General features: G+C 43.7%; 4 protein-coding genes across 8 annotated transcripts; 2 read left to right on the top strand and 2 right to left on the bottom strand.

Moving 5' to 3' along the window:
- Positions 1-14,336: 14,336 nt before the first annotated feature.
- RAB22A (RAB22A, member RAS oncogene family) lies at positions 14,337-70,477 on the bottom strand. 4 transcript variants are annotated; one of them, XM_045528126.1, is made up of 8 exons: positions 70,156-70,434; positions 68,747-68,826; positions 37,740-37,821; positions 28,661-28,732; positions 28,469-28,575; positions 27,771-27,880; positions 22,995-23,115; positions 14,337-15,407 (listed from the first exon to the last, which is right to left on the bottom strand). In XM_045528126.1, the coding sequence occupies exons 1-7, from the start codon at positions 70,189-70,191 to the stop codon at positions 23,018-23,020; spliced, it is 585 nt and encodes a 194-aa protein (XP_045384082.1). In that variant the 5' UTR covers positions 70,192-70,434; the 3' UTR covers positions 14,337-15,407; positions 22,995-23,017. The 4 variants fall into 4 exon arrangements, with proteins under 4 accessions (XP_045384082.1, XP_045384081.1, XP_045384083.1 ...); XM_045528125.1 differs by lacking the exon at positions 14,337-15,407 and having other exon boundaries at positions 22,079-23,115; positions 70,156-70,477; XM_045528128.1 differs by lacking the exons at positions 14,337-15,407; positions 22,995-23,115 and adding an exon at positions 25,909-27,317.
- A 103-nt stretch (positions 70,478-70,580) lies between these two features.
- Positions 70,581-151,010, top strand: LOC123622203 (serine/threonine-protein phosphatase 4 regulatory subunit 1-like). Of its 2 annotated transcripts, none has more exons than XM_045528392.1 (20): positions 70,581-70,604; positions 70,737-70,781; positions 97,092-97,224; positions 112,091-112,197; positions 113,477-113,619; positions 122,923-123,069; positions 130,782-130,889; positions 131,694-131,759; positions 133,736-133,894; positions 134,505-134,704; positions 135,712-136,172; positions 138,206-138,399; positions 141,280-141,375; positions 142,266-142,451; positions 142,712-142,873; positions 143,785-143,885; positions 145,853-145,973; positions 146,780-146,914; positions 149,506-149,647; positions 150,489-151,010. In XM_045528392.1, the coding sequence occupies exons 1-20, from the start codon at positions 70,598-70,600 to the stop codon at positions 150,644-150,646; spliced, it is 2,871 nt and encodes a 956-aa protein (XP_045384348.1). In that variant the 5' UTR covers positions 70,581-70,597; the 3' UTR covers positions 150,647-151,010. The 2 variants fall into 2 exon arrangements, with proteins under 2 accessions (XP_045384348.1, XP_045384349.1); XM_045528393.1 differs by having other exon boundaries at positions 70,587-70,604; positions 134,505-134,689.
- Positions 151,011-153,619: 2,609 nt separating this feature from the next.
- Positions 153,620-165,667, top strand: ANKRD60 (ankyrin repeat domain 60; the record flags this gene model as incomplete). The annotated part of the gene is made up of 5 exons (XM_045528440.1): positions 153,620-154,004; positions 158,926-159,056; positions 160,572-160,737; positions 162,860-163,202; positions 165,416-165,667. Coding segments are annotated over 4 exons (987 nt in total), but the record flags the coding sequence as incomplete, so codon positions are not given.
- A 35,742-nt stretch (positions 165,668-201,409) lies between these two features.
- C17H20orf85 (chromosome 17 C20orf85 homolog) lies at positions 201,410-207,744 on the bottom strand. Its single transcript, XM_045528152.1, has 4 exons — positions 207,604-207,744; positions 205,632-205,713; positions 204,048-204,149; positions 201,410-202,036 (listed from the first exon to the last, which is right to left on the bottom strand). The coding sequence occupies exons 1-4, from the start codon at positions 207,669-207,671 to the stop codon at positions 201,875-201,877; spliced, it is 414 nt and encodes a 137-aa protein (XP_045384108.1). The 5' UTR covers positions 207,672-207,744; the 3' UTR covers positions 201,410-201,874.
- Positions 207,745-242,460: the final 34,716 nt, after the last annotated feature.

Raw genomic sequence — 242,460 nt, 5'->3', positions numbered from 1 at the left:
TACTATGCAACAAGCTCTGTGCTGAATGCTTTATTGATAAACACCATATGTTTATGCAACAAATATTTTAAAATACAATGATCAGAAAAGTTGACCTTATTCCTACCCTCTTGCTAGAGCCCAGTGAAGAGACACAAATAAATTACGTGAATAAAAATTGCTGGGAATCCAGATCTGCTTGTCCTCAAAAGTGGACACTCTATTATTACCATTTAAATTGTATTTCATTATATTACATTTGTTATGTAACACAGGTATCTTTAATAGTCTCCTACTCAAACATAGGTGGATGAAACAAGCATAGCAAATTGTTGGCAATAGTCGACTCTACAGGGCAGGTATATGGATGTTTTCTGTACTGTTTTCCCACTTTCCTGTATACTTGACATTTTTCACGATTAAAAGGTTTTTTAAAGGATAATCTTTGTCTTTTAACTGAAGCATTTAGTCCATTTACACTTATTATATTTACCAATGTATCTGGATTTATTTCTACCATCTTATTTCTATTTATCCCATCTGTTTTTTTCCCCGCTCTCCTTTCTTGATTCTTTAGGGCTAACTTTTTTCTCATTCTGTTTTTCTTCTCATATATGACCTATTTCTATTGTTTTACTGGTTTTCTTAAAATTTTTGATATGCACACTTATGAAGTTCCGATATCTTTAAAATATCTTTTTCCTGCTCCCTTAAATTATTAGGACTTTGGAGTAATTTAACTCTAATTATCTGTCCCCCAAATTACATGCCTTAATTGTAGTGTATGTTAAGTTTAATCTTTTCTATTTAAACCCCCTGAGCCTGGTACGGTGGTGTGTGCCTGGAGTCTCAGCTACTGGGGAGACTGAGGCACGAGAATTGCTTGAGCCCAAGAGTTCGAGGCCAGCCTAGGCAATATAGCAAGACTCCATCTCTAAAAAATATTTTTGTGAGGGTTCACTGGTGCTAACTCTGTTTTTATTTGTCTGAAAATGACTTTATTTTGCCCTTGTTCTTGAAAGATGTCTTGGCTTACTTGCTAGAATGACAGTTCTTCTCTCTCAGTACAGTGAAGACACCATCCACTGTTTTCCTGCTTCCCTCGTTACTCCTCAGAAGTCAGATGACAATCTCACATCCTTCCTTCAAAGATTATCTGTTTTTTCCCTCTGTTCTCGTGTCCTACAGTTTTATAATGATGTATCTTTTAATTTATCCTGCCTTGAATTCTTTGGGCTTTCTGAATTTGTTGACTGCTGTCTTTCATTATTATTGAAAATTCTCAGACAGTATCTTTTAAAATTTAATTTTACATTTTTATGATGGTAAAATACACATAACATACAATTTACCATCTATCATTTTAGGTGCATAGCTCAATGGCATTAAGTGTATTCACACTGTTCTACAACCATCCCCGCCATCCCTCTCCTGAATTCCTTTCTTATAAAACTAAGACTCTGTACCCTTTAAACAGTAACTCCCCGGACTGCTCCCTCAGTCCCCAGCAACAACCATTCTACATTCTGTCTTTATGAATTTGATTACTCTAGATACTTCATATAAGGAGAATCATACAATATTTCTTTTTATGACTAGCTTATTTCACTTAGCATGAAGTCCTCAAGTTTGATCCATGTTGTAGTATGTGTGAAAATATCTCTTTTAAATGTTATCTCAACTTCATTCTCTCTTTAACATCTGGTAGTCTGATTAGTAGTTTATTCAACTAATAGTTTTCAAACTGTAGGTTGTTTTCTAAGAATGGCCTATAAAATAATTGTAATAGGTTATCACCAGCATCGAGAAAGAAAGAGAATAGAAAATATTGCAGTGCATTGTATTATTTTGTGAAACTTTTGTTTCAGTTGCATTTATTAACATACTTATACACCTATCTGTATAGTGAGTCACAAGTAAAATGCATTTATGACTGCGGGCTGTGAAATAAAGGAAGAAAGAAGAAAGGAAGGAAGGAAGGAGGGAAGGGAGAAAGCAAGGCAGCAAGAAAGCAAGACAAGTGTGTAAAACACTTAGACTTTCTCATGTCATTGAAAGAAGGAAGGAAGGAGGGAGAAAGGGAAGGGAGAAGGAGAGAGAGAGAGAATGAAAGATGTGTAAAATACTTAGACATTCTCTATGTCTCTTAACCTCTCATGTCTTAATCTCTCATCTTTATGTTCCACATTATGGATATTTCTGTAGACCTTTCTTCCATTCACTGATTATCCCTTAGGCTGCTGATAATCCTGTTCCAGGAGTTTTTCATGTCATTTGCTATTATTTTTAAGTCTGTAGGTCCTATTTTATTCTTTTACATATCTAAGTGGTCACATTTATAGGTTTTTAACACTGATTCTGAACACCCCTCCCTCCCCCAGGGAATGGTGCTATAACAGTTTTAGCGTTGGTCTCTTCTGTTGGCCCACTGGGCACTCAGTGGGGACAGTAGTGGGTCACCCTGGTGAGAGGAAGTCCATGTTCTTAAGCCCATGCACAGCCTCCGCCTGCCACCATGGCCACTGTGTAGATAAGCCCCTACAGCGAGCAATGGCGCAGCTGTGAAAAAAGACTGCCTGTCATCCACACAGTGTGTCACTTTGTCTCTTGATTAGTGGAGAGTCACTGCTGCAGTAGATGCCCTTAGGTGGGCATTCACATGGGACTCCAGTAGCTTCACACTGTCCCGTTCTGACAGGTATACACATACCTCCTCCCCAGACCTGTCACCAACCACCCACATCTGCTAGCTCCTTCCCCGACCATCTGCTGCGGCTGAGTCAGTGTACATCTGTGTGCCTGGTCATCTCTCAGCCACACAGAGCAGACAACCAAGCATGCTGCTTGAGATTCTGGTATCTGTGAATTCCATTTAGGTTGTCATTGTGCAGCCCATCCAGGGAAATTGGGAGTGGGATTTTCGACAATGTTGAAAATCTACAGCTACAAGAAATAAAGGATTATTTTAGGGCTCCATAGAATCTCTCTGGTTCTCTGCCTGTGACTTAAGCTGAGCGTTGAAAGGTCAGAGCTTGTCCTTTAATTTCTGTGATAGCGCCGGGAGTTCCGAAGCTGCTGCCCCAACCCACAGGCCTGTAGTCATCACCACTACGTAAGGGTAGTGGCCTCAGCCCCAAGGCTCTTGCTCCCGTGGGCACACCGCCAATCACAGGCAAGTGATAATGTCATCGGGAGTGATGCCAGGCTCTCCACTCTGAGGCAGGCACTTCTTTGGGCTTCCAGGCCCAAGCTCTAGGTCAAGTATGTGACTGGCTACCTAAAATAAAACAGCGAGGGTAGGTGCCTCATCTCAGAACAGAGACTCAAGCGGGGTTGGGACGGCTGTATCCCCTTTTCTAGACCAGCCTCAGAAACCATGCGGAGTCACTCGTTCACTGCATTCTACCCTTTGAGGCAGTCAAGAGGCCTGTCCATTTCAAAGGGTGGGGACAGAGCCATCACCTCCTGATGAGGCTGTGAAAAGTTTCTAGGAGAGCTCATCGGGTAGGAAACATTGTTGTGGCCATCTGCAGAATATAGAACCTGCCACACCTGGGCTGAAGGTGGCTCCTCCGGAAAGAATTTGCCTTGATTCCTCCCGGTAGGGGCAGAGGTGGGGCACCGGCCAGGGTAACTTTCAGTTCTCAGTTTAAGGGTTTCTGACCACCCAAGTGGTGTGAATTTGGGCCACAAACCTTTGGGAAGGTCGACCTGTGTTCATGATTCTCAGGAGAAATGGCCTTTTGTCCTCACTGAGTGCTTCTTGCAGGCAATTGTCCTCTGGAGCTGGGGACGGTATTTTAGGGTCACTGTACACTGAAGGATCCTGCTAGACTCCCCAACTTGGGTGGGCCCTGACCTTTGTCTTCTGTCCTGTAGAACCCAAAAGACAGAAAATGAAAGCACTTACCCACAGGCTTCCAAACTTCTCTGGGGTAAAAACCAGCTTTGGGAATCAGATTGTCTCCAAGGGTTTTATCTTCCCTTTGCTGCTTGGCTTCAGAGCACTCCTGTGTTGGCTCTTCAATGCATTTGAAATATTGTATCCAGCGTGTGAGTTGTGTTGACTGGAAGGGTCTCTTAGCATATCTCATTCTCTGTATTGCCAGAAACACAAGTCTCCTGAGTAGAGTTTTCATGTTAAAAATATTTTACTGGACCCAGGCCTCAGATCTTAGGTTCTTATACCATTCCCCCACGAATAAGACCAGGACTTCTTGGAAAAAAATGGATGATTCTGGACCTGGAGCAGGGAATATATGAGGTGAACCTGGAGCATCTTGTCATGGCAGAAATTAAGGAGGTGCTCAAAAGATAAAACAATAGCAGTATGTCAAAGAGACATACGAGCCAACTGAAAGAGCTCCCAATGGCCAAAACTGGGACCATTTGAGCAAGAAAATAGGCCGGGGGGGGGGGGGGGTGGCTCACGCCTATAATCCTAGCACTCTTGGAGGCCGAGGCAGGTGGATTGCTTGAGGTCAGGAGTTCAAGACCAGCCTCAGCAAGAGCGAGACCCCCGTCTCTACTAAAAAAATAAATAGAAAGAAATTATCTGGCCAACTAAAATATACATATAGAAAACATTAGCCGGGCATGGTGGCGCATGCCTGTAGTCCCAGCTACTCGGGAGGCTGAGGCAGGAGGATCGCTTAAGCCCAGGAGTTTGAGGTTGCTGTGAGCTAGGCTGACGCCACAGCACTGACTCTAGCCCGGGCAACAGAGCGAGACTCTGTCTCAAAAAAAAATAAATAAATAGCATAGTATTGGATTATCACACAGTGTAGAAAATAAATATCATTGAGTCCATAATGACATAAATAAATGATTTAATAAATAAATAGAGTTGAAAGGACAACTAACTCTCCCATACAGAAGAATCCCAAATAATTTATGTTAGATCCTCTTCCTTCAGGAGGTAGAACATGACTCCCCACCCCTTAACCGAGGGCTGTAACTTAGTGAGTACAGTATGGGAAGTGGGGGGAAAGCAACTTTACAGTGGAGAAACCTGGAAAGGCATCCGTTGGCCGGGGGATCAAGCTCAGCGTCATCACTGGTGAGTGGGAGGCACCCTGATACTACGTGGCGAGAAGTGCACTTCACCTTTGTGGTCTTCACCCCAAAAGCCCACAACCCCAGTCCAATGATAAGAAAAACATCAGAAAAATCTAAACTGAAGGCCATCCTGCAGAATACCTGGCTAGTTCTCCTCAAACCACCAAGGTCATCAAAAACAAGGCCAGTCTTAGAAGCTAGAGGAGCCCAGGACATGACGACTAAATGCAATGTGGTGTGCTGGAACGAAAAATGAAAGGACATTTGGGGAAAACCGAGGAAATCTGTATAAAATATGGATTTAGTTGACAATAACATATTAATTATATTCATACATGTTCCTTGGTTGTGACAAAGGCAGCCCGCTACTGTAAGATGTTAACAATAGGGGAAACTGGGTGTTGGGGGCATGGAAACTGTCTGTATTACCTTTGCAACTTTTCTGTGACTCCAAAACCATCCTAATACTGAAAAGTTTTCTAAAAAGATTCAACCTTCTATATTGGTGTTCTCTGCAGGGCAAACTGTGATTGTCGCCCTCAGGCACTCGGACCCTTTGATCAACTGAAACTCGCGATGCTGAACCACATTAAGGGAATGGGTGACGTTGCCAAATCGGTGTCATCACTTCATCCCATTACCTCCTTTGGAAATGCCACCACCCCCGGGATTGCTGCCCAGTCCCCGCTATCCTCCACGGCCGCCACCGCTTACTTGTCTCTCTCTCTCCATCTCTCATTCATTCACTCATGCACATTTTTAATCAAATTTGCAAGTGAATTTTAATTGAATTTCCTACTTATTTATTGTATTTCTTTATTTAATTTGTTATCTATTTATCTGTTGCCTTTCCTCAGGATCTGCTGTGTGAGCATCCTGCAGTGGATGCACTTGGCCCTGGTGAAAAAGGACCTCACTCTCTAGTGCAAGGGCATTGGAGAAAAACACCAAAATAATTATAATCTATGATAAATATGAACATAGATGAGCAGAAAGCCATGAAGAAAGAGTAAATCTTACTCTGGGGACTGGGAGAAAACTGAAAAGCTCAGAGGGTATTAGAGAGCAGTCTTGGGAGAAAAAAATAAAAAAGATCTTGCCAGATGGAAAAAAGGAGAAAGGGGGCTGCAAGCAGAAGAACATGTGCAAAGGTCCTGGGGTACACGGGCCGCCGGGGCCTACGGGGGCAAAGGCAAGGAGTGGTAACAGTCACGCACACGTATTGAGCTCCTGTTCAGGCACTACGTCGGTATATGTGTCAGTGTCCTCTGGTGGCTGTATCAAATGATCACAAAGTGGCTTAAAACAACACGTTTATTGTCCTACAGTTTTGGAGGTCAGAAGTCTAAAATTGGGTCTTCTGAGGCTAAAATTAAGGTGTTGGCAGGGCTGTGTTCTGTCTGGAGGCTTTAGGAAAAATCTGTTCCTCGCCTTTCCCGCTTCTAGAGGTTCCCACATTCCCTGGGTCATGGCCGCTTCCTCCGCCTGCAAAGCCAGCAGCACAGTGTCTTGGAGGCGTCTCTCTCAGACCTCTGCTCCCGTCGCCGTCGCCTGCTCTGCCTGGCCCTCCCGCCTCCCTCTTGTAAGAACCCACCTGGATAATTCGGGAGAACTTTCCCATCTCAAGATCCTTAACTTGGTGTCTGCAAAGGCCCTTTTGCCACGGAAGGCACCCTCTTCACAGGTGTTGGGGTCGGGACGTGCACATCTTTACGGAGCCATTGTTCTGCTCACCGCGGTGTACGCTAGCGCTTGTCACCCTCACCACAGTCACGGCTATTGTCATTTCCCTTTTACAGATGAAGACAGTGAGGGTGATCGGGGTGAAACGACTTGTTCCAACCACAGAGAACCCAAGGGCTGCAGAAGAGGTGAGCATGCCGAGGGTGTGGCCTGGGAGGTCCTGTGCGTGGGGGTGCTCCCGCGGCCGGACGCCACGCACCCTGCTGGACATTCACTGATCTCATCCTCTCAAGGCCAAGCGGGGCCATTCGTCCCCACTTCACAGACGAAGAGAACAAGGCACTAAGCAGTGTGGCTGGCAAGGACCAAGGGACGAGGGCTGTTCTGTTATACCACAAAGTCTAGATTCTGTCCTTGGAGATTTGTCTAATGTTTTACACAAAGGAGTGACATGACCCAATATATTGTTTTTAGATAAACTTTTCATTTTACAATTTTAGATCTACGGAAAGGTTGTAAAGATAGCCCATAGTTTTTGTATATCTCTCAGTTTCCCCTGATGTTATCATTTTACATGACCCTGGTACGTTTGTCAAAACTAAGGAGCTAATAGTGGTACAATATTATTCACTAAGCTCCAGACTTCTTTTGGATGTCACCAGTGTTTCCATTAATGTCCCTTTCTTGTTCCAGGATATAATACAAAATACCACAGTGCATTTAGCAAATCTCTTTCCTTTTAAATTTTATTTATTTATTTTTCTAAGAGATGGAGTCTTGCTATGTTGCCCAGGCTGGTCTCAAATTCCTGGCCTCAAGTGATCCTTCCACCTCAGCCTCTCAAAGCGCTGGCATTACAAGCGTGAGCAAAGATGCCCTGGCAGCTGACTGGAGGGCGAACTAATGATAATAACAACCACAACTGCAGCTACTGTTCATCGAGTGCTGCATGCCGGCCACTGTTCTCAGAGATTGGGCGTCTTGCCCCTCCATTCTCACAACAATGAGGGAAGGACATTATTATTTTCTTTGGTGTGCAAGAGAGGACACCGAGGCATAGGGAGGTTTAGTAACTTGCCCAGGAGCAGTGAGAAACCGGAGATGGAGGATGGGGACCCGGATGAAACAGACCACGGAGCAGGTGAAGGCAGGTGAAGGGGTACATTGCTCAGACGTGCGGCCATAGTCAGAGAGCTGGAGGCGTGGACTTGTTTATTTAATGTCCACCTCCCTACTAGGGGGTGAGCCGCGGGACTGATCCTTCTCAGTTTGCGGTGACACCCTAGCTCCAGCACCTAGGAAGGGCTTGGAGCACAACAGAAACCCAATAAATGGAGGAATGAGTGAAGAAACGAATGAACAAATGAACACATAAGTGAATGAAAGTTCAGCGTCCCCAGGGATTGAAATTTCAGGACAAGCTGGTACACAAGGGATTTGTTAAAACCCGTGCAGACCCAGCAGCTCCGAACTGGCCTGGATGGGGGATGAGGTGGCCATAGAGCCAGGCATCCCTGTGTCTTTGCAAAACAGGGTGCAGTCACATGACTAACTTGCCTAAGGTGGGGGAGGCCCCTCCAGACTCGGGCAGGAGGACAGGGGAGGGGCTGCCTCCTCCGCTGAGGGTCTCAACAAACTAGGTGGATACTGGGAGGTTTGGGAAGTTGAGGAGGAAGATGCTTTTCCTGTCCCCAGGAGTAAATGCTCCCTGAGGTCCCTTGGCTCCTCACTCCTGATCGAGAGCAACCAGGGCTGGGTCCCTGGTCCCAATCTCTGTGCCTGGCACGTAAAAGGTGCTCAGTAAATGTTTGATGAATGAATGAAATAATGTAATAAAGAATTTGAGAGGGCGCGGTTGTGGGAGAGTCTTTTCAATCCTTAGGAATTGTCCCCAAGCACCCAGAAGGCCACATTTGCATACAAATAATTGATATTCTAATTACAAATCATTCGTATTGATTTATTAAGCAGATCCCCAAAGGATTTCTAGAAGATAATTAGATTCTACGCTCCTTAGGGGTGAGGACGGCATCTTTACCTCACCGTCCCCCCGGCAGTGTGCGGCAGAAGTACATGATAAATGTTTGATGAGGGAATGAATGAGCATGGTCTTAATTGTGGGGAGAGTTTATAGGGTCCCCACAGATCATCTCCAGTGTGCTGAGGAATGGGGGTACATTCATTTGTGTATCTGTGTGTTTGTAAAATTTGCAAATCTCTCACCTGTCCAAGCCCTAGTGATTTTCCACTGCGTGGCCTTCATTCATTGAGCAGACATTCGTGGACACGTGGGCTGAGCACCAGACTGAGAGACAAAAGACACACAGACTCCTGTCCCTTGCCGTCTCACTAGGAGACAAAGCAGAGTAAGGTAGAACCTGAGTGACCCGCTAAGGAGCGGCTGCGGCAGGATCCTCAGACCTCTCCCCATTGTTTCTGTCTGCCTGTCTCCAAGCCACCCCAAAGAAATGACAATTTGTAAAATTAAAAAAAAAAAGATTATGCAGCCAGCAAGTGAAAGCATCATTAGAAAACTTTGATATTTTCATTGATCTGATTAAAAACTATGCTGCCTTGCAAATGCAGTGAGTCCCGGGCTTCCACTGTCTTTCTGACCAGTCAGCTGCCCCCAGCCCCCCTGAGAATAGAAATCATGCAGCAGCCACTGGTCTCCAGCATCGTAGGGAAGTATGAATCCCCTGGATGCCACAGGAGGAGGATGCAGAGAGAGATGGGACAGACAAACAGACAGAGGGATCAGGTAGGACGGGGTGGCAGCAGGCAAGACCACCAATGGCATTTAAAAATTTGGTTTCTTCATTTCCATTTTCCTACTCCCCACTCCCAGGAACACTTAGAGCCACGGATTCTCAAGTGACTGTCACCACTTTGGTTTTCTAGCTGGGGGGAAACCCAAAACAAGCGATTACAGTACGATTACAGTACGTAAAGTAAATACAGTGTTCTCATGAAATCCCAAAGGTTGCAGTAGGCCCTACCATTCCATGCTGAGAGAGGAGTTTTTGCTAGCACCCTGCCTGGAGGCGCAGGGGCTGGGACTGCCTGCAGACTGACTGCCTGGGTCCCCACCGCCCCCTCCGCAGCTCCCTGGCTTACTGGGCATGTGACCTTGGGCAAGTTACTTAGGCTGCTGGCAATGTCCCCCAGGGACACACCTGTGGGTGAACTTGTTGGGCACACCTTGGGGAAGGGGAGTGGGTGCGGTTCAGCAAGACGTGTCAGGACAGCCTCAGAGGAGTCGGGCTGTGTTAGGTGATTTGGGGGGGCGGCGGTTAAGGAAGCCGAGCTTTGCTTTGCATCAGATGCTGTCAGGATATGGGGTGATGCTGCCATCTGTCCACAGGGACTAGGGCTAGGCTACAAATGCTGTGGGCACAGCAGCAGCTGCAGTCAGATTAGCTGTCTGGTCAGTTTTAGGGGTTTGGACAAAGTGGTTCTGTCTGGGCTCTGACATGATGATAGAGGGGTCTTGTTTTCATCTGGACCCATCATGGTGAGAGTGGCCTCGTGTGGTGTCAGTGTCCTGCGAGAGTGTTGACATCCAGCAGGAGAGAGCATCCCAAGGCCGGCCGGGAGGTCCCCGGGTGGCTCCTGGGTGCTGGATGCCGCTTTGCTCTTTCTCACTGTCTGTGCCTTCGTTTCCTGTCCATACAGTGGGGAATGAGGGAAGTTTCTACCTCTCACATCTGGGGAGGATTCAGTGGATCCAATGCACAGTTGCAAGTGAAGTTCTTGGTGCAGTGATGTCAGCTGTTACCACGAGGACAGCACACAGTGGAGTTATTGCCGTGAATTTCAAAGAGCACCCCAGACCTCTTGTGTCAGAATCTGGGGTGTATGACGTGTGAGCTTGGGATGTTAGTTGTTACAGGGTGGGTTTGTCTGTCTTTTGGTACTTTGTGAAGGAAATGAGGTCAGCACACGGTCAGGGTGGTAAATCCCCCTCCTCCAAATACCCCAACAACGTCCAGGGATCCAGGCGTTAAAAACCAAGTGCTTCATCAGCACTTTGCAACTCTGCGAAGAGACCCCCTCTCCCCAGTCTTTAAATGGTATTCGGTAAAAAGCAAATGATTCTTAATCTGCAGCAGCTAGGAAAAGGAAAATGTAGTAAACAACTTCTGTTATTTGCTCCTATGGGAAAGGTGTCACAAAAGAAACTTCTCCCCCTTCCTTTATTTCTCAGAAGATTAATTCTCTACAGGGGGCCCTAAGTTATTTATGTTGTGATGACGTGTGGTGTGTGGTAAGAGTCCTACAACTCTGCCCTGTTTTTCATTGATTTATTCTTCGGGGTCTAAGACATAGGATTTTGCAGTGGCAGGAATGTTCGAACGTTTCACAACACAAATAGTAAATGATGACGGATCAGCCTCCAAAAAGCTGGTACCTGGGAGGGGAGGGAGGCGACATTTGACTCGCAGCCCAGGGCAGCAGGGCGATCCGCCTCCTCAGCTGTCCCTGTCCATTTCCAGCTTCTCTTTGCTCCCTGCTGAGCCTGATTTCCCTTGCTGAAACCCCTCTGAACCCATTATTCTCCTGCAGCTGGGGCTATAAGGAATCTTTTGTCTTTTTCTTATTTTACTTTGCAATTTAAGCCATTTGTCTTTTCTTCATTTTGTGCTTGTGTGTGTGCACACATAAGCATGTGTGGGTGTATTTTTTAAAAAAACACTACAGCATTAAGAAAAATAAAGACAAGCTTTTATACTTTTTAGGCTTTAATATAAAAACAATACAGAAGTCTCTAACGGGTCCATGGTGAAAAAAGCAGGTACTCAGTGCCCACGGTTTTTGTGACAAGCAGTTGCATGCTAGGGCTAGTAATGGAATTTGTATGTTTATTATTGGTGCAATTAACAACTCTGATTTTATATAACTTCACTGTTTGCTATCATTATATATTCACAATAGCCCTATACAGCTGGCATCATTGTCATTTAGCAATTAAAATCACGCACTAACTCACGGAGGAGGTAGGCAAAGTTTAAGGACATTCACCGACTCGGCAAAATACTGTGGAATGCCTTCCAGCTTGCCTTGAAACCCCCTTTGAAAAATGACACTCCCCCTCGCCGGCCCAAGGACATTCATTTCAGAAAATATCCTAAGTAAATACAATTTTATTTCACTTCTTGAAATGTTCTCTTGAACATTTCTGGATTAAACTTGCACATCATTTTAACCCAACTGATGCTGAAGAGCTTTACCATGTTGGCAGGTTCTTCCTCCTCCCTTCCAGGTAGCTGGTTTTTTGAGGGAGCATTTGATATTCCCAATAATCATTTTCATATATGTACTATTAGAGGATTCAAAACTTGCTGTCTTTTCAGCACCCACAAGGTCATGAACAGGCCATTTGTAAAAACTGCCACTTGGCCACCAATGCTCCCCTCTCCTGTTGCATTCAGAAGTAACTTAAGGACAGGGAAAGAAAACCTACAGAGATCCCAATTTTCTAACATGGGCGGGATTATCTATCACACTGGAAGTAGGAAATATAAAAACAAATTCAAGTATGCAAAACATTCTGGCAGACTATTTTATGATTTGATGGACTAGACATTAATGACAGATTCAGACAGCAAACTGCTCAGCTGGCAGAGAGCATCTATGTCATCTGGGCCACTCTGCTGCAATGTTTGCTTGTTTTTTTTCCCTTTGTTTGTTTAAACTATTATGTGTTCTCATTTATATGCAAACAAGACATGACCTGACCCCATCACTGGAGCAGCTGATGGCAATTTCAATGTTGATGATAGTATACCACTGCTGCAGATTCTGTGCCCTAACAGTGTGCATTAATCTCAAATTTACATTCACAACCCCACAATTTTCTTCTTAAAAATGTCCTTTTTCTAGTGGACTGGAACCATTAGAAAAATGGTAGCTTTCGCACATATTTTATTTATCAGAGGCCCGAATGTCCATTCTGCACTGAATATTCATGAAGAGAAGTCTGATCCCCCTTTCTCTTCCCCATCCCTTAACAGTAGTGTCTGAGTTTATAGCATCTTCCTGCACATTTCTCCAAAGACGGTCCTGGATTCTTACATTGTTTCCTGGAAGATGCTGAAAACTGTGCTGAAAATTGTTCAAAAAAAAAAAAAAATCTAAGTATCCAGAAGCCTGATTAAAATCATAATTAACACGGTGATGCCTTTGGACAAGGTGTTAGCTGTAAAGTTTTTCCCCCTTGTCTCTTACAAGCTCCATCAGAGCTATAATGAAAAGTGACAATTTAATACTTCTGGTGGGCCAATTCTAAAAGGCTGATGATGCTTGGCTTCCTGACTCACACTGACATTTTCAGTGGAGAATGATGTTTTTGGCCAATATTATTATAAGCCAAACAAATGAAAGATTTAAAAGGCTCTGCATTTTATAATTTACCATCTCTATGGAAAATTGCTTCTTAAATTCTAATGGAAAAAAATCTGTAATAAACTTTGATGTTATTTAGAAACCTGGGTCTATAATTTAGTTCTTATGTGCTCTAAGGCAAGTAGCCAGGTGCCTGTGGAAAAACAAAGTTGTTTTGTGGATGCATTTAAAACAACCCTGTTTGTTTTGGGCTAATTTGTTGTGTGCTAATTTGTTTCTTCCTCTTTGGCACAGTGATTCTCTGTCTTGGCATCTATAAATGAGACTAGCTTCTGTCATAGTACCATCATGACGGGCTCCAGACTAATTTTCTTTTTAAATATATTTATTTATACTCCCCCACCCCCTTTCATCCAAGAGGATTTAGGGCAGCTTGAAAAAATATATATTAAATATTGGAATGAAATAGATGTGTGCTGTGAAAGTTTTACACTTGCCCCAAATCTGGCTGTAAGCTTTTTACTGACCAAATTGAAGAGGACGTGTTGTGTGCACTTTTTAAGAGGGGAAAAAAATAAGACAAATGCAACTTTGGTTTATCTATTGAGTTAATTGTCATTAAGGATCTGAAGACAGGATTGGGGTGCAGGGGTTCCTGATTTTTTTTTTTTAATAGAAAAAAATTCACATATACTCAGGGTAAGAGATTTTAAAAGTACAGAAATATGTATAAAGTAGGAAGTGAAAACAAGGCGACAGTTCTGTTGCCCAAGCCTCTCTCCTCAGAGATAACTACTGTTAACAGCTTGGAGTACAGACTTCCAGCCTTAAAACAGAGAAGAGTAAATGAAGTGCTGGCATAGATGCTGAGCAACTGGAATTCTCATACGCTGCTGGTGGGAGTTACATTGATATGCCGCTTTAGAAAGCTGTATCTGCTAGAGCAAAAGCAAACATATATACTGGGAATACAAATAGATATATTTCCACAACCCAGTAAATCCACTCTCAGGTGTATGTCCAAGAGAAACCTGTATATATGCACCAAAAACACATGTAAGAATGTTCATTGTGGTACATGCATAATACCAAAAGGCTATCATAAAGTAATATTCCATACAATATATAAGCTAAAGCAATATTGTTTAAAAGTATGCCAAATCAATCTACATATGCAAACTATCTACTACCACGTATAAAAAGAAAAACCTTACAACAAAAATCCAGACAATCCAATGCCTGCCAGTATAGAATGGATAAATAAATGCTGGTTTATTCACACCATGGAAATGTACATAGCAGCGAGAATGAATGAGAATACTACATACTATGTTGAATGCACGAAGCCAGACCCACATGGAACCACATGGTACGTACATGAAGTCGAAACCAGACAGAACTAATCTGTGATGTTAGAAAGGAGGCACAGGAGGGGTATCTGGGACATGGATAATGCCCTGCTTTTTCATCTGAGGGCTGGTTATGTGGGTAATCTTCGTGTAATTTTATTGAGCTGAACACAAGATTTATAGCATTTTTGGTACATGTTATACTTAAAAAAAAGTAAAAAACAGAACAGCAAACCACCAAATATAAAATCATTATTTTAACTGATTATCTTATTTTAATCAGAAAGGGATTATCAGAGGGACACCTTGTAAAAATAAATTATATGAGATTCTTACTCTTTGTTAATGCTGTGCTAAAATGCCAGTTATACAGGTATCCCACCCAAACAGCCACATGTGATAAGCTCTTATCTTCCCCCTTGGTGAAGATGAAGGAAACATAACTCAGAGAGATTAAGGACCTTGTCTAGGGCCACACAGCCTGGAAAGGGGCTGAGACCCAAACTGAAGCCTGTCTGTCTCAAGCCCTCTCTGCTCCCTCAGGTTCCCCCATTAGAACAGGTAGGTACTCTTGGCACAACTACAGCATACAAGCAAATGCGCTCCTGAGAGGGACAGCAAAGACAACACTGGAGCGTGTGCAGCTGTGCTTCTGTTGGCAATGACAGACATCGAGGGTCCAGAGTCAAAGTTAACACTAGGGTGGAAATACTGGCACCTTTGATGAAATGCCCCAAATAATGGAAGATGAGTGAAAACCTTTTCTTCCATGAACCAAAGGACCTCATTCTTCCTTTTTTCCAAGGACAGCAGCCTTCCCTCTAAGTGCTCAGTGCTGAGACCTGTTTGCAGCTCCCCCATCTCCCCATCTTTACTGTCAAAGGATACAGGAAGCTGGGGAGGCAGGATCTTTGCTGCTCAGTAGACTACCATGGCTATCAAAGTTCTGGTGCTTCAGTTTCCAAAAGTCACTTTGAAATGACTTCAGGATATCTGGTTAAGAAGAACACGTGATGAATAAGATCACAAAGAGAAACCATTTGAAAGGCAAATACATATATTTGTAAACATAGCATTTTATTAACAAATGTTTACACTCTCTTACAACAAATTTTATAGTGATTTAGCATGTTATACTCTATAAAAGTGTATTATAGAATATTCAAGCTAAAACGGTATCATTTAAAAGTATGCCAAATCAACCTTCATTTGCAAACTATTTACTATCACTTAGGCATAAAAAGAAAAATCTTACAACAAAAATCAAGAGGTCTAGTTTTCTCTTTTCAGCATCTACAAACAACACAGACATCATACAGTTTACATAGACTTAGGGCCAGCCCAAGGTTAAGACTGAAAAAATAAAGTTTTCAAATATCCATATAAGCTTGGCAACCATCATTACAGTATTTCATTACAAGTAACCAGGCAATGTGTCATGCAGTGAAGCCAAAGCTATAAATTTGGGCTGTTTATAGTGCTACAAAGCGGCCAAAACTGTAAGCAACTTTTTTTTTTTTCATAATAGATGCTATTACAAAAAGGCACAAATATCTTACGCCTTGCATCAGATCTTGAAAAGGCATGATGTTCTTAGGAGAAATAAGAATTGCTGGTATGACAGCTTAGCCTTTTTTTTTTTTTTAATATCTAGGTTCATCTCCACAGCTGTTTTTCTTCAAGACTTTTGACTTGGACTTTTACACACTTTAACAAATGTCCTATCACAAACTCAGTGAGGTTCTGACACGTATGTTAACTGTCCTACCACCAATAGTAAAAAAGCATTTGTCAACCAGTCATGTCCCACAGTGAGCTGTTGCTGCCATTCCCTTTCTGGAAGTACTGGAGTTCTTTACCTAAAACTGGCTTTGGCATTTTTTCCTCCATGCCCCTGCCAGTTTTCTTTAAAAAAAAAAAAAAAAAAAAAAGGCCCCATCTTTTTTACCAGACTCCACCTCCACAAAAATTAAAAAAATTAGCCAGGTGTGGTGGTGTGCACCCATAATCCCAGCTACTCGAGAGGCTGAGGCAGGAGGATCGCTTGAGCCCAGGAGTTGGAGGTTGCAGTGAGCTGTGATGATGCCACTGCACTCCAGCCCAGGTGACAGAATGAGACCATGTCTCAAAAGAAATTTTTTTTATTGATATATAATAGTTGTACATATTTTTGAGGTACATGTGATATTTTGATACATGTATACAATGTGTAATAATCAAATAAGGTAACTGGGATATCTATTATTTTAAGCATTTATCTTTTCTTTGTGTTGGGAACATTCCAATTCTTGTAGCTATTTTGAAATATACAATAAATCACTGTAAGCTACAGCGCCTACTGTGCTACGGAATACTGGAACTCATTCCTATTATCTGGCTGTACTGTTGTACCCATTAACCACAATCTCTTCATCCCCACTCCTGGCCCCTGCCTTTCTGCCAGCGCTTGCTGTGTCTTGACTCCCTAGGTGGACGGGTGGACAAACCCTGCTGCTGCGACCATGGAAGGTCGCATGGGAAGGCGTGTCACAAACATAGAGGAGGTGGCTGGGGCTGTGTGGCTCTAAGGGAGAGCCAGCAGAAAAATGAGCAGCACACAGGGAATAAGGCAAGAAGTCTGCTTCGATTACAGAGAAGGCAAGACGTAAATTCATAAGGGCAGAGGAATGACTGACGATTATGTGAGTGACTCATAAAGTGAAATGATGGAAAGACTGAGCTGGGTAAGAGTAAAAAAAAAAAAACGTTTGCAGGGCAATAACGCTCTGTCTACACAGTACAACAAATGGTTTAAAAATAGAGGCACCAATCAGTTGCTCTGACTAGCCAGCAGCCGATAATTTTCCCCTCACTGAATTGACTGGTCTCCCTGACATAATTAGCATGATCCACGTTAAGAAAAAGTTTCATCAACTATGTAATAACTTCATACACTAAGTAAGTGGACGTAAACAAATTCAAGTGCTGCTTTCAAAAATCTCCAGGGATAAAACTGATTATTCAAGTATAAACTTAATGAAAGATTAATAATGGCCAAATGGTATTAGGATTAAGCCCCAGAGCAAAGTCAAACACCGCTGTGGGCAAGGGGCTGACAATGTTCCCAAGTGGACCTGGGCACAGGACTGCCCACACCGGCACTGGTGGGCCCCATGCCAGCTGGGTGGGCAGTGGGCTCTGAACGGGCCTTGGGGAAGAGGTCTTTTTGCCCAGTTTTATGCAACACAACATTAGATGCTGTTGGGGGGTTCCTTGACAATTAGTTCTGAGTTAAAAATTACTGGCCCTATGTGCGAAATGCTATTTTAAAGATGATTTCCTCCAAAGTACTACATTAAAGAGTTTTCCAAAACACTGAAAACTTCCTGAATCAAGAAGTGGCATCAGTAAATCCAGCATATTTTAGTTCTGTTGCATGATTCAGGAGAGCATGAAGGTCTACAGTTTAAAACTGTCAATTAAAAAAGCCTCTTTCAAAATATCATGACTATCTTAGGGCTTCCCAGTAATTGGCTGATAGAACTTGGCACTTCAATTCCTGTCCATGAAAGTGACCCAGAATTTTGTGGCCGCAATTATGAAGCATTTTGACAGCGCACAGAGCAACATACAGATCTAAAGATCTAAAAATGAACTTGCAGCAACTTAAATTTGTTTTTGTTAAATTTGTTAGACACCATGGTTTTAATCTCACCATCTACTGTTGATATATCCTAATCTTACTATCTAAAATGTTCAACATAATAGAAGCAATAGATGGAAGGTTCGAGATTTTTAAAATTAAACTTCTGAATCCTTTTGAAGCCAAAACTATTCTAGCATATTCATAACTGATTATACACTAAATAACAACAGATAATTGTTATTTCTGATGGTGCAGACCATCAAATTAAACTTGATCTATGCTACTGGACATCCTTCTAGATTTGGGAAGTAAATCATTTTCCTGTATGCTAAGAGAATCCTGAAGGACAAACTGAGAAGTATGGAGTTCTCAGTTCTATTCAGTCACTTTCCTCATTACGCCTAATGAAACTTCATCACAACAGGTCTCCCACTTACCATTCGGAGATGGAAAAAAATGGAGGCTCCTGAAAAACGTAATACTCTTTTAATATTTTTTAGATTTTCATTTGCTCATAAAACAGGACAAATGCCCCAGAATTCCATTAACATTTCTTGCAAATCGGATAATCAAATTGCCAGGATTTCTATTACTGGAAGTCAAGACAAGCAACTCTGCTGTCAAGAGAAATTTGCAGAGGTTGTTTGTTTAAGTTCTAGGCTAACTTCTACCTGCCCATGTCCCTTTTCTAAAGCTATGAAGTATACTGTTTAACTGCTGAATAAATTTGTTGCTTGGACTAGTTTTTTATCATAATACCACAGGAATTAAAACAAATATCGTAAACATATCTCAAAACATTAAAAAAATTTTGATAAACTAAGCTAACTGAAGGCAGGTATATAGTCAACAGCTTAATTTTTGAAGGTACATTCCATTTCTTCTATTAAAAAATATTAGCTGTTAAGAGGTAGAAAATCTCTTGAAGTCAAACAGTAAAACTGTCCCTTTAAAATTAGCCCCTTTAAAACAAATTTAAATAATGAAGATTTTTATAGTTTCACACTCTCTTGCTTGTCACTGTCACTGAACTTCCATTATAGAGTTAGGAGGAATGTGTACAGCTGAGTGAGGTTAGAGACAAGAGCCAGCCTGAGTCTGTGGCTGTCATTTCCTGAATGTTCTAAAAGCAGGGACCTAGTATAGATCTGTTCGGGGATTTCCAATAACTGTTCTCTGGAAAGAATGGGTTCTCTCATGACTTACACAGGTTCTTACAGAGACGTCTGGATGTTTAGGGGGCTCATCTGTTACATAAATAACATACTATGCACCTATATCTTATACTTGTAAGGGCCCATGAATCGTGTTCTTGGTATGTTCTAAAAGAATGAGTGAAAAAGTGCTAAAAGAAATTATATAACCTTTTCTGCAACTCAATTTTAGAATATAAAAGATACATATAACAATGAAAAAATGCCTTTTTGAGCTGGGAGGCTGACATGACAATTAGTGCGGTGTCATCTGAATCTAACCTGCCCAGTTCAACACAATGCCATTAAAATACAGACATTTCGGTTTGACAGCTCTAGGAAAGCAATGGAGTAGTCACCTAAAGGATATTTTCATTATTGTACCTCCCAGAGTTCAATGTAGAAGGTCTCCTAGACCTATTTTCCTTCTTGAGAACAGAAAAGAAATAAATACAAGACTTAAAGAGAACTTACAAAATTAAATGTGGTTTCTTTGCCTTTAGATATTTAAGAATAAGGGGCATAGATGACCTTGAGAAGGACCCCAGCCCATTTAAAAGGTGCCGATCAAGCCTGTGATACAAAGTCCCAATCCCTTCAGACCCAGAGGCATCTGGGAAATGCGGGCACAGCAGGCGGCAGGCACTTCAAACATCATAACAGGTACCAAGGAAGGAGGTTATTTTAAAAGGAACTGAATTTTTCAGCTGCTCTGCCTAGAACTTATCCTGACTGTGGCTGACAAGTAGGTGATGGAGATTTCGTGTGGAACCAGAAGAGCTTGCAATAGGTACTTCTCCCCAATCACTTCTGACAGAGAGTTTAAAATGAAGAACACTTAATCATACTTACGTTATGTTCTTTTAATCACCAAATGATAGTTAATTAGTTATCACAGAATCAGAAAAACACTTATGTGGAAAAGAGCTGGAGACCAATGGTTCCCAGGATTGGACACCTGCAAAGAGCTTATTTCAATCTCTCCAAATCAATACACACTTGCAGCCAATTAATAATTTTTCTCTTCTGTTCAGTCCTAAAAGTTCTTAAAAATGGCCCTGCGTCATTTGGGAACCATAAGATTTTTAGAGATGGGCTATGACCCAATTCCTTTGAAATCTTGCCTTTTCTCAGTAAGAAATAATAAAGAAAATATGAAATGTGTATCAGATCATTGCTTAGGTTAAAAATCCAAAATGTGTTCAAAATAAAGCACTGCTTCTGACTTTAATATTCATCTTTGCATTTTAGAAGCAAACAAAATAAATGAAAACATCTTTTCCCTGTTTTCACTGAGTATGGATTATGGATCTGAGATAGCAATTTTTTCTTGCTGTTGCTAAGTATTAAAAAGATACTACATGAGAAACAGTGACAGGGCAAATTTTTAGACAGACTGAGGAAAATGAGGGGAGAGAAAAAGAGCCCCCAGAAGTGCCTGGGCACAAGCTCCATGTCACTCACTCTGTTAATAAAATATGTGGCCGTAACAAAACTCCTGTATCTGGGAGGGAGTAAGAGAAATCATGAAAACTGCAAGGGGCTGAAGAGACGGACCCATGTGGGGCTAAACGCAGTGAAGCGTCACAGTAAGATCAGAGGCATTCAGATGCTTTACCAGCAAGATGAGGCTGCGACCTTGCCTCTCCCTGTGCACTGTGATACCACGTAGTCACCAACATCTACTGGCCGGTTTGGTGGAAAAAATGTTAAGGTCATATATTTGTGTCTTTTGGTGAAATAAGACAGAAAGGGCCACACGCATTGTCTCTTCAGTAATGAGTCAAGCAGCCTTTGTTTTTATTTTGTTGTCATGGAGACAGAGGCCCAGCAGTGGGAATTCTAGGAACATACCAGGGCGGTGGTCAGACGCCCTGGATCCATCTGGATGTATATCAAAGAAAGTCAAACCACCTTCAGGTGTAAAGAGCCCAGCCCTGGGAATCACATGTTTTCTCTAGCAGCTAATTTAACGATGGGTAGGTAGGAAGCAATACCCTAGGGGGACAGAGTCCACATGTATTTTAAACAAAACAATGTTAGGATTTTCACTAACTACATTTTTTCTATATGATTTCAATAAGAGAATAAAACAATTTCAAATGCTTAAGATATACAATAGGGAAAAGGGAATCATTTTTTACTTAATCTGAGTTATAATTTTCCCATTAAAATCTATTCATATTGAGTGGGGGGGGCACAAAGAAATAACAATTATTTTTAAAAGTTTTGACTGTTCAGTTTAAGGATAGCTCTGAAAACACAATTTAGTTTGAAATTCAAGCTGTTTCATTTCCTATTTAATCTTGTAAATTTCCTTCCCTTACAATACTCAGGTTGGAAGGGTGCCAAATTAGACCAGGAACAAATTTTCACCAACTTCACTTCAGTGCTTTATTTTTAGATTATATTAAAAACCTCATTAGGCTCCCTGAGGGAAAAGAGTGTTAACCACTAACAGAGGCAGGGGAAAATAAAGGAAACGGAAAGATAAGCTAAATTGTTAACAAGGAAAGCTCTCTTAAAACAGTTGGTCTAAGGTCGCTGTAACAGCTAAAAGAAACTTATTACCAAGACCAGGTAAATGACTTGAGCTGGAGCTTAATCTTTTACCCCAAGGCTAGTAAGGACTAGTCAGGCTTGTCAAAGTGGCATATGTCTTTATTATGATTTCCAGATGGGATGTGGAGGGAAGAGGGGTGGGTGGAAGGGAAGTCAGAGAAATCTTTAAAGAGCTAAGAGCTCTATGCTCTATGCCTGTGCACAACACAAATGTGTTTCAGAATGTCCTGTGGATAAGTTGAAAAATGGGTAGGCATATGCAAGACTGGGTGCAAGACTAAATGGAATGTTGAATGAAACTTTAAAATTTATTAATGTATTTACATAATTTATAATCTTTAAGCAATGGTCTCATAAATACAGACTACAACTTTACATATGCTAAGCAACAGATACTTGTTTTTCCCCGCTAAAATACTTGGGTTAAATAATTGACAGCATTTACATACTTTCTTTACTTTTTCTCTTTTTTAAACTCTCACTAGTCAGTTTGGAACATATGTAATTCAGTTTATTCCAGGCAGCTTCTCTACCATCACCACCCCAATCACGAGAGCTTATTTAAAAGGTGCCAATAATGTGTCTGGTGACACATACATGACAGGGTCAAAAGCAAACCCAGAGTGAGCTAGGCACCTACTGTTATCATTGTTAATTTACTGTATGCATCCTAGGCTAATATAGTCAATGAAAAGTGCTTTAGAGATGGCAGATGAAATTGTTTCCACCAGTCCTATAAATAACCCATTTTAGCTTCAACTAATTGCCATCTCTCCACTTACGATATCCTACATTTTAAATGATACAATCCCCCTCTAACAGTGGTAACAGAAACCAAGGAAATTACAATCTCCACAAGGTCTTTTTTTCCCTCGACGACCACGAAAGTGCTAATCTTCCCTTTACAAATGTTACATAAAATCTTGATTACAAAACTACTCAACAATTTAATCCTACCATCCATACAATTATATGTTCCTTTTTGGCAAGGTCAAAAGCCAATGATGTAGTCCCTCTGTACACCAGAAATTCTTTACATAACAGAAATCCACAGACTGAAATACTGCTGCAGTCTTCAAAGAGAGAACAGAACCAGTCAATTTCTGTGAATCCTTTTTGCACGAAGAAGACTCAAGACCAGCTATGTGAAAACTGGTGGCAGGGACCCCAGCCCTCCTGTTAACTTTCAGGACCACCTACTTCATCATTGTCTGAGAGCTCAGTCAACAGCAGCTTCGCTTTGGCTCTGAAGGCTGTCTTCGGAGTTTGAAGCCCTTTCCGCCAGATGGCAGATTGGCATCAGTGGATGGAATTCTTCGACCTAACCAAGATGAGAGGAGGGAAGGGAATAAGCTTTCACTTTCCAAATCTGTTTATGCTCAGACACAACAATTTTGCAGATGCAATCTGACAGGTTTCATTAAAGTAAAAAAAAAAAAAAAAAGTTTAATAAACTTTTTACTTTGGGAAAATTTTAGATTTACAGAAAAGTTGCAAAGATGATATAAGAGAGTTCCTATGTACCTCTCTTCCACTTTCCCTTAATGCTGACATATTACCATGGGACATTTGTCAAAATGAAGAATTCAAAATTGCCACATCACTACTAACTTCAGACTTTTTTCAGGAATCACTGGTTTTCCCACTAATGTCCCATTTCTTGTTTCTGTCTCAGAATCCGAACAAGGACATCATACAGCATTCAGTAAAAAATTTTTTAATTAAAAACATTGTTTTGGCCGGGCGCGGTGGCTCATGCCTGTAATCCTAGACTCTGGGAGGCCGAGGCGGGCAGATTGTTTGAGCTCAGGAGTTCGAGACCAGCCTTAGCAAGAGCGAGACCTCGTCTCTACTAAAAATAGAAAGAAATTAGCCAGACAACTAAAAATATATATAGAAAAAATGAGCCGGGGCATGGTGGTGCATGCCTGTAGTCCCAGCTACTTGGGAGGCTGAGGCAGAAGGATTGCCTGAGCCCAGGAGTTTGAGGTTGCTGTGAGCTAGGCTGATGCCACGTCACTCTAGTCTGGGCAACAGAGTAAGACTCTGTCTTAAAAAAACAACCCCTCCCCCCCAAAACCCCCATTGTTTTGAGTAGGTAAAACACATTTAAAAAATTCAATCAGAACAAACTTGTCCCTCTGTCTCATGGCAGAGGCCACCACAGTGACCTATTTCTCGTGCAGCCTTCCAGAGATAGATGTGCATAAACATTCACAGGTATACCCATATCCCTACCCAACCTCCCCTTTCTTAAGCCCGAATGGGAGCAAACAGTACGCACTGTTCCCCACCTTGCTGTTTTCACTGAATATATCTTGGGGATTGCTCCTTCACAGCATATGGAGGCTGCTACCTTCTTCTTAATTGCTTTAAACTACTGCAATGTATGGATGTACCATAATTTATTTAACCAGTTCTCTATTGATGGATATTTAGTTTCCAATATTTTGATGTTATTAACAATGGTACAGAAAGTATCTTGAGTATATGTGCTGGAAAAATTACCATGAGAGGAAGAGTTAGGTCATGCTTTCTACTCCTGGGTTTGTCTGATACATACACTGTATTCCCAGTGTCTGTATAGCACAAATGCAAGAAGAACGTGCAATTTAAATTTTGACAGATGCTGCCAAATTGCTCTCTGAAGAGGCTGTGCCACTTTATTCTCCTACCAACAATGCATGCGAATGAACAGGTTTCACTTTACGGCTCCATGAAGCATAATGTCAATTTCGAGAGAATCCTTAAATCACCCGTCCACCTACCTGACCTATAACTCAAGGGCTGCTTCTTGTACAAAGGCACTCCTGATGCCCTCCCACTTCCTAACTCTCTCCAACATCTCAGACACTAAAATCAATCAGGACACCAGAAGCATGCTATTACGTATTTGTTTATGAATTAGACCCTAAGCGCTTCTAGGGAAGAGATCCTGTTTCTCCATCTTTGTGTTTCCAGTATCTTTTCAGCATAGTACCTGGCACAGAGATATCTTGTAAACACGGAATAAATGGACATACACATCTTTTGATATTAGCGAGGATAAGAAGGAACCTCCACCATTTTGAGCAGGCTACAAATCTGTGTGGGCAGTGCACAGCATGTTTTCTACATGGACAAGAAAGTGTCCCCCCAGTATGTCCTACCACTGCTTTTCAAATGCCTATACGACACTGTTGTGAATAAATTACACATTTATTTAAAAGCTTCAGTGAAGCTTCTTGTTATTATTTATTTCTCAATAAATGGATACTAAAATACACCTGGTATAACAGAGGCATCTGGGAAATGTGACATAAAAATTTTGGGAACAAATAACATTTTTAGAAGAAAGCAGACAAGAACAGCTTCATGAACTAGGAATAGGCAATGATTTCTTAAAGGCTACCAAAACCTTTATGGTAATCATAAAGGAAAATAAGGATAAACTGCATTATATTAAGATTAAAAACTTCAGTTCATCGAAGGAGTTGATTCAAAAACTCAAAACCACAGAGTAAAGAACTATAAAACATTAAGAAGGCAGGTAATCCAAAAAGAAAATAGGCAAAAAAAGATGTAAAAGGCATTTCACAAAAGAGGATATCTAGATATTATATGAATGCAAATAAATCTCTAGAAAAGTGCTTGACTTTATTAACTGCCATGGAAACGCAGATCACAACCTGCTCACCAGAGACAGGCAGTGATTGGGATTCTCACGCACCACTAGTGTGGGTGTCAACTAGGACAACCACCACTTTGAAAACTGGTTGTCAGTAAAGTTGTACTGAATGCACGCACACCCAATGACCCAGCAATTCTTCTTGTGGGTATAAATATACCTAACAAAAATGTGTACAGATGTTCACCAAAGAATATGACCAGAATGTTCAGAGCTATATTATTTATTGTAACTCTAAACTGAAAACAGCTACCCAAATGCCTATCACAGCATGGCATGCTGTGGATAATTACACTGTAGATATTCTCTGCTTCCCTCGACCCCCGACTCTGACTCTGACTCTGATACACACACACACCAGCCATGAGAATGCATCACCTACAGCTACATGCAATGACATGGATTATCTAAAAATGTAATGCAGAACAAAAGCAGCCAGACACAAAAGAGGAAACAGTATGTTTTAAAAAATATAAAGTACAAAATGTATGTAAAACCAAAACAGGCAACGATAATCTGAAGAATTAGTAGTCAGGATGGATGGTGGTTAGTTACCCCTGGGGGTGTAGGAACTGCCATGTCCCAACCTAAATGCCAAGCACGGGAGTATATTCAATTTGTGAAAATTCACTGAGCTTTGCGGTTCTGACATGTGCACGTCTCTGTGTATCTATTATGCTTTAGTACAAAGCGTGCCAGGCACTGTGTTCATGTAATTTTACAACATCCAGTCAACAATAAAGTCTATTTACATCTCTCCTGAGTTTTCTAATCTTTGTGAACATACAAGTTTTTATTTTTCACAGCTAAAATTAGTATGTACAGACTAGTTTTTACATAAGAATTTTCACTGCTGGTACAGTTCACCACCTTCCTGTTTTTAATACTGCCATAGTAAAGAACACTTTAAAAGAGAAAAAAAGATAATTTTAACATACTCAAGACATCACACACTTAGATATTCAAGCTTGAACTGTGAAAAATTTGCAACTGGCCTTACATTGCCTTTCAAGAATGTATTTGGGTACCTGCTATTGACATCTAGGACAACAACAAACATCATGACTTTTAAATGTTGAAATGAAGGAGTTGACATGGGGGGGTGCAATCAGCAGTCTACTGGTGGCAAGTGGGCTCCTTAGGTCTACAAAGTACTCTGAAAATATTCAAATTAGTGGCCAACTCTAAACATGAGATGTATAAAAAAAATCTGAAAATAACTCCCAGCAATTAGGCAACCAGGGGCCCATATTCCAGAGTGGCCCCAACTGCTGGCGCTGGGCCTGACCTGCCACCTGTCGGAGTCCCCCAGCCTGCTCTGCTCATGGGCTACCCCTGCCTGGCCTTGGTGGGCACTGGGCTTCATGCCCCTCCCTCTGCACAATGGCCAAAAGCCCTCCCAGCTTCAGTCACCTTGGATCTCAATCCTACAGCGGATCTTAATGCGTAAGTGCACTGTGGCTCTCCCCCTCTGGAATTCTGATGCAAATCCTCACATCTCTGCAGCGCTTGCTCCCTCAGCTCTGAGAGCACTTCCTCTGAGAGGCCTTCCCCGATCACCTGCAGACATTCTTTCACTTCATCCTATAAATTATTTTCTTCATATTACTTATTTTTATCTGAAATGATCCTATTTATTTGGTGTTCACTGCCTGTCTCCCTCTGTAGAATGTGCACTCCAGGAGAGAAAGGGCTGCATCTATCTTCTTCACGGCTGTCTCCCCTGAGCCTGGTACAGCTCCCAATAAATATTTTGATGAATTTGAATGAAATGAATAAACATAGATGCAATCTGTAGAGGATCCCAAAGGTATGCAGCAGTCTTTCTCCAGTCTAGTGCCATCACATTAACACTGCTGGAAAGGGAAAGGCACAGTGGGAAATGAAATTTTACCTTTCAATTGCCTAGTATTAATTTTTGAGGGTTTTCTTATAGTGAAATTACACATGCATTTCACTTCTTTTTATTTATTTTGTTCATTTTTGATGACCTTGGATGACTAATTGAAACACATTTAAATAGAGAAAAAGGGAGAGATGACAGCTTCCATGACCTCAATGCCCTGTGCGTTATTTATTCAGTACCAACATTCTTTCTAGAAGGGCTACACTGATCAGGCAGCAGCTCTCCAGCAATTATAACATGATATAAAAGCTGGTTATTACTCTTACATTCTCAAATCTCTTTTCACTGAGGACAATTTCAGATACTAGACTACACTAAGTAAGGTGGGAATTCTAACCAGGAAGATAATTCTGTTTTAAGTTGCTCCGCACAGAGGAAACTGATAAGGAGCAGAGATACTCACTAATTTCTATAAAGAGTTCATTTATGTTTATCGCGTTTTTTGCGCTGGTCTCTACAAAAATTGCATGAATGGAGTCGGCGTAGTCCTTAGCATCTCTCTCCATGACTTCTCTGGAAGGCAACAATTGCAAATCAGAAATTGTACACATTAACATCTTAAAATCATCCCCTCCTACCCAGTAATTAGCCAGATTTATGATGACAAAGGATGTCTTGAATGGTTGCTGCATGAGTCCTGACGTGTGGTCTTCCCATTTATACCACTTCTATGGTTAAACCATAGCAATGTGGCTAATGGAGTGATCAGGGAATGGCAGGGTTTTCTTTCCCCCTCAAATTAAAAAAAAAAAGCCCTTGCTTTGGGCATCATGGAAGTAGCCCAGAAAAATTGCCAATAAATGTGCTTTCTGAATTCAAGTATTCTGTGTCACAGGAACCTGGGGGCCACACTGATCTCAGATAATATCAAGTGTGATGAGACCAGTGTTTAAGTAAATTACACACCTGTTTATATATATAATATAATTAGCCCCAAATGCCTGAAATCTTAATTGTAGTTTGAAACTTCAGGACTCCAACCAAACAACCAAAAGGAATTTTTCAAGTCAGAGATAAAATAAAAGATTCTTATATTGGATATTGTTCATTAAGAAAAGGAACACATAATTGGCATTGTTATTTCTTGTTCTAATAACTCACCTTACGTCGATAAGGTCACACTTATTTCCTGCAATAGCAACTACAATATTAGGTGGGCCATGCTGTCGAAGCTCTTTTACCCAATTCTTTAACGTTGAAAATGTCTCCTGTAACACAAAAAAAGAGAACTGGCGAGCTAAGCAACTAAAAGAGTTTTCAAAATAGTCTAAAGAAAACTATATATAGCCTTACTTCTTTTGTGATATCATAAACGATTATAGCTGCAGCCGACCCTCGATAGTACATTGGTGCTAAGGCACGAAACTGCAGAGGAGGGGGAAAAATAAACAAAATTGGGAAAACTGGTTAAATATGTTTTTTACTAGACTTTTAAGCCATTATCCCTGAACGAAAGGTAATCTTTTTCTTAAGCCAAAGAAGATGACATGATGCTTTAAAGCAAATGAACCAGTAATTACCAAAGGCAAAAACTTTTAATGTAACACTGAAATGTCTCTCAGAAGATAGTTTAGCATACAGCTTTATAGGAATTAAATATGGTGCTATAAACAATTGTTTCAGCTAAAAAGGCTTTTTAATTGAACTCAATGTTATAATTCCCAAATTCATTTGTTCAATAGTCCTTTAAACTTTGGCTTCCCAAACAAACTATCATGGAAATAAAAATAATGCTGTAAATAGTTCTCCAGAGAAGTGGCTGCATTTGGATGTCGTAAAGATAACCCTTGTAATCTAAATGCTGATTGTCCTTTAGAAATGAGTACACATTTACATTCACTACTTGGATGAGTTTGCAACTTGCTTTTTTGCTATCTCTGCACGTGGCAATTCCCAAATGCTGGGTACAGATCTCATTTCATTTACATGAATTCAACTCTGTACTCAGAGTTTCTTCCCACCCACCACCTCCCCTCCCCAACACACACAATAGGGAGGGAGGAGGAGGAAAGGGAGAGGGATAACCAGCTGAATAGCAAGGGTGATTTAGCAGACCACTTCTCTTGATAAGTGTGAGATGGAAAATGTGAAGCTTTTTCGCCAACCTCAGTTCCTGGGCACAGTTCCGGTGTGAGCAGCTCACTCACTGAATGTGATGCCAATGTTTAACATAAGAATTTTGCCTACACTTGACTTACACTTGATATGACGCCACTGAGCTCGCATCCTTCTGTTTCTGGTGGCTTACCTCCAAATACAGGCAAGAATCGTCACCACAGGGGAGCATTTGGTGCACATGTATAATCCACATACAGAATTATGAATTCTGTAACTTCTTACGCAATGGGTTTAACCTCTGGGGTTTTAAACTTTTATATTAATTTGAATTTTACAAAAGGAAGTGAAATTATGACTGCAGCTCCATGAGGGAAGTCAGCATGCATGCTGAGTATGCCATTTTGTCTTAGGGCCCAGCACCTGGCACACTGTAAGTAACCAAGAACTGGTGAGCAAATGAGTAGCAACTACGTAAGCACGGAGGGATGTCAAACTAAGTGCCAGACCCAGATGTCCAGACACAGAAACTTTTACCAGTCTTTGTGAGAGAAACCCCTGCCTGTGGGCTGAAAGTCTACTAACTTCCAATAAAATGATACATTAAGTTTTAACGAGAACAAAAATAAAGGTTGTAATCAAGAAAGCACTACAGAAAAGGAAACTACATTATGAGGTAAAAAAGACTTAAAATGTTGGATTGACTTCTATAGCATAAGAGAAAATGAGACAGAAGCACAGATGGAAGAAAGGTTATAGCATTAGCTTTCATTTGGCAATGTCCCTCACAGGTTGGTTTCTTTTTTCTTCTTTCTTCAAATTTGTAATGTAAAATTCACATGGAGAAAAGCAAAGATCTTAGGACAATCTGATAAACTGACAAATGTATACATTCATGTAAACACCATCCACCAAGATAGAAAATATTTCTATAAACAAGGAAAATTCCCTAAGATCCTTATCATGTCCTTTTTTAACCTTGATAATAACTCTTGTCTTCAAGTCTATTTTATTGATATTCATATAACCACAATGGGTTTCTTTTGCTTATGATTTGCATAGAACATCCTTTTCCATTCTCTTATTTTCAATCTATTTATCTTTGTTTTCTTTGTTTTTATATATAAGGTCATTCTTTTATAACAGGCATATACTTGGGTCCTGCTTTTTGATACAATCTGACAACCTCTGCCTTTTAAGTAGAATGTTTAGTTCTTTTATATATTTAATGTACTTCCTGATATATTTGCACTTAGGTCCACCATTTCATTGGTTTTATTTATTTTATTTAATTAATTAATTTTTAGAGACAAGGTTGCCCAGGCTGGAGTGCAGTGGCGAAATTATAGCTCACTGCAGCCTTGAACGCCTGGCCTCAAGCAATCTTCCTGCTTCAGGATCCCAAGTAGCTGGGACCACAGGCATGTATCACCACTCCTGGCTAATTTAAAAAAAAAAAATTTAGAGATGGGGTCTTGCTGTGTTGCCCAGGCTGGTGTGAAAATCCTGTCCTCAAGCAATCCTCCCCCCTTGGCCTCCCAAAGTGCTGGGGATATAGCCATGAGCCACTATGCCTGGCCTTGACTTGTTTTATATTTGTTCCATTTCTTTTTAAATTCTTCTGCTCCTCCTCCCCCTGCCCTTTTGCATTGATGGAATTTTTTTTAGTATTCAATTTTAATATATTAATTCCTCCCTTGGCTTTTTAGCTATACTTACTTGTATTACTTTTTAAGTAGCTGCTCTTGTATCTACAATATATATTGTACATTTTAGTTTAAAATGTAACACTTCATGTAAAATATCAGAACTTTGCAAGAGTTTAATTTCTTTTATCTAACCACCCTTTGTGCTATGGCTGTCAAATATTTTAAATCTACATACACTATAAACTGTACAATCCAATGTTGTAATTTTTGAATTAAATAGCCAGTTATCTTAATCAATTGAGGAAAAAATAATAGATTTTCATATTTACCATTTCCAGTGGTTATTATTTCTTTCTACTGATCTGGTATCATTTCCCTTTAGTCTGAAAAACTTTCTGGGACTGCTATTGCTGAATTCTCAGTTTTTGTTTTTATAAAAATGTCCTTACTTTGACTTCCTATTTTAAAAATAATTTTGGCAGGTTGACAGTTTTTTTGCTTTCAGCACTTTAAAGATACAGTTCTAATGCTTCTGGTCTCCACTCTTTCTGTGAGGAGTTAACTGACATTCACGTTGTTGTTACCCTGTCTTTTATCTCTGGCTGCTTTCAAGATTTTCTCTTTATCTTTGGTTTTTAGCAGTTCAACTCTGATGTACCTAGATGTGGTTTTCTTTCTACTTACAGGTTTCCTGGACTTCTTGGATTTGTAAGTTGATATGTTTCACCAAATTTGGGAAATTTTCAGCCATTAATGTCTTGTTTTCTGTTCCCACTTCCCTCTTTGCTCCTTCTGGGTCTCCAACTGCACATGTTCTTAGACTGTATGAATTTGTACCTGTGATATTAAGACTCTATTCATATTTTTCTACTCTTTTCCCCCCTGTTTTTCTGATTAATCTGTTCTATCACCCATCCAGTGAATTTTTCATCTTAGATATTGCAACGTTCAGTTTTAGCATTTCCATTTATTAGTTTTCCTTCTGTGTGAGATTTCCCATCTGTAGTTAAGTCATTAGGACTACTTTTAACTCTCTGAAAATATTTAAAATATATGCTTTAAAGTTTTGTGTCTGCAAATTCTAGTAACAAGGTCACTTTGGGGTTTGTTTCTACTCACTGCGTCATGTTTTCCTGTCTCATATGTGTAGTAATTCAGATTGCATGCTGGACAGCAAAGATGACACACTGCAGACTCTGGGTTTTGTTTTCTTCTCTGCAGTGTTAAATTACTGGAAGACCATACTGACACTGGTTTTACATGGTGTTAGGGTAGGTCTATTTGGTTTTGCCCTTAGTCCCAGGATGTGGTCTCTACTCCTAAGGCATGGTCCTTTTGAAGTTTCAATGCAATGCCCACGGTATTTAGCAATCCCCTCTAACATGGCAGGATTGGATTCAAACTCCAAAGTCTAGCTCTGTCGTAATGAGCAGCAGCTGAAACCTCTGTTCAGTCTTGTCACCCTTTCTAGCTGTTGCTTTCTATTGGGTTTTATAATATCTCTCCTGTGGAGTCACAATTTGGGAGTCTTAACCAAAGGCCTGAGGGAAATTTATAAACAGATTTTGGGGTTTCCCTCCTTGTTGCATCCACCTTTTCTAGGATTTGCCTCCTCTTTTTCCAGCTGCTCTGGCAGTCCCAAACTCTGTCCTCAAATAGTAAGAGCCTAAAAAGACAGACTTTCTGCTTGAGTTCTAGCTATCTTGTGCCACACAGATTGAAAAGTGCCTACTGCGGAAAAGCTGTAAAAATGTGGATTTCACCCAATATAGCTCCTTTTTTCAATCTCTGACTGCATTTGGTTGCTTGTAGCACCTTCAAACAGTTGTTTTCAAATGTTTTGTCCAGAGTTTCTATATAATTGTTATCTGTGGGAGGGTTAGTCCAGTATGAGCTACTCTGCCATTATTGACATAGAAGCTCTTTCCATGTTCTTTTGGTGTAAAGAAAGAAGGTGGAAGCACATATAGAGACTCAAAAGATGTCAGTGCAGCTCTGCTCTGATAGGACCTGGCTCTAGATCGGGGGTGGCAAACTTTTTCTGGTTAAGGGCCAGGTAGTAAATACTTTGGCTCTGTGGGTCATATGATCTCTGTCACAACTACTCAACTCTACTGTTGTGGAGTGAAGGCAGCCACAGACAATATGTAAACCAATAAGCATGGCTATGTTTCACTAAAACTTTATATACAAAAACTAGCAGCAGGTTGGATTTGGCCTAAAAATTTATTATAAATTCTGTGTTTGCAAATTCTAGTAAAAGGGTCACTATGGGGTTTACTTCTACTCATGTTTTGTGTTTCTCTATAAATGCAGTAATTCTGGTTGTGTGTTGGACAGTGTGGATGACACACTGAGGACTCTTGTTTCTGCTACCGTCGACCCCCAGCTCTAGATAATACTTAGCCACTACAGTTGCTCCTGATTTTAAACATGAGAACAATTTCTTACATGACTACTGTGACAATCGAGTCTGTGCCTTCCTGGTGTCCTGACCTCTGTGGAAACAGTCATGAGGAGAAAGTACAATTAAGATGCAGAAATATAATCTTTAAGGACTATATGCAATGTCTATTATTTTCTGATTAAGAAGTTTTCTTTTATATCATCACATACAGATGGCAAGTATTTGAAATGTTTTTGCTACATTTCTGGTATATTTATGATATGCAGTTATGGTGCTCATTTATGTATATGCTGTGTGTCTCAATATTATTGCAGGAGTCTTTGTTAGTGAAGGTAATTGGTGGAAAAAGATGACTTAGAATGAATTCATTTAGGACAGCAAATAATAGGGAGAAAAAGGTCTCACAAAAGCTCTATTTTGAGAAGATAAATTTAAAATCATGAAAAAAAGTCTTATCTTACCTGGTATTTGAAAAAACTTAGGCTTTTTACTGTAGCCAGAAGCTAATTTTTTGGATGAACATGGAGTCAAAGCTCACTTCTGATAAAACTATATGCTAGCACAATACAAAATCCTTCATTTTGTGTTTGACTTTCACAGTCTTATCATAAAAACTTTTGCAAAAATATTTGAGGGCTCCATCAATTTTCCCTAGGCCCTTCTTAACCCTTTGATACACAAATCATTATCTTCTGAAGCACTTACATCATCATCCTGATCAGTATTTTTCCTCTTCATTTAATTTAACAAGATCGCTACTGTCAAGGGCTTAACATGACATTTGAGAAATTCACCAAAATCACTTTAATCGACTTAATGAAATCACTTTGCAATCAGTTGTAACTGGACCATCACCAGAAGACAATCCATCTGTCAAAATGGTGTGCTGCCACAGACGTCGAATGGGGAGGATGTTTGAATGGTCAGTTCATCAAAAAAGTGTTTTCATTTTATGATGACCTTTGGTTCCATAATAAATCTCGTAACTACAGAGAACTAAGTAATAAACATGCAAACACCAGAAATTTATTATTTGAGTCATGCACTACTCACATGGTAAAAGTAGTTAAGGATCTGTCCTTATCTATGCCTAAGTAGGGCTGGCAATCAGCTAACATAAATCCACTGGCATCAACACCATGTGCCAGGGGCTGAGAGCAGAGATATGAAGATAGTCCCTGCTCTCAAGGAGCTCACAATCTAATGGAAGGCAGACATGTAAGGAAACAGGTGACAATCCCAAGGATGATGGCAATCAAAGACTGTTCAGGAAACAGAGGACTGCCCCTAAGAGTTCATCTGCGGATTCACCCACCCAGTATCTACAGCAGGCACTGTGCTATCACTGGGAATCCAGCAGTGAGCATGATAGTGTAGTCCCAGCTCTGGAAGTTTACAGTCTGCAGTCTGAGGGTGGAGGACAGAGACTGTGAATGAAAGTAAGTCGGCAGACATCTAATTACAACTTCTAACAAGTGTTCTGAGGAAAATGAGTAAGGGTAGTGATGAAAAATGAAATGGGGCCCCTGCTTAGGCACAGCAGGGTTAGGGAAAACTCCAAGGATGTAGCATTTAACCTGAGGCCAAAGGGGTGGTAAGGGAGCCAGCTGGCCATGTTCTGAGTGGAGGGAAGAGAAAGTTCTAGGGAGAAGGAAGAATGTGTGTGAAGGCCTGGGCAAGAAGTGCTGGAGGACATGGACACAGAGGAGGGCCCAAGAGGGCATCGAGGAGAGGAGGTGGAGCAGGTCACGGGGGGCTTTACAGGCCTCTGTTCAGAATGTGACTCTGATGAGAGGTGCAGTGGGAAGTCACTGAAGGGGGTTAAGCAGGAAGATAATAGGGTCTGCTTTAAGTTTTCAAGAGGTTCCTATTGGTCCTGTGAGGAGAAGTGTCATGGGTCAGGGCTGGGTGTAGGGAAAGCGGGGGGGACCAAATAAGAAAGCCATGGGAATACTTGGTGAAGTTAAAGGTGGCTGTGAGCAGGGTGCTGGGAGTGGAGATAGAGAAGTGAATGTATTTGAAATATATTTAGAAAACAGGGTTGTCAGATACCCTGCTGGAGCAAGTATGGAGGAATAAGGGTGAACGAGGAATCCAAGGCAACATCCAGATTCAGGTATGAGCAACATGGGTGTATGGCAAAGTGCTTACTCAACAGAGAATAGCAGGATGGTTAAGAAAACCTCCCTATAGGTGACATCAAAGGTAGGTCTTAAAAGCTGAATAGTTTTCCAGGCAAAAGGTGGGAGAAGGGCACGGGGGTGTGAAACTGTATGGCATGTGGGAGAACTACAAGCAGTTTGGTGCTAGAGGACAGACTGGTGGGAGGAGGTAAAAATGGAGAGTCTGGCTGCAGTTGGCACATTCAGGGCCTTGAATGCCTTGCCCAGGACAAACGGGTAGTCTTTGACCCAGAACAGGCTCACAGATGTGTTTCGCACAATCCTCTCAGCATTTCAAACCATTTGTGATTAGCTGTCAGATGTTTAGCTTTTTGTAAGCATTGCCATCTGGCTACCCTGGACATGTGCTCTTGCCCAGCAACAACTGGCTGGAGCGGGTGCTGCCAGGTGGTGCTCCTCTCCTGTCTCCCCAGTACAGGGCTGCCTGGTCAGTGCCCCTGGCCTGTGGCCTGTCCCCAAGAACATCTCCTGTGCAGCTCTGGGCTGCATGATGATGCTTCATGTGGGGCAGAAGCAGCTTTGCCTCTCAGAGCAACTGCATCTCTAACTGTGGAACCTATTAGAAGTGGGAAAAACAAGAGACAGGCAAACTGGCTAACCACAAAACTTCACCGACTCTCACCATCATGTCAGCAGAAAAGGAGAGGCATACTCTCTTGGGTGATTCTGTTTTCAAGTTCCAGAAAAAAGAGATGTTATTATATATCATTGTTTATACCAGAATAGGCTCTGATTCAAAGCATAATGGAATCTATGTTACAGCATGTTTCTTATGATGAGGGCTTTGCTGTTTCATCAAATATATGTGAGAGGGTAACTGAAACTTGGGATTCAGTGGAAGGTACATATATTACTAGGAGGAAGAGCCAAATGAGTTTGTGGCTAATAGGACCGACCCCAGGGCTATGTCTACAGATATATCCAGGAGGACCCTGTGTTAAGCAGCACTTCTGAAAGGTGGAAGTGGGATGGCTGGCAAAGGTCTAGCTGTCCTAAATGCTCCACTGTAGATGCACAACACAAGCAAAGGAGAGAAGTGGGGGATGGAAGACAGTAGCTGAAGTATCTCAGATGAGTAACTGGGCAGGGGCACGGCACCCAGCATTAAAAACAGGAGCAACCATGAAATCTGTACAAATGTATGGCGTTTATGTCTAGGACAACACTAATGGCTTGTTTTCTTTCCCTCCATTCGTCTGTGATGATTCTTGTCAGATTTTATACCATACACAGTATCTATGTTGTCTTAGATAAGACCGTGATGACAGACTATTTTTCCTGATTACTTCTGGTATACTTTTAAGAGCTTAAGATAGCACTGTGCATCCATCAGCTGTGCTGTTTGGATAGTAGTGTTTGAAAACAAAATTAAACAGCAGCTGAATAATGGGGTGGCTGTCAGAGGCACCTGGGTAGGGAAATCAGCCTTAGTACCCAGAAGGAAGATGAAGCAGCAGGCATGTGTCTGTCCCCTCCCCTGCCTTCCTGCCCCTTTCTGACTTTGGGAAGGCTTCCCCAAATCTCTTCAACACTGTGCTGCTGTGGCCAGGCCCCACTTCTGATTCAGCCTCTTGCTTAAATGGATGAGCATCACGGTCAATGTTATCATCAGGCATTTACTAAGTGTCTACTGCACTGTGTTAGTTCATCCTTTTCACTTAAATCTCAAACTTTATACATTGTAAAGTTCCCTCTGTAGCTTTTAACAGGTGGCTATAAATGAGTTGTGCTTAACTCTCCCTTTCTACTACTACTTCTTTTATATATCTCTAACTAGAGGATGGAGCCCCAAACTACACACAATGCTCTGAGTGGGATTTTATCAGGCCTGTTAGTCAGCATTTACTTTAAGACACTCCAAAGTATAAAAATGCCCTCAGTGCCCATTATCACTTTCTCCATCACTGGACTTTGTGGCTCTAATTGAAAAGAAAAAGGCTGGCCTAGCAAATAGAAATAAATGTGTCTCCAGTGCACAGAAGAGAAGTGAGTTACGTGAGATGACAGGGACATTGACAGTTTAGTTGGAGCTTTCATTTGGGCCTCAGAAAAACAGAGTAAATTAAAGAGTGACTTACTCGTTCTTGTCCAGCTGTATCCCAGATTAGGAATTTATGTAGCTCATTTTGGTACTGGACAGTCTTGGTCATAAAAGATGCCCTATAAAGAGAGACCTAAATAATCAGAATACAATTATGTAAAGCACGTTTCCAGCCCCAGTCGGAAACATCACTTAGACTTAATGTTCAAACTCCCAGCTCCACACTAAATCCTAATCGTGTTCCTCTCTGGAGTATTTATGGGACACTCAGATGCTGGCTGCATATTCTCTGTTAAAATAAAGCAGTAGGCACATCTGCCCAATACAAAGAAGGAGGAGTTCTTGGGCTTTTGATTGTCTAAGTTCCATATTAAAAGAACCAAGAGACAGTTTGTCAATCCAGACATAAGCCTCCCTTGTAAAACACAGAAACTGTTATTTAAAACGATGTTATCGTAGGAAAACTTTCTGAAAAAGCAGGGTATCCAGGAAATGTGTGCACTAGTTAAAAAAAAAAATTAGGCCACTTGGGTTTGTTCTCCCCCAATTCCCAAACCACATGCCCACATAAATAGCTGAGTGAGAATGAGTGTTAACACCAGAGTTAATAAAATTAAGATGCCAAACAAGCAGGAAGACAGTTGGAGAAGTAACAGCTGTAACAAGGTGACCTGATTCATTATCAGCACCCCGGATGACCACTTGTGTTTCCTTGACAAAATGGGCTTCTCGGCTGAGGTTCAACGTCAGCCCTCAGGGCCTCATCCAGCCCTTGATGGGGAAAGAATCATGGTTTGCAGACCACACCCCTCACTCCAAGAGCCACTCTATCCAGGGGGCTTCAATGGCAGGGTTTCTATTACTTTGGCGGCTCCACATGTTTTGGAGGATCTTGAGCTGGACCTCAAAGCCTGCATATTCTGAGGAGCCACAGTGGCCCAAGAGTACATGTCTGGACACTCTGGGGGCTCTAGGACACAGGTTCAGGAGTTCTGTCCTGGGCCTGGCTCCAATACTACCTTCCATTTCCCACCTCACCTAGAGGGCAGCCTCCCAGGAAGTCTTTAGTCTCCCAGTCTCCTCAGTGCATCCCAGTCTGGCTCGCAGAACTCAGAGGATGACCATGTCTTCTTTTCTACTGGATGATAAGTCTTCTGGGGTCAAGAGCCAAGTTGTACCCTAATCACCCCAATCAGCATAATGAACTCAATGGGTGGCATTTTCATATATGCTGAGAGCTCGAAATATTTTTCTTGAGATTCAAGTAACAGATAATCTTTAAAATAGTGCAAGTTAAAATACAATGACTTTCTGACAAATCACTGAACTTAGACAAGTATCAGAATCCTTAGTTTTCAAAATTTCAACTCTCATACAATGAATTCCTGGCAGTATTTATATAAATTTATGGGACAGCAAGTAGCCTCCACAATAGTGACTGCAATGAGGAAGGGAAAAATGAATTAGGAGCAGGATCATATTTATTGGACATTTATTTATTGAAAATTTACCCCTTGGTATCCTTAGTAAAGTGCTTTGTGCACAGAAGGTACTCGATAAATGGTTATTGTATCAAGAACTTTTGGTGATTCACTATGATTAAATCAGGATGTGCAACATGATTTCTCACTTAGGAAAGATCTAAGCATTCAAAAAGCATTGTTTATTGTGAAGATTAAATGAGATGATGTATGTGAAAGTGCTTTGTAAATTGTAAAGCACTATATCTATACAAGGTATTATTATTATTATTTAAAGGCAGCTCCAGGAAACGTTTTAGTTTAGACTTTGCAATTAGTCCTAAAAGCTTGCAACTCAACCCTCCATCAATTATGGCTGTGGTGTTACATTTAAGAGTGACAACAGGCATCCAACAGAAGCCTATTAACAGAGCCAACACATCCAACACATCCATTTTGGCTGCTCCAAGGACAAGAGAAAAAATATGCTTCAAGTAGACAAAAAGCCGAGAAAGGTATATGCAATAATTAAAAGGAAATGTTTCATTATAGGATCAGAATTCACCAAAGTTCAACCTACCTGCCAACCATTTCCCTTTAATGAAAACATTACTTATTACTGACTTATTACTGAGTCAGGAGAAAGACAACTGGCAACTGTGATATAATTAAAGTGCCTTAAAAGATTAAACCCAACTCCCTGTCTCTGGCCCTGGACCACCCTTCCAGCTCTCCCCTATTGTCACTTTCACCACGCCTCCTTCCTGTCTACCATGAGGTCTTCTTGGATCTATGTCCACGTCTGTTGGCTTCTTGTCCTTTTATCGCCAGCTTCACTTGTCAACAATGCTGATTCTTTAGCATCTTACCTGTCTTCTCTCAACCACCCAGACAAGCCCCAACAGCCTCTATACCTGCTTCCTTCACCTAATGGTAGGGCAGTGGCCTTGCTGGAGGAAAGCCACATAGCCACGTGGACCACCATGGAGATTCTACCCTATGTCAGCTGGGTCTGCCTCCTGGGCCTTCTCCCATCCCACATAGCAATTAGGCCCCATTCTCATGCCTCCTTTCCAGCTCTCTACCACTTCCTGCCACCATCTTCAGGACCACAGCTTGTTTCAGCCTTCTCAGAGAAAACAGAGGTTATAAGCCATAAGACTCCCATTAAGCTCCACAGTCAACACTCCCAGCTTGAAAGCAGACAAATTTCTGTTCACACTAACTGTTATTTCCACTTTTTTGACTTTGGCTGAGTCAGAGATGTCTCTTCTTTGGCTCATGCATCACTGCTGCCCTGGTTCATGACCCCAGCACATCCTGCGTGGGCCACTGCAGTCATTAAGCTGGTCTCCTCCTCCCAGGTTCAAATCCTTCAAAGTGTCCCTGTGTCTACCTTCCCACTGACCACTCCTTTTCCTTGAACGCTCTCCCACTGGCTCTCCCCCAGCCAGATGCTCCTTACCCTTCAGGTCTCAGCTCAAGCGTCAACGATCCCAGACACCTGTGCCATCCACCCAAACTAGGCAGTCTCCTGCCCAACTCCGTTTCCTAACACATCAGGGCACCTACCACAATGTCTGATTAGCTATTTGTTTTTTTTTTTAAATTTTAAATTCCCCTGTTCAATGTCTAATTCACCCATGAGAATTGTAAGCTCCATGAGGGTAGGGACCATGCCCTAGCTCTTCCTCTATAATAGGGATATCTTCTTCATCTTCCTCCTCCTTGCTATCCTAGTACTCTAAAAAACCGTTTATCGTGTTATGCACAAGCCACTTAGCTGGCTATTACTCCAGCAGTTCTAGGGAGTCTTGGCCAAGCACGTCCTGAAGCCGAAGGTGAGAAACACCACTGCAGTGGAGGGAAAGAGGTGAGATGAAAGGAGACTTTTGCTCTTTATCTGTAGCAAGAGGTGTGGCCTCTTGGGTTCCAGGCAAGCAGTTTAAGTAGCACAGAACTGACTATGCCCAGAGAATGTCTTTCCTGCCTTCTCCTGCTCAGCCATCAGCTCCAACCCGTACCCTAGCCAAGAGGCAACAAGCAAAACCCAGAAGTTGCTGCAAAGAGCCACTGTGTCCCTCCATCACTCAGACCTCTGGAATTCTGCTAAGACAGAAGTCATGGTACTTTACGTAGGGTCTCTCTGCCACTTACTCAGGTTTGAATCAGGAGCTCTTTCCCACCTCCAGGTCCCAGCTCAGGTGGCTATGGTGAGATGACCAAACTCTCTCACCTCTCCTCCCCCGAGCCCCACAATGTTTGTTTATAACAATGGGCATCTTTGTTGATTTTTTGAGATTGAAATCTTGGGTAAGAACCATTTCCTTTCCCTCAGCATCTGGATTTGGTTCTCCTCTGTAGCTGGACTCAGGGTTAGGTTCAGGAGGGGTGCTGCCTGTTGTCTGGCCCTGGGCAGAAGGCCTCTTGGCAGGACTCAACCATGAATTTTCCTGTGGCTTCAGGTCTTCGTCTGTTGAGCACAGCACTGTTCTAAATCTGATTGGTTTTAGTTTAACTGTGCAATCTAGATACTTCATCATGTTCTCGCACTTAACACGGTGACAACAGTGCTTATTTCCACTCCACCTCCACAATCATCCCAAATTCCAAATTCTCAGTCATAGAACATTATGTCTGCCTTTCACAGAACAGAAACTAGCCTGCAACTATTCATCGTCCTTTGTTACTTGCATGCAATTCTGTAGGAGAGCTGTCTGGTTCTTTATTTTATATTTAATCTACACTTGAACCTCAACCACTGGGATAAATTCATAAATTGGACCCTAATCTTTGAGTGGGACAACTACAATTTTTCCCTCCCATTGTCACTTGAACTCCAGGATCACTCCTTTAACGTTCAAGTTAAATGATGCAGAGGGTACGATAACTTCAATATCTTGCTTTTTGAAAAACAGGCAATGGCTCCCTGCCATTCAAATGATACATTTTTATTTTCCAGCCTGCCATTTACTTGTCTGATAACCTTATTTTTCACTACTAAACTGTCTCTCTTCGCTCTGCCTAGGCAGATCTTATTACCTCTTTAATCTAAAATCCCTACTAGCATTATTTCCTAAAGCTAGAATGCCTTTCATATACTTCTCCATTTTTCATGACATTCTAAAAATATGACTTTCATGCACACCAAATAGTCACGATATTTGGTCAGAGAACGTGTTTCCAATGAAAATACTTGCTACTAGGTGTTTTAAAAATTTCTTTTCTTTAACTGCAATAGACTTGTTTGGCTCTCTTGGAATATAGATGTGCTCTGACATTGCATTCAAGTGCCTCTCGTTACCGCACATTCTTTTCACTGCACAGCACATGGAATGCTGTCATCTTCATAATGGTATATAATACCTTTTCAGGATGAACAATTCAGTACATTTTAAAATTAACAAAGGACCATAACTGCTAAACACTCTAAATCTCATGCAAACAACACTTGGATCTCTAGGTTATAGATACTGATAGAAATACAGCTGAATACCAAGATCAAGACATAAAAAGACCAAAGGTACGTAACATCTGGTAGTTCCTGTAACAGAGATACCAACGGGCCTTCAAGCAGGTTTAGAATGGTGCAAGGAACTTGACACTTGCTCACTGAGGGTTAGCTGAAAATAAGGGTACGTGTGTCTTATGTTAGAGGAGCAGCAAAAAGCCAGAAATCTCATGAGATTCCATAAATTCAGTGACTTACGTGCATGCCAGTCACACATATCTTTAACCCTTCCTTTAAACTCTACCACCTCTTAGGCTAATGAGATCTAAGGGTTAACATATCACTGTGCATGGTGCTTTCTTCTAAGCATTCACTAACTACTTAAACCAGAGGGGTGCACAACAGACCTGTTCCATAGGTTCATGGTCATCCCACGCAAATAAATCCTTTATTACTTTATACATTATTTGTCCTATAGTCTAAAAACTTTTTGGAAAATATTTAAGATAAGGAAAATGTTTCTTTAAATATAAAGATAACTAAATAACAAAGAGCCTCCCCTTTCCTAAGTTTGTCAAGAATAACTTACAAAAATGTATACACTTTCAGATCATAAACAATAAAAATCAACAATTACAATGACAAAACTAGCTGCCTTGACTAAGTGTTCATTAGCATTAGGTACTCTTCTGATACTTTCACACGTGACCCCATTTAATCCTTACTGCGAGCCTCTAGGTGGGCTTTGATTCTTCATCACCATTTTACAGATGAGAACATGAGGAGACAAAGCTAGAGTGGTACAGCTTGGATCAGAGGCCAGACAATCGAGCCCCATGCCTGTGCTCTGAACCACAGTGCCACCCTGCATGGGGCAGTCTCATCACTCCTTCAAACACTTGGGCTTCTACCATGTGGTAAGAACGCTAGGTGGGCAATATGCCATCACTGCTCTCGAGAGGCTCACATTGGGGGTACTGCTCAGGAAAGCACATAATTACAGGCAAATAATATATGAGATAACTGAAGGATGGACAGAGAGCGTGGGAGCACAGAGGCAAAGCCAAGTTCAAGTACCCAGGAGAGTGGCAATGGCAGGTGTAGAGGCTGAGTAACACCTCCCCACCCCCAACCTGTGAATACGTTACCTTACACGGCAAGGTGCTTAGGCTAAGGAGCTTGAGATGGGGAGAGGCTCCTGGATTACTCATGTGGGAGCAGGAGGAGTCAGAACCAGAGGAGAAGGCAATGTGAAAATGGAAGTGGAGAACGCAGAGATGAGCCTTGGAAGAAGAGGCCACAAGCCAAGGCAGCCACTAGAAGCTGAAAAAGGTATGGAAATAATTCTCCCCTCAGAGCTTCTGGAAGAAACTACCTCTGCCAACACCTTGACTTTAAGCCAGTGAAAGTGATTTTGCATTTCTGCCTCTAGAACTATAAAGAATAAATGTATGTTCTTTTAAGCCACTCAGTTTGCTGTGATTTGTTATACCAGCAAGAAGAAACAAATCAGAGAAATAGTAAAGTGTGAGCTCAACCAGGAAGTTAAGGAGGGAGCTTGCCTAGCAGATGGGGTGAGGACCCAAGGGGAGTCACGTTTCATGAAGAGCACCAGCAGGAATCAAAGCAGAGAACAGAACTGTGAACATGCCAGAAACAGTCTGGTCATTACGCAGGGTCACACTGGGTGGGTGGGGTGGTGAATGCAGTTAGGTGACCACAGAAAAGGCCCAAGGCAGGCAGGGGACACCTGGTGAAGGGTGGTGACGAGCGCCCCCTTGGTGTGAGGCCCTGTATCTTGTAAGCCAGCATCTCCCCAGAGGCCAGTGCTTCATTTGTATTACCACTGAATATTTCCAAAAAATCACTTTTTAAACTGAGCCTTGTCTAAGCAATAATATTGGTAAAATTAAAAACTCACAGGTTTCATGAATTAGTTTTATTTTTCCCAGGAGACAATAAGAACCTAATAATACAAATTAAGAAGTATTTGCTGAGCCGGGCGCGGTGGCTCGTGCTTGTAATCCTAGCACTCTGGGAGGCTGAGGTGGGAGGCTCACTTGAGGTCAGGGGGTTGACACCAACCTGAGCAAGAATGGAACCCGTCTCTACTAAAAAACAGAAAAAATTGGCTGGGTGTGGTGACGCATGCCTGTAGTCTCAGCTACTCGGGAGGCTGAGGCAGGAAGATCGCTTGAGCCCGGGAGTTTGAGGTTGCTGTGAGCTAGGCTGATGCCATGGCACTCTAGCCTGGGCAACAGAGTGAGACACTGTCTCAAAAAAGAAAGAAGGAAGAGAGAGAGAGAGAGAGAGAGAGAGAGAAAGAGAAGCATTTGTTCATCTGCATATCACCTAAAATCATCTCATATATGATGTTTTGGAAAAGATGGCTAAAAGTGAAGGGGAGCCACTGAGGAAGGAAGGAAGGGATGATGCCATCAGATCTGTTCTAGAAAGTAAACCCTACAAGCAGGCAACACACCTTTGGGGTCCCCTTCCCAGATGCCAGGCCCTTAATAACCCATGGATGAATGAGCTGGATCTCTACTCTTAAGGATCTTCCAGAGCAGAAGTAGACAGACATGCAGACAAAAATTGGGGAATATTCAGCACTGTGAAAGCACAGGCAAGACAGAGGGAACAGAATAAAAAAGAATGGCAAGGAAGGAAGCAAGTTAAGCAGTCCCTGGAAATGAACCTGCAGAAAGATGGGTAGTTTTGTTAGGAAGGGACAAAAGGGACAGTTTAAGACTGATGCACAAAAGCCACAAGGTACTGACTAGAGTGAGGGAAAGGGAGAGTTCTCAGCAAGTCTATGGCAGGCTTTTGTCAGTTCAGGCAATTATGTGTGTGATGAACTACTTCAGTCATTTCCAAATTGTAACTGTATTCCTTACTTTTCTGAATTGGTAATACATTCATATACTTTAATATCAAAAATGTACAAAACGGGGATAGACTAAAATGTCTCCCTCTTACTTTTTATAGCCATCCAATTCCTCTCCCTGGAAACTCCATCTTAGCAGTTTCTTAGGTCTCCTTTCAGCAACACTTTAGATCTATAAAGCACATGTATATACAGTTTCCCCTATATCCTCTCTCTCTCTCTTTTTTTTTTTTAAAACACAGATGGTACATACCTTTGGTTTTTTGACTTGATACTATACCTAGGAGATCATCCAATGCAAGTATACAGTTTTCTTAAGTTGGCTTTTTTCCTTTACTGTATTATATTGAGTACTTGCATTATAATTGATATAATCGGACCCCTACTAATCAACAATGCTACAAATACTAACCTTGTACAATTATTAATCTGTTGTTTGGAACTTATATGAGTTTATCTGTAGGATAAAGTCCTAGAAGTGGAACTGCTGGACCAAAGGGTATGAGACAGCACCACACTGGCGAGCAGTGCAGACTGTCAAGGCAGACCACCCAGCTCCGTGTATTAGTTTTGCACACCAACTACGCACCAGTAGGCAAGTCAATTAACCTCTCTATACCACAGTTCTCTCATCTGAAAACTAGGAACAACTTCAGTACCTACAATACAAAGCTTTACAAAATTACACATATTTTATTGAGGTATAATTAATGTACAATAAAATGCAGAGTGTAGGTTTTCAGTTCAACGAGTTTTGACATCTCATGTTTTCATGTAACTATTGCCCAAAATAAGACGAACAGTATTTTCATAACTCCTACGATAGGCAAATCATTTCCGACTTCTACTTCACAGATTAGTTTTAACTGTTCTTAGATTTCATATAAATGGAATCAAAATATGTACTCTATTGTGTCTAGCTTCTTTAACAATGTTTTTGAAATTCATCTATATTGCTTGGTAGCTCATTTTTTTTTAATTGCTGGATGGTATTACACTGCAGGACTATTATCACATTTTGCCCATTCTTACATTGAGGGGTCTGAGTTGTTTCAAGTTTTTGGCTATTATGAATAAGGCTGCTATAAACATTTCTTGTACAAGTTTTTGGGAAACATGTATTTTCATTTCTCTTGAGTAGATACCTAAGGGTGGAGCTCTGAGTATAGGGTAGAGGTATGTTTAACTTAACATGAAAACAGAAAAGACTTCTCCAAAGTAGTTACATCATTTTATACTACTATCAGAAATTTATAGAGTTCTAGTTGTTCCACATTTTTGCCAACATTTTGGTTGTTACTAAGAATAAGGCATGCGTGTGTGCTCTTACACTTCTATTCAACATCGTATTGGAGGGTCTAGCCAATACAATAAGGCCAAAAAAGGAGAAAAGGTACAAAGATGGAAAAAATAAGTAAAACTCTTATAGACATCATAATATTTTTTACAATATATCATGGAGTCTATAAAAATATAACATATTCTTGCATAACACTGTCCAAAATAAGATAAACAGCATTTCCAATTATCAGAGAGTTTCCTCATACCCATTTCCAGTTAATTCTTGTCCTTATCCTAGGCAAACCATGAAGTCTAAAAATATAAGCGCTAGAAATAAGAAAATTGACATTTGATGCAATTATTTATATGGCAAGTTTTAATTGTCCCATTTTGGTATTTGTTTCTCTGCTCCCCTGTTTCTGCCTTCTTCGGATAAATTGATTTTTGGGGGTACTCTATTTTATTTCTTATATTGGATTTTTAGCTATAACTCTTTGTGTGTGTCTATTTTTTCAATGGCTTCTCTAGCGATTATAGTATGTATCTTTAAATTTTAGTCTATTCCCAAATGATAAAATGATACTATTTCATGAACAACATACGACTTCACCAGCCTAATTCTACATATTCTCCTCTCATCTACTGCGCTCCTGTCGCCTTTAACTTCTTATATTATAAACACAATTATTTTTGTTTTAAAAGCCAACAGCCTTTTTAGAATTTCTTTTAGTATTTCTTGTAATATGGACTTGCTGCAGACAATTTTTTTCAGCTTTTGTCTCTCCAAGAATGTCTTCATTTCACTTTCATTTTTCAAGAAAGTTTTTTCTGGATATAGAATCCTTGGTTGGCAGGGCTTTTTTCCTTTTTGTTTGTTTTAAACTATGTTAGAGATACCCTATCATTGTCTTCTGGCCTTCACTGTTTCTAACAAGTCAATGATAATTCTTATCATTGTTCTCCTGCATATAACATGTTTTTTTACACCTCTTTGGATTGCTTTTAAGACCTGCTCTGTATTTTTGGTTTTCAGCAGTTTGACTGTAACATGCCTAGGCTGTGCTTTGTTTTGTATTAACTTATCCTGCCTGGAGTCTGCAGACAGTCTTAGATTTATACACTGATCACTTCTATCAGTTTTTTTGGAACGTTCTTGCCCTTTGTCTCTTGAATTCTTCATTTCTTCCTTTTTCCTCCTTTCTTTCTGGGAAGCCAGACATGTGTATGAGAGACTGACAGTATCCTACAAATCTTGGATGTCTTTTCTTTTTTAATCTTTTTCCTTCTCGTTGTGTTTCAGTTTGGATACTTTCTGTCTACCTGACTTTAAATGGGCATTTTATGAGATGAGCTTAATAGCACACTGAACACAGCCAAGGAGAGGATCAGTGAATTGGATCAGGATTTTGAAGAATTCTCTTTGATTTCTATTTCTAACCCTGAATTGCTGTGCCTTGGTTGCTATTAAATATCACCCTATGTCCAGTGAAGGCAGGAATTCCTGTGGAAAGGCTGCTCTGAGCTCACCTACTCCACCTCAAGTCTCTGCAGTTGACTGCCCACATGTTCCCCATCTGTGGCAGATTCTCTCTGTCCCAGCTTCAGTAGAGGAGAAGAGCAACCATGGATCTCTTATAAATGGCCTATCACTTTCTGAAGTTTAGTTCATTTATGTTTTCTTGTGTGTTCAGCTATCTAATGGGCTTTTAAACACTTACCTTATTTGTTTTGTTTGGATGAGAATGACAATCTCTTGAGACTTTTATATCTGAATCAGAAGCACAGAGGGTTGTTTCAAGGACTCAGTTATTACATTTAAAGAATATAAAAGTACATCATTATCATTACTACTTATATTTTGATGGACTTTACCAAGCTGATCATCACAGTGGTTGTGCCAGTTTACACTCGATCATGGACGTGTTCACTGTTCCTTATTGACAAGGCAGGACAAGGTCTTTGGGGATGAGAGGGTGGAAAGGAGTTCAGTGGTAGATATGTGGAGTCTTAGGTGTCTCTGTGTTCAAAGTGGTCATTTGGAGTCACTGGAGAAAGATGGCCCTCAAAGCTGTGACAGTGAATGAAATCACCTAGGAAGACCCAGAAATCCTCACTGGCAGCATTTCAGCGGTAGAGACTGAAGTGGAGAAACAAAAGGAGGAGGACTGCTCCGAGAGGAAGAAAGGAGAATCAGAACTGGATCCCAGGGAACAAGAGAATTAAAAAGAAAAAAAAAAGAGGATATAAAGATGATGTCAGATACTTCTAGAAAGAACAAGTATAATAAAAAACAATCTGTGGATTATATTTGGTTATTCACAAGTTGATGTTAACCTCTACAACAATGGTGTTTCAGTATAATAATGGGGGCAAAAGTTGGTCAGAGGGTCGGTAGTGAAGAAGAGACTGGTAAATACAGACAATAAATATATACAAGTATGAAAATCTTAAAGAACAATTTTTTTCCTCAGGCACTCTCACTAGAGTGCAGTGGTGTCATCATAGCTCACTGCAACCTTAAACTCCTGGGCTCAAGTCATCCTCCTGCCTCACCCTCCCAAGTAGCTGGGATTACCTGCATATGCCACCATGTGCAGCTAATTTTTCTATTTTTGATAGAGACAGGGTTTCCCTCTTGCTCAGGCTGGTTTCGAACTCCTGAGCTCAAGTGATCCCCCTGCCTTGGCCTCCCAGAGTAATAGGATTACAGGCGTGAGCCACCATGCCTGGCCGAGAACAATTTTTTACTGAGTACTACCTATTATGAACTGAAGAGACAGCTGTGATAATTTCAGATAAGGTTCTTCTTCTTACAGAGCTTATATTGGAGTGATGAGAAGAGACAATAAGTAAACAAATAAATAGATGATTATAGATTTTAATACCTACTATGAAAATAAAACACTGTGTGGTGATAGTGACTGTGGTGGTAATTTGAGATAGGATGGCAAGGAAAACCTCTTGGATGAACCCTAAAAAGTAAGACGATCCAACCATTCAAGTGTCTAGAAGGAAGAGAACATTTCAAAAGAGAAATGCAGTAAATGCAAAGGCCTTGAGTTGGGAGAAAATATCAGGTATTTGGGAAGAAGGACTATGTGGCTGAAATGTAGTAGAAAGAAAGAAAGTAATAATCTAAATTTCTCTCAAATCCACAGCTGACTCCTAAATTGCACATGCAACTGGGGAGACTCCAAGGAGGCTAACGGACAGCAACAGCTGAAAGGCTGAAAAAAGCTGAGCAGAGAATTTAGCTGTTCCCAAGTGCAGGGGAGAAGAGCTGTAAGTTTAAATGCTGCCAAGTCACAGAGGCTCACTGAACACCTTGAATGACAACTTAGGCAGGATATATCTTAGAACAAAGACAATGTCCCAGATATAAGGATTTGTCATTAGACAACACTTGAACACTACTGCTTGGACATCTGAACAATTATGGGATTCCAATTATATATATGTTAAACTAGATATTATACCACAGGCCACTGAGGCTCTGGGTTGGTTTGTTTTATCCCCACCCCCATCTTTTCCTCACTATTCTTTGGATTACGTAATTTTTATTGATCTGTCTTAAGTTCAACTGATCCTTCTACTGTGTCTACTGTGGAATCCATGAACAAAGTATAAAACAAAGCTCCCACAAGTTCAAGATGATTAGCCCACTATTTAACTTTCTGCTAAAATGAGACTGTACTCTTCAGCAGAAGAGAATCTAAAACCTCTGCAACATATCTTCTGCAGTGTCTAGCATACAATAAAAAATTACTAGAGATGCAAACAAAATGTGATGCAAGGTCAAGAGAAAAAAAAGTAGTAGATAGTAACAGATCCTGATATGATCCAGATGTTGGAATTAGCATGTAGGGATGGTAAAAATAGCTATTACAAATATAATCAAACTTAAATAAAGTAATACTGAGTGAGCAGATGGGGAACCTATGCATACAAAACATAAAAAAGAAGTAAATGGAAATTCTAGAATTAAGGACAGTATCTGAAATGGAAAAAATAAAAAAGCTAGATATGCTGAACAGAATACAATCATCCTTCGGCATCTATAACAGATTGGTTCCAGGACCCTGCACAGATACCCAAACCTGCAGATGCTCAAGTTCCTTATAAAAAAAATGGTGTAGTATTTGCATATAACCGCTGTATACTTTAGTCTTTTGATTACTTATAATACCTAATACAATGTAAATGCTATGTAAATATTTGTTACACTGTATTGTTTAGGGAATAATGACAAGAAAAAATAGTCTCCATGTGTTTAGTACAGACAAAACCATCCTTTTGTTTCCCCCGCAAAATTTTTGATCTGTGCTTGGCTGAATTCATGAATGTGGAACCCATGGATAAGAAGAGTCAACTGTACTGGGGACACAGTAGAAGGATCAGTGGAACTTGAGACATCGATAGAAATTATGTGATCCAAAGAATAGTGAGAAAAAGATGGGGGTGGGGAGAAAATAAACCAACCCAGAGTCTCAGTGGCCTGTGGTATAATATCTAGTTTAACATACATAATTGGAATCCCATAAGTGGAGCAAGATAATGGTGCAGAAAAAATACTTAAAGAAATAATAGTGGCAAACGTCCAAAATTTTGTAAAAATAAAAAAAATTTCAGATCCAAGAAATTCAGTGAACCCAGAACACTTAGCATATTACAGTAAATTGCTAAAACACAAAAGATAAAGAACAGACCTTAAGAGCATCCAGAGAATAAAAAAATACATAATGGGGATCAGCATTAAGGATGATGACAGGCCACTCAACAGAAACAATGCAGGCCAGGAAATAATGGAATAACATATTTAAAGTACTGAAAGAAAAAAAACCCCAGCAATCTACATCTAACAAAAACACTCTTCAAAAGTGAGGATGCAGTGCACACATTACCAGATAGACAAATACTGAGAATATGTGTCACCAGTAGCCTTGATATATGAAATGCTAAAAAACAGTTCTTTACACTTAAGGTAAATGACATCAGATGAAAACTCAATTCTATAGGAAGGAATGAAGAGCTATAGAAATGGTAATGTGTGTGTAAAATAAACTATTTTTGTTCTTTCTCATTTTTTCCTTGTGTGAAAAATTATTTAGTCCAAAAGTTGCTATTTCATAGGTCAAGCAGGTAGGTATTCCTGGGGGATGAGGCAGGCGAGAGCCACAATGGCCAGAATGGGGCATCAAAGCCTTACCAGAGTAAGGGGTGCCCCTGCAGGGGTAGTAAGAGGTAGAGTCTAGGCTGGCAGAGTTTGTATCCCATAAAGAGGGCATCAACATCACAATGTTATAACTTTTTTTTTTATACATCAAATACCCTGTTGTCTTTTAATGACATGGAAGGAAAATACAGTGAAACAGCCATCATTTTTTAAAATTTTGAAACAATCTCCAACTTACAGAGAAATTCCAAGTACAACACAGAATTTTTCCTCAACTAGTTTAGAAAAGTTGCAAGTATACAACTTATACTGAACCATTTGATAGTAAAGTTGCCTCACTACCTTTGAAGGTTAGTGTACATTTTTTACAAGTGAGATTATTTTACTACATAAGCAGAATATGATCATCAAAATTGTGAAATTTTGACATATTACTACCACCTATGCCTCAGAACCCAAATGGGTTTTGCTAATTCTTCCAATAATATCCTTTTGGCAAAGCATCAGTTCAAAATCACGTTGCATTTATTAACAGTTGTTTACTCTCCTTCAATCAGGATCAGCTTTCTCAGTCTCTCTTTTTGGACTTTGAGACTTTTGAAGATTACAAGCCAGTTGTTTTGTCAAATGTTTCTCAATTTGAGTTTGGCTGATGTTTACTTACAATTACATACAGATTATGCTGCAAGAAAAGTTAAACTTTTGAAATTCAGTTAATAATTCCATTCACTTTTTTCAATATTTTTCCTTTTAAAAGTGAAAGTGAAGCTTAGTCCCTACCCCTTGAGTTGGGGATTTACTTAGTAACTCCTTTCTACTGAACAGAAGCCATGGTAGGTGACTTCTAAAAGTAGGTCATAAAAGACACTACAAACTCCTCCTTGCTCTCCCTCTTGAATCACTTGCACTGGGGAAAGTTAGATCCTTTGTTGTGAGGGTCACATGGCAAAAAACTAAGGAACTGAGGCGTCCAGCCAACAGCCATGTGAGTGAACCATCTTGGAAGCTGAGCCTTCAGATAACTGCAGCATTGCCTGACATCTTGATTGAAACACCGTAAGAGGCCCTGGGACAGAACCATATGAGTTGGGCCAATCGAATTCCTGATCCACAGAAAATGTGAGATGATAAATGTTTGTTGTTTCAAAACTGCTAAATACTAGGATAATCTGTTATCCAGCAACATATATAGTAATCCATCATACTAAAAGAATAAAAAAGAAAAACAATATAATCATCTAAACAGATGCAAAAAAGTATTAAGACAAAATTCAGAACCTGTTTTTGCTAAAAACTCATAGCAAACCACAACAGACGGAAACTTACTCATTCTAATAATGGGCAACCTACAACTCACATCGAACTTAATGCAATATTTAATGTTTTCCCACTAGGAGACTGGGAAAAGGCAAGGGTGGTTGGCTCTCACCACTTTTATTCAGTATTATACTAGAGGTCCTAGCTAGTGCAACAAGGTATGGAAAAAACTAAAAGGAAAGGAAGAAATAAAACTGTCCTTATTTTCAGGCAACATGACTATGTACTTAAATAATCCTAAGGAACCTACAAGATAGCTCCTAGAACTAATAAATGAATTTAAAAGGATTAAAGTATACAGGTTTATATATTTCCATATATGGTAATATACAATTGTAATTAAAAATAAAAAAATACAACTCCATTTATAATAGCTAAAAAACAGATATGTAGGCAAAAATTTAACAAATATATTTTAACACTTCCAAATTAAAAACTTAAACAAAAGCAGAGAGAAATTAAAGAAGACCTAAGTAAATAGATAGAGATATACCACGTTCATTGATCAGAAGACTCAATATTATATTTTTTGACTAATGTGCCAAAGCTATTCAATGGGGAAAAGAAAGTCTTTCAAAAAATAATGTTAACATAACTGTTAACAAGAGAAAATAATAAACCTTACTTCTTCTTCACATAATATAGAAAAATTAATTTGAGATAAGATCAGAAAGCTAAGTGTAAAATTAAAACTATGAAGATTCTAGAAGAAATTGTAGGAGAATATCTTTGAGACCTTAGGGCAGGCTTAGGGCGGGCAAAAAAGGCATGAATCAAAGACAAAACTGATACCATGGGGTTCATTAACATTAAAACTTCATCAAAAGACATTAAGAAAACAAAAAGGCAAGCCACAAAATGGAAGAAAATATTCACAATAAATAGATGTGACAAGAGTTATATCTGGACTATATAAAGAATTTCTGCAAATCAGTAAAAGACAAAAAACTCAATTAAAAATGGGCAAAAGACTTGAACAATGACTTCATAAAAGACATATGAATGATAAGCACCTGCAAAAATGCTTAAAATTATTAGTCATCCAGGAAATGCAAATTAAAACCACATTAAGGCCAGGCGTGGTGGTTCACACCTGTAATCCTAGCACTCTGGGAGGCCGAGGTGGGTGGATCCTTTGAGCTCAGGAGTTCAAGACCAGCCTGAGCAAGAGCAAGACCTCGTCTCTACTAAAAATAGAAAGAAATTATACGGACAACTAAAAATATACATAGAAAAAATTAGCCGGGCATGGTGGCACATGCCTGTAGTCCCAGCTACTCGGGAGGCTGAGGCAGGAGGATTGCTTGAGCCCAGGAGTTGGAGGTTGTTGTGACCTAGGCTGATGCCAGGGCACTCTAGCCTGGACAACAGAGTGAGACTCTGTCTCAAAACAAAAAACAAAAAACCCGCATTAAGATACCATTTTATACCTAGCAGGAGGACAAGTTAAAAAGACAGCACCAAATACTGGTGAGGATGTAGAGCATCTGGAACTCTATACACCCTTGGTGGGAGAGTAAATGATACAACTATTTTGGACAACTGTTTGGCAAGTTATTGAGTTACATGTGTATCTACCCTTTCGACTAGCAATAGTATTTCTAGTTATTTACCCAAAGGGAACGACAACCTATGTCCACAAAAAGAGTTGTAAATGAATGTTCACAGCATCTATATTCATAATAGTAAAAACCTGGAAACAACCTGGATATCTATAACCAGGAGAAGGAATAAACAAATTGTGGTCTATTCACATAAGAGAATATCACATGCCAATTTAAAAAAAAGGCTATGATACATGCAACAAGGTTGAATCTGCAAAACATTTCATGAGGAAGAAATCAAGACACTAAAGACTAAAGTCTGTATTTTCATTTATGTGAAATTCAAGAATATAGAAATTAATCTATAGTGATTGAAATCACAACAGCAGTTGCTTATGGAGAGCAAGACTCACAGAAGGAACTTCCTGAGGTGATGGAAATTTCTACACTTTGATCAGGATAGTCGTTACATGGAACATACTTTATCAAAAATCAAATCATAAGCTGCTTATAAGAGACCCACCTTAAATATAAAGACACAGAAAGGTTACAAACAAAAAAAATGGGAAAAAGATAACACCATGCAAATACTGACCAAAGGAAATAGTGTTGCTATATTAAATAATAGACAAATTAGAATTCAAGGCAAAATATATTCCCAGAGCTACAAGAGTATATTTCACAATGTTACAAGGTTGGTTTTATCAGTAAGATATAAAATTCTAAATTTGTATGTATCTAATGTAGCTGCAAAATAGATACAACTAACAGAATGAAAAGGAGAAATAAATTCACAATCATAGTGGCATATTTTAACCTATTTCTTGTAGTAACTTACAAAGTCAGGTACACCAAAAACCCAGCAAAGATAACAAAAAAAAATGAACGTGATTAATAAACTTGGCCTAATTTCATTCATAGAACACACTACAGAGTATACAATTTTTTCTTTTTTTTTCTTTTTATTTCAGCATATTATGGGGGCACAAATGTTTAGGTTACGTATACTACCTTTGCCCCACCCGAGTCAGAGCTTCAAGCGTGTCCATCAATTTTTTCAAATAAACATGGAACATTCACCAAGACTGACATATGCTGGGCCACATAGCAAACTGTATCAGGTTTCAAAGGATTTATATCATACAAAATACATTCCCTCACCTCAAAACAATTATGCCAGTAATCATTAACAAAAAGTTAACTAGAAGATATCCCTATATTTGGAAATTGAGAAACACACATCTAAATGACACTTGGAAGAAAGATGAAGTCATAATAGAAATTGGAAAATATTTTGAACTGAATGATAATGAAATGATGATATAAAAAAACTTGTTAGATCCAGCAAAAGTCATGGCTATAAAATGTAAGGAACACAACTGAAAAGCAGGACTAAAACCAGTGATATAACCATTGTGTCTCAAGAAGTTAGACAAAGAATACCATATTGAACATGGGAATAAACAATAAAGACAAGTAAAAATTAGTAAAATAGAGAATAGACATACCACAGAGTTGATCAAAGGCAAAACTATTAACAATATTAGAAATGAAAAAGGGATATCAGTATAGAATTTTATGTTTATTCAAATAAATTCATTAAAAAACCCCAATCTATCAAAACCAATACAAGAAGAAATAGAAAATCTGAGTACAATCTTAAAATTACGAGAGAAACTGACTCCTTAATTAAAAACGATTACATAAGAACAACTTGAAGCCCAGACAGCAACACTGATGGATTTTACTAATCATTTAAGGAAGGAAGAAGAGCAATTTTAAACAATTTCTTTCATAGAAGAGTTTCACAACCAGTTTTATAAGGCAAGCGTAACCTTGATATCAAACCTGACATGGACATTACAAAAAAGGTATTTGTATGACAATCTCATTTATAAATACACATAAAAATCCTAAAAATAATAGCCAATTAAAGCTAGTGATATATAAAAATAACATGTCAGGTCCCAAGTGATTTGTTCCATGAAGATTTAATAATGTAATTTACCACACTGACATATTATAAAAGAGATTATGTCATGAGCCAAATACACAGAGAAAAATAATCTGATAAATTTAATGCTATCCATGCTTAAAAAAAAAAAAAATCCCAGCAAACGAAAAGAAGGGTGCTTCTCCCAGGCATAGTGATGCACGTCTGTACTCCTAGTTACTCCAGAGGCTGAGCCAGAAGGACATCTTGAACTCAGGAGTTCAGCCTTGGCAACACAGTGAGACTGTGTCCCAAAAAAAAAAAAAAAAAGGATACTTCTGTAATGTGATAAGGGGTATATACTGAAAGTCTATAGCAAATATATTTACTGGTATGATAGTAAGAGCCTTTCCCCCAAGATTAAAATAAGATCAGAATACCCAGCATTACTATTTCTATTTCAACATTGCGCTGGAGAGCCTACTCGAGCCAATAAAATGAGAAAGTCTCAGGATTAAAAATAAAGATTAAAAAAGCTCATTCCTAGATGATATAAAAATATACATAAAAAACACAAAAGAATCCACATATGTAAGCTCTATGAATTAATGAGTAAATCCAGCATGGTCACTGCATACAAACTCAAAGAATAAGCTGTCCTAGTACTCTGGGAGGTTGAGGCGGGAAGATCACTTGAGGTCAGGAGTTTGAAACAAGCCTGAGCAATAGCAAGACCCCGACTCTACTAAAAACAGAAAAAATTAGCTGGGCATGGTGGTGTATGCCTGTCCCAGCTACTCAGGAGGCTGAGGCAAGAGGATCTCTTGAGCCCAGGAGTTGGAGGTTGCAGTGAGCTATGATGACACCACAGCACTCTAGCCTGGGTGACAGAGTGAGACTTTATCTTAAAAGAAAAAAAAAAAGAGTAAGTTGTATTTCTGTATATAACAAATGAAAAGAAAACGAAAATTTCAAAACAGCATCATTTACCACATTAACAGCATAAAACTGCATTAAAAACATCAAACCACCTGGAATAAATCTAATGAAAGACATCCAAGTCTACTACACAGAGGCAGAAAAAACACCGAGAGATAGTAAAGAATCCTAGTATAAATGGAAGGATAATCTATGTTCATATACTAGAAGATTTAGTTATAAAGATGTCATTTTTATCCAAACTAATCAATAAATTCAATGCAATGCCGATCAAAAACACAGTGGCAATTAGCGTGTTGGTATGTGTGAAAATGGACAAGATGATTTTTAATGTTTATATGGAAATGTAACAGGTCAAGAACAGCCAAGATATTCCTGAAGAATAACGCAAAAGACTCACATCACTGGACATTAAAACTTTTTACAAAGACACAGAAATTAAGAAATCTTGATACTGGCACAAGGGTAGCAGAGAAAAGATGACTAATGTTTCTTTATAAGATCACTATTTAAGGCAAAAATAGTGTATTTCATAACATGTTGAAGTAAAACATATGACAACAGCACAAAGGATGGGAGAAGGGAAATCGAAGGTTCCTTGTAGGTTCTGACATGTGAAATTGTATGTTATCAGAACATAGATTGATAAATTGTAAACCCTAGCACAACCCCTAAAATATTAAAATCAAAGAGGTAGAGCTAATAAGACTACAGTGGAAATAAAATGGAAGCATTAACATGGGGCAAAGAGAAAAATATAGCAAGGCGGTAGATTTAAAACAAACCATATTGACCGTTATAATAAATAAAAATGGTCTAAACCAGTGCTATAAAACAGAACTTTCTGTGATGAGGACTGAAATGTAGCTATTTTGACTGAAGATCTGAATTTTTAATTTTAACGTGTGGCTAGGTGCAACTGTATTAGTAGCGTGGGTCTATACACTCCAATTAAAAGGCAGAGACTGTTAGATTAGATATAAAAGGGGAACCTATAATTCTGTCCACAAGAAATCCACTTGAAATATATAGCTATAAATAGGTTAAGTATAAATGATAGGAAGAGATATGCAAACAGAATGCTGAAAAGCCTAAATCGGTATCAAAGTAGATTTCAGAACTAGCACTCGTAGTACGGCAAAAAGAGAAACATTGCATGATGGTAAAAGAATCAAGTCATCAAGCGAACATAAATAACAATGCTACATGCATATATACTCAATAACAAAAGCTTCCAAACACATGAAGCAAAAACTCATCAAACTAAAAAGAGAAATGAACAAATCCTCAATTAGAGTTGTTTCAAAACACTCCTTTCATTGCAAATAAGAGGGGGAAAAAATCAGTAACAATACAGGCAATATGAGCACTACTATTAACCAAGCTGACTTATTTAGCGTTATAGAACACTGTGCAAAACGGTAGCAGAACACACATTCTTCTCTAGCGCACATGGAACAATCACAAAGCCAGACTATATGCTAGGCCATTAAACAAATGTCAAATGTAAAAGGTCTGCAATAACACTGAGTATGTTCTCTGACCACAATGGATTTAAATTAGAAATCAATAATTGAAGATTTCTGGAAAATCCCCAAATAACTGGAAATTAGAAAACATACATCTAAGCAACCAATGGTCAAAGAAGTCACAAGGGAAATTAGAAATAGCTGGGACTAAATGGAAATGAAAACACAACATATCAAAATCTGTGAGATTTGCTTAAACCAGCACTTAAGGGGAAATTTATAGTTCTAAATGCTCATATGAGAAAAAAGTCTTAAAATCAATGGCTTAAGCTTCTACTTTTAACTAGAAAAAGAACAAATTAAGCCAAAATAAGCAAAAGGAAGAAAAAAATAATGAAGGCAAAAACAAAAAACAATGAAGTAGAAAACAGAAATACTAATGAAACCAAAAATTGGTTCGTTGAGAAGACCAATAAAATTGGCAACTTTATAGCTGGATAGATCAGGAAAAAGAAAAGACTCAAAAACTGCTACTATCAAGAATGGAAGGGGGGCTATTGCTACAGATCCTAAAGATACTAAAAGGATAATGGGTATATTATAAACACTTTATGCCAATAAATTTAAAATACATAGATACAATGGACAAATTCCTTGAAAGACACAAACTACCAAAGCTTACCCAAGGAGAAATAGATGCCTGAACAGGCTTATACAGTACCTATTAAAGGAATTCAATCTGTAGTTAAAAATTTTCTGACAAAGAAAACTCCCTGCTCAGATGGCTTCATTTGTGAAGTCTACCAAACCTTTCAGGAAAAAATAGTATTAATACCAAGTCTACATAAACTTTTCCAAAAAAGTGGAAGAAGAGAAAAACACTTACCAACTCATTTGATGAGAACCTGATATCCAAACTGGAGAAAGATATTACAGGAAACTACAGACCAATATCCCTCATGAACATGGAGATAAAAATCCTTAACAAATTTTAGTAAATCAAATCCAGCAATGTGTAAAAAAGATAATGTATAATGACCAAGAGAAATTTATCCTAGAAATGCAAGATTGGTTTAATATTTTAGTATCAATGGTTGCAATTCACCATTTTAATAGACTAAAAAAGAAAAAGCATATGAATAGCTCAAAATATGTAAAACACTACCTATTAAAATTTGATAGGATTCTTGATAAAAAGAAAAAATCTCACTAATTCAGGGATAGAAGGGAATATCCTTAATCTGACAGTGGGCACCTATAGAAAACCTAGATAGTCACAAACTTAGTGGTAAAAGACTGAATGATTTTCCCCTAAGATGAAGCATAAGGCAAGGATGTTGGCTTTGACCATTTCTTAATACAGTATTGGAGCTACAACCTACCTAATGTAATAAGGCAAGTAAAAGAAAGGAAAAAGGTACATAGATTAGAAAGAAGTAAAACTGTCTTTTCATAGATGACCTAATTCTGTAAGAAAATCCCAAGGAATCTACAAAAAACTGCCTGAGCTAATTTAGCTAGGTTATAGGATACAATGTCAATATGCAAAAATCAATTTTATGTCTATATATTAATAACAAACAATTGAATATTGAAATAAAAATACCATTTATAACATAAAAGCCACAAAATACTTTGAGATAAACTTAACAAAATATGTGCAAGACCTGTACTGAGACAACTAAAAAATTTTGATAAAAAGCAATGAAGACCTAAATTAATGGAGACTATACTAGGTTCATGGGTCAAAGATGCAATATTGTTAATATGTCAATTCTCCCCAAATTAATCAACAGATTCAGTGTGTTCCCAACCAAGATCTCGGCTGGCTCTTTTGAGGAATTGGGCAACATGATTCTAAGTCTATATTAAAAAATGCAAAGGACCCAGAGGAGCCAAAAAGATTTGAAAAACAAGAATACAACTGGATGATGTACTCATTTCAAGAATGTCTATAAATCTACATCAAGCAACACAGTATTGTACTGGCATAAGGTTAGACAAATAGATCAATGGAGCAGAATGGGGAATCCATAAATAAACCCACACATACATATCAACTTACTTTTGACAAAGGTGCCAAGGTAATTTAATTCAATAAATGCTGAGTTCGATATTAACAAATGTTGCTAGAATGACCGGACTGACACTTGAAAAAAAATGACCCTTGACCTTTACCTCACACAATAAACAAAAACCATTAGAAATAGATCTCAGACCAAAATTTAAAACATGTGGCTATACAAATTTTTAGAAAAAAATACTGGTGATAATCCTTTGATCCTGGATGTACAGAACACAAAAAACATGAAGCATAAAAAAATCAAGTTAGACATGATCAAAATTAAACACTTTTGCTCTTCAAAAGATATTGTTAAGAAAATGAAAAGCAAGGGCAACATACATAACCTAAACTTTTGTACCCCCATAATATGCTGAAATAAAAAAAGAAAGAAAGAAAATGAAAAGCTATAGATTGGGAGAAATAAGAAAAACAACCCAATGAGAAATGGGCAAAGATTCGAACAGACACAAATAAGCACAGGAAAAGAGTAACTTCATCAGTTATCAGGAAAAACCAAATCAGAACTAGTGAGTTACCATTACATGTCCAACAGAATGGCTAAAACCAAAAGACTGACAATATAAAGTGTTGAAGGATATAGACAACTGCAACTTTCATATATTGCTGGATGGAATGTAAAATGACAACTATTTTGGAAAATAGTTTGACAATGTCTTATAAACACATACTTACCACATGACCCAGCAATTTCACTCCTAGATATACACCCCAAAGGAAAAAAAAGTATGTCCACATAAAGATGTGCTCATGAATGTTTATAGCAACTTTATTCATAATAGCAAAAAATTTGTAAGCAACTCAAATATTTATCACTTAGTGAATGAATAAATAAATTTTGGTATATCCCACACAATGGAACACTAAGTAATAAAAAGGCGAGATTTGTTAAAGGATACAAATTACGGCTAGGCAGGATAAATTCTAGTGTTTTACATCACTGTAGGATGACTATAGTTAATAGTTTCAAATAGCCAGAAGGAGAATAGTGAATGTTCCCAACACAAAGAAATGATAATTGCTTGAGATGAAGGATATGCTACTTACCTTGGTCTGATCACTACAAATCATATGTATTAAAACATCACTATGTACCCCATAAATATTTACAATTACTATGTGCCAATTAAAAAAATAAAATTAAAAAAACCCTTGGCCAGGTGTGGTGGTTCATGTCTCTAATCCCAGCACACTGGGAGGCCCAGGTAGGAGGATTGCTTGAAGCCAGGAGTTCAGGACCAGCCTGGGCAACATAGTGAGACCTGTCTCTACAAAAAATAAAAAAATATTAGCCTAGCGCAGTGCCACTGTAGTCCCAGCTACTCGGGAAGCTGAGGCAGGAGGATTCCATGAGCCCAGGCGTTTGAGACTGCAGTGAGCTATGATCGTGCCATTGCACTCCAGCCTGAGAGACAGGGCAAGACCCTGTCTCTTAAACAACAATAACAACAACAAAAATACCCTTAAGTATAATCAATAAACAAATAAATAAATTTAGAATATGGAAGAAAAAAGACCTCCTAGTCATTAAAAGACCCTTCAGAGATGGAAAAGTTTAGTCCACAGTGAGAGAAATATCTGCAATACACACAATCGACAAACGACTAGTATCCAGAAAACATATAATGACTACAGATAAGAAAATTGCCATATTTTTTGTGGTAATATATAATGCCAATAGAAAAATGAGTGAGATTCTTAAACAAGCACTTTATAAAAGTTGATCAATGGCCAATAAACGTATGAAAAAAAGTATAGCTTTAGTCATCAGGACAATAGAAACTAAAATCAGAATGAGATACTATCACACACCCTCCAGAACAACAAAAATTAAAGACTGATTATACCCAATGCAGAGGATATGAAACAACTGGAGCTCCTATAGACTGCTGGTGGGAGTGTAAATTGGTATAATATTTTAGAAGCTATCTACCAGAGTTGAAGATACATGTTCCCTGCAACCCAGCAATTCTACTGCCAGATATATAGACACACACCCCCTAAAAATTCATGGATATTGGCACAAAAGACATGTACAAGGATGTTCACAGAATTATTTGTAATGGTGCAAATGTCCAAATGAGAAACAAAATGTCCAACAGTAGCACTGATAAATAAACTCTGGTATATTCATCCATTGGGATATTTACTATATGATGATGGAAATGAACTATTATTACGTGAAACAACAGATGAATCTCACAAAGTTTGAAAGAAGCACACATTATATGTTTATAGTTTAATTCCATTTACATAAAGTTCAAAACTATGTTATAAGTTTATTAAAAAATAACAATTACTAAGAAATAAATGCTTACCTTATGGCAAGTATCATTCCAACCAATTTTTGTGTGTTCTAATTCAATTTTCATAACAACCCTATAATTTAGATGGCACAGAGAATTCCCAAATGTGCAAACTCAGTCACAGAGATTCAATAACTTGTCCAAGGCCCCAGAGCAACTAAGTGCTAGATCTGGGAGGTGAAGGCAACAGCCCGGCTTGAGCATCTCTGTTCTAAGCACCATGCCACACTTGCAATGGCAGAACTTCGATGGAAAGATGGGGGGCAGGGGGAGCAGATGTGCAGAAGGAGGTAGGAGGAGGAGGCTGGCAAAATTCCCAGCTTCCAAAAGAAAAAAAATCAGTAGGTAATGCCTAAACTTGAGGGGCGGGGGAAGAAGAGACAGGGATCAAGAGCTACCAGTACAGGCTGAGTATCCCTTATCCAAAATGCCTGGGACCAGAAGTGTTTCGGATTTGGGATTTTTTTGGATGCTGGAATATCTGCATTTTACCAGTTGAGCATTCCAAATCCAGAAATCCAAAATCCTCCAATGACCATCATGTTGGCACTAAAAAGGTTTCGGATTTTGGAGCTTTTCAGATTTGGGATACTCAACCCGTACATGCATGTTATGCAAAAATCTGGAGGAACGATCAGAAAATATAGCTAAACACCACTGCATGTTTTAAAAACCATATATACATTGCTTTGATAAAAATAATTTAAAAATTTTAAGAACAAGTTACATATTTAAAAAAGAATAATCAGGTGTCATTTATTGAGCCCCAGTGTGCCTGGCACTTTGCTAAGCATTTTCAATGCATGGAATTCTTCTAACAGTATGGAGCCAGTCCTATCAGTATCCTTTTTTTGCTGATGAAGACACAGATCAGAGATTAAACTTCCCAGAGTTAACTGGCTGGCAAGCAGCAGAACTGTGATCCAGTCATGTCTCACCCCCACCAGGGAAAATGAAGGCCTAGAAGTCAGGTAACAGCAATGGAGATGGCGTAGCCAGGAGCTAGTCACTTACCGCTGGCTGGCGGTTGGGGGTGGGAGAAGATAGTGAGCTATGAGGGGATTTGATGCCCAGGTTGCTGGCCTGAGTAACTGAGGACATGCTGGTCCCTTTCTCTACCATAGGGTCCATGGTAAGTGAGCAGAATCCCAAGCCTCTGAGAGGGCGTTCATGAACATGAACCCAGTCACAAACATGTAGAATCCCTCGGTATCCGTGGGCCACCTGTGGGCAAAGGCCTTGTGGTGAGTGGAATCTCCAAGTCTAGGCTTAAGAGAGAACTGAGTATTATTGGTGTGGGGCTCATCCACATGCAGATTGGTGAGTCAACCATTTTTCTGCTCCAGCACACTTGAGGAACTCAACAAGCTCTGGTGACCACTGTTCACAACAGTGGTGATTTTAATGGGAGCCTTGTCTTCCCCCAGTGTATGGGTATTGTGGGGGGACAGGGCTCCCAGAACTCTAGAGGAGGGACCTGAAGCATATAAGCTATGCTTATATGGATGCCAACTGAGTTACATGACACAGATTAGGTCATCAAGCAAGAGTAGACGATATGCAACAAGAAGGAGTCTGTCTCAGAACCCTGGGAATCAGACATATAAAGTAATAAGGAACCTGAAGGAGACTGAAGCAAAATCCCCATGGAGGTAAGAAGGTGAGCAAGAGGGGCATGGTGAAGGCAAGGCAGGGAAGCTGGGCAGTTCACACCTGAGTGCCTCATGTTTGCACCAGGCCTGTCTCCCATTTACATTCTTGCCTGGCCCTTGCTGACCTTGGAGTCTGCAACTTCAAGAGGGGCTAACAGTGTACCTGAGTCTTGACAAATAAACAAGAATTTGCCAAGAGGACAAGGAAGAGAAAGGGCCCACAGAGGGAACAGCATGTGCAAAGCACACAGATATGGAAAAGGTGTTGCTTGGTGTGCTGGGGGGAGAAGTGAGCAAGAATGGCATGGAGCAGATGCAATGAGGCTGGGCCCACAGTGGGAAAGGTCTCCTCTGGCATGGTCTTGAGTGAGATGATGAAACTTGTCTTTAAAGAAGCTCACACAGCAGCAATGAGAACAGACTAGAGTGGCCAAGCCAAGACCAGGGCAATCGGTTACAAAACTGGCTCAACAGTCCAGGCAAGATAGGACGATTATGATTACAGTAACCACTGACATTCACTGCACACTTCCTCTGCCCATTCCAAGTATCAAGTCACGGAACTCTCCCAATAGCCCTGTGTAGTAGTCAGGACTGTGACCTCCCTAACTCCAACAGAGTGGCTCAGTCACTTGCGCGGATGTTCTCCCAGCTGGCACATGGCCAATGCCCTAATTTAAGTCCCGGGCAGAATGGTTCTTCAAGGCTCAGCACAGCTGGGCCATTAGGGAAGAACACCAATACAGGAATGAGGTGTTTAGGACTGGAGGAGGGACGGATACTGAATACTGCAGGGAAATAGGTCCAAATCATGGGTTGGAGGTATGGGCCTGGAGGTTACGCTACCCAGGTGAAGTTGAGCTGTGGGAGGGGAGGTGAGCACTAATGGGAAACACGGGCCACGATATAGCTCTGGAAGACCCACATTTACCAAATGACCAGGAGGAGAGGCCAGGAGACAACAGCGAGGAAGCACAGTTACTAGGGAAGACAGAGTAGTTTCATTCCAAGAGTCAGGGACATGTCCTACAGTAAGTGATATCAGCTCCTCCCCCGATCTCTAATACTACCGCTCCACCCTGCCTGCACACCCGTGGCCTGGTCCCTGCTGCCTCCCCAACCTCCCTGACCACCCCAGCCTTTTGAACACTCCTCCAACCCGCCTGCCCTCCTGCCTCACAATCCCTGTTGTCCCCTATGCCTATTCCAGCTCTCTTCTAGTCACCATCCCTCACCACTGCCACCTAATTTACTTCCACTCTTCACAAACTTTCTTTTTTAAACTTCTTACTGAAGAAGTTTCAATATTTAAACTGCAGTGCTTTGCAACTTCACTGGTCTAGGTAGGAATCAGTTATCCCCACAGGCCTAGGTCAGACCCTCATCACATGCTTTCCCAGCATTCCACATTTCTCCTTTGTAGCACAAAAAAGGGTTGAATAAATCATTTCCTGTACATTAGTGATAGAGTATGTCTTTCTCCTCCTTATAAGTAAGGTTCATGAGGGCAGGAACTGAGTTTGTCTAAACCAGGGATCAGCTAACTTATTCTGAAAAATGCCAGATAGTAAATATTTTGGGGTTTGTGGGCCATAGGGTCTTAGTTCCAACTATTCAGTTCACTCATCATAGACCGAAAGCAGTGAAGACAAATATGTAAATAAATGGGTGTGGCTTATTTACAAAAATAGGAGGTAGGCCAAAGAACCATAGTTTGCAGACCTCTGGGCTACATCTCCAGCACCCAGTCCAGCGCCTGGCACATAGTAGATATTCTGTGAATAAATAAAGCCACACACAAAAAAATCATTGGCTTTGGCTATTAGATGGGAGCTGGTACTAAGGAAATGTGGTATTAGTAGCATGGTGGGGTGGAACAGAAATGACAGAGAGCTGAAGAGTGGGCAGCAGGGGAGGAAGTGGTAATTTTCAGGAATTCCAGTATTTGAGTGGCAGGTTGGGGAACGGTGCTCTTGTAGTGGGGTGAGTGGATTAGGAACACGTTTGTAGGTCAGGACAAGAAAATCGGGCTGGGGAAGGAAGGGGATAACTGATGAAGAGGTGGGGCTCCAGAGCTCAGGGGTGTGCGGGGGGTTGGTCATGAAGGAGGAAGCCACCTTCTGAGGTTGAAAAAGAAAACGGGGAAAGGTAGAAGAAAGGAAATGAGAAAGCCTTGTATTTTTAATTCCTGTAAAATGTGAGCCAAGACCCCTAGTGAAGAGAGTGGATTAAAGGAGGTTCAGGAACACAAGTATCTGGCAGACTGAGAGCCACTGGCAAACAGGGAACATTGGGAGCCACAGCCAGGGCCACGGGGCTCACCAAGATCGATAAAACAACATCCTTCATTTTTCTGTCTCATTTGAGATAACACTTCCAGCCAAGGTGGTGTCTGGGTAACTTGTGGGTTCTGGATTTTCAGCTCTGACTCAGTGTGAAGTATGTCACTCAATGAATCACCAGCACTACTTGCTGTCACTTCCTATCACCACTTTCCCACGCAGGTAGCAACAGGCAGGCCCTGAGGAGCGTGAGGTCACATTTTAAATACGGACATACCCAGTTTTTTCTTGAAGAATATGAAAAGCATTTTAATTGCAGAAATACTTATTGGTGAATTTCATCCTCATGCCTTCAAATGTGTAGGAAACACACAGAGTTTAAGAAAGTAGATAAAAAATATTGAGTGCATAAACTGAAAACAGGAGCTTATAACTTCTCAGGGAACAATCTTATCGCAGTTTCCCTTGGGGGCTGTAAAATATTTCTCTATTAGAGAATGATGTGCACATAGCACAAAGGCGTATTTTTATCTTAAGACAGATAATACAGAATTTTTCTTTAAGTGAAAGAAACCATTTGATTGGGGGTTTGTCAGTAAAAATAAAGCACAGCACCTATTTAGTTTTATAAGCCTAACAGTATTAAAACTTATAAAACACAACTTCTCACATAGAGAAAGTATTAGTATTGTGAATTTTAAATACTCTGAAGTTTCCTTACAGAGTCAAAAACACACAATCAACTGCACTTATCCAAGAACCAGATCCAAAAAACCCTTACATTTCAACATTAGACCCCAAAAAACCTTACATTTCAACATTAATTTATTAGTTAATTCAGTATAGGAATGTGTAAGAAGGGTTTGGACCTCATCCTACCACTTTTCAGGAAGGACTTAAACCATCTAAATATCTTTCAGTTGACATACCTGAAAGGATAGTACCAGAACCTATTTTCATCTGCCTTCTTTAAAGGTGTAACTGTTATTGATATTTATAGACTGAAGCTTCTGTGTCTAGTCTAATAATATGTACAACTTTAATTCACATTTTCATTTTGAAGTTTTCACTCCCCACAAATCTTAAGATAATTTTCCTAAAATACACCAATCCACACTGTATTTTTTTCAAGCCCTTCTGGAGGAATCAGCAACTCAGAACATGTTAACTGTGTAAAATGGCAGGGCTTACAGCAGCAACGCAGTTTTTATTTGGAAGGACTTTCAATGCATCTTTAGATATATATTAAATAAACTTAAACTCTTACCCTATTGTTGGGTTGATGTTTGGATCAAAACTGTCTTCCACAAACCGCCATACAATACTCGATTTTCCTACACCTGTATCCTGAAAGAGAATGAGATGTGTGACTGAGAAAAAGTTTACCTGCTAACAGACATGGAAAACTACTTTGTAGCATAAGTTCAGGATTTTTTTTTTGTTTTTTGTTTTTGAGATAGAATCTTGCTCAGTTGCCCATGTTAGAGTGCAGTGGTGTGATCATAGCTTACTGCAGCCTCCAACTCCTGGCCTCAAGCAATCCTCCTGCCTCAGCCTCCCAAGTAGCTGGGATTACAGGCGCCCACAACCATGACTGGCTACTTTTTCTATTAATATTTTTTGTAGAGGCAGGGGTCTTGCTCTTGCTTAGGCTGGTCTTGAACTCCTGGCCTCAGGCAGTCCCCCCCATGTTGGCCTCCCAAAGTTCTAGGATTACAGGCATGAGTCACTGCATCTGGCCAAGTTCAGGATTTTCATAAAAATAATTCTAGATGTGTAAATTTTATAAGCTCAGGGACACAAAAGACGTTTTCACAAAAATTCAGCAATTAGAAGATTTCAAACGTACTTTAAAGAGAGTTTTGCACTTTTTAAGAGACATTAGGACCTTCTGAAAGACCCAAAGTTTCTGCTTCGTGTGAAAAGTGACAATCCATTTGCTTTTTAACACATACTAGTAAACTGTGAACTCCTGAATTACTTCCTGAGTAATCACCAAATGAATCCTAGCCCCACCCTATTTGAGGGCAAAAAAAATTAGTTATTGGAATTCTTTTCAACCTTTAAGGCACAAACTCAGAAAAAAGAGCATCAACCTCAGAAAGGAGGCTTTGAAATGGTCAAGCTGCCCTGACAAGACAGGAAGCTGAACTAGTCTTTGAGGCTTCCTATTTGAACACTCTCTTTTCCTCCACAGGAAAAGTTATTCTACTCTTCCAAAAGTGTCACGAGTATCCCACAAGTTCAAAAACATTGAAGAGACAAAAAGAAAGACAAGGCTGCTTGTAAAACCTAAAGACCTGTTACTGGTTTTACTTTGGGAGACTTGGTCAACTCCCAATTAGTACCTTAGTAAGTTGGGAGAAAACGATTTTAAGAGGTGCTCTCAACCTAGATGCAATGGAGAGGCAGAGGGTACTACCGCACTTTGAGGGGAGGGAAGAGTCCAAGGGCTCCAGAGAGGGGAAGGCGGAGGGACCCTCCTGTCTCCAGGACCTTCAGGAGGGTGCAGCAAGGTGGGCGGGACGGCTCTGGGGCTGCAGGGAGTACCCGCGGGGCGGACAGGCGGTGTCTCGGACGAAGGCAAGGGAAAAGGGCGGAGGGGATGTGGGGGCGCTGGGGCCCCTGCCCGCCCGACCTCCCGCGGCTTTCCCGGCCGGACCCACCGCCACTCACCCCAAGCAGACACACTTTGAGTTCCCTCAGCGCCATGGCCCGGGAGCCAGGGCGCGGGCCGGCCGCCGCCCTAAGTTGAGGAGGGAGAGGCCGGGCCCAACACGAGCATCCCCCGCTGCCGCTGCCGCCACACGGCCCAGCCCCGGCCGCGAGGCGCACAGAGGCCGCGGCCGCCCGTCCTCCGGCCCTTAGCTCGGCCGGTCCGCCGTCAGCTCCCCGGAGCCCGCCTCAGTAGCCTGGACGCCGCCGCGGCCTTCCGGGCGCCGCCGTCGCCGCCATCTTGGGACGCCAGCCGGGTCACCTGACCTCCCCGCCCACCTCGGCAGCCACCTTCACCGCGAGGGCGGGGCCGGCCGGCGCGGGCCGGGGGCGGGGCCATAGGCCAGTGGTCCCGCCCCTCCCTCGGGCCTCGCCCCCACCCCGCCCCCAGACCCATCCCAAGATGGCGGGTGAGTGGGGCTGGGCTCTGGGGGCGCCCGGGTGGGACCCTCTCCCCCTCGCCCCGTGGCCACCCCGCGAGGCCGGGGGGACCCCGCCCGCCGCAGCTCCCTAGTAACTCCTGCGTGTCTCTTGGTTTTCAGAGATCCCCCTCTACTTTGTGGACTTGCAGGATGACTTAGACGATTGTAAGTAACAGTTGGGGCGTCCCCGCCCCTTCCTGGGCTCTCTCACAGAACTCGGGGTGCACGAAGCGCGGGGCGAGCTACAGGCCAGGCCCTCCATGTTGGGACCGGAACCGCGGGACCCCCAACTGCTCGATCCACTTTGGCGCTCCCTCCTCACTGGGCGTGGCGGGCTGATGGGGGAGCCCTCCCGGCCGGGGCAGGACTTTTGTAGTTGTTGGGAAACTTTTCTGACTTCCTGTCACTTTCTGTCCCTCCTCCTCCTGCTCTGCCAGCCGCCCGGGGAGGCCTGGGAGTGGGTAGTGCGGGTCCCCGTGGGCTCCGGGCGCCGGCCGCACGCCCGGCCCCGTAGCCCGCGTTGCTTGGGTAGATCCCTTTCACTTGACCCCTCCTGCCTTCTTTTTTTGGAATCATAAAGGGCTGATAGCTGGGGTACATGTCACTGTGGAAATCCAAGTTCGCATTTGTGGTGAACGAAACATTTCCTTTCCATACAACAGGCGTGTCTTGAGCCCCTCCTTGCTCTGGGCCAGGCCGTGTGTTGGGCTCTGGACCCACGGGTGAGTGGCCACCCCTCTCAAGGAGCTCACTGGCCGGAGGTGGAGGGGGCAGACTAAACAAAAGTTACCAAACTTGAATGCATGCTGGTGAAAAAGCCCTGTACACACAATCCAAATGGCTAACATAATTGGGGTTTACTGTGTACCAGTCATGTGCAGTACTTTCTCTCCCCTTCACTTTGACAGCTGCAAGTTTCCTAATAAGAGTTGGTGTTTACTGAAAAGTTAGCATAGACCACTCAGTGTTAAACCCTTCGCTCACATTAACCTTTTTTTAGAAGGGGCGGTTTTATTAAAGTAGCAGGACACTTGAAGGAGCAATTCAAGACTTCCGTTTCTGGAGTCAGATGGCCAGGCAGTGAAATCCTGTGCTGCTGTTGGCTAGCCATGTGATCCTGGGCAAGTTACTGCCACGCTAAGACCTCATCTGTAAAATGGGCATTATAGTGGCCCATCTCAAAAGGCTTTTGTGAGGATTAAATGAATACAGGGTTTAGCAGGAAGCCTTGTGTGTAATAAACACTCCGTGAGTCTTGGCTACTATTATTATTGTTATTAGTACGATCGTTATTAACATCTGTTTAACACTACTGAGCCAGGTACAGCGTAGAACCAGGTTTACAGAGCTGAACATTGCAGTCAGTGGGCATCCTCTGATTGAAGGAATGTCGATTTTCATTGGTAAACAATGTTGATCTGCTCTGACGTGCCTCTCATTCATAGATTTGATATTTGGTCTGGCTGGAAAAGGTGATTTTTAGCCATTAGCTTTATCTATTCACCCGGAACTCCATGGCTTAAACCAAGAGCATTTTATTTCTAACAATGCTGTGGATGGTTCTTCTGCTTCAGGTGGTCTCCAGTGGGAAGGACCATAATAGCTTTACTCATACAGGTGGCACTGGTCCTGGCTGCTGGCTGGGAGAGCTACAGGGACTGTTGGTCAAGGCCCCAGTTCTCCTCCAGGTACCTTTTCTGCTTGGCTAGGTTGGTCTTCTCAGTGTGGTGGCCACAGGGTAGTTGAATCTCTTTTCTGGTGGCTAGTTTCCTTCAGTCATTTATTGTATATATACCTGTATAAAAGGAAAGTAGATTATATAGGAAAAAAATATGATTTTACTATGTCCCTATTTGAACAAATATTAGGTGTTTGAGACTTGTAATAAAAATGACTAGGCTGGGTGTGGTGGCTCACGCCTGTAATCCCTGCAATTTGGGAGACTGAGGCAGGAGGATTGCTTGAGGCCAGGAGTTCAAGACTAGCCTGGTCAACATAGTGAAATCTCATGTCTGAAAATAGTAGCCAGGTGTGGTGGTGTGTCCTTGTAGTCCCAGCTACTTGGGAGGCTGAGGCAGGAGGATCACTTGAGCCCAGGAGTTTAAGGCTGTAGTGAGCTATGATTACACTACTGTACCACAGCCTGGGTGGCAGAGCAAGACCATGTCTCTAAAAAAAATAAAAATGGCTTAAATATTCTTTAGCAGACAGCTGAAGTCTTGCCCTGGTAAGGAAGGATACCACCATTATGGCTCTGAACATAACCACACCTTGGGTAGGACAACTGCAGGAGCCTGCTGGGGGCTTCCTTTTTGGGCAGGGAGGGGAGCTGTGGGCTGCTATATCTTATGATTTTATAATGTAGTTGATCTAATAACTGTAATAGGAGGGCCTGTTTCCCCACTTCCCCAGCTTATACTGCCCTGGGTCCTACCCCCCTTTGCCGCCCACCTCACTGTGGTTGTGTTGGGAGACATTATCACGCCATGATTGACAGCAAGAATCCTGAAGTTCTATCACCTACATCCTGTCTCTTTCACACCTGAAGCTGTATTAGCTTGGGTGATCACTCACCCACTCTGTCCAATTTCTTTGTCTGGAAAATAGCGTAAGAATAGGAGCTGCTTCATAGGACTGGTGTGAGAGTTAGATGGAGATAGTACACATAAAACATTTTAGCCCAGTGCCTGGCAAAGTGAGTACTGTATTCAACGATTTTATTATCATCATCATCATCATTGCTGGGTTTTCACATAAGATCTGATTCAGTGTTAACAGCTGCTACTCTGTGAGGTAGGTGGGATTGTTCCTATTTTACAAATTATAAAACTGAGAATCAGGTTGAGTAACTTATCTAGTGTGGCAAAGCTGATGAATGGTAGAATTAGCAGTAAAAGGCTGCTCTTTTTGCCTCTTGTTCTTTTTATTCCACCATGCAGATTGACCTCTCAAATATTCCTAACCCAGTGGTTGGCGCATGGATGTCGGCTTGGGTGGTACTGTGTCTGTTGTCCTCCTTGAGCATTTTTGTGTAAATGATGTGATGCCTCTCCATTTAGACAGCAGGTCCCTTTGGACAGGGATACAGGTCATCGTTTTTATAACCCAATGTTCTGCATGATCTAGGTGCTCAATTAAGAAGATTACTGTTACCAATAATAGATTATGAGGCTCTTGTCTGATTTACTTTGTGATTCTTGATTATGTTTGGCTAATTTCAAAAAGAAGCCATGATGAATGAATGTCTTGGTTTTTAAATCGTTCAGAGTCTTCAGGCCATCACAGTACAGAAGAGATTTGATTTTAGAGAATTGGCTTGCTGAAGCGATCTAAATTCCTTCCCTTGAGAGCAGAAAATGCGTGGGATAGCCTGGCATATTGGTTTTACGTTGAGAATGGCACGTGGAAGGTAAAGCTATATGAGTCTATGCCTAAGGGTCCAAAGGCCTATGAATGCCTGGGTTTGCTTACAGCCTGTGGGGGCTGAAAAGGTATTATGCTCTTGATAAGGTTTGCTTGACCAATTAGAATTTAAATGTATGCCAGTGATTGGGTTGAAAAAAAAATGAGGGAAATCTATTGCAGATATAAAGAGACCTAAGAGACCTATCAACAAAATACAGTATGTGGTCATATTTGGATCCTTAGTTGAACAAACCAACTATAAAAAGATATTATAGAGACAGTGGGGGAAAATTGAACTTGGACTGGGTATAGGAGATAATATTAAGAATTATTATTAATTTTGTTGGATGTGGTAATAGTGTCATGGTTTTGTTCAAAGGAAAAAGGCCTTATCTAACAGAAGCAAGCAAACATTTATGAGTGAAATGATTTGATGTGTGAAGTCTGCTTTCAAACACTGCAGCAAAAAATAAACAAAAGTCGGGAGGAGGTATGGATGGAAGAATAAATGGCAGAACGTTGATACTTGGAGGATCTGGTTGCTGGAGACTACTCTATTTTTGCATGTGTTTGAAAATTTCCACAGTAAAAGGTTTAAAAAAATGAGATGAAAGTGTCATATATGATCAAACATCTGCAGGAAGAGTTGGAAGGCTGGATTTCAATTCTGAAATCACTGCAAAGTTATTATAGGGTGCATTTAGCTTCAAAAGACTTACTTGTGAAATACATTAGTACTTGGGGGACAGTGTATTTCTTTTCAAGTGTTTAGTTTTCAAAAGGTATCTATGAAAAAACTTGGAAGAGGGCATGCTTTTATTTATGAGAAAAGCTAGGTGCCAACAAATGATATCTGGACCTTTGGTGAAAATAGGATTAGCTAAGCCAGGGAAATATGTATAGACTCTTCGAATCTTACTGCTAGAAGGAACAGTGTATGTTCAACCTTGAATAAAAGACGTCTTCCAGATTCCATTTCACCTGCCCACTTTGTTCTACATTTGCCAAATTGTTCTTTTCAAGGACCACAACCAAGCTGTGTATTCCCAAAGCAGAGAAACTGTATTAGTTTGAGCCCTAAGCCAAACATTGAACTTTTCCTCTGGACTGTAGTATAAACTTGAATCAAAGATTGTCAATTATTTTTTATGAAAATCTCCCTGTCAAGTGAAATCATTTCAACAGGAATATTCTAATGCTTGAGAAATAGAACAAAACCCAGACATCAAACTGTTCTCTAAATCCAAGATGGGCAATTTTTTTTCTGTGAAAGATCGGATAATAGATATTTTAAGCTTTGCTGGCCAGAAGATCTCTGATGCAACCACTCTTCTCTGCCAGGGTAGCCTGAAAACAGCCATAAACAACACAAACGAATGGGCATGGCTATGTCCTGATAAAACTTTTCTTACAAACACAGGCGGTGGGCTGAATTTAGCCCACAGGAGGTGGTTGGCTGACTCCTTCTCTAAATCAAACTTGATTTTATTCCATTAGAGCCCCTTAGTGTGTCGATTAGCTGAACCAACCTGCTAGTGTCTTTCCCACTAGGTTTAGTTAGAAGAGCTGAGTTTTTTGCTAGGACAACCTCTGCTTTGTTGAATAACCCTTGACAGGTTGCTCAAACTTCATGTCTCATTTTTCCTGTTGGTGTGTTGGGGATAAAAACATGTACCTGTTTCCTCCCAGCGGGATGAGAATGGCAAGGAACAAAGGAGTCAGAGTGGTGGAAGCAGAATCAAATTTGTTTCCCTCTGGTCATCATAATGCATTTTACTTTTGTTGCTCTATATTTTCCATTTCCTGTGAGGCAAACATGAGCATCAGAAATTCCCTGAAATTGTCTCTGTTTAAAAAGAAGAGTTTTAAATGGCTTTCTTCATCACAAAATAAGCTCTTTTAAACAAATTTTGCAGCAAAACCTAGCTAATGGAAGGAAAAGTAGTTTTGACCTTCAAAATGCCAGTTAGTCTTAATCTTGATGGGAAAACAATAAAGAGGGGAGGGCAAGTGGTTGGTTTCCACGTTTGGAGAGTCATTCATTCCTGTACCCAGTGTTTCTCCAGCTCCTCCAAGGTGCCAGCCCTGCCACACATGCTGGGGACAGAAGCATGAATAAGCCTTGGGCTCACCTCCTGAGAGGCCCACTGCTTGTAGAGGAGGTGGGTGGACGGTAGAGATGGCCCAGATGCAGTGTGTCAGGCACCCAGGGTGTCAGGCAGGCAAGTGAACGAAGAGCTGGACGTTACGAGGACAGAGTGCAGGCATCAGGAGGAGAAGCCTTCTGAGAGGAGGTGGCGTTTGAGTTGGGTTAGGCCAAGGAAGGTCATGGGCATTCCAGGCAAAATGTGTATAGAGGTAGAGTTTCCAGAGGGCCCAGTCTGCTTGGAGCCTGGTGAGAAAGAAGGTTGGAGACTTGGGAACAAGGGGTGCATAGGACTGAAGGAATCGGGGAGACCAGGAGATAGAATTGAAGGTTGTCAGTGAAGAATCTGCTTCACCAGCCAGTGGGGTTTAGGCTTAACCTGGGAGGCAGTAGGAGTCTCTTAATGTTTTGCTTGAATTGATGTCTTGGGAAGGCAACCAAGTAGTGGTACAAAAACGGCCATTTATTTATTTAGGACTAATAATGTGTCAAGCTCTGTTCTGAGTGCTTGCAGTATTACAACTTAAGTACAAAAGCCCTACAAGGCAGGTATCTTTAATCCTGCTTTTTTGCTGAGCGAGGCTCACAAGGGGCACAGAAAGGCTAAGTAACTTGCCCAAAATAACATAGCTAGCAAGTGGCAGAGGTGGAATTTAAAGTAGGGAGTCTGGCTGCAGAATTTATCTTAACCACTGTACTTTGGAGGACTTATCATTCATTGGTATATTCGTTGATTTATTCATATGATTAATATTTATTAAGGGGCTACTAAGTCTCAGGCACTACTTTAGGCATTGTGGACACAGGCGAATAAGACAAACCTGGTTTCTGCTCTCATGGAGCATTCAGTCCAGTGGTAGAAACACACATTAAAGAGGTAAACATAGGTGAGTGAGGTAATTTCAGGTTATGGTAGGTGCTGTGAAGGACACATAGCAGGTGAGTGTGATTGAAAGGGCCAGTGCTGTGTGGTTGGATGGATGCAGGTGCTGCTTATGTCTGGTGGCAAGGGAAGACTTCTCTGGGGCTCTGAGAGGTGCTCCTGAGTTGAGGTTTGAGCGACTAGGTGGAGATATTCTCATGAAGGCCCAGAGAAAGCGTCACAGGTGTAGCTCTTCCTCATCAAGGACTAGTGGGAAGGCCTGTGTGTCTGCAGTGCGGTAAGCAGCAGGCACCGGAGGTGAGAAGAGGAGGCAGGGCCACCCCGCGCATGGCCATAAGTCCCCTGCAAGGTAAAGTGTTGGCCTTTTATCCCAGGGAACCACTGGAGGATTTGCACCAGGGGAGTGATTAGAGCTGAGCTCTGCTTTAAAGAAAGGACGGACTGGAACAAAACAAGCCAAGATGGGACTCCCAGGGGAGTCCCAGGATCCAGGAATCACCTGTGTTCCAGGGATCCAGGCAAGGGGAGGGGGTCTCAGTAGAGGAAGCAGGCATGAGAGCAGGGAGTACAGCTGTTAGATACTTTTGATGGGAGAGAAGAGTCAGCTCAGAGACAGGTCCTGTGGGAAACTTATGACACCTCCACTCCCCTCTACCCAAACTGGGTTAGGTGCCCCTTCTTTGTGTTCTCCAAATTGCCCCATGGTAGCATTTAACACAGGCACAGCCAAATGTCTACTCCTGTCCACTAGAATGGGTCTTACCCATCTTTTTAAACTTTATTTTATTTTTTAGGCTAGTCAAGTGAAGCAGTGGGAGCAAAGAAGGAACAAAGAAATCTATAATTGGTTGTGATCAATTATTTGTAAGCACCACTGTCCTCGGACCAGCCTATCTTTGGATCACTGTGGTCCAGCATAGTGAATGGCGCTGGGCAGCAGATGAGAAGCTGGCTTTGGGCAATGGGGTTGAGTGGGTGGGGTTAAGGTTTCCATCGGAGACAGTTTCTTTTGAGATGCTTACAGGAGATCCTGGTGGCATTGTTTAGTTCTGGAGCACAGTTAATTCTGGAGAGTAGTTGTGAGAGTCATTAGTGGTGGGTGGTAGCTGGAGTCATTGAGCAAGATGAGAGAAGGGTGTTGGAGAAGAAGGGGAGGGTGAGCTCCCTGGGCAGCAGAGGCTTCTAGTAATTAGCTGTGGAGATAAGAAACCAGGATGTCCTTGAAGCCAGGGTTTGTTGGGGTGACCATTTACTTATGTCACTTGCCCTAGAAGGGTCAGGTAAGATGAGGACTGAAGACAGGCCATGGAGTTTGGCAGTTAGAAGGTCTTTAGTTACCTCAGTGAGAAATGGGTCGGTTCAGCAAGGAGCAAGAGTCAGATTTGAATTAGTTGGGTAGGCTTTGGAAGTTGAGGCAATGTAGCCCGTAGTCTAGTGGCTCAGTGGTCATTTATTAAGCACCCACTGTGTTCTAGGTACTTGGCTAGACATTGGGCATTTTGGGGAGTGGTCACGGCTCTTAGGCTACACAGCCTAGCAGGAGAATGCATATCCTTTCAAGAAGGAGCAGCCGGAGGGGTTGGAGGGGCTTTTCTTCATGAATGGAAGATTCCAGAACACATTTGCACTATTTATATCTACTCTAAAAACCTTGGGAAAAAAAAAAGAATTTGAACGACCTAACAATTCCATTCCTGGTTTCATGACCATTCTCAAAAAACATGTTCATAGTTGCACTATTCTTGGAACCTACTCAAACATGCAAGAGTACAATGGACTATAAATTGTGCTGTGTTCATACAATTCATACAGAATGATCTGCAACTGTACTCAGTAATGTGGATGAATTTCACGTAGACACTGGAAAGAAGCCAGATACAAAAGGGTACTTACTACATAGGTCTATTTAAACAAAGCACAAAACCAAGCAAAGCTAATCAAAGTAGAAGGCAGGAGGTGGTTGCCCTTGGGGGAGGCAGTAAGTGGAAGTGAGGAGGAGGTGCTTTTGGAGGCACTGGTAAAATTCTCCTGCTTGATCTGAGTGCTGGTTACACAGAAGTGCTCAGTTTGTGAAAATTCATTGAGTGGAACGCTTATCGTTTGTACATATTTCTGTATGTGTGCTATACTTCAATTTTAAAAAAGTAAGGGTTTAAAAAATCAAGGTAAGGGGGACATAACTGGACTGAGGGGAGGAGTCAGGAAAAGGGAAGGACGGCAGAGAGAGCAGAATGTGGGGGAGGGTGGGATGAAGCATGAGTGGAACTTGGCACATCTGTGGTGGATTTGCTGCTTTCCACAACGACAAAGGCGACCTTCCTATCAGTTTGGCCAAGGTGGTCAGTAGAGAAGTGACTGTTTTGATCAGCATTGCTTGATTGTTTCAAGTATTTTGAATAGCAGGAAAGTAGAGGCTCCCTCTTGCCCCACACACTCACCCCCAAGGTTGTCAGGTTTCTTCTGTAACCTTCTTTTCTTTTTGCATCTGCCTCAAGTCTGACTAGAGCACTCGTTGCATTTTTAATTAATGCTGTTTCGTTCATTAGTACCATGTAGACTCTACCTCTCTGACCTTTTCCAACTCTGTCCCCAGACCGGGCGAGTCAGCAGGAAAATTGAGATGTGTGATATCAAAATGGTGCATGTGAACTGCTATGAGCTGCGGAGTGCTTTCTCATCAGGTAACCTGAGTAAATGCTTCCCATTGACCGTCGGTGTAAAAGTCAGAGCCATAAATAATGACAGGTTTTGGAAGCTGTGATTAAAGCCACAAATCAAAGAGGAATTTCCATGTATGCATGGTGTAGAAAGGACGGCTGCCCATGAATTAAGCTGGTCTTTTCAGCCAGCCCTTTGTGTAGTGCTAGTAATAACCATCAGTAGCCCTCAAAGATTTGCAATATAAAACATTATGCATTGGATGGATCTGCTTATATGAGAGCTAATAAATCAGTGTGGACCTTGTTAGAGAATGACATTTATATAGAGAAAGTTTGCCTGTGCAACTTGCCGTTGAAATTTACTTAAGTCAATAAGGACCTGCAGTGTGCAGGGGTCAGTTCCCCTCCGAAAGTCAGTGAAGAATTAAGAGTGTTCTTTATCTGTTAGATGGGTCAGGTTTGTCTAGTCTAGCTATTAGAACTAGTCCCAACTTAGCAAACTGCATTAGTACTTATAAGCCTGATAGAAGAGCAAAAATACTTCAAATAACACATTATGGGAATGGTTTATTCTAGTTCTCCCTTACATAGACTTAGTTATTGTTCATTGAAGAGTGGCTAATGAGACCTTCTAAAAATTATTTTTTATTTGTATAGTTCTACATTAATACATTCTTCTGGTATTTTTTTAAGAACACGTTTTGCCAATAAGGCTAAACTCCTTCCTGGCCCCGATTAACCTATCTTCTAATATTTTGAGTCAAACATAGACATAGTGGACCATGTCGATCATGTTCCCCATCCAGTGTCCCCCAGTGCTATGTCAGAGAGAGAATATTTGATCGTATGGATAATTGGTCTGGCCCAGGGTGGCATATCTCACGTAGAGTTATAGTGACAGGATGACATGTTGAATGGAGAATCGTAAATATTGGGAATGCCTGGAGAACGGGTTCTTAATGAAAATACTTGCTAGGATAGACGTGCCATAGCATTCTGCCTCCAGCTCCAGCTCTGCTCATCTCTGGGCCAACAAAGGTATCTCATTGGGTATGTTTTATTGTGTTTATTTATTTTTTTTTACCTTTTCACTTAAAAACCAATTATAGTGTGGCTGCTCGCTCAGAGCTTGGGTTCCTGTGAGATCTCCAGCATCCATTAACTACTGTAGGTGGCAGACAGTGGACTTTCCTCTGCCGTTGCTCATCCCTTCACCTGGAATGTTCTTTTTCCCTTTCCCAGATCCTCTCTCTTCCCATGTGGCAGATTCATAGTCGATCTTCAAGGCCCAGCTCACATGACACTTCTGTCCTAGGAAAGCTGTGTCCCATCTCGCCCACTCTCCTCCAAGCAGAATGCTCCTCCTTGTGCTTGTTTATACCTGTGTGCCGTGGCTCTTGCCACCATGGCCTTGAGGGATGTTCCGGTTATGATGATCTTTGTTGCTTTGGGAACTTTGGAGTCCAGGAACCCTGCTTTTTCATCTCTGAATCTCCAGTACTCTGTTGAATTACAACTTAACGTTACCTGAAGTTAGCCATGAGGGAAGAGTACATTCGAGGTGGGCTGGCTGTCAATGTGCCTTATCTTTTTGTGCTGAACTCTTGATCCTTTTCTTGCTGCAAAATGACCTGTAAAGTTTTTTTTTTCCTTCTATTTATTAGATAATACCTACTGTACTTAAACCTGTGAAGCACATTCACCTAACAATATACTTAAGATACTAATTCGTATTTAGCCTGCTTTAAGACAGATGGGTGTCTGGTAAAAAACACTGACATACAGGCAAGTACTCAAGGGTCCACAGTGCGTTTTCATTGCAGCATCCTCGTCTGATTTATTTTGTACCCCAACTTGTTTTAAATGAGAAATACTGACAGTGTTAATTATTATTGATAGTTGGCCCCTGGGTAAGTAATTAGCATTGGGGAGGGTAAATCCTTTTTTCTCAGAGTTGTAGGGTCCAGAAATATGTTTTTCTGGTGGGCCTTTTCATCAGAGAAGAGTTCTTTTTTTTTCCCTTTGTTACCTGGCATCAGGGTCAAAAGATAATAAATCCTGTTATTCTTTGCAAATTGAGCAGGAGCTGCTCCTGTTTTTGGTGTGTGTGCTCAGAACCACAGACAGAACCACTCCGGTTTGGGTTGGTTGGTGGAGGTGAGCTATGTCTTACCTATTGAAGTGAGTTTTTAAACTTGGACCCACTCCCTGGAGGGCAGGTAGTGCCACAGCCGCTGACTGTGATGCCACAGAGCTGCAGGTATGTTAGTTAGGCACACAGTTCAGGGAAACAGGGCGGCTGTACACACACGAGCCGCATACGGGATGACAAGAGAGGCACCAACCCCTGCGAATCGCAGGAATGCTTCTCCAAGCCCTTTCTGAACTTTCTTTGCTAGCTTTTAGTATTAATCGTTTTTGGTAAAGAGTCAGTGATGTCCCATGTACACTTGCCAGTAGACCTAGACAGTGCCAGAAACTTAGAAAGCTGCTGCTGCTCAAAAGTTTATCATAGTGTAGATGTTGAAGTCAAAACATGGTCGATACTGGTTTATTTTATATTTTACATTGGGTCAAGGCAGCTCGAAGTTACTGTTAGAAACTGTTTGCTTCAGAAAGCTTTTCTCTTCTGCATTATATTAAGCTTTCATAAATGGAATTGGTAACTTTTAAAATGTAAAAAAAAATGAAAAAAGTCTAAGTAAGGAATTATTTATATGCTACTTCATATTTCATTTCTAACTTGAATGCTTAAGATTCCTGATGTTTATGTGTGGTCAGGACTTGTCGGGTCCCAGCATAATTGACTGCTTGTGATACGGCCATGCGGACCTTAACCCCTTGTCGCTGTGAACACTTGCCAGATAATATGCCATCTTAGCAGTGGCTAGAAATGTAAATTCTAGAACATTCTTTTTGACAGCAGAAATCACTTTTTGTGCTACTGCCGTTGTCAGGGGCCACAGCAAATTAGCTTGGCAGAACTTTACCATTCATTCATTTATTCAGCAACTTTTATTGAGTGCCTGTGGTGGGCCTGGCATGTCAATGAATCAATCAAAGATTCTCAACCCTTGGGGACGGGATTTGGGGGTGGACACAGCTGATGAAGAGTAAACATAGGAAGTAAATGTTTTGTGCTTTGGAAGGTGATGGGTTCTGTGGGAAAACAGAAAAGGATTATTAGATCAGGGTAAGGCGGGTACAGATAGGGGGATGTGTAATTTTAAAATAAGGTGATCAGGGCCTCATTGAGAGGATGATGAATGATCAAAGATTTTAAAGAGGAGAAGGAATTTACCTGAGAGGACGTCTGGGGAATAGAGTTTCTAGGTAGAGGGATTAGCCACTGCAAAGGCCTTTGGCTGGGGAAGTGACTGGAGTGTTTGAGAAATAGGAGGCCTTGTGGCTGGAGGTGTTGAGGGCGATTAGTAAGTGGGAGGTGAGGGCAGAGAGGTCAGGGTGGGCCAGATCTTTTCCACTGACCAGAAACCCCTCAGGTACTGACACCTGATAAGTCTTTCTCTTTTACAGTGTTTCTTAACTGGGGGGTGATTCCCTCGCCCCCCTAGGGCACATCTGGCAATGTGTGAAGATGGTTTTGACTGTCAGAACTTAGGGAGGGGGTGCTCCTGGCATGCAGTGGGTAGAAGCCAGGGATGTGATTGTACTAAACATCCTACAGTGCCCAGCCCCCACAATGAAGGATTATCTGGCCCAGAACTTCAATAGTGCTGATGTTGAGAAATCCTGCTCTGTTATTATTATATAGTTCATCAGCTGTTGATTGATTTAGTTTGTCTTTAAAGACTTAATAAAGAAAAAAACATTAAAACGTCCTGGGAAGAGGTTATTAATCATGGAACCTGGTCAAAACGCTTTCACAGTTGACATTGATGCCAACGCTGGCTCTGTCCTTTCAGTTTGAGGGAAGAAAATCCAAATATATTGCACGTACGTTTTAGTAAACCCTGGTGCTTTTAAGGAGTTAAAAAAAATCTAACATATCATTCACAGGTAGATAGTAATAATCTTACTCATAATCTCATTAATTTGTACTCAAATAGGATTTTCTAATTTCAAAAGCGTGTTGATCCACACAAGAGAAAATGTTTACTTGTAGGATAAAAAAATTGATTTTCAGTACTTGGAATAAAAGGTGCTGTTCTTTGCATATGAATATGATGTTATTAGTAGGAGTATTTTCTTTGGATTGCACCAATCCAGTATTTTTCAGAAACCAATCATTTGTGTACCACTTTTTCTATTTTTACTTTATCACTATACCACCTATAATTTTCTTTATATCAAATAACTTTTTATCTAAACACATTTTGGGAAACTTGTATCAGTTGCTTTAAATGAAACTTAACCAAAATCTCATAAAACAGAAATAAAATAACATTATTAAATTCTAGAGACACACAGTGCCTGCAAAAGATTCTGTGTGTGAGACTTGCTTTGTATTAAAAGGAAGATTAGCAGTTTTAGGGAAGTTTTCAAGATACACTAGCACCAAAAGGAAACTTTGACTTAATTAGAGAATGAAGAATGGAGAGTGACTTTCCTACCGTTTGATTTAATGACATTTAATGTACCTGCCATCTGTTATACTTTGGCTTATGCAGGCCCAAGCTGTCCATGCTCTGACCAGGCTGTGCCTTTGTAGCAGGGCTAGCTGGGGTCAAAGCTGCAATCTGAGAGTGTAGAACCCATGAGTGATAGAATGGAGATGCCAATTGGCCACCAACAATCTATTAATGTAAAAATCTCCCAAGGAGGTAGCAGTTAGACAGCCTGGTTCTTTGTTCATTATAGAACTAAAATTATAATTCCATTTCTTAAAATAAAGCAAAAATTCCTGTTAGTCACATTTCTTACAATTTCAGAAGAGTTTTAAACATCTTTCCTCTCTTTGTCCCTCCTTATGTACTTAATATGAATTACCAAAATTTAACTGTACTATATTCATTATTAGGATAATTGAATACTTTGATTAACTCATGTACACTATATTGAATGGTAGAATTCATTAATTTTATTTTAGCAGTTACGTGATAGCTTTTGACCTGTTTTCTCTTTTCTGAAACTGAGATGTCTCATTTTTGCAAGCAGAAGTGCAAAACTTTATAACTCACATTGTGGGTATAGTTCCAGGTGGTTTTAGGCTAGATGCTGCATCTCAGGTTTATTTTTGTGAAAGCTAGATTTTCTCAGGTTTCTCAAAGGCTCCTAGGCTGTCGTGAATTGAATCCTGGTAATCAGAGTCTCAGGAGACTGATTTCTATAGAAACCAATATTTATGAAGTGTGTGCTGTGTACCAGGCATCATATAACATGAGTGTTTAAAGGACCTCCAAGTCTAGCTGCAGAGACAGAAACAGTCTAGTTAGAGTTAATGTTGTACCACTTTATGTAAAATGTTGAAACCTGACAACTGTATAGTTCCATTTATTGCCCGCTCACTTTACGTTATAGTTTTAAATATATAGTACCTCTATATATGTTATAAATTCCACAATACAAGATGTTATTTTTTTTTGCTTTAAACTGTTATTTCTCTAAAACTAAGAGGAAAAATAGTTTTTTTACATTTTCCATTTCCAGTGCTCTTGATTCCTTTTGAAGATACAGGTTTCCAAGTGGTATCATCCCACTTCAGCCTGCAGAACTACTTTTTAGCATTTCTTGTAGTCTGCATTGGCTGGCAGTGTTAAAAAGGGGGTGTTAGAAACAAATTTTTAGTTTTTTTTTTTTAAATTTGACAATGTCAGATTCCTGAAGGGTATTTTCACTGGCTATCAAGTTCTGGATTGATAGTTTTTACTTTCAGTCCTTTAGATGTGGTTTCACTGTCTTCTGCCTCTACTGTTGCTGGTCAGAGTCAAAAGTCATTCAAATCATTACTTCATGTATGTAATATTTGTTTTCTCTGCTGCTTTCAAGATTGTCACATTTGATTATTAGCAGTTTAACTATGATATGTGTAGGTCAATTTTTGTGTCTTTATCCTCTTGGGGTTCATTAAGAACCTTGATTCTGGATATTTATGTCTTTCACCAAATTTGGGGAATTTTTGGTCATTATTTTATAATCTTTATTCTTCTGTTAAGTCCACTCAGTGAATTGTAAAATTCCAGATACTGTTTCTGTTCTAGAATTTTTATTTGGTGCCTTTTTATAGTTAACTTTTCTTTGCTGAGAGTCCTTATCTTTTCATTTATTATTGGCATATTTTCCTTTTATATCCATAAGCATTATTATAATAATTGCTTTAAAAAGCTTTGTCTTCCAACATTTGGGTACTATCAGAGTCAGTGTTTTTGATTCTTTTCTCTTTCAGCTAGTTCATGTTTTGCTGTTTCTTCATGTATTGAGTAATTTTGGATTGTAACCTGGATATTGTAAATGCTATGTGTTACAGAATCTCTGGATTCTGCTACATGCCTCCAAAGAATATTGGTTTTTTGTTTTGTTTTGTTTTGTTTTCTTTTCTTTTAGTAGGCACTTAAATTGACTGGGGTCAAACTGTTAACTCATCACTCCTATAGTGGATAATATTCCAAATCTTCAAATATTCAATTCTTTTAGCTTTAGCTGTGCTGATTGGAGTTTGCCACACAAATGCATGGTCAAACCAGGGCTTGGGCAGAGTTTAATACAAAGGCTTCCCCTCTCTGACTGTTTCCTTCCTGGGATTCTCCTTCTTTGCCCTCCTGCACAGTTTCTATTGGCTATGGTTGTCCTTGAACTCTGGACATAGAGAAACATAAGCAATGTTAGTAATATAATATACTCAGTGATTTAATAATAATAACAGCAGTTGATCTTTTCAAAGTGCTTATGTGTATCAGGTGCTATATAACTATATCTATCTTATGTCATGTAGTCTACACTACAGCAATCATCTAAGGTAGGCATTCTTGTACCCTTTTTAAGCTGAGGAAGTTGAGAATTAGAGAGGTGAGATATTTATCCAAGGTTACTCACCCATAAGAGGCAGAGCTGGATTTCAGAATCAGGTATTCTGACTCAGGGCTCCACACTCCTATTGATTATGTAGTTGTGCCTCAATCATCTTTTCAGTGGGAAATCTGCTGCTTCATCTTTAATTTTTTCTGTTTTGTTTTTGGTATTTTGCAGTGCATCTAAGATATGGATTAGTTATTAATTATTCATTTTAGGATTTGTACTTCTTCAAATTTAATATTCATTTTTTTTGCATTCTGGAAAATCATTAGCCATCATCTCTTTGAATATTGCCCTTTATGATTTTTACTAATTCCTCCTTCTAGATTTCCTATTGGACTTATCTTATACCTTAGTATTCCATTCTTCATGTGTTCTAATTGCTGTCCCATATTTTCCATCTCCTTATTTCTCTGTGCAGCATTCTGGGTGATTTGTCAGATCAATCTTCCAGCTCACTAACTCTCTCTTGAGCTGTGTCTAAACTGCTATTTAAGTCAGTTACTGAAATCTTAATTACGTTGTCTCTATTTTTCATTTCTACTTGGTTTTTTCTTAAATGTTTCTGCCCTGCCCCCCACACTGTTCTCTTTTTCTTTTATTATGATGTCTGTTTTTTTTAATCTTACTCATTCTAGGCATAGTTATTTGAAAATTTATTTTAGATTTTTCTAATATTTCTAGTCTTGGGGTGTGAATTCTCTTGTGTGTTTTGTCTACTAACTCTTCTGATGATGGGTTGTAGCCATGTGTAGTTTAAAATGTTTTATTGCCTGTTTATCGTCAGGGGTTGTTTTTTGAAGTCCTTCCTACATGTCTTGGGTGTGCAAGTGTTTCTTTAAAACAATTTCTTGTTTGTTTCTACTGGAATGCCTGTAATTTTAATGAGTTGTGTCAGTGATCCTCTTAGTAGCTCAGCTTGGGTATCCCGTACCTGGGGTTAGTGTGAATCTGGACTCCACACTCACAGGCTGTGCAGACCTCTGGTTTTGATTTCTCAAGAATGACTAACCCCTCCTCCCACTCCCACCCTAACTGTATATAGTCCGATATCCACAGCTGTCTTATAATGGGGCAAATTGATTTCAAATTCATTGCCGTATCTTTTATCCCCATGTGGGTATCAGAAATCTAGTCCTATAGACCTGTATCTAGATCTTAAATATTGTCACAGGGTGTCAACCTCTTCTGACTAATCTCACTTTGATTTCTAGCTTCTTTTCTGGCTTTGGGATTGTCCTTCCTGTCTTTCTATGTTTTAAAATATTTTACTGAGGTGTGTGTGTGTGTGTGTGTGTGTGTGTGTGTGTGTGTGTTTGAGGGGGTTCCATTTTCTTCAACTCCATTGTCATGTTGTTTGAAATCTCAGCAATAAGGATTTGAACCTAGTTGTTCAAAGTTCATGCTCCTCTGGGATACCACACTGGAGTAGGGTAGTGATATTGGCAATGAAAAAGGAGATTGCTGTTAGAATACAAAACAGAATGTCCATTTATTATTTGTAACAATGGGGTAAATATTTGCCCAGAAGGCTGAGCTATCCGGGTTCATAAGTCAGCTTCCCACTGGACAAAGCCAGGCGTAAGAACTTCATGGTGCTTTTTCAGCACCAGTCAGGGACAAATACGGTCTTCCTGACAAACATGAGAAGTCTGGCAATTTTAAGGTTTATATTTGCGTATCTTTACAATGAAATGAAGGTGTCCCTAAGGGCTTTGCAACTCCCTGTGGTCTCATAATTACAATGTATTCTCTGGATCTTAATTGCAGTTCTTTCTCAAGGAGATTGTTTGGATCACAAGGTCACTTCATAAATACGGGATCAGAGCAAAGGGAGTTTGATGCTCTTCAGGGTTGTTTTCATCACAGCAGTGCCAGCAACTTGCCAGGTAGATTCACTGTTGCCACCGTAAGACCTGGCTTGGGAAGAATAGAAGAATGGACAGATGTTACATCTTCTGCTCGTCTTTCTTGATTTTTTAAAGTTGCTTTTATTGATGTATAATACACATACAATAAAATGCACCAAAGTTTAATTTGTTAAGATGAGTCTTAACAGATGGAGTTGTGTGACCACAACCATGGTACCATAATCAGGATAGAAGACATTTTCCAAAACCCCAAAAGTGTCCTCATGCCCATTTGCCATCAATCCAGGTGTCTTGGTCTGAAGCTGGGCAATTTATTAAGAAAAGAGGTTTATTTGGTTCATGGTTCTGCAGGCTGTACAAGAAGCATGGCTCCAGCACCTGCATCTGGTGAGGGCCTCAGGCTGGTCCCACTCATGGCAGAAGGCAGAGAGGGGCAGGCACCACGTGGTGAGAGGAAGAGAGTGCGGGAGGGCAGGGAGGTGCCAGGTTCTTCCCTCTTGGGAACTGATAGAGTGAGAACTTACTCATTACTGAGAGGAGGGCACCAAGCTATCCGCCCCCTGTGACACAAACACCTCCCACGAGGCCCACCTTCAACATTGGGGATCAGATTTCAGCATGAGATTTGGAGGGGACAGATATCCAAACTATATCACGAGGCAACCACTGATTTGCTAAATTTTACTATATTTCTGTCTTTTTTAGAATTTCATATTAGTAGAATTATGCAGTATGAAATCTTTTGGGTCTAGTTTCTTTCACTTGGCATAATGCTTTTGAGATGTATCTGTGTTGTAGCATATTGGTAATTCATTCCATTTTATTGCTGAGAAGTATTTTGTCATATGGATATGCAACAATTTGTTTATCTATTTAGCAGTTGATGGATATTCTGCTTATTTCCAGTTTTTGGCTATTATGAATAAAACTGCTGTGAACATACAAGTACAAATCTTCATGTAAATATATGTTTTCTTTTCTCTTGGATAAATACCTAGGAGTGGGGTTTACTGGGTTATGTGGCAAGTATGTATTTTTTTTTTTTTTTAAGAAACTGCCAAACCGTTTTAGTAGCTGTACCATTTTCCATTTCTACCAACAATGTATGAGTGATCTGGTTGTTCTATATCCTTGCCAATACATTTAGTATAGTCAGTTTTTTAGAAAAATTTGGCCTTCCTAGTGGGCATGTAGTGTTATCTTATTGTGGTTTTAATGGACATTTCCCTAATTACTAATGATGTACATCTTTTCCTGTACTTAACTGTCATTTGTATGTCTTCTTTGGTGAGATGTCTATTCCAGTCTTGTGCTCATTTTTGAAATTAAGCTTTAAGAGGTTTTTTTAATATATATGTTCTGGATACAGATCCCTTATCAGATATATGTTTTGCAAATATTTTTGTCTCAGTCTATGTCTCAGTGTTCCATTTTCTTCTTTTGAAGAGCAAAAGTTATCAATTTTGATGACATTTAATTTATCAGTATTTTCTGTTATGGCACATGCTTTTTGTCTTTGCCTTACTCAAGAGCACAAAGGTTTTCTGCGTTTTCTTTTAGAAGTTTTATTATTTTATGTTTTGAACTTATGTCTGATAGATTTTGAGTTAATTATTTTACGTGGTGTAAGGACCATGTTCGTTTTTCCCCATGTTTGTTCAGTTATTCTAGTACTGTTTGCTGGAAAGGTTATCCTTTCTCCATTGAGTAACCTTGGCACCTTTGTAAAAAATGAATTGAACTTAGATTTGTGGACCTCTTAATGGCTTCTCTCTCTTGTTCCATTAATCTATATGTTTATCCTTAAGCCGGTATCACAGTGTCATGATAGTAAGTCTTGAAGTTGAAAGCTATGAGTGTTTCTGCTTTGTTTTTCTTTTTCAAAATTGCTTTGGCTATTCTAGGTCCTTTGAAATTTCTATATAAAGTTAGAATCATCTTTTTTAACTTCTAAAAAATTAATTGCTAAGCTTTTACTTGGGATAATATTGGATTTATAGGTAAATTTGGGAAGAATTGACATAATAATATTGAGAAGTGGGATAACTTTTCAGAATTTTTAAAAGATTTCTGTCATTATAGATTTTACACATATTTTGTTAAATTTATTCTTAAGAATTAATATTTTTGATGCTATCATAAATGGTATTTAAAAAATTTCCATATCTAATTATATATTGCTGGTATACAACTGATTTTGATAAATTTGTATCCTGTAATCTTGTAAAACTCACTTATTCTAGTTGCTTTGTAATTCATTAGGGTCTTCTACAATCATATTGTTTGTGAATAAAGATAGTTTTTCTTTTTCGTTTCTAATTCGCATGCCTTATATTTGGTTTTCTTGCCTCATTGCTATTTTAGTTCTATATATGCTATAAACCCCATAATACATTGTCATTATTTTTCCTTTAGTAGTTAGTTATTCTTTAAAGAGATTTTTAAAACTGAGAAAAAATATTGTTTATATTTATACACATATTTACCATTCCTGGTCCTCTTCTTTAATTTGAGTAGCTTCAGATTTCCCTCTGGTATCACAGCCCTTCTTTTTGAAGAACTTTTAACATTGCTCATAGTACATGTCTGCTGGCAATGAATTCTTTCAGCTTTTGTTTTTAAAAGTCTGTATTTCCCCTTATATTTTGAAAGAAATTTCTCCAGGTGAAGAATTCTTGGCTATTTTTTTTTAATACTCTAATGATATCTTGCCATTTTCTTCTTCATTACATGAGAAATATTATTATTTTTCTTCATTTCTTCACTTTTTGTATAATGTGTCTTTTTTCAAACTATTTTTAAGACTTTTTCTTACATATGCAATTATTATTTGTCAATTAAAACCAAAAGTTTTTTAGAAGTTTTTTTCTTTATCACTGATTTCTAGCAATTGATTATGATGTGCCATGTGTGATGTTTCGTTATGTATATTCTGCTTGGGGTTTATTGAGTTTCATGAATCTATAGGCTTATATTAATAGTTTTGATCAAATCTTAAAAACTTTCAGCCATTCTTCTAATCTGTTTTTGTTTTCCTTTTCTTTTCTTTCCGTTGGAACTCCACTTACACATATATTATGCCGCTTGATATCGATTTCAGGTAACTGCTGCTTTGTTCTTTTTTATTTTTTTCTCCATTTCACTTCTTCTGTGCTTCACTTTGGATAGCTTCTATTGCTATATCTTTGAGTTCTCTGATTTTTTTCTGCTATCTGCTCTTCATTTCGTTCAGTTTATCTTTTGATTCATTCATTGTGTTTGTCATCTTGAATGTGCATGTGGGTCTTAATTATATTTCTCTTTCTCTCCTCAACATCATCATGTTTTCCTGGAATATATGGAACATTCTCTTAACTGCTGTTTAAAGGTAATTTTCTATTCCATCATTTCTAACGTTTTTGGGAACTTTTGCTGTTTATTCATTTTTCCTGGTTATGGTCACGTTACTTGGCTTCTTTTCATGCTTAGTAATATTTCACTGGATGCCAGACATTGAGAATTTTGTGTGATTAGTTGCCAGGTTTTACTGTACAAATTGTGGAAATCCAATAATGTTGGGTTTTGTTATGATGTCCAGTTAACTTTCTTGGATTCAGTTGAATTCCATTGAGGCTTGTTTTAAAGCTCTGCTAGGGCAGGTCTAGATAAGGCTTCACTGTAGTCTAATTTAGCCCTACTATTCAGACTGTACTTTTTTGAAGATTCCCATCCATGTGCCACGTACTGCAAGGTGGTTCTTCCCTGCCTGGAGGGAACCCAAACTGTTGCCTACTCTGTGTTAGTGCTGGATGGTTCTTTCTCCAGCTGCCGGTAGCTTTTTCTTCCTTGTGTGGGAATCATCTAAGATTCAAGGGGGCCACTCTGCTGACCTCTGTGGTTCCCTCCCCTGCAAATTCCAACCTCCTAGGCCTCCTGAAACGGGGGTCTCTGTTGCTGGAAGCTGTCTCTGGGGCTCACCTTGTTTGTGTCCCTACTCTGAGGGTCATATCCTGTGCCGCCTGTTGTCTGGTGCCTGAAAACTCTTGTTACATTTATTTGTTCTGGTTTTCTGGTTGTGTAAACGGTGAGGGTCAGTCAGGTCTCTCTTTAGCCATCTTGGCTGGAAGTGGGAGCCTTTTCCTCCTGCCTTCAGGTGCCTCAGAGACCGTCACCTTTCCCTTTGGCTGTATTGTCTTTTAGCCTCCCTCTCAGTAAGTTCTGCGTATCCATTAAAAGAAGGCTGGGCTGGCATGTCGAACATTTGAATTCTAACAATCCCAGTTCTGTTGCTGGTTTTTAGGGCACATCTCTCTACTTGTTTGTCAAGCATGTTCTAAGGCTTCTTCTTGTTTCTTTATTTTATGATTCTATATTATAACTTTTTTTTTCAGTATTTATTTTCATTCATTCAAGTTTGTTTTGAAGGTGTCATTCCTTCTATGAGCTCCTGTTGGTTGAGCGCCTACTACTTGTTGGGTACTGCCCTGGGCACTGGGGTCACAGCGCCCTTGTGGAGTCTCAGTCATGGTGTAATCATGATCCCTGCAGCGGTACTTCTGGGGCCGGTGTTGGCAAGACAGAGCCCCCGGCTCCAGGAGAGGCTGCAGTGGGAGACTGGCCTTCTCTGGGGGGGCAGGGGTGGGCTCTTTTGGACACTGATACCCAAGCTCAGGTGGGAGGAGGGTAGTATAAATGAGACTGTCCCAGGCCATGGGAGCAGCAAGTATAAAATAATCAAGATGAAGGATTTTAGTGCATTTGAAGAACTAAAGGACACTGTAAGGCTTAGAGCGGGAGGCAAGAAGGGTTTCTTTGAAAATTAAAATTAAAATGTAGGTTTCCTCTCTAGCAGTATAGCACAGTGCAATGTCTGGAGTCTGAGTTCAAATCTTGACTCTACCATTCTCTAGCTGTGTGACCTTCAGCAACTTTAACCTCTCTGAGCTTCAGAGTTTTTTTTTACCAGAGACATTGAGAATTATATGGTCGTTGTCAAGATTTAACAAAGTACTGCTATGCAGAAAGCTGTTAGCATAGTTCCTGGCTTACTGGAAGTAACCAAAAAGGATAAATTATTATCCAGTATTTTATGACTTACACCTTTTATTTCCTTGTGTATAGTTAGTATTGTTTTACACAATTAGTGTAGTAGGATTATTAATATTCTCCAGTAACAACTATTCTTTGGTGGAACTAATTGCTAAGTTTCTTAGTTTTCTGACTAAACAGTTTCTTGAAGAGAGGCCGATATTTTCTGTTACTTTAAAACAGTAAGTTCTTAACCCATGAAGTACACAGTGGGCCTTAAAGTATCTTTTGAAACTCCTGATGCTGTATGGAAAGGTTTTTTATAAAAAATCTTTTAAATATATATGTATTTTTTGGTATAGGGTCTCACTCTGTTGCTCAGGCTGGAGTACAGTGGCTTGATCATAGCTCACTATAACCTTGAATTCCTGGTCTCAAGTGAGCGTCTTGCCTCAGCCTCCCAAAGTGCTGGGATTACAAGCGAGAGCCACCATGCCCAGCCTCTGTGTGAAAAGTTCTGAGTGTGTATGTCCATGGGTATCTTTAGGTTCCAAAACTATCTGTGACCCTCCAAATTTGAGAACCACTGCTTTAAACATGTTTTCAAGTCTGCTCCAGGCTGGATCTGCAGGTGCTCTGTAAAATATCTGTGGGATGAAGGCTGCGTGTTCCTACTGGGCTCTGAAATGCACTGAGAATAGCTCATATCAGGTGACTTTGGTCATAGATAGGGCTTGGCTGTGATCCAGCGTAGACCTGTTCATCCGAGGCAGTGAGAGTACAGAGAAAGGGCATATTTAATTATGTTGCACATTTTTTTCTACAAATACATAATTCTTTTATTAAAATTCTCTGAGTAAATGTTACACAGTATAAATTTTTCATAAGCTTTTATTACTAGCCTGAAATAATTAGTTGAGAAAAAATGTGGTTGGTGTTTCAAAGAAGTAAGAACCTAGGCACAAACTTGTCATCTCTTACATTAAACTCTTGTCAGTTACTGTCAAAATTGACCTTGGTTTTCCTCTCTGCCAGTAGGACTCCTCTGCATTCTCGTGCCAGTAGTGCTACTGGCCCAGCTATCCAGTTTTCACTTCTGTAGTAGGTGCCAAGTAATCTTTCTGGAACTAACAATTGAGGCAGTTCTCTTGACAAAACTAGCCTCAGGGAAGTCCTTGGTAGCCTATTTCTTTTCTTTATTTTTCTAGATCAAAAATGGAAAGGTTGGGTGGGGATAGTAAGGGAAGGGAGGGCTCTGCTAGGTATATTTCTCTTTATTGTGCACAAGCTCCAGCCAGGCTTTCTCTGAAACATCAAAAGTCCTCTTAACCATTGCACTTTGAGTCCAGGCAGTTCCTACCTGCCTCATCCTTTCAGTGGATGCCCTCTTCCGCAGTCATGGAGTAGGAGATATCTGCTTAATAGAAAAAGTTGGTTATAGCAGGGATTCTGAAACAAAGAAGGCTAAAACTTTTAATTTGAACCTAAAAATGCATATTCATGTGCTGATCTTGTGATCTGAACCAAGGCCTTGTCTTGACATACACACCCTCTCCTGTCCTCCATTGACCACACCCATAAGGCCTTGTCTGCATTTGCAGGCTCAGTGTCTTATGCGGGATGAGAAGACTTGTGCAGGCAACGTGCATGTAAGCCCTAACTGTTTTTTTACAGTGTGTTTACAGTATTTTCCACTTGTTTTACCCACTTCTAATTTGACAGCTGTGTTTTAGTAACTCGTCTTTATTGAATCTTTCTGAAGAATTCAAACTAATGTTCAGAAATAACAACTTTCTTTTGACAGTTGTATATCATTGTTTTACACAGTATGTCACTAAAGTACTTAATTAGAGTAGGAAGGACAATGGGCATAGCAGGGCTGGGAGCACAGAAAACTGCCTCTTAGTGAGCAGAGGACTCCTGGAGAGGACAGGTATGCATGAACCTGCTCCTGCTTAGAGCCAGCTAGGTGAGCCACTGAGGGAAGGTCACTTACCCTCTCTAGGTATTGGTTTGTTCGTCTGTAAAATGAAGATAGGAATAGCCTTCACTTGGTTGGGTTGGTATGGGAATTGAATCGTGTATACAAAGCACCTCCCTGGCCCCATTACATGTGCTGGAAAAATGTAGCCATTGTTTTTAATTGTGTTACTATCCCAACAATTTCTCTTACCACTATCATTCCGACAGAGTAGCCTCTTAGCTATGCATGCTCAGTGTGTCCTGGGACTAGTCAATGTGTTTTACAGAGTGGATGCAAAGATGAAGTTAATTTAGTGGTTGGTTAAGAGCTTCTGCTGTTTTGTTGGAGAACGTCCTTGGTCAAATGCATAGTCTTAAAGTGAATTTATGCATTATGTGTTTAATGAGCATCTACTTAATGTGCCAGGGTGTCATGCTAGGTTTGGAAAATCCAGCAGTAACTGGACACAATCCTGCCCTTGGGAGCTTCTACTGCAGACAAATCATTAACGCTAACAAAGCAGGAGATTGGCACAGGTTGCCACCACCAGGAGCACTTGAGGTGTGAGGAGAGTGGGCAGGGGAGGCTTTCCAGAGAGGCTGCACCCTAGTTGAGACCTGAAGGCTGGATAGGAGAGAGTAGATGGAGAACAGCATTTGCAGAATGCCTTGGGGGTTGAGAGGGCCACTGGCAGTTCCTACAAACCAAAGCATGGGGTGTGTCAAAGTTGGCCAGATCTCACAGGTCTTCACATGTGTGAACTTACATGTTCCAGCATCCTGTCGGCACAAGGGTAGGGTTTTATCCCCACCATTAAGGTGAGAACATGGAATTGTAGGCAGGTTAAGTGATTTTCTATAGCCACAGAGTTAGTAAGTAGTAGTTGTGGGATTCATTCCATTCCAGGTGTGTTTGACTGCTGAGCCCGTGAGCTCAGCCACACCACTACATTGGAGGGAAGAGCAGGTTTAAAGAGAAAGAATAAGGATGATAATTGGCTCGTTTTGGGCCTGAGTAAGTTGGAGGAGCCTATTAGACACATCCGTGTGAAGGGGTCTGGTTGGGTGTAGCCACGCCACAGGGGCAGTGGTGGGAATTGATGTCATGGAGTGGATGAGGCTATGTGAGTACATTTAGGACAGCCCACATGCAGGGTGGACTTGCTGTCAGATTCCTGCTAACAGGGTCAAGCTTACTTGTTTTAAACCTATTTGGATAGCATTACATGGCCATTCTTCATTGAGGTGAGTCTCTTTGTCCCCTTGCTTCTGAGTTCCCAGCGGGGGCGTGTTCCTATTCATGCTGGCGAGAGGTAACTGCATCAGACAGCACTGAAAGAAAGGCGCCCAGGTTTGCTCTGTGCCTCTGGTCCTTGTCACCTTTCTTCTAGTGTTCTGCAACTGCTCACCTCATTTTAGATGAGTTCTCAAGTTTGCAATTCTTAGATGCTTCAGCTAGAAAGGACTATGAAGGTAGAAAGAATGCCACATGGCCATGTCTTTGGTCACGTGTGACTTGTCACAGTTGATGCACACCTGTGAGTACATTTTTTTTTTCCTCTTCCCCTTTAGACGGATTTGAAGACTATGGTCCAGATTGTGACAACATGAGGGTAACGGCCTTCTTGGACATTCCAGGCCAGGACAACCTGCCTCCACTTACTCGCCTGGAGAAGTATGCTTTCAGCGAGAACATCTTCAACCGGTGAGCTCAGCCAGTCCTTTGCATACTGACAGCCCTGTGTTGTGTTTGGTTTAAGCTGACACTTGTGGCCATCTGTCTGTAATAGCTTTGAGGAGACTCAGGGGTGATGAGGTGGAATACAGGCTATCCTCAGGCTGCTGGGATTCTGTCTGAATGACACCATTTTGTTAGGCATCCATTATTTTTGTTGCTGTTTTACTGACCATCTGGTAAGTCAGGAAGGAAAGGTGATGAAATTTCGTGGTGTTTAAGTGATGAGAATCGCTCACTGGGTTTCTTTCACATATGCAGTGCTCAGAAAAGTAAAACGCATTGCTTAATTGAGAAGCTCGGAGAAGCATCAGTTGGAAGCCTCATCTGCTCACTTCGGTCTTGAGCACACTGTGCTTCCTGGACATGCTCTGTTGTCACTCCTTTTGGACAACAGAGGATTCGACTCCAGGCTTGGACTGGCTCAGCAGATGACCTTTGTTCTTATTTCCTGAAGAAAGGAGAAACTAAGGCATCTCTTTCCATTTCCACTCTGCCCAAACTTCCCTAAAACCAAAAGCGTGCTTCCCTCCTGTCTCAGAGGGGAAGTATTTCTCCTCTTGCTCTGCCCCTTCGACCGATCCTCCATCCCTGCCTCGCTGTCTCTCACTGAGACTTTGCCTCCTTCGGGTTTTCCTTGTGTCTTCTGTCTCCTTGCCTGTGATTCACGCCCTTTCTTCCGCTTAGGAACACTGGCTCATCTCTCATTCTGAACTGTCCTCTGAGCTTCTCTAACCATATATCCCTGACCACACTGCTCTCTTGTGAAGACTGGCTGACACTCGCTGAGTCTCTTTCCTTGCCTTCCATTTACTCTTACTTTTTAAAAATTATATTCTGTGCCAAACATAGCCTAAATCCTTTACATTTATTAAGTCATAGAAAACTCATGACAATGTTACTTACCTGATAAGTCCAATTATTTTCTCTATTTTACAAATAGGGCAATGATGGTATTTGAATGGTGTCCTCCGATGAAAAGTTCTTCATTTAAATGTAGTTCATAATTTATCAACTTTTGCTCTTCTGGTTAGTGCTTTTTATGTTGTGTAAAAGAAACATTGGCCTCTTCTGAGGCCACCAGATGTTCTCTTGTATTGTCTTCTAGTTTTATTGTTTTATCTTTCACATTTGGATCTACAGTCCACCTGGAATTACTTTTTTTTTGTTTATGATGTGAGGTAGGGGTCAGGTTTTGTTTCCTTCCATGTGGAATCCAATTGGCCCACTGCCATTTATTGAAAGGATTGTCTTTTATCTATGCTCTGCACGGTCACCCTTGTCTTAAATCAAGTGTCCACATCTGGACTTTCTGGTCTATTTATCTGTCACTGCACCAGTACCATACTCTCTTCATACAGTCACTTGTGACTGTATCATAAAACTCTTGTTATCACATAGAGTAAGTCCTCCACTTTGTTCTTTTTCAAGATTGTTTTGGCTGTTCTTGGCCATTTATATTTCCAAATACATTTTGGCACCAGTTCATCATTTTCTAGAAAAAAATCTGCTGAGATTTTCATTAGAATTGTATTACGTCTATTAAATCAATTTGTAAAGAATTGACGTCATTACAGTATTTAATCTTCCAATCCTTCCATTTTTTTAGATTTTCTTCAGTTTCTGTGTGTGTACTCATGTCTGTGTGTACACACACATACATATATGCACAAATAATTATAAAACTATATTACATTCTTTTCTGTTGTAGAGATCTGCATCTTGTTAGATTTAGTTCTAGGTATTTGATATTTTATGCTAATGCAAATTGTGTCACTTTTTAAACTTTCTAATTGTTGCTGATACACAGAAATGGAATCAATTTTTATATTTTTATTTTGTCTTATTATAATAATTATGTTAAGTTCATTTATTAATTTTACTGTCTTTCCTATGGATCCTTTTGGGTTTTCTACATACTATAGTGATGTTTGCGAAAAAGGATAGTTTTGTTTCTTCCTTTCCTATCTTGTTATTTATTTGTTTAAGAGACGGGATCTCACTGTCACCCAGGCTAGAGTGACTGTAGTGGCTCCATTACAGCTTACTGTAACTTTGAACTCTTGGGCTTAAGCGATCTTCCTGCCTCAGCCTCCCGAGTAGCCGGGACTACAGGTGTGCACCATTGCACCCGGGGAATTTTTAAAAAACAATTTTTGTACAGACAAGGTCTCACTGTGTTGCCCAGGCTGGTTTTGAACTCCTACCCTCAAGTAATCCTCCTGCCTCTACCTTCCAAAGTGCTAGGATTATAGGCTTGAGCCACTTGTTTTATATTTTTAGTAACCACCCTTTATCAGCTTAAGAAAGTTTACATTTCTAGTTTATATTTCTGGTTTGCTAAGAGGTTATTTTTAAATTTTTAAAACTAATTTCACACTTACATAAAAAGTTTCAAGAATAGAATTCTTGTATATCTTTCACTCAGATTCATTAGTTAAGCTTTTGCTACATTATCTTTATCAGTCTGTCTTTGTTTTTATGCTGTTCTTATCTGAACCATTTAAGAGTAAGTTCTAGACATAATGTTGCTTTTTCCTTAAATATTTCAGTGTGTATTTTTCTAAGAATAAGGGCATTTACCATTCACTCATATAATCTCAGTACAATTACCAAATTTGGGAAAATTTAACTGATATAATACTGTTATCAAATATATAGATTTTAATAAAATTTTGCCAATTATCCTAATAATGTGCTTTATATCTTCTTTTTTGTATGTCTGTCTTTTGGGTCCAGAATCCAGTCCAGCACCATATATTATGTTCAGTTTTCATGTTTCATTAGTCTCATTTATTCTCTAAGTTTCTCAGCCTTTTTTTTGCCTCTTATGATATTGACATTTTTGAAGAGTATATGTCATTTACTTTGTAAAATAAACTTGGTTTACTAAGAGTTTTTTCAGTCATCAGTGAGGTCTGATTTTATATGCTTTTATATCTAATGAGATTATCAGATGCTTTTGGTCCTTTAAAAGTCCTTTTTAAACTTTCTATAAACTTTAAAACTTCTGTTATCATGAAATATATATACAGAAAATTGGGTCAGTCATACATATAGAGTTTAAGGAATTTTTGTGAAGCAAATGCCCATGAAGCCACATACTGGACAGTCTTACCTTGCCGACATCCTGAATTACCCTCCCTGCTTCCTGATCTGATTACTTCTTCCTCCCTACCAAGCAATAACCACGGTCTTGATTTTTATGTTAATCACATCCTTCATTTGCTTGCCTATTTTAGCACCGTATCTACCTTCAAATATTATAATTTAATTTTATCGTTTCTGAACTCAAAATGTGTGAAGTCATATAGGATATATTACTTTATAAATTTTGCATATAGCTTGAGTTTGTCCCTTTTGTATTAAATAACCATGTTCTTGATTATACTAACATTTATGCATCTACTGTTTTTAGAGAAATTTAATTTTTTTGACTACTGTGAACAATTTTGCTATGAATAATCTTGTTTGCACTTAAATATTCATTTCTATAGGGCATGTGTCCAGGAAAAGAACTACTGTGTGATGGGGTATGCTTATCTTCTCCTTTAGTAGATAACTCCAGTTTTCCAAAGTGGTTATATCCGTTTACTCTCCTACCTTTGCCCTATGTTTTATCTGCCAATTGGTATTATTAGATTTTTAAATTTTAGCCACTGGTAGTATCTGTAACACTTCATGATTTGAATTTGCATTTTCCTTACTGTGAGTATGAACACCTTTTCTTGTGTTTGTTGGACATCTGTATTTCTTTTTTGTGAAGTGCCTATTCAAATCTTTCGTTGGAGGGGTAGGGAGAAGATGGATTGTCTGTCTTTTTCCTATTGATTTGTGGGAGTTCTGTATATATTCTAGATTTCAAACCTTCATTAGTTATGTGTGATAAACATCTTTCCTCATTCTATGGCTTGTGGTTTAACTCCTTTATGATTCATTTTAATGTAGTTAAATTTATCAGTGTTTTCCTTTATACTTAGTGCATTTTGAAGCTTCTTTCTCTATTCTTTTATATTGCTTTAAAGGGTTTGGTTTTTCCTTTCACCTGTCTGAAAGTAATTTTGTTTATTTTGTGAAAGATGGGTCAAGCTTCATTTTCCTAGTTGTCACAGTACCATTTATCAAAAGTACATTCTTTCCTCATAGCTCTGGAGTGCCACCTCCGCTGTAGTCCAGTCTCTGTTAATGAACAGACTGTCTGGACTCTTTCCTCTCTTCCAACGGTTCATTTGTCTCCCTCTCAGCCAATACTACACTGTCTTGATTACTACAGATTTATAGTAAGTCTTTTTTTTTTTGAGACAGAGTCTCACTCTGTTGCCCGGGCTAGAGTGCTGTGGCATCAGCCTAGCTCACAGCAACCTCAAACTCCTCCTGGGCTCAAGCAGTCCTACTGCCTCAGCCTCCCAAATAGCTGGGACTACAGGCATGCGCCACCATGCCCGGCTAATTTTTTCTATGTATTTTTAGTTGTCCAGATAATTTCTTTCTGTTTTTTTAGTAGAGATGAGGTCTCGCTCTTGCTCAAGCTGGTCTCGAACTCCTGAGCTCAAACAATCCTCCGGCCTTGGCCTCCCAAAGTGCTAGGATTACACCCTTGAGCCACCGTGCCCAGCCCTATAGTAAGTCTTGATATTCGATAAAGTAAGGCTTCCCACCTTGTTTTTCTTCTTTGACATGTGTGTCATTCTTGGTCCTTTGTATTCCTGTATACATTTTAAATCCAGCTTGTCAGATTCTAACAAAACAAAACACAACACCTATTAGGATTTTGAATGGTTTTGCATTGAATCTGTAGGTCAATTTGGAGAGTATTGTCCTCTTTACAATGTTTAGACTTCCAGTCCGTAAACATGATATATCTTTCCATTTATTTAGGTTTTCTTTAATGTCCCAATAAAATCTGATTATTTTCTGTTGTGGTTTTGTGGGGGTTTTTTTGCTGGTATATTTTAAACAAAATCTGAAAAATCATATTTTATCCAGGTAAGGACTAAAAACAAATTTAACGGCAATATCATTATCACACTCAACAAAATTAATAGTTAACACTTTCCAGTCTACCACTCTGTCCAGTTTTCCCCAACTATCTCAAAAATGCCTTTTTTTGGTTGATTTGTTTGAATCATGATCCAAATAAGGTCCACATATTGCATTAGGTAGATGTGTCTCTTAAGTCTTTTTTTGTTTACAGTTTTTTTTTCCTTTTGATCTTAAACCTCTTTTAATCTCTAAAGGTTCTCTTTTTTCGTCTTCTCCCATATTATTTATTTGTTGAAGGGGTCATTATTCTTGTAGAATTTTCCACATTCTGGATTTGGTGGTCATGGTATAATTTGTCCTGTCTTTTCTGTAAATTGAAAATTACATTTGAAGAATTGATTAGATTCTGCTTCAATTTTTTTTTAAAAGACAATACTTCCTATGTTGTTTTGTGTATTTTTTATTACAAAACATCAGGAAACAATGTCTGATTGTCCCACTTTTAGAGATGTTAATGCTGAGCAGTAGGCTCAGTTGTTTTATTCTTTCATTATAAAATTCCTCACCAACCTTTCTTCTGATGCTTTTAGGGGTTACAATTAGTCATTGCTTAGATCTTATTTCATTATGAGTTGGAAAATGGCAATTTTCTTTTTATTGTCTGTGAGATCTGTAGTATGGCTCCATTTTCCATCCTGTTACTTGTTACTTGTGCCTTTCTCTCTTTCTCCCTACGTGATTCTTACCAGAAGGTTATGAATTCCATTAGTTATTTCCAGGAATCGAGTTTTGGCTTGGATTCTATCGTATGTTTGTTTTCTAGTTCAATAATTTATGCTCTACTCTGTATTATTATATTTTGGGGGGCTTTTGGGAATTTAATTGCTATTCATTTTCTTTTTGTGTAGAATACTTAGTTCTTTACTTTTTTTGCTTTTTGTTAACATCTGCATTTTACATTGTGCAATTTCCTCTTAAGTACTATATTAGATGCATCAAGTTTTAATATATAATATTTTCATTACTTTCCAATACAAGCGTTTCTAATGTTTGTAATGAGTTCTCGTTTGATTATTGAGTTATTTAGAAGTGTTTTGTTTAATTTCCAAATATTTGAGGCTTTTCCAGATATCTTTCTGTTATTGGTTCTTAGGTTAATTCTTTCATGGCCAGAGAACATACATTATATTATTTCTCCCTTAAATTTATTGAGATTTGTTTTGTGACTCAGAATATGTTGGTAATACTATTCCATGTACACTTAAAAAGAATGTGCATTCCAATGTTTTTGGGTAGAGTATCTTAATAATATTTAGGTTAAGTGTGTTAAAAACATTGTTCAGATCTTCTATATTTTGTTTATTTTCTGTCTGCTTGTTCTGTCAATTACCAGGAGAGAAATTTTGGCATGTGCAACTATAATTGTGGATTTATCTTTTTTTCCTTTTAATTTTTATTTCATATATTTTATACATTTTGAAGCTTTGATGTTGGTTGCATACACATTTAGTATTCTAGTTTTTTTAATAAATTGATTTCTTAATTACTGTGTAATGTCCCTGTTTATCTTTGGCAATGTTCCTTTATTCCTTTTTCTGAAGCTTACTATGTTGTTTGTTTTTTTTAAGAGATGAGGTCTCCCTTTGTCACCCAGGCTAGAGTGCAGTGGTACAATCATAGCTTACCGCAGCTTCGACTCCTGGGCCCAAGTGATCCTCCGGCCTTAGCTTCCTGAGTAGCTGGGACTACAGGCGCCTGCCACCATACCCAGCTAATTAAAAAAAAATTTTTTTTTTATAGAAATGGAGTCATATTATATTGCCCAGGCTGGTCTTGAACTCCTGGCCTCTAGTGATCCTCCTGCCTTGACCTCCTAGAACGCTGGGATTACAGACATGAGCCACTGTGCCTGGCCTCTGTGTCTGATATTATTGTATACACTCCAGCTTTCTTTTGAATGGTATATTTTTGTCCATACTTTTATTTTTAACCTATTTATGTCTTTAAGTTTAAAGTGTGTTTATTATAGAAGGCATATAGTTGAGTCTTGCTTTTTTATCCAATTTAGCAATCTCTGTCTGTTAATTTGAACATTAAAATCATTTACATTTGATGTTACTATTGATTTGGTTTGTTTAAATCTACCATCTTGCTATTTGTTTTCTATTCATCTCAACTATTTTTGTTTTCTCCTTTCCTGCCTTTTTAAAATATTTTTTAAAAATTCCATTTTTCTCTGCTTGGCTTATTAGTTATACAGTACCTCTTAAATTTTTCTTTGGTTGTTCTAGGGATTGCAATATACTTTTTCCATTTATCGTAACATATGTCCAAATAAAATTATACCACTTTGCATACTGTATAGTGTGCAAGATAGAGCATTAGAACCTTACAACAGTATACTTCCATTTCCCCTCCCCTAACTTTTGTGCTCTTGTTATCCTGTATATTACTTCTACACATGTTATAAATTCTGCACTACCTTGTTACTTTATTTGCTTTGGGCAATCAACTATCTTTTAAAGCAATTAAAAATTGAAAATAATTTTTTTTAATATTTGCTATCATTTTTTACCATTTTTTTGTGCTTTTTATTTATTTTTGTAAAATATCCATTTTCATCAGTTATCCTCTTTTGTCTCAAGAACTTTCTTTAACAATTCTTGTTAGTACAAGACTGTCCTCAGTGAATACACAGCTTTTGTTTGTCTGAAAAAGTCTTTATTTCATCTTCATTCTTTCTTTAAGAGACTTTATTTTTTAATTTTATTTACTTATTTTAAGATGGGGTCTCTGTTGTCACGCAGGCTAGAGTGCAGTGGCACATTTATAACTCACTGCAACCTGGAACTGCTGGGCTCAAGTGATCCTCCTGCCTGAGCCTCCTAAGTGGCTGGGACTACAGGCACATGCCACCACACCTGGCTAATTGTTTTTTTATTCTTTTTTTTCTTTTTTCCAGAAACAGGGTCTCACTATGTTGCCCAGGCTGAATAGACTTTATTTTTAACAGTAATTTAGGTTTCAAGAAGAATCAAGTGGCAGTTACTGGGAGTTCCCATGTTCTTTAACTGTTCATGCATGGCCAGTGTTTCCACTAGACCTTTAGCATGACTGGTCACACTTATTTTAATAAGTCCTTATCTCATCCTTCTGACGGCTGGGTCTCTGCCTAACTTCTGCTCATCCTCACATTCCTCTTCTCCCTGGCTAGCCTCTCCACATTCTTCTCCCTTCTGTAGGTCCTATAGGCACTCTCGTACAGATCTTGTCTCTGTTGGTCATCATTGATTTTCTTGCCCACTTCGGGTCTTAGACGGTAAGTTCTTAAGGGCAGGGCGGGGCCCATGCTCATCCTTGTATCTCAAGCTTCCTGCACTGAGTGTGGAGCTGGTTGTGTTCAACACATGATTGTATCTGACTGAGTGAGTAAGGAAAAGAAGGAACAAAAACAGGAAGGACTACTTCCATGCTTATATTAATATTCCCAGGGAACATTAGTTATGTTGCCATATAAAATGGATGCATTCTCTTTATATTTAAAAAAAATTCACAAAAATATTACATGCTTATTGAAATGTTTAACAATTGCAGGAGTATAAATAGAATTCCTCCCCCCTCTTCCCCACTGCAATCTTGGTAAGGGCTGCGAACAGTTTGGTGTATATCCTTCCAGACTTTTTCCTAAATAAATATGTATATGTGAATGTATTTATGTGCACATGTATTGCACACACGTACCTCAATATAATTTGTGTTAAGAAATGGGCTCATGCCATATGTAAAATTCTTCACCTTTTTTCATTTAAAGTATCAGGGACATCTTTCTAGCTTAGTACATATCTAGAGTACCTTTACAAATGGTTGTATGGTATGCCAAGGTATAGATATATCATGATTATTGAAGCTTTCCTCCATTGATAGATACTAAGTTTGTTTGCAGTTCTTTGCTTGGATTATAATACAATGGCTGACACTCCAGAGGGCTGACTGTGTGCCAGATACCCTGCTACGAGCTTACCGCGCAGTATCTTGTTGAGTCTCCTAACGCTCTTACAGGTAGGCCTGGGTAATCTCATCAGAGGGCTCCTTTCTTCATCTCGTTAACACAGCTGACAGTGAGAAGTATGGAGGCTGGTGCTTCTGGACTCTGCTCATCCACTGTGGTCTCTCCAGGTCATTCCAGTATAAAGCAGCCAGCTTTTCCCAAGTATTAGTTCCAAAGTGCCAATTTGTTTGAGTCTTTAGCTCTCCTGTGTTATGTATTCACTGCAGTGGATTTTTCCCTGCATCCGGGGCCCTCCTTCTCTTGTCCCTTTCCTCTCTTTCCTTTAGAAGGTAGGTCCCTTGTGACCACTTGAGCCTGGATGCAGATTTGTCTATCCATTCTATGGCCCTAGAAGCAGATTGGGGAATCCTAGTTGCTTGATTTCCCAAGGGACACTGACATGAATGTGGTCCAGTGACATGTAATCAGTGACTTTCTCTGTAGTGTCTGTTTTCACTTTCCTAAACATCCTGGCTGCCAGATCTTGACCTTTTATCCCAGAGGTGGCATAAGTCTCTCTGTGAAAAGGACAGATTTCCTACAGTGTGCTGGGCCAAAGGACTGCCTCTTTGAATTCCACATTTCTACTCTTTTCTTACAGATCAGGGTGGGTTTTCAACGTCAGCTAATTCTCCTGATGCATGCATGGCCAGAACGATATGCATTGTTCCTGGACTGTCAGTTGCTCAGGGGAGCAGGGAGAGGCAGGTGGGAGTCCCTTTCCACTTGCTCAAAGGAAGCCATCAGAACCTCCCGTTCCGCTTCCTGCACACTGAGGCTTCCAGGCTACCACAGGCTACTGCTGATGGCCTGGCTTTTCCCCCTCATCAGTGTCTGTGTTTAAAACAGCTTTATTGAGGCATATTTTACATGCAATAACATTGAACCACTTAAAGCATCCACTTAGATGAGTTTAGGTAGATGTGTGTAGTCATGCAACCATCACCACAATCAAGTTGTCATCCAACAAGTTCCATTGTTTGTCCCTTTTTTTTTTTTTTTTGAGACAGAGTCTCACTCTGTTGCCCAGACTAGAGTGCCGTGGCATCAGCCTAGCTCACAGCAACCTCAGACTCCTGGGCTCAAGCAATCCTCCTGCCTCAGCCTCCCGAGTAGCTGGGACTACAGGCATGTGCCACCATGCCCGACTAAATTTTTCTATATATTTTTAGTTGGCCAGTTAATTTCTTTTTATTTTTAGTAGAGATAGGGTCTTGCTCTTGATCAGGCTGGTCTCGAACTCCTGAGCTCAAATGATCCACCCGCCTCGGCCTCCCAGAGTCCTAGGATTACAGGCGTGAGCCACCACGCCCAGCCTTGTCCCTTTAGTCCCTCCCTCCCCAACCACCATGGGCCTAGGCAACCACTGACCTGGTTTCTGATGTTTTCAAAAGGTTTTGCCTTTTCTAGAATTTCATATAAACAAATCATTTGGCATTTAGTGTAACATGTTTACTTCTTTTCCTTAGCAAAATGCATTAGAAATTCATTCCTGTTGTTATCAACAGTTCATTGCTTTTTATTGCTGAGTAGTAGTCCATTGTACGGATGTTCTGCATTTTGTGTACACATTCACCAGTTGATGGACACTGGGATTTTTTCCATTTTATGGCTATTATGAATAATGCTTATATGAACATTTGCATACAACTCTTTGTGTAGACATACATTTTCATTTCATTTGGGTAAATACCTAAGAGTGAAATTGCTGGATTGCAATGAAAAGTGTACATTTAACTTTTTGAGAAAGTGCCAAATTGTTTTCCAAATCACCTGTGATATTTTGCATTCCTAACAAGGTATCTGTGGATTCCTGTTACTCTGTATCTTTGTCGGCACTTGGTATTGTCATGATAATTTTAGTTCTTCTAGGGGTTGTAGTGATATCTCATTATAGCTTTTTGTTTTTTTGTCTTTGTGTTTTGTTTTGTCTTTAAGCTTTTTATGTTGAAATTACTGTAGATTTGCTAAAGAGTTGTAAAGATAGCAGAGAGTTACCTTATACCTTTTCCCCAACTTCTTCTAATACTGTGGCTCTTAACCAGGGTTGATTTTGCCCCCAAGGTGCCTTTGACAATGTCTAGAGATATTTTTGGTTGTCATGACTTGGTGGGCAGGGAATGCTACTGACATCTTGTGGGTAGAGGCCAAGGATGCTTTTAACCACCCTACACTGCACAGAACAACCCCCACAGCTAAGAATTACCTGCTTCAAAACATCAATAGTGCGGAGGTCAAGAAATCCTGCTCTAATGTTTACGTCTTAAATAAACATGGTACATTTATCAAAACCAAGAAATTAAAATTGGCATTGGTACAATACTGTTAACTAATTACAGATTTTACTTGGATTGCACATCTTCCATTGATGTTCTTTTTCTGTTCCAGGCTCCCATCCAGAGCACAACATTGCATTTATAATTGTCGTGTCTCATTAGGCTCCTCCAATCTATGACAGTTTCTTGGTCTGTCCTTTCTTTTGTGACCTTGACAGTTTTGAAGAATAATGATCAAGTGTTTTGTAGAATATCTGTCAAGTTGGGGTCATTTCTTTTCTTATAATTAGACTGAGGTTATGGATTTGGAGGCGAATGCCCCACAGGTGATCCGCCCTTCACATCGCACTGGATAAGGAGTTCCGTGACGTCAGTGTTACTTGTTCCTGGTAATGCTGACTGTGATCATACGGTTAGGGTGGTGTCTGTCAGGTTCATTGTGATTTATAGTTTCCTAAAGACTAGCGATGTTGAGAAGTTTTTCTTGTATTTCTTGGCTGTTTGTATATTTTCTTTTATGAAGCTGTTAAAATCTTTTGGACTTTTAAAAGATAAAACAACTTTATTGAAATTGAACTTACATAGCATATAATTCATTACCTTAAAGTATGTAAGTTGATGGTTTCTAGTGTATTCACAGGGTTGTGCATCACCACAGTGAATTTTAAAGCATTTTTTATCACCTCAGAAAGAAATCCTGTTCTCATTAGCAGTCCCTTCCTGTTCATCCCCAATCCCCTAGCTCTAGGCAGCCACTAATCCACTTTTCTCTCCATTGATTTACCTCTTCTAGACGTTCTATAGAAATGTAATCATACAACATGTGGTCTCGTGTGGCTGCTTTCACCAGCGTGCTGTTTCCAAGGTCCATCCATGCTGTAGTGTGTGTCAGTGCTTCATTCCTTTAATTAGATTCCATTGAATGGATCTTGACGCATTTTGATAATCCACTCATCAGTTGATAGATATTTAGGTTATTTCCAGCTTTGGGCTATTATTATTAATAATGCTGCTGGGATAATTTATGAACACATTTTCTTTTAATTGGGCTTTCTGTCTTATTACTAAATTGTAAGAGTATAACAGTTATTTATATATTATGGATACAAGTCTTTGGTCAGATATTATTATCTCCTTTGTATGGCTTTTTCATTTTTTCAAAGATGGGGTTTGGGAAGCAAAAGTTTTTAATTTTGATGAAGTCTAATTTATCAATTATTTTATTTTATGGTTTGTATATTTTGGCTCCTCAGAAATATTCGCCTAACCTAAGGTCACAAAGATTTTTTGCTTTTTTTTTTTTCTTTTCAGGAAGTTTTATGTCTTAGCTCTTACTTTAGATCTATGATCCATTTTGAATTAATTTTTGTGAATAGTGTAAGAGTCAAGGTTCATTTTTTCCCCCACATGACTGTTTATTTCTAGCACCTCTCTTTGAAAAGACTACCCTTTTCCCTGTTCACCTTTGTGAAAAAAATCAGCTTGATGATAAATGTGTGGGTCTGTTTCTGGACCCTTGCATTGTCTTGACTCTTGTTTGTCCTTGCAGTTCTATTGGTTTTTGCTGCATGTATTTTGAAGATCTGTTATTAGGTACATAAACACTTAGGATTATTATGTCTTCATGAGTTCACCCGTTTATCATTTTGAAATGACCTTCTTCATCCCTGGTGATATTTTTTGTTCTAAAATCTGTTTTGTCTGATATTAATATCACTAGCCCAGCTTTATTTTGCCCATTGTTAGCATAATATATCTTTTTCCATTCTCACTTTTAACTTATTTGCATCTTTATATTTCAAGTGTGTTTCTTGTAAACACTGTGTAGTTGGGTCTTGCTTTTATATCCATTCTGTCAATCTTGGTCTTTTAATTGGAATGTTTAGGCCATTTACATTTAATGTAATTATTGATGGCATTAGGTTTAATTAAGTATGTCATCTTGCTATTTATTTTCTATTTGTCACACCTTTTGTTCCTTTTTTATTCTTTATCTGTCTTCTGTTGGATTAATTAAATTTCTTGGTGATTTTAGTTTGTCTTTTTAGATAGCTTATTAGCTATAACTCACTGTTTTGTTATTTTAGTGGTTGCCTTAGCATTTATAGTATTTATATTTAACTCATCACAGTCTACTTTCCAGTGATATTTTACTACTTCATGTATAGTGTGAGAACCTTGTAATAGTATGCCTTCTTTTCCTCTCTATCTGATTTTTTTTGTCTTGTATTTTACATATATATGTTATAAATCTACAATACATTATTTTCACTTAAACAGTTAATTATTTCTTAAAGAGATTTAAGTAATAAGATAAAGCTTTATATATCTACCCATGTAGTTACCATTTCTGGTGCTCTTTGTTCATTTATGTAGATTCTGATTTTCATTAGGTGTCATTTTCTTTCTACCTGAAGGATTTCTTTTATCATTTCTTGTAGTTCACATCTGCTGGTGATGGATTCTTCCATTTTGAATGTCTAAACAAGTCTTTATTCACTTTTTATTTCCTGTCTTTGGGTGGTCCAAGGCCAGCCACAGTTCACATTGGTTTCCTGAGCTTGTGGGTCCACTCTATCAGAAGGCCCCACCTTAGGGTGCCACTCCATTGACCCAGAGGGGCCCTTCAGCATGTTCTTGGGTTAGCTATAGCAGAGATCCTGAAGTTTCTCCTCAGTAGGCCTTCAGTAGCTCAGATCATGTTTATGATGGGATATGGTCACTTGGGCCCACAGTGACAATCATATTTTCTCCCTTAGCGGCCAGAGCTTCCTCTGGAATGCCTGAGTGCACTCAGTTCCTTCGTTGTTTGCCACCTTGTGGTGGAACTGTCCTTTGGCACATCCAGGACTGCTCCTCAGCCACAGGCTGACCTACTGCTGTCCTGTGTGCTGCTTCAGGGGACTTGGGGGGCTTCTCTTTCGTTTCAGTAGCTGACTCTGTCCCATGAGTGGGGTCTCCCCAGCTCTTTCTTTCCTTGCTCCCCTCTAAATAGATATTTATAGGTCCCTCTCATTTTATAAGTTTTATGGCTAATCAGCACAGGAAGATGGGAAAGTAAAAATAATAAACATGGAGAAATGTCTGAATTATAAAATATTCTTTCAAGAACTGTAGTTCTTAATTCAGTCATTGAGAGGGCCATCGGATGCCTCTTGGATCTTTTCCTTCTGCATTTATTGGTCACTGAATTCCTTCCCACTGTCCTAGGACGTTTCCCCAAGACTGTCTAGGTCTGAAGAACCAGTCAGAAAAGAAGAAAAAGATTTTCCCTTTTCACAAGTGGCCAGTTTCAGACTCTGAAAACTGCCAGACTGGAAAATGTGGGTCCCCATTCTAGGATTTTGATCTCCATTGGAAGGATCATCTTTGGACATTCCTTGCCAGCCTCTGTCCTCCTTCTGGACATAGGTTGCTTACTTTCCTTTGCACCGTGGTTGTATTAATATTACCTGCTCTTAGCACAACTTAGCAGTCCTTTAGTCAGTGTTGCCCAAATAACCATATGTATCATTTCTTATCTCCATAGTCAGATTATTGCCAGAGGGCTACTCGATATCTTCCGGGACTTCAGTAACAATGAAGAAGACTTCTTAACAGTAATGGAGATTGTAGTCAGATTATCAGAAGATGCAGGTTCGTATAAGTATTGTATAATTTTATGTTTTACTTAATGCATTTCTAAGAAATTATATATAATCAATGATAGCTAATTTAAAATACATGTTTATAAAGTGATAAAGTTTAAGCATTGTCTAACCATGAATGGATTTTGTCATGCCAAATGGGCATCTTATTTGAATATGACTCAAATTGTCCTTATTTTTAGAAAATTAGAATGACTAATGGCTCTGAGTGCTATTTGTCCCAGCAGTTAGGCCTTTTGTATTTCTTAAGCTTTATCTGACTATTGGTTGCTAAGAAATGCTAAACTAAAGGAAGTCTTTTGGATTAGAACAATTCTAGTCATTAGTTTCTCTCACCTATGATCTTTGTAGGCTAATCTTGATTTTCCTTTCTCTTTCTACTTCTCTGTGATTGCTATTCTAGAAGAAAAGCACATTGCTGTACAGCAGACACTATGACGTTATCTCCCCCCACAAAGATGAGTCAGATGAATTAGTGGTGGGGTTGTTAGTACTGACAGCTACTCTATAGCCGTCCACTTCCCCGCATTCATAATGAATGGTGAGCAGCTTCAGAAAGTTTCGGAAATTTTAGGCCTGAGAATTTGATCATTTTAACTGAAAATAGAAAAATAAGCCTTCCATATAGCTCCCATATTTATTTAAAATATTCATATGAATATGACACAACGCTTTTAAAAAGGCCCAAGTGGATGTTTTGAGTCTTTACTCATTTACTCTCTTTGTAAATGAGTCACCGTTTACAGTGCTGCAGCAATTATATATTTGTGTTAAATTTAATGTGGTATATTGGAGCTAGAGCCGCTCTTTTGTTTAATGCTTTGCCTTAGAAATAATTGGGATGCGTGGATTGTGGGGGAGTGCATTTATGAAAGAATTATTTATAATGTATACATTCTGGCTAGAATTTAAATAAGCACAACCCATAGGTCTGGCATATAAGCCATTAGTTGTAATGGCTTTTGGACGCTGGCCCAGCATGCAGACTTCTTGCTCCCTCCTCGATTTATATATGGCTTGTTATAATAGAGTTGTCATTCTCTCTTCTTTTTATGTTTTTATATTGCTGTATAGCTTATTAGCTTTTTAAGCCTGTCTGTAGCATAAATACTCTAAATGGGAAATGATTTTTAAACTGCATTTGTCTAATTTCCTTGATGAAGTATTTTAGTAAGAAAAACTAGAAACTATCAGTATATACTATATAAGATGCTTGGCTTATTCTTAATATAATTCTTTTTTTTTTTTTTTATTTTTTACTGCTGCAGAGCCCACAGTGCGGACTGAGCTGATGGAACAGATTCCTGCTATTGCTGGTTTTTTACAAGAAAACAGATCAGATTTTCCAGCGGAGTTCTCTGAATATCTCATACCTATTGTAGTGAGGTACCTCACAGATCCAAACAATCAGGTTTGAAAAATTGTAACCTTCAGATCTCTTTAGCAGTTCTGTTTAGTCTTATTTTAGCCGATTTACGTAATTCCAAAAACAGCTTCTTAAGAGTTAAGTGATGCAAGAACAAAAGGTCTGTTTGTGCCCAGTTCCTCTAATCATGTAGGAAGATAGACAGCACTCATTCTTATCATGAGCTATTTCTGTTTTCCTTTAACTTTTTATTATGGAAATTTTCAAACACACGTAGCAGTAGAGAGAATATTAAAATGAATGCCCATGTGCCCTTCTCTCAGCTTCAACCATCATTAACATTTGACCAATCGTTTTATATTTATCTTACCCAGATAACACCCAACCCAGATCAAAGCAATTCCCAGACACCATATCATTTCAACTGTAAATACTTTTTGTCTAAGACTGAAGATTCTTTTTAAAAAAGATAATGACAGTATCATTATTGCAAGTGTAAAAATTATCAATAGTTATTTAATATCATCTAATATCTAGTCATTGGTCAAATTTTCCTGTTTTCTCATAAATGTGTTTTTTGCAGATGGTCTCTTCCAACCAGGATACAAACAAGGTCCACACATTGAATTTGGTTGATAAGTCTTTTAAATATCTTTAAATTTATGATAGTTATCCCTCCCTTTTTTCCTCTCTGCTATTTGTTAGCAAACCAGGCCATTAGTTTTATAGAATTTCCGACATTTGAGATCTGGCTGATTGTATCTCTATAGTGTTAAGATGTTCCTCTGTTCCAGGTATTTCCTATAAACTAGTAGTTGAAGTCTAGAGGGTCGATCGGACTCATATTTTCTGTTTTATCGAGAATACTTTTTAAATGGTGCTGTGTTTTCCTGATGTATCAAATCTTTTCCTTATGTTGAGTTTGGTCACAGGATTCAGGTGTTGTCAGCCTTACCCTTTCATATAAAATTACCCTGTCAACCTATGAGCAACTGTTGGTGATCATTGCCTAAATCCAGTGTTTCATTAGAGGCTGTAAAATTGACACCATAATTGCATCATTTCTTTCTAGTTTAATAGCTGGAATTCTTCTTTAAAGAACTTCCCCTATCAACTGTTTGTTAGCCCTGAAAACCTATTTCTGTAGGAAAGACAGAATAAATGCTTTATTTTATCCCTTTATTTACCAGTTTCCACAATAATTAGTTGGTGTTCTAATAATCTACAAAGGTTCTCAATTAGGTTTTAAAAATGTGTTTTGAGGCCGGGCGCGGTGGCTCACGCCTGTAATCCTAGGACTCTGGGAGGCCGAGGCGGGTGGATCTCTTGAGGTCAGGAGTTCGAGACCAGCCTGAGCAGGAGTGAGACCCTGTCTGTACTAAGAATAGAAAGAAATTATCTGGCCAACTAAAAATATATATAGAAAAAATTAGCCGGGCATGGTGGCGCATGCCTGTAGTCCCAGCTACTCGGAAGGCTGAGGCAGGAGGATTGCTTGAGCCCAGGAGTCTGAGGTTGCTGTGAGCTAGGCTGATGCCACGGCACTCACTCTAGCCTGGGCAACAAAGCGAGACTCTGTCTCAAAAAAAAAAAAAAAAAAAAAATGTGTTTTGAGTATTATTACAAACTCCTGAATTTTAACATAGTAGATATGTTTCAACCCATTGTAGTTATTCTTTTTAATGATCAAGTTGTCTCAGCTTTGACCAGTGGGAGCCCTTCTAGTTGGCTCCAGGATCTTTTTGACATGACTCAGTAGATTATAGTAGCACACCTCTACCGGAAACTGACCATCTCTCCAAGGAGCCATAGTTCCTTTACATGGGAAATGACAGCAAGTAACCAGAGTGTGGGTCCTGGGGGTTCTCATTGCTATGAGGTCGATCATTGCTTCTAGTAACAGAGCAGTTTTTTTTTCTAAATAAAAATTCCTCATGAATTTACACTGGTATTTCCAACTCAAATTTAGGATTATAGGGCTTTTACTTAATTTTGATTTTATCTTTTTTTTTTTTTTTTTACTTAAATGGTATAAATCTTGCTTCTTAAGGGCCTTAACGTGTATGTATATCCAAATTAATATGATCAGAATTATAACTAACAACATGATAGTGTTACTGAAAATAGTGTAAGATTTCTTTGCAATTCCTTCTGTTTTAGGGCCACATTGCACTAGAGATGTCCAGCCATATTCATGCTCCCTTCTCTTTGTGGTCGAGCCACCATCTTAATACATAGTTATGTTCTTTTGTTTTCATTTGTTTTTAATTTTAGGAATTGCTCTAGGTTTTACATTTTGATTTAATTTTGATTTATAATTATTTAAAATGTTTACTTGATTCCAAAGTCAGAACTCTAAAACAAAGTACATTGAGAGAAATCGGCCTTCCATCCCTATCCCCTGACCTGTTCTCTCCTTCCCTTCTAGGTAACTGTTTCTTTTAGGTTTTGGTTTATTCTTGTCTTGAAACACACACACACACACACACACACACACACACACATGTAAATAGCTCTCAGGTTATGTCCTTGTGTCTGCCACCTGTCCCTTTCTCAGATGCAAAGTGCCATCCCCTTCCTGCTGCACTGCGCCTGCCTTTTCCTCAGTGAGTGCCCTGGAGCCTGGGCCGTCCCTGCTCCCTTCCTTGCTCTATCAGTCGGGACAGAGCAGAGTTTATGGATGGACATTTGACTTATTTCTAGTCCTTTGCCACTTTAAAATTGCTGCAGCAAATAGCCTTGCATCATTTCTGTTTGTGCCAGTGTATTCTGAGGATGGCTTTCCACAAAGGGCAAATGTATTTAATTTTTAATGATATATCATTTTTTCATTATTGTTTGTAAGAAATTTTAAAAATTTAGCTTGTACTTCTCCCTTGATCCAAGCATTTTTAAAAGAGCAAACACTGATTTTTAACTGTTAAACAGTGTGACAGGATTAAATGGAGTTTTCAAATAAGGAAAAAAGTCATCCTATTTCCACTCTCCTAACATCGGTATTTTGATTATTTTTGCATTTTCCTCTCTAGGTGCTTACATTTTTTTCCACATAGGTCTAATGATAATGTGATATGATTTCCCCCATTCACTCATTTATTCTGACAGTGTCTGAGTGTCCGTTATGAGCCCAGCACAGTGGTTTGCGCCTGGGGATAGAGAGATGAGCAGGACAGATTTTCTACCCTCAGGAAGCTCATCTACGTGTCATAGACATTTTTCTGTGTTTCTTCATAATCTTCATATTTTTAATTTTATTGAATGCTTAGATTTCTTTCAGCTTTTTTGTACTGTAGATGCAGTGAGCCTTGTAAAGGATGCAATTCTGTTCTTTTACTGACTTTTCTTTTTCCTTTGGATCCATTCTTCAAAATAAGATTATATTGGGTTGGCAGATTTGTCATTTTCTTGATCTTTGTCGTATAGCGTTGCTATATATTCTGTTCCAGAAAGATGGAGGCAGGAAGTGTGGTTTTGACCCCAGGATCTAGTTGGTGCCTGACACCCAGTGTGTATTTGCCAAGGAGTTGTATCCAGGGCCAAGAGCAAGCACTCCCACCATCAGCCCAAGCTGCGCCTGTACCCCAACACCTACCCATTCACCCTACCCGCCCCCTGCACCCACACCCATAGTCTCTCCCTGCCACCTGCTGCCTCCAGAACTGCCACACCTCCCCCTCCCAAAGGTGGAAGCCCACCTCTGATCCCAGCTTGCCCCGCTTTCTTTGCTCCCTATCTCCTGGGCCTTTCTACCCTGCAGGTGACTGACTCCACAGCCACCGGCCTCCACCTGCTTTTACTTCCTGCTACTCCTCAGCTGTTCCCTCTTTCATCCCACCCTTCCTAGCCTGTTCCTGCCATCACCCTCCATTTTTTTGTCTTTTTGACAGTGCTTCCACCATGCTGGCCCTGCCTGGCCAGCCCAACCCCCCAGCCTCCTCCACTGCTGGTTCCTGAGCTCGGTGGAGCCAGTCCCATCATACATTGCACTGTGGTTGCTGAGCTCGGCGGAGCCAGTCCCATCGTGCATTGCACTGTGGTTGCTGAGCTCGGTGGAGCCAGTCCCATCGTGCATTGCACTGTGGTTGCTGAGCTCGGTGGAGCCAGTCCCATCGTGCATTGCACTGTGGTTACTGAGCTCGGTGGAGCCAGTCCCATCATGCATTGCCCTGACAGTTGCTGAACTCGGTGGAGCCAGTCTCATCATGCACTGATTGGTGCCATTGCAAATTTATGGCTTCCAGGTGCTGCTGGATTTGCAGCACTGCTTGGCAATCCTTCCGTTTGTCCTTCATCAGCTGCTTTTCACATTATCTTTGGCAGCAATTTTAGACCTTTGCCACTTTCATCAGGCTCCCTTACCTCTCCCTGTCTCACACCAAGCAGGTGACCTTGCCTTTTACATCACAGAGAAAATAGAGGCCTTCAATCTTCATCCCCTATCGCAATGAAGGGAACCACCATCCACTTCATTCAATTCCCCAGAGCTGCCACCTGGGAACCGTCGAAATCCTTCCCTCTTACCTTCTACATCCAGCTGGACCCAAGCTATGTCTGTTTTGTTTCCATCATAAATACATAACCCCTTGAGTTGCCCCTCCAGTGCCCTCCCCTATACACACGTGCTGAAGTTCTGTCTCACAGGCCCTTTAAAGCCCTGAAACACAGCTCAGAGTCCTCATGGGCCTCCTGTCTGTTCCACTTCGACTCTACAGGTGTCTGCGCATCCCCTCTGCTCTGCTCTGCTCATCCTGACCTCCTTGCTCTTCCCAAATGCCTTCTCCCCTTTTACTTCTGTCAGTCTCTGTCTCCCTTTAACAATCTCTCTCTCTCTCTCTCTCTCTCTCTCTCTCTCTCTCTCTCTCTCTCATCTCCATTTGTCTCTGTGGTCCCATCTGCTTGTCTCAGAGTTTGCTTACTTTTCCAGCTCTCTCAATGGCTTTTCTCTTTCAATTATAATCATGCCTCAGTCTCCCCTATCTCTCTGTTCCCTGGCCTTGACCCAGAACTGGCCACCCACTCCTTTCCCTACTGCCAAGCTTCTTGAGAGAAGAACCTCTATAGCCCCTACCTCTGGGCTCCCGCTCGGGCACCAGTTCCTTGGGCTGCAGCTGATGCTCTGGAAGCGGGTTGACAGGCCTCTTGCCATGACTCGATGAATCTTCTCATTGTATAATCCAATGCTTTTGTTTTTTTAAAAAATAGTTCTGATTTTTAAAATACCATGAAATATTTTCATCACTCAAGAGAGGATTGTATAATAAACACCCATATACCTACCATTCATATTCAACAAATGTTAGCATTTTACACATTTGCTTCATACCCATTTATTTTTTATTTAGAGGTTACAGATATGGTTACAACTCCCCTGTACCGCCCCTCCATCCCATCCTTCTCCCTCCCTCCCTTTGCATGGGAAACTGCCATCCTGAGCTCGGCATGTTACCTTCCCATCTGGGTTTTCATAGTCACGCCACTTGTGTATGTGGCCCTGAATAAGACAGTGTCTTGTTTTGGGTGCTGCAAAACCTTACATAGTTGGCATCAGATTATACATTCTATTCTGCTGATTGCTTTTATTTCTTTGTGTTTTAGATCCATCCACATTGATCTGGATAGCTCCTGGTCATGCATTTTAACTCTTTTATATCATTGCATTCATATTTCTTCCACAGTTTATTTATCTATTCAGTGACTTTTCATTTTTCCTTTGCTTGATCCATTTGCATCATTTTTTACTCTTGACCACTTTTGGGCGTTTAAACAAATCTTTTTCACTGGATCCCACTAGGTAGTTAACATTGCTCCAGCCCTGACAGTGGGATGAAAAGGTAACAGGACACAGCCCTTGCTCCTCCTGGAGTTCTGGTTTGGGAATCCTCTAAGCACTTCCTTCCCTTGGCTTCTGATAATAGTGGGTTTTTTGTTTGTTGGCTTGTTTCTGTTTTTTTGAGGCAGGGTATTGCTTCGTTGCCGAGGCCAGAGTGCAGTGGTGTCATCGAAGCTCGCTGCAACCTCCAACTCCTGGGCTCAAGTGATCCTCCTGCCTCAGTCTCTCGGGTAGCTGGGAGTACAGGCACATGCTACGACACCTGATTCATTTTTCTATTTTTTGTAGAGATAGGGTCTCACTTGTTGCCCAGGCTGGTCCTGAACTCCTGGCCTCAAGTAATCCTCCCACCTCAGCCTCCCAAAGTGCTGGGACTATAAGCATAAGCTACCACACCCAGCCTAATAATGGTTTTAGTAATAGTAATAGGCAACATTCATTTGGGGCATTCTGCGTCCTAAACCTTGTTCTAAGCCCTTTACGTATATTAAGTCCTTTTATCCCCACAGCCCTGTGAGATGGGTACTATTATCCAGTTTTACGTATAAAGAAACTGAGGCTCAGAGAGGCCAAGGCCCTTGCCCAAGATGACTCAGCTAATAATATGCAGAACCCAGACTGGGGCGCAGCATTCAGATTCCACAGCAGAACGCATAAGCGCTGCAGTGTCGCCTCTTAAGCTCCCAGGTGTCCTCCCCTACCTCTTCCCTCACTTCCTGTCTGTGTCTCCCTCTGTCTCCATCACTAGCCCTTGGTCCTTTCTAACCCCTCAGGGCTCGTGTTCTCCAGGGTATTGTCTTTAGTCTTCTTTTTCTTGCAGTATTAGGGTTCCCTCTATGGTCTCATCTGCCAGGTTCCCGGGGAGAATCTACGTGCAGGTGAGCACCAGGCTGCGGTCTCGTGCCCAGGTCTCGGGAGCTTGTGAGTCCCTGCCCCCAACCACGTATCCCACTGGAGGGCTCTACCTAGAGGTCGGGGGAACGGTGCGGCGCTCTGACTCTAGCACCCAGCCCTGTTCTCTCTGCCTTCGGTCCCGGTCCTCCTTCTGTTTTTCTCTATTTCAGTAACTGGGGGCCTAGGTAAAGATGACAGAGTCATCTTTGGTTTCTGTGATCATCCCGGGTGGCCACTCAGCCATTTGTGGCAGCATCTCCCAAACCTCCCCACTCCTTCCTGTCCCTGAGTCACACCTCATTAGAGCTTGGAGCATCTCCACCCACGAGCCCCTCACCTGCTGTCTGAGCTTTTGGAATCACTTTAGGTTTCCAAACTCACCCTCACTGAAACCAAGTATGCTCTTGTCACTCTTCAGATTTTCAATGCTTGGTGGCTCCCATTGCTCCTAGAATGGTCACCACAGGTCATAGTGGGCCATTGAAAACTTACCCCATCTGACCTCAGCTTGCCCTTGGCCTCTGCTCTATAATTCCACCGGGGCTGCCCTGTTCCTGCTGTTGAGAATTGTCACACTCCTCCAGAGTGTTGGCCCCAGAGCGCATCACTGTACCTTGGAACGTGCTGTTCCCTGAGCCTGGAAGGCCCTTCTTCTCCCCTCCCCTTGCTCAGTGGGTGCATTTTCCGGGGCTGCTGTAACAAAGCGCCACATGCGTGAGACTCACAGCAACAGATGTTTTCTCTTGACGGCCTCGCTCTGGAGGCCGTGAGTTCAATCAACACCAGGGTGTTATCGGGGTGGCACTCCCTCTAGAGGCTCTGGGGGAGGATCCTTCCTTGCCTCTTCCGGCTTCTGGAGGTTGCTGGCTGCTTTGGCTTGGTGGCCACAGCAGTGGAGTCTGCATCTGACTTCGCATGGCCTCACTTCTCTCTTCTCAGTGTTTTGTCCGCTTGTCTTTCTCTCATAAGGACATTTGCAATTGCATTTAGGGCCCACCTGGCTAATCCCAGATAATCTCAGGAACTTTAACTTAATCACATCTGCGAAGACCCTTTTCCAAAGAAGGTCACATTCACAGATTCCAGGGATTTGATGCAGACGTGTCTTTTAGGGGGCTGCTGTTCAACGCACTACCCGTAGCAGACTCCTACCTGTGTTCTGACATCTGGCCCTGTGTGCATTGCTCAGGCCGTCCCCTTCTTGCCTGGTGCGACCTCCCCATCCCTGCTAGGCTCTGTGCATCCTCAGTGCATCAGCTGGGATGGTGTGGTGCAGCAAGGCACCTGTGGGCTTGTCTCTCCTTGTCTGTGGTCCTCTCATGTTCTCAGTCCCCGACACATGCTGGACATGCAGTCAGAGTTTGACACCTTGGAGCTATCGGGGACTTTTGCTTCTTGTAGTCAGACCCCAAGTCCTGTCACTGTGCCTGGGTAATATTGCTGGAGCATCACCTTTCCTCATTGCTGGCAGCCAGCCCAGGCCTCCTCCTCCCACCTGGATTGTTGCAATAGCTACCTTGCTGCCCTTTCTGCTCTCAGTCTTTCATCACTTCCAGTTGACTCAGAATACCACTGTCAGGATGAGCTTTCTAAAATACTGTTTTCATCTGTCACTTGGGCGGAAGCGTTAATGTCATATTGCTTCTGAGGCTTTAGTCTCACAGGCTTGCCCTCTTTTGTAACCTGCTGTCAACTGATCATTTGCAACTCTGTCCACATACTTCTGGCTCCCACACCTATTTTCCTACTCTTCAATCCCTGCAATTAGTTGCATATTTCCTTGCTTTATCTATAAATTGAAATTTTATGTGCTTTCATTTTTCCCAAAAATGTCTCCCAAGCTTCTCTGGATCCCTCTGAGCTCTAATGTTCACTCACTCCATGCAGACTGCAAAGATTAAGACCTCTTCAACCTCTATCTTCTGTAGGCTGCAAAGTCTTCACTTCCTGTGAGAGTGTCCCACCTTGTCAGTGGCTCTTCCTTGGTTCCCTTCCCTGTGACATTCTTTTGTACCTGCCATAATTCATGCTTCAGGTGTGGCATGCCAGGGTTTACAAAGTAGTAGGAGGACGGTGCAGTGTTTTCCAATTCCCGTGCCTACAGCGGAGAAAATGCATTAAGTCGTCCACTTGTTCAACAAATCCTAGTAGAACGCAACATTTTGTGTTGCATGCTGCCAGGTCCTGAGAGTACGATGGAGGACAAGGGACAAATCAGATGTGGTATCTGCCTTCTGAGTTCACTCTGCAACAGGTGGACAGGCAGCAATTATGGAATCATACAGAAAAAAGAAATACATGTATACCTAAGTATGTACGTCTATGCAGAAGTCTGGAGTAGAGCTATTTAAGTGTTGACTGGGGACCTGGTTGGACGGGGTCCAGGAAACGCAATGGCTTTGGGCTGGGGGTGGAGGAGTGGTGGGGGCAGTCAAGGTGGAGGGAGTGGCACATTCAAAAGCCTTGGGAAGGAAGGGCAGCAGAGAGCAGGAAGACTCAGTGGTCCCTGCATGCAGAAAGCAGGGAAGGGAGGCAGGGGCCAGCTTTGCTTAGGGAGTTTGGTCTCGATCCTGAGAACACTTCTACTCATTTTGTGTTTCCCCTTTTGCCTTTTTTTCTCCTAGGTTAGAAAATCAAGTCAGGAAGTGCTCTTGATTCTTCTGGAACAAGACCTAATTTTCCAGCATGATATTGAAAGCAAAGTGTGTCCGATTCTGCTAGAGCTCTCTGCTGCAGACAGTGATGATGAATATAAAGTGGAAGCCGTGAGTGTAAGTGTGTCGAGGGAATGGCTGCCCAGCATCTGTGGGCACTGTCCCATAAGTTGACTTCCGCAAGACTTGAAGTATTACACTCTTTCAATTTTGGCCAGTAACGTTCCCATGAACAAGATAGCCGGTGACTCGACTCCTAGGTCAGAGAAAGCTCACAGCTCAGCTCTGAGTGTGTTTTGGAGTGATCATCCTTGTAACACCAATTGTTTTAAGAAGGCACGGCTTAGAAAATCAGAGTGATCTGGGCATAGCTGAGGCAGCTGGCTTAGACTTCTGCTGGCAAGATGCTGAGATTTATATGTAAATCCTTGCACATACTTGGACCATGGGCCTTGTTTCTCAAAGTAAGGAACCTCATGTGGTATGTGAGATAATTTTAGGTGGTGCTTGAACAGTTAAGAAAAAACTTTAATAGATATATATGTGTCTATTTTATAGATTAGGAGAAGACCACAGTAGGTGTGTAAACAACAAGAAGAGTCACTGTGAGGAATATAGACATGGCCACAGTGTTTATAGCAGTTTGGGAATTGCTCTGTTAATGTGTCTGTGCTCATGTCACTTAAAGATGTGCAATGAGAGGAATAGTATAAATGCTCCGTGACTTCTAGTTAATAGTACGGTGTCCTTGGGTTTGTAAGATTCTGTACCCATTGTTAAATGATTGTACAATTGGGACTTTCTACTGGCTTCTGGAGCCATGGTTGATGAGCTAGTGCTGGTTTTTACCAAGATGCCCCAGCCTGTCCTTGTGCCTTTTCCTTTGTGGCTGTGGGGGAGGTCGTCCCAGGCCATCGTGTTTTCTTTGGCTGCTGCTCCTCCACTGACCCGTGCAAATGATGCTGTGTGGCATGACCCTTTGTGTTTGCATTGCAAGCAAATAGCTCTGGGATTATTCTAGCATTTTAGGACAAATTTGTACACAAAGGCTTTAAAAAATCATAAGCATTAATTATGAGTACAATAAAAGATAAAGAAGATAGTTGTTTTCTTGTTTGGAAGAGAACAATGTTAGAAAAAGAAATTCTTTTTTAAAATGCAGAAACATTATATGCCATGGAGCTAAAAAATTGTATTAAAGCATCAGAACATTCGGCAATTATTCTTCATTTATGTAAAAGTTTTCTTAAACTACGCGTTAAAGGTCTGGCTTTTTAAACTAATTTAATTTTTTGCATATCCCGTATGTTTATAAGATGAATCAGGCTGAAGAATAATTGATTATTAAAATTCAAATTCTCCAGGGTTCTTTTATAAATTTCAAGTTTCTCTATAAGAAATTAAATTTATTTTGCAAAATGAACCTGGATAATATCATTTAGTTGGGGTATCTGGCAGTTGAGTATTGAACTTTACCAACTAGATCTTCTTTTTCATTTGGAAGTTGGTTAGGCGAGTTTCCAAGGTTACGACTGACAACCAAATATCTTATCCCTAAAGACTGATAATACCATGAAAAATAATGCTAAAGGCGTTTTTGCATGATTTTTATTTTGTTTTGTTTCCAAACACTCCATTCTTGTCAGCAATAGCCTCCTTCTTTTTTTTTTTTTTTTTGGTAGAAATGTTTGGAAAATATAACAAGCCTCCAAAAAGCTATTCTCACATATCACTTGCAAAGCAAATTAGTTCCCATAAATTGTATTTTTCATTCAAAGTGTGATGTTGATATCATTACTCAAATGTATAAGCTTTCAAATGTGGCTGCAAGAACAGAAGTGGTCTTGAACCCTCACCCCCTGTGGCCCAGGCCAAGCACATGTCTGTGTTCTCTGTCATGTTTCTGGGGGATCTCTGTTTCTCTTCTCATGGACCCCGATGGGAGCAGAATGTGGGGTGTCTTATCTGGCCCATAGGTGCTTTGGTCCAATTCCTTCCCCAGAGCGTGGAGGCCAAGGTGCCTTAGAGGGGACTTGCCCCATGGGCACCTGAGACTGGTGGAGCACAGACAGAAGTATCTTCTTTTTAGCTAGGAAATGACAATGTGGTTGGAGTGTGGGTTTCATTATTCAAGGAAGAGAAGGCCACGTGTGTTCTCTGTAGAGCTCCCTGAGGAGGGCAGGGTTCTGATTTAGCTGGTCTGTGAGTGAGTCCGCAAATATTGCGGGCACCAATGTGTGTTTGTTAGGTCATTAAGGGAGTTGTCAGCTTGAAGGGTGATATATGAGGAAAGAAGCAAATTGGGCTGGTCCGATGTCCTCTGTGTTTTTGGGCTCTCTTTGCAGCCATATGGTATGAATGTTGTTACATCTGTATATACATAAACACACACCTTACTCAGAACAGTGCTGTTTTGAAGGAATTGCTTTTTACTCCCAAAGAAACTACATTTCTGCATGGCCAAAATGTATGTCTGTCTGATTGATTTTTCATTCTCATTGGAACTTGCAGTCATTTGATTCTGATGCTTACAGCCTCTAGTGCATGCATGATTAGGAAAACCAAAGATAGCCAACTACACATCTTGGGCATTTGAAAATTGAGTTATGCAGGACAACTTACATGTTGGGACATGGGTACACGGTTCCTGTTTTCTCACATATATATGCATTTTTCTTTGTGAAGGCTGTAGATACCCCAAGCAACGTTAGTAACTCTCTCCTTTATGCAGTCAGAAGGGTTGGTTTGTATCTATCCTCTATCACTTAGTGACTGAGCTGTGAAGTTCTGTTTGTTTATTTCTCCCTCAAGATGGTGAGCTTCTTAAATACAGAGCTATGGCATCTTTGCACCATCAGCACACAGCACAGTGCCAGGCCCAGAGTTGGTACTAAATAAATGTTAGTTGTTGGATGAATGAATCGGTAAAAACTGCAAGAGCTGTATCTTGTAATTATATCTAGACAGGATAAACAGGCCACCGGAGACCAATTATAATTCCTCTTGCTAGCAGGGAGGCCATTAGCATTCTGAGATTATAACTAATTGTCAGAAGCCTATTTTTCTCTCTCAACACGTTTTCACATTAAGGCTTCCTCATTTTTTGTCATCATTCCTATTTTTAAGCTCATTTTTATTTGTGCATTTATTTAAGAAGAATGTTGTAGTTATGTGCTATGAAGAATACTTGGCTCCAAGCAACTAAATGAAGATCTTCATTCCATACAGGTGGTTCCCAGAGCCACGGGAATATCAGTTCTTGTCACTTGGTGTGCTGACTCTTAATGATTCTGGATTTGTTTTATACTGTGTAGTAATAAGGTCATGTGGGTGTGGCAGATGGAGGGGGTGGATGGAGATAGTGGGAACGCTTTAGTTGCCTTGTTACCCTGGAGACAGAAGCCTCACATCCTCATTTATCGTGGCTGTCATTTTGTATAACTCTGCTAAGCATCATATCAGAAAGATGTGTCCTCTAAGTTCTGAAGACACAAGCCTTTTCCTTATTTGTGTTATGAGCCAGTTTCCCCTTCCCCTTACCCCAACTGGTTTTCTTTCCCCTCTTTGTCTGCTTATGTGCAGATTCCAAATAGAATGATGGGTGGATTGCTAACCCTGGACCTCCTTCTACTATAGAACAGCAGTGCTGTGTGTATAGTGAGAATACAGACTGCAGAGACAGGAAGTCCTCCCTCCTTCCTTCCGTCCTTCCAGTCGTTCCCTGTAACCCCTCCTTGCCTCCATTCCTTCCCTCCCTCACTCCCTTCCATCCTTCTTTCTTCCCTTTTTCTTTTTTTGGGGCAGTGGGAGAATTCTTTTAAATTTTTGTTTTTGGTAACTTTTTGTTTTAATTTCTAACTTGCAGAATAGTTGCAAGAATAGTAATATAAACTCCTATGTACCCTTTAGGCAGCTTCTCTAGTAGTTTATATTTAGCTCCATTCGCTTGATTATGTTCTCTTCCTCCCCTGCCCAGATGTATACATAGGTACTGTTATATATGTTTTCTGAGCTGTTTGAGATTAAGTTGGAGACATTGTGTGCCTTTATATCTAAATGCTTCAGTGCATGTATCCTAAAAACAAGGGAATTCTCTTTTACATACCATAGTACAATGATCAAAATCAGCAAATTTAACACTCATACAAGTGCTAATGTCTTATCCACAGCTCATATTCAGATGTTGTCATTCGCCGAGGATATAATCTGGTATCGCTCATTGCACTAAGTTGTCCATCTCTTTGGTTCCGTTAATGTCTTTGACAGTAACCATATCTTACAGTCTACTGTGATATCAGTATAACCACTCTGGCATTTTTATGTTTACTGTTTATTATAGTACTTTTATTTATATTCTTTGACTGTCAACCTATATGTTTTTATATTTAAAGTGCTTCTTTTAGCCTATAGGTGGGTCCTGCTTTTATATCCAGTCTGATAATTTCTGCCTTTTAATTGATGTGTTGAGTTTCTTTATATTTAATGTAATTATTGATGTGTTTGGAATTATTTTTGCCATTTCTCTGTTTTCTATTTGTCTCATCTGCTTTTGTAATTCTGTTAATTCTTTCCTGCTTTCTTTTGGTCTAATTAAATATTTTTTGTATTGCATTTTAATTCCTCTGTTGAGAATTTTCAAAAAATATGGCATCTTGCAACAGTGTGGTTCCATTCACTTACTTTCATCCTTTGCACTGTCGTTTTCGTATATGTTACATTATAAACCTGGAAACACAGTATTATCCTTTTTGATTTAAAGAGTTATATCTTTTGAAGTAATTAATACAAGAGAAAAAATAACCTTTTATTTTCCCATTTTTACCATTTTTGGTGATTTTCATTCCTTTTTTTCCTAGACCTGTGTAATCACCTGGTATCCTTTTCCTTAAATCTGAAAAACTTTAGTACTTTTTTGTTGTTCAGGTAAGCTGATGATGAAATTTCTCAGTTTTTTTTAATCTAAAAATGTCTTTATTTTGCCATCATTTTTGAATGATAGTTTTCTGGATATAGAATTGTGGGTTGACAAATTTTTTTGTTTTTTATTTTCTTCTTTTAGTACTTTAATGATGACATTTTGTTGTCTTTTGGTCTTCCTTGTTTCTCATGAGAAGTCAGCTGTCATTTATATCATACTCCTGTATCTAAAGTCACTTTTTTGTCTTCAGCTGCACTTGAAATGCTTCTCTTTGTCTTTGGATTTTAGCAGAGTGAGTATTTATCCTGCTTTGTGTTCGTTGAACTTCTTGGATTTGTGTGTTGATGCCCTTCACCTAATTTGAGAAGTTTTTGGATATTGTTCCTTTAAATGCTTTTTTTTCTGTGTTATTCTTTTGTTCTCTTTTCAGTCTTTGACTTAGATTACACAAAGTTGGGACTCCTGATACTGTCTTATAGATCTTTTGAGGCTCTGTTGTTCATTTTTCTTCAATCATTTTTCTCTTCAGTTTTTAAATTGGATAATTTTTATTACTGTCTTTAAGTTCATTAACTTTTTTTGACATCTCCAATCTGCTTTTAGGGCTATCTAATAAATTTTTTATTTCAATTATTATATTTTTTCAAGTCTGGAATTTCCATTTTGATCTTTCATAGAATCTTTATAGTTTACATATTTCCGATAGTCTGTCTCCTCTTCTTTATGCATATGTTTTCCTTTTATTCCTTGAATATATTTATAACAGCTCCTTTGAAGTCCTTGTCTGGTAGTTGCAACATTTGGATCATCTTGGTGTTGATTTCCATTGACTACTTGTATCATGGGTCACTTTTTTCCTATTAACACAAGTAGTGATTTTTGGTTAGACTTTTTGGTTAGACACTGGATATAAATGATATATTTTAAAGACTCTGGATTTTATTACATTTCTCTGAAAGTAGATTTTTTCTTAGTAGGTAGTTACCTTGATTGATTTTCAGCTCTAAACTGTCTCCCTTGTAGCGAGCATCAGCTGAAATATTTGCTCATTTTGTTTAATTTCTTTCTTTCTTTTTTTTTTTTTTGAGACAGAGTCTCGCTATGTTGCCCGGGCTAGAGTGAGTGCCATGGCATCAGCCTAGCTCACAGCAACCTCAAACTCCTGGGCTTAAGCGATCCTACTGCCTCAGCCTCCCGAGTAGCTGGGACTACAGGCATGTGCCACCATGCCCGGCTAATTTTTTTTATATATATATTTTAGTTGGCCAGATAATTTCTTTCTATTTTTAGTAGAGACGGGGTCTCACTCTTGCTGAGGCTGGTCTCAAACTCCTGACCTCGAGCAATCCACCTGCCTCGGCCTCCCAGAGTGGTAGGATTACAGGCGTGAGCCACCGTGCCCAGCCTTGTTTAATTTCTGACTGCCGCTTTTTTGTAGGTCCTCTGGGATCTCCTCCACACATATATAATTGATCAGCCAAAGATTTAAGCAATTTTATGCGTAGATTTTGGAACTTACTTGCAAATCTCTCATTACAGTTCATCTTTTCAGGGTAGCTTACCCTCCAGTTCCTGCCTTTTGATCATTTTTTGCTGCATTTAAATGGTTGTTTTTTGTTTTGTCACGATTCTGTAATTGTTACTTACAGAAGGGTTAGTGTGACTAAGCTACTGTGCTATTGCTAGAAATCTTGATTCTTTTTTGTAGTTTTCATTTCTTTGATGCGATTCCCAATCTGTTCATTCATTATGACGCTATTTTCCTTTTAGTCCTTGAGCATATTTATAATAGCTGCTTTAAATTCCTTTTAAATTCTACTAATTCCAATATCTAGATTTTCTGTGGGTTTGTTTCTATGGACTGATATTTTTCTTATATATAGGTCACGTTTTCCTATTTCTTTCTTTCCTATTTCTTTTCATGTCTATAGATTTTTTTTTTCCTATTGTATCTTGTTGATAAAACATTGTAGAAGCTCTGGATTTTGTTATTTTCCTGTGAATAGTGCTGACTTTGTTCTACAAATGAATTCAGATTCTGTTTCCCCTGTAGTAGGCAGCACCTGAAACAGCTCAGTTCTTTCATCCTTCAGTTACTGCTTTTCTCTGTGAACCTCACCATCTCCCCTATGCATCCGTAGTTCAGAGATCTGCCAAATATTAGGGTAGGAGTTAATCACAGATTTGAGGGACTTTCCTTTCTTTGGCTCCCTCCTTTCCTTCCCAGGATTTTCACCCTCACTTTCCAGCTGCCCTGGCAGCCCCAATCTCCGTTCTCTGTCTTCCTGAGCCAATAAAACTGTAGCTTTTGCTTGAGGTCTAGCTACCCTGCATACCCATGCAGAATGGGGAGTGCCTTTAGGCAAAAAGCTGCATAAATGCAAATTTTACCCAGTGTGGTTTTTTTCTTTCAAGGGTCTTCTCTGCTTTAGTTGCCGCCAGGGTTTGATTATTTCCTGGTGCCTACAAATCATTTTTTATACCTGGACCTGCTATTACAGTATGTTTCATCTCACCACTATTTGTTTTTAGTCACATTACTTAACCTCTTTCAGTGTTTCCTCATCTGGAAAAATGGGGATAAATAATACCCATGCTAGAGGGTTCTTGGGAAGGTAAAATGAGTCAATGTACAGAAATTTTGTTTATGTGTTGAGCACAAGCTGGGTACTAGGCAAATGGTAACTCTTGAGTTTCAGAAAACCCTTTTCTGAGTCAAACCGGGCCAATATTTGGCCTTCTGTTTGTCACAGAACTTGACAACACTCAAAATAAGTTGTACCTAATTTTTCCTTCTTGGATATTTTGGCAATATTTTGAATATTGACTTTTGGAACATATCTTGTTATTGGTACATGTGACTTACATGCTTTGGTATTTCAAGTGATTCTAATTTTCTTGTTATTTATAGATAATCTGCAAAATGGCTTCAATGCTGAGTAAGAGCACAGTTGAACGCCTGCTGCTCCCTCGATTCTGTGAACTGTGCGGTGACGGGAAGCCCTTTCAAGTTAGGAAGGTGAGAACATAAAAGTTTCAGAACTCCTTAAGTTAAAAAATTCCAAATTGATTTCTCTCTAAAGTTTCTGGACTTCTTCAGTAGACGTAGCCTATAGGAAAAAATGTGGCTAGCGTAAAGTGTGTAAGAAAAATACCTGAACGGTGTTGCCAATTTTTAATGCAATTAGGAAATGCATAGAGACCTAGAGATAAGATTCTGTGTGAGTAAACCTATTGGGCTCAGGACAGGATGGGAGTTGTGGGACCTTGCTGGCTTGTGGCTACATGCTGTTACCCAGGCATGCAAGGTCTTTCATGAGCTGGAGCGATTTGTTCCAGAACTCTCTTATGTTTGCTGTACCCTCCAACCCCACCCCCAGCTTCCCTTTTAGTTCCTTGTCATTGGCTGTCAAGTTCTTCCTTCTAAAGGCCGTTGCCATCACTCCCTGAACACCTTGCTGCGTAACTGGCCATCTCCCCTCTGGTCTCTCGTCATATTGCGTAGGCAAGACACGATAGGTCTCATTTACTGTGCAGAGAATGTTAAGGGTCTGTTTTGCCCTATTGCTAACCAAATGCATTATGTATCAAAATCAATTAGGAGCCAGAAAAAATCTTAGAATTTGGTGCCTTATTGTAAATCTTCTGTTTTCGATGCACTGGCGGCACCAAGCACAACGCTGTGTGGGCGATGGGCTGGGTGAGGGCTTGTTAGCTGCCTGACTAGAGGGATGATTGCTTTCAGGGCTCCTGCTTGTTAGCTTTTCTAATTTGTTAAGACAAAAAGAAAGATAATAATAGGTATGCCTTTTGCCTTTTAAAGGTGTGCGCTACAAATTTTGGTGATATTTGTCATGCTGTTGGACAAGAAGCCACTGAGAAATTTTTGGTATGTGAATTTTGTCACTTATAATTGCTGATTCACTTCACAGTGCACTTTCAAAATCACTTAAGTTTTATATTTATGAGTCTGTTACTTTGGAATGGCAGCTCAGTTTTGCATTCATCAGTTCAACGTTCTTGACTTCTGAAGTTAACATTTTCCTGAGTATTAGGCAGCTGGGCTGTGGGATGAGCTGGAAGCAGCCCCCATCCTCTTTCCTGTGGACTTTGTTGTCATCTCCTCACAGGTCACTTTCCCCCAGTTTCTTCTCACTGTCCAAGCCACCGTCTCTACCTGCTCTCCACTGTTCCGTATGGAACACCACTTGACCACCTCACTCCTGGGCCTCAAAACCATTGGGATGTTTTTCTTGGTTTGCAGGTTAAAATCTGGAGCCTCAGTGGCCTTCCTGGTCCCTCACAGGTGCCTTTCCTGCCTCACCTCCAGTCACTGTCCTCAGTTCTGAGTGCCACCCTGGCCCTCTCTGGGCCCCCCGAATCCCGGGGTGGGCCAGGCATTATATTCATAAAATACGTTTAAATTTTCAACTATATTTTTGATAAATTCCCACATGATTCTGATGCGCAGCAGGGTAGAAAACAGCTTCACCAGCCAGCCAGGTGACCTTCTGCCTTCCACGAGGCTTCCTGCTCTTTCACACATCTGGGCCGCTGCTCAGGACTGTCCCTGTCCTGAAGGCATCTTCCCTACCTGGTGGGACCCTACTCACACTTCACACCAGCTTGAACACGCCTCTGTAATGTTCTTTCCTTGTCTAGACTTGCCTAACCCCTGTGCCAGAGTGAAGGAATGTCTCCCCTTCCAGCTGTCTGGGGACGTTTTGTCCAGGCTGCCTCAGTGCAGTTTTGCCCATGGGAGCTTCTCCAGGGCGGGGACCGTGTCATGCTTGTCTTTGTTCCCCAGTGTCTGCCCAGGAGCTGGCACTCGACTGCCGTGTTCAATGAGCATTTGTCACTTTTGGTAGAATATACTATAATACCTGTGTGGTTGGAGCCCAACCTCAAAACATGTAATGTTTAAATTGATTTTTAAATTTAAGTTCAGGGCTCATTTTATTTTATTTAAAGTATAAGCCATGTCAACATAGTTCTGACTCAAGAATAATTTTTAATGGGCTGTTGCTTTGAATATACAGTGAGTATTATCTTATACTTAATATTATTATCTGAATGAAGAGCAACAGTGACCAACATACTAATCTTTCTGTAGATAGATGTTTCCATGATCATATCATATTTCCATTTGTAAAGAATTTTAGGCTAATTATTTTGTATTAGGATATTAAAAACAAAGCCTTTTAAAAGGATAAATTTTCAAAGAAGATGTAATCATGATTGATATAGATATAAAAATGAACATGTGTCAAAGATTTTATTTAACTCATTTATTAATGAGGGAAACCAGTAAGATATTATAGCCAGTTTAATGGAAAACACAAAGCACTACACATTGATAAACCAAAGAATACTAAGGTGAACTTACACATGGATTCAAAACTGGTCAATTGCATTCCACTGGACACAGTTTGCATTTCTGTGGAAGAAATTATTTGCAATACTATCAGTTTTTAACAATTTATTTTCTATCACTAGAGTTGTAAAATACTCTACTCAAAGATAGGGTTACCTGGATGGGTGAGTTAGTTGGGACATCTACTAATTTCGAAGTCTTTCACAATCTTTCTCTGTACTTCGCATAATGAATACCAGTCATTCTGCCTTTTTTGAGGTTTTCTTTATGTGTTAAATTTCACCAAGTCATTTACTAAAATTAGGTGGTAAAGGAAATGTTTCTTTCTTCTGCTTACAGTTTTTGTTTCAAATGATTCCTTTCAGACCAATGTGTATTTCCCTTTACTTTGTCATTCATTTCTGGATATGCCTTCACTACATCATTAAAACAGCTTCTCCCCTTTCTCAGGGTACTCCGATTTGAATGACACTATTTTATTGTTTTGGTAGATCCCAAAGTTTTTTGAGCTGTGCTCAGATAACGTTTGGGGGATGCGGAAAGCCTGTGCCGAGTGCTTCATGGCGGTGTCGTACAGCACCTCCCCCGCGGTCCGCAGAGCCACGCTCTCCCCTCTCTTCATCAGACTTGTCAGCGACCCCTGTCGATGGGTGAGTGCCATCAGCACTGTCAGTGGTGACACTGGCCTCTGTCCTGTCGAACTGTCAGTCGAGCTGTCCGGCCATGCTGGGCCTCCAGGTCTCGTCGTGGGTTGGACTTGGAACTGTGTATTTTGTCCTTTCAGTTCACTGATTGGCGTGATCAGATTTAGACCTTGTGAGGTGTAAGTTAGAGCAACTGAAAGCTCAGACGCTTTGGGGTGAATATTAAGAAAGTGGCGCAGGCTCAACATTTATATTGAGTGGCTGTCACAGAAGAAAGCAGTACACCTGGACTGTTAGCCTTTTCTGGATTATCATAAACATGCCTGTAGCAACTAATAGGGTCTGTCCCACTACTTTATAAAGTCTGATATTATTCAGTATGAAATTAATATTCTGGAAGAATAAGAACTACATTTTAGGGCCAAATTTTTCCTTATTTTATGTAGAAAAATAGTTTATTTGGAATTTAGGGAATGATTTAGAAAGCAGTAAATCTGCATAGACATAACGTTGTGACAGTGGCTTGTCTGGTGAGCAGCGTCTGTTTCTGCCTGGGATCAGACTCGGCCACCACAGGCTGACACTGTGTTCACTGTGCTCTTCTGTCTGGTTGCAGGTGCGCCAGGCTGCCTTCCAGTCCCTCGGCCCCTTCATTTCCACCTTTGCAAACCCCTCCAGGGCTGGCCTTTATATCCGGGAAGATGGCACCCTGAGCATCCGACCACCAGCCCGGGATCCGGACTCCGAGCTTGCCTCTGGCTCACCCACTCCTGGCAGCAGTGGTGACACTTCCTTAGCCAGGTATGCTCCCGCAGGGTCAGTATCAGGACCTCTGCTTCACCTCAAGCAGCCACCTAAAATTTCTAGCAATTATCTCATCTAGTTTTAGTAACAGTGACCTTCTGGGCAAGATGGAATATTAGAGCTTTAATTATGTAAAGAAGCAAAAAGTAATTGCAATAATGATTTTGAAACATGACTACTGGGTTATAAATAATGAAGCTACTGTGTCTCCTAAATTTAGATAAAATATTCATTGAGAGTAGTGATTAAATAACCTATAAAGAAAATTTTCTCCACTTTTTGATTAATGAAGTTCTTCGAGTAATTTACATAGGGAAAAATGTGATGTCTCGTAGATGTACTTTTGTGACATAGGGTGTTGCACAGAAAGGTGATGTTTCTGACCAACATTAGTAGCCCTTACACTGTTTTTCTAGTGTGGTGATTGATCTTGGCTTTTTATATCTTTCCTCTGAGGATGATGGGTATGTACTAAGGCAACTATTTGAGGTGGTTTGTAACCATCTCTCCATTGTTAATGTTACGCAGGAGTGTGAGAGTGGGAAATTGACACCTCAGTTGATAACAAATCCTTTTAAAGATTGGCCCATCCTTCCTCCTTCCTTCTGCCTTCAAAGTTCATGAGCTCCTGCTGTGTGTCAGGCTCACATTCAGTGTCTTCCTCATAAAGACCTTCAGAGGAGTTAGCAAGTCACCAGCTCTCCCAGCCTCACCCTTTAGTTCCTGAGCCTGCCCTGGCGGGGGTGCTAGCGAGCAGCGCGGGGAAGTCGTGCCCCTGAAGGTGCTTGGGCAGGAGCCAGGGCTCGGAATATAGTGGAAGGAGGGGCTGAACTTTCACGTGGTATTTTCAGGGCACATCATACTCCCAGTGGGGCAGTGGGGCCTCATTGAACCTCTTATCCTCTTGTGAGGTTTTAATCTTCTGACAGCAGGAGACACGAGGGTGGCAGGTGGCTTTTCCCTGTTACTTTCAGTCTATTACATGGTGTTAAAAGTTTGCTTCCCTCAATTTAACCTAGTTCAACAAAGCCTTTGCAGATGGAGCCAGATTTACCCACGGAAGGGACATCAACAGAAACCAGTGGTTTCCTGCATATCACAAGCTCCTCAAAGGGCCTAATGGAAAACCCAGTGGAAGGTTCTGCTTTGGTTGGGGCTGAGTTGGCCAGGCCTTCCTTAGAGGCCGGTGCCTTCTCCGAGCTCCCTGATGTTAACGCCCACCCCATCAGCCGCCACCCTGGACCGGATTCCTGGGCCTTCCCAGGGAGCTCTGAGGATATGTTCAGTAATTTTCTTTATTGGCGAACTCCTCTCCCTGACATAAGCACGGACTTAGAGCTACTTCTGAGTGAGGCTGGGCCGCAGGAAGAACACTGCAGCAGACCTGAGACTGTCCATAACAGCTGTGTGGCCAGGAGTGAGATTCAAAAAGTCCTCGATAGTTTGCAGGAACATATGATGAATGATCCAGATGTTCAAGGTAAATGTCCATTGTAATTGAAGAGAAGATGGGATATTTCTGTGTTGTACGTTGCATGTCACCACTTCCTTCTTCCTCAGGCCTGTGTACTGATGTGTGTGTGCACCTGTATTTGTTTGCACTGTGCACACACTTGTCCAGTCTCACTGCATCTGGAACAGCCAGAGATATCTTCATGCAAGAATTTTACCTCCATGTTTTGCAGACAGACATGTCCACAGTCTGAAGTCAGTTCTGATAGGAAAGTGGACAATTCTTGGGCATATCTGTAAGCAGTGGAAATTTTATTAGCTCCTTAGACACGATTACATCATTTCCCACGTATAATGCCCTTTCCGGTTGTGAAAAAACTAAGGATGGTGCTCCTTTTGGAGCCCATTAACTCAGCCCTTAGCTAAACTTTAAGGTCTTGGTCTTTGTACAGCAAGGAAAAATACAGCATTTTCTTTGGAGTATTTCTCATTTTATGACTAGTGCTCCCACTGAGCACCTGACCTAGGCCTGCAGTCCACACCCATTGTCACGACTCTTCTTTCTCTAAACGGTGCTGCATTTGTGTTCTTCCTTGAGTTGGGGAAATTGGAAAAAACAACACTTGCTGCTGTTTCTGGGCAGAGATTTGTGAAGCTTTCGGGAAGGGAAATGTGAAAATCTAGTTAGCCCTGTGATTATTCTTTGTCCTTAAGTTTATGAAGGAAATTAAATCAATGTTTGCTGAAGGAATGAGTACACGTAACATACCACTTCTAATAGCTATAGATAAAGGTCTGTTTTTGGAAAACACATTACTGAAGCTGCCTTATAATCCCCAGTGCTAGGGCCTGGGCTGGGGGTTAACTGGAGCAAGAGCCCCTAGTGGTCTGGTTGAGGGGGCTGTGCAGGCAGCCACTGTGTGGGTGTGGGGAGGGCTGGGAGAGGAGGGGACGCACTGTGCAGTGGACCTCAAAGAGCAGGTCGTATTTGCCCTGGGCTTTAGAGGGTGGCTGGGAACCCACCGTCCAGAAAAGTCAGAGGGTGAGTTTCAGAGGGTTCTTTCAGCTCCCTGGAATCATTGTGTGTAAAATCTTGTATGTATGTGCATACTTAATTTCTATGTAAGAAAAGGCCCACAGCTTTCTTCAGAGCTCAGAGAGATTCTATTATCCCAAAAGATTCAGAAATAAATGACATGACATGTTTTATTTGTGAACTGGCTGTGGCGGGAAATGTTGCTTAGGCCATTGGGAAAGGCCTGGTGTGCTGCACTGAGGAGATGGGACCAGCTACAAGCTCTGAACATTGTATTGAATCTTGGGGTCCATTGGATTTAACAAGTAGAAAACAGGATGCAGGAAGTAGTGTGTGTGTGTGCATGCATGTGTGTGTGTGTGTGTGTGTGTGTGTGTATGTTTTGGAAAATTGGGGAACATAAAAATATCCAGTTTATTTTTACAGAAAGATATGCAAAATGTGTAATCTTTACTGTTCAGAGGGTCTCAAACAGTCATACTGTGGACAGAAAAAAATGGGTAGTCCTTGAGGCTTGCTGAGTGAGACCATTGCTTATCTGTGTGTAAAGGATTTATTCATGCATGGGCATGTGAGTGTGCGTGTGTGTGTGTGTGTGTGGCAGAGAAGGCAGCTAGCTGCTTTCTATATGGGGGAGCAGGACACCTTCACCAAGGCAGTGGACCTCCCAGACATCATTGTTCATTAACATCATGTTGTCTGTGAAAGATGGTGGAGTCAAACTCTGATTTTTCCTAATTGAGGCTTTTCAAGTTCAGATTTGATGTTCTGTGCATGGCTGGTGTTTAGTTGAAATAGTTACTGTTAATGGCTGTAAACATCACCACCTTCCTGAGAGCTTGTTTTGAGACTCCAGAACCCTGTTACTGTGCAGCCCTCAGCTTTGGAGCAGACGTGGGGTATGTGTGTAGTATACCTACATCAGACAGCCTGGAGCAGATGGTGTTGTTTTGAAGACTTCTCTGAAGCAAATCCCCACAAACCAAATAAAGTTATTAAAATTCTTGAAACTTCTTTTCTTGCAGCTCAAGTTCAGGTATTATCAGCTGCACTGAGAGCTGCACAGCTTGACTCCGTGAATGAACCCGAGAGCAAGCCGACAGAAGGGCTAAATGCAGTGTCCATTTCAGAGCCCAGCTCTGCCTCTGACAATCAGATGGCTCTGTCAGCTTCATCATCTCAGAATGAGCTCTCCGTGGCCAGGATATTACAAAGCACAGTAAGTATTTGCCCTATCCCTCAGCCACCGAGGATGTGACAGAAATCACAAAGCTGCATTTTCTTTTATTAATATATCCCGGCAGAGATGATAAATGGCAAATTTCATTTTATTCTTAAGGTCATGTTTTAGATAACTAGACAACCAATCAATCAGATGATTGATAATGCTGGCTCTCTTCCACAAAAACAGGGTGGGGACCAAAAACGTACCTTCTCTCTTCTCTAACAATGACTGGAACTTATTCTGGGGTGGGGTGGGGGGGAGTTAAGCATATAAACACTCTATGTCACTGCTAACAGATATTTACATCTTTTAATGATAGTGGAAGGCGAATTGTTGCAGTTCCTAGAATTTAAAGTTGACAGGGCCTTAGAGATGATCGTCACATCGTTGCTACCTGGTTGCTCCAGGAGTGGTGCTGGCCTACTGACCTCAGAGGAGAGGTTCTGGAAACCAGCAGTGACCACTGTCACACACAGTCTGGAACCAGCTCCTGTGAGGCCCGAAGCTGGGTGGGGAGGGGCCCGCGCCTTATTCCTTACTTGGAGTCTCTTCAGAAGCTTCCTTACCCTCTTGTGTCTGGAGGCTCCTGTGCTTTGTTGATTTCTACAGAGCTTCCACTTGGATGAGTTTCAGCTGGGATCTTTCACAGTTAGGGGTAAGAATGGAGAATTGAAAGTAGGGAGGGGCCTGGGATCCCGCAGTCATTGGTATTTCAGCACCTTTCACCACCGTGCGCTGCGATGGGTGATCTCCTCAAACTCGTGGCCTCAGGGCCAGAATACCGATTGTTTCTCTATTGACATGGTTTATAATTTGATATTAGTGATTAAATTAATGTATCCCCTCATTTACCCCCTAGGCCTGCTCTAATAAAGTAAAATAAAACAACAAATTTTAAAAACTTGAGTATAAAATGTTCAAGAGTTGGTTAAGGTTATCTATGATTAATAAGAAATGAGATAATATTCTCTTTTACTGGGTTGTTTCTAAAAAATTGGCAAGAAAACTCATGTTACCCTTGTTACCTGGAGTGCAAAAACCACGTGTTAGGTAGAAAGATGTGGCCGTATTTACCTTGGTGGGGATGTGATAGTGTTTGGGCTTATTTATCATAGACAAAAGTGAAAAAAACAAAAACAAAAAAAACCCCAAAAAACAAAAACAGATTCTTCCAAGTTGGGTCTCTTCCATTGCAGATGTAGAGGGCTTGTATAACTGGGCCCTTGTTTTATGGCTGTGGTTGTCAGAGCTTTTGAATTTGCAGTTTGTCTCCAAGGTTCTACTGGGATCGGTCAGGTTGCATCCAGTTCCAAAAGAAGGAAAAGGAAACAGAAAACTCACAAGCACTTGAACAATGAGGAAAATGTCCTCCTGCATAAATGATAGGAAGAGGGGCTGAGGCTGGGGGGCTCCAGGGCTGGGGCTGCATAGCTGGGTGCTCACCCCTCCGCCCTCCACTCTGCTGTGGTGGCCCCTTCAGTGTGTGCCGCCCAGTGGAAGGATGGGCTTGTGTCTTCCCACCTGTCTCTCTTGAAGAGCCAAGGGAACCCTGGGCCAGAGACCCACCTCTTGCCCTCTCCCTCGGCCTCCCTCCACTGGCCACAGTTGTGTTGTGCGTTCTTGGGTTTAGCATGCTGGGCTGGGTAGAAAACAGGGAATCGTCCCATTGGTTGAGTTCACTAGAAAGGAGGCCGTAGGGCGGTGAGTGAGGGTGCACAGGTTGCCAGTCAGTGTGCTGCCCTGCTCAAGGGTGTTTTGGAGAAGTAAAGTCACACAATCTTTTGGGGTTGCCTTGACTTGGCTTCTGGAGTAAGTGGTGCACATAACACCTGCACTGAAGACTGTGGGATAAAATTAATTCTTCAGAGGATAAGAAGGATTTCAATGGTGCAAGGAGAATTTGAGGTCTTAGGTTATCATACCAAAATATTTCTGTTTTACCATGTCCTCTGTTAAAATAAAAGTATACTTCATTGAAAACCTTGGGAATTGAAGGTTCTGGTAGCATGCCTCAGAGCAAACGAAGCAGCTATCGGTGTATTAATCGACTTTCCCGGATCATATATTGAGCTGATTTGTCAGAATCCATTAAGCTGGTAGACAGTATGACATTTCAAGTGCAAGTTGGAAATCCATGTTATGGTTGAAGGAGAAGGTCAGGTCCATCTCAGTTAATGTTAATCAATGATCAGAGACCAATATGTCACTGTTGAATGTTCTTGCTCATTTTAATTGTTAAGCTAATGTAAAAGTTCATCAGCAAACATTAGGAGTATTTGCACATGTGAAAACTGAGAACAGTTCTCCAAGTAAATACTCCCTTATCAGCCACATCTTTTCACTCAAGTTCACTGGGCTCCCCATGCCCCATTCTCTCTCTGAGGTCCACCAGTGCCACAATCTCTGATTCCCAAGAAATGCTGGAGCTGCTGGCTGTGCCATTTCTTGCAAACCTCATCCTTCCTTCTGGAGTGATCTGTGCCTTAAACGTGTGAATATTGGAGGGCATTGGTTAGCCATATGACGGAGACCACAGGGCTTAAAGGGCAGTAGATGTAGACTCACATGGTTGGTACTCACCAACTTTAACTTCAGACCTTGTCTTTTTTATAAGGACCTCAAACAATCTTGAAATGACAATGTATGAAGTCAATTTTCCTTAGCACTTAAAATAACTGGTCTATACAATATCATATGTAACCATGCAAATGCAGTTTTCAGCATCTGGAAAAATATCATTGAGTTGAAGGAAAACTTTTGTCTTAGCTTGCACAAGAAATCATTTCTGGCATTGAAAAAGGATATTTTGAAGGAGAGGGTTGGACAGATTCTTCCTTTGGAGCAAATTGGTAACATGTCCAATGAACTCTGTAGGATCCAGGAGAACCCCCAGATGGAACCGGTGACCATTTGGAGACTGGCCAGAGGCATGACCCCATCCTACTCGAGGAGAATAAATCTAAATTACAGGTTTGTTCCTTGCAGGGGGAAAAAAGCAGCTCAAAACTTTATATTTCTGAACATTAACTTTAAAAATGGCCGTTGGAACCAAATATTTTTCTTCTATCAATGTTAATTACATATCTTAGTTCATATTCTATGTTGCTAATAGCTCCTCTCCAACTTAAAAAAATAAACTCTAAAATTGTGTTTAAAGTCTTCTGAACAATCTAGAATAGTATTTCAATAAAGCAAACCAATAAGGAAAAATTTTGATACCTAAACATTAATATTTAGTGTCTGTTTACAAGTTGTTTTGCTCTTTTTGTTTGAGAAGTTTTTGACAACAGCTCCTTTTGTTGAACCATGTTTGATTTTATTCTATCTTGTGGATTGGCTTCTTGTGCCATGTAAGTTCCCTTCAATGTTTTAAATGATTGGGGCCTATTGCTCTTACAGAGATAAACAGAAATGGGGTGATGTCTTATGAAAACAATATCCCATCAGTTGGAAAAATACAGTCATGATTTTCAGAGTGTAAGTTCTCAGGCCCCAGGTTCTTGGGGCATTTGTAAGAGAAGAGAAGATCATCTCCATTCTCAAAAGCTGGGGGTACCACACTAAGCAGACATTGCTGTCTAGACTATTCATTCTGATATCAAATGTTGTACCAACCTAAAAAAGATGAGTTGTGGGCATTGTTTTAACTTCAGTCAAAATTGAAAACCCACTCCCTGGAAAAAGCAAGGTTGTCAATCTGAAGCCCTTTGGCTTTAGAAAAGCCTTTTGTTCCTCTCAAATTTCTGCTTTGTTGTTTTCATCTTCAGATTCTAAACTCTTTGTTTCTCCTGAGTATTCTCCTTTCTTTGATTTCTTTTCTCCTGCAAGCATGATGGCTTCTTTTCTCTCCTGTTTCCCAGGATATAATCCCTCAGCCTCTGCTGGATCAGTACGTGTCGATGACTGACCCAGCTCGAGCCCAGACTGTCGATACCGACATAGCCAAGCACTGTGCCTACAGCCTCCCCGGGGTGGCACTGACCCTGGGCAGGCAAAATTGGCACTGCCTGAAAGATACGTATGAAATGCTGGCTTCTGATGTACAGGTAAAAGCAGCCTTTTCAGAGGCATGCACAGAAATAGGGTGGGTCATCTGAGTAGGAACAAAAGGGAAGCTGCAGCAAGGCTCATTGACTTGCAGTCTGTGTGGATGCAAATTGGCATATTTACTGTTCTCTGATGAAATAATGCTTTGAATGGCCAACACCTGGCAGTGTTCGTTTTGGTCCAAAAATGCCACCCGAGATATTGAGAACAGTGACTTCCCCTTGCTTGCTGTGATCGTGTGTCTGCTGTGCACCCCTAGTGGACAGTGCGTCGGACCCTGGCCTTCTCTATCCACGAGCTGGCTGCAATTCTTGGGGATCAGTTGACGGCAGCTGACCTGGTGCCCATCTTCAATGGGTTTTTAAAGGACCTGGATGAAGTACGCATAGGAATTCTTAAACACCTGTATGATTTTCTAAAGGTAGGAAGAAGGGTTAAAAGCAAAAAACAAACCTCCCTCTCCAAATCAGTCCTGTTAAACCTTAGATATGTGTGGTGTCAGGGTAAAAAAACAATGCAGCTGTCTTGCTGTCTTCAGCTGAAAAGTACTGTCCAGAATCTTCCAGTGAGTATTCTGTCAGTGATGGGTTAAATATTTTTTATATCTTTTTTCCTAATGTTCCTGTCCTTTCGAGTTGTAATTCTGTGGAGGATGGTAGACACACAGCCTAGCACATTCTGTGCAGAAGAGACTGAGGCCCCTGGGTAGTGACCTGACTTGCCCAGAAGTCACCCAGGGGAAGAGCCTGGGCCGAAGTCCAACCTCAGTTCTACATGAAGGGCTTTTTCTGCAAGACGTTGCTGCTTCCTTTCTTGCTCCCTCCCCCCCACCCAAAGGACTGATGAATGTAAAAACAAGAGTTTAACAATGATCTAGAGAAGCTAATTACTCTCACCCACACGACCAAGAGCTGCCCTTGACGGACTTTGGTGCATGATGCACCAGTGTAGATTTTCCTGTCCTGGGGCAGAGGAGCAGGCTCTGCTCTCTGGGAAGCAGCCCTGGTGCTTTGTCATCTGAACACACGCAGACTGGGGTCTTTAGGTGGGAAATTATGAAAGGAGGAAGACCTGGGGGTATTCAGATGTACATAAGCACGTGTACCAGCTGAGAGAAAGGCTGGAAGCATTCAGGGATGCATTTGATGTCAGTGAACAGCCATGTTAATGCACAGCCACGCTGGGTCCTAGACTAGGTAGTATTGGGGAAATGCAGAATTCTTGCTGGTGAGAAATGTATAATCTGAAGTATAATAAAAGGGAGTATTTTGGGGTCATTTTGAGGGCTTATATATTTTTATTTATATTTATATATACATTTTTAAAAAATAGTTGCTTCATGAAGACAAGAGGAGAGAATGTCTTTACCAGCTTCAAGAATTTGTAGTGACTGGTAACAGCAGGAACTGGAGGTTTCGGTATGAACTAGCAGAGTAAGTAAACACCTTTCTGGGGATATGAGAAGGCAAATTAGATGGAATAATTCTTAATTTTCCTACCTTATAATTGATTTCTAAACCAACAGTAATAATGTTCTTTTGGATAAAGAGATTATGTTTTTATTAAGGTATAAACTGAATTTCAGAGCCCTAAGTTACAAATACCACAGTCTCCGGGGAAACATTCATTTTCAGATGAAGACAGGGCTAGAGTCACTTTGGAATTAGAGTGTTCTGCTGTTCTATAAGGCAATTTATTCGAACCAAATAAAAGATGAATCACCCACTCTTCAATATTTTCCTATTAATCAGAGCAGTTTTTGCCGTAGCTTTCTTGAACATTCTGAGTGTTGTCCTCTGTAGGGTACAGCATACTTTATGTACTTCAGCTTCTAGAGAAAATCAGGCTACCATGGAGATATGAAAGGACCTAACCCAGATGAGACGACTATGAAATAAAAATGTCCCCCAAGGTGGCTCATATCTGTACATCATTTTGTGTGTGAAGGCGTTAATTCCATCTTGTGGCTGCAAAAGGAATGTTCTAGGTTTTAGTGATTATGAAAGAGTGAAAGCATTGCTTTCAATAACTCCCCTTCCAGAGATATATAATGTGCTTTTTGTGGTATTGAGGGAATTTGTTTGGGGTTGTTGTTTTCCAGTTTTCACCTTGTTGAGATTCATTTTGGTATCTTTACTTTCCATTTTTCTTATCCACAAGTAGTATAGAAATCTCTTAACTAATTGTCTGCCCTGAAGAAATTCATCAGGCTTTTTTTTGCAGCTATTCGGCATATGATTCAGCTGATGCCAGGGGCAAACTGAAAGATTTTCTCTTTGCTGTGATCTTTAATCATTATGCCTAATTTGAGAGATTGAGGTTTTAGTCATTATTCCATGTTCCCAGCGTCCTGGTCTGAAGCGCCGAGAAAAACAGGCCCAAGTTTTCCACGAAGGCATTGCGACCTCTAGTGGCCGCGCGCGGGCGTGCAGCTGGCAGCCGAGCCGGCTGACCCGCTTCCCGGGGAGACGGGACCGGCTCCGGCTCCGCGAGCCGTGTCTCCCGCTCGCTATCTCCCATCTCCCCGCGCTTATTGCAGCCCCCGCTGCCGATATGAATTCCGTGCTCCCGTGCCCATGATATTGGCATCATTTTTCTGAAAAGAGTGCTTTTTGATATGAAAGTATTCACCGGCACTCCTGGCTCCTGGTTCTAACTTCCTCCCCATCTCTTTTTCATTTCCTTAGTTGCTTGGGTGAAAATAATGCTGTTTATTTTTCATACCCTTCTCCCCCAGCCCCATTTAAAACATAGTGAAAGCTTTGGTGGGAGTAAGTTTTCTCAACCAGCCATCTCACGATTTTTTATTTATTTATTTATTTATTTATTTATTTATTTTTTGGTTTTTCGGAGTGAAGAGCAAACGCTCCCCGTTCTCTCCAAGCGGACCTCGCTGGATTGAAACCGCCTCCGTGGTTCAGTGCCGAGCCGGCTGGCAGAGCATCAGATTTAATTTGTAGTTGCAGGAACGCCGAGGCGGCAGTGAAATCTCATTTGAGTGTTCCCTTGATCTGTTGATCTTTGGGAACTTCAACATTCTGGCTATTTTTATGTTATCTGATTTTTTAAGTTTTATATGCTTTTCAACTGATAACCCAAAATTGAAATATTAAATCTGTATTCATAAATTTCTCAGTCTCTGTTTTACAGAGTTTAATTTGTTTTCTTTTTGTTTGATTTGTGTATGAGATACAGAATTAATTAATTTTTTTTATTATTTCTTTGCATGGTCATTTCACTCAGCTTTCTGCTGTTGGCATTTTACTGACCGAAGCTTTGCTAGGTCCTTATTGCCTTTCATTTCCCAGCCTGACTATTTTTATCTGTAAAATGAAATGAGAGTAAAAAGAAATTAATAAGGTGGTTTTGGCCCCCAAATAATTTTTTTTTTTAATTTCAGACAGCTGATACTGATTTTGGAACTCTATAATCCCAATGATGTTTATGATTACTTAATGCATATTGCCTTAAAGTTGTGTGCAGATAAAGTTTCTGAAGTTCGGTGGATCTCCTTCAAACTAGTAAGAATTTGGCCTTTTCTGTTTGTGATTTTTTGCAAATGAAAATGTTTATTTTCCATTTTAACTCCTTTATCTTTTCTGGGCTTAATTTGTCAGCTTACTTGAAACCATCTTTTAAATTTTGAAATTAGGAACTGTTTTATAGTTTTATTAATTTTCAGGATAGCTTTTTTGTTAAATTATATGCTTCAGTGATGGCAATTGTTTATAAATCATTTTATATATTTTTAAAAACCCTTTTAAAAACCCTTTAAAGCCTTCTTTAAACAATAGCTTAGTATTTTTTTAAATACAAGTTGGGTTTTCTCTGTTGCTTGGTTTTGTAGAAAAGTATTTAGTGAACAGAGACTCCAGTACAGAAAAGCCGATCCTGTTTTATATGGGCTTATACTGGCTGAATACTAATGAAAAAAACCACATTTGAAAATATTGATTTTAAGATACTGTGATAGTATTAAAATTTTATAAAAATGACATGTTCTGAAAGGTAATGATTTAGTTATTATGCAAGGGAACATATTCTAAAATTTGGAACCTTAAGATTAGTAATATATTTTTCTAATGCCAGTCCCCTTTTTGATTCCATTTTTATGAAGGATTTTGTGTATATGTATTGCCATATATTTAAACATCATTTTTCCCTGTGTTCTAATGATGACCGTGGCAAAAATTACTTTCTCCCATGCTTATAAATTCATTTTAAAGGTAGAAGGGTACATAAAAATATCTAGTTTCCATGTAAAGTAGTATTCATAATTCAAATAGATGGCAGCATTTTAAATTTGCTCTTCTGATATTTTTCACAGGTTGTGGCAATTTTGCAGAAGTTCTACTCAAACAGTGAAAGTGCATTGGGGTTAAATTTCATCAATGAACTCATCATGAGGTTTCGGCACTGTTCTAAGTGGGTTGGAAGACAAGCTTTCGCGTTCATTTGTCAGGTTAGCAAGACCTGCAGGGAGAACCTACCTTGGGTATACGTTTGCCATGAGATAATGTCAGGTTCACCAGATGTTGATCAAGTACGTACTGTGTGCCAGATATACTCTGGATGCTAAAGACAGAGAGTGAACAAGACCCTATTCTCCCTGCACCTCCATCTGGTAAGATGAGGGCTGGGCTCACGGTCCAGGGCTGTGTCTGCTACTGCACCTCACCTTAGCCAGCTGCCTTGGAGGGAAAGAACAGAGCAGCAGGTTAGAGCAGGGATTATATAACCTATTTTTTTTTTTTTTTTTGAGACAGAGTCTCGCTCTGTTGCCCGGCTAGAGTGAGTGCCGTGGCGTCAGCCTAGCTCACAGCAACCTCAAACTCCTGGGCTTAAGCGATCCTACTGCCTCAGCCTTCCGAGTAGCTGGGACTACAGGCATGCACCACCATGCCCAGCTAATTTTTTCTATATAGATTTTTAGTTGGCCATATAATTTCTTTCTATTTTTAGTAGAGACGGGGTCTCACTCTTGCTCAGGCTGGTCTCGAACTCCTGACCTCGAGCGATCCACTTGCCTCGGCCTCCCAGAGTGCTAGGATTACAGGCGTGAGCCACCGCGCCCGGCCTTGAGAGTAAATGTGTGATGTTTGTGTCAGTCTGTACAGCTCCTCAGGTCATCCTTTCTACTTAGCATCTTGGAAATGAGGGTGTGATTTATGTTTGGCTGGGGACAGTGGCAATGATGATGGCTGCCATTTCTTAAATGCCTTGTGTGCCAGGCATCTCATCACACATCTGATTCTCTAATGAGAGCTACTGCATGTATTGAGCCTGGCATTCCCATTTACCTTTAGACCAGTTCTTTTAGATCAGGCATTTGAAGCCCAGAGAGGTTAAGTAACTTGCTCCAGATCATGCAGGAAGTATAAAACCATGATTTTTTTTTTTCTGCTAAAGTGTTAAACATTTTAACTTTTTGTCATGCACATTTTCAAGCATATACAAAGGTAGAGGAAATAGTATAATGAATCTCTATAAACCCGTTGCCCAGCTTTGCCGATGGTACAGTAAAGCCATGGTTGGACTATACCTGACCCCTGATCACAAAGCCCACTTTCTCTCCCTCATAACCACCCCCCAACAAAGGACTTGCCATCTGTTGGGCTGGAGGGGGCATTACAGAGGTACTTTGAGAAGTGCTGTGGATGACAGAGTAAATACCAAACTCACCACAGGCTTGACAGCACAGCCTTTGGTGAAGAAAAAATTCACTGTTCCAAATCATTTTGTAGAGAAAGTGTAAATGAAGTATTTTTTGCTTTTATTTTTTAATTCTTTATCTGAGATTTAGAAAATCTGTAATAAACAAAAGGAAAAGACTAACTGGAAAAGGTTAAGAGGGCTGATACGGAGTCAAAACGACCTGCTTTGCAGCCCAATTCCAGCACTTCCCTTAGAGTGGCCTTGGGCAAAACAACCTCAGCACTTTTGTCAAGGGGGACAGTGCTGTGTACCTGCCTTCCAGTGTTGTCGTGAGGCTTCAGTGGGCTGATGCATCTGAGTTGCCTAGATGGTGCCTGGCACCCAGAAGGAAGACACTTGGGGAATATCAGTGTCGTTGACACAGTGCCCACCACCATGACACGAATCGCTCTGTAGCAGGAGAGCCACAGGAGTTAGAATCCACATGCCTGGCTTATAATTAACTCTCTGCTGCCACTTGTTGGTTGTGAGACCTTAGGTTTTCCCCACTACATTGGACCAGAATTCTCTCACTTGTTAAATGAGGGTAATTTTGATTTCCAAGGCTAGTTTTGAGAATTAAACGAGCGAAGACATGTAAAACTCTTTGTAAGTGCAGAAGCAGTGTGCACATGCTGCAGATTCTTACACGAGCAGTGTTTCCTAGTCCTTCACAGAGGTCTGGGCGTTGGGTTAGGGTTCAGGATTTGGCTGTTCCTGGATAGCCATGGCCGCTGCCCTCAGAGCCTGCCTTCCAGTGAGGAGCAGGGGAGGGTTTTGAACCCTTACAGGCCGGCTGTGTGCAGTTTGTGATAGATGGCAGCACTGTGGTAGATGTTACGGTAAAGGACCTGCCATTGTAAACATAAGGAAACTGAGGCTCAGGTTAAGCTGGCTGGGCAAGGTGACTCATGCTTGTATTCCCAGTGCTTTGGGAGGCTGAGGTGGTAGGACCGCTTGAGGCCAGGAGTTCCAGACCAGCCTTGGCAACGTAGTGAGACCCTGTCTCTAAAAAAAAAAAAAAAAAAAATAGATAAATAAATAAAAGGTTAAGCCACTTACTTGAGGCTACATAGCTAGTGAGTGATCAAGTTAGGCTTTGCACCTAGACCTGTCTGGCTCCAAAGCCTGTGGTTTCCCCACCAAATCTTATACTACTTGTGACCCAGTGCTTAGTAGTAGATTACAATAAAATACTGATTGTATTTCTGACTATATTCAGTGTTGGGATTTAAAAATTCTCACACACATTCCTGAAACCTACAGATTGTGAAATTACTTCTTTGGAATTAAAAAAGTGTATGTTTTTAGAAACTGTTGAAAAACGTTGCTTTTTTGGCTGTGGGTTTTTTGTCACAGGCAGTGGTGAGCGAGGAGTGTGTCCCCGTGGACCAGTTTGTTGAGCACTTGCTTCCCAGCCTTCTGAGCCTTGCGTCGGACCCTGTGCCCAACGTGAGGGTGCTGCTGGCCAAGGCTCTGCGGCAGACACTGCTGCAAAAGGGTACGTGGAGCGTTTTGTAATCCTACACGTTCTAAATAAACCCCATCGGTTGTTGAAGGTAGCAAGTGGATTTCCTTTAGGAAATTGTGGCAAGTTTTGTGATAACGTACTTAAGATTTATTCTGTAAATTAGTATGTTAGTTTTTATGCTTAAATTTATGTTATTTATAAAATAACTAAGGACATGAATGTGATTCAGTCTTTATATTTACTAACCAGATACTAAAATACAAAATCTTACATAGCCATCTGGAAATGAGGGAAACTTTTGTCACTTTTGAGTTATGACATGATAGAGTATGAAAGGGAGCAAACTTAAGCCTAACTGCTATTAAGTTTTAATGGTATTATTTTGTAGTCAGTAGAAAAGGGTTATAACCCAACCTGGTTGGTTATTTAAACCTGAAGAGGACTTCACATAAGCTTTGTGTCCCTTGGATGGTTTCTTTCTACACCACATACGTAGGAAAATGTCCTCAGCTCTGCCCTGCATGGACCTTTCTTGCCACTTCACCCCCTGCCCCACCCTTCCAGCAACCTGCTCCTCCTCTTGGGTTCTACATGTTGCCATTTCTTTCGTGTTGTAGAAAAAAAAAGGTAAAAGTAAATTTTTTAGTTATTACAATTTTTAAAATATGGATAACTATTGGAGATCATCTTTAAAATTTAAGAAATACTCTTTAAGTAAGGCATTTTATCATTTGAAAGGACATATGTATGTGATTGTCCATGAAAAATGATTTACTGTCCTGACATGTGGTTAACAAAAAACAAAACCAGAGTGTGTTTTTGAGCACAGTTCATGGCACATGTGATTCAGACTCATGGTTTCTCTCTTTAGCCTATTTTAGAAATGCCGGTAACCCTCATCTTGAAGTCGTAGAAGAGACCATCTTAACTTTGCAGTCTGACCGGGACCAAGATGTTTCCTTTTTTGCCACCCTAGAACCAAAGCGGCGGAATATTACAGACACAACTGTACTCGAAAAACAGAAATGAGGACTTTGTGGTACATTGCAGTCTGATCGTTTCATGCTTGGCACATGTTGCTTATAACTTGAAGGGGAACTTACTGTATTATACCTGCTGAGGGAGGAAAGATTTCTGAACCTTGCACCCGATTGACTGGCCCCTTTCCCATCTGCAGCCCTAAGGGGGTTTATTCAAGAAGGCTGGGCCTGCTCTGTGCTTCCCCATCCCTGGAAGCCTGATCGGTAACAGGCTGTAGAAAGGTTGCAGACCCAGGCAGCTACCTGGGTATCGAGGTCTCCATACCATCATATTACCTGCCACCAATTTGTTTTCTCTGTGACACACTATATTATTTGAAGTCCTCCCCCTCAAATAAAGTAGTTTATTAGAAGCTTTTAAGTCTTTAATATTTGCTTCCCTTATGTTTTCTTATAACATATAGTTTATGGTGTTATATTTTATTTTGAACTGAAATACTGTACATATGTAAATAACTTTTGACAGGAAGAAAAATACATTAATGTAATATTAGCCCCTACAGTGAGCTGAACAAATACATCATTTAAATTTATGCTCCACTTTGAGTTGCTACAAATATAGTCCAATTTGTTTACTTTCAAAAAATGTGATAAAGAAACTGTTAAAGAACGATTTATGGCAATCTTTCTAATGTTGTACTTTTGTTATAAACTGTACTTGGAACTTTTGCTCAGATACTCACCCCTTCCCTTTTGGTAGGAACTGTATCTATAAAGACATGTGTTGGCCTTTAATAGAGGCAACGAGCTGAGAGATCTTTCATTTTTTTATGGATATGGTGTCATACGCTTAAGAACTTGGGAGGGAAACTGATAATTGAGATACATGGATTTTGCTAATGCTTTATCTAATGCTTTAGAATCTTAACAAAAAATAGGAAAACATAGTTCTGATCAGAACTTGGCCACAAGTTCTTCCCACCAGTGATTTTGGAGGTTAAATTATGTACTTTTCAAATTGACTTAAGTACACAGCACTTAGACTTCATGCTTTTAAAATTTAGACTAAGAGAAACATGCTCTAGAAATTAACCAGGCTTTTCATTAATTAAAATATTTTTCATTGATTTAAGATTTTATAAACATTTCATTCAATTCTACATGTATGTATGCTCATGTTATTTTTCTTGTTCCTATTTTTATGTTCTCCAAGGTGGGCATAGGGGAAGGAAGGAACAGCCCAGTTGGGTTTCAGGAGCTAGCTGCCAAGGGCATGCAAGCTATTTCTATTCTTCCCTTTGATCTTTTTCTTGTCTGTCTTTTCTTTCTTTTTTTAAAATAAAATTTCTGAAGCTATGTATTGAATTTCCTGGTATACAGGATGTTCCCCCGCCCCCTTCCCAAATTCCATTGAACCGATTCTTTAAAAAGAAAGGAAGGAATCTATACTGAGCCAAAGAAAATAAGGTACATGTATGAGAATTTTAAATTATAACCCAGGGTAGCCTTTAGGCAGCTTCAGCAAAGAGTGAGTTAATAAATTGGAGGCTACATATTAAAAAAAAAATCCTTCTTGTGTTCAATATTTGCCTAAATAGGTGGAGATATTGTTTTGCTTTGGTAACAAGCAATTTCTAATTTTTTTTTTATTGCCTAGAAATTGAGATTGTCATGTTGTTAAAATCTGTTGATCTAACAGCAAGGAGAATTATTCAACTGGAATCTTGTATTTTAAGCAGAGCTTAATTTTCCATTAAGGAAAAAAAATGAGCTTCAGTTTGTGTTGTGATCTGTACGATCTGCATGCTCAATCACAGCATGCTTGCAGAGAATACAGGGGCTCTTTGGTAAATAATCTAACCTTTACCATTTCATTTTATATGTTAAAATTTTCCTATATTTAATATGAATGCCTTTACAATGCACAGATTTTTTATGGCTGTAATTTCTCTGCAAAAATAAATTTTAAAGCTCGTATTTTATTTTTTGTAACAACTGAAAATTTTCTAAGATTGTTCTGGTTTCCCTAGCCTTTTTGTCTAGCGTTCCGCCCCCGCCCCCACCCCCGCATCACTTTAGCTCCTGTTTGTATTTAATTGTTGTTCGTAGGTGTTGAGTGTTTGTCATTTGACCACCACATGTAAGCTTCCTGTTTACTTGAACGCTGAGCCTCGTCTCCGGGTGAATTAATGGAAAAACACAGATGGGTTTCTCACAAACAGCTCTCTTGAAAGGTGTCTTAACAATAGACATCATCACTGCCTTTCCCAAGTGGACATTTCTTCCTTTGTTAAGTGTTTTTATCAGCACCTTTCTCCCTCCAAGATTTCAAGAGCATTTTCAAAGATGATGGATTTTGATGCAGCTTTGTAAATTTCCATGAAGGCCTATCTCTCACTCTCGGAGTCCACAGTGGGGACCAGATCTTGACTACATCTGCCGAAAGGAGTCATATTTCTGCAGTGTTTGTTTTTCATTCATGCTAGAAATGTGTTTAAGCATGACTAAAGACTGCGCCTGGCAAGGCTGTAAACCATGCATGCAGTGATGATTTAGTGCGTTATTCACAAATAAGCCCTCCAGGTGGTTCGCCCCAAATTATGCAAAGATTGTATTTTAAACTGACACAGAGAAGAGGGAACCATTTTCCTAATGGCAGCAAGACTCATCCTCCCGTTTTCCCAGTGAAAAGAACTGACGTTAACAGCAGCTTTGGAAGCTGCTAGAAGGAGCTGGGGAGGAGGCTCGGCCTGCGGTGGGGGCTGGGGCGGGGGTCCGCGCTGTGGTCCGAGCGTGGCCTCGCGGCAATGCGCCCGCGCTCACACCAATAAATCCCGGGGTTTTAGGAAGCCTCGATGCCCTTATTATTTAGGCCCCATCTCCCGCGGCCACGTGAAACTGCGCCTTTGTTCACGTCGGAGGGCTCGGGCCTCGGCCGGGAGGGGCGGGCGGCGCGGAGGCGTCACAGTCGCGTGGGCGCCAGGGGCGGGGGCGGCGATGACGCGCTCGAGCGGGATGACGCGCGCTCCGCGGCCGGGCCATGCGGCGGGCGGGGCCGGGGGCGGGCGCAGCGCGGGCGGCGGGGCCGCTGGGGAGCCCGGGGGCGCGGGCGGCGGGACTCGGCGGGCCCAGGGCGGGCTCGGCCAGCTCGCGGCCCCTCCCCGCGCGGCCCCCGGCCCGGGGTCGCCGCCGAAGCGAGCGGCTCGTCGGGGATGGGCAGGCCGGGAGCGCGCCGCCCGACTCGGCCCCTGATGTCTTCTTCTTGCGAGTGCGGCTAGAGGAGACCGGGGAGATGTTCCGGGTGACAAAATGCCACAGCGACATGACCGTGCGGGAGCTCAAGGAGGAGCTGGACCTGCTGGTTGGCATCCCCTTCAACCTGCAGCGGCTCCAGTACCTCGACCAAGGTGGCTCCTGCCCCGCCCGACCCCTTCCCTGGTCACGTGTGCTCCCGAGACAGCCAGTCCACTTCTGCACTTGAAGCCCCAAAGAGAACTCTGCCTAGTGAGGACCCCCAGATGTCCAAGAAAACCTCAACCACCTTGAAACCCCACATGGAAGAGCCACCTAGGGTCTTGGCCACAGAGGGACTTCCCAGTCCCAAACACACCAGGTTCCCATCAGACCCCAAATCTCCACAGCAGGACCCTAGTTCACAAGCACATCCTGCTGTATCAGGCTACACTGCCAACCCGGAGCACATCCTGTCCATACCAGGACCCCAGGCCTCAAAGCTCCCCGGAAGCCCAGACTCTCAAGCACCCCATATTTTCATGAGGGACCAGAGTCCCAAAGCCAACTGTGTTCATATAAGACTTGCCTGAAACAAAGCTTGTCCTCAGCAAGACCCCAAAACCTAAGGCAAATCTGCCTGAATCAGGACCCCAAACTCAAAGCAAGTTCATGCTGGACTTGTGAACATCAGAACCCCAGACCTCTAGGCAACCATGTCCATGCGAGGATGCCACAGTCCAAAACAAATCCTGCTGATCTCAGGACCCCAAGCCCAGAAAAACTCTGCCCAACACTGAACCCCAAATCTCTAGGCTAACCATGACTACCTCAGAACCCCCAATCCTCCATCAGTTGTGTCCACACAAGGATGTTAAAACTCAAACCCTGCCCACTTCAAGACCCCAAAACAGAACAAACTTGGCCCAACTTGGACCCCAAATCCCCAGGCTAACCATGACTATTTCAGGACCCCGAATCCTTCAGCCACTTTACTCTTGCAGGGATGCCAAAGAGCAAAACAAACACTGCCCACCTCACAACCCCAAAACCCAGAACATAACTTGCCCAAGACTGAACCCCAAATCTCCAGGCCAACCATGACTACCTCAGAACCCCAAATCCTCCAGCAACCATGTACACACAAGGATGTCAAAGCTCAAAACAAATCCTGCCCATGTCAGGACCCCAAAACCAAGAACAAACTTGGTCAAATCTGCACCCCAAATCCCCAGGCTAACCATATGACTGTCAGAACCCCAAATCCTTCACCACCATATCCACATATGATGCCAAAGCCTAAAGCAAACCTTGCTCACTGTGGGACCCCATCTCTGAAAACTCTGCTCACATTTGAACCTCAAACCTCCAAGCTACATCCTAGATCACACTCTACCCGCATCATGACCCTAAATTCCTCAGCAGATATGCCCGATTCTGAGTCCCCAGTCTCCAACTAACCGTTTGTATGTCTGAACCCCAATCATTAGCCACTTCTGTCTACATAAGGATGACAGCTCAAAATAAACCCTGCCCACATCTGGACCCCCAAATTCAAAGTCACCTCTGCCCACATCTAAAAGCCAGTCTGTAGGCTCCCATTACTGCATCAGAACCCCAATCCAAGCAACATATTCTCATAAAGGCTCCAAAGAATGTGACAAACCCTGCCCACAACAGGACCCCAAAGCTCAAATCCCCAGGAAAACCATGTTTACATCAGCACTCCTAAGTTGAAGCTAACTATGTCCATGTAAGGAAGTCAAGTTTCAAAACGAGCCTTGCCTACATGAGGACCCCAAAACTCAAGGCAATCTTTGCTTGTATTTGAAACCCAAATCCTTCAGCCAACCTTATCCATACTAGGACCCCAGATTCTAGCCCAAACCCTGCCTGTGTCATTACCCCAAATTTTGTAGCAGATCCTATCACCATCAAGACCCCCAAATCTCAGGGCAGATGTGCTCGATTTCTAACCCCCAATTGCCACACCACCCAGGGCTACATGAGAACCCCAAATCTGAAAATAAGTCCTACCCATACAAGGACTCCAAATCCCAGATAACCCCTTCCCACGCTAGGACCCCCAAACAGCAAACCTTGCTTTCATCAGAACCCCAAATCCAGAGTAAATTCTATCCTTGTCAGGACCCCAAATCTCAAAGCAAACCCTACCCACGGTTGGACCCCGAATATTGGCACTAACCCAGTTCATATCAGAACGCTGAATTCCAAACTGTGTCCTTGTCTACATCGGGAGCTCAAAGCTAGCCCAACCAGAATCAGAACCCGGTACTCGAAGCTCCCCATGGCTAAATCGGGATCCCAGGGCCCCCTGTCCAGACAAGTCCCATGTGGTAGGTACCCAGTGGAGGCCAAGGACCCTAAAAGCCCATGCCTCCCTCCATCGGTCTCCTTCCCTAGACCTGAGGACATGGGCTTCCCTATCCCGATTCCCTACAATATTTAGGATATGAGAACAGGAGCAAAGCCCCTGGGCTCCATCATCTCCCTACCCGGTTGAAAAAAAAATGCAAAACCCTTCAAGAAAATGAAAATATAAAAAAATCTCTGGGCTGCTGGACAGAGAACATGAACGGCCGCTATTGCAGAGAGACTGCAGTCGTACTGCAGGGACCGGGACGCCGTGGAGACAGATCTGAAAGCAGCCTGTGTCTCCACGAGCCCGGTGCTCCCAGGCACTGCCCTTCCCGGGCTCGGGCTCGGTTTCCTAACCCGTAGGGCAGAGCCCTGGAAGCTCTAGAATTCTCAGTGCCGTTTCCCCCTACGGACAGAAACGAGTCAGGAAGCTCACGATGTACAGTGAAGGCCAAAATACTTTCCTTTGCTCTCTGTAAAATAGGTTAAGCATTTTTCATGACATGTTTGTTTTCCTATTCGAAAGATGCTCTTGGGCATTTTTGAGGCTTTATTTGTAAAGCAGTGTGTTGTGAGCCTAGTCTGTATTTAACATGTTAGAAATTGAAGGTGAGTTATTGAAGGACTTAGCGAGAGTTCCCAAACAAGTAATTTGAAAATTATGTCTCCTCAACTGCAAATGTCTGGCACCCCTTCTGTTCGCTTATTTTCACTGATGAGCTATGCCGAGCTATAAATTCAAGAAGGCTAAGAGGGACTGAGAGAGATGGGGTGATTTAACAGTGATGTCACAATGCTATCACTCGACAGACGCTCAGCAACCGTTAAAAGCTCGACCTCTGCTGTTGCAGTCCTTACCAGTGGATGGCAAACAACAGAGAGAGAAGGTGATACTTTGTTGTGAGAAGAAATTTGGGCCACTGCCTATTAAATAATCCATTGACGGGGGTCTTCTGCCCACCTCCAAGGTCGCGGGGCAGGGAGCGGGTGGCAATCAGATGAGATCATGTGTGTGAAAACTCTGAGATACACAAATCTCAAAGCACTGAGCAGATTCACGGGCAAGGGTCGCCGTTACACATCTGTTGTCAACTCTGATAATTTATTTAGCTGGTGATAATTAGCGTTTGTCTAAGCCTAAGGCAGTGGCTGCCTGTCTGTACAGAGGATGTGCTCTGATTTCTGTACGAGCTGTTCAGCATGTTTGAATTGTACTCTTGTATTTCTCAGGGAAACACAGCTTAACTCAATATTTTCAAAGTTGTTAGGAAGTCACGTTGTCTTGCATAGGCTAATTACTGATTATCTTCCGTGTTTAACTCACGAATAGGACACTAACTGATTTGCTAATCACGTTTCTGTTTACATCCACCACCCTGAGTTTCTGGTGACCGAATGGTGCCAACAGAGAGCGTGAAGTGTGAGGTCCTGGAGGGAGGCAGGTCTGGTTATGGTGCGGCTTGGGGTTTACTAGTGAGCTTCAGTTTGCTCCCGGGCAAATCGAGATCACAAAGCGATCACAAAGCGACCTTGCAGGGCTGTCGTGAGAATGAAAGAATGCAAGTACTCAGTACAGGCACGAAGTCATCACTGAGTACTTAGGACACAGGCACAAACTCATCGACCACTCAGCCAGGGAACCAGAAAACTCATGAATTCCACTCACTTGGAATATATGATAATCGAACCTGGGCAGAGATGAGACTTTACGAAGAAAGCAAGTTATATCGTTATTCTTTTAAGCAAGACTGTAAGTGGTCATGCAAGAAAATGTGTGTGTGTGTTTAAAAAGATAAACTAAACGGAACTGCACTTTCTTAAAAGGTTCTGTATCTAATTCCCTTCTGCTAATACTGACAGTCTTCCCCAGACAGTGTGAATTTGTGAAGTGTGAATTGATCCACCCCATTCTTTGATGGGAGTGAGATGCAGTTCTGAGTGGCAGTTCAGGCGGAAGAGCTCTGACAGGCCACATCCAAATTATGGCAGACACCAGCATTAGCTTCGTACGTTACCATAGATTCTCAACTGGGATGATTTTGTCCCCCGGGGGCCATCTGGCAATTCTCCGGGGACATTTTTGATTGTCATAACGGGGTGAACATGCTACCGACATCTCTCGGGTAGAGGCCAGTGAAGCTGCTAAACATCCTCTGGTGTGCAGGGCAGCCCCCCAGCCCCACCCCGAGGAGAGTTCTTTAGTCTAAAATGTCAGGAAGGCCAAGGTTGAGAAACTCTGCCTTAGGCTGTAGTTTGAAAGACCCAATAATTTTTTTGTTGCTGTTACCTCTTTAGCCAGCTAATGACATCAACCAGAGTCATATTTTAGCTTAACATATATAACTTGTATAACTACGTGGTACTGTGTCTATTATGTATAGTTACTGCAAGTTTAAGTAGTAATTCTATTTGTAGAATTTGCCTCATAAAATGACTTGACTGACTTATGTATTTTTTTTGCAATAGGACAAGTTATAATTACAGAATTTTATCAATTGTTGCCATTGTTTTTTTGTTTGGCTTCTATCTGAGCTGAGCCAAATTAATTTTCTAAAAAGCATTAACGACACCAAAAGAGACTCATGTGGAATCATCCAATGGGATCTGTGTTCAAGATTCTAAAATTATCTTTGTATCCAAGGTCAGATAATCTCTTAACTCATGCAATAGTTTATCTGTAATACCCAATTTTTTTAAAGGAAAAATTATTCCTCATAGGAGTTTTGATGGATGGTGCTACGTTAAAGTTCCACGATGTTGTTCCTGGTGGAATTATTTCATTATGTATCTGGCATCATGACGGATGGACAGAACTCGTTGTGGCGGCTGTGGAAGGGGATCTCAGTAAGGTGTTTTCACGCTTCTTTAAATGGATATTATACTTACAAAGCAACCGTAAATTGTAGGGGGAAAAATCAGTCTTTAATAGGGATATGTGAGTAAAAGTTTCAGAGTAGGGAAAAAAGATAACGACCCCTGTTTAATTATCGAATACCGTATCTAGTGCTTTCATTCATTCTTTGGGTTTACGTATTTATTAATATGATTTATAACGCACTTACCGCCCCCCCCAGGGAATCAAGGCAGCACATTGTCTATTCCTGTGTGTATTTTATAAAGTTGAAAATCTAATTTAACACACTGAGCGAAGAACTTCAGAGAACTTGGAAATGCGCAGCCCAGCGCTCAGGACCTTACATGAGTGGGGTGCTGGGGTGGTCCTGCCGGGGGGCTGGGGGCCAGAGAAAGCCCTGCTTCTTGGCTAAGCCACAGGCGCCTGCTGTTTGCGGGGCTCCGGGGGCGGGCGGTAGGGGGCAGGAGGATCAGAACCAGGATGTTTACCGGCGGGGAAGATGAATCACTCTGACAGGGGGCAAGTGTAGACCGTCTCCAGAGAAGAGACTCAGATGGAAGGCTGTGAGCTCAGGGGGAAGAGGAGTCCAAGTTCACTTGCTGGGAAGGGGTCAGGGAGGCTGAGCACAGGAGGGCAAGGGGGTGAGGCGGGGAGGAGGGGTGGGCGGGGCCAGGACCACAGCATCCCTCCCCACTGCAGGCCTCAGGCCTGGGCGGGAGGGTGGCGTCCCATCCAGTGGGACCCCTTGCAGTTGCTCCCCTACCTTTGCTCCTTCACCCTCCCCGGCCTCCCTGGCCTCCCCTCCCACCGGCGATTTGGTCCAGGCCTCAGTTTCCTGGCCCTTGCTCTGGACGTGGGGTTATTTCCCTCCTGTTTGAGGTCTTGAGTCAGAACTGCCGTCACCCTTGGCTTGACCCTGTCCCTCCCTGCAGCCCCACACCTGACTCCCACATCTGGGACAGGGTTCCTCTCTGTGGGAGCCCATAGTCTTCCTCCCAAGCTCAAAGACCTAATTTATAATACCAGGAGATGATTGTATTATGGAGCTATTTATCTGCGAGTGGAGTTCAGAGTGTTCCCAAAGCCCAGGGGATTGATGGGCACAAAACTAGGTCGGAAGGCCAGGAGACATCAAGTCTCCAAAGAAGTTTGTTGCCCTCTGGGAAGGCCGTTGCATGGTGGAGGGTGTCTTCCTTAATGGCCACAGCCACCTTCCTCTGGACACCCAGCAAAGCTATTTTCTCTTTTCAAAACACGGACAGGAAGGCCTTCCTGCCCCCTGAGCTGACTGATGGCAAATTTTGTTTCCGGAGCATGTATAGCATCGAACGGTGTCCTCCCGTGCTTCCCTGGGCTTCCGACAGCTCAGTTCGGGCTTGCACCTCTCTCTTCCCATCATGACCTCCAATTTGGTATCGAGCAAAGCTTCCCCTGAGAACGCCCCGTCAGCCCTCCAGCAAGGGGTAGCTGCCCTTCTGAGAATGACTCAAACCCCATTTATCTTGCCCAGCTATCTGGTATCGGTATCACTGAAGACTCCTTCTACCGAACTGCAAATTCAGAACATTTTAAAGATGAGGAGTGGAGGCGGTGGACGTCTCAGAGGGCGTTTGTGGCATTGTATATCACCTCGCACAGAGGCCACGCTGATGCGGTGCAGTACCTTCTAGAACAAGGTAGTTCTGGAAGAAAGCTCAGTACGTTCAAGAGTTGGGGTCTTTTGCTGGTAGGGAGGACACAGTGTCTTGGCTTCCCAATCCCTTCAGCAGTGGTTTCCTGGACTGTGTCTTGTCAGCCCTCAATCCTGGTCCCCATGGGGCCACTCGCTCCCTGTCTGGACAAGTGTCCTAGGACGTGCCAGCCAGAGGCTGCGCCCCTTCTCTTAACCAGGTCTCTAGAAGATTCTTTCTGTCGTGGTGAGATGGGAATTTCAGGGAGTAGCTAAAAGGGTTTCCTGGTTTGGTATTTCCCACCAGACACATCGCTGGGAATGTCCCCACGCTCTCTGCCTGACTTCCGTCCTCCCCTGCAGTTGGGGTTCTGCGATGATCCAAAATGGTCCAGCCTGTGCCATGGAGCCCTGTGGTGGCCAGCAGGCTGGCGGGCTCCTTCCCCCAAACCCTGTGATTATTTCCTCCGGAAACATTTGCCATGCACTCTCCTCTCACCCCACCTCCACTGAAGGGCAAGACCCCCCCCTCCTCCTCTCTCTCTGCCCCCTCAGTTGATAGAAAGGAAGCCTTATCTAGCTCTGTCTCTCAGTTAGAGCTTTGCACGAGATTCTGCAGGATCTGTCCTCCCTGCGTGTAGGATAATTTTGGGACAAGATGCCCACTGATTGAGATGTAGACTTTTCAAGAACAATAGACCACAGCTGTGGACACCCCAGGCCACTGGCTTCCTTGGGAAAAGGAAGACCGTGTTGCATGGTGTTGGGTCCATGGTTTGCTGCTCAGACAGGGCCTTTCGAGGGTCTCCCATATCAACCGCCCTCCGGGGAGACCCTCTCCTTCCTGCAGCCGAGGCCCAGCCTCTCTCAGCCCCGTGTTCTCGTTTGCCCGCTTTCACCGAGCAGGGGGGAGACTATCTCGGAGATCTCGGGCTGGACGGCTGGGCGCGCGCCGGAGTGTGACCCTCTGTGATGGGTACCGGCCGCCTCGACCGGGTCCACCTTCCTCCGCTGCCTCTCTGTGCTTGCCCTGTTGTTAAATGAAATATGGGCTTTTCACAGCCGAGCAGTCCTTTAAGCTCATAAAAAGTCATTTTCACTCTGATGGAACTGTGATGTATTTGAAGGCACCAGTTAAAAAATGACAGCCAGCTTTGCAAAGTTTTCTGTCCTCTGCAGACGGCTGCTGTGAGGGGCCCCGCGGTGGGTGCCGGTGTTAATGAGAGCCTGTTTAGAACTTCACCTCACCAACCAGCCGTAGCTCATAAAAACGGGCTACCGAAATGTCACCTGAACTTAATTAAATTGCCTTGTTTTCTGTGTCGTAATATTTTTTACCCAGAGTTTGATTCAATTCAACAAGTCCATATTGGACACCTGTCATTAGCCCCTCCATCTGCAGGAGGCGGCGAGGAATTCAATCGAAACGAAACTGTCCATGACTCAGGCTGCCCCTTGACTGTCATTTCCCGAGTGCCTGTCTCCTGCAGGCACCGAGCTACGTGCCGGGGATGAAAACAACAGTGATCAAAACAAGTGTGTTTTCTGCCCCTGTGGAGCTTATGAGGGGAAGTCAGCAAATTATGACAAATGATTAACTGCACGGCCTTTCGTGTGCAGGATGTTCTGAAAATGTGGAGTGTCTCCTGAGCCTGGGGTGGGGGCTGTTCAGGGGGAAACTGAGGAAGGTCTTCCTGAAGAAGTGAATGAAACCTAAAGAAAGGTGGGAGTTAGCCCAGGAAAAAAGGTGAGAGTGTTGTTAGCAGAGGGAAGAGCGCGTGCAAAGGGCCTGGGGCTGGATGCAAAGCAGGGTTATTTAAGGGCTAAAGATGGAAGGCAGGTGTCGGTGCAGCCTTGGTGGTGGGTGTGGGAGGAAGAGCGTGGGGGCAGGGGGTGTAAGGGAGAGGTGAGGTGAGGCAGTAAAGACCTCACCCTGCGGGCGGGGGGATGGCAGTGATGGGATTTGAGCAGGAGTGTGATAGGAGCATTCTAGAAAGATTGTTGGCTGCTGCAAGGGAGACAGGATTGGGGGCAAGGCAGCAGTGTCCTCCAGGCAGCTCCCCCCAGGGACCATTCCCCTCACAGCCCTGGACCCCTCCTGGCCCCCAGCCGGCTTTCCTATTTTACAGGAGCCAACTGCCGCGGCAAGTCCCCCCTAGGCAGGACACCTCTGCATGTGGCTGCAGCCATGGGTCGGCTGGACTGCATAAGCCTCCTGCTCAAGTGGGGGGCCTTCATCCACGACAAAGACGCCAAGGGGGAGACCCCCATCTCCATCGCCCGCCGCCTGAACCACACGCAGAGCGAGCGGCGGATGTTCCTCCTCCACTGGCTGGCACAGTCCGGGGCAAAGGACCTGAATGACATGGCCATGAAGAAGGTTTTTCAGAATGTCAAGTCTGGGTTTGGGCCCAAGAGGAAGACCCCAAAGTAGCTCCCACTGGGAATGTTTGCCCATCGAAGCGGACTTAGGTAACTTTCCAAAATTTAATCCCATGGTGGCCCTTGGTGAGCAAAAATGCAGGTAAACATGGCAATTAATCCGAACCAGATACTAAATTATCTGTCCTGTTTGCAAATGACTTTGGAGAGTGTTGCTGAAAGTAGGTGAGTTTGTAATCCATTACAGACCTAGCAAGCTGCAATGGCAGCCTTTAATTTTAAGCTATTTGTACATTGTATCCAGTAACGAGGCTTCAGGTGGAGGGGAGCCAATTACCTCCTCTCCGGTATGCAGCCGGCGGGCTAATGCACGGCATAATAGGGGTACAACAGCAGTGATAATAGCACTATTGTTATTGCACAAAACAAGTCCCAGCAAACCTTGGGAGATCGTGGGTAGCGTGGGCTGTGAATTTTGGTTTGTAAAACCCATGCAGCCAAATGCTCCCCAGCGAGGAATGTTCTGGAATTTCCCTGAGCCATCCTCGAGGATCTGCTTCTTGAGTTGGGGGGCAGAAGTGAAGCTGGGGAGAGCTTGGTTCTCCAAACATCTTCTCCAAAAGGGGTGCCTCATGACTCCTGGTGGCAGGTGACTTACTGGCACTGGATGTGGAGGAAACAGAACAGAGGTGGCCGCACCTGCCCTTCGGTCCCAACCCTGGTGGTTGGAGCAGTCCCCTCCCACCAGCTTCCTCCTCCTTTCCTTGGGGCAGGTCACCTGGGAGTGTCTTAGCTCTTGGATCTGCATCTCACAATCTCCTCTGGCCCCCAGGTGTGCCTGCAGGGCCTGGCCTACCCGTGGGCGCCTGAGCTGGGTGTGGGGACAAGGACCAGCAGCTGTCCCAAGAGGGCACCGTGACTCAGCCTCAGCAGAAATGCCAGCCAAAGATGGCTAGCTCTCCAGAACTTTCCAGAAATTTGGCTTTTTGATGGGATAACTCCTGCTTTTTCAATGTTGACTTGAATTTTTGAGGAACGTGGTATGGTACGAAAGGAGAGAGAAGTAGGCCACACCCACGGGACTGCCTCTGGGTGTCAAAGTCCAATTTGTTTCAGTGAGAGAAGTGGCAGAAATAATCTATGCCTCTTTGGAACCATCCACAGCCCTGAAGCCACAGCGAGGGAGCGGCCCTGGGTCTCGCTGGGGGACGTGTGTCCTCCACTCCCGACCCCACCTCCAGGCCACTTGCGTTTCTGCAAAGCCCCCTCTTCTAACAGGCTCCTGGAATCACAGTGTGTGGCCGAGGTCTCTCTACCCCCAAAGCTCTGTTTTGCAAGTGACAGGAAATGACAGTGTTTCCTGGCTGCCCTTGCTTCCGACTTACATCCCAATAACAGGAGTCGGCTTTTAAATTAATTGGTCGCATTTCCTGCTGTCATGGCAAGTGCGATGGTGTTGATGATGTGGCGTTACACTCAGGGTATGTGGCTGTATCCCGCTCAGCAATCTGTTTGACAAATAGTAGTCGGGGAAGAAATAGCTCAGCGCCACCTATGTCAAAACCGAGATCTTGTTCTTGGCAGATGTTCTGCAAAGTCAATAGGCAGATATTAAGTAACCCCAATCCAACGGGTCAAGTCATTTAGCTAATGAGGTGTGTTCAGGGTGCGACTTGGGCACCCTTTTAACTGAACAAGTGGCATTACTCAAAGTCACGTGTGTGACAGCTGCTTTGCTAAGCCATCTTTGCTGATAGGAGTGCCAACTGCCTGACACCCGTATCTAAAAATCTGAGGCAAACCCTCTGTCTTCGTATACCCCCAATGCAGTTAAATACTTGGCCAGACATCGGGCAAGTTCCAAACTCTCTGTGGTGACACTGTGCTCAGTGTGGGGCAGGGTCATTTGAACGCACTTGTAGGTCCTGGGGAACTCTTCCTTTCAGACACCCTCAGCATCCTCTGGAACCGGGGTGGGTCCCTCTCTGGGCCCTGCACCCCTGGGTCCCTTGGTCCCCTGGGCTCTACCTGGTCTTTGGCGCTTTGCCTTCTCTCTGCGAAGACTCCCCTCGAGGCCCTCCTCGCATGCCGGGCTCCCACACCAGCTCGTCCGTCTCAGACCTGGGTGCTGCTTCACTCCAACATACCCACCACCCAGGGTTCCAGAGGGTAGGGAGGGCATCCCACTGGTGGCACCTCAGGGGACTTTAGGTGCCCCTGACACTGCATTACCTTACGCTGAAACATTGGGTCAGAAAGTTCATCCCCTTTCAAACTGCTCTCAATCCTTTTCCTGTCCACAGGGAGACAGCGTCCTTTCCTCGCCAGTGTGTCTTCGCCACCACCGCCACCCTCGCCAGTCTCCGTTTTAGCACTGCACACACGGAGCGCACCCGCACAGGCCACGGTATTCTGCGAGGATTCAACCGTCCTGTCCTGTTGCCGGTGTCCTGCGGGCAAGATTCCATTCCTTCCTCCACTCCCCGCTAGTTGTGCCACCTTGGGACCAACGGTCACCTCCCAAGAGCCTCATCACCTGGTCGTGCTGGGGAACAAAAAATGGCCACAGCAGGTTGAAGTCTGAAGACCCCAAGACCCGTCAGTGTGATCCCACAGTGCAGCGGGAAGGGCGTGGGCTTGCAGTCTAGAACTTTCCTCTCGCATGAGCTGTGTGGCATGGGGCCAAGCAGTGGTACCCCTCAGAGCCTCAGTTTCCTCCTCTATAGTTTTTTGGTAATAAAACCCTGCCTGCTGTCATCACGGGTGTGTGTGTGTGGGGGGGGGAGGTTAAACGCCTGGCGCAGAGCAGACACTTGAGAAATGGCAGCTGTTATTGTTGTGATTATTGCCACTACTTAATTTGCTTAAAATGTTTGCTCACTGGGAATCAATACTCTCCTGGTCTCCGGATAGCCTCGTACATTTTCAGCAGACCTTATACAATAAGAGTCTCCGGCCACAACTAATAATTCCCAAAGTGGGAGATAAATAATTTCCCTTAAGCTTGCTGATTTTGGTATTAAGCAGAGGGCTTTCTCAGCAACGTGAAAAAAGTGTGTAGTAAACTTGAAACTCCAGGGCTAGTTCTGCAGGGGAGAAAAAAAGCTCTACGACGAAAGGAAAATTCCAGTCACCGGGCTCTGCCTCCGCAGTGCCGCACTGACTGCAGATGCCTCCAGCAGAGGGCACAGAAACCTATTAACATTCAGAAAAACACCCGTATTTGTGTTCCTCCGAAATGTCAGAGATGCTGCAGTCTGCGTCACTCGGAACACTCGAGAGTGAGGCTCAGCAGCAGGGGCTCACAGATGGGCGTTGCTGCCCGAGCCCCTGAAATTGTCCACACAATGTGCATGTCTGTACACGCTCTTCCTGGGGAGAATCTCACAGGTCTCATCACACCCTGAAAGGGTCAGTGGACCACCCACTGCCCCAAGGGGCCAAAACCTTGTTACCCCAAGGTAACAAGGACCTCAAGCACACCAGCTGTCACAGTCATCAAATCAGTGCCTCAGTACAATGTCACACTTTACCCATTTGGCTGGATTGCATCATCAGGTTACAATTGGAAAAATGATAAATGCTGGTAACATCTGGGGCTGTGATGTGCGTGTGTGTGTGCATGTGTGTGCGTGTTAGAGTGTGTGCATGTGTGTGTGTGCATGTGTGTGTGTGTGTGTGTGTGTGTGTTCGCTCACGTGAGAAACAGCTCAACGTCGCAGAGAGGAGCTTGTAGATTCTGTAGCCTGGCAGAATTACTCCCTGACAGTATGTATTTAACACATTGATTGCCACACTAGAAAAAAACATTTTTCCTTGGGGCCACAATGTTTTATTACAGAATAAAAATTTCGAAAACAAAATGATCCTTTCTAACTTAATGAAAAATATGTTATTTTTTCTTGTTTTCTGTGCATGAGTTATATGCAGTTAAATTGTCAATATTAATTGTAACAATAAGAACATCAACAAGTAAGATTTTCGTGAACTGATTGCAGGGTTTTGCCCAGGGGGCCCCCATCACGTAACACGTATTCTACAGCCTGGCAGTGTGAGTTGCCTGCGTACCACGTGACTCCCAAGGTAAAGCGATGTGTGAGTTAATATGCTTCACGAGGCCCTGGGCTCAAAACTAGCATGAGTTAAATACAACTCACCTGGCAGTTAATGTGTTAAAATGTCCAAGCCTCAGCCAAGCCCTCCCACTTTTGTTAATCCACCCTACAGAGACAAAACCCCAGTACATAATGAGACCTGTCTGTGAATGCTCGTTATTACTCGTTATGGCGGCAGGTGCCTGGAAACACTCCAGATGCCCACCAGTGGGAGTGACAGTGACGTATTTTGCAGCTATTAAAGAATGATTTCGTCTGTATGTATAGGCCAAGGGACAAGCATGAGAGTATCTGTGATGTGTCATTAAGTGAAAAACAGCAAGTTGCCCAGGAAACGTGTATGAGCTCATTGAGTTACAATTTTTAAAAAGAGGCAGAGTCAATAAATGTCCATGTATCCTTATTTGAACATGAAGAATCACATCAGGAAACACCCCAGACCCAGCATGGCTGCGCCAGGCCGTGGGATTGCTCCCCACACCCCCTGAATTGTTACGACCGGCATGTCTTCTTTTTGTTTTTATTGTGGCAAAATACACATAACATAAAATTTACAATTAATGACATTTAGTATATTCACAATGTTGTGCAACCATCACATTGTCTAGTTCCAGAACATTTTCATCACTCCAAAAAGAAACCCCATACCCATTCACAATCACCCCAGGCCCCCTTCCCTCCAGTCCTAGTCAACCACCAATCCACTTTCTGTCTCTGAATTTGCCGGTTCTGCATATTTTGTAGACATCAAGCCATACAACACGTGGCCTTTCCTATCTGGCTTCTTAGCATGTTGTTGAGGCTCATCTGCGCTGTAGCACGTCTTAGTACTTCACTTCTTTTTATGTCTGAATAATATTCCACTGTATGGCCATATCATATTTTGTTTATCCATCCGATTGCTGGGGGACACTTGGGTGGCTTCCACCTCTCCGCTACTGTGAAAAGTGCTGCCGTGAACATCCGTGTCTAAGGATTTGTTTGGATTCCGGCTTTCAGTTCTTTTGGTTATACACCTAGGAGGGGAATTGCTGGGTCACATGCTAATTATGTGTTTAACAGCATGTCTTATTTTTGTAATAAATCAATATTAAAAAAAAAGGAAGGAGACAGAGAATTCCCACCTGGGCTCTCCAAAGGTGGAGAATTATAGCAATCATTGACTGAGTACTTTTCCGGCATTCTGCATACATTATCTCATTTAGTCTTTTCAACAGGCTTGGAAGGTCTCAATCAACAGCAGAATCGCAGGGGGGTTTATTACAACGGATTCCCACCTTCCAGAGAGTCTAGATGCAGTTGTCTGGGGGCAGAGTATGAAATTCTGCATTTCTAACAAATTGCCAGGCATGCTGGTGCTGAGCAGCACTGAGCAAGTTCTGTTCCAGGCCCATTTGTCATTGAGGAAACTGAGGCTCAGAGGTCAGCAACTTGCCCAGCAACACACAGCAACTAAGTGACCGAGTAAGGGTGCCTTGCCCTATGCTGTGGTTTTAACAAAGACCTCCCAGGATGAAGCTTGCCGGCTCCCAGAACGTGCCCCTTCTGGGCCTGGGTGACTCCCCCAAGCCCCCTTTGCCCCACTGTCAAAGGCAGAAGGTGCTGGCACTCACTCTCAAAGCATGGCTGGGTGGGAGTGCTGGCCAGGACAGATAGGTTAGGCTGGGCTCCACCAGGCAGTGCAGAAAGCAGGGTGGACCTGCAGGTACTCACACCCCGTGGATGCCCACCTCCTCCGGGGCTGTATTAGAGCCCCGGCGACCCCCCAGGGACAGCCCCCAGGGGGTCCTGACCACGTGCTTCCGCTCCCTCTTCACAAAGAAAACCCGGCACCAGCCCTCCAGGCCCGGTGACCGCCAGGTGGCGCTGTTGTTTCAGGTGGCGGTGCGGCGGCCGCCAGGTGGCGCAGCGAGACCGCAGATGGGCCCGCGGGGACGCGCCTGGATCCAGACTCGAGGACGCGCCCCGCCCCCCCCCCCCCCGCCCCCCCAATGGTAGAACTTGTGGAATTCCTTAACTTTTCCCGCTCCCTGTGGACTGCTGTACCCCAGGGATTTTCCACTCGTGGTTCTTTCATGCTGTTTTGACCTTTGCACAGTATAGCCTATTTTATAAAATATGTAATGGATAGTGCTTTCACATAAAATTCATAGTATAAGAGTTTAGAAAGAAACACAGTCCTCCATCAAAGAGTCTTCTTCCAGGGGTTCACAGATTATGACTTTAGGGTCAGGGATAAGGGCCAGCCAGCTCTAGAGATAAATTACAATATTTTAAACCCTCCAATGGGAAGAAAAATCTAGGAACTTTCTTTCAACACTAATTAACACTTAAGTTAATGGCTCTACCACTTAGGAGGGGATGTAACAAGAAAAGCAAGTAGGAATTATAACTAAACTCAGGTGTTTTGAAGCCCAAGATTCTCAACATTATTCTCCCCAAGCAAGGTGCCAGTCACGAGTTGCTTAACAAGAAGAATGTGTCTGAGAAACGCAGCGCAGGTGTGCGGACTCAAGTGCTCGGCGAGCGCACGTGGTGAGCCCAGGCCACACCTAGGCTGTGTGCTCGGAGCCGTTGCCCCTGGGCTACACGCCTGTACAGGTGTTACCGCGCTGACTGCTGCAGGCCACCGGTAAGGATTTGTGTCTCTAAACGATTTGAAACATAGAAAAGGCACAGTAAAAAGTCGGTATGAAAGATCAAAACGGCACACCGGTGTAGGGCACTCGCCACGAACGGGGCTCGCAGACCCGGAAGTTGCTCTGGGCGAGTCCGTGCGTGGGTGGTGAGCGGATGTGGGGGCCTCGGGTGATACCGTGGGCTACCGCTTCCCATTTGCGAACACTGTACACTTGCGGGGCACTAAATTTATTTTAAAAAATGAAGTAACTGCACTACAACATTATGATGGCTACAACATCAGAAAATCCTGTCTGTGGTCTGTTGTTGACCAAAAAGTCGTGTGTCATGTGGTGTATGACTGTATAAGCCACGCTGTTCAGAGAAGGGCTGAGATTTAAAATGAGCACATGTCAGAATTACTATTTTTATCAAAGTAGACTTCCAAAGAAGGTCATGATTTATTTCCAACTTTCAGCAAACTGCACTATACTTTATACCTGGTTGATCGCACACATAGTTTAAGAATTATGGTTTAAGCCTATAGAGTGAGTAGCGATGAAATTTCGAAAGGCATTCTCCACAGCTTGTTGAGAATTGAATATTTTTCCTTGTAAGAAGTGGTCCAAAGCCTGGAAGGAAGTGGCAGTCAGTTGGCGCAAGGTCTGGTGAATGTGGTGGATGACAGAGAGTTTCCAAGTCCAGCCTGTGTAGTTTGAGCAGTGTTGTTTGTGTGACATGTGGTCGAGCGTTGTCCTGAAAGAGGATTGCGCTGTCTCTATTACCCATTTCGGCTGCTTAATCACAAGCATCCTCATCATTTCATCCAGCTGGTTGCAGTAGACATCTGCTGCAATGGATTGAACAGGTTTCGTGAAGCTGTGGTGGATAATACCAGTGCTGGACCCCCAAACAGACACCATTAGCTTTATTTGATGAATATTCAGTTTTGGACTGTATTTCAGCACTTCATCTTCATCCAACTATTGTGCTGAACACTTGTGATTGTCAAAAAGAATCCATTTTTCATCACATGTAACAATATGGTATAGAAATGGCTCCCCTTTGTGTCGTGACAGAGATTTTCTCCTCTGACGCTTGTTTAATTCACGCAGAACCCATCTATCCAGCTTCTTTACCTTACCCATTTGTTTCAAATTTTGTTGGTCCAATATTGTTGGAATAGTAACATCAGACCTTGCTGCTAATTCACCCATAGGTTGAGATGGATTCACTTCCACTAAGCTTCAGGTCATCCTTATCCACCTTGGTCTCAGGTCTCCCACATGGCTCATTTTCAAGATTAAAATCACCAGAATGGAACTTCTCAAACCATCAATGTACTGTGTGTTCATTAGCCACATCCTTCCCAAACACTTTGTTGATATGTCGAGCTGTCTGCGCTGCATTGGTTCCATGACGGAACTCATATTAGAAAATAACATGAATTTTTGACCTATCCATGTTTTCACAAAAATTGCTCTAAAAATTATTTTTGCAAGATAGTCACAAGCCAAAGTGTGCATTTGAAAGACTGAGGATGTATCTTCACAATAAAAATGAAACAAGAAGTGTCAAAGTGGGTCAGGGTCCACCCTAATCCAGGATGATCTTATCTCAAGATCTTTAACTTAATCACATCCACAGAGACCCTTCTTCCAAAGAAAGATTTACGGGTTCTGGGTGGACATACCTCCTCGGGGGCCACCGTTCCACCTGCTGCAGCAGTCATGTTTGAGATGGCTCCGAGGCATCCAAGCAGGCCTCACAGAAAGCAGGTGGACCCAAGGACAGGGCTTTGCACAAAGCATAGAGGGCAGCCCCGGACCAAGCCCCGCGGCTCTCCTGTACTCGGGGCTCAGGTAAAGGGGCCAGCAAAGAGGAAGGAGAAGGAGAAGGGAAACCCCGAGAACAGTGCCGGGCATGGCCAGCAGAGTCCACAGCTGCTGAGAGGCTGAGCCGGCTGAGGCAGAGGGTGGCTGTCTGACTTGGCAACACTTGACAAGGACACTTTCTGTGGAGCACTGGGGACAGGAGTCCAACTCAGGGGGACGGAAGAGCGAATGGCAGACCTGAAGAAGTGAAGGCTGCGAGGGAGGGACACTCCCCCGAGAAGTCCTGCCAGGGAAGCCACAGCGGGAGGGACCCAGCCTGGAGGAACAAGCCAACGACACAGGAGGGAGAGGGGCCTCCGGAGGGAGCGCAGGGGCCTCCTGCGAGACCCATGGAGGATGGGTGGACTTGGATGGTCCTGGCGCTCTCAGGCCTCTTCCACCTGCCTGGGCCCCAGTTTTCCAGATCTGGTGACAGGTTTCCTGCATCAAGACTTTAAGCTCTTCATTACAAAAAATTTTAGGCATATAGAGCTGTGGAATAGTACAAGCTAAGCCAGTGGGTGTTCACTTCTGCCACATTTGCCTCATCTATAGCGTGATTCTGCAGGAGCAATTGATGCTCCACCCCTGAACCCCCTAGACTGCACCCCACAGAGCAGGGCACTCTGCTGCCAAATGCTCCATAGCAAATGGACAGGGATCCCCAGCGAGCATCGGCCTTAGTGTCTGGGGCTGCTGTATGTATTAATAACAAATCATGCATTTAGTGGCTTTAAACAACACAGACTTGTTTTTTTATAGTTCTGAAGGTCAGAAGTTCAAAATATCTCTTCCTGGGCTAAACCCAGCATGGATGGCTCCGTCTGGAGCTCCCAGGGAGAACCCACTTCCCGGCCTTGGCCAGCTTTGGAGGCCACCGCGTCCCTTGTCTCCTGTCCCCGTCTGGAAAGGTGGAGCGTTGCATCAGCCTGACTGCTTCCGGCACCCCCTCTCCTCTCCTTCTCGGATCCTCCTGCTTCCCCTTGTGAGGATCCTTGTGATTAGGCTGGACCAGGGTCACCTCCCAGCTCAGGATCTGTCGTCACACCTGCGACAGCCCTTCAGCCACATAAGGTAGTGTGCTCACCAGTTCTGGGAACTAGCGTGCAGGCTTCTTTGAGGGGCCCCTTTTCAGCCTACACAGTGTCTCATAACTGGTCTGGACTCAAATCTCCCCAGGTGTCCCCAGATGTGTCTCAAAGCTGGCTGTTCCAGTCTGGGTTCTCTTCTTTTAGCTGTTGCCTTTGGTCGACATGTCTCTGATTTGGCTCAGCCCACGTTTTCTTGGCACTGGCAAGCTGAGGCCAGCCCGGTGTCCCGTGGCAGACCCTGCCCCTGAGTGTGCTGTGGTCCCACATGGGTCCTTTACCTTGGTCCCCATCCCCCAACTTCCTAGGCACTGGCTGTCTCCTCAGGCGGGGTCAGACTCAGGCAGACCACTTCTCCCCGGGCCACACTGTGGGTGATGCCACTTCACAAGGTGTCTCCACGGGGCACTGGCTGCTGGTGGTCCCGCTGTCCACCTGCGAAGTCTGAGGCAGTGACAGCTGCCCCGTCCACTGGGAAGTTTTGTTCCTCCGCGGGGACTAGCAAGTGATTTCGGACGATCCTTTCTCACCCTGCGAATATCCTGTTTTCCATCTACTTTCTAAATTATTGTGGTAAAACATATAACATTTACTATTTTAACTATTTTTAAGTGTACAGTTCAGTGGCATCAAATACATTCACATGTTGTGCAGCCGTCACCACCGTCCGTCTGCAGAACTTTTTCATCATCCTGAATGAGCTCTGTAACCATGAAACACTGACTCCCATTCCCGCTTCTCCCCAACCCCCGGCAAACACTGCTTCCTTGTCTGTCCCTGTGACTCTGACCATTCTAGAGACCGCTTTTTGTCCTCCCATCCGCCTTTAAAAAAAAAAAAACCTGCTTTCTTGAGATCTAATTCACATAGCATACAGTTCACCCAAGCCGAGCATACAATTCAATAGTTTCTAGTAAGCCGCGCAACCATCACCTCCATCTAACTCCAAAACATTGGCATCGCTCCCAAAGGACACTTTGTGCTGGTGCAGCAGCCCCTCCCCTCCTTTGCCTCCCCCACCTCCTGGCGCTGCTGCCAGAAGCTTCTGGTGATTTATTCTGAGAAAGGCTATAGATTGAGAGGGCCCCCCTTGGCGCTTCCTCCGGGAAGTTTAGAATTAGAACCAAAGGATGTGATTGTGTTGAACTTGTGCCAGAGCGAGTTCAAGAGGGAAGACCTTGACCTTCTATATTCAGTTTCGGGCCAGCTTGTACCAGAGCGAGTTCAAGAGGGAAGACCTTGACCTCCTATATTCAGTTTTGGGCCCCGTGCCCCTGGCAACCACTGGTTCACGTTCTGTGGCTATGGGTTTACCTGTTCTGGAGGGTCTGTAGAAGTGGAATTATACAATAGGTGGCTCCTTGTGTCTGGCGTCCTGTTTTTGAGGTTGTCTACGCTGTAGCATGGATCAGTACTTCATTGCTTTTTATGGTTTATTAATATTTCTTTGTATGGATGGACCACATTTTGATTATTTATTCATTAGCCATGGTCATTTGTTTTCCCCCACCCCTCCTTTTTTTGCTGTATAAATAATACTGTTATGAACATGTATGTATTAATACAAGGTTTTGTGTGAACATGTATTTCCATTTCTTTTGTGCATATGCAGGAATGGAATGCATATGCATACCCAGGAATGGAACTGCCAGGGCACGTGGCAACACTATGTTTAATCTTTTGAGGAATTGGCTGCACTGTTTCCAGAAGTGTGTGAGGGTCAGATTCCTCCATATTCTCACCAACACTTGCCATCAGCTGTCTTTTTGATTAGAGCCACCCCAGTGGGTGTGAATTGGTGTCTCCAGCTACCTTTTATCAAACTGATACTCTCTGACTGAGCCAATTATTTCATGGAGATTGCAAAGTGGTGATTTTCTAATTCTGTCACTCCTACATTTCATTAGCTGGCATTCTCTGTGAAAAAGAGCTTTACTTTATCCTCTGGAGCTATTCGGTTTCCCTAAAAGGCAGTTCCAACAGAAAGAAAAGGGAAATGCTCAGTTCTGGATCATTATGGATGCTTGTATGTTTACGTACTCAGTGTGTTTCAACCAGTTACAGCTGCTGTTATTATTATTTCTGATGCTCAGATAATCCCAAATTTGGCCAGTGGGATGTGACACATCTTAAATGTACAATTCAGTGACTTTTAAGTAAACTTACAGACTTGTGCAATCGTCACCACAATCCGATCTGAGAACATGGGACTCACATTTTAAAATGGTAATTTTGTGCTTTGTCAGTTAACTTTAATCCCAAGGTAGAGAATGCTCCAGAAGCCCCCATGAGTTGGCATTTGCCATCTGGGCAGCCCTGTGGACAATCTGTTATGATTCTGCCAATGCATTCGGGTCTTCCTCTGGGTCTTCCATTAGCACCTTCTAGAACCTCCACACTCAAGGTGAGTCCTCAGGGTGGCATCAGCTTCCCCCAGGAGACTGTGAGAGGTGCACACCTCAGGGGGAGGAGCAGGCTTTCCAGGAAGCTCTGCGCCCCACCAGACCTTTCCCAGCTCAGCACTCCCTGAGTTCTCTCCTCTCCTCTAAAAATGAGACTTTCGAATCCCAAAAGCCAAGAGCCAAGCCCGGCTTTCCTGTTTCTGGGGCATCCTTCCTGCCCAGAGCAGCAGTGCCAATGCTTGGTTCCCTCCCGCACCAGAAGGGCCATGAATATCAAAGAAGATGGGAAAATAGTCCTTTGATGCAGAAGGCCTCCTCCCGCTGGGATGGTGGTAAATTGAGCTTCAGCCAGTCTCAGGGACTCTGTCCTCCGAGGTGGGATTGCAGGTGCTGACCAGAGACCAGTGGTCCTGACATGCCTGATGGGGCCAGGGCGTTTGTGCCCATCCGGGGTCACAAGAACCCGCTTGTGTGGAGTTCCCTTTCCCAGGCAGCAGCCCCTTCCCGAGTTTGCCGCAGACCCGCCTCCTTCTTGCCTCTGCCACCCAGCCCGGCCACCTGCCCGCACACTCTCCTGGTCCCCGGAGGCATTTAATACTGGATAAGTGGTTTAGGCTTTTAAAAAGTTCAGGCTTTTCTTTCTAACTAAAGGCATTTCCAAGTCTGTTTAAAGAGAAGGGGAAGTGAAAAACATGGAGGCGCAATAAAATAATTTAATATTTTAGAAACCGCTGCTGCCAGGAGCTGCTGGTGATTTATTCTGAGAAAGGCTATAGATTGAGCAGCCCCCGTGGCGCTTCCTCGGGAAGTTTAGAATTAGAACCAGAGGATGTGATTGTGTTGAACTTGTGCCAGAGCGAGTTCAAGAGGGAAGACCTTGACCTCCTATATTCAGTTTCGGGCCCCATGACCCTCCTTTTGGAAGGACAAAAAAAATCTTGTCTGGCATCTTTTGCTATTTTATTTTATTTTTTTTAAACAAAACTTTTGCTAAATCCTTGGGAACAAGAAACCCCAACATCCTGTTTTTATATGTTGTCCAGAACGAAAGATAAGGATCTGATTTAGACCCTGACCCTGGTGCAGTGAGACACAATTCTTACAGGGCATGCACGTCTTCCCTCTTCCCAGAGCCTGCTGCCCAGATTAACACGGAGCTCCCTTTCCCAGGGAGCCCTGCCTGAGGTCAGGGCCAGCCCAGGGCACACTGGGCCAAGGGCTGCGGGCCCCTTGGGGCGGGGAGAGGGTGCCTGAGGCATCCAGAAGGTCTGTGGCTGGGTCATTTGGATGCTGATGCTAGTAGACCCATAAATGGGGGGGGGGTCTGCGAAAGAGGACTGGACTCTCACGTCCCCCAGGAGTGTCTGCACGCGTAAATCAGATGGCTCTGTGGGCTGAGTCCCAGCCAGTATTGATTGAATCGAGTCGTGGTAATAAATTGGGCAGATAAATCAGCTGGGAATTAAAGCAGGCACAGGGTGCAGCGGTTATAGAAAACATTTAGGTTTAATGCATTGACTGGGCGCGGAGCATAATTTTACAATGGCACCAGTTTGCTGGTAACATGAAATAGCGCGGTGGCTGCTGCTCGCAGGAGCAGGCCAGACTCATTCCAAATTCCCCGGGCCGTGTGGACCCCGCTGATGAGTGGCCTGTGCAAGTTCATTGCTGAGCTGTTAGGTAATGAGGTTGGGGCCCAAGAGTCCCCGGCAGCCCTGGCCCCAGACTGCGCGGAGTGCTCATGAGACGGTACCCAGGCCGCAAGACGGTGCACTGCCCCTTCCTCCCTGCGTTCCTAGGCCCAAACTGCCTCCCAGGCCTGGGGCAGGTCTCCCCACCCCTCCTGTCACCCGTGTATCCCACGGCTCCTGGCCACCCTCCACTCTCCACCCAGCCATCAGAATGATCTTTCCAAAAAATTTATGATCACATCACTCCTCCGTTTCGAACTTTCCATGGCTCCCCGTTGCTCTTGGGGTGAAGTCGACACCTGACCGGAGGAGGCGAGCATAGGAGAGATCGGATGGGTTGGGCGAAGGGAGGCCCCAGGGGCGTTCTCGGGTGGTTCAGAGGAGTTGGGAGCAGGTGGAGGTGGCAGGGGGGGGCAATGGGTGACAGCCGGCTGGAGAAAATGCGTGGGCGTAAAGAAACTGCTGCAGGAAGTGAAGATTCTGCTGCAGGAAGTGCAGATTCTGCTGATCATTTTTTAATCCCTGGAGCTTGGCTGGGAGGATTATAAAAATAACATATTCATTCTAACAAATTTTAAACAGTACAGACAGGAATCACACAGTAGGTTGGTGCAAAAGTAATTGCGGTTTTGGACCATGAATTTCAAATCATTAGAACTAGGCTCAGACACATCTTTATTAATCAGAATAGAAATCATTACAATCAAAACATTTTTGCCAACGAGAAATAAGTTTGTTTATTCCTGTAGCATAAAAATCCGTGCTTCAGGATTCCACGAACTCTTGGAAAGTATTTTCTGCATCCTGCTGGGTGTGGAAGCGTTTTCCCTGCAAAAAGTTGCCGAGATGCTTGAAGAAGTGGTAGTGGGTTGGCGAGAGGTCAGGCGAACATGTCGGATGAGGCAAAACTTGGTAGCCCGATTTGTTCAACTTCTGAAGCGTTGGTTGTGCGACGTGGCCGGGTATTGTCACAGAGGAGAATTGGGCCGCTCTGTTGACCAATGCCGGCTACAGGTGTTGCAGTTTTCTGTGCATCTCATCCATTTGCTGAGCACACTTCTCAGATGTGACAGTTTCGCCGGGATTCAGAAAGCTGTCGTGGATCAGAGCAGCAGCAGACCAGCAAACAGTGACCATGACCTTTTTTTGGTGCAAGTTTGGCTTTGGGAAGTGCTTTGGAGCTTTTTCTCAGTCCAACCACTGAGCTGGTCATCGCTGGTTGTCGTATAAAATCCACTTTTCATTGCACATCACAGTCGGATCGAGAAATGGTTTGTTGTTGCCTACAAGGAGAGGAGACGACACTTCAAAATGATAATTTTTTTGCTTTGTGGTCAGCTCACAAGGCGCCCACTTATCGAGCTTTTTCACCTTCCCAATTTGCTTCAAATGCTGAACAATCATAGAATGGTTGCTGTTGAGGTCTTTGGCAACCTCTCGTGTCGTTGTGAGAGGATCAGATCTGATGATGGCTCTCGGTCATTGTCAACTTCTGAGGGCAGCCACTGCACTCCTCATCTTCAAGGCTCTCGTCTCCTTTGCAAAACTTCTTGAACCACCTCTGCACTGTGTGTTCCTTAGCAGCTCCTGGGCCACATGCATTGTTGATGTTGCCAGTTGTCTCTGCTGCTTTACGACCCATTTTGAACTCGAATAAGATAATCGCTTGAATTTGCTTTCTAACATCATTTCCACAGTCTAAAATAAATGTAAAATAAACAGCAAGTAATAAGTCATTAGCAAACAAACATAAAGCAAGCAAAGTGCATTAAAATAATGTATAATGTAACCACATTTACTTAAGAATGTGTTCCAGTATCAATCGGCAAATGTCAACAATGCTAAAACCATAATTACTTTTGCACTAATCTAATAAAAAGTGGAGACTCTGCATCATTTATCCCACCAGAGCTAATCAGCTCAGTGCGGGTTTAGGGCAGACAAGGGAGGTTGGCTGTCCTCACGCTGGTTCCCAATCTCCTCCTCCATTGCCCGACTCCACTGTAAAGGCTGAAAAAAACCCCAACCCTCAGTTTCCCACACTCCCTTGCAGCTGGGGTGGCCATGTGACAAGCTCTGGCCAATGAGAAGTCTGCCTGGGCTGCTGGGAGACCCTTTGCTGACCTAGTAAAAGGATGGGCATGACTGGGGCCGCCCTTTGTTTCTTCCTCCTGGCTGTGAAAGTAGATGTGATGACTGGCGATGAAGCAGCCACTTTGGCATCAATAAGACCAAGAAAATCACAGAGATTGCAGGTTTTTTTCCATGGAGCTGCTGAGCCAGGACTAGCAGCTGCCACACACCTTTTAATAATGTGAGAAAACAATTTTTTCCAAGGCCACCATTAGTGGGTTCTTGTGTTATTTTCAGCCAAGAGCTTCCTAACTGATACAGTCTATACCTTTCCAGGTTCCCCCCCCATATTAATGTATATCTATCTACAAAAATTAGATTTTACTCTACATTCTGTGCTACAGTTTTTATGGTGGGCATCTTTCCACATCAATACCTCATTCTTTTAAACAACATTGTTTTCAACCACTGTATTGTGAGCCCACTCTATAAGTTATTTAGCCAACTCCTGACGGGTTATTTGGGTTGTATCCACATTTTCTGTTACTGTGGTGTCCAAAGAGCTGCAGTGCTGTGTCCCCATACATTAGCCAGATACACGTGGGGCTCTGGAGGAGGCTGGGGAGTCGGCTATCCTGGGTCTGGAGGGGACAGCTGGCCCCAACCCTTCCTCTCCTCCCTACACCCACATGCTCTGCCAGGCAATTATGCAGTTTTCTCCCACAAAAGGGGTGGTATATATTTTCCAGCTTCTTGACCTTGGGTTTGGCCATATGCCTTACTTTGGCTCCTAGAATAAGGTAGAAAAGGTAATATCCCTGTTCCAAGCCTCGGCCTTGAGGGACCTCCCATGTCCCCACTCGCCCTCCTTATCATTGCCATTGCTGTGAGAAGAACATGCCCTGGCTCTTCTGCCAGTCCAAAGAGGAGGTGGAGAGGCACATGGAGCCCCACTGCACGAAGCCAAACCCTCAATGACTATAAGCGCACATACCCTATATGCTCGTAAGGGCACGGACGCTATAGCATCGTAGTGGCATGCCAGCGAGACTGTGGCTGCTTGTTATGGAGCAGTGGGTGGCGACTGCTGACTGACACAGTGATCCAGGAAGGGAGCACGGCAAGGAGAAAAGGGGGCCTGGGATGGAGCCCAGAAGACCTCCAGGATTGAAGAGATTCTCACAGGTACAGAAAAACAGCAAAAGTGGCCAGGCACGGTGGCTCACGCCTGTAATCCTAGCCCTCTGGGAGGCCGAGGCGGGTGGATCGCTCGAGGTTAGGAGTACGAGACCAGCCTGAGCGAGACCCCCGTCTCTACTAAAAATAGAAATAAATTATCTGGCCAACTAAAAATATATATAGAAAAAATTAGCCGGGCATGGTGGCGCATGCCTGTAGTCCCGGCTACTCAGGAGGCTGAGGCAGGAGGATCGCTTGAGCCCAGGAGTCTGAGATTGCTGTGAGCTAGGCTGACGCCACGGCACTCACTCTAGCCTGGGCAACAGAGTGAGACTGTGTCTCAAAAAAAAAAAAAAAGAAAGAAAAACAGCAAAAGCGATTGAGAATTGGGCATTTCCAAGCCTCACTTAAGAAGCGGCTCAGCAGTGGAGGAAGGAAGATTCCAGGAAGGCCCCTTGGAGAAAGTGGCCCTTAAAGGGTGGGCAGAGTCTGGCCAGGTAGAGGAGAGAGGGGAAGGGCTCCAGGCTGGCGTATGGCACGTGTGGAGCACAGAGAGGGGCTGGCTTTGCGCACTGCAGCCAGGACGGTGTCCTCCCTCCTCCAGACGTGGCACCAGCGGGGGCCTCAGCTCTGCCTCTGCTCTGGTCAGGTGGGCAGGGCTCGAGGACTCGGAGGCAGGGGTGCTTGAGGGCCCTGGGCCAGTAAAGGAACCTCCTCACTGCTTTCTGGTCTGACTTGTAACCAAGAGGAGGCTGAGTGGCCTCGTGGTGGGATGCAGAGTCTCTGGAACCCCTGTGCTACCTCCCAGGTGCAGGGTGTGTCCTCCGACAGTGCCTGGGCACAGACAGGACATGGCTTTATTCTTCTTGCCACATTCTCTGCCCCTGGGAGCATCCCAGGCAGACTCCAAGGTCCACGGTCACATTCAGGTGTGAAAATGTCTCAGGTGAGTGGAGCCCAAAACACAGAGCTGTGTCCAGTGCACAGTTTCCAGGCTGCCCCCACCAGGCGATGGGATGCGGGGTCTAGCGTGGGGACTGTGGCCTCTTCTTCCATCCTCCTTGCCCGTGTTCCTGGCCTCATGGGGTCAGGGCTGGGCAGGGTGAGAAGGAATGGGGCGAAGTTCTTTTTACGTGGCTGGTGCCGCGCGTACCTCTCCTTTGGCTGCTGGGTGCTCTCTGCCCGTCTGGCATCGAGCGCTTCTCTTGCATGGGGTGCATTCATGAGTTTCTGGGGTCCCCACTCCCAACCTGAGGCCCCTCTGGGTCCAGTTTTCATTTGCAAAGAGGAACTAACTATGAATGCTACTGATAGGACCTGCACTTCGCATTTCTCACTAACCTGTGGCTACAAACAGGGCCATAGTGATAGCCCAGATGTCACCAAGTCTTGTGCTGGTCATTTGCTCTCCTGAGGTCCCAGAAGAGTCCCCTTGCCCTGTCCTCTGCAAGCATTTCTAAGAGAGTTTCCTGCTGTTACACGTGCTCGCAGATGGGTTTGTAAGCTTCCACTGCCATCTGCTGGTGTCACTGGCCGCTGTCTCAGTGGCCGCGTCTGGCTGCAGAAGAGGGTAGAGCAAGACCCTAACTCCCCTGTGAGGCTTCAGGGGCCCCCAGCAGTGAACTCCTGACCCTTATAGAGTTTTTTGGGAGGTGCCAGTTCCCATCTGACTTGCTCTCTGATTCAGACATAATTTTTTCCTCATTATTAAGGAGTAGGGATACTTCTGCCACGTACCGCTCCTTGTCCTGCACCGGGCAGGAGGCTAAAACCTTCCCCTCCAACATTTCGCTGAGTGTGCACACCTGTGGGGGGCGGTCCCATCTCTTGTGGAAGAGCCCCCTGAGACTTGGGGGGGGGTTCAGTGAGGAGACAGAATTTGAATCCGATTTGTCCATCGCATCCAGATGCAGCTGAATCGTGGTCTAGTCCAGGCGGGGGCCCCAGTACTGCCACCCCAGGGGTGACGTCCAAACGTGGCAGCCACTGTGTCCCTTCCTCCCCTTGGTTCTGTCTCTCCTCTGCCTTCCTCTCGCACCCAGCCCCTCCTCAGCCTCCACGACACCCTCTGCGTGTGTGATCCTGGGCATGCGTGCATAGCGGAATGTGTCTGTGTATTTGTGTATCTCTGTTCGAGCTCGTGGGCACGTGTGTGTCTGAGTGCATGGGTGTGTGTGTGTGTACACGCGTGTGCCTCTGTGTCTGCATGTGCGTGTACTCTTCCAGTAAGGGAAGTCAGGAGGCCTGAAGGAGATGACAGGTTGACAACATGCATCTGTTCCGTGTGCCGTGTCCATCTGGTGAAGGACGTCCCGGCGGCAGGAGTGGGGGCTGCATGTTGGAGAGTGCTGGAGGTGCGTGGCCGACACGGAGAGTACGGGCGGTGCCATGGGTGACGAAGCAGGCGGGAACTGTGTGGTCTGGGCGTGCAGGGCCTGGTGGGCCGTGGCAAGGACTTTGGGTTAGTTCCGAGTGGTGTGAGAGGCCCGGAAGGCCCTGAGCAGAGCTCTGGGAGCTGCAGGTTCAGAACAGAGTGGAGGGGCTGGGTTGAGGGGAAGCTGGGGAAGAAGCTCCAGCAGTGTCCAGATTACAGGTGACACTGGCCCAGATGCAGGTCCCCACTGGTGAGACTGCAGTGTGGCTGGACAGGGGGAGTCCGAGCACAGAGGGTGGAGTGGAGGAGATGCCCTGGCCCACCTGGGGCCTGCTGGGCCTCCTGCCAGGTAACGGAGAACCAAGGAAGGTTCCAGCCCAGATGACGGGCCACTCTGTGCAGCATCTGGCAGGCCTTGGTGGCAGGGCCTCTGCTTGAGAGATGTTTCCACAGTGCACGAGGCCACTGCTCTGGGCGACAGGTGACCCGTGCACTTAGGGTGCTGGGCTGGGCCTGCCGTCTCCATGGCTGGCACCTGTGCCCCAAACCGTAGGCACTTCTCCAAGCTGCTGTGGCTGCTTGAGCCTGACCCTGCTGAAGGGGGACCTTCCCCGGGAGCTTTCCTGTGTGACCCTGGCTCCAATGGGGGGACTTTTAAGGTCGGTGTGCCCAAGCCACCACGGGGAGCACTGCACTGCCTGTAGGCTGGCGAGCCTCCTCGCTCTTCTGGGAGATTCCCGGTGGGTTAAGGGAAGGAGCAGGGAGGGAGCAGGGAGGGAGAGCCCAGCAGGGCTAAGGGAGCCCCTCCGGACTGTGTTTCAGGCAGCCGGTGAGGAAACTGTCTCTCTTCGTACAGGGGAGCAAAGGTTTCTCTCAAGAGAGAATGACAAATAATGTTCTCCCCCAGAGTAGTATCAGTGATGACTTTTGAACTCAAAAAAGAAAATTCTCCAAACAAAACCAGGGGGCTAAGGCGCTGTTGTCAGATATCACGGTCACTCTCTGAGGAAGGTCCCCTGAGTCCCCCGTCAGGTTGGGCTCTCTGTGCCCTCCCTGAAGACCGTGGCTTCTCCTTTGTGACACCTGTCACGCCTGTGTCCAACTGACTCTCTGTGCGACTGTCTGTCTCAGGGCTGTGGCCTCTGCTCAGCTCCGCTCCCTGGGGCCCAGGGACTGTGTCTTTCTTGTCTGAATGAGTGAATGACTGGCAGAAATTCTCTGTATCACTCAGGACATTTTTGGGTGGAACTGACAGAAAATCAACTCAAACTGGCTTCAGTCCAAAGAGGACACTAGTGGCGCATAAACTAAAAAGTGCAGTGGTGCCGTGGGCTAGCGGCTCCAGGGGGGCAGATATCATGTTGTTCTCCCCCTCTCTCCCGTCTGCACTGAAATCTGCATTTCTTATGTGTTTGCGTCCTTCGCTTTTCCTGTAGCTGGGTCAGGGGACAGTAGTGGCAGGAAGCTCTAGCTTGCGTGGTCTTCCTAACTCAAGACCCCAGAGAGGAGAAACTCTCTCTCTCAGCATCAAATCTCAGGAAGCCCCTGATTCGCCTGTTTGGGTCACATGCCTTTCTTGGAACCAATCCCTGTGGCTCAGTAGGATGGAGGATTCTAATTGGCCAGCCTGGCTCATGGCCCGCCCCATACATGTGTTGGGGCTGGGGTGGCATGACTGACAGGCGATTGCACAAATGGGGCCCCTGCCGGGGCGGGGTGGGGGAGGTGGTTTCCTGAGGGAAAGAGTATTGAGAAGAAAGAGTATGTGTTTCTGTTCGTTACATTTTTTTGTAATGATGAAAGGCAACATCTCTTTCTTTTCCTGGATGGACTGACCTAGTTTGGAAGCCAAATTTCATGTGTAGGTTTTATCTAACTTTGAGAACTTTCACAACTTTTGTGACATATGGAACTTAAAACAAAACGAAGTAAAACAAAGAAGATAGAATTTGAGAGTAATTTCACAGCCACTGCATTTTAGGTTTCAGCCGTCCATGCACTAGATGAGTACAGATCACTAACTCAAAATGTGGCCCCCAAATGGGTTTTCTTTGCCATTATGGTCTGAAAATTAGGTTCCTGGGACACATTACCCCAAATATCACTTTGAGGGACAGTAAATGGAGAAGATCCATTCCCCAGTGGGCTGGGGAATGAGAAATATATGGCTGGCCATTAAAAGCTTTAGTTCAAGGATTTTTTTTTTTCCATTAACGCAACTGAAATTGTTCTGAAAGCCAAGTTATTATCTCTGGGAAGTGAGGAGTTTCAGGTAGGTGTTGGGGGAGAGATACGAGTTTTCGTGCCTGAAGTGGGAAGTTTGTGGGAGCCCGGGAGGCGCCTTGCTGCCTGTGGCCACCCGTGGCTCTGATGGAGGGGTCCAGACCACACAGTGCCTCAGGGCCACCTGTCGTCCCTGTCGTCTGCCAGTTCTTCAGGTTCCTGGAAAGTTTGTTCTCTCTCTGTTTGTCCAGGGTAGTTTTAAAAGAATGGTTTGAAACGAATGTGATGGCTCTGTGTCCCGGACTTCCTACTCCTAGCTCTGGGACTCTACCCCCCATCTGGGAAACAGATGTGCATGAATTCACTTGCAACAAATACTACATATGCTCAAATATATGGGGACCCCAAAGAGAGAGAGAGATTCTCCCCACTTTCTAACAAGATCTAAAAACAAAGATAGATGTAGGTAAAATAGATAAAGCTACTTATAATGTTTATTTAACTAGTTATATGCATATATTTAAAATCACATTACACATGACATGAGGTGTGAGTCTGGAAATGTGGCTAGTTCCCTCTTGCACACTTTGTGAGTCAGTTTCATGTCACCTCTTCACTGGGCTTCCTCCGGCACCATGGTCACCAGCAGCTCCTTGAGGGAGTGAGCTGTGTTTTCCGTAGCTCAGAGTCGGCACTCCCACCCGAGCTGCAGGAGACACAGCACTTTCCAAATTCCCCCTGTGCGGCTGTCACTCAACATTTCATTGTAAGGCACGTTTGCATAATATTAGGACGGTTTTCCCCATTTGTCCTGTAGGTGTGAGTCAGTGATTTCACAGTATAATCACTTGCTTTATTGCATTTTAAAGAGATTTTAATAGGCTCATTATATTAGTTTTCTATTGTTGTGTAACAAATTAGCACAAAATTAGTGGCTTAGCACAACACTCATTTATTATCTCGTAGTTCTTAGGTCAGAAATCTGGGCACAGCTTATCTGGCTTCTCTTCTGGGGTCTCCCGCGGCTGGAAGGAAATGTCAGTAGGGCTGCATTCTCATTCAGGGGCTACACGAGGGAAGGATTTGCTCCCAAGCTTCCTCAGGTGGTTGACGGAATTCATTTCTGTGTGGCTGCAGGATTCGAAGCTTCTGCATTCCTGGGCTCATGGCCCCTTCCTCCATCCTCAGAGCTGGCAGTGCAGCACCTTGAATATCCCTCTGCTTCCGTTGTCATGCCGCCTTCTTCCTTCTGCAGTCAAGTCTCCCTCTTGTTGGCACTCCTGAATGTTTCAGGCCTGTCCAAGATAATCTCTCCATCTCAAGATGGGTAAGCACATCTGTGAAGTCCCTTTTGTCATATAGGCAACTTATTCACAGCTACCAGAGGTCTGAACCTGGACATTTTACAGGGGGAGGGGGTATTATTCAGCCTCCTACAGCTGCCAGCAATTCCTCCTGTCCCCATATGCACGTGTCCCTCTTACTAGTCAGAGCTGGGTGTGTCTATTTTCCCTCCCCTTGAATCTGGTCTGGCTGGTGATTTGCTCTGACACTGTGCCAGTTTGGGGCTAGGCTGCGAGAGGCCTGGCAGCTTCTGCTTTCACTCTATTGAGTTCTTTCAGATGACTTGTAAATAAATCTGACCACTCTGATGGAAAGAGAAATAACTGAGAGACCAGAGAGAGAGAGAGAGAGAGAAAGAGAGAGGTTCCCAGCCAGGTCCCAGCCCCACCAGCTACAGTGCCAGGCATGACAGTGAAGCCATCTTGGGTCCTCCAGCCCCGGTGGAGTCACCTGTGCGGAGCAGAGATGAGCCGACCTGGCTGAGCCCTGTCCAAATGCCTGACTCACAGAAGCATGAGGTTCTTATTTTAAGCCACTAAATTTTAAGGTGATTTGTTATGCAGCACCAAATAACTGAAATTCTCTTACCTCATGGAGCACAGGGATTTAGTGGGGAGAGTTTGGGGACTCATACCCCAAACAAGTAGATCAGAAAAGAACAGACTGTGACCAGGGCAATGACAGAGATAAGCAGGGTGACAGGATAGAGTGGCAGGAGTGGGGGTGGTAATAGAAGCCACTTGAGTTATGACAGTCCAGGAGGCATCCTGGAGGAGTTCATGGAGCACTTACCATGTCCTAGTGTTGCCCTATGGAACCCTCTGGACCACCTGGTGAGGAAAGGGTTACTGCTGGGCTTGGGGAACTGGAAGGACTGACGTCAGATCACTCAGCTCCTAAGGAACAAGGCTGGGGTTTGAACCCAGGTAGTAGGGACAGGATGAGCTCAGCCAGGTACCATGGTCAGCAGGGGCTGCCCCCCAGAGATGCCATGCTGGGTGGCTCAGAGGGCCCACCACTCACAGCCCCAGGGGGCAGGGAGGGGAGGAACTGCCTGCCTGCTTGCAGGGGGTTAGAGGGTCAGACACTGGGGCATGGGTTTGTTTTACCCAAGTGTCTGGCTCCACAGGCCCTTGGGAGGCCCCTGGGGTCTCCTGGAGCACATAGTGAGAGAAGGCGTTGGTACTACCTTGAGGCTCGTTCAAGTGCACAGGTGAGCAAGACCAGCCCGACCCTCAAAGCTCAGGTCCCCAGCCCCTGAGATCTTGGTCCAGTGACGGTGGGGTGATCAGGCCCTTGTACACCAAGCTAGTTGATCAATTTTGGAGTAGTTCGTTAAGCAACTTAGGTTTGAATGTTTCCAGTGCTGGCCTCAGGGGCACCACAGTGAGCAACCTGGCAGGAGGGACGCCCTTGGGAGACCCTGCAGGTGACACTATAATCTCCAGCTGCAAGGAGGTGCTTTGAAATTGGGAAACAGGGTATCTGCTTCAAAGAAGTCAATGGATGGGGAACTTGATGTCCTGGAGGCAGCGTGGGCATCCCGGGTGGTCTCAAGGTGGTACCGCACCATTTCTGAGCCTCAGTTTTCCCCCAAAAGGGTGGACTAAAGGAACCTGAAGATGCTTCAGCATGCTGTGGGCCTTTAGAATCTCCTTGTGGTTGTCCTGGACACAGAGGGCATCCCGGTTCTGAGGACTCCAACAACTCCGTTGAAGATGTTTTGTCCCAGCTCTTAGCTCATTGGCAACCCAGCCTGGTTTTGTGAGGGTGATTCTCCAGGGTCCTTGTATAAGCCAGGGCTCACCCAGAGGACAGACAAGTAGGAGGTTGATATCAAGGGATTTATTGCGAGGAGTTGGCTTAGGTGGCTGTGGGATCTGGTGGGCAAATCCGGAATCTGTGGGGCAGGCCATGGGGACAGGTGGGGTCTTGGGCACGGCCCAGGCTGCATCTACAGGAGGCGTTTCTTTTTCTCCAGGGACCCTCAGCCCGGCTCTAAGGGCTTTCCCCTGATGGGACCAGGCCCACCCAGATCATCCGGGACAACCTCCTGTACTTGAAGTCAGCCGATTGTGGGCTTGGATCCCACCTGCAGAATGCTGCCCCAGCACACCTAGGTTGCTGTCTGATTGAATGACTGGGGCCTCACCAGGTTGACAATTCAAACTGTGTCCTTCACCATCTTCCTTTGAAAATATGCCCCCAAACCCTGGGGTACTGGAGGTGGTGGGAAAAAAATAAATATGATATATAAATGTATGTATATGTATGAGCATGTGCCTATATTAATGTATATGCATGTGTAGCATCTATATGTATAATATGGGTGTATAAAATCTCCCCAAAGCCAGATGGGCCTGTCAGCTTTCTTTTCTTTAGAAATGAGCTCCACACAAATGATTTAGAGATAATTTATATGCTCCCGTAAGTGACAAGGGTTTTCCCATATAATTAGCAATAACGATAAATAAAACTAAAATATGGGATTATACATGGCCATTTAATCGTAATAAAGCTGTAATTCCATCTGCAGGGATCATAAACTGCCGTGTGTGTGTGTGTGTGGGGGGAGTTCTGTGAGGTTAGCACTCGTCACCAGAAATCTGGTGAAATGACAGCTGACCATGTGAAACGTGACACGCCACAACTTTGAAGGGTGTGGTGGTGCCTGGGTTGCAGGGCACTGGGGAGCCGAGCCCCCCAGGGTGTGGGGGGCCTGGCGGTCAGTTCTGCTGCCACTGCCCCTAGGGACGGCTTCCTCCTTTAGGCAGTGGGCACAGGAATGCCAGGACAGCCCCCAGGGACCTAAGCCTTCTACGTACATCATCTCATTTAATCCTCCAATGAACGTGTCAGGTGGGCACAGTCATTACCCCACTTCACAGACCAGGCAACTGAGGCTCAGAGATGTGAGGTCACATGTCCAAGGTCAAAGAGCTGGCAACGGGCAGCAAAAAGAGTGGCAGGGCGGCCTGACCCCACGCTCTCAACCAACACTACTGGTTATGATTCCACTCACGACGCTGACGTTATTAACAGCACTGACACTCACACGCACCTTCCTGGCGCCGAAGACTCTGACAGTGCTCGCTTGTAGCACGGCAGGAGACGCAACCGACACTCCCATTGTAGACGGGAGGAAACTGAGTCTCCAAGAGTCAACCTTGTCTCAAGGGTCCCAGTGTGTGAGGGTGGAGCTGGGTGGTGCTCAGGTCTGTCTGGTAGCTGAGCTCTTTACAGGAATAGGTGGCTGTCTCTCACCTGTCCAGGGAGCAGCTGGCATGTCACAGGGCCTGTGGGAGGATGTGAAATGGGCCCCAGAGGTAGCAGGTTCCAAACCCTGGAACCTGTAAGCGTGACCCTATTTGAGAAAAGCGTCTCTTCCTTCATGATTAAGTCAAGGATCTTGAGGTGGGAGTTGTGCTGCACCATTTGGGTGGCCCCTAAACACCAGCTCAGGTGTCTATAAAAGAGGGAGGCAGAGAGATTTGAGACAGAGGAGAGGGTGATATGACCTCAGAGGCAGATTCTGGGGCAAGGAAGCCTCAAGCCAAGCAAGGAACAGCTGGAACCACCAGAAGCTGGAAGGACCCTCCCCTGGAGCCTTCAGGAGGGGCGTGGCCCTGCTGACACCTTGATCCCAGACTGCGAGAGAATCAGTCTGTGCTGGTTTAAGTCCCCCAGTCTGCAGTCATCTGTTACGACAGCCCTGGGAGACTAATCCAGGGCCCTTGGGGTGAGCAAGTGAGGCAAACCTGCTCTGCTGCCCTGCCCTCCTTCCAGGGACTTCTCTGAGGGGCCCGGGACCCCTTAAAAAACCCCGGAGGCCACTATATTAGACTCCTGTGGCTGCTGTAACAAATTATCACAAACTTAGGGGCTTAAAGCAACGCAATTGTATTACAGTTCCTGAGGTCAGCAACCTGTCTCAGTCTACGGGGCTAAAGATGGGGGTGTCGCCGTGTCCCTGTCTGGAGGCTGCAGGTTAGGATCCTGTTCCCCTCTGGGGGCTGCCCCAAAGTGGGGCGGAGGAGTTCAGAGATCCACAGCCAACAGGAGCTACCTCAGGGCAGGAGGGGCCACTGCTGGGTCAGGACTTGGGTGAAGCAGGTGACAGCCCTGCCTTGGGCACAAAATTTAAGGAGGTGCCAAAAAAAAAAAAAAAAAAAGGCCAAAACTCTCCACAAAAACCAAATAATCCCTCTGTAATCAAGACAAATGATATTTTAGTGCTATTATTTTTTTTAAAATCAAAGTTAATGCAAAAATTCATGGTAAACAAAATATCAAAGCTTTAAATAAAGACAGATAAATAACAGTGCTGGGCAGAGCCGTGTTGCAGCCCGAGGCAAAAGAGAGAATCAGTAATACTAATCCTGTCCTCATTTAAAATTTCGATATTTTGTTCATCGTGGATATATTGCATTGATTTTGGATTTTTAAAACACTATTTATCTTGGATGCTGATTTTTTTTCTCTCTCTGTCTCTTAAATTTCCCGCCCACTGCCACCTTCTCCCGGCTGTGGGGCGCGGGGAGGGGCCGCGGCGCTTCCAGAGGCGGCCGGTGCGCGGCGCTGCAGACAACGCGCCGTCCGGCCCGGGCCTGGGTGGCCCCTCGCAGGTGGTCCTCCCCGCGGGTGGCTGTCCCCCGCGGGTGGCTGTCCCTCCGCGCGCCCCGGCCTGCGCCGGCCCCGCCGCGTCCTCTGCCCCGCGGGACCCAGGCCCCGTCCGGCCCGCGCGGCACCCGACTCGGCGCGAGCGCTTGGCCGGCCCGGCCCGGCCCCCGCAGCCGCGCGTGTGGCCAGCAGGGGGCGGCGTGGTCACGCGGACGTCCCAGCCTGTGCCCTGGGGACGCTTTTTCTCAGCGCTTTCACTGCTCTTGCAAACAACCCTGACCAAGGGACAGAGCCTGCTCTTTAACCCCTTGCCGCTCAGGCCCTGCTCCTGGGGAGGGAGGGACGGGCCTCTGGGTTCTGGGCCTGGCGAGCAGCATGTTTTTCTTGCATTTGGATGAAAAAACTCAGCAGACACATACATCAGGTGTGTACTGGAAGTTTACTGTGTGCCGGACTCTCTACATGCCTTCTCCGGCTGACTCTTGCCCGCAGCCCTAAAGAGGGGGTCGCTCCTGTGAGTCCCACCTTGTAGATGTGGACCCGAGGTTCTCAGCAGGGTGGGGTCTCTGGCTGAGGTCCCAGGACCACTGGGCGAAAGGGGCGATTCAAACTCTAGTGTTCAAATCGGAATGCGTGTCCTCTGTCACCGCGTCTAGTCAACAGTGGCTGATGGAGACTCCACGCTGCATGATTTCCACTGAAGGGGCAGGTTGCAGAGGCAGGAGCAAGACGTGAGCCAGGCTGTGCGGGTAACCCTGCCCTCCGGCCCCTGCCCTGTTTCTTGCAGTGGAGAGTGAGAGAGAAAACGGCTGAAGAGGATGCATTTTATCAGTGGTCCGCCAATATGGGCGTCTCCTCCCCACTCCTCCTCCCAGCCTTGCGGGGATCCCTTGAGAAGAGCCTAGAACATGAATTGTCTGAGTGCCACCTGCAAGCATGGATCGGGCACTGCACTCCACCTGCCCAGCTCCCGGCACTCACCTGGCCAGGTCAGCCCACGTGCCAGGACATTGAGGTCCCCCAGAGCAGCCCCCAGCCAATGACGTGGGAGGGGGGCCTGAAGGTAGCTGACCTTGAACAACACCATGAGGGTGGTGATGTTAACATTTACTAGTGTTTTATTGAGCACTTACTGTATACCAGGCATTGTGCAAAGGGCTTTGTGGGGTTTACCTCATTGAATCTTCACAACAGCCCCATTTTCCTGATGAGGAAGCTGCTGAGGGACTTGGGGCTGTTGGGATTTGAACCTGGATCTGGTGGGCCCTGTCCCGACACTCCTAGCTAGTCGAATGAAGGTGTGAGAGAATAAGTGGCTTTCCAGGAATGAGAGGTGAATTAATGATGGGGCCTGGGTTCATCCCAGGCGGTCCGTAAGACAGAGATGAGAATCCCAGAGGATGATGGGTGTGTTTGGGGAGGCTGGGCATATCCCAAAGCTCTTGAAAGTCACACCCCAGAGAGAGGATCCCATCCCAATCCCAGCCAAGTCTGGTGGGCGGGATCTTATTTTCCTCTTTGTGCATTTTTTATTTTGCTCATTTTCTACTGTAGGTGAGTGTCCATTACTTTTCATAATTTGAAAAGAAAACCATAGAAAAGTAAGACTTCAGATAAAAGCACATTTAGACATAAGTTAACTGAGAACAGGTAGCTAAAGGATGCTCTTAGCAGGATGCTTGGTCAAAGGTAGTTTCTGGGGAGGGAATGAATGCTGGGAGTTGGGAAGGTGACAGGCCCTGGCAGGTGGGGGTCCTGGCTGGTGCCCCCCACCACAGCAGGGCTCTACAAGCCAGATGGAGGGGGAGGAGGGGGTGGAAGACCGATGGCTGGTGGCGGCAATGGCTGGGTTTTCTGCGGGCATCTGGCTGGTGACCTTTTGGAGGAATGGATTGAGAAGTGACTGCTATTTGTCGAGGCCCAGTTCAGAGACGTGGGAGGGGGCCCTGCCCAGCGTTAAATGTCAGGCCCCCGCTGTGGTTGGCGGTGGGAAGTGCATCCTGGCAGGACGCAGGCTGACTGAGGCTTCACAGGCTCTGGAGCCCAAGTGTGCCCTCAGAAATGCGCACGTGTCCACCTGGTTTGTTGGGATGTTAATTTGGGGCTGCTGGAATATTTGGTTTAACTTGCATAGTATTTAATAATAACTGAAACATTAAAAATTAAAAAAAATTTAAAACTGGGAGATTTTACATTTATAGCATCTAAATTGTTCAGTTTCCTTTGAAAAGTTGGAAGATCAGGCCATACTGACCCTACCTCCCCAGGGCAGTGATCTGTGGGAGCTGAGGAGAAACGGCCCCTTTCAGCAGGACAGGGGCTCTACAGTTTGCTTCTGTTTCTGCCACCCCTTGCAGGACCCTCGATCCTGAATTTCCGTGTCAGTTGCCATTTACCCTTTTGCTCAGGATGCGGCCTTCCTTTGTAGTAGAGAGAAACTGGGAATATTTTTCCACACCCATGTGTCTACTGACAGTTGGAAAATGAAAGACAGTACAAGACAGTCAGGTTTTAAGGAAAAGAGGGTGGCATATGCTTTTTCCTTACACTTGGCTCGTTTTGCTGTGTGTTGGGGGGTAACCCTTGCAGGTGAATTTGAGCTGCCGCCTGGTCTCTGCTGCACCCCAGAAATTGGGATGGACCCCAGCACCATCTTGGTAGTTCCCTTGGCTTTTTTTTTGGTGCAAGTATTTGAATATACTGCTATATTTTGGCATAATTATTTTATAAAATCAAGTAGGGGAAACAGGAAATTTGAAACCAGGGATGAGAGGTAGAGTTCTCCTGCACCAATGCCATTGCAAGCAGGATGGTGTCACTTGACAGCATGGCACATGCCTGGCCCAAGTGAGGCAAATTTGATGGTTTTCTGTTCGGTCTTGAAAAAAAAAAAAATGACTAAAGAACAGATAGTGAGTCTGAAATATAGCACTATTACATCTAAAGATAAGGGGTAATTAGGAACTTTGTAAAAACGTTTTCCCTTTTAGTGAAGAGAGGCTCCCTAATGACATGTAAGGAGAGTGCTGGCATTTTAACAGTTAACCTTCATACATGTTTTCAGGAAAGCATTCTATCTGAACATGGGAGGTGTCTGCAATTTATCACAATGCCATATTGTGGAGATTATATTGGACTGTGGCTGTCTCAAAGGTTGAATGGCCCTCCTGACTCTGTCACCAGCAGTATCCTCCCTATTTTAGTAAATACTGAGCACCAAATATGTGCTGGGCATTGTCCTAGACACTTGTATGTGAGGGTGAGGAACGTCAGACATGACACCTGGCCTACAAGGAATACCAAGCTCTTAGGGAAGTAAGATATTAGTAAAAAAAATCACACAAAAAATGTAAAATTTCTGGGTGACAAAGTTATGCAGGAGTGGCATTTGTTGTTCTGAAAGCAAGGGGGTGTTGCAGGGCAGGGAAAGTGCTCTCAGGAAGGGCTGCCAGCTGGAGCTAAAGAGGCGTGGGCGTTTAGCAGCGAGAAGGGCAGGAAGTGCTGTGGGGTCTGGGACTGGATCTTACTTTACTTATAAGCAAGTAATTTAGCACTTTACTGATTCATAGGTGCTGGCGGAAGACACGAGACTCCTGGGTCAGGGACAAAGGCCTGTATTGCCCATGGCACAGTCATCAGCACCGGTGTCAGAATGTCAGAATGTGTGTCGGTTCCCTTGTCCTCAAGTCCCCCAGGGCACTTGGTGTGGTGTGTTTGTGTCACAGCTGAGGATACTGAGCTTGGGAATCAGCCGTGCTATGGCAAGCAGGAAGCAGGCCTGCCCTTGTCCTGGAGGGAGACATTGCCTTGTCCAGCAAGGTTGAGACTGCAAACCACACTGAGAAAGAGTCCGCGTAAGGAACAGTCAGGGACTTGGCACACCCGGTGTATTAGCTTTTAGTTTTCTATTGCTGCTGTAATAAATCGCCACAAATTTAGGGGTTTAAAACAGCACCCATTTATTATCGGGCAGCTCTGTGGGTCAGAAATCCAGATGGACGCTGCCATTCTCTGCTTAGGGTCCCGCAAGGCCACAGTCCAGGTGTCAAGAGGCCTGATCTCTTTTCTGGAGTCTCTCGGGGAGAGTCCACTTCTAAGCGCGTTCGGGTTTTTGGCGAACACGGTTGTGTGTGGCTGCGAGACTGAGGCCTCGTCTCCTTGCTGGTTGTCGGCCAGGAGTCGTTTTCAGCTTCTCGAGGCTGCTGTCTCCCTCTCATGTGACCTCCTCCATCTTCAAAGCGTCAGTGACAGATCAAATCCCTCGTGTGCTTCAACCTCTCTGACTTCTCTTTCTACCACCAGCTGGAGAAAACTCTCCACTTTTAAGGGCTCATGTGATTACTCTGGGTCACCTGGACAATCCGGGGTCATCTCCCTGTGCTGAAGTCAAAGGTGCCATGCAACATAACAAAATCATGGCGGTGACATCTCCCTGTAGTCAGGTTCCGGGGATAAGGGTGTGGAATCCCGGGTGTGCACGTGCGGGTGCGTTTAGAATTTTACCCACCACACCTGGCAAGAGCTGTGGGCGGGTGAGGGGTCCCTGGAGGACAGTTCTCCCAGTAGATGTGCTCCAGGTGGAGGGAACATCAGGTGTCGGGTGTTTGGTCGGTTCTCAGTGAATCTGTGGAGTGCTCACGTGGTTCTGTGGGGCCTCTGGAGTCACGCAGAGCAGGGTTTGCCATCTGGCTCCGCTGCTGTGTGACCCTGGGCAAGTCGCTTCACCCCGACTAGCCTCCATTCCTCCGTCTGTAATCGGGGCTCCTACGGGATCGAGGTTGCAGAGCTGCTGTGACGGTGAAATGAGCATCTGGGACCAGCCAGCCAACCTGCAGAGATAGGATGGACCCCGCCCAAACTAGGTCCAGTGTGGATGTGGATGGTGCTACACACACCAAGAGGTAGGGAAAGTTGATTGCTTGTAGAATGAGGCTTCCAGGGGCGAGCAGAGCAGTCCTCCCCAGCTGTTCTGGAAGGAGCGCAGGAAAAGGAAACTGGTTTGGGGTTTTCATGGTGGCTGGGGGTGGGGCTGGGTCAAGGTTCCCATGCATGGTTCGGGCTTCCCACTGGTGCTAAAGGAAAGAGCAACGGGGCTTTCTTTTTTGCTTCCCCAGCTGTGGGACAGAGCAAGGCAGAGAGGGTGAGACTTAAAAGGCATCAGCAGTCAAGCATGAAAACGTGGGGTCAGACCCTATCACACTGGCACTTAGTAGAGACTCAATCTGTGTTAGCCACTGTTTTATCTCCCCGCCCTGACAGTGGCTGTCCAGCCTCCCTTTTCCTATGAGGGCCCAGCCCAGGCTCTGCCCCAGCCATGCCCCCCATCTGCAGGGCACCCCATGCCCAGGCCTCTGGCGGAGCCAGCCCTGCCCCATGGCTCTGTGGCAACCACACGGCTTGAGTGACTCCTCCTTCACTCCTGGGCCAACATTCCCTGTGTATCCTTGATTGAATGCTGTAGTCAGACATCAAGAACCAAGATTTACTTCCTAATTAAAAGGGAGCTTCCTGAACAGCAAATCAATCAATCATACGCAGGCACAAGCACTCAGCATTCAGAAAACAGTTGCTGACTCGCGTGTCTAATTTCTCTGGGGCAGCAAGCAGCTCTCTCTGGGTGCCTGGAGTTCCACGTCTGTGGCTTATCCAAGAGTCACCATTTGACTTTCATCTAATCAGAATCATTACCCACCCATGCAGAACACAGCTTATTAACCACACGATCGTCTTCTGGAACTAAAGCCCCGTCAGGTCGCCTCATAGTAATGCAATTAAGTGCAGCAAGCATAAAATTTGGAATTATTCTGGGCTCCATTTATAAAGTTTAACTGAATGGCCTCAGAAAGATATTAAAGTTTATTTTTTTAAACGTGGACATGGGCGGAGTTTAATTTATTTTGTGTTATTTTGAAGGAACACCTAGATTTCTCTTGAGCCTTGGCAGCGGCCACATCTTAAACATGGTGTGTGCTGAAAACAACACTGTACACGTTATGTTACTAGACTAGCCCTACTGCTCAGCCTACCTCTGGACCTCCTTTTTGCATTTTAACTTTGTGTTGTAGCTGAGCCATGCTACTTGTAGTAGAAAGCAGTCAGATAGACCTGCCGTCCCCAACCCCAGGGCTGTGGACCAGTAGGGGTCCCTGGCCTGTTAGGAACCGGGCTGCACAGCAGGAGGTGAGCAGCAGGTGAGGGAGTGAAGCTTCGTCTGTATTTACAGCTGCTCCCCATTGCTCGCATCACTGCCTGAACTCCTCTGCCTGCTGTCAGATCAGCGGTGGCATTAGATTCTCTCTCATAGGAGTGCAAGCCCTACTGTAAACCGTGCAGGTGAGGGATCTAGGTTGCTTGCTCCTTATGAAAATCTAATACCTGAAGATCTGAGGTGGAGCTGAGGCGGTGATGCTAGCACTGGGGAGTGCCTGCAAATACAGATTATCATTAGCAGAGAGGTTTGACCTCGCAATAAATGTAATGCACTTGAATCATCCCGAAACCATCCCCCTGACCCCAGTCCATGGAAAAATTGTCTCCATGAAACCGGTCCTTAGTGCCAAAAAGGTTGGGTATTGCTGAGATAGACCAACCTGAAGGAAATTGGAGCAGAAAGATCCTGGGTCTTGGTGATATTGTTTGAACCCCTGATCAAGCTGTGCCTGAAGCAGGCCTACCCCAGAGCTTTCCAGTTACGCATTACATTCCTCTTGTGCTGTGGCTAGTTGTGGTTGGGTTTCCTCCTCTTACAACCAAGAGAGTTCTGATATAAGTTCATAACTAAAGGCAGATATGAAAGAACCACCCCTACGATATTTTCTATGATAGCAACATTTTATGTCCAAAATCTCTTAACAGTTCCAAACTCCAAAATGCTCCAAAACCTAGAAATATTCTAATTAGTTTGACACCAACGCTCATTTGGTGGCAAAATCTGAGCCAAACTGAAATGTGGCTCTCTTGAACCTTTGTTCCATTTAGTGTGAATATCCATGAGTTTGGAGATAAAAATATGAATGGTTTTAATTTTGAGGGGCTGCCTCAGACCTTGCTAGAGGGATTATGTAATATATAGTATATGTACTTTCTCAAATATGCGAAGTTCTAAATTCCCAAACAGTCTGGTCCCAGACTTTGGACACTTGAAACCCAGAGTCTGTCGGGACAGTTATACCCAGGTGTGTATTGATGTGTAAGAATAAGCAAGAGTCGTGTTTCCCAATAATTTTATTTCGTATTTGATCATGCCATTTTTTTCTAGCACAAACATAGGAGTTTCTAATTTGTCTTGGACTGAAATGTGCTCGTGACAGAATCCATTCTGAGTCCCCGACCCAATTACACTTTGCATCATTTCAGAGACTGTTCGTTCTGACCGAGGCCCGTTGGGTGCTTCATTGCTGTGATGTATTTCGGTGTCGGGTACACAAGTTCGCCAGCCTTGTCCCGACCTTGGAAATGCTGTGGTATTTTACAGCGTGTGGTGACATTTATGAGCCCATTTGGACACCCACAAAGAGGTTGATTTCCATAGATTAAATGTCAAGTTTGAAACCGTCTGGGGTAATTGAATTCTTGAGCATTGTCCACTTTGATTCCCAACTAGGGCCGTTGACTGGACATTCGAGCCGCACTACAAACCCATGAGTTTGGTTCCAATTGCTTCACGTCCAAAGGTCAGACCGCGAGTCCAGGGGGAGGTGCTTGGGGAGGACCTTGGTAGTGTAGTTTGATACCTGCAGAAATGTTGCCTCACTTTTATTTTTTACATAAAAGCACATGTGGCTAGTTGGTGAATAAATTATTGGTGACAGAGAAAAAAAAAAACAAAAAACCAAAAACCCACCAACTGAGGTTTCCTAGATGTTGATTAGTTGAAAACATCTAACCATCTGTATACTGACAGGAGCAAAAGGCTGAAAAAGAATCAGTACTGTAATGTTTCAAGCAGTAGTAGTTCCAAGGGGCATTAAATACATGTACATAAACTTGGCGTAAGCTTCATTTAAATTATAGGGTAGCAAAAAAGCATCAAATAGTTTGCTATGTATTTAAGTGTATTTGCGTGCCGATTGTCTGGAGAATTGTGTGTCTTCAGACTCTGAGCTGAGTCTCTCGAACTTCTGATTTCACCAGGAACTCGAGTTGAGCAGATCTGATGTGGGTACACACGTGCCCATTTGCTCCACTGGTACCCTGGGGTCTGGAAGCGCCGGCCGTCCTCGGAGGTTTCCCTGTGGGGATTTCTGTTTTTTCTGCAGGTTCAGCTGTCTGTGCAGTGGAGCAGCCTGCTCAGCCCGACCCTAAGCGTTTCCACCAACAACATCTGCTGACCACAGAGCTCCCTAAAGTCAGGGCTGTCAGTCAACACACGCCAGTCAGTTAAAATCAGAATTAAAGTATGTCCACCTGCAAGTTTCAGAAGAGTCAAAGTGGACATGCTGCTTCCCTGTCCAGGGTTGGGGCCAGGACAGGTCAGGGGTCATCTTTTATTGCTAGACTTTTTTGTGGCCGAACTGTTGTGGGCATGCAGATGACACAGATTTGTTTTGTGATCAAGGAGGCTAATCCCCCACCACGGTGTGTGCTGCCCCACCCGTGGTGACGACGCAGATGTGGTCCTTGTGAGGCCGGGATGGACATGGGCACCGAGCAGTTGCTCTTTCCGGCCACGCTGCTTGTCTGTGCTGGAGGCGTCTGGGCACAAGAAGGGACGAGTGTTTCTTCAAGGGCAGATGCTTTCCCCGCAGCAATGACTGAGATGCCAAAACATTAGGATTTAATAGGGACAGGCTTGGCCAGGCATCCTGGTGTTTAGTCTACGTTAGGCTAAACTTCTGGGTGACTGGAAACATCTTTGGAGCGGGAGGGGCCATGTGATCTGGTCTCAGGCAGGCACAGCCCGGGTCAAGACCAATGAAAGACATGTGGTCGGGGAAGGTGCTTTCCGGGCAGGGGAGGAGAGGCGGTGGCAAAATGCATGCCAGGCTGTGTTCATTTGCTGGGGCTGCCATTCCACGTACAGTAAACCATGTGGCTTAAAGCAACAGAACCGTGTTCTCTCACCGGTCTCGAGTTCAGGAGCCTGGTGTTGGTGGGGCCGCGCTCCCTCTGGAATCTGTTGGGGAGAATCCTTCCCTGCCTCTTCCTGGCTTCCGGCAGTGTGCCAGCCACCTCTGGCGCTCCTGGCATCACTCTGATTTATGCGTCTGTTCTCCCGTGGCCTCACGTGGGGGCTCTGTTCTCCCATGTCTCCCTCTCTCCTCTTCTTGTGAGGATGCCAGTCAGAGTGAGGAGCCCACCGTGCTCCAGTGTGACCTCGTCCTAATTTAACTAATCACCTCTGCAATGCCCTTGCTTCTAGCTAAGCTCACCTTCACAGGTGGGGAGGCTAGGACTTCGGCAGATTTTTCTGGGGGCACACTTCACCCTACATGTTGCTCCCCCTTTCTCAGAGCCTAAAGAGCTATGACGTTTCTTGGTGTCTGTATCCCCTGTGGCCAGTGATGAGTGTGGGTACCACACTCAGAGGTAGTGACAAGGCTTCTGGAAGGGCTGTCTCTTGTGTATTGGCTTGTCCAGGCTGGGAAGCCCATGAAAACCTAAGAGTTTCCCACTCTGGGGTGGGAGGAGGGGTGTGGGGAGTCAGAGAACCATCTGGCGGCGGGGAGAAGGCTTCTGCCATGTGGCTGTGCTCTCAGTACCAAGCACAAGGCTCCGAAGGTGTCTGCAGCCAGCCCCTTGGAGGTAGGAAGGCTGGTAGCTCAAATCATGCTCTGGACACTTTTACAGAGAACAATGTCCCTGAATAAAAGCAGCTCTTCTGCTGGGGCTTCTGGGATTTAAGGCTCTGAGCCCAGAACTTGCAGAGGGTGACTCCAACTTAGTAGGAATTCTGCTCTCCTAGTGTTTTGTGTCCCCAAAGTCATGGAATACCTTTAAGAGCATGCCAGGGCAGTGGAGGCCAATGTTCAGGGCTCTGGGAAGGTTCGCAAATGACTAAGGGGAGAGATTCTTGGATCGGCTGCAGCATGCCCACCCATGCCTGGACAGGAGGGTGGGCAGGAAATGTTTGGGTAGATGGGCCTTGTAAGTAGGTCCCACCAAACAGAAGCCCCCTCAGGCCACAGCCAGCCGAGCAAAGGCAGGAATCTATCCTGGGAACAGTGAGGCCCGGCCAACCAAGGGGAGGAAGGCAGGTGCATCCATGGAGGGCAGATAACTGAGCAGGCTCCCCTGCCCTGTCCACCCCAGGTCTGAAGGATGTACCGGCCCTCTGCTGCCAAAAAACAGAGCACAAACTGGCTTCCACAGGCTGCCTCACATTCTCTGCTCTCCTACTTTGGGGGGTCCCGTTCATGAGGCCTGAGGACAGTCTGGTTTTTTGTTCTGGAACTCTCTGGCCAGCGGGACACTTGTCCCCCCATTTGTAGGACTAGGAGGAGAGCAACGAGCTAGGCAGGGACCAGAAATAACACACTGACCAAGGGGTGACCTCCTCGGGGAAGGCAGATGGCCCAGTGGGCCAGCCCAGGGCTGTCGGTGCTGGGATGGGGCGGCTGGGGTAGGTTGGCAGGGCTGGTTTTCTTAGAGTGCCTGGGAAGCCCATTTTCTCTTGGAAATCTACACTCAGTGGCAAATCTTGGCCTCATTTCTGCCTTTGAAGCTGTTGTCTTATTGCAAAGGAGAGTCAAGGGATCCTCTAAGCATTTTATTCCTACTGAAAAGCAGGCCCAGGGATATCTGGATTCAGAAATACCCGAGCAACAAGTTCATTGCAAGTGAGGATGGCAATAGGTACAATTGAAAACCATGTTAATGGACCTAGACAAATATTTTAAAAATTAAATCAATTATTGTTTTTCTTTTAAAAGCCATACCTAGAAATTCCCAAAGTATCAAAGAAAACCAAAACAAAACTGAGAATCTATTTTGCCTTCCTCATTACATTAGCCAAGAACAGTTATGTACGTGAACATTCTGGAAGGGAGGCGCTGCAGAACTGAGACCGTGTAAGGCACACTGTGTGTTCTTTGCAACATCCCATGAGCAAGTTTGCAGGGGACTGTGTCCTCCGGGATGCTGGTGAGTTCCTCCCTCCCCTGGCCTGGCCCGGTCCCCGGTGCCCGCCATTCGTGCGCCAGGACGGGGCGCGGGCTGGACTCAGTGCACGCCCTGCTTGGGCCAGTGCAGCTCCCTGGCGTACGCCCCTTTGCAGCTTCGGATCTCGTTGTCGTGCTCCAGCCACTTGTTCAGACCTGGCACCGCGGACCTCCAGCCGATGAAGCCCTGCGTTGTCTGCGGGACTGGCGGGGAGGGGAGGACCTGCAATGGAAACAAGGGTAAAGGTTTAGACAGTTCCCCCATCTCCTTTTGAAATAATCTGGTCTGCTCTTATCAGGTGATTTGAAGAAAGGCAACAGAGGGATATTTGATCTGATGGAAGAACCAAGATAAAGAGGTTTAATACGCTTTGGTTACAGTTCACTCTCACTGACAGAATCTTCCAGGGAGGCGGCCACAGGAGGGGGTCCTGAGTGGTCCAGCGGCCCCTGGTGGACGAAGCCCCTTAGCACGTGTTCTTGACGTGTCAATCAATGTCCTGAGAGGCTACGTGTAGGGAGGGTCATCAGTGGCCAAAGTGCTCTTGAGCGGCTGTGGGCAGATTGCTCGCAGGGAAGCCGTTATCCAAGTGCTTATCCAGCCAGGCTCTTGGGAACACACAGACCAGCTTGTAAACGAAATGCAGGTGAAAAACACCCTGAGACGTCACGTCTCACCCACCGGATTGGCAGAGAGGTGAAAACACCAGTTAACCAGGGCGTTGCAGGAGTAAGGGCAATATCACAAGTGTCTTCTGAAAATGCCGCTGCAGACACCCTTTGGCCTGACAATTTGCCGCTAGGCATTTATCCTGAGATATCTTAGTAGCCACACAGGTGCACACCAATGGGAGTGCATGAGGCACCTCCAAAGCCCTGTTTGTGCAGCAACTGACTGGACGGAACCACATGTCCGTCCACAGGAGACTCATTCACACCATGGAGCACAGTTTAAAAGAAGGAAGCTCTGCCTGCTCCAAGACGGAACAACCTCTAAGATAAACTTCTAAGAGAAAAAGGTACACAGAAATGTGCAAGATACGGTACAAGCTGAGTAATAAGAAAGCAAGGCTGGGGAGCCGCATGTGTGCCTGCGTGTGCATTGCTTCTGTGCAAGGGCACACGGTGGCTGGGGACCGTGGCTCCTGGGAGGAGGGAAGGAGGCTTTTCACAGCTTGCCCTTTTGGGTATTAAGGTTACCTGTTAAAAATAGGTATATTTTTAAAGACTCTGGTCACCCAAAGAGGGGATGGGAAGGTGGAAGATGGAAACCATTGAATGTTTCTTGGGCAAGGAATTAGGTTTGGAGGGAAGCAGAGGCTAAGTATCTTTCTCGCCCGAGTCAAGGTCCTTGTCCCTACCCTCCACCCCGCAGGCTCTGTCTGTTGAGTGCAGCCTTCACGTCAGGCTCTTGCCCCTAAGCAGGAGTCTCAGGAAGAGATGATGTTTTGGTTTGTTCTGGCCACTGGGGGGTCCTCAGCTCAAAGGGCACCTCCACAGGGAGCCTTTCCTAACGACCCCATCCTCTCTTATCCTGGGACATATCACCTGCCTCTTTCCTCCTTGGCAACTAGCATAGCAGATAAGAATTTTGTTGATTTTCTTGTTTAATGTTGGTTCCCCTGACTCAGGCGCATGGGCTGGGGTCCTGTCTTCTTGTTCATCACTGTTTGCCCAGACAGGCACCTGGCACCTAGTAATAGCTGAGAATCACCAACCACCCTCTAAAAATGCTTGGCACTAAGTCCTTCAGGCACATCACCCCACGGAAGCCCGATGCTGCTCCCTGAAGTAGATGCCTCATTAACCCGGGAGGAAGTGGAGACACAGGGAGGTCAAGCCACTTGCTCAAGACCACAAAGGAGATAGATGAGCAGCAGAGCAGGACTTGGATCTCAGCAGTCTGCCTCCAAGCCTGGGCCCATACCCTCTCTGCTTTCCTGCCCACACCCTGTAACTGCTGGTTGAAAGAACACCTTGAGCCCCTCCGTTTCCTGGCTTCCCTCCACTTCTACAGAGCAAGAGTCGATGGCCCTCACATATGCAGACACATTGAACCTGGTAAGCTCCGCATAGCTGGGCTTGGAAAGGGCATGGAAACCACACTCCGCACGTGCTGGGCGCTGCTGTGTTCTTACCTTTGGCTGTTGGCTTTGTGCACCTGGAGAGATCAATTTCCAATGGGGCTTATTTCTTACTTAGAAAAATGAGTATTTAAAAATGACTTTTCCAACCTTGATGTATTTCTCCACTGGGGTGACTGGCCGGATGCGGAAACGCTCAGGAAGTTCAATTTTGGGCTTCGGGGTGGGGGGTTCTTCCTCACACTTGATCAGCTGAAACAGAATCCCCAGAGACGGAAACCTCAGGTGAGGCAGGGGAAGTGTTCTCTTTATCACTCCCCACCGAAAGCCACATGTGACAGGTGACAGAGTGGGGCTCAGGCACGTTAGGCGGCGGCTTGTCCCAGTTACACAGCCAGGAAAGAATGGAGTGGGGACTGCAGCCCCTCCCACTGCTCGTCACAGCCCACTGATTTACATTCCCCGCTGAGGAACTGGAGAAAACTCAACGGGTTATGGACTCAAATCAAAAGGTGCTAGAAAGATCCAAGGACCCACCTTTAAAATATTAGAGGAAAGCCTCCACACGCCTTTTAATTTTTAAAGTGATTTTGAACTCTTTGAAAGCCCAATTTAATTACATATAAGGAATATTAATATAGACTCTTTTATGCATATTATATTGATAAGAGCTCATTTTATGCATAAAATTTCAAATTGTATAACTCTCTAAGAATTAACAAAACTCATTAGGAATGGCATAATTTCAAAGCCAGTGGGGTGGGATGAATTACAAATGGAGCTTACGCTGCCCTGAATCATGAGTGTTTTGAATTATGCAGTTCTTTCACACTGCATCCCTCCGAAGAAGTGTGCCTTCCTCGCGTTCTGTCCTGGAGAGAGTGCGAGAGGTTGTGAACTGGGGGCACCACTCCACTGAAGCCCACACAAGCAGTCTGTGTGTCTGTACAGCGCTTTGCACATCTGAGCCACTTATTCTAGACTCAGAGGATTTCATTTGAACACCTGGGTTTCTGGACTCTCTGGCAATGGGAATATGCAGTTGGCCTCCCCATATGGTAGCACTCTGCTGGGCTGATGGTGGCGTCACTTTGGACAAAGTCAGTGGTCTCTTTGCCTGAGGCCCCACCTCTCCCTATTAATCATTCGTGGCCGTTCTCCTGTTTCTGTCACCTCTCTGGTCCCTGTAGACTTCTGGACTTGCCATCCCTGGTTTAGGGAATGCCAAGCATATTTTCCCAACAAGCCCTCGTCTGCCACTCCATCTCCAGGCCTGACTAGGCGTCCACAGACCGTCTTATTCCATCTGCATCTCATACTTGCCCAGTTAGCAGTAGGACGATCACCCCATTTTATAGGTGGGAATCTGAGGGCAGGTGGCCATGGAATCAGACTGACCAGCTTCTCACCTTGGCGTGGTCCTTATTAGTTGTGTGACTTTGTAGTTCTTTGAATTTCCTAATCTGTAAAATGGGCCTAAATGAGCTCCTCTCTCTGCACAGGGGGCCTCGTGCAGATTAATGAGCGGTTTCCAATGAGGCACCAGGAACGTGCCTGGCACATAGTAAGTGCTCAGTAATTTGTGGGAGGAGGGAACCTTCTGGTTTCAGAGTTAGCAATCTTTGCCTACAACATGCTCTTTAATTTTATTCTCGCAAATTATAGACCTCATAACCATTCATGCTTTGAAATGATTGATTCTATAACCTCAGGGCTCATAAAATTTATATTTACCTCCTCGAAGGGGGTTGTTAAAAATCCCCAGTTCTGGGGCCAGTTTTGCCGTGCTTCAGTTTCAGCCTTCAGACGATATCTCCTAAAAAAGAAAGTTCCTGAGCGCAGGGCAACATCTGAAAGAGGCTGAGGCACCAGAGGTCCCTTGGGGAAGAGCTTACCTTCCTCAGGCATGTTGACTGGCTAGCTGTTCTGTGCCAGGGACGGAGCTGGGTGCCAGAGTGAGGGCCCCACCCCTGAGCACCTCCCACCACTGAAGGAGACGCACGGCTAACGGAGAGATGCTGGCTGGATGTGATGGGGGTGGGGTGGGGAAGGTACCCAGGAGCAGACACTTCTGGGCTGACTCTGTCCCAAGGGCCCTCTATTATTATATTAGCATTTATATTAAACAGTTATGGAGGTACATAGTGAATACCCTTGTCCTCAGGGCAAAAGCCAGCAGGACTAGGGTGCAAAATGTAAGGAGGTGCTCACTCCCAGGTTCCTGCCAGTGTAGCGTCAGCATTTGCATGACCTTGACATTGATCACTTCCTTACATATTGCAACAGGTGCCTCACTTGCCCACCTTAATCAAGCCTTGCTTTTGTCCCCAGTGATAAAATTTACATATAACTACCCAAGAGTTGAATTGCAGTAGATGAGCTGGTGTCTTACATTGTGCAAACATCTAATTAAACATGTAGTCATTTTGATTTTTCTGGTTTCCTCTATTTTGGAACCAATATCTGCACATGTCCCCAGCCCCTAGGGTCTCTACAGTTTTGGAGGCTCCGGCCAGCTTCCTTGCCCTGAGCACGGAGCATCTGAGGCAGAGTCTATTTCTAGCCAAGATGTAATGTGAGCCACAAACAGGAGCCACATACACAATTTCAAATGTTCTAGTGGCCACATTAAAAATAAAATAAAAATAAACAGATGACAATCATTTTAATAAGCCCTTTTTTCTGTAGGAACCTTTAAAATCTGTTGTATATTTTACATTTACAGCTCATCCCAATTTGGACCAGTTACATTTCAAGTGCTTAATAGCCCTGTGCCCTGTTCACAGAGGAGGAGCCATCTGATTTGGGTCTTGAAGGATAAATAGGAGTTTGATGGAGAAGGAAAGAAAGGGCATTTCAGACATAAGGAACAGACCCTGCTATGGCAGTATCTCCTTTTGGGGATACTTGGCTAAAATTTTTTTTAAAAAAATTAGTAACTATATTATGTCAAATGATACTGGTTTTCCATTTATGAGAGTGATGTAAAGTTGCCTATAAAATAAATTTATTAAGTAAAACCCAATTTAAAGACAAATATGAAGTGACTAATACAGGTTTTACAAGGAAATGCTAGTTTAGGTGGTAAGCAATTATGCTTCCTTGTAACTAAAACTAAACCTAAATTTGTAACTTCCCATATTGGTTAAAACTTCAAAGAGATGGGATAATATTTAGCAGTCTGATAGAATATCAATTCAAAATACCCATCCTGATAGAATATCAATTCAAAATACCCATTACAAATGTCTGCTGATGGCAAATCTTTTAGAAAATGATTGTATTTTTAAAATTAAAAATTCTTATTACTTAAAAACCCAGGAAAATTGAAAGATAAAGTGCACTTGTATCTCTTATTCAAATTGGGCAAATATTAAGATTTTTGTTTTCTTTTTTAAAAATCGGGTCAATTTTAAAAATAAGAGCATGTTAGTGGGCCCTCAAGAACAAATCCAGCTGTTGCAAAGCCATGTGCAAAATCTCTCACTTCTCCGCCTTCCCGGTGGGCCTGACAGAACAGGGAAGAAGGCTCCCCTGTCCCCCTGGTGTCCCTAACATTGTCCCCTGGTTTTAAGGCTCCTAACCATCCTCAGGGCACGCCCCTCGCGCCCAGAGGCCGAGCACCTCCTGGACTTCGTGGGCAAACAGGTGCGCACACTCCGGGTGGGAACCCCCCAGCCCACCGGGTTACCGGATCCGGAGTTACCAGATCTCGTCCTGGGCCACGAAGTTCATGCGTTCCGCGGCCGTGGTGCTGAGCGGTCTCTGCGCCATAGGGACTGGGGTCTCGGTGTGCCCCGCAAGCTCTGGCCCAGGGCACAGCGTCCCGCGTCGCCCGGGAGACCGGTTGCCGGGCGACGCAGGGCGCGGAGGCGGAGGCGGGGCCGCACCTGGAGGGGGTGGGGTCCTGGGCTCCTGCCGCGTCCTTGGTCCCGGGCCACCCTCTGCTTGAGCATGGGCTTTTCACCCCGCTCCCTGCCCACCTGCTCCTCTGCGGAAAACCTTGGGGGAACCTAGAGATTAGGAAACACAGCGTCGACGGCCGCCCTTAATGGCGCTCAGGGTCCGGTCACCAGCCCCCTCTGGCCCTTGAGGACATCTTTCCGCAGAGATTAGTGTTGCCACTGTTTGAACTTTGTGTGCATGGAATCATCCAGATGTTCTTTGTGCCCGGCTTCTTTTGCCCAGTGCTGTGCTTGAGAGTTGGGTCCACGTGCTGTTTGTGGCCCTAGTGGGTTCATTCTTCTCCGGGAGAGCGTTCCAGTCTGCCACGGACGGACATTGCCTTCCAGTTGTTGGCCATCACAGAAGTGCTGCTATGAATGTTACTGCACATGTCTTTTGGAGAATATATGCATTTGTTGGCACCCACTCTTTATAACATTCCTAAAGAAAGTTCACAGATGATATTACCTGCAGACCCCACCAGCCTACACCCTCTTCTTTCATGCCCATCAGCATTAATCATACTGTCACGGAGGTGTTCAATCAGTGTTTGTTGATTGACTCGTTGACACCCCCAGGCTTCTATTACACCATGTTGTCGGGGCCTGGAACTGGAAAATGGGTCTGAGACGACAGCAAGGGGAACGTCTGCACAGGGTAGGGGGGGCATTTTTCTGGCTGAGCAGCCAAGAGGCACGCAGGTGTCCCAGCCTCGGGGCTGAGCAAAAGGAGGCAGTGTGCCTGGGCCGACCTACAGGTGGACCCCCGGGTAGTCGCCGAGGCAGCACTCCAAGAGGGCACGAGTGTTTTCGTCCCCTGGTTGGGTGTCTGGGACTCTCCTGGCCTGACTCCCTGCTTTCTGATCACAGACGTGTACTTCTGTGCGGTGCGGAGGGTGGTCCAGCGGGTGCATTTTCCTCTCTTCATGACGGTCCTACACCCCGGGTGCATGGTGCTCTTCTTGGCTGTTGGAAAGGCCTGGCCAAGGCCCAAGATTGTAGTCTCAACTGCCCCCTCAGTCACATTAGTGAGGCGGAGGGGCTGGAATGGGAGCAGAATCGATTCGTTCATGAACGTGCAGCACCCCGTGCTGGTGGCTGAGCCAATAGCAAGCCGGTGGGCTGGTGGAGGGGACAGGTCTCCAGGGAAGAGCGGGGCTAGGGCTTTCATCCCGGCCTGTTCTCCAAGATTACCGTTCCTGCAATGGGGAAGATATTCTGGGAAGGATTGCGTGCACGGCTAGGAAGAGAGAAAGATTCATCATGTGGGGAGGACAAACTCTGCTCCCCCCTTGGGACGCTTGTGAGACATTTCTGTAAAGTGATTAATTGAGAATAAATTCATTTACTGATGACTATATATGCCAGACACTGAGGGTTCATGCATCCTACAGATGTTTGTTGAGCACCTGCTGTATGGCTGGTGCCAGGCAAGTGCTGGGGACACAGGAGGGGCAGACCCGAGAGTCCCTGTCCTCCTGGAGCTGGCACGCCACGTGGGAAGACAGATGATGAAGCAGACAAGCAAAGGCATGTGCGACACAATGCCAGGGGGACCTGCACCAGGGAGCACCGCTAGTGGGGACAGAGAGCAGAGGGGGGCACACGGAGGGGGCTGTTTTAAATGGGTGGTCAGGGAAGGCTCGTCTGAGGAGGGGACGTTGGGCACAGATCTGGTGAGGGAGGGGCCCACGTGAAGGGCACAGATGGTTTCCATGCAGGGCACTGGTTCTTAGGGGGACCAGAGTGGGATGTTTGAAGGACACAAAGGGGGCTGGGGCAGCTGGGGCCCGTGTGGAAGTAGAATGGGCACAGAAATGGAGACACAAGCCCTCTACCTTCTGGGAGTGCAGTCCAGTGGGGACACAGATGTGCATGCAACTGCGTGATAATGCAGCCTTACGTACGAAATGATGGTAGGCTGTATGGGATTCAGAGTGAGCCCCAGATGAGGCAGTAAAGTGAAGAGGAGGTGATGAGTGAGTTGGGTTTTGAAGGATGAATAAGAGTTTGCCAAGCCTGTCAATTCTCCTCAGAAATATCTGCACAAGGTAGCCTGGGGGATGGGTCCAGGACTAGAACTGGGCAGAGTATTGTGGTTAAATGTACAGGTTTTGGGATCTGGGCTCAGGTCTTGGCCCTGTACCATCTCAGTGACCTTGGGCAAGTTGCTTAACCTCTCTGACCCCAGTGTCCTCATCTGTAAAAGGGGTAATGATTGTACCTCCCCCTCGTAGGGCTCTTCTGCGGCTGTGAGGAGCAAGGGTAAAGGGCTCTGCATGATGCCTGGTGTGGCGGGTGCTCACCGATAGTGAAGAGTGTCGCTCACGGGACATCCTGCTGCTTGTCTGGCTCAGGGGGGCTCCTTGCCCGACACTAAGGTCTGGGGTCGGTGTGGGGGATGCAAACGCGGCTTTGTGTGGAGCGGGGCTTGCTCCTTGAGGCTGTCCATAGCACCGGGCAGGCTGGGCTCCTTCTTTCCTGAGAGGCAGCAGGGGATGGGGCTCCTCAGGGCCACCTGAGGCCACCGTGGTGACCGACAGGGCACCAGCATTCACCAGGCCCTGGCTGGGCGCTTCATCACGTCTCCGATTCAATGGTCACAGCCACCTGGAGCAGAGGGCGTCATTTGCGGCCACTTTGCAGGAGGGAACTCTGGCCTCAGAGGTGGTGCTTCCTCCCCAGGGGTGGAAGATGCGGGGGATGGGGGGGGGGGCGGGGGTCAGCACTTCTGGGTCTTCCCCTCTCTCTTAGCTGGTGAAGATGCCTTTGTCTCTCTAGACGATGTTCGGGTGGCTGAAATAAGTTCTTCTCCCAAGGACTTATTTGTCATTTATCTGAAATTTGAACAGCCAGGTGTCTTGTATCCTGTGTGGCCACCCACCCCCAGTGACCTTCTTCGCTGGTTTGCATGCCATCCTCACATACATCCAGTTCCATTTTACTTTTGAGCTCTGGTGGCCTGTTTACTCTTTGTTTTATATATTCTCCTCCTCCTTCCTGGTTCACGGGGCTGAAACCCTCTCTTCTGATATTTAAAGCAAGAAATTCTCGGGCCTCTGGCAGACAGTTTCTTTATCTGATACTTTTTTATTTTTTGGCAAAATTGGTGTTCAGCAGAGATTTCAAACGGGAGGAGCAGAGGGAGAAAAGGGGCTGCCGTACTTGCTTATGACACGTGGGAAACCAAGGAAATATTTACAGCTTGCAGAAGGTTCACCATGTTCCTGTATATTAATATTTTTGGCCCTCTCTCAGTTCTCTGGGACAGTTTATTTTTTATTTTTTTCATCTTGCTTTTGCTTTATAAAACATTTCGACAACTGGAGCCAACCGCTTCTTTTTTGGTTTTTAAGCTTAAACAGTTTTCTTTTTTGTTTTTTTTTTCCAGCCAAAGAATGCTTTGTGCAGTGAGTGGTTTCTGCCAGCCTGCATGCCTTCTTCGCAGCATGGTTGATCATTACCTCGACTGCACAACAAAGGCGTGAAGGCTTGAGCTGAAAGTGCCAATTTGCAGGGGATGTATCCGATGGCTTAGCCGAGCTGCAGCTTAAGGGACTCAGAAGTTCTTCTCTTTCCGCACTCATTATGCTTTCTTTAGTCACAGCCCAAGAACTCTTCCCTTGCTTCACAAGTAGTCTACTCTCCAGGCACCTAAAGTAACAATTAACGTCCTACTCTGGGTCTTGCTGAAGAGGAGAAACGCCGCATCCCTCCCACGGCACCCAGGAGCCTCCGGCGAGCCGGCTCTCGTCTGGCCTCCTTTCAATTATGGCTCCAATTAGTGGCCCTGCAGCAGCTGAGCGCGGCTTTTGCCCTGCTCTTTCCTCCCGCCGCCCTCCTTCCCGTCTCTGGTGCCAGCTGATCGCAAGGGAGAAGAGCCAAGTTCTATGTCAACGTGGGAATTCTGTTCAGTGGTCTTGGGCATTAAGGGTGGTACGGGCCCAGGACCCTCTTCCAGTGGCAGTTAGTGGTGGCAGCGGAGAGGGTACCCGTGAGCTCTGACAGTGGGGCAGCCCATTTCCCTCTGCCATGAAGTCTCCATGCTCGGGAAGGAGCCTGGTTGGAAATTCGGATGTTCTGAGAAGGGAAGTTGCGCCTCTGAAGGGTTTAGATGTACCTTCAAGTCACAAATGCTGAACTTGAATGGGAAGTTAAGTGCAGTCGTTCTCTGTTATTCCAGAGATATCGTACTTAACTGGGTTGGCAAGGGGAGGGCTTTGTGGCCCAGAGAGGGGCAGCTGCCCTGGGTACTACCCACCGAGAGCCAGACAGAGGGTTTTGAAGGGAAATTGGATCATTGGGTAGAAAGGGGAGGAGGGAGATGGTTTCTATGTTCTTTTCCACAAAATTACAGCATCCATTTGTTTACTCGCTGGGTGGCGCTAGCCAAACTTCCTCCATCCCTCATTTGCTGAGGCTTGAAGGAGGATAGCTTTGAGTGGCCATTCATTCATCCATTCAGTAAATATTTATCCAGTCTCTGTGTGTGCTGAGCTTTGTGCCAGATCCTGGGCACCCAGCAGTGACAAGACAGACGTAGTTCCAACTGCCAGTAAACAAGTGCACCAGGACAGTTTCAGATGGGGATAAATACTATAAAAATATAAAGAGTGATGTGGGGTCAGGGACCCCAGTGATGCAGGGAGGCCATCATTGGAAACAGCAGAGGGGAATGTCCCTGGGGGCTGGGCCTGGTGGCCTTGCTGGTTTGGGGGAGAGTCAGGACATTATTCCAAGTGCAGTGGGAAGTCCTCAGTGCATCTGAACAGCTCTGTCCAGTCCGACATGCAGGTTTGCTGACCTTGGGCACATCGTAGGACCACCTCCCCACTGTGTCCCCGCTGTGTTCCCACCACTCCCCAGACACAGTTCTTTGCTCTTCACAAAGCTGGGGGCATCAGGGAGTTCAGGGCTGAGGTGAGTGAGACCTTGGGTGAGAGAGGATGAAGGTTGCTGCTCCTGACCCCTTCTAGGGAGCTGCTGCTTCCAGGTCTGACGTGGCTCTGGGGTTGCAGCTAACTTTATTGCCTCCCCACCCCTGCTGGGCCATAGGCTTGGCCAACCAGCAGGCTTCATCCTCCCCGCTACAGTGATTGGTGGGAAAGGAGGACATGTGACTCAAGCAGGGCCAATCAGAGTCCTTCCCTAGGATTTTATAAACAGACACTAGGATGACATGACAAAAACTCTCTTTTTGTCCCTAGGTTGGGATAAGGAAACCTTAGAGGTGTCTATAATCAAATGCCCTTTTTTCCTACCCCTACAAACTGTGCTCTCCCCTCTCTCACACTGTATGAAAAAAGCATAAATGCTTAGCAAAAACTGAGGCAAGGTGCAGAGAGTGGAGAGGTGAGGGGAGGGAAGAAGAGAGAGAAAGAAAAAGAGGGAGGAAGGAGAAGAGAGAAAGAAAGAAAGGAGAGGAAAAATATGTAATGACTATTTGAATGTCTGCGGCTTCCTGAGGCCAACTCTACACCTGCACTGCCCAGTTAATTAAACCAACACATCGCACTTCAGTGTTGTTTGTGATGGGTTTCCAACACCTAAAACAGATCTCAGAACATTTCACTCTGGGACCTCGTCTCACTCCCCTGCCCCCGAGAAGGCTGTGCGGCTGAGCCTCTCATGATCCTTCCTGCCAGATGCTGTTTGCCTTCATGCCTGATCCTGGGGATCCAGTGGCCTTCGCTGCTTTCAGGGGCTGGGTCCAGTTTAGCCACAGCTCGCCTGCTCACCTGCACACATTCACCTAATTGCTGCTTTATGCCGGGGCCTGGGTTGGACCCTGAGGATGCCACAGGGATGAGGCACATCCCACAGCCCAGACTGTGGCAGGGAGGAAAAGCAGCCGCCGGAGGGGTAAGGAATGGCAAAGAGGAGCCCCAGCATGGTTCAGGGACGAGGGCCGTGATTGTGTGGCTTCCTGATGACTCCTGTTAGCACCTGGAGCTGCTTCCTGGCTGTCCTTTCAGGAGCTCCATTTTCTCTGCTGTGGTGGGAGTAGAGCTTCCTCCTGGGTGTGTGGCTTCGCCGTCCACCTGATGATGATGAGGATGATAGAAATCACAGCTGAAATTTATTAAGCACTTACAGGAGTATTTCCCAAGCATCATTGCACTTCAACCTCACAGTCGCCCCAGGATCTGGGAACTCTGATCGTTCTTACTTTGCAGGGGAAGACACAGACTCAGAAAAGGTAAGCCACTTGCCCATGGTGACACAGCGTTAAAGATAGAAAGCTAAGATTCAGATGCACTTAGTCATCAATGAGACTAATTTCAAATGCACCTGGAATATCTGTTTAGGCCTTGTAGACAGATGACAGACAGGAACATGTCATTTCCCAAGTTATATTTAGAACGACTGAAGGAAGTGAACGGCATTGCTCTTTTCTGTGCTTTCTGCCTCCAACTCTGTCTCTCTCTCTGAGGCTTGAGTGAAGGGCCTTTCAAATGATTGTTTTTTGGGTATTTGTTAAAGGCCTACTATGTGCCCAGCTCCCCGTGTGGTGCAGGTCAGCACAGAGTGCACAGCACGGTTCTCCCTGGGTCGGTGGTCTCAAGTCCAGGCCTCATTCTTCCCTCCAGACCCAGCCACCTGGCCAGTGCCGAGCACATAGTGGGTTCTCAGTGGGTAGTTGTTTTGTCCCGTGAAGTCTGTTCTAGCCATTCTGAGCACGGATGGCTCACCCGGGACGTGAAATAACACCGTCAGTGGTTAAGCAATGTGCTCCCATCTCTGAGACGAGGAGAGGCCTTTTCGTGTCATGGCTATGGACATGAAGCCCCAGGGGACTCTGCGTATTCGATCTAAAGGCACATGGATTTGTGGATTGATCTCTTTCGGCATCCTTCCTGCTGGTGTCTGGGGGGACGTCTCTTTGAGACTCCTATTGTTCATTTTCAGATAACTTCATATAAAATGGATTTTAAATGAAAGCTTGGGGGCTCTATGAGATCCAGAAGGCTAAGTTGGGAGTATCTATTATTTCAGAGATTTACTGGCACCGTGACTATTGAGGAGCTGTGTACGTGCCAGGTCTTTCAAAGCGAGTTAATGAGAATCGCAGCTGCAATGGCTCCAGCTCAGATGAATTCAGATGACGATCTGCTCATCAAAGAGGCTTAGTGGAGGGCAGCAGGGTGGGAGTCTGGGGGGCCTGCACCGGCATGGAGCCGGGGCTGCGATCGCAGGCTGCCTCACTGACCTTCATTCCTTCTGCTGTGATCGAGGGCAGGGGGTGGGGAGAGAGAGAGAATGCTAACTCCGGGATTTAGGAAATTCTTGCTGTCCCCTGATGCTGTACGTGGGTACGTGATGGAGGTGAGTTCCTGAGCTCTGACGTATCAGAGCCACCCACATTCTCCTGAGCAAGTTGCTGGTCCTCCTGGATCAAAGGAGATTGGAGGCCCCAGGAAGAAAGAAATCCCACTGCCGGAGACCCCTGAGCACTTCTGATAAATGTCAGAGCCCCAGATGTCCTGCTGATCAGATGAACCTTTGTCCTAGCTGGGAGCCTTTGAAGGTTTTTGGGCCGGAGAAGGTCACACTGTGGCCTGGGGTGTTTAGGTGGCTCTGGCCTGGAGAGTGCACTAGGAAGCCACACCAGAGGCCAGGGGGCTAGTGGAGAGGTTGCTGGTAATGTCTAGACATGTAGTGATGAGGGCTGGGCCAGAAAAGTGGCATTTGGGTTGGGAGAAAGAGCTATAAATGGGGGGGACATGGGAGAAATGAGGAGAATGTCTCAGCCAGGACTCTTACTTGAAAGATATTCAGCTCAAACCAACTTGAATGGAAACGGGATTGTTTAGCTCTCATCTGTGAAGAGTCCAGAGGCTTCAGGTAAGGCTGTATCCAGGGGAAGTCATTAGGACCTGGTCTCCCCTGTCTCTCGGCTCTGTGTTCCCCGGGGCTGGCCAGTCTCGGGCAGGTTCCCTCCGGTGGCCGCCAGCAGCTCCAGGCCCCAGGCCAGGTGGAGGGTGCCTGTCTCCTGGAGGCTCCTGCACAGGTGTCAGGATTCACTGGGACAGGACGGTTGCAGGTCACGTGCCCATCTCTGATGGAATCGCCATGACCAGAGAGGACAGATGAGCTGACAGACGTGCTGGGGCCACGTGGCCACGCCAACCACGTGGATTGAGAGTGCGGTACCTTGGCTCCTGCAGACGTGATGCAGGTGTGGGCAGGCAGACCTGGTAAATGTCTGCTGCCCCGGCTGGGGAGGGAACCGATGTCACAGGTGCCTCTGAGGTGTGGCCAGGGGTGGGGCAAGACAATATTGGGATGGAATTAAACCAGGCTGACCCTGTGGCTCTGCCTGACTTGGGTTTCCCTGATTTACAGATGTGCAGTGACCTGGCTTTCATTTGCCTATAACTCAGCTGTCACTTCCACTTTATCTCTTATTTAAGACCTTGTCACAGCGCTATGTGTTCTCTTGTTCAGGGAAAAGGATGAACCAGCGCAATTTTGCTTTTTATCTCCCGAGACAGTTGGCTTATCACTTATTACTCCAGCTGGTATAATCAGGATGGGTTTTACAGGAAAACAGTTTTTTTTCTTTTGAGTCCGATACAGAAAATGCTTTGCTGGTCAGTCCGTCGTGCTGGGGAACTGTAGAAGCCTGACTCCAGGGATGCCTTTGTGGGTACGGAGGTGGCCTTGCCATCAGACTGAATGGTCAGGCTCTGTCCCCACCCACGTGGGAGGTTCCAACCCACCTCTGGCCCTTTGCTGGGACTTCCACCAAGATTGCGTCTTCCCTTCCACGTGGTCCTCACCCTGAAAGACTGCGCTCGAGTCTTGGGGATCACAGGGTCTCCCATCTGTGCCTGAAGCCCCCTGCTTGGAAGGAAGAGGGCTGCCCTACCTGAGGCCCAGCCCTGCCTCCTGGTGACCACGTGCCCAGGGCGGGCAGCTCTGCTGCGCTGGTTCTGGCTGGGCCCCAGTGATGGGCCTGGGCTCGAAGGACCTCTGGGTGCCACGGCTCCTGGACTCTGCTCCCTAGTAAGGATGCCCGGCCAAGCCAGGAGCCCTTCCAGCATGCCAGGCAGGGCACATGTTCTTGTGTGTTCTCTGGGTGCCTCTCTCTGGCCAAGTAGACACCCCTCTTTTAGAACAGATATTTTATATCACCCCCTTTGCCATCCTGTGGTAAGATTCAGCGATAATATAATGCTCTAGCTATGATATCAAGGAGAAATAAAAGGAAAGTAACAGAGAGTAAGAAAACGGGATTTTTGACATGTGAACCCTCCCGGCTTCGCCGCGTCAGGAGACGTGGTGAGTGGGCGGACGGCCAGGCCTGCGTGTGGGACCCGCGTGACTGTGCCACCCCGACTGTGCCACCACAGATGCCAGTGACACGGAGTGGAGCATTTTCGCCACTCTGATACCACAGTGACATTGCTATTGGTGACCATGATTCTGTGAAGCAACCCCTGGTCTTAACTGAACGTGTCCAGCAGTTTTATTCCTGGAGAATTTAAAGCCAAATAAGATGGCACACAAAAGGTTGTGCATTTCTGTGTGTGAAGTGGCTTTGTGTTCATACAGGGAAGGGAGGACACTCCAGGCTTAGGTAATTATAAGCAGGATTTTCACTGACGGGAACGTCCAGTGGGTTGCTCCCAAGTCCGTGGACTTTTCTCTGTGGTGCCAACGGTCCCGTACATTGTCAGAAAGCCTCTTCCTTAGCACAGGGCCTATCACGGTGATAACCGAAAAGTGCCTCCCTCCCTCGACATTTCTAAAACTGTCCCCAGAACCTGTTGAGGACCCCTGCACCCTACATTCAAAACTCACAGCAGTCCTGGGGGGTGAATATTGCCACTGCCACTTCAAAGACTCAGCTCAGTGCTGAGACCCCAGAAGTGAGTTAGGGGTCCCTGTCGGTGTTAAATGTGCTCACAGGCTGGGCAGGTTTCAGAATCTTATGACATTTGTTAATAAGAATCAGCGCTTCCAAGATCAATGCATGCATTTATCCATTTATTTATCAGACACTTATTGACACCCTACATAGATCAATCAGGTAGCACCGGCTCTGCTCTCAAAGGGCAATTATCTTATAAGATGTCCACCTGGAACCTGTAAATGTATTTGGAAACGGGGTCTTTGCAGATGTAATTAGTTAAATTAAGATGAGGTCATACTGGATTATCGGGGCCCTAACCCAGTAACTGATGTCTTTATTAGAAGGCCATTGGAGACGCAGAGACGCAGATACACAGGGAAGAAGGTCGTGTGATGGTGGAGGCAGAGATTGGAGAGAGGCTGCCACAAGCCAAGGAATGCCAGCGACCGCCTGCAGGGAGAAGAGGCCGGCAGGGGTTCTCCCCCCGGCTGCCCCCCCCCCCCCCAGGCTTCAGACCCCCGAGGCTTCAGAGGAAGTGTGGTCTTGCTGACACTGTGATTTTGGACTTCTGGCCTCCAGAACCGTGAGAGAAAAATTCCTGTTGTTTTAAGCCACCCAGTTTGCATTAGTGACGGCAGCCTTGGCAAACCCACACAGGGGGATCCCCACAGTGCAGGGTGCTGAGTGCTATGACCCAGAGAATCTCATGGCACAGTCAGAATGGGCCCCTTGGCCAGTTTTATAAATCCAGGGGAAGCTTCTGTGAGGGGACCCTGACCAGAACACAGGAACCGAACGGCCAGCATAGCCAGGGCTCTGAGAGGGATGTGGGCAGTGTGAGCCCGTGAACTTCTAGACAGACTCCAGGTCTGGGACTGCCCTGGCCTGACCCACTCCACGTGCTGTCTCGCTATGGACGCCGCTCCCTCCCCAGGTGCCGAGGGTGCTGTGCGGGGGCCTGCCGGGTGTGGTTCGATGCTCCAGGGCCAGGTCCTTTGGCCTCACTCTGCTGGCTCCACGCTCAGCCCCGCCAGCCCCCTGGCTGTGAGCGCTCCGGGCACCCCTGGCCTCTTTTAGCCTCTGTCATATCCGTGACAGGAGCGAGATAACGGTGCCCACCTCCCAGGGACAGAGGTCAGTCTGCACCAGCTGAAGTTGTAGCATCTTCCCCAGCAGAGTGGGCCACGTCCTCGCCACGTGTCCTTGTGCAGTGACGTGTATGGGGCACATTTTATAAATGGGCTTTCCCTGAAGATACAAAAATCAGGAACCAGGAGAGGAAGGCCGAAAGATGGAGATGTCGGGGGAGAAACACGAGGCTGTTGCAGAGAGGAGCTCAGATGCCTCCTGCCTCAGGAACCTTCCCAGGAACATCTGCCTGGGATTTTGCTAATATTCCCCGGAACCTGCCCGGCCTGGTGCAGAAAACATCTCAATTGGCCCTAGGCTTTCTCATGTAATTCATTTTTCTTGTAAAATGGCTACGTATTAACTCTCTTTAGAGTTTCCCCAGGAAATAGGGATTTCAGAAACATTTCTGGGAAAGACTGGAAAAAAGCCCCAGCCTTTTCTATACATGACTACAAATCTCCCGGCCTTACAATCTGTGCTCTTGCCACACTGGCCTGGTTCCCATCTAGGAAACATTTCAGGCACATTCCTACCGCAGGGCCTTTGCGCTTGCCATTCCCTACGCCTGGCAGGCACTTTCCCTTTCTTTCTCTTCCTGTACAATGGAGCTCCGCTGCCACTTCCTCCAGGAAGCCTTCACAGACCAGGCTAGATGTCCTCCCCACCCTTTGGTAACTTCATGGCCTTTTCCTACTATACTGTGCTTTCCTATGGAGTTTTCCCATTTGAGTTTGCTCAACACTGAACTCTCAGGGTTCAGGACAGTGAGGCTCTTGGTTGGCGCTCAATAAATATTTGATAAATGGATGAATGAGATAATCAGTGAGAGGATGGGGGTGTTGGGAAGAGCCAGGATGCTGTTCCTAGCACGCACTCCTGCCAACTGGCTCCAAAGAACCAACCTACTGGTTGGCATCCTGGGCGTCCATGGAAAGTATTTGCAGAAACCAGGACAAGGCAGGAGCAAAACAAGGCTTTGTCTTTGTGCCTCTGTCTTCCTCCCCCCTTTGGGCTTTCTGGCTCCTGGCCATGAGCACGCTGCAGACCCAGGGAGGGTGCAGGGCCCAGCTGGGCCCCCGCCGCCCCCACTGAGCTGCAGCTCAGCCATGCACAGTGAGGCAAATCTGAAGTATGTGAAGACCCAACTTTGAGCTCCTTGGCTCCTGTGGGTTTAAGTCAAACTCTTCGTGTTACTTCAAAGTAGATTTTTTGGGGGTAGGGTGGGTATATTTTATACAGAGCGTGTTTCAAATCAAAGAGAGAGCATTTTTTCCCCTTCTTCCCATGAAAGGCAGGGGGTCTAAGACATTTTAATAGCTTTCATATTCCTTGCTCCAAATATATTATTTCAGCACAATAGTTTCTTTGCGGGAGAATTGCTTAAATGATTCAAAATGGATTTAAAAATATATTTCAAGTTTTAATTTTATGCACAGAGCATTAATGAGCAGAGTGCCTTAGAGACTGCCTGTCAGTTTAACATATTCACAATATTCTCAGCACAGATGTTATTCCATCTAAATCCTTTTAGAGGGAAGAAACCAGTAATTTTTTTCTTGGGGGATATCAGAAAATATATTATTTTTGAAATTATATTTTGATCCCAGAATTCTGCACAAAATATCACCGTTAGGGTCTGAGTTTGTCAAGTCACCTGGACACCAAAGTTTTAGGAAGTCGGGAAGGGAACAGCAGCCCGGAACCTCTCACTTGTTCCAGGCCGTTGTCCTCTCTCGACGAGGACTTTGCGCAGCAGCACGCGGCACGCAAAGTGATGAAACCTTGACTTAGCTGCGCACTTGAACGGTTCGACCTCATTTCAACAATGGCAGAGGGCTGGACAGAAATACAGGGTTTGATGGAAAAGCCTTGAGCAAGAGTGAGTCTCGTTTTTTGTTCCGTCTGCTCGAAGATGCCGGCTCCGGTGTCAACGCAGCTTTATCCTCTTTGCTTCTCAAACGATGATCCAGGCTCAGTGGTTTCCGTGTCCGTGTGTGCTGGCACCGAGTTCGTTTGCTCCCAAACATACAGACACGAGAGCTGCTGTTCAAAGACGAGTGTCTTCCTCCGGGGTGGTGCCAGCAGTCTATTGTCTCGCTCTTGCACCCAGCAGGGATGTGAGTTTGGAGCAGACAGATGAGTTCATGGTGCCCCCGAAGCTGGGTGGCCGTGGGCAAAATAATCAGTCTCTCTAAATCCTTCTCTGAAGAATAGGGGATAGGCAGGAGCAATGCACAGGGCTGTGGATTCAGGCACAGCACAGTGCCTGGTACATGGTCAGAGCCCGGGGAACTTGACCTCTTCTCATTTGTGTTGTCGACGTGCTCCTCCCTCTGTCCGTCCGCAGTCTTGCATTCAGTGGACCCTCAAAGAGAGTGCACCTCAGTTTCTCTACAAGAATCGGCCAGAGCTGATTCTTATTCAAACTGGCACCGTGTCCATGGGGCTCTAGCAGTGACTGCTGGGCTCCTAGCCAGGGAGATGGTCAGGGGGTGCCCTCTGAGAGTGCCCCATGCCCTCCAGGCTGGCTCACATGGAGGGGCCTTGGCAGGAGGGTGTGGGAGCCGGGAGGTGGGGCTTTTGGAGCTGGGAGGCTGTGACCTTCCCCTCCGGCCGCCTTCCCTGGCCCCTGGTTCAGGGAGGTTCCAAGCAGATGAGGTCCAAGTGCCAGATGCACACTCAGCCCCTTCCTGTTCAGGATGCTGGCATAGCTTAGCTCTTGAGGTACAAGAAAGAGACACTTAAAAGCCCCTCCCTCCCTTTTAAAAAGTACTTTATTCTTTTAAGAGCAATTTTAGGTTCACAGCAACATCGAGCAGAAGGTGCAGAGAGTTCCCATGTGGCCCCAGGCCCCACGCGCACGGCCTCGGCCCTTACCAGCATCCTCACCAGGATGGCCCCTCCTTTTCCAGGATGCCGTGGCGCTGGGATCCCACAGTGCCATGCTGTTCACACGGGCTTCTTTCACTTAGCAATATGCATCTACGTTTCCTCCATGTCTTTCTATAGCTTGATAGCTTCTTTTTTAGCCCTGGATAATATTCCACTGCCTAGATATAGCAGTTTATTTCTCTACTCACCTACTTGAGGACATCTTGGTTGTTTGCAAGTGTTGGCAATCATGGATAAAACTGCTCTAAACATCCATGTGCAGGTGTTTGTGTGAACTTAAGTTTTCAACTCCTCTGGGTAAATAGCAAAGAGCATGGGTGCTGGATTGCATGGTAAGAATGTGTTCAGTTTTGTAAGAAACCTCCAAACTGTCTTCCAAAGTGGCTGCGCCATCTTGCACCCCACCGGCAGGGAAGGAGAGTTCCTGTTGCTCCATATCCTTGCTGGGATCTGCTGTTGTCCTTCTCCCCTTTTTAAGAATGAGAGATTTTATTTAGAAAATTATTGAAGTAATGCGTACTCAAAATAAAATTATGATCTTAGAGTGCATATAGAAGAATAACTGACCGTGGAATAGCTAGGACAATGTGAGAAACAAGGAGCGTGACGGGGGTTTACCCCTCCAGGAATTAGTACGTGCTCTAAAAGTCCTGTAAGCAAGTCAGTATTGCCATGGGAACGGGCGACTAGGCTAGAGAAGCAGTTGCTGACGCATACCTGCGTTATAGCACTCAGGTTGAGAGAGCCAGTGTGCAGCCTAGAGGAGGAATGATAGACCCTTTGACAAATGGCAGAAAATGGAACCAATCATCCATGTATACAGAAATAAATTCTAGAAGGATTAAGTTCTTAATACAATAATAGTATTGCAAGAAACTGATAAGATGACATGTACAATCTAGGGGCCAGGGACACCTTCCTAATCAGGACTGGAAACCCAGGAGCGATAAAGAAAAGATTGACCTTTTTTTTTTTTTTTCCCACTTTGTGAAATTGAGAAGGTTTGCGAGTCAAAGATACCACAATGGCAATAAATGTGTAATCAGTCTGGGAAAAATATTTATAACCAAGATGTCAGACAAAGGGTTAACTTCTATGCAATACAAAAATTCAAATAATCCAGATGTGCTTAAAGCAAAAAGGGAAGGTTTCCCCGTGTCTCCAAGCCCCTTCCCTAGGGGGAATCGTTTTTAATGGCTTGATGAATTTCCTTCTGGATGTATTGCAGAAGGAATAATTTTAGTTTTCTTTTGAGCTGCAGCCTTAGGAGGGCAGGGAACACAGCCGGCTTTTATTTATTTTTTTGATTGCCTCTTTTCCCAAACCTGTCATTGGCATCTCACCTGCTATATCTGTGCCATTATTTACTTAGTCTTTTCTTTTAAATGTACACACTTTTTAAAACATAGTTATTTTACAGAGGAAACTTTAAGTCATTACCATATATGGGAAACCAGCACTGTTTGACATCTGTAGAAGGCCGCAGTCATAGAAATAATGAAAACTGATGCTATTAAATTCCAGTTTGATGCAGTAGCTCGTTCTCTCTCTATTAACAAGGGGGTAGCAGCGCTGAGGAGGGTCACAGACCGACTGGCCCCCCGTGGAGACTCTCCTTGCCCCGTCAGAGGGGTTAAAAAGCGATTGCTTTGTCAGCGTGAGTTTCTGTGGTTTCTGACACCAGGTGTACCTCCAAAATCACCTTGCAACTCCCTGTTTGGGATGTGCTCTCCCCTCCAAGAATTGCTAATTTCATGGCATTGGAAGCGAGGAGAAAGAAGCAGGTCTTCTTGAGGTTGGCACAGTTTAGAAGTCAGTCTTCACTCTTCCAAATGCCACAGTTTTTCTTTCAAATAAACGTGCCTTCAGAGGAGAACTCAGATGGAAGGAAAAGGTGCATAATCCTACCACTAAATTTTCCAAAACTCCCAGTGCAGTTTTTCATAACTTGAACTTGACAATGTAGTATTTTGAGATGCACTGAAATATTTACAGAAATTTGGTTGTAACCAATGACAACTAAATACCCTTGCCTTTTATTTTATTTTATTTTATTTTATTTTGTTTTATTTTTTTAATAAAGGAAGGAGTAATAGTTTGGTGAAGTTTTCAGAGTGGTTTCCAGTCACTGCTGGGAAAGATATGGTTAGTTCCTGGAAGGTGAGAAAAGTAGAATGAAGAATCTCATCTTGAGATATTGTTTTTTCCTCTTTTTTCATCTTGGCGCATTTCTTCCTGACACTGACAGATTTATCTTTTTGACAAATTAATGTAGAAAGCAGCACACCTGTGACCCAAAGAGAAACTGGAAAGTACGTTTCACCGTGAGAAGTTCAGCTATTGTAGCGTTAGTACGAATGTTAAAAATGGTCTCACTAAAGTATGCGTCTTCCGAGTCCTCCTGTGATCAGCTCGGGGCTGGGCAACGGGGGCACAGGGTGTGGTCTGGGAACAAAAGGAGCATCTGAACCCACAATCGACTGTGGTGGGGAAGGAATTTGGTTTCAAACAGAATATTTTAAAAAGCATCGCTTACTCTTGGTCTTAGAGGTATGGTCTGACTGCCTGTCTCTCAAAGAACTCCAGAAAGAGAAGGCAATATTTCAAAGTACTACTTCTCCCTGGCATCCTTCTAGCCCTGTAATCTCGTGTCTCTGTGTGTCATTATTTGTTTAACGTCTGTCTTCCCAGCTGCTCCCCATAAGTGCGGGGCTCTTCTCATGCCCACAGCACTCAAGAACTAACAAAAATGAGAATGAAAATTTATGTCCCAAGATATAAATATATAAAACTAATGAGTGTGTTCAGAGTGATTAGCTCAATAATTGCAGACAGAGAGCATCAGCCTTTCTGTGGTCTCCTGAGGAGAGTTCAGTATCTCAAAATCTCCCTGCATTGTCAAAAGCAAGCAGCCTAATTAAGTTAATTCAACAAAAGCAAAGAAGCAGCAGGGGTCGGGGGGAAAGACTGCTGCAGTTTTTTTTTTTTTTTTTTGCAAAGGAATCAGCGAGGATGGAAATAAGCAAAGAACTCACTAGAGGAATAAAACTGCAAACCCATCTGAATGAGATCTCATTTTCTCACACAAGCTTCCCCCCGAGAAGCCAAGTTCAAAGCCATCGGCAAGATGATCACTCAGCATCCATGGGACAGACTGGTGGGATAGGGGTGTGGGGAGGAGAAAGGACGTGAACAGACAGGGCCAGCGTCCCCTCGCTCGCTCTCTGCACTCGACAAGCCAGGAAGGATTCAATTTCCTGGTACAGAGCTCAGAGAGAGAAAGTTCCAAAGGCCTTTGAAAATGTTTAAGAACTTTTCTAAGCCTGAATTTTAAAGATTGTTTATTTTTATAAAATGTGGTATTTTATAGTTTTATTTTTGAATATGTCTAGAATAAAAAAGAAAAAGGAAAAGAGGGAAGAGCAGCACAGTGAGTGACTTTGACTCGGGGGGTGCTGGCCCGAGCAAGCACCCTTTCCTTCTTCGGCGGCGCCCAGGGGTAGCGGGGGGCCTGTGGGTGTCACTTCCGGTGAAGTTTGTTTTGTATGTGGCATAAAAACAAAAGCAAAACAATTGTGTTTCCCATTTGAAAGCACCTCTGTGTCTTCTTGCACCACTCGTCCTCCCACTTCCTGGGGACAAGCACGAGGGCTCCTGACAGCTTCTGGCTCCAGAATGCCGATTTCGTTTGTCCCTTTGCAGCCGTGTGATCCTGAGTGTGGCCTTCCTTGTCCGAGCCTCAGCCTGCTCAGCTCCGGGGTGGGGATGTGAGAGCCCAGGCTCGCGGCTCACAGGGCTGCTGCAGAAGCGGGTGAGGTGACGTCAGCACAGTGCTCACTTTGAGCGGGGACATGCCACGTCTTCGCGACTTTGCAGCTACCGCAGCTTGTAACTCCCAGCGACTGAGTGTGGAAGCAGCCCCTGGAGGGAACGTTGTGACAGAGGGGGGAACATAGACGAGACAAAACCCAAGGCTGAAATGTGAAAATGCTCTTTGGTTTTCTGTTGCAATGAATAGCGCTCGCAGCACATACTCATGCTCCACCTCAGCTTATCACGCACTGCAACCCATCCTCTTGGGCGAGTACGTGCATTGCATGCATGGCACAAGCATCCTCACTTTATACACGGGGACACCCAGGCTCAGAGAGACTGTTACTTGCCCGAGGCCACACAGCTAGCTGGTGAAAGTGAACCCTGGATGCCAGCTCTCCGGCTCCTTATTCCTGCGGACCCCAGGCCACCCGTGACAAGGGTGGCAGTTTGGTTTCCTCAAGACGGGAGCTTAGCGGGAGATTTAGTTTGCTTTAAAGAAAAATAAAAAGGAACCTGACAGTTTGGGGCACCAGAGTTTGTGTCTGCAGATTTATACTAGCTGCACCGTCCTCCAGGCAGTTGGCTCACAAATCCAAGGAGCACATATCACTGACCTCCAGAGTGGAAGGAAAGAAGACCGTAGTCCCGTCCTGGTGGTGTTCTGTGTGGTTGCGGGAAGCGAAGGGTGTGGCCATGGAAGCAGCAGGGGGGCAGGGCATGGGGTGGGGGCTGCTGAGACTTGAGCTGTTTTGAGAACAAGGCCCCGTGCAGATGCTGGTGGGAACCAGGAGGCCGGGCTGTCTGCAGCGGGTGGCGGGAGACGGGACTGGGTGGGATGAAGAGGGAGCACTGGGCGGCAGGGAGGGCCAGGCAGGTCCCCAGGGAGCAGCGATGCCTCTGGTGGGTGGCAGTTCTCTCCCCCTCTTGGTTGGCTGTTGAGGTTCCATGGCAACCTCCTGAATCTGCACACACTCCCCTGGGTGCAGCCGAGAGAGCGACTTGAGGAACTTTGGCTCAGTGGGATTCTTAACAGCTCCAAAGTCAGAACTTGAGTTTTGAGAGGAAGAGCTACCTTTTTAGACTCCCCTGGCCTTACCCTGAGTTTCTGGTGGTTGGGATCATTCTGACCCAGCACTGTGGGGAACCAGCCTGCCCGTCAGCCAAGCGCTTCCACACGGTGGGACCGCAGCTCCTGAGGGAAGCGACTTTGACGAACACGGCTGCTAGGGTGTGGCATGTTTTGGTTGGAATCCATCCATGACTTTGTATTTCCACCAATTAAATGGGAAACAAAATTTTCCGAGCAGACTCCAATCCTCAGCTTGATGTAGCTGTTTCATAAACGTGTCGCAACACTTTGTATTGAGCCATTTGACGGTGACACTGTGGGACACCTGGGGGGCAGCTTCCTGCCTGGGAGTTCCGGTTATTAGAAGTGAGGGTGGATTTCATGGTGGGGGGCCTGGCCTGACTGTCCTAGGGATTCTGACGACACTCCCAGGGCAGCCTGGACTTGGATCCGGGTGGGGCAGGTGTAAGTGCTGAGCACGCTGATGTGGGGTGGCCCTGCCGGGGGGCTATGCGTGTGTGGAAGGAAGGGGTCCAGGAGAGGAGGCACACACGGAAGAGGGGTGTACGTGCTGGGATGCAGCATACACAAAGCCTGCACCCAGGGGTACAGATGCTGCATGGGTGGCCCCATGAGGGAGGAACACAGGATTCTCCCCCTGCAACGATGTGCTGACGCAGAGGGGATCCCCTGAGGTGGTGGATACCATGAAGGACCCACGTTCTTGTGGCACATTGGCCAAACCAGCTGATGGCAGTTCCCAGCCCAGGGACCCCGGGTCCTGTGGTCACCCCAGTGAGGATTCTCCTGCATGATCATTTCCATGATGTGGGGTGGTGGGTGCTGCTCCTCCCACAGGGTTGAAGTGTGGGAAGGCTTCCCCCAAGTGCTCTGCCTGCAGTGCCCCGGCTGGATGTGACACCTCCCTCCCTAACTCTCTCTTCCTCCTTCCCTCCGTCCCTCCCTGCACTTGTGTGACCAGAGTATAGGGTTGCATAAGCAACATCTTACCAGGAGGTGCATATTGAGCTGGAAACTATATGTCATGTACAAAGCTGCACCCCTCTGTGTAGGAATTGTTCCACACGTCTGTCCACCCACCCACGCGCCCATCCACCCACACACCTGCACATTCATCCATCCATCCATCCATCCATCCATCATCCAACCGACAAACACAAACTGAGCACCTACCACACACCAAGCACTGGGCTTGGCTCTGGGAGTACAAGAACAGAGATGGTTCCTGCTGGAGCCCCAGTGCCTGGCATGGAGCAGATGCTCAGATATGCTTGTGGATAAACGTGTGACAAAATAAATGACATGATGCTTAGAAAGCATTTCCACATCCTCATGCTCTGGCTCTTGGAGAATTGGAAAAGGAGGGCTTTGGAATTTGGGGGGTGGTCACTTGCCAGCTCACCAGGACTGCTCACGGAGGCCCTCCTTTGGCAAACCCAACAGGAGGGTGGAGATGGCACCTCTGAAGCCGTGACCAGGTTCTGTGAGAGGACAAAGCCAGCAGCAAGGCTCTTCCCTCCCCACCTGCCCGGCTGCCAGAGCACAGCTGAGACTCGAGGGTTTGGATAATGAATTCCGTCCCCACTGTGCGGGTGACAGACAGAGGTGGAGATCTCAGGAAGGCACATGTGAGGGCCGAGCCTCGAGGTGGGCAGATTGCCAGGGGTGGGAGAGACAAAGGAGAGGTCTGTGCGAGGGGCTGTCACTGGGGGGATGAATGGCATCCCTGGCGGTGATTAGCTAGCCCCCACAGGCAGGGAGGAAGAGGGGGAGTGGGGAGGTCGTCTGCCTGTGGACAGAGCAGCCCCCACATTCCACCTGTGGGGAGCCCAATTATGTTGTCTTCAGAGCCAGGAAAAAAAGCTGGAATGTTTCCCTAACTAATATATTTTTGCTGTATGCATGCATGGCTTGAGTGTGTGCATGCATGTGTCTCTGACTACGTGTGTGTATGTGTACATGAGTGTGTGTATGTAGAAACAGCATGGCAGTACACACGCACTTTGTGCAGAGGTCCGGGCATGGGACGTATATCTCTGTCTGTGTGACAACGACTGTGTGCAATGCATCTCTAGGGGCAGTGTGAAGTGGTGTCTGAAAGCTTAGATGCCAGGCAGACTGGGTTCAAACCAGCTCTAACATTTACCAGCTGTGGGGTCTTGGCCTGTGACTTACCCACTCCTTGTTTTAGCTCCCACCTCTGTGAAGTGGGGCTAATAGTGGCACCAACCTTGTTGAGTTGCTGTCAGGATGAAACGAAATCATCTATGCCAAGTGCTTAGAGGATGCCCGGCACACAGAAGAGCTGATGTTTTGGTGCCCTGACTTACAATCTTTCTTCCCATATGATTTCAGCTGTGTCTGCCATGGACTCCATGCAAGTTTTGACTCACCTCACCATCTTAGCCTCAGCGTGTGCCTTTAACAAATGCCCCTGCCCGGGGCGTTCTTTGATGCTGTGAACACTGGTGGGAACCTGCTCAGCAAGGACACAGGCGCAGCCTGCCTGCGCAGAGAGGCAACACTCCAAGGGAAACCCTCAAGTTATGGGAGGATGGGAGCTGGTGGATAAATAATTCTCCAGGTAGATCCTTAGGTAGACACATCTGAGAGCTAACCTTTCAGCACTTTAAAGATGTCACTCCATTGTCTTCTAGTCTCCATTGTTTCCAAATAAGATGTCAAGTATAATTCTTATCCTTATTCTCCTATACATAAAGTATCTGTTTTTCTCTCATTACTTTCAAGGTTTTCTTTCTTTGGTTTTCAGCAGTTTATGTGACTAAGTGAATTTTTCTTTGTGCTCATCCTGTTTGGTGTTTGCAGAGGTTCTTGGGTCTATAAGTCTATGTTTTCCATCAGCTTAGGCAAGTTTTTTAGCCATGGTTTATTCAAACATGTTTTCTTTTTCAGTCTCACTCTCTTCTGTGACGACAAATACCCATATGTTAGACTATGTGATCTTGTGTCACAGACCACTGGGTCTTTGTTTCTTCAATCCCTTTTCTCTTTTTCTTCAGATTAGATAATTTATATTGATCTGTCTTCAAGCTTACCAACTCTTCTGCCATGTTCAATATGGTGTTCAGTACCTAGAAATTTTTAATTTCAGTTATTTCAATTTTCAGTTCTAGAATTTTCATTTTTTAAAAATAATTTACATTTAGTTTTTGAGATTCTTGTTTGGTTAATCATTAAGATAATATTTTCCTTTAATTCTTTTAATATAGAGCCTGCTTTAAAGTCTTTGTCTGCTGAGTCTAACACCTGGGCTATTTTGCTTCAGTTCCTATTGACTGATTATTATTATTATTATTTTACTATGGATTAGATTTTCCTCTTTCTTTATAGGTCTAGTGGTTTTTTATTATTTCTAGAGATTGTGGAAATAATATTGTAGAGACTCTGGTTTCTGTTACCATCCTCTGAAGAATGTTGATCTTTGTTTTAGTAGGCAATTTAATTACTGACTGATCTTCTTCAACTTTTCATAGGCTTGGTCTTATGCTTTGCTGGTGTGTGTCTGAAGACAGACCTACCATTTGATCCAGCTGGTGTGTGCGCAAAGCCTAAAGTGTTTCTCAAGCTGCTCTAACTTAGTGAGACTTAAACTGTAAACACTGCAGACCCCCTGCAGATCTTGTCAGAGCTTAATTATGAACTTTGTTAGAGAAGTTCTCGAATTGGCCATACTTTTGGATGTGGTTCTTCATCCTAAAAATAATGTAATGTCTCAGCAATATTAACGTGTTAATGAGGCATTGATAAGATCTCTTCATTCTGTCAAGGGCCAGAATTACATCTCTAGTACTGTTCAACCTTTAATATATCTCTACTCTGAACCACATAATAGCCTTTAGCTGGTAGACCTTAGATGGCCTATAACCTATCCCTCAATTAATAAGGGATCGCCACCTGGACCTCTGGGATCCCCTGTCTGCACAGCTTCCATATTTCTGATGCCCCAATCCACAGGCTGCAGCTGCTTCAGTTGCCTTGAACTCTGTTTTCCATCTGTTCAGCTCAGTGGGACCACTGTGCCCTGTGTGGGCTTCTGCACCACGGCTAAAAACTGCCCGTAGTAATAGACTAGGCATTGCGTGGGCTCATCTTGAGGGTTTTCTTTTTCTTAGGGACTGTAATCTTTAAGACCATATTAAATGTAAATCATTTAACATAAATCATTGAGACTATATTTCCCTTTAATTCCTTTAGCATATTTATAAAATCTGCTTTAAAGTCTTTGTCTGCTAAGTCCAACACATGGAGTGTCTTGTTTCAGTTTCTGTTGACTGATTATTATTATTTTTACTATGGATTCCATAGTTGCCTATTGTTTATTGCCTGAAAACAGTTGCCTTATATAACTTGTCCCGTTGTATACTGTTTATGGTAGGAAGATTAGTACAGTTTGTCTGTTGTGCTCAGAAGCAGAAGGCTGGGAGGCATTTTATATGCACCTCAGGAGGCCCAGGGTGAGACTGAACCCACTTATCCTCTGAGAGAAATTGATAACGTATCCTGGTTTTGGCATTTGCCTTTTCCAGAATGTCATATAATTGGAATGATACATTATGTAGCCTCTAAAGGCTAGCTTTTTGGTTAGCAATATGCATTTTGGGTTCCTTTATGTCTTTTTTGTGGCTTAATATTTCATCTTTTTAATCAGTGAATAATATTCCATTTTATAAATGTGGCATAGTTTATTTATTCACTCACTAATTGGAGAACATTTTGGCTACTTCTGGTTTTTGACAGTTACAAATAAAAGAGATATAAACATTTGAATGCTGTAAACATTTGTGTGTACTTTTTTTTTTTTGGTTGGATATATTTTTTAAAGTCAATTGGGTAAATACATAGAAGCATGAGTACTGGATAACACAGTAAGACTGTTTATAAGAAACTGCCAAATTGTCTTCCAAAGTGGTTTTCCATTTTGCATTTCCATCAGCAATGCATGAAAGTTGCTCCACATCCTCAGTTGTTCTAATAGGTGCATAGTTGGTATCTCATTGTTGTTTTAATTTGCAATTTTCTGTTGACATAATGTTGATCATCTTTTCATATGCTAATTTGCCATCTGTATATCTTTATTGATGAGTTCTCTTTTCAGATCTTTTGCCCATTTTTAATTGTTTTTTTTTTTATTGTTGAGTTTTAAGAGTTCCTTGTATATTTTGAATACAAGTCCTTTATCAGATAAGTGGTTTGTAAATATTTTCTCCTAGTCTGTGGCTTATCTTTGATTCTTTTAACAATGTCTTTCACTGAGCAGAAGCTTTTAATTTTAATAAATTCTAATTTATCATTTTTTCTTTCGTGAATTATGCCCTTGGTATTTTATCTAAAAACTCATTGCCAAACCCAAGATCATTTTGGTTTTCTTCCATGTTATCTTCTACGAGTTTTATACTGATGCGTTTTATACTTAGGTCTATGATTCATTTTGAGTTAATTTGTATGAAGGATATAAGGTTTGTGTCTAGATTCAGGTTTTTTTTGCATATGTATGTCCAATTGTTCCAGCACCATTTGTCAAATAGATTATACTTTCTCCTTTGAATTGCCTTTGTTCCTTTGTCAAAGATCAGTTGACTGTATTCGTGTGAATCTATTTCTGGTCTCTCTATTGTGTTCCAATGATTTATGTGCCTATTCTTTTGCCAACATCATACTGTCCTGATTACTATCACTTTACGTCTTGAAGTTGCTTCTCTTCTTAGTAGTGAGTTGGCTATCCCGAGTTTTTTGCCTTTCTATATAAACTCCAGAATCAGTTTGTTGAAATTCACAAAATAGTTTCCTGGTATTTTAATTAGGATTGCAATGAATCTGTAGATCAAATTCAGAGGAATTGACATTTTAACAATATGGAGTCTTTCAATCCATGAACATGGAGTATCTGTCCATCTACTTAGATCTTTGATTTGTAATTCCCACATATAGGACCTGTGCATATTTTAATTGATTTATACCTAAATATTTCACAGTTTTGAAGCTGTTTTTAAAAATTCTTCTGATCTTTTTATTTTAATTTATTATTTTTAATTGACAAATCATAATTGTATATATTTATGGAGTGCAATGTGATGTTTTGATATATGTATATAATGTGGAATGATTAAATCAAGCTAATTAATGTATAACCTTAATTATCCTTTTATAGTGATATATTTGAAATTTACTTATTTTGAAATATACAGTACATTATTACTGACTATAGTTATCCTGCTGTGCAATAGATCTCAAAACTTATTCCTCTTGTCCATCTGAAACTTTGTATCCTTTGATAAACCCCCGAGTCCCTCCTTCCCCACCCCAGCCTCAGGGAGCTGTCATTTCTACTCTCTACTTCTATGAGTTCAACTTTTTTAGATTTTCTGGTAATACTGTAAGTGATATTGTGTTTTTAATTTCAAATTCCTATTCTTCATTGCTAGTGTATAGGAAAGCAATTAACTTTTACATATTTACCTTGTATCATGCAAACTTGGTATAATCACTAATTCCATAAACTTTTTGGTCATTTTCTGGGATATTTTCTACAGAGATCATCATGTCATCTGTGAACAAAGACAGTTTTATTTCTTCCTTCCCAATCAGTATACCTTTTATTTATTTTTTTCTTGTCTTATTGCACTAGCTAAGATTTCTGGTACAATCTTGAATAAGAGTGGTGAGAGGGGGAATCTTTGCCTTATTCCAGATCTTAGGGAGAAAGCATCTACTTTTCACCATTAAGTATGATATTAGATGTAGGTTTTTGTAAGTATTCTTTATTGAGTTGAGGAAGTTTCCTTTGATTCCTAGTTTGCTGAGAAATTTTATCAAAAATGGGCATTGGATTTTGTCAAATGCTTTTCTGTATCAATTGATATGATTATATGATTGTTCTCCTTTTACCTGTTAGGGTGCTAGATTACTTTAATTGATTTTTGAGTGTAGAACCAGCTTTGCATACCTAGGATAAATCCCACTTGGTCCTGGTATATAATTATTTTTATACATTGTTGGATTTAATTTGCTAATATTTGTGCATAATTTTGGTATTTAAAACATAGGCAATTATATTATTTGTGAACAAAGACAATTTTATTAAAAATTTTTATTTATATTCATGAGATATATTGGTCTGTAGCTTTCCTTTCTTGTAATGTCTTTCTATGTTTGGTGTTAGGGTGATCCTGGGCTTATGGAGTAAGTTAAGAAATGTTTTCTTTGATTATGTTTTCTAAATGAGAACATGGAAAATTTGCATTATTTCTTCTTTAAATGTTTGATAGGATTCACCAGTGAAATTATCTGTGCCTGGTCCTTTATTTTTTAAGAAGCTTATTAATTATTGATTCAATTAATTTTATGTACACAGGGCTATTCTGTTTGTCTATTTCTACTTGCATGAGTTTTGGTAGTTTGTATCTTTCAGTAAATTGCTCATTTCTTCTAAATTATCAAAATTACATGCATCTTGGTAGAGTTATTTGTAGTATTTCTTTAATATTTTTTAAATGTCCATTAAATCAGTAGTGATGATCCTTGTTTCATTTCTGGTATTAGCAACTTGTATGTATCTCTCTCTCTCTCTTTTTTCTTGGTTAGTCTGGCTAGAAGTTTATCACTTTTATTTATCTTTTCAAAGACATATTTTTGTTTCATTGCTTTTTTTCTATTTCTTTTCTGTTTATATTTTCACCAATTTTTGCCTTAGTTTTTGTAATTTTTTTCCTTCTGCTTGCTTTAGATCTACATTGTTTAAATTCTTTCTGTAATTTTCTACAATGTAAGCTTAGGTTATAAATTTTATAGCCTTTTCCTTCTCTACTATGTACATTTAATGCTATAAATTTCCCTCTAAGTACTACCTTTGCTGCACCTCACGAATTCTTTTTTTTTTTTTTTTTAAGACAGAGTCTCGCTCTGTTGCCCAGGCTAGAGTGCCATGGCATCAGCCTAGCTCACAGCAACCTCAAACTCCTGGGCTCAAGTGATCCTCCTGCCTCAGCTTCCTGAGTAGTTGGGACTACAGGCACATACCACCATGCCCGGCTAATTTTTTCTATTTTTAGTAGAGATGGGGTCTCACTCTTGCTCAGACTGGTCTCGAACTCCTGAGCTCAAGCGATCCTCCCGCCTAGGCCTCCCAGAGTGCTAGGATTACAGATGTGAGCCACTGTGCCAGGCCAATATCTCACAAATTTTGATAGGTTGTATTTTCATTTTCACTTAGTTCAAAATATTTCTTAATTTATCTTGAGGCTTCTTTGACACATGTGTTATTTAAAAGTTTGTTGTTCCAAATATTTAGGGGCCTTTCCAAGTATCTTTCTAGTATTGATTTCTAGCTTAATTTCATTGTGGAATCATACTTTGTATGCTTTCTGTTCTGTTAAGCCTGTTAAGATGTGTTTATTGGCAAGAATACGGTCTATCTTGGTGCATATTCTACGTGAGCTTGAGAAAAGTGTACATTTTGCTATTATTGGATGGAATATTCTATAAATACCAGTTGGGTCAAGGTGATTGATAATGCCATTCATGTCAAATATATCCTTAATTGATTCTTCTGCCTGCTTCATCTATTAATTACTGACATGGAGGTGTTGAAGTTTCTAGATATAATAGTGGATTTATCTGTTTCTATTTTCAGTTTTATCTGTTTTTGCTTCAAGTATTTTGATGCTCTGTTGCTAGCTGTATACACATTTAGGATTGTTATATTTTCCTGAGAAGTTGACCCCGTCATCATTATATAATGTCTCTTTTTATCTCTGATAATTTTTCTACTTCTGAAGTCTACTTGGTATGAAATTAATGTAGCTGCTACAGTTTTATTTAGCTTAAGGTTAGTATGATATGTTTCCCTCTATCCCTTTACTTTTAACCTATCAGAGTCTTTATATTTAAAGTTTGTTTCTAATAGACCATGTATAGTTGGGTCTTGTTTTTTATCCTTTCTTACAATTTCTGTCTTTTAGTGTAATCAGACCATTCACATTTGAAGTGATTATTGATATATATTGATTAATATCAATCATATTTGTAACTGCTTTCTATTTGTTGCCAGAAAGTTTTCTTTTCTGCCTCTCTGGTTTTAATCTAGCACTTAATATGATTATCTTCTCTTTTCTAAAACTTTCAAAAAAATTTTTAGTGGTTGCCCTAGAGTTTACAGTATACATTTTTAACTAATCAAGTCCCCCTTTAAATAATACTATAACACTTCATGTGTAATGTGGGTATTTCATAGCAGAACATTCCCAATTTCTCCCTCCCGTCTCTTGTGACATTGCTGTTGTCCATTTCATGTATCCATATGCTATAATCACCCAATACAATGTTACTATTTGCTATTGACTGAATTGTGTTCTTTCAAAATTTATATGTGTAAGTCAGCATCATGGGTCACATGGTCTCTGTTGCAAATGACTCAACTCTGCTGTGGAGTGACAAAAGAACAGACAGTATGTAAATGAGCAGGCATGGCTGTGTTTCAATAAAACTTTATTTATGGACACTGACATTTGAAATTCATGTAATTTCCACATGTCCAAAATATATTCTTCTTTTGATTTTTCCCTGATTATTAAAAAACCATTATTAGCTTAACAGGTGTACAAGAGCAGGTGGCAAGCAGGGTTTGTCCACAAGCTACAGCTGACCCAGCCCTGCCCTAAATCCCACAGACATCAGTCCCAGGGTTAGAAGGAGGACTCAGGCTGCATTTGAAAGGGTGGCTTAAGCTTCGAAAGTATTTCATAGAATAGAATAGTTGCAGAGAAATAACAATGATGATAATAATATTAATAGATAATTATGAGACAGACACGGTGTAAGGACTTTATGTATATGATCTCCCTCAGTTCTCTCCCCAGCCCCTAGAAGGAGTTATTATCAAATGTCTCTTTCACAGATGAGAAATATGAAGCTCAGAGAGTCACATGCTAAGGGACAGAGCAGAGAGTCAGGCTGTCTGAAAGGCCCCAGCCTGCTCCGTTTTGGGGGGTGGGGGTGGGTTGGGGATGTAGCTGACATGTGAAATCTGAAATCAGGGATAGATTCTCTATCTTATATTAAAAGAGTGGACGTAAGGGCTTCTCTGGACTCAGAAGCTGGGGCATCCTGTTTTTCAGATGTCGGGACTCGTTCTCTTTTCCTGGCGACTCCACGCTGCTCACATCGTCAAGATAGTCCGCCTTCTCTGAGTGACCAGGTTAGAGCCCGCCGTGGAGGGCTAGATGTGTGTCCGTGAGAGACGCAAATTGCCGAGTCTCTGAGCCTCTGAATGCCGCCGTTGTGAGCTTTGGCATAATGTGCCTTATTACTGTTAAATGATGGTTAAGCCACCAGAGCTGGGGAGCGTGTAATTTAACATACAATATAATTTAACGAAAGCATGCATCCTGGCTCCTTAGCCCGGGTAACAGCTTCCCACTTTTGTACAAGGCGATTTGCACATTAAAGTAATTGCAGAAACTTATGAGGATGACAGGAAAGTTTACTCTTCCTCTTTACAGAGAAAACAAATGTGTTTTTCTGCAGACTCTGCCAAGGCTCGGTTTTAATGATTTCACAGATGGAGCCGGCACATGTGAGCCTGCCGGGTGCAGCTGTCTGCTTTTTCCAGTCTGAGGGCTGTGTGACTGCCACCACGGCCCAGGCGTTCCTCCCGGCCGGCCGCTCTGCTTTCCTAACCCGCAGTGTCACTGAAGGTGGGGGTAGGGGACCTGTCTGGGTGAGAACAAGGCCAGAGTATGGGCGGTCGCCAAGGCTGGCTGTTTTCTCATTGTTATACTGGCCTTGGGGTTGGAGTCCCGCGGCTGTGCCCTGTCTTGCTGGAGTGGGTGTCCCTGGGTGGCCCGTGTCCCAGGTGGGAGCGTCAAAGCAGAACCGCTGCTTTTCCCACCTGTGTTTTGCTAACCATGTTCTCCGTCAGATAAACCACTGGAGGGCACAGGACAGCGGAGAGAGGATTGGGAATCTGCTTTTGATAATTCACATGGCTGTGAGGGTTTTAACTAGTTTGGCTCTATGTTCGATTGTTCTTTCCATTAATTGCTTTTTGGTTTGAAATAAACCAGAATTCTAAACTTAGGTGCATTCCTTCATTGACCCATCTTCAGCATTAATAGTTTAGGCGAAAATAAAGCAAAAAATTAACAAGTTCAAGGCCTGGGTTTATGAGAAATACACTATTCGATGTGGCTTAGTTTGCTATTGCCATTATAATAAATTACTACAAACTTAGTGGCTTAACACTGCTTAAAACTGGTCAGAATCCAACTGCTTTCCCAGGTTGCAGAGGCCCCTGCACTCCCTGGCTGGTGGCCTCTTCCTCCCTCTTTAAAGCCAGCAGTGCAGCGTCTTCCAGTCTCCGACTCTGACCCTCCTGCCTCCCTCCTTCCCTCACAAGGACCCGGTGGTTACTTACACTGGACTCACCTGCATAATCCCAGATACTCCAGGGTAATCTCCCCATCTTACCACCTTTATCTTAATCACATCTCAAAATCTCTTTTGCCATATAGAGTGACATATGCACAGATTTTGTGGATGAGGGTGTGGACATCTTCGGGAGGCGTTATTCTGTCTACCCCAAAAGGGTTTTGCATTAAATTCCCCTTTGCTGGTGAGCTAAGGACATTTCATAGGAACAAGGCCCTTGGTAGCAGGTGGAGTCATGAAAACAAAGTATGTGATTAAAGTTTCTTTGGTGCAAGTAACAGACACCCACTCGACCAGCTTAAGCAAAAGAGGGAAGTTTGTTATTCCTGAGATCTCAGGGCCAGGGCGTAGAGTCAGATGTCACGAAGGCTCAGAACCAAGGACCGTAAAGGGTCCACGAGGCAGGGACGTTTCTCTCTCAGGAGCCACGTCTACCATCTCCGTGGTGCATCATGCGGAGACCAGCTACCGGTCGGCTCAAGCTGTTGTCACAAAGTGCCACAGACCGTGAGTCTCAAACCGCAGAGGTGTATTTCCTCGTACTGCCGGAGGTTGGGGGTCTAAGAGCAACATGCCGAGGGTTGGTTTCTTCTGAGGCCACTCTGTGGCTTGCGATGGTTGTCTTCTCAAGTGTCGTCACACGGTCATCCCTGTGGGTGTGTGTCTGTGTCCGGATTTCCTGTTTTTATATAGACGTCAGTCATATTGGACTCAGGCCCACCAATATGAACTTACCTTAATTATTACTTCTGTAAAGACCCTGTCTGCCAATACAGTCACATGCTGGGGTACTCGGGGTTAAGGCTCCAACACAGACATTTTGGGGGACACAGTTTCACCCCCCACACTAGCTCCCTGCTCTCTGAGCGCCGGGCCACGGCTCCTGCTCGTGCAGCCCTGTGAGCAGCTGGCAGAGACGGCTGAGGCCCCTGTCCACCGCGGCCACCCTCCTCGGGGACAGAATCTGATGGGTGGAACTTGGGTGAGGCACTCAGCCTCATGCTAGGCAACAGTGACCGCAAAGCTAAGGGTCCCATGATGTGTCAGTCAGGGTAGGCCCAATGCCGTGACAACCCCCAGATCTTGGAGGCTCAGCACCGTCACAGTCACCACGGCCCAGCTGGGTTTTGGATGGCAGGATGCTGCTCCACGCAGACACTCGGGGGCCCAGGCCCGCCCAGCAACTCCGTGCGGGAAACTGGGAGGTGCACAGGCCTTCGCTGAAAGAGCAGCCTTGCCCGCTTAGACCGCACAAGGGAGAGGTCACGTGAAGTGATATTTGATCTCGAATAGGAGGGGCACAGTCCCCATTGCTGGCTGCAGTTATTTCTGAAAAGATCTATTTCCTCTTCAAGCTAATGAGCTCCCAGGGGTACAACCAAATGGCTCACCAAGAGTCTCTTTGTTGGGGTGTCCACCTGTCCCGGTTTTCCTGGGACTGAGGAGGTCTCTGGGAGGCGGGGCTTGAAGTTTTAAAACTGGGACAGTCCCAGGCAAAGCAGGATGAGTTGGGCATGCTCCTGTTTGCTCAAATATGTATTTCCGATAACCGAGATAACTCTGATTCGGCGCCCTGGAATTAAGGAGAAACAGGGAACTCTGTGCACAACCACACCCCTTGCCCTGCTGACAAAGCCTGCTTTGCACACCTCACTGGTGAAACTCTTTTGTTTAAGGGCCGAATCCGGTCTGAGGCTCGGGTGGGTGCATCACTGGGTGGGCACCTGCACGGTGCTTTTTAAAACATGTGCCTGTGTCTCCTGGTTGAGAAATTTTAATTTAAAATACACACATCTAAGTTCTCTTCAAAAATCAAGCGATCTGACCATGCCAGGCTGTACTTGCACGTGGTGACGATTGTCTGGAGCTGTGTGGAGGTTTCCCGACTTAGGTGGGCCCCGAGCTTCCCAGTTTCTGACACTCACCACCGATTGTTGTTTTCTCCCATGTCCAGCCCAGAGACAGGCACATCATGGGTCTGGCCGCCACGGCAGTAGACTTTGCAATTAATGGGGTTTTGTTTCTTAACTTTGACCCAATCAACCTTGGAAGAAGAAATCTCAGTCTTGATTTCTTCTCAGGAAACACAAATCTCTTTGGGGTATTTGTAAACTTCAGCCCCTGTCTCGTTCCCAGGATCTATTTTGCTTTCATGGGGACAAAGAGGCCAGGAAAAGGCAGCAGCCGGGTGAGAGTTTAGAAACCATTTTCCTCTACTGACGTCCAGTCAGTCGAGCCCACAGCTGTTTCCGCCCACACCGTAAGGCGCGGCCAGCCCGGGGGACCCTCAGCATTTCTGGGAAGATCAAACCAGAGTCATTCACTTGTCATTTTTCTCAGCAACAAGGGCTCTTCTGCCTTTTGGGCTTGTCTTGGAGAGTCAGAAGTTTCTATTTATCAGCCAAAGAGGAGGCCGAAGGGTTTGATGCTTTGAAAGCAGGGCCTGGGGTTTGGATTGGGTTCTAGGTCTCACAGTGTGTGCTCTTCACCCCAAATCAAAAGCAAGAGCAGAAAAGGGCAGATTGCAGTAAATTTATTGGAGAAACACTAAGAAAATACTGTCCTAGTTTATCTCTAAAGGACGTGAACTCAGCCCTTCTGATAGTGCACAGGCTGCTGCAACTTCTCCCGACTCCAGTTAACCCTTAACTAATCACAGCTCTCCAGGGATTTGTGACTTCAAGTCTTTTCAGATCAGTAGGGGGTGCCCCTGGCTGGCTCCTCCCCAACTCACACAGGTGCTCAGATGTTCATTTGTGGGTGGTGGTGGGTGGGGACCGATGGGCTCTTCTTTGCTGCTGCTTCTGTGGCTGAGTCACCCATTCACCCTTTTCCCCGATCCCCGCCTTTCAGCGTCAGATAATATTGTGACTTCTGGTGGCTGTGCGGCAACAAGCGCTTGGTAACCGTCACCGCGACTTAGCCAACACTGTGGGCTCCCCAGACAGACTGAAGAAGAGAGAGACACACACGAGGTCTCTGCTGCCTGGTGGAACGATGTTTACTGCCACGTGCCTTATTTCATTTCTTTCAGCCTGTGGGCCAGGTTTACCCAAGGCCATTATAATAGGGAGGGTGGTGAGATTCTTGGGCTCGACTCAGGCGGGTGCCGCATGTCACCCGGGAATGCCACAGTGGGACCAGCTGTGAAGGGATTGAAATACTGAAGGTGTTTTGCTGTCCTGACCAGCAGACAGAGCCCGGCCTCCCCTCTCTGCCACCCGTGGTCAGCCCACCCTGCACACTGTCACTTTGCAGTAAAATTTGACAAGGACCTCAGGAGCTTGGCGCATGCCCGGGCTGGACAGGGTGGCCTTTGGAGGTGTCAAATCCGGGGTCTCCCAAGCTGCTGCCTGTGGCACACAGGAGTGGCTCTGACAACAGACCCACAGACTGAGGATGCCTTCCACTTTCCCCTCTTTGAAACCTCTCTCATGGCCTCAAAGAGAAAGTCTCGGCTTGGTGCTAACGTGCCTCTCGTGCCTCTCACCCCCGCTAACCTTTGCTCATCTTCTTTTTAACAAACAGTAGGACGAGGCTTAGAACCTTCAGGTGAGGGTATGTGACCAGAGGTGTGTTATCTTCAGAAAATGTTATCATGTTTATGTTAAGGGTGTTTTCTATTTATCAAAAGTGATGCTTGTTTTTCACGTAAGATAGTAAGTTAAACTTTTAAATACATCAAGGAAACAAAAGCAAGAATTGGTTTAAAGGAAAATATTGAGTGTGGGGTGGAAGGGAGGTGACTGCTCCACGCAACCTCACCTTCGGTCGCAGCACGCGGCGTGTTGTCCTGTAGGCGCCCGGGACCTGGTGCTCGCGGTGTGGCGCTGGCCAGCCGGTCACCTGGAAGCTGGCTGGACGTGCAGACTCTCTGAGGCAGAAGCTGCGCTTCACCGTGACCCCCAGGTGGTTTGTGGCCAGGTTAACAGTGGAAGTGCCTGGTCTAACACGTAGACACGCAAATCCTGTCTCTTGGTAGATGCCCCGAGGGTCGGGACCCCACTTCCTAAGACCCAGTGCATTATTTAGCACAAATAGATTCCTAATAAATTTGGTTAATAAATTTGCCGCCCTCCACTGCCTGCACTACTCAGCCACCAGTAGTGGAGGGGACTCAGGCACGTAGAAACAACGACTGGGTGAATAAATCACTGTAAATTTCATAGCAAACACCCACCATTCCCCAAACCAGATGCTAAGCTTCGAGGATGCGGAGATGATTCAAGCGAGAAGTCTGCCCCAGGGAAGTCACGGTCTCCTAGGGGAAACTGAGGCATGAGCATGTAATTACAATACAGTGGGATCAGCTATACCTGGGACTCCTGGGCGTGGGGAAGGTGAGCTGCTGCAGGTTAGGGGAGGTGGGGGAGGGCTTCCCGGAGG

The sequence above is a fragment of the Lemur catta genome, chromosome 17 (assembly GCF_020740605.2).
Source record: "Lemur catta isolate mLemCat1 chromosome 17, mLemCat1.pri, whole genome shotgun sequence".
In the NCBI taxonomy this organism is placed as follows: domain Eukaryota; kingdom Metazoa; phylum Chordata; class Mammalia; order Primates; family Lemuridae; genus Lemur; species Lemur catta.
The sequence above is the reverse complement of the archived record's forward strand: the minus strand, read 5'-3'. Positions and strand labels throughout refer to the sequence as shown.

What these genes read in the sequence shown, in the direction of transcription:
- RAB22A (XM_045528125.1), bottom strand. Translation starts at nt 70,191, where the DNA reads ATGGCGCTGAGGGAACTCAAAGTGTGTCTGCTTGGG. An exon ending in AACATCAACCCAACAATAGG is followed by an intron (nt 37,822 to 68,746) that starts GTAAGAGTTTAA and finishes CTCTCTTTATAG; the next exon opens with GGCATCTTTTATGACCAAGA. An exon ending in TGTGACCTTATCGACGTAAG is followed by an intron (nt 27,881 to 28,468) that starts GTGAGTTATTAG and finishes GTTGCCTTCCAG; the next exon opens with AGAAGTCATGGAGAGAGATG.
- LOC123622203 (XM_045528392.1), top strand. An exon ending in GCCAGGTATGCTCCCGCAGG is followed by an intron (nt 134,705 to 135,711) that starts GTCAGTATCAGG and finishes AATTTAACCTAG; the next exon opens with TTCAACAAAGCCTTTGCAGA. An exon ending in TTTCGGTATGAACTAGCAGA is followed by an intron (nt 143,886 to 145,852) that starts GTAAGTAAACAC and finishes TTTTAATTTCAG; the next exon opens with ACAGCTGATACTGATTTTGG.
- C17H20orf85 (XM_045528152.1), bottom strand. Translation starts at nt 207,671, where the DNA reads ATGGCGCAGAGACCGCTCAGCACCACGGCCGCGGAACGCATGAACTTC. An exon ending in TAACAACCCCCTTCGAGGAG is followed by an intron (nt 204,150 to 205,631) that starts GTAAATATAAAT and finishes ATTCTGTTTCAG; the next exon opens with CTGATCAAGTGTGAGGAAGA. An exon ending in CAGTGGAGAAATACATCAAG is followed by an intron (nt 202,037 to 204,047) that starts GTTGGAAAAGTC and finishes TTTCCATTGCAG; the next exon opens with GTCCTCCCCTCCCCGCCAGT.